The sequence below is a fragment of the Rhinolophus sinicus genome, linkage group LG04 (genome assembly GCF_036562045.2).
Source record: "Rhinolophus sinicus isolate RSC01 linkage group LG04, ASM3656204v1, whole genome shotgun sequence".
Lineage (NCBI taxonomy): Eukaryota > Metazoa > Chordata > Mammalia > Chiroptera > Rhinolophidae > Rhinolophus > Rhinolophus sinicus.
The window spans coordinates 158,323,783-158,612,140 of record NC_133754.1 but is presented as its reverse complement, the minus strand read 5'-3'; the positions used below and the strand labels follow the sequence as shown (position 1 = coordinate 158,612,140).

The 288,358-nt window shown below is 46.1% G+C and overlaps 2 protein-coding genes across 12 annotated transcripts in view; one reads left to right on the top strand and one right to left on the bottom strand.

Moving 5' to 3' along the window:
- The window catches only part of ZCCHC7 (zinc finger CCHC-type containing 7), a 190,945-nt gene extending 156,017 nt beyond the window's left edge, over positions 1-34,928 (bottom strand). The window contains exons 1-2 of one of the 3 annotated variants that reach the window (XM_019729125.2): positions 34,823-34,928; positions 29,018-29,651 (exon numbers count right to left, since the gene is read on the bottom strand). In XM_019729125.2, coding sequence (XP_019584684.2) covers positions 29,018-29,630 — 613 coding nt within the window. In that variant the 5' untranslated portion in view covers positions 29,631-29,651; positions 34,823-34,928. Of the gene's footprint in view, positions 1-29,017; positions 29,652-34,469; positions 34,624-34,822 lie in introns of those variants that run through there. The other 2 variants (XM_019729120.2, XM_019729121.2) reach the window with 2 other exon arrangements.
- Positions 34,929-65,493: 30,565 nt separating this feature from the next.
- Positions 65,494-252,160, top strand: PAX5 (paired box 5). 9 transcript variants are annotated; one of them, XM_019729111.2, is made up of 12 exons: positions 65,494-65,639; positions 78,775-78,940; positions 84,110-84,307; positions 91,825-91,889; positions 95,742-95,870; positions 129,169-129,344; positions 167,515-167,571; positions 173,358-173,487; positions 196,509-196,544; positions 206,960-207,061; positions 240,110-240,196; positions 245,238-252,160. In XM_019729111.2, the coding sequence occupies exons 1-12, from the start codon at positions 65,594-65,596 to the stop codon at positions 245,312-245,314; spliced, it is 1,269 nt and encodes a 422-aa protein (XP_019584670.1). In that variant the 5' UTR covers positions 65,494-65,593; the 3' UTR covers positions 245,315-252,160. The 9 variants fall into 9 exon arrangements, with proteins under 9 accessions (XP_019584670.1, XP_074186821.1, XP_019584672.1 ...); XM_074330720.1 differs by lacking the exon at positions 245,238-252,160 and adding an exon at positions 243,449-245,231; XM_019729110.2 differs by lacking the exons at positions 65,494-65,639; positions 245,238-252,160 and adding exons at positions 71,240-73,020; positions 243,449-245,231.
- Positions 252,161-288,358: the final 36,198 nt, after the last annotated feature.

The following is a 288,358-nucleotide window of genomic DNA, read 5'->3' as shown; positions in this document are numbered from 1 at the left end:
TTCGCTCTTTGCATTTAGCAAAGATTTCCCAAACCTGGGGCAGCAGGATGGCTCAGTTGGTTAAGAGTGTGAGCTCTTCACAACAGGGTCGTCAGCTAGATTCCCACATGGGCCAGTGAGCTGCACCCTCCACAACTACCATGTTTCCCCAAAAATAAGACCTAGCTGGACAGTCAGCTCCAATGTATTTGTTAGAGCAAAAATTAATATAAACCCAGCCTTATATTATGTCATATTATATTACATTATATTATATTATATTATACTATATAAGACACAGTATTATATTATATTACACCCAGTGTATTGTATTGTATTGTATTGTATTGTATTGTATTGTATTGTATTGTATTGTATTGCATTGCATTATATTACATTACATTACATTACATTACATTACATTACATTACATTACATTACAGACCCGGTTTTATATTATAGTAAAATAAGACCCGGGTCTTACAATTTTTGCTCCAAAAGACGCATTAGAGCTGATCGTCAACTAGGTCTTATTTTCGGGGAAACATGGTAGATTGAAGACAACGAGCTGCCGCTGACCTTCCAGAGGGTCAACCGAATGGCTCAGTTAGTTAGAGCATGAGCTCTCAACAACAAGGTTGCCGGTTCAATTCCTACAAGGGATGGTGGGCTGTGCCCCCTGCAACTAAAGATTGAAAACAGCTACTGGACTTGGAGCTGAGCTGCGCCCTCCACAACTAGACTGAAGGGCAATGACTTGGAGCTGATGGGCCCTGGAGAAATACACTGTCTCCCAATATTCCGCAATAAAATAAAATAAAAAAAGAACCTAGGGAGTCCTCTAATATTAAAAAAAAAAAAAGAAGAAGAAGAAGAAAAAGAGATTTGCCAAGCCTGATTTACATGGAGAAATGATAGGCAATCAAAAAAAAATGACAAAGAAATGTGATTCTCTGAAAATGGTCAGCCCTCAGTCTCTACAAATCTATTCATCAATTCACAGTGATGCTGAGAAATGCCATAAGAGTTTACATATACCCATATCTATCTATACTTAAAGATAGGTATGCTTATATCTATATATATATTTTTAAGAAGAGTGTTCATTCAATGCTATCTCAAATATCCTCTGCTTCTTTCATCCTATCCCTATCTCCCAAAAGGCTACACATTCTCTTTTAAGACCAACTTTAATACGTTCTTCCTCATGAAGTCTTCTTGGGTTTCCCTAGGTAGGAGAGAAACTTCCTCCCTTCTCTAACACAAAGAACTTTACATCATTCTTAGTTATTATCATATTCAAGTTATTATTGGTATTCAAACACCCTACATTTATGAGTATGTGTCCTATCTGCTTATACTAGATGACTGGATCTCAAGCTTGTTGGTCTCAGGAACTTTTTATACTCTTAAAAATTATTGAGCACTCCAAAAGCTTTTTGTATATGGGTTATTTATCAATGTTTACCATGTAAGAAATTAAAGCAGAGTAATTTTTAAAACAAGTATTAATTCATTTAACATAATAAATTCATTAAGTTAATATAAATAACATTTTTATAAAAAATAACGATATTTTCCAAAACAAAAAAAATTAGTGGTAAGAGTAGCAGTGTTATCCAAAACTCTTTAATGACTGGCCTATTAAAATGCAGGTGAGTCTCACTCATATCTGCTTCTACACTCAATCTGTTATAATATGTTGTTCTGATTGAAACATTATGAAAATTAGTTGAAAAGGGGAGTATTTTAATAGCCTATTCAGATAATTACAAATATTCTTCTTTGATACTCTTACAAGACTTAGTTGCAATGTAGAATATGAAACTGTATCAATGAACTTTTATGTACTGTGAACATAAAAATCCTTTGGTCTATCTTGTACCTTGAAAGGATCTTTTAACCCATGCACGGTTTTGTAACCTCATGCACTCGTCCTATAGAAAATAAAGGCTCATTGATTTATAAAAAAATGTCATTACATACAATAATAAAAAAAAAAGCACATTTGTTAATATCACAACTAATCTCATCAGAAAGTCTTTAAGAATTGGGAAGCCTTAAGAATTGTCAAACTCACAATGACAGATATAAGCTTTCCAAAATTCTAATTTTTGCTTGAAAGCTCAAATTTTATCATGGACAACAAATGTTGGCAGTTATTTTTCTTTATTTGGCATGCTTAGTTTGTTCATTCACTTTCTAGAAAATGTCTGCAAAATACCCCATACAGAATAGCTGTAATTTGACAATTGTTCTCTGAAGTAAAAATGTTCCATGTAAAAAGAGGCTAGTTCAGCTCACAAAACTGAACAAATGCTTTTCTTTTAGACAACCACCATACTGCAGGATACAACACAAGTGTTTAAGGGTATTCCCCATTTCGTCATACAGAATATTAGGAAAAAGTGATTACAAGGGTAGAAATATAATAAATAAAAATTTTTCTGCTTCATCAAGGAAATTAAGCAAAACTGGCTTCTTTTTTTTTTTGAGTGTGTAGTGGTGAAAAATATGACTACTAGTACAGTTTGTTACCATAGCACTGATTCATGCTGAGGCATCAGCAAGCAGTTTTACCCACCATTGCTTCCGTACTATCAGAGCAAATACCAACACAATGAAAAAAAGAAAATAGGAGTATTTTATGATGATAAAAAGAGGTTTGACCTTGCAGGAACCACAGGGGTCCACAGTGCACATTTTGAGAAACATCACACTAGATTACAAATTACTTCAGCCAGGAAATTCATTTGCTTACCACAATAAAGTTCCTGATAATGAATAAATGAACAAACAAGTAAATGTTTTAATTAAAGAATATTGGTAATGCAGGTAAATAAATATCAACTAATTGGAAACTGAAGAAAGTGATAGTATTACCATTTTAACAAACGCAAAGAAAAAAGATGACAATGAAGGCATATCTATCTAAATATTCACATTAACCAACTAAAAAACTCATAAACTTTCAGTTACTAGAGTAACAGAGCTTGGCTTATAGTGTAACTGTGGCTATCTTTTTAACAATGGTCTCTTTTATAAGGAATTTAACAGTTTCAGCAAAAGTCAGATGTTTATACAAGATATTTTTAACCTCTTTTATGATCATTTGGGTTATCCATTCTCTGAAAAAGAATTTCAAAATAATTTTACTTAATTTAAAGAATACATTCAACAAACCTTTATTGAAGACCTGCCATATACAACGCACTGTATTATATGCTTCGGGGTTTATAAGGAGGGATAAAACGTGGTCTCTTCTATGGGAACTAATATATGTAGGGCAGGAAAAAAATTCAAGAAAACCTAAATAGCCTTTTTATAGCCAAAATATACTGAACCACAATGGCCATTTAAAAAAGAAATGAGATATCTAATGCTAATGTATGCATTTAGAGAAAATTCGTTTAAATGGCTTAAACCAAAAGGAAAAGAAAATGTAATTCAAGTAAATATTCAGAAAAATTTAGCTTTACTATGGAATGAAGAGAGAAAGGAAACAAGAGAGGAAATTCACAGCTTAAAGAAAAGAAATCCATCAAGAGTTCTGAGGATGAAGCCTACCTGTCCCGGTGTTTTGCTACCTAAGATTTTTAGCATATCTCCCAACAAAGTAAAACAAAAACACAATAATAGCTAATACACATGAACTAACATGGCCAAACTGACAATAAAAGTCTAACTTGGGAAAGTTGGGGTCACTGTGCTACAGGGGGACGGTAGAACAGATGGTGATATTCTCACAGGTCAGAAACTCTAGTCCTATTTGCAGACACCTCTAGTGCTTATGAAAAAGAAAGTGGTCAATAAATACTTGTGAAATGCTGAGGCATCTATATTGCATTACAGGCAGTGCCAAAATGGAATATTCTTTGTACTCACATCCTTAACCATTACCAGTTGATGAAATTATTTGGAAGAACTTAAAGAAGAAAACAAAGACTGTTATTTCAGGTAGTTAGATAGACAGAACTCTGAAATTTAGTGAAATTTATTGGGCTGCACTCTGAGAACAAGGACTTTCTAAAATTAAGGCACTCTAATACCCAGCTTCTCAGAACATCAATGTCTAATTCATAAGAATTAAATGCCCTTAACTGATAACATAAGGTACCCAATCACTGGATTTGAATTTATAAGTACTTATATAAAACAATTGTTTTTTTAAAAAAATTAGAATTCAAAACCATTCACTAGAATACAATCAATAATAAAACATTAGTATTAAAACTATAAAAGCATTACTATTACATAGTTTGGTGGACTTAGTGATTGCTAAGTGAACTATACAAATGTCATCTTAATTGCCATTTTTATGTAGTGAGAACATTCACAAACCTGGATCCATAGAATATTAAATACTACCTCATAATGTCTTAAAATTACACAAATTTCATTTTTTCCCAAAGCCAAACAAACATATTACACTATTGTTTTAATTCTAAATTCTCTATACTTTAATAAAATCTGAAGAGGTTAAACAGAACTCAAAACTCATTAAGATTATTTTACAAACTATAATCGTCATCTTAATTTTTAAAAACATCAAACTGAGATCAAATTGCTTGTTATGTGCCATGCGACTAAAGGTATACAATTCTAAACAACTGTATATTTATACCATATACTTGCCTATGTGGCACCTTAACATTCAAACTGTTCTTTTCTCAAAGTGGACTAGTGATATGGTCAATCCAGCTACTAACATTTATTTAGCTTTTACAATGTGCCAAGGACTGTAAGAGTTCCACATACATGATTTATTGCATTTAATCATCACAACAAACCCAAAAGGTAAGCACTATTATCTTCATTACAGATGAGGATAAAGGAGATTTAGAAAATTAAAAAGGAGTGGCTAGATGGCTCAGTTGGTTAGAGCATGAGCTCTCAACAAGGTTGCCGGTTCAATTCCCACATGGGATGGTGGGCTGCGCCGCCTGCAATTAAGATTGAAAAGGGCGACAGGACTTGGAGCTGAGCTGTGCCCTCCACAAGTAGATTGAAGGACAACGACTTGGAGCTGATGGAAAAACAGTGTGGAAAAACACACTGTTCCCCAATAAAAATTAAAAAAAAAAATTTTTTTTTGCAGAAATGTGCCCCAAATTAGATGTAGTAAGTGGCAAAATCAAACTTAGGTCTCAATTTCAAAGCCTGAATTCTTAACCACCACGCATTCCCTGCCTACTAAACTGGGCTATCCAAACTAACTGTGATTGGCTGAGGAAGGGGCGAGGACGAGAGAGAAATCCTATCTAGCCACAAAATTGGAAAAAAAACACCAAGAAGGAAGGGTGAAAAGGGAAAGGAAGAGTAAAAAAGGAAAGAGACTAGTATTAAAAAAGGAGAGAAGACAGAGTTGCCCATCTCCTCCTGCCACTCTCAGAAGTAATCAAGATTTCCATTGTTTTCTACCCAGTTACCACACAGGACTTAATTTTTTACCATCACCCTACTTACCTACTAATAACTTCCTTTTTATGGAAGTTTCTCTAAAAAAAGCAACTTCATAAAATCCATTAATATGTTCCATATAATCCTCGTACACAATGCATATTGGTTGCTTAAAAACCTTGCAATCATTAAAGGAGGAATCAGGCCTTCGTGCCAAAGGTTTGGGTAATCTGTCCTGTGAAAACCATCCAGAGTCCAAGAAATCTCAAAGGGGAAAAGTATACACATCTCAAGTTCTGAGAAGTGATAACTGAATTAAAAAAGATTTATAAAAACATTAATAAGATACAAAAGTTTTATGAAGGTACAAAAGAAAATAAACTTAGGGAATAAGTTTCCTCAGAACCAAAACATAAGAAGTTTGAAAGACCTTTAGGAAGAACCAACACAAACCAACCAAATAAACGAAAAGTTTTAGGCTGATTATCACAGCAATACAAGTATCTAGATTAACTTCTAAATACACCAAATCTTTCTTACGAACCACTGGGAACATGGCAACCGTCTGAATCAGCCACTGGATTTTATACAGTATTATCAAGGAATAGATACTCAAATATATCTGATTTGACTCAATCCATTACAACTACGTTAAAAGTACAAATAATGAGTGCACAAGTACTGGTTTCTAATACCATTTTCCAATAAAAGAGATGCGGGCTCCTTTGAGAAATAGCTGATTTTAGGTCTGGAAAAAATATATATAGAAGATAAACCTGTAGCATCTTGTAGTGCCCAAAAGTGAAGCACTGCTAAAACAAACAAACAAACAGACAAAACAAAACAAAACAAAAAAAACATAATGATGGGATTAGGTCAAATAGACACAGGAGCCAACTAAAATAGCCCTCAAAGGCCAAAGCCAAGACAATTTAAACAACAAAATAAAGTAGCACGGGATTATAACCCAAAGTATAAAATAAATATCCCTGAGTCCATACTGATATAAATGAATGAATGAATAAAGAAGAACATTTAAATCTCCCACGCAGAAGAATTCCAAATAATTTTTGTATATACCCACCACCACGGAGGTGGAGCATTTAACTCCCTGCTACAATTAAGTGTAGGCTGCACATAGTACCTTCCTTCCAAAAAGTACACTGTTTTCCGTAAGAATAACTTTACAGTAGAGAAACCAGACAAACACTACCTTGGCCAGGTGGCCAAGCCTATGAACACCATTGATAAATCATGCTGATAGCATTTACACTTGGTAGGATGTGATGAGAATGGCACTTCACTTCTGTGGGCTTCCTCCCAAAGCCCATAACCCCAGCCTAACCACAAGAAAAACAGACAAATCCCAACTGTGGAACACTCTACAAAATACCTGACCAGTACCTCCCAAAGCTAACAAGGTCATCAAAAACAAGGACAGGCTGAGAAATTGTCACAGCAAAGGGAGCCTAAGGAGAGCTGACAACTAAATGTAACATGCTATCCTGGATGGCATCCTAGAACAGAAAAAGAACATTAAGTAAAAATAAAGAAATAAGAAAAGATAGACTTTAGTTAATAACATGGAATCAATAATGGTTCCTTAATGGTGACAAACGTACTATACTAATGTAAGACGGTACTAAGGGGAAACTAGGTGTTGGGCATATGAGAATTCTAGGTAGTCTTTGCAATTTTTCTGTAAACTTAAAATTGTTCTAAAATAAAAAGTTTATTTTTTAAAAAGTGAAGTAAACAGGACGAAAAGAAAGAGGAAAGTTCAGTCTCACTACTTTCCTATATATAGCATTTCCTACAAGATTTAAGGCAGGTTAGTCAACGTTATGTAAATACTTGGAAATCTTTCTTTAACACTCTCAAGGGAAAGAAATTCTCAAACACTTCCTACTAGATACTACCATCACTGCTAGCTTCCTCCAATCTAAGCTGAGGTTCCCAAAACAGACTGGAATACTGATGATCTCACTTCTTCATTTTAAAAAAAGAAAGGAGAGGGGTTCATGAGGGTTATTATTTTGTGTGGGAATAAACACTGCCAAAATAGAGAATTGCTTTGTAGCCCTCAGCTACAAGGAAGCCTATCAAGAAACAACCTACAGAAGCTAAATTTATAGTCAGAGTTCAAAAAAGCCCCAACATCACCCTAGAGTCAAAGGAAAAATAATTTTTAAAAGGTTTAATATTTGAGACCATTTTATAACTTTTATAAACAGACAAAAAGTAAAATGAAAGCTACCTTTTCTAATGTCAGCTTTAATGTAAAAAAAATCCCAAGTGAAATAAAGGATAGAGGATCGTTTTAGATAGAACAAAGCTTTACTCTCACTGAGAAACACACTTGTGGTATTCTAGAAATTTCTTTCTGACTTCAGCTGAAAAGTGAAGAAATAAACAAATAATCCTGTCTTTATATATTCCAATGCTACAGTGATTCACTAGAAGAAAAAAAACCTCCTGTGAAACTCTATGTTAAGACTTATTAAACAAGAAAGACAACTTCTCAAGCCTTGTATACATACTGTATTATTTAAAAAAATCATAAAATAAACCATAGATTAAATATTATACATTACATACAAGGTTTATAGTGTTTGTTAAGAAAAATAAGGGGGTAAAAGTATGGCTATATGCTTTAAAATAACTCTTTTCACCCTAAATTCCACTAAAAAGAAATGTACACACGTGTGATGCAATGCCTTGTGGATGTCATTCCACTGTCTGATGCGAAACTACGCTTTTCTATTTCTGTACTGAGACATAGCTCTTTCTGGCACACATTTATTATTTGCCTCTTTTGTGATACAATCTGATTCGACCTGCAGAATATATCAAGGGCAATTACTGTCACCATACAAAAGAACAATGAGTTAAAACAATATCCTCACAGCAGAACTAGAATTACAATTTAAATGAAATTTCAGATTTAATATATCCAAACAGTTTAAGTTAAATGCAAAAAAGAATTCTGTGCTTCTAAATATAAACAGTTAGGGCTGATTGTTTACTGGCCCTCAAAATATTTAGAATCTTGTTTACATTTCTACATTAGACCCTACAAATCCAACATTTAAAGAGGCTGATGAGAAAGTAAAATGCTCTGGTGTACAGGTGTCCCTAAGCTCCTGTCTATTCCCATTCCTTTCCTCTCCATCCCCCTTCTCCAACCTGATTAAAAACCTAAAAAGAGCCCAACTGAGAATCCCACGGCCACATACTGGGCATCATTGTAGTCCTGTGATCCTCCTTTCCTCAGGAGCATTCATTTCTAAAACCTTAATGACACTCTGTCACATTCTCCTGAAAAGGAGAGGAAAAACTGCCATTAAAGGCTGTGTTCATTATAATCAGTGACTTCTTAAAAATGTTTGCAGTCAAGCAATGATGTATCTTTGGGACTTCTTTCAGAGCTTGAGTCTTTTAGCTGCTTCTTAATGTTTCAGGGAATTTCTGGGCACAGGAAATTATGAGAAATGCTTATAATTGCTCAGGGATTAAAAAAAAAGAAGGCAAAAACAAAAGAGAATGTGGCAACATTAAATTCATGTGTTTCCCATTTGCTATTTAAAGTATCTGTCAAAGCAACTTAAATATATTTTTATATAAAAGCAAGCTGACACATGAACTATTAAGAACCTCAAACAATAATGAAATATCCTCCAAGGAGCATATATTACATGCAAAACACTGTAAGAAAATAAGACTCTACAGATGATCCAAAATTATTCTATGTATGATGTGAGCAAATAATGTCACCCTCGCTTCCTCTCCCTTATCAAAATAGTCTTTTCCCAGGTAAGAATAGTAGTTTCTAGGAATTCCCCATTTTAAAAGCTTGGGTAGATTTCAGAAAAACGTAAGGAACTAAAAGCCATCATCTGATTCTTACTTTGGTCAGTTTTGTTTGTTGGGAGGGCGGGGGAGGCAGTACATTCATCCCTAAAAAATTTTAAGGGGGAAAATAATTGGAAATATTCTTCAGTGTTTTTCCCCCCAAATTTTCCAATGTTTGGGATATTTGATACAGACATTATTAAGTTTACCATGTCCAATTTACCCAATGTGAAATCCATATTTCTTTAGACTATGAACTATAAATTAAAGTACTTGTTTATTCCTTACAAGTTTTCCCGCAACTCATGAAACAAAATCCTAGACTATGCTCTACAAAATAATCTAGATTTAATTAATTTCAACGAAATGAAACTGTACTATAAGCAGAAAGTAAAACGGACTCCAGAAGTAATCAATTACACAAAGGCTTTGCCTACTGTATAGTATGCTATTTAGAACTAGAGTGGAAGGCTTATAACAGAAACCATTTTAACAGGTCTAGTTTACGTTCAGAATGTATTTAGGAATTTTACTCTCCATTTAATAAATTCACAGTTCATTACTATTTAAAATCACACAAGCTGTGCCCATTCATCAGCGTTGCCACCCATTTTTCTAAATTTGCCACCCACAAATTCTAAATGATAGTGACTTACAAAAAATCTCAAATAATATTTGGACCTACAGTGAACTCTCAGCTATCTTTCTGAATGGCCTCGTCTCCTGAAAAAAATTTAATCTCAAAATGTATTCCCTCCTTACTACTCACATACTTCTGGGCCATCCACTTCTTGCCATCAATTTGAATGCGGTCCAGAGTACAAAATATTAACCTAAGCATTTGTTTCCCAAACTTAAAGTGGTTCCAAATGTATGAACACTTTTTAAAAAAGAAAAGTTTTCTTGAACATCAAATCAGCCCACAAATCCCAAATTGAGAAACAATGACTTAAGAAACGGGTCTCATTCTATAACAAATGTCTTTCAATTGTGAATTATCACTACAAAGTATTGTCTTTATAACTGGTAAAACAGCTTTTTCAAACATCAAAATAAAAATACAAATGTTAACAATTCTTATAGAATTCAAAGACCATTCCCTCAAAACGGACCCCAGGAGTTTGAGGAACCCAATATAATAAACACTGCCCTATTCAAAATAGAATAGAGTCTGCTGCACCCCCGCCCCAATCACATGACATAGTCTATCTCCCTCACATTCCTCTACCCCTCATGAAAGCAGTCTTGCCTCTTACTATGGACCCAAATAGCTTTCTTATACCACGCATCTCTGTCCCTTCTCTTAAACGCTAGGATCTCTGAGGTCAGGGTCTATGTCTGGTTCATCTCTGTATAGATCAGCACACCTGACACGGTGAATGTTGTTGGCTGAATGAAGGCACATGGGATATATTTCTTTGGCTATTATTTCCTGTGTTAGGTTATTTATGTCTTTGTTCCAAACCAGTATCATAGATAATCAAAAGTTTACAGACTTTTCAATTCAATTCCTACAACATGCCTATAAGGATAAAAAACAACAACAGACCCAAGTCTAGTCTTCTTTATTCCTACTCAATATGAAGAAACAATTACTGATAAATATCACTACCACCAGTGCTCTTATAGAGCATCTTTATAAATAGAGGCAAAATTTCTTTATAATCAAACTCTGATATGTTACAATATATTAAAAATTAGCTAATAGTAGTGATTCTAAAACCTAACAGTTTTTAAGTGGCCAATGGGCCTGACTGAACCCATAAAATCACAGCATGTAAATGACTACTTTGTGGATAAGAATCTATAGTTATCTTTCATGCAAAATGAAATACAATTCATCAAATAGTATAAGTTAAAATGAATAATGTTTTCTTTTTCTTTCGAAGCCACAAAGTTTTGGTCTGCATTACAAAGCCATTTAAAAAAAAAATCAATTCTGAGTTGTATTTACTCAAATACAGATGGTTCCTTAGATGCTAAAAAAAAAAAAAAAAAAAAGCACTATATGAGCTATTACTTTTAATTCTAGCATGATTATTGTGCCTTTCACAAAAGAAAAGTCATTTGCATTGTAGGAAATGTAAAAGCCCAAAAGGTTAAAGTTTTGGATATAAAATTTAGCTAGCAGACTCAAAACTACATCTCTAGTCACTATTCACTCAACTTCCATTTATCTTCTTGGGTTTAGATATTTGAGAGTTTGTTTTTTTTCTTCTGTGTTTTAACTTTATGGAATAAATAAGATAACACACCTATATCTCTACATTTGACAATATTAACACTTTCAAAAAAGTTTTTTCCCCCTATATTTGTTAGGTCTCACCTGGTGAGAAAGAAAAACAAAGTATAAAATAAAAGTAGTTTTTATGGGACAAAACATTTTTCAATTACATTGCAACATCAATTATCCCTAGAACTTTATCAAGAAAGAATATTCTGTAGTAGTCTTACGATGAAAAGTATTACTGTAAGTTCCCAAGTTTCCACTGTATTGTTTGTTAAAATAGTATAATTTGAAGGTGTTTGGGTTGCATTGATTGATAAAGAACCAATGATGTGATTATTTACTAAATTGATAAATATGATTCAATTGCTCACAACAGCCACCATTAAAGTCCTAACGAATTATGTTAGGATAGCCTGTCCTTCACCTTATACTTCCTATAGTTATTTGAATGTTAATTTCTGGAGTAATTCTATTAGACAACCTAGTTAACATACTTTAAGTTAAGAGAGAAGTTACAAATAGTTTATGTTGTTCGCTATGTTTTCTAAATACTACATCAATCAACACAGGTATTTGCTGGTTTTAAATTATATGACTGAGTCAGATTTACAACTTTAAAATCTGCCCTTTTCCATATCATTTAAGGCCATTATACTAAAGACTTCCCTCTATTTTCCAAAGATCTCGTGGGAATGTTGAGTAGCAAATATTGCATTTATTTCTCAAAAGAAATTACTTTCTTACTTGAACAACAAATCAAAAGAGGAAGTTACTACTTCCTGTTAATTAAAAATCTTCTAGCAACTTAATACAGATACCACACATTTCTTCGTTTTAAAAACAGGGGTGGGGAGAGTAAAGAGAGCCTGATTGCTAAACAATAATAAAGTAGGTGTAATTTGGTAATATGGTCATACAGTCATGTGGTAATAAGGTCAGAAATAAGGTTTTCCATTGGGAGGATCTAAATCCTTTCCAAATTAAAGAGAAAAGTAAGAAAAATAACATACATCTAGACTTTATAGAAATGTGTTTATAAATACTAAAAAGGGCTATTATGTCTGAAACCAATTTGAAAATAAAACCTTCTATGTCAGAATCTATGTTTCATACTTATCTGGATTATAAAATCTTAAATAACCAGCTCCATAATAAAGTAATATAGGTACCAAAAAACCTTGGCAGTAAGCAAAGGACTTAGCAGAGGATATAATATCAAACAATGTGAATAAATCAAACAACTCTTCTCAAAGAATAAGTTAAAATAGTAATTGCACTTGATTAAATTAATATTCATCATTTTTAATGAAAAAGAAAACTTTTTCAAGCCTGTATCAGCCTACAGGCGTTTTCATTTAAAGGCAAATGCATGTGAAAATGTGTGTTGTACACGCAACAACAGAATAGAAGGATATAAGACATACTGTCCCAGATAATTACCTACTAACAAAATAATTCTTCTGTTTTAATTCTGGCTTATAGTCCTTGCTTTTAATTGAAATCAGCATCTCTAACCCAATTTGTAAGAATTTTTGTCCAAAATTTTACTGCAATATCTCAATGTTTTAAATGAGGAATGTTACTGAAACACTTATTTTAATAAGAATTTTTTTAAGTCAGGATCTAAAAATTACACACCAATTTAATAAGCAATTAAAAAGTTAGATATGTTCCTCTTCTCTGAACTCATACTTTTCATTTTTACTTATTTATAACAGCATAATCAACTTTCAGGCTGCTTCTCTTTAAATTAAGGTTTGTCTATACCTGACAATTATCTTTATTCTACAATTCTTATGTTTTGTTTTTAATAGCTCGATCCATGTTTCTGATCTAGAAACTGGAAGTTTTTTTTTTAATTTGGGAGTTTTTTTTGGTGTGTGTGCCTCCCAACCAATACATATTCCCAGCAAACGGAACACAATTTTTAGAAATATGTATAAGAATCTGAAGCAGACTTCTAAAACTATAAAAGTTATTATTTGATATAATAAAGATAATCTTATTTTTAAGACTAAAGGAAAATACAACAGGAAAAGGAAAAATCTACACAATTTACTTAACTTCACCACCTTCCATGCCAATTTTCAATGTGATCCATTTTTCATCAAGGTCTACATATCTACAAGATTGACTATGTATTAAAATTCTCAATGAATTTAAAAGCACTGCTATAAAACTTTTCTTCAGTCCATTCAGCCCCTTAACTAATCAAACAATGAAACAAATATTACAAGATGAAGGCTGACAAAAAATCATAATGAACCTCTCAGATGAGAAACTAATTGGTACTAAGTACACAATGGCTTACATTTAATCCTGTTAATAACCACACAAAAAAAGAAATAAAAGACTCACTTTTCAGTCATCTCTCTGGACCACTGGGCTAAAATAACAGCATGACTAAATCTGACATTGACCCCGTGGCCCTGCTAGGAGTTAAAAGAATTCCTTTGAGTCTTCTGAGGCCTGTTTTCAACTGCTCCAGAAGGGGTGGGCTAGTCATACACACTTGTTAGCCTTCTTTACAGTAACAGGTCAAATTAGAAATGGTCATATACACTGTAATATACACGAGCTCTTACTTTAGACTTGAAGTCTACACCTTACAACAACAACAACACAAAAAGAACAATAAAATCGTAATACCTGGCTGATAAAATGTCACAGATAGGTGAAATGTAAATGGAACAGTAAGACGGTATCCATGAAATAACATATTAGTGAAAACAAAAATTGTAAACAAATATTTCTAAATTAACAAGAAAGACTAAAATTGAGACAAAGCACCAAGATGACTCCCTAAACTTTAAAATAGAAAAATTCCACGTATAAGTTTTTCTAGATGTATCACAAAACAGTTTTCTGCTTGCCTATTGAATTAAAATACACCTAATACTTTTGTGAAGTTTTACAGGCTTTTGTGACATGAACCCATCAATAACATACAATGTCAAAATGATACAAATCCACCTGAAATCAGTTTACTATTTTCCCTTTTATTCTTTTCAAAAACACAGTTTACGACTTCCAACAAAGATGTTAGCATCTCATACTTTCATCTCTAACTAGTGATTTAAAATAAACATGGATATGGATTTACTATACTTAACAAGATTTCTCTAATTCTAATATTTGTATTTTTAAATTAAGTGTATTTTCTTAAATAAAATAAAATCCCAGGTCTCATTCTTAATTTACACAGTCCAATCACTGAAAATCTAAATCAACCAACACTAGCATATTTTATGCATTTGCCTCAAGTTTTTGCATTTTAAGAAAGTATGACTCCAGTTAACTTACAAAAATATTTAAAATTAAATGGTCTAAATTTTCTATATACTGAAAGCCAATAAATATCCTTAGAACACTAAGAAATAAAACTCCTATATACCGAAAAATACTTTGTCTCTACAGTAAAATATCAAAATTTCACATAATTCAATTTCTACACTCTTACAGACCTTTTGTAATTTTAGCTTATCATATTGATAAAATCAAATACATGCCATAATCAAAGAACTATTAAGTGAACACAATAACTTAACTGAACATCAGCAATTAGCACCAGGAATTGTTTGGTTAATTTTATAAAAGCTTAAATCAATTTAGGATAAAGACCAAAGTTAAAATTTTAATACTTATCACAATCAAACTTTGTGAAATATGTCAAAGTTTAAGTGAACGCTGAGAAAAAGGCAGTTCAAGCATTCTATGTTTTGAAAATCTATAATGGCATATAAATCTCTACCTGTCAAGTGTCAACATTTTGGGAAGGAGGTTTTCTTTCCCCCCAGTTCTTGTTGTGTTCTCACTTCCTGTCTTCTCTCATACACACGTTAGTATTTTTTAAGAAATACCAACAATGAACTAGAATACCACAACATAAAAACATCTCAAACTTACCAAGCAATGAGAGAATTGTAACATATTTCACAACCAACCCCTATTTAAAGCTTTAAAGCAGAGCTTTCTTTTCTAAAGAGAAAATTCTACACAGTTTCCATACCACACAATGTAATTTTACCCTCAGTGGCTTACCTTCACGGCATTTTCTGGCCTAAAAATTATCAAGAATAAAAGCATTTCCATTATACTTTAATAGTTACTATACATGTTTAGCCATTCAGTTTTAAAAGAGTCTTCCACCCACTGCCAAAAGAAAAGAGAGGGAGAACAAAAAAGAAATCCTACAAAACGAGAGTTTCAAATAAAGACTGGAAAAGGCATCAAGCAATCATGACCTTTAAAAAAAAAAAAAGTTGTCTGACAATTGTGAAGTTTTTTAATAGCATGAAAGCACTTCACCAGTTTGTTCCTTCCTTAATAAATTCCAACTTCGGCTCTATTGTACTTTTCTACTAAAGCCATACACAACAAAATCTGTGCCATAAGCTTTAAGAACTATAACATTTTACACGAATATTTGTTAGTAAAATGTGCTAACAGAAGAATTTTGCGTTATTTTAAAGCTGCATACTTTCATAATTGGATCACTTTTCATATCACGGGTTATACCCTGATTTGATGTGAATACTAGAAATATATTTTAGACATTATTCATGTTTCTCAATAATTATATATGAACATCAAATGTAAACATAAAACACTAATCAGAATTAGAGAGAATAATTCTACAAACTTATGAAGCCTCTATAATTATAATGAAAGAGTAAAAATTCAAAAGACTATTTTAATTGCCATGGACAAACAATAACTAATTAGGCTATCAGGATACATTTTCTTCTTAGTTTGAAACTCACTGATTTTTAAGAGAAATTGTTTCATGAGACATCATTAGATAGAAATCAAAATGTGAACTATAATAACTTGAAAATAATAAAGAAAACAAAAATTCAATAATGCTATTTGTTTCTTGATAACAACAAACTCTATAAATCAGTTTCATATTCTAGGAGTATTAAAATCCACAAGAAAAAACTATAATTAGAAGGTACAAAAAGGCTTGTCCTTACTCTGATTCTCAACGTACTTAACAGATATCCAGAAAGAGAATTTTAGATACTTCACTGCCATGGTGTATAATCAATTGAACAAACAATAAAACCTTAAAATTATGCATATCAAAATTAATCCTTTTTCATCCTATTTATCAACATTAGAAAGTTCTTTTAGCCTATTAGTTAATAGTATATCACAACATCATTTTTATGGTATATTTGGAAATCACTTTTAATTTTTTAAATGCTAAAAAAGACATTTTTATTATTTTATGTTAATTTAATGAATACAAAACTCAGTTAAGCAATGCTATTGTATGATGGCACTCTCGCAAAACAAATGTAAAATAGAAGTAGCTTTGATCACACTAATTTGACATTTTAAAGTCTTCATATATTAATGAAAAAATATTTTGAGACGGTGTTAAGATTAGAGGCCTCTACTTTTCCATTACAACAGTAACAAATTATTCAATATTTAAATTGCCATAGCACTTCTCCGAGGACGTAACATTTAGCAGCATAAAGTTGTTTCATAAAACAAAATTCTTCACATTTGCAGGAACAGGCAAACTTTTAAGATCTGTTCAAGTTAAAAATGTACATCTCCCATCAAATGTATATTCATACATCTATTTGAATATATACACCATGGACAACAAAAGTTGAATATAAGAGAAATCACATATCAGATTACAACTGATTTCTATGAATATCTTTTGAATATACAATAATATTTAAGTTAGAAATTTATAACAGGAGTACTTACTGCTAATTAGTATTTCTAGTATTTACTTAATTCAACTATAACATAACATTTTTATTCCAACAGTAAAGCAACCATGAATAGAAAATTTCGGGATTAATAATTTTCTATCAATTTCATGCATAAAGCTAACATATCTTTTGAGCTTCTCAATAGCTCAAAAATTAAATTGCTACTGTTATTAAGAAAACAAAACCAAGAACAAAATTAGTTCTCCCTGCTAGTCCCCATGGATCTAAATCCACACACTAATTCTTCCCAATCTGCAAAACAAAACAAAACAACACACAAATAGATGGGCTAAGGAAGAAAGATCAAAACAAAGAAACAAGTAAAAAAAAAAAAAAAAATCCTCTTTCCCTTTAGCAATCAACAAAATAACAAAAAAGAAAAAGTGGAAAAGTCACCCAGAATATATGACCATGTAAGCATGGGCACTCTTGCAGAAAACCAAGTCTGAAACCCAAAGCCATGGGAAATTTAAATTAGAGCAAACGGCCACAAAAGGCAGGGAAATCTGTATAGATAAAAAGGGACTGCTGAGGTTGCAGGTACACCACGGTACTAAAGATCTTTTGAGATTCCCAAACAAACTTTATTACTTTTATTAATTAAAAAAAATAACTATCCACATTATACTATAAAGAAGATTAAGTTTTTCCCCTTAAACCAAAATATACGTTATGTATGTGATAAATCTAAAGGAAGAGAGAATTTCATTGATTAATACTGAGAATTAACAAATCTCAGCATTTGAGAGAAATTTGCTTCACAACTCTACCTCCTTCCATATTTAAATAACATTAAAGCAATTGAAAATTTTAACAAAAGGAAGAAAAGTCAGAGATAAGACCCTTCACTCCTGATATTAACCTAAGGGGTGGCGGGATCACACAGCTGAACACAACTCCTCTTTGACTATCCCGTAAAGAACTATGTACCAAAGGTAGTTTAACTAACCAAAATGACTTAAAAATCAGAGGATCAGTGGTACAACCACTACATTTCACCTGTTAAGTCTGATAATAAAGGAAATGTCCCAAACCAGAACATCTCAAACAGATGAATAAAGAGACTTCTACAACAACCAACACAGTCTTGGTGTTAAAAGCCAATACAAATATTCCACAATTTGATTAATTTTTACCAGAAAATCACCTATCCAAAAACATTTAGGTTGAATATTATGAACCTTTTTAGGGAACTGTTTCATGCACATACAAATCAATCATACCAGATTAAAATTAGGACATATTTACAACAATATTTAAGTTATATTTATACTCCCACAAAATTTATATCATTTTTAAAGCAAACCAAAATAGCGTGAGTAGATTTAGGATACTGAATGAAAAGTATAATGCTAATTTTATGGGAGTGAGGTAATTTTCAAGTGTTTATTAGGACAACAATGAAATTTCATCGGCAATTAAAATCCTCCTTAAAAGTGGAAAGTAATGCTATTTCTAAACAAAACCACAGACAAAAGTTCACTTTTGTTTAAATCCAATCATTTAACACTAAAAAATGACTAGTGCAATATAAGGAGTAAGTTACAGAATGAATGTGGTTGCACACATTTTCTTTAAATAAAACCTCCTTTCTTCAGTTAAATTTATTTACCATTTTCCTCTATCTCCTGAATTCCTCTCACCTGACTTTTCAAAGCATAATTTTTCAATTACTTTAGTAATCTTATTTATCAGCTATAACCCGTCTGCTTCCTACATCTTTAGAATTTCTCATTAACTACAAATATGGAAAGAGTATTGAAAAGTTCTATAATCTACAAATTGGGGCTTTCCCTTTCCTAGAGTAGATAATTCTGTTACAGGCGCTATTCAGTTACAAAGCAAAATCAAATGTGGCCTACGCACTTCAACGGAATTGCCAATGAAACACTTTCTCTAAATATGTAGCTCTAAACAGCCATTCTTTCACCTTGAGGTAATTATAAATAAACTACATATTTAGGTAAAAGCAGGGGGGGTGAGTACAAATTATTTTCCCATTATAGAATTATGCTGTCTTTCCTTAAAATATATTTGCAAAAAATGGGGATAAGAGCAGCTGCTCTCAAGTCCACCATTGACAATTTTCAAAACTATGACAAAAAGCTGAAATCCTAAGGTAAAAATGTCACAGAAATAAAAGTTACACATTTAGCAAATAAGATCTACTTTTAAATAATCTATTATTATCACATTTCATTTACATCTGAATCCAAATCTGTATCACAAAAATAATTTTTATCCCCATAATTACACCTCTATCCAGAGCTAATGGTATCAGATCAAGATTAAAAAACAAGTCAAATTTATTCCTTTAGATATTCTTAAGTTTTTCTGTGTAACTTAAAAAAAAATGTGACCTTCCGCATGATGGATTCTCAATTAAAATATTTTTCTTTTTTTTTCTTTATTCTTAAGTAGAATCAACACAATCTGGCAAACTCAAAATGTCAAAAACTTAATCATGACAATTACTTTAATTTATAACAAAACAAAGATGAACAATGACTGAGAGATTAAAAACTTTTGTCTGCAAAACTTCCATTAAGTCAACACTTTTACTTCATTAAGTGTTAACAACTATGAAAATGTTAACAGGAGATCAGTAAACTACTTGGAAATTAACTATAAATTTAGCAAAGTCTCAAAAACAGGATCTCCTATTTAAAGATAGGAACTATCTGAATGGCATTTACTCTTAACAAGGAAAAAGAGTAAATGTTCTCCATTCTGTACTTCTTTTCAAAAATGTTTTAGGGTCTAATCACACGTAGTTCTCATCAAATTTACCTCTGACCATAAAAATATACTGTCTAGAAATTATACTTATCTTCTTAGACAAGTGATCACTATATGCAATACATTACTTTTATAGCAAACAGCTATAAAAAAATCACATTTAAAGACTCTACCCAGCCATCAGTACTGAAGTTCCTATGACAAATAGATAACAATGAAAATGTCCATCTAATTTTATGCTTCTCCATTCAAAAAAAAAAAAAAGTAAACCTGTAGATGAGAATATTGTAATGGCACTAAACGAAGTCATTAGTTCAATAAATATGTATTATGGTATTTTTCCTATTAAGCAGTTTCTAACAAATTTAGTATATCATATATGAAAATCAAATCAGTTTCTAAAAGAAATGTCAAAAAAAAAAGTAAAATTTAATCCTCTCCTTAGGTACTTATCACTTTTGCAAAGAAAAGCTACTGTAAATAAATTTAGACTAAAAGTCATAAATTGACTTTGGAAGAATGCATAGCTAACTTGCTGATCGACAGTGAAATCACAGAAATTAGCGACATACAATATCAACAAATGAAATGTGATAATAATTCCAAAATGTTATTAAAATCCAACCCAAAGCTGCCTTAGCATTTCTGGGATTTCTAATGAGATTTTCAGTCTGCTGAACAATGGCCATAAAAGGCTTTCAAACTTCACTCCATTCACAAGTAAAGTTGAAATTGAACATTTTTATTTCTCCTCTCCCTATGACAACTTCACCATGGAACAGTGAATAACACAGCTCAAGTCATTATGCTAATTAGAAATTAAATAAAAAGATGCCCTTACAATAGTTAAGTGTAAGGTGACATGCTACAACTAGAGACACAGTTCAAAAGCAGCTTTAGGAATTGTGTCGTACAGGCTTACAAAAGCTGAACACATCAGGGAGGGAGCTCCTGGATGCTCTCCGTCACTGGAACTCTAGCATGTGGCCATTTTTAAGGCAGAGATTAAACTATACATCAATAGAAAAATGTCAAATAGCAACCCACTCTTATGACCTATTAGGCCAAAACATCTCTCAAGAAACTCTGTTTATTGAAATTAAGCTGACTGGTTATCTGATGAATGCAGAAAGAGGGGAAGGGGAACACTACCTTAAAGATTTGAGGAGTACTGAAAACAAAGTTTAATTTATTAATGCTTCCAAACTAACAGAATATGTTCCTTTTCTATGTTAAAAGACGGTAAGGAAGAACACAAGCTATGAGATGCCAAGGTTCTAGTTTAAGACGTGCTCTACTTTGAACAGACCTACATAAAATACACTTTAAAAAGCTGGTCACGTCCTTTGAGTAACTTACAGTTCTTGGTTCCTTTGAGAGAATTTTTCTATCTGCCACAAAGTTACATAAAATATCCAATTTTTTTAAAGGAGATATATACGCAAGAAACAGATGGATAACACTGGAACAAAATAATGACCAAGAAATCTTCCAACAACATTCTGAACAAAAACAAAATATAAATGCCCTTTCTCATTTTGGCTAAGGTGGTGTCTACAAAAGACATGCTATTAAAATGTTTAAACATACCCAACCACATATTAAATAATTAGTTGAACATTAATGGTACCATATAGTCTTATGTTTCTATTCGGATTTTCAGCTTCGATTCTTTCTCCTTGCATTTAACCTGAACTTGAAATCTTATCCATTCTTCAAGACTCAGTTCAAAGGGCTTCTTTTTAATTCAGTCTTGTACTTTGACTATCCACAGTCACCTTTTTTTGAAAAATCTAGTATATTCATCTGGAAATGATTATGTACTGTACTGGGCATCTCTTACATTTGTAGAAATATATTTAACTCTGGTATTACATATTTCCATATTGTCATACATTTTAAGGTTTCTATATAGCAATTCTTGAATCCCAAAATCTTAATGGTATAATGGCTTATACACTGGAAGCATCCAACAAGTAATTGTTGGATTGATTTTAAGACTTCAGATTTAGTTTTAATTAGATTATAAAATGTCACCAAATCAAATAAAATTTAGTTAAGGAAACTGCCAAAGTGACAGTTCACAAAAACAACTTCAATTCACAAAAAACTTGGGAACTTTTAGTGTTTACAAAAACCAAGTGGAAGCTATACGCCAATGCTGGCACAATGACCAGAAACCAATCTGGTAAGAGTTTTATCAAAATATTTCCCTATTACATTACTTTAATCTATCCATTGTCACATTTTCACTTCATAACCTTAATGAAATAAAATTGATTATTTTATCAATACAGAAATTAAGGTACCCAAAATCATAGCTAGTTAGCTAGTCAACTACGGGGCTCTGACAGACCTAATAACTACCACTGAGACCCTATGTCTGTTACCTCACTCAGAAGTAAACTTTAAATTGAGACCTGAGTTAGGTATCAGCCAGGCAAGGTAGAAACTGACCCAGGTAGAAGGAAACAGCAAATGTAAAGACCCCGATCAAATATGACTTATTTGAAAAACTGAAATTCAAACAGGTCGACCATTCTACTCAAATTTTTAATGTTATCAAGTCTTGGATGAATAAATGCCAAGAATTCAGCAATTGTCTGTTAGTAAGTACTTCATCCTCTGAAATTGTATCCAAAAGTTTTATGTGAATATTTTTTAGCGGAGAAAGGGACTTGACACAAAAAATAGTTAAAAGACTCACTGCCCTAAATTGTTAAAAGCTGTAGTTTTACTTCAATTTCAAAAGCTGTGATTTTACTTTTATCAAGCCATAATTTCACTTCAACTTCATGTAGAACTATGTCAAGAACACAACTCTATACACAAAAGTAGAACTTCAATTAAATTCACTTAAAATGTGCTAAGTATCTACTTTATCAGCCGAATGCTGCCAAACTAAACAAACAACGTATCAAATTGCACGTACTGAAGGAGCTCGATATTACTGTCAAATTTTACACCATAACAGTCACATATATGAACTAGTGTGACTTTTTCTTGAACTTTTAAAAATGTGTTCTCAAAAGGTATTCTCTTTTTAAAATATAAACCTATTTTTTGCTCAAGCTAAGTCTTTCGAAATTAGGAGAAAAAAACATTAAGACCAGGAATAAGTACAAAGCATGCTTCTGAAAGTAGAATTAAACTATTATACATTTGTTTAAAATACATTTTAAATCTGGAAACATCCATCAAGATATATGTACCCCTTATGTTCACTGCAGCATTATTCCTGGTGGCCAAGACATGGAAACAACTGAAGTGCCTTTTGACGGATGATTGGATAAAGAAGATATGGTACATATATATTACATAATGGAATATTACTTAGCCATTAGAAAAGATGAAATACTGCGATTTGCAATAACATGGATGGATCTTGAGATTACCATGCTAAGTGAAAGAAGTCAGGCAGAAAAAGTCGAGCACCACATGATTTCACTCATATATGGGATATAAAAATGAAAGCAACCAACAAACAAGACAAACAAACAAAAACTCATAGACACAAACAACAATTTACCAGTGGTTACCAGAGTGTAAGAGGGGATGGGGGGTGGTAGAAGAGGGTAAAGGGGGTTAAATATATGGTGACGGAGGGAGGTTTTACTTTGAGTGGTGAACACAATGCAATATATAGATAATATATTACAGAATTGTACCCTTGAAACCTATATAACCTATATAATTTTATTAACTAATGTCACCCCAATAAATTTAATTTAAAAAAAAATACATTTTAAGACTAAAACAAGTATATCATTCATCAACTATTTTATTATTCATTCACTTGCAAAGAGTATTTGTTATGTGCCTGTGTCCAGTTCAGATTAGTGTAGAAGACAGAGAAATAGTCCATAGTCCTAGAAACAAAAAATATCTTTACATACTAATATGGACTGATCTCCAGGACACATTGTTAACAGAAAAAAACAAGGCAGAGCATAGTGTAGATAGTATGCTACTCTTTAAGAAGGGGGAAAGAGGGTACAAAGACATACGCCGATCTGTTCATATTTTTTTAAATGTAAGGAAAGGCAAACCATCAATTTTCTCTTAATACTGTGTTTCCCCAAAAATAAGACCTAGCGGACAATCAGTTCTAATGCGTCTTTTGGAGCCAAAATTAATAAAAGACCGGGGCTTATATTATAGTAAAATAAGACCAGGTCTTTTATTAATTTTTGCTCCAAAAGACGCATTAGAGCTGATTACCTGGCTAGGTCTTATTTTGGGGGAAACACGGTAGTTACCCATAAAAGGGGACGGGCAAGAACAGGGTGAAGACTGGATAGAAGGTAGACTCCTCTGAATATATTTTCCCTTGTCTTGTTGATTTGAATTTGAAGCCTTATAAACATTTTACATATAAAGCAAGTTAATTTTTTAAAAGGTTATACTGAAAAATAAACATAGCAAAAGCAAAATGAAACAAATGAACGTATCTATGTATCTAGTTGATGGCTTAATCACAGGGAGAGAAACCTGAACTTAACCAAGCTTCTAGATCTAACTACTAATTCACAGGAAATACAAGGGACAGTGGAGTATGTTATATAATAACACAAAATTCAGACTACAGGAAATTCCAAAGGACAAATAATCCAGCTAGTACAACAATTAAATTACAAGGAAGAAAAAAAAAAAACCAGGAGATAAAGGAGGAACTATAAAGGATACTTAAGTTATCAACCAATTACATCTGATTTAAATAAACTGGAAGAAAAAAATTAAAAGCCCATTGTGGAGATCTTAACACAGACTGGTTATTTAATGGTAAAAGAATTATTGGTAATTTGTTTAGGTGTGATGATGATTGTGTCTTAAAAAGAATCTTTACCTTTCAGAAATACATATTAAAATGCATATATGTATGTATATGTATACATACGAAGAAATGAAATGATGTATCTGTGATTTGCTTCAAAATAATACAAGGCATGGAGTTATAGATGAGAAAGATTGGTCATAAGGTGATCATTGTTGAAGCAGGTTTATGCGACAATGAGTCCATTATAACATTCTATTCTTACACACTTTAAAATTTCATAATAAAAAATTAACAAAGAGTTAGCAATTACTCCTAGAGCTAATTAATATCCCTTCCCTATGCAGGAAAATAAGTTGCTGATTATTCCTCTATAATTCTGATAGCACTTATTGTCTCTCCCCATCATTTAGCTGTCTTATACAATAATCCTTCCCAAACTTGAGATCCCCCACACAACTTTAAAAAACATGCTAATTACTTCTACTGCATCTTTTCTTTAACCAGATCTGCCTTTCCAATATATGAGAATTGCAAGTCACTCCTACTGAGGATAATAAAAGAGTGAAGGGTGAGAATTGTAAACAGAAAACAAATGATAGAGTAGGCATCGTTTATACAAAAAGCCTTAGGAAAGTGTAAAGAAAGTGAAGGATATGGAAGCCTAGACCTTAGAACTAAACTCCTATATGCCTCAGTAGAGAGAGCTGAGAGCCAGATGTAACAGGCACTGACGGCCTATGTTTTGGCATGAACTTATGAGCAAAGCCCTCACTTAAAACCTCATGACCTGAGGAAAGAACACACGACATACATTTTACATCCCCAAGGCCTCGCTTGAACCTCAGGAAACTAATCGACAAATTCAAATCAGAAAATCAGAAAAGTATTGAACATTTAGAGGGATAACAGAAAGGGAAAAAAAAAAATTCCTCCTAATTGTATATTATCTTCCTGCTTGTATATTATTACTAATTGTGCAGTAAAACAAAACAAATATGTGACATCTCACTTAAACTGAAGTAGTGAGGGAGCCTGAATTTTCCACAGAGCAAGAGTGGTGCTACACTCATTACTACAAATGTAATAGTAAATGGGAAATATGTATGTACTTATATAGTCCATCATACGCTCATGTATTACCTAAAATTCACCAATCCTATTTTTTGTAAAGTGTTAAGTTTTCAACCACATGTATCACCAGGATTTTGAGACTTAACTCCCATGGTTAAGAAGAGACCTCCATAAATTACTTAGCTTCTCATTACATTTTGTCTCTTCAATGAAGCACAAGCCATTTAAGGCTAAAACTATATTTTTTTTACCACTTTAAATCCCCTCTATGTATCCTACATAGAGTAGATGCTCAATAAATGTTTTCTCATTTAGCAATTAATAAAAAACAAAGTAATATATATTTCAAGGAATTACTCTAAATAAAATAAGGAGGCTTCTCAATATGGAAAAGACCTGCCCTCAAGGAGTTTATTATTTCTTATATCCTATTAGTATTTTAAATATGCCAGTTTGGGGGGTTTTGAGGGGAGGGAGAGCAGTACACAAAATAGCTATTGCTGCTGTTTAACAATCATCAATTTCAAAAATATGCCAGAATTTCCACAAACTTCCACTGACATAAAAAGTCTTTTTTCTAAAGACTATTACATAAACTGAACCAGACCTATCCCCAGACCTATTTATGAACTAGATAATAATGGTTAAAGAGTAACAACACCCCCAAATAGGTGTCAGTACTGAATATACTACTTATTAACTGAAAAGAAATAGGATTATGGCGTTAGCAGATCAAGGAAATAAAACAGATATATATTTGAATATCTCTAAAAGTTCACAAGAGTCAAGGAAGTTGATTTACAGAATTGCTGAATTTGTTTCAATTTGGCTAGAACAAAAATACAAATTCTAGGAGCAAAGAGCAGGGATAAATTCCAATATGGATAATAGGAACATACACTGAATGTCTGAAATCAAGAATTACTTGGAATTACTTAAGTCTTGTATCAAATGTTTTTACTAATACACACACACACACACACACACACACACACACACAACTTTAAAGGAATACATACCTATAAGAATGAATCAGTTTCTTTAAAAACTATAAGTAGATGAAAACATGTAAAAAAAATTTATGCAAAAAAAAGCTATTCTAAAAAACCATAAGCCAACACAAGCAACAGCTAAAATACGCACATACATACATACATATATACATACTAGGAGAAAAACTATAAGTAACAAAGAGCTATCAGCACATCAAACAGAAAAGTGCAACATGACAAGTCATCGTTAAAAACAATGCAATTAAGTGGAACCCTCCTACATTACAGGTGGGAATGCATAATGGTGCAGGCACTTGGTGGAAAATAGTTTGGCAATTCCTTAAAAAAATCAAACAGAAATACCAGTAATTCTATTCCTAGGTATATACCCAAAAGAAAACCCAAGATGGGTATTCAAATAAAAACCTGTACATGAGTGTTCACAGCAGCACTGCTCACAACAGCCAAAAGGTAGAAACAACCCGGATGTCCTAACAGATGAACGGATATACAAAATGTGGTATCTTCATAAAATGGAATATTATTCAGCCTTAAAAAAGGAATGAAGTATTGATACATGCTACAACGTTACACTATGTAAAAGCCAGACACAAAAGCTCACATATTGCATGATTCTATTTACATGAAATTTCCAGAATAGGTAAATCCACAGAGACAGAACACGTATTAGTGGTTGCCAGAGCCTCGGGGTGGAAGGAATGGAAGCGACTGTTCAGTGGGTGCAGGGTTTCCTTTGAATGTAGTGAAAATGTTTTGGAACTAGATGTAATGGTTCCACAACATTCTGAATGTACTAAATGCGACCGAATTGAACATTTTAAAATGGTTAATTTTATGTTAATTTTACTTCAATAAAAATAAATACAAACATCCCCTCAAGATAATGCAGTTCCTTTCTACCTGTACAAATATTTGGTAATTTAGCAATTTAAGGTGTGTCTCCTCCCTTTTAAAAGACTAATTCAGCCATGTAGACCTGACCCCATCTCTTACTTGCCTTCCCCACCCCAATTCACAAACAGGTTTAATCTCCTCACCTTCTTCATAATTTTCCTTCTACCTAAAAACATTATCAGATCTTCCTTACTCTGACAAAGCTTTACTTGATTTTGCTCTATGTTCTATTTCTTTTCTTCCCTTTGCTGTCAGAGTCTCAGGGTTGACCTACTACGGCCTGAGGCAGCCACCTGTTTCTATAAATAAGATTTGGTTGGAATAACCATCCCATTTCTTAGGTATTATGCCCACAATAAGGGCAAAGTAGTTAGGAGATGTTACAGTCTAGAAACCAAAATATTTTCTATCTGGTTCCTAAAAAAAAAAAAAAAAAAGATTTGTCAATCTCTGGATCTCCAAAGCATGATCTATATTCAATGTCATCATTTCCTCTGAGGACAAGTGCGTACCATGAACGATTTTGGAATGGCAATCCAGTACCCTGAACAAAAGGGCATTTCAAGACCACTAGTTTAACAACAGTGTGCAGGGAAGATATAAAACAAGATCATTTAGGAAACTATTGCAAGAGACTAGGCATTAGGCATAAAGGGTGAGAAATGAAAGGGACTTTTTAAAAGAATAAGCTCAATACTAGATGACTACATGTGACAGAGGAGACAAAGCTGACACCAAAACTTCAATCCTCAATGACGTGGTTCTCAGAATTTACATTCTCTCCTACAGTCTACTGTAGACTTACAGCTTTTCACAGTTTCCTACTTTACTGACTGTGGAGTTTCTAAAATCTTAATACCAATTCCATGTCCTCTATGTACCAGGCATTCCCCATGCTTACTTGCTACCTGGCTAACTCTCGGGTAAGCAAATCTCTTAGGAAGGGGCAGTCCCATCCGATTTGGCTGACTGAGAGCACAGGATGAATGTCAGAGGCAGATGGAATACTCACCTGTGGTACCAAGCACAAAGAGAGGGGAACTAAGATTTCAGATCCAGAATTGGCTCTAGCCAAACAGGAAGCAGCAGCTAGGAAATTGCTTACAGCGGAAGCAAAGTGTCTTTGACATTCTGACATACTCTTTCTGATGTTCAGGCAGACTCCCATTAGAGCAGCCATTGGAAAGAGTCTCATGAGAAACAAGGCAAAAAACAAGATCAAAAGGTGAGGAATTAAAAGGAGCACATGCTATGGGTCTTTCGTCTAGGAAAGCAGTCTTCTAAAGATGATACTACTTTTCAAAATGGCCAACATGATACTAACCTTCATTACCAGAGTTATCACATCCCACAAGATTGAGAAGGATATCATCATCTTTATCATCATCAACTTCACATCCCAGCAGCATCCAGCTTTCCACGTTGTCACTTTCTGAAATGGTGCTCTCTTCCTCTTCACTTGAACTGACCTCTATAATCATGACCTCTCGGAATGTACCCGCTCTCTCTTCAGGTTTAGGCTTCTCACTATCCTTCTTGCATTTCTTATCATCCAACTCATTTGAATGAAGAGAAGCAGGAGGACCTTGGGTTTTTTCTTTTGCTTGGACACTAAAATTCTTTCTTTTACATCTATAAATACTATCTTCATCAGACAAACTGATGACCTCTGATCCATCTGATAACTGGATGACTTCACTATCTGAAAGGATAATTAAGTTCTTCTGATTTGGTTTACTACTGGGTGGTTCAGACTTCCCAGAGTTCTTTTCTTCATGTTCTTCTTCCCTGATGACATCATCAAGATCTCGAGCATAATGAACTTGGCTGTAGAGCTGAAATTCCACCTCACTATCGATACTCAGTTCACTAGATGACTCTTCACGATAAAGGTCATCTTCATAGGCTTCTATAGTCTCATAACCACCAAACATCATGGAAAGTCAGTAATTTTGATGCTGGAAAACAGAAAGTCATACAAAGAAATGTATTTTAAAAGCTCAGCTCATACCTGTTTAATGCATAATGTTATCACCTCTTAGAACTAACTTTTATATAAAGGTCATCATTCTTCTCAATGACATATTAAAATATCTTTGACTCTTACAGCTCCTGTTTTTCAAGAATTTCTAAATCCTATTAAAATCTACTCTAATAATGCCCACCTCTCCCAAATGAAAATTACTACCAACAAATTGAGTTATAGTTATGAATGGAAATGTCACATTTTGCAGGTATGTTGGAAAGGGAAAACAGGTTTGAGATCCACTGACTCAGACACCAAATACTTTTTCTGTGATTTTTAAAAATCACAAAAATATTTTAGGTAATTCTCACTATTCCATCCATTCTTCATCTTCTCCCTGGTTCTAGATCTCACCTTTTCAGGTATATATTCTCATCCAGGAATATTACTTCAGCTATGACCAAAATCTATAACAGGTAACAACTATATTTACTGTTTTTGTGTAGATTTTTATTCTCAATTTAAAAACTAATCTCATGGCTTTCTGATCATTGACTAAAACACACACACACACACACAAATGATAAACCTGGTTTACTTCTGTGCTAGCTATAAAGATGTGTATGAAATACAAACTTACTAAGGACCTAAATAGTGGCAAAACTCTTAGCTTTAGAACTTTAATTTCCTACTGTGAGCATATTAAGTCCTACTCATTCTTCAACTCAGCTTAAACATCACTTCCTCAGGGAAGCAAACTTCCCTTGACCCACCGGACTAAATTAAGCATTCCCTTTTATAGGCTTCCATAACACTTTACATTTCAAAACATTCACCACACATTTCCAATGACTAAGTCAAAGTAAATCTCCCAAAAACACAGATCACATACACCACGTGGGGCAGGAGCTACATGCACTTTGTTAAACAATGGATCCCCAAAGCCAAACAGAGTTACTGGTTATTTAACAGGACCTCTATAAATGTCTGTTGAATCAATGAAGAATAAATAAATGAATAAATCATCAGGCATTTGTTCTCCAGCCCTTATAAATCCAGTATGTGCCAAAAATATGGAAATTATGATGGGATGCATTTCACATTTGTCTCCAACTATTCCAACTATTCTCATACCATCAACCAAAAATCTATACAGTAGATGTTTCAATTAGGTACTGATGGAATATTGATCAAAATGAGAGCTCTGGAAAAATAACTCATGTTTGTTCAAAAAATCAGGGACAGCCTAGAGAACAATAACAATGACAATTTATTCTTCCTGCTCCCCTTTTAGCTATACAGATGTAATTTAGAAAGACTAGCCATTTTCTTAGTTTACCAATTCTCTGTCCAAAATGTCAGGATGTTCTGATCGTAGTCTTGGTGATAAAACACACTGACTCCAAGAATCAAATAAATAAAAGCCAAAAATGGAATTATTGGAATGGAAATAATCTACAGAAATAAAGACCAACTTTTGTTATACACCTTAAACTTACACAATGTTGTTATGTCATTTATACCTCAATAAAGATGGATTTTAAAAAAGAGATGATTCAGTTCTGAGTTAACAATACTGCACTGTATACTTGAAATTTGCTGAGAATAGATCTCAAATGTTCTCACTGAAAAAAAAAGGAAATAGATGAGGTGATGAATGTGTTAACTAACCTTAGCGTGGTAATTACATATACGTATATCAAATCATCACCTTAAATTTACACAATGTTATTTGTCAATTAAGTCTCAATAAACATGGGGGAAAAACAAACTATTAATGTCTTTTTGCTTGTAAAAGCTATATTTTTTTTACCTAGTCCCTTCTTGCACTGTCCCTTAGGTTGCTATGCTGCTGTCGTACACGTTGAATGTGGCTGTCTGACTAATAATGCTCATAGCATTTATCAGTTTATATTGAAATGTTAGCCTCAGAGGAATTCAAATAAAAGATGAATCCTTTCCTTTTTATTTAATAGGTAAATTAATTCTAAAAGAAGTCAAAGGAATTATGCTTCCTTCAAAATCCTCACTGGATCCATCCTGAGGATCCAGTGCAGACCTAAGATAAAACATAATTCCGGTGCAGCAGAGAAAAAAATTAAAGAGCTAAATTACAGAGTTACAAATTTGTACTACTCTTGGAGCCATCCCAAAGGAAAGGGATTAAGAACAGAGCCATGGGCACACCTGTGAATGTATGCCAAAAATAAACTACAGAAATGTAATAAAAACTGACTTCCTTGGGTCTAAGGGTTTATCTTTTTCCCTGAAATGTAGAAAAATGAATTTAACAATTTAGCCCCTATGGCCTTTAAGAGGATTTTGTATCTTCTGTACTTGAAAATTGTGCTCAGCATAACTTGCTCTTCTATTTATGTAGCTTATGTATGCCAGGGTTAAGGTTTGCCTGAGGCTGTTTTGGTTTATGTTACTACTTTAATTACATTCAAATTCATTTAATTTACTTTTTTTAAAATAAGGATATACTCAGAGGATGATTATGAAATATATATATATATATATATATATATATATATATATATACATATATATGCATATGCATGTCTTGATTCAGGAGGATTTCTCAGCTTTTTGATCAATGTACACGATTCTCAAGCATACTTAACTAGATAAGGTCCCTACGAGAATCACAGAATTTTAAATCTGGAAGAGACCTTTCAGATTATCTCACACAATATCCTCAATTTACATATAAGGAAACTGAGGTCCGGAGAGATAAGGAGGCCTCTCCAAGGTTTTGCTGATGGTTAAGAACGTAGCTAGGATTCACATTTCCCTGACTCTTAGCCAAGTGTTCACTAAGGTTTTTTAAAATTTTTAAAAAATAATTTCAAATAAAGATTGAAAAAAACGAAAAAAAAACCACTTCCTTCAGAGCTGTGTTTGAATTGGTTCTAACACCTAAATTTACCTAACAAATACCCATTTTACTTTGCAGTGGACTCTAGAAATTACCAAAGAAGCATTTTAATTGGAAGAAAAAGCATACATTTGTCAGTATACCACCCAGGAGCCTCCCAAGTTGGTAATCAAAGATTATAGCAATCCCATGACCACAAAAGACTTAGGTTCTCATATAAGGAAACTAAAATATTAGTTTGGGAATGAAACTTATCTAAAGAATTAAAATGGCTATAGAGAATAACTGCAAAGGCTCTCACCATTCAAAAGTGGGAGCAGTATTCATTCACTGAATTTTTAGACTAGACAACTGAAGGCTTATTTAAGCTTTTAGACTTTACTACACAACCTTTAATACTTCTCTAACAGTCTCCCAGTTGGTCATTCTGGATCTTTTGCTCTTACTTCCTTTGAAAGAACTTTTAGCCTATGTTTCTACTTGATAATTTAGGTATCCATCTCAAGGAGATTTAAATCAAATTCGCAGCTTAAGTTTAAACCCAGTTTTCATTGGAAAGTGACTCATAGACATAGTGTATTTTCAACTTAAAATTTGTAAGCTATCCTGACAGTGACAGATATAAAAAAAGTATTAAGTTCCCTCTGGTGTTAAAATTTGTCCAGTCTTCAAATGAGACTTCCACTTTGAAGCAAATCTGCCTGGGATACAGAATCCAAATGTGTGAAACAATGGCCAGGAAGAAAAAAAAAAAAGAACACCAGATGTTGGTGGGAGAAAATTATGCTTAAATTATTCGGGCAAGTCCAGCGGTTTGTTCTTGGGATACATAAAGTCCTTTTCTAATAACTAATCCTATCTGTAAACACTTAAGTTCACCTTTCCCTAATCCCTTTTAACTTTTGCTACTCAGTATCTTATCCTTGTAACTATCTTAACAACCCGCGTTTCCACTTCTTCCTCAGTTCATTCCCCACCCTCAGATTCTCTTGAAAACAGCACTACCGAACTGTCCCAAAAGCACAATGCTGTCTGAAATATACACACAGCCCACTTAAAAGTCTTTGGATGTGCTAGCCTAAGTATTCAAAACACAAAGTTCAGCTTTGGAAAATACCTGCAAGAGTCACTCAAGTGAATGCTCTCATTTTATAGAGAAACCGGGTTTGAGAAGCTTATTTATTCTTGGAGCCTAAAAGACCTCCTAATTCAACCCTGTAATCTGAAATAAAGGTAAGTTCAACCCAAAGATGAGATTTCTAGAGTCACCAGCTAATCAATGGTGGAGCCGCGCATAGACCTCAGGCCTTTTGACTCCCAGCAAGTTTTCCCGCTGCACCAGCAGCTCTTCCTTAAAGTTGAAGTTCACTGCGGGCACATGAGATGTGAGGAATAAAGGGAATCTTAGCGAATGTTGTCCAAGTCTCCCTCTTTTACATGGGTGAAGGGATATATCTCCCTAAATTTTTCTGGCCCTGCAGCTGCAGCTGCTGCTTCTGACAACAGAAGCTGGAGTTGCCCCAGGACTGTCCGGTCCTCACAGGCAGGACCCCGTCTCGGTGCAGCGGGACCTCCGCGTTTACCTAACCGGCTTCACTAAAAGACGGGAGAATCTCGGGGGTAGTGGCGGTAAGATCCGCAGAACCGCCAACCCCACCGAGGCGATGGGGTGCCCAGCCTTGCTTTGAACCACGACCTCAGGCTCTAGCCGGGCAGGGAGAGGCGGACACCCCAGCGGGTCAGCCGAGCTGCGTGGGGCAGAGCACCACTGAGAGGCCACGAGCCGCGCCCCGCCACGAGTGGGGGACAGACAGGAGACGCGGAGGCCGGCGAGGGGACACGCGCTAGTTCCACAGCCCGGCGGGAGAGGCGGAGGGCGGGCAGGGGGTCCCCCGGCCACCGGCGGCTCGGGGCCCGTCACACACATACTCACTGCCGCGGCCGTGACCAGGAAGCACCAACCAGGAACCAAAACGCGTAGAGGGACGGGGAGGGGCGAGGACAAATGAGGTAAGGAAACCCCGTCCGCGCGGACCCGGGAGGAGGGAAGGCACTTCCGGGGAAAACACAGCTCCCAGGAGTCGTCTTCCGTCCCCGCCCACCCTGCGGACCCTCCGCGCGCATGCGTAACCACTGTTAACCCTTTCCTTCCCTGCTAATCTTTTGGTGTGCTTTGCTTGCTTTTCCCCTTTCCCTTCACTGCTTCTTTCAAAGATACCTAGGCTGCATCTGTAATAGGGGGACTTTGTTTGAATGACTTAGGCGGAAGAGATGCTACTTACCAGGCAAAGCCGGGGGGAGCTCGCACCCTTCTGTGCCCTCAAGAAAAACTATATCTCCCATGATGCCCCTCAGCGTGTTTCAGAATGTACTTCACCTCCTTCCCTCTCCACCTCGTGGGACACCCTCCCTGTGCCACGTGGCGCAGGGGAAGAGCCGAGGCCCGGGTAGGGGACAAGAGCGGGTGCGGTAGGCGGCTTGGCCGGCTGACCCAGGGGTCCCCAGCAAGGGAGAAGCCGCTTTTGAGAGCGCCCGGCTTCCAACTTCTTATGTGCGCTGGATGACCTTAGGCTGGTACCCTCCACCTCTAGTTTGAAGTTGAACTTAACTCTGGGTGCGCTTCCTGCTCCTTTTTGAGAGTACAAGACAACAGATTTAACTCTTTGTGAACCTTGAAGAGCTGTACTCTTGCTAAAGATTAAAGTGAATAGTGTGGTCCTTTGGAAGCTTCTGGCTTCCGTTCCTCTTCTCACACCTTCCTTTAATACTTATTTTAGTAAACCCATCTGTACAACTTTGCAAATAATGAAGCACTTTATCAATTCGTTGTCCCTTGGCAACAGTTCTGAAAGATAAGCTTGACATTGGTTCTTTTTGCCAACATTTACTGAGCATCTGTTACGAGATAGGCAGTGCTAGCAAAATTTATAGTGGTAAATTTTTTAAAGTCTCTGGTCTCTTAGACCTGCAAGTCTAGCTGGGAAAACAAAGTACAGATAATCTGGTTATAATCCAAGAGTTTGGCCGGGAAAATAATTAGAAAATTTAATTAACATTATGGTAAGTGCTAAGGAGGCAGATAGGATACAATGAAAAGGTAAAATTGGGGAACCCATTTTGCAGAATAGGAAACAGGCTAAGAAATGGGTCACAGGGTTACTAGATTGTTTAGGTAATGTGCATTGCATAAAACAAATTTTACCTTTAAAAAATAATCTAATATTTTATCAAGTGCCAGGCGTACTCCTATAAATGTATTATGTATAAACCCCTTTTCAATTTTAACAACCCTTTGAGGTTGATTTTTTTAATTCTTGTGTCACAAAAAAAGGAAACAGATTCAAAGAAGTAAGTTATTCAAGGCCACAGGGTAGGACATACTCCAAATTACTGTCCCCAATCATCCCACTACTAATGCACTCAACAAAGACTTCCTACATCCCCATGTTTAGAATGCTTTACTCACCTTAGGTTATGTCATAAAACCTAGAGTCCTTTGGATGGTATAAAGAGTAATTCACGGGCTGATACCTGCCTACCCTATTCATCACCATGCTGAGTCCTGGGCTGTTGCCAGAACACACTATGCCCTCTCACATCCGTGCCTCCATAGATGGCATTCCCACTGCCTGGAAAGTCCTCCCTGTCTTTCTAACATACCCCTATTCACCTCCCTCTGCTCAAGCCCTGGGTTTTCAGGGAAACCTTCCCACTCAGCCAGACAGTACAGGCATTCCTTCCCCTGGGCTCTCCTGCACTTTGGACAAACCTCCATCGAGGAATTATATTTCTCTTACCGTTGTCTCCCAGCTAGCTTGTGAACTCCCTGAAGGCAGAAGCTTTGACATGTTATCTTTGTATCTTCAGCTAACATAATGCTTGGCAGATGGAAAGCACTCGATAAAGTTTTTAAAGGAATGAAGGCGCTCTAACTCCCTATAGGCTCTAGGAAACCAAGAACAAGTTGTGGATCCACTAGCTGTTAGTTCAGTGTGGAAACCATGTCATAACCCCAAATAATTGGAATGCAGTGTGGTGTTCCATGACATTAAGACACATATAAAGAGCTGTAGAGGTCCCAAGGATAAAGAGCTTTCTGAGGAAAGTAGTGTATATACACACACTCTCTGCCTTTACATGGTAAGTTCTCATTTAGATGGCTTTTAGAAATCATGAGATCTAGTTTCCTACAGCACTGATGGGGAAATTGAAACCCAGAGGGAAAGACTTGCCAAGAGTCACCTAACAGAGGCAGAACTGTGTCTGCAATCCAGGTCCCTGAGTCTCTCCCTTTGCAGTTGTCCCGTATTTCTCTTTCCACCTCACACTATCTAGGGTCTGCACTTCTTGAGATTATGGATGGCAGCATGCACAAGTATCCTGAAGCCTCTCTTACAGAGAATGTTCTAAAGAGCCTATTTATTTGAGGAAGGAAGCACCTGCTTTCCCCAGGACAGCAGCCGTACTACACCAACAGTGAGCAGCTGAATTGGGGTGAAGGGCCAGGACAAAGAGGCTTGCCTTGCTGCAGAGGGCAATCAAAATGGGGCAGGGTCTAGATGGGTAGCACATATTACTTATCCTTCCCCTTCCATTGCAGAGGGAGGAGCTACTTCCTTTTATTCCAATTGATTAGTAGTACCTAGAACCTCTGAGAATTAATCATTTTGACCTCTTAACAGTTGCCTTTCAATTACTATTCATTCACTGAGAGGCTACTATGTAACAGGTCCTTGCTAGCCACTTGAGATACATTGTCTCTCCCATCCTCAAAATGACTGTGTAAGGGAGGTGTTACGCCCATGTCACTAGTATGGAAATTGCATCTAGTGTGACTTGCTCTAAATCACACAGCTGAGATTCAAACCCAAGTATTGTCTGTATCCCAAACCCATGCTCTTTTCTGCCCAGAGCTGTCTTTCGAAACTAAACTCCTTGAGGATAGAGACCGATGACCAGCTGCTGTCTCTACACCCAGCACCTATCCCAAGCCCACGCACAGTGAGCTCATAGAAAACGCTTGTGGAATGAGTGGATTCACTACGAAATGACTGCCAAATGAAGGGCTAGGTGAGTATAAATAGCTGTTGTGAGACATGGAGAAGGGAACAGCTGGCTGCTTAGGGGAGAAGCCTCTTTCTGCAGAGGCAAAGGCCAGATAAGTGGTCAGCAAGCCAACATTCTCATGGCAAAGAACACCAACAGGCAACTCACAGAAAAAATCCAAAAGGCCAGAATTATGATAAAAGGGTGCTCATCATCACTAATAATCAGAAAAATGCAAATGATCTCATAAACGGTAGATGGGAATACATATTGGAAAAGCCTTTTAGGGGAGCTTTTTGACAGTATCTATCAAAACCGTAAATGAGCTATGTTCTTAATGTATGTAAAAAGATAATTTATGATTTAAAAAATCGAAAAAACAAATATTCATCAATAAGGAATAAAATAAACAAGGATCCATCTATACTATTTTTCAAAAACTATGACACTTTTAAAAGAATGCAATGAATCTGTATGTACCGACATAGAATCTCCAAGGCATAAAGTTAAGTGTAAAAAAGACAAGTTGCAGAGCAATAGGTATAGTATGTATTTGTTTTTGTAATATTTTTAAAGGATATATGTGTGTGTATATATAGATATGTGTATATATAAGTCCCTAGAGAAAATACTGGATGGATACCAATCAATAACCTCTGAGGAGGGGAATGGGAGTGGCGGGAGGAGGGACTTTCGCTTAAAAAAAGGGACTTGTACTTAAAACAAGTGAGATGTGATTCATTAAGAAGAATGCCACATCACTTCTGTGGTAGTCCTACCGCAAGCTCATCACCTGAATATAATCATGAGGAGGCTATCAGACAAACACCAGTTGAAGGACATTCTACAAAGCATCTGGCTCTGGCTCTTCAAAATGTCAGTGTCATAAACGCAGAGGAAGACTGATGACCTGTTCCACGCTGAAGGACAGCAAAAGTGACATAATGTGTAATAAATGCAATGCATGATCTTGGATTTCTTTTGCCATAAAGGACATCATTGGGACAATTAGCAAAATCAAAATAAATCTAGATTTGATGAGAGTGCTGTACTGATTGTTATTTGCCCCATTTTTGTATTTATATTATGGTTGTGGAAGAGAATATCCTTATTTTAGGCTATTCACACTGAAGTACTTGGAGTTAAAGGATGTCATATCTGAAACTGATTCTCAAGAATCAGAAAAAAATTGTGCTAGGGGAAGGGAGAGGAAGAGAGAAAGAAAGGAGAATGATGATACAAATATGTGGAAAAGTTGACATTTGGGGAATCTGGGTAAAAGGTGTATGAGAATTCTTTATACCAATTATGCAATTTTTCTCTGAAATTATGTCAAAATATCTAATTAAGAGAGAAAACAAAAAGAATGAGTAAGAGTTTGCTAGATAGAGAAGGCAGGGGAATCTTCTGGCAAAGGAACAAGAGCAGCTAAGGAAACTGACAAGTGAGTCTCACGTATTGAGGAACAACCACTGCCTCTGAGTGTCTAGAACAGGGGTGTCCAAACTTTTTTCAACGTTTTTCACCAAGGGCCATATGCAGTAAAATACACACACAGCCGGGCCACTCACTCGAGGTGAAGTACCTATTGCCTCACCTGGTTTATTTAAGTAAACTAAATATATTTTTGGAATTTGCTGTGGGCCAATAAAAAATGGATTGTGGGCCGCAGTTGGCCCGCGGGCTGCAGTTTGGACACCCCTGGTCTAGAACATAGCATGGTGTTGGGAGAAAGGGAGACAGGAGGGTAGAAATGATGAGCGATGCAACCCATAAATAGATACATTTCCCTGCTACCTAATATGGGAAACGAAGATTTTAAGCCTTCTTCCTACCCAGCCTCAAGCCCTACAAGAAATAGCTTGAGTTCTTCTGGTTGCACAGTGATTTCATTGGCAATTTCTCTTCATCCAGTGACTATAGAATAAGAAACCCTAGAATCATGGCTGAAAGGGACATCTAGTACAACTCCCTCATTTTGCAGAAGGGAAAACTATGGCCCAAAATAGAGAAGGGATTTGCAAGGTTCCAGCAAAAGTTAGTGTTAACACTGGCACCAAATCTTAAAGGTTGAGGCAGAAATAGAGGCTGACAAGTGAAATGACCAAATGTTACCCTTTAAAGTTTGGATGTTTTTCATTTGCCACAAATATAGACTTAATGTCTGTACAATTTTAAAATGTAATTATAGAAACTGTTGTCACTTAAAGCCCGTATGTTGCAACTGGTAAGTAATGTTCAATTCGGGCTCCCAGTCTGAAGCAGTAATCAAGGTGATTCTCAGGAATTCTCAATGACATTGGTACCCATCTGGATTTCTTGAAAAGTTTAACGTCCTTTTTTATTATTCATGATTTTGCAGATCTTCAAATTGCAAGGTGATGGAGAGAGCAGGCAATTTTCATCCAGGCTATGAACTCATTCTTGAAAATTTGGACATTCATACAGTACGCTTTTTAATTTATTCTTTGACTACTTTTCCTTGTAAGATCATGAAATTTTATATATATATATATATATATATATATATATATATATATATATATTATAAATGAAACCATATAAGTGATAATATTCTCATTACAATACAATCCTAGGGATAGGGAGCAAGTATGCCAAGGACTCTCTTCCCATTTGTCATTATTCCTAGCTGGAGTTGTATTCCTCAAAGCTTACATCTAAGTGATTATATAATGAACATTGACTAGTAAAAGTATTGAGATTCTAATTTATTTAAGAATCATCAAACTCTTGAAATCCTGAAGCATGTCATCAGTAATGTGTTGACATGACATGACATGCACCATCCAAAAAGCATGTCTTTATTTTAAATGTCCATGAGCCCTGGATCCCACAGATTCTGTGCATGCTGGGATTCACGTGCTCAAACAGGGACAGACCTTATTTGGGTCTCACTCTCTAAAGGGGCAGCTTTCTTCACCTGCCTGTCTCAGAATCCAGAATCATGCCATTTTCAGTCCAGGCATGTCTTTATATTGACATTTGCATGAATTATTTTACTCAGGACTTTAGATTGACAACAGATAAAAATTAATTGAGAATAGTCAAGATCACCCTATTAAATGAATTTTGTATACAGTTTACAACAATCAAGCACAATTATATACAATAAATTACAGATGTTATACACAATTTCAGCCATTAATATCCATTGTTTCTTACTACATTGGTGAAACCACTAGGAAGGTGGGGTGCTTAGAAGGACTGTCTCTATCATGATAGAATTGATGTCTTCTTCCTCTGCTTTCACTCAGGATCTGATATTCTTCTATGACTGATACCAGTCTGCATTTGTGCAGTGTTTCTTGCATCACACCTCGTAATTGCAGAAGATTCTGTCTCCCTATCTGCCATACTCAAACTTCACGCTTTCTGTGCAGTCTTCAACAAATATTATTTGAATGGCCCTAGCAATCCCTAGTCCTGCTCTGCTGCTGGACAGCTCTATTGAAGTCCTGAACTGCTATTCATTTTTTTCAGAATGTTCAATGCCTGTGTCTCTTGAGAATGTCTTCTTTCCCTTCGTTGTGCTGTTGCTCTCAGAAGTTACTCTCTTTTTCTCTTCTGTATGCTCGGCTCTGTGGAAACAGTGAGCAGTTGTATTGTCTGCCTTGGGTTCTTGGCAAGAGAGGGAGTCTATCTATCTGACTGAACATTACCCAAAGAAAGCTCCAGGCTGCTTAGAAGACACAAACTCTGGTTCTATTCAGGTAGTGTTCTCAAATGCTCTAATTTCCTGTCTTCAAGGACCATCTGGGCTAACCTTGATTAGATTAGAACAAGATAGAATTGTGTGGAATGGGACCAGAAAAGCAATGGGCAGGAATTGCTAGGAGCTATATAGGGTGGCAGAGGGTGAATGGCATTTATCTATGAAAGTAAGAAAGTAACTAACTATAGGCCATTGGGTGAGGCCCAGCAGAGTAACCACAGAATCAGGACTAAAATGGATCTCATGTGGCACTGCAGCAGGAATAACATCAAAAAGTCAGAAACAATAGACTCACGTATCTTGGTATGTGCTAAAGACAGCATTTCAAATCAGTGGAGAAAAGACAGAATATTTGATAAATGGTGCTGAAAGAATTGCAAACAAGAAGTTATAACCTATCTCATACCAATCAAAAATAAATTACTGAGATGTGAAATCATAAGTGATTTAGAAAAAATGTTAAATATAGTATTTTAAGGAAAAAGATACCATAAACAAAATTAAAAGACAAACCACAAAGTGGGAGAAAATATTTCCCTCACATACACCAAAAGTGTGTTATTCATCTCTGAGTCCCCCCACACACATGCAAACAGGACCTGGCTCAGGGCCAGTGTTGGAGAGAGGAAGGGAGGGAGATCAGTCACAAGACAAGCTTCATCACTGCTCTATTTCTACCCCATCCCTTTCTCTGACCCCCTCAGATCTAGGAACTGACGTTCCTTTTTGTTTTCCCCTGTGGTAAAATATACATAACATAAAAATGTACCATTTGAACCATTTTTAAATGGATAGTTCAGTGACATTAAATCCATTCACATTGTTGTGCAACTGTCACCACAACCCATTTGCAGAACGTTTTCATCTTCCCAAACTAAAACTTTGTACCCATTCAATACTAACTCCCCATTTTACCCTCCCCCCAACCCCTGGTAACCATCCTATTTCTGTCTCTATGAATTGGTACTCTAGGTACCTCATATAAGGGGGATCACGTAGTATTTGTCTTTTTATGATGCTTAGCATAATGTTTTCACTTAGCCTAATGTCTTCAAGTTCATCGGTATTGTAACATGTGTCAGAATTAGTAACACTCCCTTTTTGAGAGCATCAGAACCTTTCAATTCCCTTCCCACGTTGAGATCCTCTGTCCCTGCAGGAAGAGGCAGCTCTTTGGTTAATCAAGAGCAAGGACAGATCTGATCCAGCCTCATGGTCTTCACCACACTGTCTTCGCCACCAGGCTTTTGGGACCTCAGCTTTAGAGCTTCTTGGCTCTCATTCATTTATTCACTTAACAGATACCTGCTTTAGCTCCCGCTCTGTGCCAGTTCTATACTGGGTGTTTATAATCCAATGGAAATAAACAGATCTGTAAATAAATATGAAATAAGGTGCTACCAGCTTCTAAGGTAGAAGTATTACAGAGTTCATTGGGCCATGAGAGGCGGGGGGGGTTCATATATAAATGAGAAAAGTCCCCATAAGAAGTGACTCTATGACTCTTGTAAGAGGAGTAAGTGTTCTCTGTGGTGAAACCAGATTGGGGGGGGGGCATGCTCGGCAGAGGTCTACAGGCATGACAGCCTCCTGTGTTTGTGAAATGTCAGGTGTGTTGTCTTCTGGAGCACAGCATGTTGAGGGCTACAGGGAGAGAGGAAAACACCACGAAAGAATAATCTGGGAAGCTAGAGAGGAAGGCAGAAGCCAGATCACAAAGACCATGCCTGCTAGGTAGGCAATTTGGTTTTATCCCCAGGACAATCAAGACCCATGGAAGGTTTTAGACAGGGTGATATGGTGAAATGTGTGTTTTATCCAATCTCTCTAATGGTAGTGTAGGGATGGTGAGACTAGCGGCAGAGGCCAGTAAGGAGAGCGTTTGCCTTAGACCAGGGGAGAGGTGACACAGTTGTGGTGGAATGCAGGCAGTAACTCACTTGAGCTGGGCTTGTGCTGGCTCATGAGAGCTGACTGTTAAGTTTTCAGGAATTTTGCAAGCCTGTTGTTACATACAGTCATTGTTAAAAATTAAATTATACAAACTTACAATGAAATAAATTATATATTTAAATTATAATAAATACTCAAAATTGATTACTTCCTAATTATTATACTATTATCTTTTCTTTTAAAGTAATGTATGTCTGTTGTATCTATACAGTGGAAATACTAGATAATGGTATGCTACTGCTCATCTCCTCCCAACAACGCATTCAATGGCATCCCATTGGTAACTTGAAATCAGCCATACTTATACTATGGGAATCATCGGCTGCTTTAAATCAGGACTTTTTCCCCCAAGTGCCAGTTATTAAACATTTTCAGCACACCACCAGATGTGGTTACCATGGCCTAGAGAGACACATTCAGACAAAGGGGAAGTAGGAGACTCTTTGGTCACCTGGACAGACAGACTCAATGTGCTAGTGTTTCAAAAATCCCCTTGGTTCAGTAGCTTCCTCCGAGAGGGCACTGTGCTGTTCTAAAATCAATCATGGACCTCACAACAGGGAGCAGGTATTCTTTTAATTCCCAAGGAGTCTGTTGATTCTGCCAGGCCAAGTATGTTATTTTGTTGGCCAGTAATTTGCAACCCAGGGAGAGTAGAATGTCCAAATTCCCCTGTCTTGACCCTACCTCCCCAAGGTTTTGATTGAATAGGTCTGGACATCCTTGGAAAGGTTTAGCAGCAGTAGCAGGGGTTTGAGAAGATCATATGTTTATATGACCAATAATCACGTTAGATTGGAAAAGGATGAAGGAACAAGAGTAGGAGCAGAAGCAGGGAGACCAGTTGAGCGATTGTTGCAGTCGTCCTAGGGAGAGGTGGTAAGTGCTGAACCAGGAAAATGGCAATGGGGATGGACCTGAGAGATGGGGAAGAGGTAGAATGAACAATACAAAGTGACTGGTTGAGTGGGAGGGAGGGAAGAGTCACTAGGTGGTGGCTGGTACTGTATTGAGACAAAAAGACCAGAGGATAAACCGTTTTTTTAAGGGGACCACATTCAGATTTGCTGAATTTGAGGTGCATTTGGAAATCCAGGCAGTGAAGCCTGGTAGGCACTTGGATGTAGAGGAAAGGTGCTCAAAATAGAGAGTTCTGCATATAGATGTGTTGTGTATTGGGAGTCTTCCGCAGTGAGATAACAATTGAAACCTTGGATGGAAATGAGCTTATTCAGGGACAATGTGTAGAGTGAGAAAAGAATCAAGGACAGAATCCTGGGGGTTGGACCCCAAGGTTTAAGAGGCAGAGCAAGGAGCTAACAGCAAAGGATCCAGTGTGGGTAGGTCTAGATACTGGGATAACGTAGTAAGAGAAGTAGGAGAAATCTGGGAGGGAGTGGCAATGTCCAGAAGCGAGTTTGGGAGACAGGATTAATTGGGGTGACAGATAACAACACCAAGTGAAAACTGGAGAGTCCACTGGATACTGGATAATGCAGCCAAGACTCCCCAGAGCCCATCTTCAGAGCTAGTTAAGTGAAGTGGTAGGAACAGAAGCCACTGTGCTCTGATTTGAGAGGAAGTGGGAGATGAGGTTACAGAGAAATACATGCAAGTCTTTTGAGGGCCATACTAGAGAGGAAAAAGCATCAAGGTTTGAGGTTTTTTTCATGCTGTTTTTAAGCTAGAAAGACTAAGCATGTTTGTGGCTGTGGGAAAGTAGAGAAGAGATTAGAAAGGCAGGAAAGACTGGGAAAGAGTAATCAAGTGACCTACCAAGGAAGACAGGAGGGCATTGGAACTGGCAGTTTCTCAAACTTGTAATGTGCACACAAGTCCCCTGGGGATCTTGTTAAAATTCAGATTCTGATTCAGTAGGTCTGGGATGGGGCCTGGGATTCTGCATTCCTAACATACTCCCAGATGAAGCTGATGCTGCTGGTTGGTGAACCACACTTTCGGTAGCGGGGGGCTGAAGCTCTGAGTGGTAATTGTGTGCTCATTTGTCTGTCTTCCTCCCTAGACTCTGAAGCAGAATCCATGCAGGTAATTATCTAATACAGTACCTGCCATATAAAAGTTTGTTGTATACATTGACTATACGGAGATGTGTATTTGGCATTATCTGCAACTATGAAAAGTGGGAAGGAACCATAAAGTCCAATAACACGAGAATGGATAAGTTAGAGTACAGTATACTTTGGAATATTCTTAAGTAATTAAAGTGGTCATTACGAAGCCTATAAACTGGGGAAATTCCTGTGACAAAATTTTAGAAGCATGTGAGTTCTTATTTATAATATTATTGCCACTGTGTGAAATTATCCATTTGGACAAGAACTAGAACGGGACAGAAAAAGCAAGTTTGATCTGTTGGAGCAATGGGCTCATAGATAAATTTTTACATTTAGATTTCTGTCAATGTGGTAAAAATTCAGGCAAAAAATAACACATACATGAAAGAAAAGAAATCAAACATGGATATTCCAACTGGAAAATCAAAACGGATTAATAAGTAACCCCTACATATGGTAGCTTAGATTTGGGATTGTATGTATTGTTTAAAAATATATATATATTGGGCCGGCCCGGTGGCTCAGGCAGTTAGAGCTCTGTGCTCCTAACTCCAAAGGCTGCTGGTTCGATTCCCACATGGGCCAGTGGGCTCTCAACCACAAGGTTGCCAGTTCAATTCCTTAAGTCCCGCAAGGGATGGTGGGCTCCGCTCCCTGCAACTAAAATTGAACACGGCACCTTGAGCTGAGCTGCTGAGCTCCCAGATGGCTCAGTTGGTTGTAGCACAGGCTCTCAACCACAAGGTTGCCAGTTTGATTCCTCGACTCCCGCAAGGGATGGTGGGCTGTGCCCCCTGCAACTAGAAATGGCAACTGGACCTGGAGCTGAGCTGCGTCCTCCACAACTAAGATTGAAAGGACAACTTGAAGCTGAACGGCACCCTCCACAACTAAGATTGAAAGGACAACAGCTTGACTTGGAAAAAAAGCCTAGAACTACACACTGTTCCCCAATAAAGTCCTGTTCTCCTTCCCCAATAAAACCTTTAAAATATATATATATTAGCTTTGCACATTCTTTTATTCTTATTCAACAGCTTCTCTTTCTTTGTCCCTTTTCCTTCTTTGCTTTCCTTTCCTTATACTTTTGCCCTGCCCTCCCTCTTTTTAAGACATCTCTCCCTTAAGGAAGTCTCATTCCCAGCAATACCTCCTCAAAGGAGCACATGAATAGCTGACATTATGTAATACTCTGACATTTGGCATTCCCAAGGCATTACCCTACCCCTGATGCAGAATAAGTTGTCAGAGCATGAAATTGGTATTTTTACATATTCTTAATGTACAGATCAGTCTGAAAACCATTCACTAGTGTAATGATTACGTTCTTTGTCTCATTTTCTTTCTATGCCAAGATCTGTTCTTGTGTTTTCTTTTCTTTGGGGAGTTTCAAAGAGGGAAGACAAAACTTTAATAATCCAGCTTACTGATTCTGCCAAAAGGTAAAAGTAAACTTTTAAGGCTCTGACCATTTTTGAGAACCATACTTCTGGCACAGAAGCAACGAATGTAACACGAAGAACCAGTTGCAAGATGGAAATACAATCAGTGGCCCACTTGACGGTGCCAGATTCCTCAGCATGTTCCAAGTCAAATCTGCTTGCAGTTTACAAGTTTGTTATTCTGTGTTAATCACAGAAATGAATGGCCTAGGCTTCTGGGAAGAACACATGTAAAAATAATAATCTTGTTGAAAATAGACACGGTAAGCACTGGAAGGGATTTAGAGACGGTCCCATCCATGTTACCATATACTCAGCAATATCTTCTTTTCTAGGATCCCTGACAGAGGAGCATCCAGTATCAGTCTGAATACCTTCAGTGATGAACATCTCACTACCTCATGAAGCAACCCGTTTTGTACTTGGACAGTTGGCAATACTGCCCAGCATTCCCCCCCACCCCCCCAGAAACAGTCCCAACTTCCTTTGGAGAACTGCTACTTCTTCATTCCATGTGGTGTTGATAGGACACAAGGTAGTGTGTTGCTCCCTGGTCTGTTTGCCCTCACCTCCATCCCTTGGCTTCCCCCTGCCTCTCTCTGCATGCTCCCATGTCAGCTGGGTTTGGGTAGGTCTGAGCAGTGGGAGGCATTGGCAGAAGATTGGAGGGTGAAGAAAGAAAGAAGTCATGGTATTTCTCGCCCTCTCTAGAGGGGGAGATGGGGCCAGATTCCTGTGATGCTGCTGCATTTCTTCCATGGCTCTGCTTCAGGTCCCCCAGGACAGCTCCACCATGGATCCAACTTCCACTGGGTGACCCCAGCAGCACCACCTTCTCCCTTGGTCCCTCTAATTTAGGAATAACAGTGGCCTCGTGGTTGGTAATATCTGAGTTGCTTTGTTTTCTCAGGAAAGTTTCTGAACCTCTTCCATCGCTGGTGTATAACCAACAAATTCCCTCTGTTCAGAGCAGTTTCTATTTCCTGGTTGGATCCTGACTGATACAGTTCTACACGTGACCAAACCTGACAATCATAGTGCCTGTTTCTGGCCAAGTGATGGGCTCAGGGATGGGCATATGACACAAGCTGGACCTATCAGAGTCCTTCTGTGGGGCTATAATACACTCTTTTTGATGGGGGTCTCTGAGCTCGGATGGGATAAGATTGGAGTCTGCAGCTAAGTCTACGGTGCCCATCTGCATAATGAGAGACTGAAGCCAGCAAGGAGTGAGAGACAGAGAAAGAACCAGCAAGGGATGGGGAGACATCCAATGCCATCCTTCAAGTGCCTCAAGTCCCTGAAGCTCCAACCTGAACTATCCATTTACATGAAACAAAATAGTCTCTTTTTCCCTTAAGTTTCCATGATTTGGGTTCCTGTTACTTGAAACCTAAAAATAAGCCTGACTAACAGAGACAGATTTAGTTAGTAGAAAAATAGCCCCTTGAGGAAGCCCAAATCTGCTTCTCTGTAGCCTCCCCCTGTCAGCCTGGTTCGCGGCTCAGGGACCACAGCATTCCTGGCTCCTACCCACCCTCTGCAGCTCTTCCCACCTCCAGCCTGAGTCCAGCTCACCCCATTGGCCTTCCCTGGCCCTGCTGCACCTCCTTATCCCCTTTCCCCAGTGTTTGCTGTCTCTTCGAACTCCCTCTGCTTCCCTCAGGCTCTCGTCAGACACGCCACTGATTCATTCTTGACTCTCCTCTTCAAGACGTAATGTTGGCAAAAGCTTTTGGTCCCAGGAACTGGTCCGAAGCACTCATGACCCTCCTTGTCAAGGGGGACATTTGGTGACTCTCTTCATGGCCTTTCAGGTACTAAAGGCAGCTTTTCTGTTCCCCTCACCTTCCCGTTTCCCTCAGGTCCTTAGAACCCCATGGCCTTCACTCATTCCTTGTATTTTGAGGTCTCTGGTCCCAAGCAGCCTGGCATCCTCCACTGAATGTGTTCAGAATGGTCACCAGGATGCTGAGTCTTTATGGAATGGCTTCTGGCCCGACACTTGGGACCCAGGGGAGAGGATCTGGAGATGACTGTTCACTGTTCCTGGCAGATGGCAGCACAAGTGACCACAAACCCACTAACACAGGAGCATCTTCCCAATGACAGGAAGAACAGCCGCTGTGATGACCGTTTACTAGGTGCTGAGCACTATGACAGGCCCTTACTTACTTCTTTATTTTTAATCATCATAACACCCTGCAAAGTGGGCATTGTTGTCCCCGTGTTTCAGATGAAGGAACTGAGACTTGGAGAAGTTAAGCAACTTGCTCCAGGTCACACTGGTACGGGGTTAGACTTAAACAAGGCCTGAGGAGCCATCCCCCACCCGCCCTGTGTCTCCCATATGGCAGTTCCTATACCAGGCAGTGGGGATGCAAAGATGAAGAAGATGTGATTCCTACTCTAGAGACGCTCAGAGTCCAGTGGGGCAGGAGGGAGCATAATTCAAAGATGGCTTCCCGGGGGAGGTGGAACTGACTGAGCAGAGTTCTTCTGCAAGGGTGGAGAGGGAAGGGCAATTTGGACGAAGGAAAGAACAAGTACAAAGCTACACAGATTTGAGGGAGCTTGGCTCATTTGAGTAAACACAAAGCCTTGGTATGTTGTGTCACAGAGAGGTCCTTGGGGAGAGATGTGACTGACAGCTGATCGGGGACAAGATCACAAAGGGCTTTCAATGTCATGCTAAGGAGTTTATACCTTACTCTGGAGGACCAGAGAGCCACAGAAGAGTTTTAAGCAGCCTTTTACTTTTTATGATTTTAAGCCCACCTCACCAGTTATGTCCTTTTCACAGCACCAAAGGAATAAATATTCTGACTTCTCTCTTTTCCCATCCTCTGCTTTCTCTCTGGTGCCTCCCATTGGCTGAACCCAAAAGGAAGTAAGAGGGCAAGAAGGTCTGGTTGATGGAGCCTGGCATCTGCCAGGACGCCAAACAGAGGAGAAGGGTAGAAAATGGATCTGGAAGAGCATCTGTTTCTCTGAAAACATTTAGCACCTTCTTCAACAAGCTAAGGATCACAAGAATCAAGAAGAAAGAGATGAATTCTGGAGGAGGAGCGTTTAAACTGAGCCTTGAAGATCTTTGAAAGGTACTGGTAAGAGAGGGCCTTTGGGAAAAGGGAAGTGCCTGGTTGTCAGCCAGGACATATCCTCATGCTCCTCTGAAAACGAGCCAGATGGAGCAGGAACCACCACAAGGGAGGAGCCAGGAGAGACTCCCCTGGCCTCCGAAAGAATGAGTAGGTTACTGCAGATGGCTACAACCAGCTTTCATGCCAATCTTTGTTCTCCAAAGTCAATTAGATGGCAGTTTATGTGCAAATGGATGAATCCCAAAGGGGTCAAAAATTAGGCTCTGGAATGTCAGAGACGAGGGGCCCTCCAACATTGCCTGGTCCAATGCCCTTGTTTTGTGAAGAGACTGAGGGCCAGAGTAAAGTGACTTTTCCGGTGTCAGCTGGATAGCTTGAGGGGACCCCAGGGCTAGAATCCAGGTTCCTGCCTTCCTAAACAGTTCTCTTTCTCAGCCCAATATTTTCTAGGATTCGTTTTTAGAATCATGGGGGTTTTTATGGTCGTGAAATCATGAAGAAAGAGAATATAAGAGCTGGAAAAGATCTTGATAATCTGTCTAGTCCAGTGAGTCCCAAAGTAGGCTGATCATCAAATCATCTGAGGAACTTGTTTTTAAAAATACGGGCTCTGGGACCCAGCCCCCAGAGATTGGAGTTTAGTAGGATTGGGATTTAGTAGAAATAGCTTGACCATTTATATATTTAAAAAAACACACAAAAATACCCAGCTGATTCTGGTGGGAAATTCAGAGGCCTAGACAACTCTCTCTAGCTGACAGAGGAAGAAACTGAGGCCCAGATTAGGGGAGGCAGAATGTCTACACTAGGTCACGTCTCATTTTACCATAAACTCTTCAATTGTCCAGGAGAGAACTGAACCAGGCTGCATATCTAAGTGCCTTGATATATTAATAGTGTTTTTCCCCAATATTGTTTTTGTGGTTAACATGTTTTATTTTTTGAAGCAGCTTAAAAGATTCCTAACCATGCTGCAAGGCACTCAGATTTGTGCAATGTTTACAAAGACTTTGTTGTTCATTAAACAAATTTACCCAGACTAACTCAACATGAAAAAAATATCTTGTTTACAGTGAGCTCCTGACAAAAATACATGTAGCAAAGACAGACAAACACACATAAACCTGGATTGTCGAGGGGGACATGATTTGCTGCCACATCCAATTTTTCTCATTAGAACTTATTTTATTTGAACATGACTCAGTACCCCGTGTAAATGCGAGGTTGTTAATCTTATTACTATATGGAAAACAAATTAATTAGTATGCATGCTATTGGAGATGAGTTGTAAGGTTGGTGTTGGAAAGATTAGGAAAATACACTCATTAATCTAAATGATATCTGATATACATGTCTGACTTCCATTTTAAGATCAGTTCCATTATATGGGCAACAAATATAGCTAATAAAAATCAAGCTTTTGTGCTCAGCATCTAAATGTTGGCATTGACCAGATACAGACATGCTGGCCTTTTTTGTTTTAAAACAAAGGTCGTGTGATGAATAACTAACTGCTTGTCACTCTTCCTCAGCTGAGACTCACTTGCCACAGGCAACTTCTCAGGGTCCAACTCCCACCCCAAACCAAACCTAACTGAGAGCGATCTTCTCTTTCTTCTACATGGCCACCGCACTTTTATGCCCGTCCCTGAACACTTTCTACCTTCTTTTAGTACCATAATGAACACATCTCATTTTTCCAGGGAACTCTGTGCTCTTTAAGAGTAGAGACTATATCTAATTGGAGATTCAAATATTGATCAGAATACCATGCTACAGAAAAAAGATTACAAAGAATGAGAAAGCTCTTTATGTACCAATGTGGAACAATCACCAGACACACTGGTAAGTGTACACCTATGATTACCTCTGGAAGTGTACTGGTAACATTGATTCTCAATGTTACCCAGGAAAGGGACCTGGGTACTTGAGAGACCAAGGTAGGAAGAGGCTTTTCCTCGGGTTCCTTTTGTACCTTTTGAATTTGAGCCATATGTATGTACTACTGAATCAAAAAAATAGAATGAATACTAAATGTAAAAATAAAATCTAGTAAAAAGAAAATATTTGTTCAAAATAAAAATTAAAAAAAAACAAAACACCAAAAAGAATAATAAAAACAATTGTCATTTGGGGTATTAAAGACTGTCATGTGGGGTCTCTGGTTCCGCTCCCCACACAAGAATGCAGGACATGGTGAGGCCAAAAATGAACACCCACAGAGCCATAGGTAGGGGAGTCATACCACTATACTCTCGCTGGAGGCTGGGTTGGAGACACAGGAAGCAGGAACCACATGATCTGCAATCCACACTCCGCTGTTCTAACTGCAATCCGCACTTGCTAGCTCAGCCACCATCTTCTTGCCAGCCCCCTATTTTCTGCTAGCGTAGCCACAGCAGTTATATTAGTGGCCAATGGCTCACTGGTTACAGCTGACGGCCACCTAGCCACAGCTGATGGCCATCCAATTACAGTTGATGGCCATTTACTACCTGAGCCAGCACCTTCCATGTGAGGCCGAGAGCCTGGAAACTGTACTCCTGGCTGTGTCCCCACAAAGACTTTGGAAAATCCTTTAATAAATAAACTTGTTTTATTTTAACTCAGTGTTACCGCACTTATTTTACCTGGGCGCTCCAAAAGAAACATAAGGTATCCAGTATTTCTGAAAGGTTTTGACCCCGAAATCATTTCTAAAAAGATTCACTTATTACTATCTCACAAAACACAAGTGAGTCACTAGTGTGCTCTAGGCAACTTGTTAAACCAGAGAGTGGGGAAAAAGATGGATATTGACTCTGCTGCCAGCCTCATGAACGGACCAGGGCAAGTCCTCTCTTCTCTGGGCCTCAGTTTGGTCATTTCTAAAATAAGTCAGCTGTATGAGATTATCTCTGATGTTCCTTCCAGCTCTGGCGTTCAGAGCTTCTCTGGCAAGAACATATCAAAGCTCTCCTCCAAAGTGAGCCCAGGCCTGGAGTAACAGAGGCAGGGAGGTCTATGATGCCTGTTGAAAGAAGTTACAAGTGTACCAGATGTGGATGTATTTTCCCAGCTTCTTCAAAAACCCCAAGGATTAAAAACAAGCAAATAAGTACCCAAGGACAGTCCAGGAAGATTAAGCAACCACTAAAATAATTGTAAGAAACCAATACAATCATCTTTGGTTCACTACTATGACTGATATTGCCAAAGTCACAGCACTTGCGCTTATTCACTGTGCATCATGGGTCAAAGCCCTGAGTTGAGACTCAGTTTTGCTGAGCTATACAGTGGGTATAACAATTGTTTTGCTGCTTTCCTCAAATTCTTAGTAAAGGCATTTAATTTATGACAGCAACAAAGATAAGAGATAACGAGCCAACGACAGGTTTGTCAAACCATTTATTTAACAAATAAAAATGTTGCTTAAGTCATTTTTCATTTGTCAGTAGAATTCCCTTGGTTGGGGCAAGAGGATGGTATGAAATTATCATACTCATCTGTCACTGGAGGCAAAATAAATTGATAAAAGCCTTTGCAAAGTGATTTGCCTGTATATGTCAAGAACCATGCAAGAATTTAGGCCCTCTGACTCAGAAAATCTATATCTGGGGATTTTAGGAAAGTTAAAAAAAAAAAGGAGAAAGGGAGAGATATGGAAATTGCCCTTAGGGATTATTTGTGATGGTGATAAATTGAGTCCTTCTAAGTATACAATACTAGGGAATGCTATATCCACTTAAACGAGTATTAAGCAGCCATTAAAATAATTATTAAAAACATTTATTTTTAATAGATAATTATAAAGCCCATGTAGAATTATAATGATAAACTGTTACGTGAGAAAGCTGAATACAAAGCTGTACCTACACTAATAAATTACCTATGTAAATTTTGCCAGCGCGTAAGAAAGGACAAAAAAGGAATACTGAATAGTTCATTTGTTAGAATAGTAGGATTATGGATAATTTTCTTTCCTTTTAATTTCCTTTATTGTTAAAACATTGTGAACTAAATAAAAATGTGAGGTAAAATACAATGAAAGCAACAGATAGGTACATTCTGTTGTATCCTTCGTAAATCCTTTCACCAAAGAAAGGGATTAAATGTGGCTTACCATAGCAAATCATAAAATAAGACCCACATATTGCATTACCTATAGACCCTCCTACCCTTCTGAGAATAAATTAAAATATAAACACCAGAGTTGATTTTTTAAAATCCAGGATTATCTCATTATTCTATTTAAAACATATTTAAAAAAGAAAATGCACTCTCTTTTTTTGGATTAAAAGTTTCCTCAGCCAAGTTCCTTATGTCTGTTCTTCCCTGTCGGTGGGACATGGGGCCCCATTCCTACAGAAGGCATTTCTCAACTGTGGGACCTCCACTCAGATGTATAGACAATGGTGGAGAAAGTCCAATCAGATTGAAGGGACCCCAACTGGTCCTGCTTTGTGAAATGAGCATACTAATTTCTGCCCAGGCTGCCACCTAGGTCTGTTGACAAGATCCCCTGAGATGATATATAGGAATATATGAAAGTGCTTTCAAATCCTCCAGAACTACGGTCAGTTGGATCTTTTTTCTTTAGGATTGGATGTAGCATAATGGAGGCCACACAGGGGGTAGAATCTGGGTGAAGGTAAGTGTGGGAGAGGGGAGAGGACTGGGTTTTAGGGGCAAGCGGTGAGTTACGTTAGCAGTTACGAAATTTGGCTGTGAAGTCAGAACTGGCTTCCAAAGTCCAGCTCTGCCATCTCCTAACTGTGTGACCTGAGCAACTCCCATTGTCTCTGAGCCTCAGAGTTGAGACTTCACTCAACTCATGATGATAATATGTGTAAAGCACAGTGCCCAGTAAATAGTGAGCCCTCAAGAAATGTTAGTTACTCTCATTAGTCCTGCCCCTCCCACTAATTTACTGTGGAACCTTTGTCAATTCTATCTCCTTCTCTGGGCCTCAGTGTCTCCATCTGCCAAATGGGACAAGGGGCTAGATTCAATGGCCTTCCAGGGCTGTTTTAGGGACAATGGTTTCACAGTGGCAGTTGTAGCAATGTCCTTTTAAAGACATATTTATGTGGGAATCTATAGCCTGTGGAGACATAGCCATGGGAATAGAATTCCAGAATGTTCTACAGGTTGGACTCTCAGCCTCAGAATCCTGCTTCTGCTTTATGCCTGAATGTGCTTCTCCCAGTTGACATTCCAAGACCACTTCTTCCGGCTGGGATTATTTGTCCAATGACATAGGGGAGGTGTTGAATTTCCCCTCGTCTGAGCAGATATCTTCACAGCAACCTTCACTGTGCCACCTTGTTTGTTCTTTCCTGAGGGAAACAATCCCCAAAAGACAGAACCAGGACCAGTGGACAGAAGTTATATAGAAGCCGATGTGTGCTCAATGAAGAGAAGAACTTCTCGGCAGCCATTCCACAATACCAATTCCATCAGTGGTTTTTAAATCAGTGGTTAGTGAACTCACTGTCCCTGGGTGTATTTAAGCTCAGGTTGAATGACTATTTACAGGGATGCTGTAGAGAGGCCAGCCTAGATACAGCTTATACAATTTAATGAGGCTCATTCACTACTCCAAACCCCTGTGCTATTAATGAACTATCTACTGATTTATTATTACTTTAGCAATACATTAATTGATAGACTGCTGGTCGTACTATCTTTGAGGCTCTGGCCTAGTCTAGATTCTCTCTGAAAAGAATACCCACTTGAAGACTCCTGGGGTTAGGGGCTGGGGGAGAAATCAGACAGAACATATGACTTATGACTCATCTTTCTGAACCTTCTTTCCCACGAGTGACATTCTTTCTACAATGTATAGGATACGTGTGTGTAGAGCTCACCTCGTTAATGTACTATTGACTGCAATTATGTCTTTGCATTTTCCCTCTAGGAGCTAAGGTTTTCTTCCCCTGCCAGCTCTACCCAGCTGTGTTTTTTGTCAGCAATTCTACATCCAACATTGTCTTTTCAGAAATTTAGCAGCAGTATCATGACAGCTGTTAACCTATGACTCTCAGATGTGCTTGAGTTGAATTTCTTGTTCTTTGCTTCCTCTCTTGCAGTGCTGGCAAAGGATACTTCAAAAAGAACCACACAATTTTTCAACACATGAGTACTGTTGACCTCTTCCTATACAAACCTTCACTCATAGCTCCTGTCAAATGCTAGGCCATCAGCTCTTCCACCAAAGGAGAAATATATTGAGTCAACCAGAAAGGACTTTCTTTAAACAGCGTGGGGAAATCTAAACCCATGGTAACAATACTTCCTGTAGCAAGTGCCAGGTTATTAAATCATTTGGTCCTCACAACAGCCCTGAGAGGTGGATTGAGTGGATGACAATCACCTCCTTATAGCAAACTGGTTAGCAAACTGAGGGGCAGAGAAGTGAAGTCACAATGCTAGGATGTGTGTGGTAAAGTGGAAAGCATAAGTCATGGACTGTAGAGGCCAGTCCAGAAAGGATGTCCTCTTCATCACATTTTTTCATTCATTGGGCATTCAACTAAAATGAGCAAGTCCTACTTGCAAGCCCTATGCTGCACTGGAGCTGCAGAGATGGATCAGACACTCTCCCTGCTCTCAGGAGAGGAAAGCGTGAGGACAAACTGCTATGGTAGTGTGCCAAAGATATTAACAGAAGTGGGGGACCCAGAGAGAGCCTGAGGTGCTCACACGTGGAGTGACCCTAGGCATAATGCAGACACCAAAGCCCACAAAAGCCAGCGGCAGTGACTTCTGCTTAGCCAGGGGGTTCACCAAGAAGAGGGGTCTGGCAAAGCTCAGAAGGAAGTTCAGATGGTCCCATGGGTACCACCTAGGAGTGGTGGCTATATGCTTGAAACTATGATATTGCTCTAATGCAATTCTTACTGTGTATCCTTGGGGATTCCGTTTCCTCAGCTGGTCCCAGTTTCATCAGCCGGGAGCAAACACTCTATCCTGCTGCTCTGCCAGTTCCTAAACAGGCCAAGCATTTTCCGTCTTTAAGCCATTGCTCATACTGAATCCTTAGCCTATAGCACGCTTCTTCCTATCTTTTCTAATTCAGTCTTCAAGGCTTAGGTCAAATACCACCTCCTTCAAGAAATCTTCATACGTTCCCCCTAGCAAAAAGGGATTCCTCCTTCATTTTCCTACTGTATTTAATCCAAAGCTTGATCAGCTTCTACCTTATACTATAGGCTTGTGTCTCTGACCTGACTGAGCAACTCAAAGGCAGGAGAGTCTTGTCTCCCTCTAGGACTAAGCAGTGGTCTCTCTTTGTTGAATGGCATTAAATTAAAATGAGGGGAGGAGACAGATGGTTCTTTGGTCCTTGGAGGGCACACTGAGAATGGTTTGCAAATAGGGTTGCTGTTACTTTTGGGATTTGGGTGCTGCCACCCTGACAAGCTCTAAGTTCTCAATGTTTGGACAAGTGTAGCCCTGGTGAGGGGGGCAGGAGTCGATGGATCACAGCAGTTTAGACCTTGCCCTGGAAAAGCTTTTAATCCGGTGCCTCTCAGTGGATGGCTCAGGTACCTCGTGCATCTGACTCACCTGAGGAAGTCACTAAACACTTAGGCTCCAAGCTCTGTCCCATCCCACTAAATCAAGCTCTCTGGAGCTGGGGCCCAGGGATCTACATGTGACTCTTCTCACACTGAAGTTTAGACGCTACAGTTCAAGGGAACATCCTGGGTCCTGGAGGTGGAATCTTGCCTCTAGGAGTTCACAGACGGGGAGGAGTGGTGAGGACTGGACACAAATAGTCCATCACAAACACACAGGGAAACAAGGAAGGGAGAGCTCAGGGCTATGTGGCTTGAGCAGTGAGTGGTGGCCACCGGCTCTAGCTCTGGAAGGGTCTCCCACAGCCTGGGAGGTTATAGTAAGGTGCACGGGGAGCATTCCAGGCTGAAGCTTTTGTTCCCAGGCTGAGGTTTTTGATCTTCATTACAAATTTCCCAGGGCAGAAGGTAGAAAATTGACAGAAATCAAACTCTCCTGTGTTTCTCTCCTTTGGTCCTAAAGCCTTTCCCTTTCCTCTCCCTCTGACCCTTGGGGTCCACTCACTCCATCTGGTAAGAAGAGAGTATCTGCAGCTGCTGCTCTGGCAATCTGAAGGGAGGTGTGACAGGGGCTTGCCCGCTTTATCCATTCTCCTTCCTTTGCCCTTCTGTCCAGTGAATTCCTTCCCTCAGAAGCAACTGCCATTCCTATTGCTCCCCAAACCCTTGGTCAGCTCTTTTCATAGCATTTTGCTTATACGTTGATATCCAGTAGCCTTATCTTCAAAATGGGAATATTAACCATGCTCTCTATGTCCTTATTTATCTAGTAATGGTCTACTCAACCTTGGACACTCATTTAGGCCACTCCCCCACAAAGGTCTTGTCTGACTTCCCTCTTTCCAGAGTCTGCCTTGACCACCCTGCTCAGTTTTTCCACAGTCCCCTTTGCTTACATCCATTCTCACACTTTTATGGACTAAGTTGAGGTCTTTCTCTGCTGGACACGGCCTGGGGCTCAAGTGACATTACACTCTGACTCCTCACATGGGGCTGTGCACCCCTCCCCAGGGTGGCAGTGAGGATCAAATGACTGCTATGTGGAGATTCACTGAGGGCTTCTCTGCAAATGTTCTTGCCCTCCTCCCTGACACTCATGACAGTGAAGGGCACTGAGCTGGCCCATTAGGCCCCGGGGACAGGGAACCCCAGTACCTCAGGCATCAGATGACCTGGAGTAAAAGTGAAGGGCTATCCACCTGGAGGTATGTGGCCCTTCTGGACCAGGAAGGGCACCTCTCCCCCTCCCCCATGCCAGCTGGGAAACAGCTTCTGCCTGGGTGGCCAGAAGGACTTGAGGGGCAGAACTTTCCTCTGGGTCTCCTGAGCTGCCTGGGTTGGTGCAACCAGGGCACCAGGTCTGTACTGAAGGCCTCAGAGGAAATGGAGGAACCAAGCGCTCAAAAACCAGGCTTTGGTGAAAGGAGCCAGGACAAAACCCAGCACTGAACTTAATTAAAAAGAGTGCTTAATCCCTCCTCCAACAAATGCAGCTCCCTCACAAAGGAGAACAGGAACACCAGTGGCCAGGAAGACCTGAAGCCTTATAAACAAGCACTTCGGGCTGTGCAGGTCAGCTCCTCCATGATCTGATACAATGACTATTGTCAAGGAGGGTTGTTTTTCCATGTTTTTGTATCCTTTCCTTTGCATTTTCTTTTGCTACCTAATTTCATGCATCAGAGGTCAAAAGACAAAAGGTCAGGCCTGGTTTAGAGGCAGCAAACTCCCCACCACCAGGAGCGTGTGTCCAAAGGAGTTCTTTGAGGCACCGCCTGCAGACACCAGCAGGTTTTCATCCCGCCTAATTCTCTTTTGTCACTTCATGGGTACACAAATCTACCTGCAAATTGAGAAATGAGACACCAACTGCTACACCAAAGTAGGAAAAACATCTCCCCACTTTCAATTCACCAAACTGTTTCCATCTCATACCTTGTTTGTAAGAATTTGTGCCTAATAAGAAGCTATCTGTGTGCTCTCAGCCTGCCTATGCCTGCACATGTGTACAACACACACACACACACACACACACACACTGTAAATATAAAATCTAAATAGATATTCCCTAATTGTTTTTCTGGGAGAATTTATAAAGCTCTCTCCAGAAAATTACCAACAGTTGTCCTAAAAATTGCTCTCACTGAAAATTTCATTTTAGTATGAATAATTTAGTATGATTTTTTAGTACGTTTTGTCCTAGACTTCCAATCTTTTCAACGCCCCATTTTGGATTCTTAAATAATAGCAGATTGTTAGTTTCCTTGTGTGATAGGCAGACACTTACATGTTTTTAAGGAGAATACAGCAGCATGATTTCCCATTAGAAATATCTTCATGATTTAGGGGGGAGGACATGACTTTCTTGTTCTACGTTCATAAGCTCCTTGTACCAACTTGGCATGCCAAATGGCTTTCATATGACTGAAAATAATTTAGGCGACATTTTGAAGTTTTCTTCTTGGAGACAAATTTTCAGGCGATTGGCATTCAATGTCTGAAGGTCTGGCCCCCATCTTCAGTGTAAAGTAAAGAAGACAAGCACAGTGGAAGGTGTCTCTGGTGATCACTACACAGTGGGGCTGGCTGCAGGGATCACCTCAAAGACCCTCTGGACCCAAGCCCAGCTCCTCTTTTCCATCTTACTCTAGGCTGAGTCCTACAGGAGGCTGCCAGCAAATAGCCAAATAGCCGGTCAAGTTGTTAAAAACAGGTCATCAGCAGCAAATCTGAAAGATTTTTAGAGCACAGTTTTATTTCAGGCATGTTTTCAAGTCCTCCAGACACAGTCCCCTCTCCTCCCTATAAAACTACCCCTCAAAAAAAAAAAAAAAAATCAGTCCACAACCTGCCACAGACTGAGGTCTTTGCAGGGTCACACTATAGGCTCCAGGGAAAACGCACAATCCTGCTGTGACCTCTGCTAATGTTCTGAAGTTATTACAGAAAAATGGAGACTGAAGTAAGCGATAGCATTAAAGGGCCTACTTACAGGTGGGCTTCACTTCCCTTTAACCTTCTGATCTGGGTCCGAAAACTTCAAGAATCGTTTAACCTGTGCACTCACTCAAAATCCCTTGTGAAAGTAGGCGCCTCTATATTTCAATATTTCATGGAATCACATTATATCACATTAAAATGTTATTCGTTTAAAACCTATTAAATAAATCCAAGTCTGGGCTGGTGCATGAATATTTAAAGCTCACATTACACGGAGAAATACCAGAAGAAAAAGGGGTGGGGAGCGCTAACAGTTCTTCATATCAATATTGCTAGAAATAAAACATCCTACATGTGTATGATTTTAGTAACATATGATTTTATTACTTACAAATTATGGCATTGTTAAATTTAAAAGGAAAAAATATAAGAATAAAGAAAACGATTTACAATTGTTTTCAATGTTAAACAAGCAGAGTGCCAGTAAATCTTTTCAATGCCCCCGTTTTGGATTCTTGGGTGATAGTGGATTGCTGGAACGTGTTGGCAAAATTTAAATTTAACTGTCTGTTTTTCATATTACATTTCTAATGTAACTCTAGGAGGAATTTTAACTCAAAATTCTCCAAGAGTTGCCTTCAAATCGTCTCTGGACATACGTATACAGCATACACCTGACATCTGCCATGTGTACCTGTACACTGGAAACCAGTCGTGGAACTGAATTGAATCACTGGATTTGAGTTAAAATGAACCCATCCAAACCACCCAGGTCTACACTCCTTAAGGCTTCTCCCAATAACACTTTAAAACATGAAAGGCGGTAAAGTAATCAACGATAACAATAACCCACCATAAGCACCAGATTCCGCGAACACAGACCCGTGGTGTTTTCCAGCGGCAACCGAGCGGCGAGCCGCTAGCACATGCTGCCCAGGAGAGCCAGCAGCCCGAGTTCGAAGCCCTTTACGCGTAGAGGACCCCACTAGCGGCAGAAAAGGGCGCTTTGACCCAAACCAGTCTTCAGCCCCTTTCTGCCGCAGGCGCCGCTTGAAAACCTGCGGCGGCGACAGGCCCGCGCGTTGCGCGCTTTTTGCGCTCTGCTTCCAGGGAGTTGAAAGTGGAGAGGCGTCCCCATCCACCCGGGCGCCATCCCTAGCCCCAAGTTTGTACCGCGAGGGACCTACTCGCCGCGACTCGGCGTCCACCCTCAATGCTGACACCATCCAGGCCCCGCAAACGAAGCGGGGCGGGGCTGGGCATTATGGGCCCGCCTGCCCAAGGTTCAGTGCCACGTGCGTGCAGCTCGGACCTGGAATCCTGTGAGTCCAGCTGCGGCCTCAGCAGCCCCCAGAACTGGGCCCCCAGCTTTAGGGCGGGGCCTTCTCCTCGCCTCCTGCCTGGACGTCGGCTCCCACCCACTCTCAGCGCGGGCTCCATGCAGCCCAGAGCCCCAAAGGCCAGGATCGTTCCCCCGCGGCTTCTCCCAGGGCTCGCACAGAGGGGAGGCCCAGCGGCGGACCGCGGTGGCCCAGCCTTTGCTGGATTTCGTGCTGGGGGTGGCGGGGGGCGCCGGGCCGGAACCCAGCCACAGTCCCCGCTCCACAAACCCTGGAGTCCCCGATTGTCTCCTGGCTGAGTAGAAGATCCGGACCTAGGCTCCTCACGTCCCCACGTCGGCCTCCCCCTCCCTAAATCGCAGCGTCCTAGGGTAGAGAGGGAAGCTGGCAGCGTGCGTAGGCCAACCCCTCCTGTGACTCTTCTTTTCCTGTCACTCTGTCCTCGGTTTCTGCTTTCCCCCTCTCAGAAAATGCCAGAGCGCGCAGGGGCCGGTGAAGCTTCCGCGCCAGCCCCTTTCTTGGGCCTCCAGTCTGCCTTTGCCCACAGTTTTGTCTCTTCCTCTCCAAGTTTGTTTGTTTCTCTATAGATTCTCCCGCATTCCCTCGCCGGTTTAGCTAGCATGTCTTTCTGCCTCTTTAAATTTGCCTTTCCTTTTCTCCCTGATGCAGCGTTAAACAGATCCAGGTGTATCGAGGTTGAAGTTCTGGCAATGTGGACAGAAAGAATGTCTTTTCCGTCCTTGGAACATTCCCGGGCACTGCAGTTCGGCTTCCCCTGGAGGTGGTGCCCACGCAGGTTCCGCCATGCAGGCCGCTGCTACCAAAGCGTTGACTCTCTCTAGCTGTGTATGCGTATGTTCGAGTGTGGATTTATGTGTCTATGGATGCAAACCTGGGCAGGCTCTCCAAACCGAAAGCTGAGTGGAGTTGTGTTTCTAGGATCCTAGGGCTGCAGACAAATGAGACGGGGGATTTTTCGGGGGTCCCGACGCCGATCTGAGCCTCGACTCCACGCATCCCTAGCCACCTGCCCAGTATCTCTAGGGCCGCAGCGTCAGTTCCGTGTCCTCCGAAGAGGTTTGCCACCTGCTCCGTGGCCGGGAGCCAGCCCTTGGTCTGACGCGGCGGGAGTCGGGGAGGTCAGAAGCACACTGACCAGGCGCTAGGGGAGATGCAGCCGCAGAGAACAGGGTGGGCAACAGGGCGGCGGCTGGGCCTGGGTACTCCGCGAAGGGGGGCTCTGTGAATTCTGACTTGGGCACTAGCGCCACATGACCCCGCGGTTTTATGACTAAGGGCGGGCGCCCCCTCGGGAACGCACAATATTTTTTTGCGTTGATCTGGAGCGCGCAGAGTAGCACGCGGCGGCGCGGGGGTCAGGGATTTCGAAACACGAAGAATCCATCCTTCGTGACGCTTGGCCTAACCCTCTGCGCTTCCTGGATGCGAACTGCAGCGGAGTAATGGCGGGTGTCTCTTTCCTAATCCAAAAGCTCCACAAAGCCAAAACAGACACGCAAACCTCATCAAAGCATCCCACAAACACAAAAACTAAAGCCAACACACGAAAACATAAACCAAAATCCCCATCCAAACGCACGGTTTATAAAAACAAAATCAAAATCGAAGAAAACAAAACAAAATTCACCTAACGCAAAACACACAAACGACACCCACTAATACAAAAATCAAAGCACCACGCAGAAGGAACAACCTTCCAAACGACACACAGAAAGACAACCTACAAGGACAGAGTATAAAACACACACAAAATCAAAACACACAAGACAGAAAACAAAACCCACCCCAAAGAACAACAAGACTTACAAAGCAACACCCGCTAAAATGAAATCCGCGAAAAAACACGCAAAACACCTGAAGCAAAAGACTCTCTCATAGATAATGAAAATAAAACTCACAGAAAACAAAAAGAAAACAAACTCTCTAAATAGAAAACAAAACAAAACGACTCCCGCCCCCAGCCCAGGGTGAAATGTCAATTCCGGGAGGGCTTTTGATCTCTGTCTGCGGACAGGCCGCTCTTCCTTGGCGTAGCCGCTCTGCGCTCGCTAAGCAGAAGGGCAGGACGCCGGGGCTGGGGCCAGGCTGCGGAGGGGAAGAATCGAGCCCTCCAAGATGACCAAAAATCAAATCTTCGGACTGGGAACCAGATCCACAGGCTGCAGGAGGGAGGCGGCGCAGGGGGGCTGCGCAGACTACTTGGTGGTGGTGATGGGGGCCGCCCGGGAATTCCCAACCACGTTTCCGATTGTGGCGAAATCAGCTCAGTGGATAAGCGATGTCCGGTCCCCGCTGCGCCCCCCACCCCTTTTCTGGAGCTCTGGGCACTTCCCCCTAGGTTGTGGCCCAGCCTCGTGACCACCCCTTCCAACAAACAAACAACACTCTCGCTGAGGGCGATTCACTTTCCGAAACTGCCATTGTCCCGCGGGCCAAGAGTCCTCCTGCGGAGCGCTTCCCACCCCCCCACCCCCATCCCCGCCCCTGGAGAACCTTGCCCCTGCGACCACCCCGCAACCGGGCCCCACGGGCTTCCAGTGGCCCAGCAGCTGGACTCGGGACTGGGGAGGGGGAGAGAAGGGAGATCTTGAGGCTGGGCCGAAGACAGCGGGCTGGACATGCCACACCTCTGCCGGGTCTCTCTCGGGCTGATTTCCCGTCTAGAATCAAGTCCTGGGACTCGTGGACGCCGCAACGTCTTGGGGCTTGAGGGCAAAGGGATTCTATTTATGGGCCAGGGTAAACCGTTTAGGACTCCCGCCAATCTCCAGCACCTCCTGAGATGGTTCTGCTCAGCCCGGATGCTCCAAAGCGGAGGTCCAGATTTTATCTCCAGCGTTTCACAGCTTAATTTCTGTGCACTGGTCCAGAATGAGACATGGTGTGGGGAAGAGAACTGCGACCAGGGGTCTGAGTGGGACCAGGGGGGTTTAGAATTCTGGCACTGCCCTAGAGTCAGGGACCCAGCGATAGTATTAGAGCTGCAAATTGGGGTGGGGCGTGGGGTGGCTGGGAGCTCTGGGGGCGGGCGCCGCCCTAGGGGTGAATCTGAGGAAGCTGGATGCCTGGCAATGCCGCTTGCCTTTGCGCCCCCAACCCCCTCAAAAGCACCTGCGTGGCAGATTGGATAATTTCTTTAAAAACAAAAACCCGCCCGGCACCCGCCTACACGTCAGGGTTTGCACCTAGAGGGGTCCCCGGCCCCGCGCACTGCGCATAGGGCCGCGACTCCAAGACATAGGGGTTTGTAGAAGGTGCTGCCGTGAGGCCAGGGCTCCGGGCTCGCCTTTGGTCGGCCCCTTCCCGTAAGTGCGCGGGCTAGCTCCCGGTTGTCTGTAGCCTTCCTTCCCTTCCCCCCAACCCTCTATAAAAGTCCAGGGCGGCACGGCGGTGGCACTGCTGTTCTCCCGGCCTTCGGCACTGCTCCGGCCCGGTCCGGCCCGGCTCGCCCCGTCTGGCCAGCTGAACAGGCCCAGCCGCACGGCGCGGACAGCCTTGCCTCGCTCTGGGCCCGCAGTGCGGGGCCGCACGCTGGGGGCGCGGCGTGTCTGGGGACATCTTGTGATGTTGGCGAGAACAGGACATGATCTCACATGGCGAGAAGCTCTTTAGTTCCTTAATCATTTCACGGTGCCTTCGGACGCTTTTTTTCCACCTAAAACGTTTAGTTTCAGCTCAGTGATCAGCTACCCCAGCTCGGCGGGGGAGCGGAAGGCTTGAATTATTCCGACCTGTGAGCGGCCCCTGGCACCAGAGGGGGGGAAAAAAAAAAGAAGCACAAAAAAAGTGGAAACTTTTTTCCCCTCTGTCCATTCCACCAAGTTCTGAAAAATCGAAATGGATTTAGAGAAAAATTACCCAACTCCTCGGACCGGCAGGACAGGTAGGACCTCGGGACGGGCTCCAGGCGTGCTAACTACCGGACCCAGTCGGGCGCTGATCCTGACGTGTGTCCGCCCGGGGGGAGGGGGTGCGCCTCCTTTTCGCCGGGATTGACTGCATGTTTGTCTGCACCTCGATTGTAGGTCTTTTCACCAATCTATTCACAGACTTCTGCATCAGTCCAAGAGTCTGAGAGTTTGCCTATTTTTTCTTTATTATCGAATGTTTATGTAGGTGTCTATCTGGGGACCTGAAAGTTTGTTTGAGCCTGTGTGTTTACATATGGATTCAGAGTGTGCATGAGAGACAGTGAGTTTGTGTGTCCCTGTATATGTATTTTCAAATGTCTGAGTGTGTGTCCAAGAGTTTATGTGCCTGTGTGTGTGTCTTTAGATTCCTGAGTGTGTTAGTGTGTGTTTTTATGAGTTGGTGTTCCTGGGCATTGTTCTTCTGAGTATCCAAAATGTGTGTCTATGAGGGGCATGTATGTATGTATATATATGTATATACATATATGTACATATATATACATATATAAAAATATATACATATATAATTTGGATAAGTGTCTGGGTGTACATCTACTCCTTTAACAGTCTGTGTTCACCTGTCATATCCCAAGTGATTTTGGAAGTGAGAAAGATGTGTTTACACTGACCCCTCCATTTTTGGATGTCAACAGCTGTTCACTGTGTACATCCCAATGTACACAAAAGTGCCAGCCCCTAGGCACAGAAATGGGTCTAGGGCCTGTAGGGGTTTGCTGTGGTAAGCCTGGGAACAGTCAGTCTCAGGTCCCATTCTATTGGGAGAACCAGGGTGCAGATGTGAATTCAGGGTGTGCAGACCTTCAGTGTGTAATGGGCACTGCTTCTCTCTGCGGGCACTGTTGAGTCTACCATTTGTATAAATGGGTCTCCTTGGCAGGTAAGAGCAGTCAGCCTATAGGTTAGAACAGACGTTTCTAGGGACCCCCAGCCTGCCTTCACTTTCACCTAAACAAGGCTCTGACTCGTGTGTGTGTGTGTGTGTGTGTGTGTGTGTGTGTACTGTGTGCTCAGGTTTTGTCTTGTGGTTGCCGCTCCAATGGAGGAGAGCACAAGTGGGTGGACATGTGTGCCTTGCCTGGGCATCCAGTTCTGGTGTCTGTATGTACACAGGCCTTTCTGGCACAGGGCACTGTATGCCTCCTACCGGCCCAGGGTGTGAGTAGAGTAAGGTGGGTTTATATCTGAAAGGAGATGGCAGACAGCAGAAGGCCTCTGTTTGCCCCGAGGTAAAATCCTCATTTACTCTTTAGGCCAAATATGCTAACCCCCATCCAAACACTCCTGTCACTGGCAGGAACTCTCCTAACCCCCATTCCTGTGCATCAGTGAGCCCGCTTCTCTACCCAAATATAAGCCCAAATGTAGGTCAGAAAGCAGAAAGAGAGGGGTGAATTTATACCCTAAACCCAGGACAATTCCCATGGCTTAGATGTGTTTCCAAAATTGTAACTAAGACATTAGGGCAGAGGTGAAAGAGGCAGAATTGAAGAGAATTCCCCACGCTGAGGGTGTAGGAAGGGAAACCTGGAAATGCCCTCTGCTCCATCCTCACTCTTCCCCTCTTGGCCAGTGGGTCTCTCAGTAGTGGGACTGCCAGAGGTGCCTGTACCTGGACTAGGGATTGTGTATGATTGAGAATGGGTCAGAGGCTTATGAGGGTCCAGGAGAGGGTCTACGTGGCTGGCCTGGCTGCCTTTCCGACAAGCAGTCTATGAAGAATGTAATTCAAGGCGGTCGATGAGCTCTTTGATTAGTTCAATCACCTGAATAATCGTTTAATCAATAAAGCATTTCATCCCTCAGTGGGGCGGGCCTGGGTGGGGCTGGGGGGCCCAAGGCAGGCCAGAGTCTAAAAATCTGAAAAGCCACGCCCCCTCTTCAAGCCTGTCAGGGTAAGGGCCAGTCTGTCTGGGAAAGTGCAGACATCTCAGGTGACACTGCACTTCTGCCTGTCTGCACCAGCCTGAGCCCCGGCTGGGGAAGAGGAGAGAGCCAAGAAGCTGGCCAGGCTGGGGGCATCCAAGTCTGGTTTTGGGGCTTTTGCATGGGCTTCTTCCCTCTCCTAACTTTGAGGCCTTTTATGGGCTGCTTGAATTCCCTTTCCTTTCTTCATAACTGTATTCCATTTCATTGCTTGAGCTCAGTTTCCCCATCTGCACAATGGGGAAGATGTGTATGCCTTTGTAGCTCTAAGCCCAAGATTCGGTGAGGTCAGCCCTGAGCAGGAGCCTCTTAAGGATCCTCTTACCAAAAAGGAAAAACTGAGGTCCAGAGAGAGGCAGAGACTTACTGAGATGATACAGCAGGAGGTATGGGTGGAGTAGGATTGGAAGGCCACTTCTCTGCCATTAGACTTCTCATTCCAGCTGAGAGGAGACAGAACCCCACCCTCCACCATGGGCCCCCTTGGAGAAAAACTACTATTGGGGAAACTAGCTGCAGTGGGAGTTAAGGAGTCCCAAGGCCAGGGAGACCAGGGTAGGCTGAACACTTTCTGACTAGGCAATGGCATCCAGACCACCAGCTCTAGAATGAGCCTGATGAACTAACACTATTCGCTACCCATGAATCTTCATTTTCCAAAACCTTGGGAGGCCTCATCTTAGGAATTCTCCTCCCCATTAGACACATGGGGAAGCTGAGCCCTAGGAGAAGGGGTCCCCTGCCTAAAGTCTTTGAGAGATAGAAAGGTAGTCCCTGGCCTTTGGGGTGAACTGGTAATGATAACAAACTCTGACAAAGACAAATCTGGTTAAATTCTTCCCTTTTATCACCCATTTCAATGATTCCTACAAACAGACCCGGGCCAGGCAGAACAGACCCCTAATCCAGGCGCAGGAATCGGCTCTGAGCCCACTAGTTGTGTAACCTCGGATCAATTTCTTTCTCTCTTTGATGCTTTTAAAATGAGAATTAGAGAGGACCCACCGAGTTAGGACAGTGATGGCTGTGTCACCTTCAACTTTCCCCGAACTGAGCAACGAATCTGAGCCCTGTATGCCTCGCTTTGCCCCAAGCAAGAGCAGGGAAATAGGCTGGACTTGGGCTGCAGGAGTCGATCTCAGGCCTACAGAGCTCTATTGCAGCCCCAACCCCCCGGAGCCGCTGGGCGATGGAGAGACTGACTTGGAGTAGCGAGACGGGAGACGGGAGGTAGTGTGTTCCGAGTGAAGCCAAGTTCTGTGGCTGAAAACCGAGGTGGACGCTTCTCTGAAGGTGTTTTAGCTCCTTAAACATTATTCTCAATGGGCTTTCTCTCAATAGCAAAACTTTCAAAGGCAATTCGATTTACATAAATTGAGTTTCTGCCCGGAGGGTTTCCCTTCCTGGTCTCTAGCACTTAGCACAGAGCCCGGCCCAAAGTCGTGCTGCTGGGGGAAGGAAACCACGCGACTGTTGCGCAGAGCGAGGCCCCACCGCTTTCAGCACAACGCTGTCGAGACCAGCTCTCAGCTCGTCATTCTCCTGGACTCAGATTCTTGGGCTCGTGAGGTTCCCGAGACCGGACTGAGCGGTAGAAGCCCGGCTTGGTCAAGGAATCATTGTGTAATCTCGGACTAGTCGCGTAACTTCTCTGGGCCGCCGTTTGGTGGCCTGTAAGGCTAGGTTTGGTGGCCAGGATATCAGGTCTGGTGGCGCCTCTTGGCATTAAAAGTTTCTGGGGGCCGGCCCGCTCCGGAGGCAGTGAATTACCCTCGACCCAGAGGGAAGCTCCTTCTGCCCTGGGCAGCGTACTGTGCCAAAGGGGGTTGCTCGACGCACAGGTTAGGGAGCCCAACGCCGTCCTGAAGCCGAACACCTTCTGTGGGAAATGGGAGTCTGAGCTATTCCTATTCGGATATCTGCTGTTCCATCCCACCCGGAGCGCCCCCCGGGAATTCTGTCCGAGCCGCACAAGTATAGGAAGGAAAACCCGTTTGTGAGGGCATATCCTAGCTGGGTTCTTTGATTTAGTAGCATACCCTCCCCCACCCCACCCCTCCATCCCAAGAGTGGCTCTGGAGAGGCGTTTCTGAGAAAGAGGTTACAGGCTCACTGCCTTTCCTCTAGTCCAGACTTGCTATGTGACCTTAGAGAAGTCACATTCCTGCTCGGCCTCAGGTTCCGTATCTGTAAAATGGGGAAAGCTTAGCCTCGGGGCCTTTTGAGTTCAAAGATTTTAGAATCTGAGTTTCCAGCCCTGAACTCAATGAGCGGGGCTGGAGGTGGAGATGTCACTGACGGCGTCCCTCAGGGCGTCCCCACACTCCTGAGTCTCAGGTGGAAACGCAGAGACGCCACGTTGAAATCTAGCCACTTCCAATCCACCGCGCGCCACCGGTGGAGAGAGCGCGGGAACCCTAACTTATCCTGGTCCTTCTTCGCAGTTGCGATCTCGCTGCTCCAAGGCGGGCGGGCGGGGTGGGGGTGTGAAGATGAGGACAGGCGGGGTTCCAGACAAAGGAGAAATAACGCCGCCTCCAACCCCCCCCCCCAGGGCTCAGGGCAGCCTGCTGGGCCCCCAGAGGCCCGCCTGAGGCGGTTTCCCCGCAGCTGTGCCCTGGAGGGGGTGGGGACCGTGTCAGGCCGGAAACTTATCTACCGTTCCGGGGCAGCTGGGTCTGGGACAGGAACAGAAGGTGGGCCTGAGGACCGACCCAGTGTAGGGGAGTGAGAAATGGGGCAGAAGTAGAGAGAGAGGAGGCTGAAGCAGAGAATGGCCCGGGAATCCTCCCAGGGTCAACATGTGCCCTGCCCTCCTTACAAGCCGGAACCTGGATCAGGCATCTCAGAGCCATTGTTTTGGTGGATTTATATTTAACATTAGAGGATCATCGCTTATGAATTCGAAATGATGGGACTTGGGACCATGAGCTGCTGGGGCAGGAGAGTCTTCAATGTCTCTGCTAGACATTAACCGCTCACAGAATTATTGCCTCCTGTGTGTAGACTGGCTGTCCTATGCTTCCTTTTCAAAGACCAGTTCCTTTGATTGTGGTCGCAGGGCCTCCCCTCCTTCCCCGCACCAGAAACTGAGACTCGCTGGACAAAAACCCTGCATTTCTGGACCAGGAGGGTTCTACTATAAATTCCACCCATTTTGTCTTAAAAGCAGTAATAACTTCGCCGGAGAGGGGAGGTCGGGTTTTCTCAACAGCTGAAAGCTGCAGCATGGTAGGTAGCATGCCTGGCCGTGGCTTGGCGCGGCCTTGCAGATAGAATGCGCCCTCACACCCGCCTGCTTCAGGACCCTCATTTAACACTGGGCACCACTGGGTTCGTTCAGCTCCCAAGAGGCCATGCGCCAGATGCGGAATTGCCCCTGTGGATAGAAGCCTTCGGCTGCGTGCATCACTATCCCCCCCAAGTGTCTAGGCTGGAAAGGGGCTCAGGGCTCAGTGCTTGGACAACCGGATCCAAAGCCTCAGATAGCTCCCTCCCCTAGGAGCACCCTGGTTATTAACTTTAAAGGAATGTGAGATTTATTTCACCTCAACATCTCTGCCATTCGGTTATCTTAGAGTTGTAGGCCCTGGGGTAAAATGAGGGAGGGTGGTGGACGAGGAGGTGGCAGGGCAGCGACTTAGGCTCTTGATACAATTATGAAATGTTTCCACTGAAAGGAGCTTTCATTAAAGACTATGTAAGCCAACTCTGCCCATTTTACCGAAGAGGAAACTGAGGACAGAACGGGCGCACATTGCGAGTCTGATGAGGCTTAGATTGAAAGCCGTATCTCTACTGCGCTCCATGTCTTCCTCCAACAACCGCTGCGTGTGTGCATGTATTTTCTGGAGGCTATTCCGCCCCTCCACCACGCCTCGGCTGTCCGCAATCCTTCTAGGCATCCCAAGGTCTCAACGCCGCGGCGGGGAGGCCAGGTTCCCGCGGGACCTGCTGCAGGACTCTCCAGGCACTATGTGGATCCCCTCCCCCCTCCGTCCATCCGCGCTTCACTAGGCCTTCGCGCCGCGCGTTTGTCAATGAACGTGGCGCCGCCGCTTGGGCCCCGCCTCCCATTCTCTCCTATTGCCCAGGTATCCGCTAATCAGGCGGAGCCCGCCAGTTGCTCAGCCAATGGGGCGGTGTCTCGGGCCAGGGCCGGCTGCCACGGCTCCGATTGGCTTGATGAAACGTGATTGGCATGTTAGCCCCCGCCCCGCCCCCGCCCGGAGGGAGGCTGAGCCCCGGGCGGCGCTGTCCACACGCAGCGGGTCCTGAAAGCGGCTCCGGGGCGGCGCGGTGGCGCACTGTGCGCGCCGAACAGGCGGAGGGCTAGCGCGGGCGCCGGTGGCGGCAACGCGGGTAAAGCCGACAGCAGCTCCATCTAAGCACCAGCAGTCCCGGCGGCCTTGGTGGAGGGGACCTTCCGCTCTCTCGTCTGTCCCTCGCTCCACGCCTGGGGCAGGCGTGGCGGCCGTCCCGGAAGAGGCAACTGAATGAAAGACAGTAGAACCAGACCCCCGAGAGAGGACAGCAGGGCTCGAAGAGTTGGTGGGCGTGAGGCAGATACTCAGGCGAGGAGGAGACTATCGCTGTTGTCCCCATTCCTGGCCCTAACGATGGGGGAGCAGCGGGAACTTTGAAGACAGTGAGTCCGGGGGTGTGAGGGTTGCAAGCTCCGGGGGACTCCGGAGTTTCAGCCCCAACGTCAGTGGCGGAAGAGTCTGCGAAACCACCTGGGCCCCAGCACCGCAGAGAGGAAGTTCTTAGCAACTTCATCCGAGACGTGGGAGAGCAGGGTGAAGAGGCTGAGGCTGCAAGTCCGAGCCCCAGAGACTCAGAGAAGCAGAGAGAGAAAGGATCCGGTGGAGACCGGCAGGTCGAGGAGAGACGCCACAGGCAGCGAGGCCGCGGAACCAGCCTGGCAGCCAGCGGGCCTCGCTACCCCCTGAGTGAAGCCCAGGGCCGTGAGTCCCGCAGGCCTCCTCAAAGCCGCTCCTACCGGAGGCCAGGGGTTCCTAGCCCTCCTGGAAGCAGGCCCCTACGCTATGCCACCGAAGCTGCGAGCGCCTTGGCCGCAGCCACTCCGGGCCAGGTCCGGAGCTGCCGCCTGAGTCAGCCCGGGAGGGAAGCCACCAGGAGTTGGGCGCCTCGCTGCCAGTCGGACTGCACTAGCGCGGTTTCCCGCCTCTAGGCGCAGCTCTACGCGATCTCCGGCAGGGCGGCTTTGAGAGAGACCCCGAAGCTCCAGCAGTGTTTTCTGAGCCCAGTGCCTGGCCTGGCGGCGCGGCTCCGTAGCCGCGCTGGGCAGCCCGTTGGCGCGGGGAGGCGGCGGCGTGGGCCGGCCTGCAGTCTGGAGCGCACCGATGGAAATACACTGTAAGCACGACCCGTTTGCATCCATGCATAGTAAGTAGGCGGCGAGCTCTCCTCTCTCACTCTCCGAGCGGGACGGGGTTGGGGGTGCCGGACTGCCGGGCAGGTACTAAGGCTGGGAGGACCCAGGACTTCTGTAGCGGAGCAGTCAAGTTTGCAAAGTGCAGGGCTTCCAGGCAGGGGATGTGGAACAACGTGCCTGGTCGCCCAGGCCCAGAGCACCTGGCACCGAGAATCCCGCCTCCACCAACGCGTAATGTAGGTAGCGAGCTGCAGCCTTTCGGGGGCTCCGGCAGCGATATCTCAGCGTGCTGGGAGAATCCTGGCTGGGACCTGGAGAGGGCTCCGACTGGGCTAGTTAGTTGGAGGGTACGAAGTTGTAGCAAAAGGTTCAGTGTGTCAGACAGCGCCCCACTACCCAACCCTTATAGCTCCTTTTCAGCCGTGGGCTGATCTAGACGGGCTTGGAGGGAAAGTGGGGCCCCAACCATTGCCTGTGTGCTTGTATGTGTGAAGGAAGAGGTTGAGAGGTAAGCAAGGACACTAGGTTCAGAGCTCCAAAGGCGTCCTGGAGTTAAGGAGTGTGATTAGAAAAATCTACGAAGTAGAGGTTCCTGAGCTGAGCTTCTGCTTAGAATCCGCCACTTCATACACAGACCCTTAAAGACACCATCCCGTCCCTCTCTGCAGGGCGCTTGCCTTATGATGACTGCTTCCCCCACCCCCCAAAAAAATCAAGAAGAAGAAGCCAATTAGTCACTATACAGGCGCCCCAGCCTTCTGAAATGCGCCGCGTGTGTAGGAGACGGAAGGGTCATTTTGGGCGCGGGCGAGGTCGGCCGGCCGGCTGCCTGACCCGCGGGATCTTCCAGTTCACCCTTTAGCACAGCCTTCTGTGAGACGAGCGTTCCTCTCACGGTGAGTTAGCGCCGGATTAGATTCGGAGATTTCAAGGAAATACCAAGTGGAACGAATCGTGTTTCCCTTCTGCGCACTGCAGAGCTGGGCCGGAGCAAGGCGCCAGTCTTCGGCGGCGTCCAGCCGGGTGCCCAGCTCCGGTCCCCACGGACCGCAGGTCATAGCATTGATCCCCAGCTGGGAGTCCTCCCCAAGACAGGTTCTTCTCAGATAGCCCAGGATCCTGCTTACCCAGCTGTGGGTCCCCTATTTAACAAAGGCAGCAGAGACCCGGCTGCAGAGAAGGCGAGCTTTCTTGGGCGAATTTGTCCGTTTTTTACCCGGAGGGCCCAGTGACCTAGTAGGCAGAGAAATGCTGATCCAGGCGGCCAGAGCTGGCTGCCGGCAGGTCACTTTCTCTTTGTGTCAATTTCCCGAGTAGGAGGTAATCCACCAAAGCGGTGCGGAGGTTTGCGCAGAAAAGCCGCTCGCTACGGTCCCAGCCCAAACGATTCCTTCTCGTCTGGGGCCTGTGCCAAAACGGTTTCCATTCCACAGTGACCCCAGCGCCCTCGGCAGTCATCTCCTGTGCACACTTGAGCTGGGTTCGGGGCAGGCTCTGATCTCGCAGAGTGAGCCAGAAAACAAACGAGTTGGGGTCAATACTCTGAGAGGTAGGCAAGCCCTTAGCTCAACCAAAGAGCAATTGGGGGGTGGGCAAAATGGGGAGGGCTGGCCCCTGCGCTTGCTTCTCTCTTCGCCGGTGGAAATCCACAGACCCTCACTGCCTCTTTCTGCGCAGAGAGGCGCCCTAAAGGTCTTGCCCAAGCCCTTGGGGAGATAGTATCAGACCCCGTGGTCCCCCAGCTGTGCATGAGGATGGAGAAGGCAGCTCCTTCCAGGTGCTGCTACCCTCTGTCTCTGTCTCTGTCCCTCGTCCTCCCAGACTTCATCTGCCCCCTCCTTGAGAAATGCTCCCTCCTCCCATTTCTAAGCTCAGGGCCAGTACCGTGAGGCTGGGCCCCAGCCAGCCCAGCTTCCAGATCTGGCTTCTGTGGAAGTGCCTTTCGTTCTGTCACCCAAAGCTATTTGCTTGCACAATGTAGGCCGGCTCTGGGGCCTCAATTGGTTGGCGATTGGGGGTGGGGTGTACAGTAGATCCTTAGAGTTCGTTAGGGCAATAGGGGCAAGGACCAAGTCTCATCTCATTTTCCTTCCTGGCCCTAGTCAGTTTCTTCCCCTGACACCCCCCTCCCCCATTGGAGCAGGACAGCTTCTGTGGGGGGATGGGGAGGCACTGCCAGGAAATGGACTTCCTCTGCTCCTACCTGCTGCTATTCCAGACTCATCACTTTCATCAGCACAATGGTCTCCTACCTCCCTCCCCAGACATTTCCCTACCATAGGTATGGTTAACAGTTATAAAGCACTTTTATAGTCTCCTACCTGAGTGTTATCTAAACCTTTTGTTATGCCCATTTTACAGGGTATAATATTGAGGTCAGAGAGACAAAAGGACTGAGAGGAAGTTCACCTGGGCAAAGCTGGAGCTGGTTCTTGGGTCTTCAGGAATTCACAGAAGAGGAGAGGGAGGGACTCAGGTTCCAGAGAGGACAGTGGACTGTCTGGGTGGATATACACATACAATGTGCAAGGCACTCTGTCTGGTTTTACTATATCTGTATCTATGGCCCAACTGTCCATGTGTATCAGCACCTGTCTATCATTTAGAGAGTCCATTAAGAAAATTTCATCTCGGCTCTTTCCCTGTGTTCCTGTTGGCACGTCTCTGTGTCCCTTCGTTCATCCTCTCCAGTGACACTAGGAGGAATTTCAATGACCCTGTAAGTCCTGGAGTTCAATCTGTGGCTGAGTCAGCAGACATCCTCTCCCCAAGACTCTATGCCCACCCCAGGGTGTGGACAGGGCCCTTGGTGGGCAGCATGTCCGTATTAGGGCCTGAGAAGCATCTGTGGAGGCTGGCCCTTCCAGACCAGAGCTACAAAGGCCCAAGGGGCATCTGCAATTCAACCCTTCTCCCTCCAAACCTTTTCTGTCAGTCCTGTGGGGGCGGGGCTGTGTTTCCCTTGTATCTGTGTCTGTTTCCTGGTCTTTGCCTTGATTTGTTTCCATCTGTCTTTTAGTCAGTCTCTCCTGTACATTCTATTTGGCCCTGAAAAGTGTAGCTGAGCCTGTCTCCCCCCAACCCCCCGGTACCCTCCAAGGGATGAACTGTCACTCAGCTGGAGTCCACAGGAAGTAGAGGCTGGGACTTGGGTGTCTCAGAGGAAATGCAGGGCTTGAGCTGGGGTTCCAAAAAACAAAGGTCCCCCTCCATACAAGTCCCCTGTCCTCCTGCTGCCCCCTTACTGGGCTTCCTCCATTTTCTCTTCTGGTCTCCTTGCCCTCCACTGTGTACCACACTGACCTTTCTTTTCTTCGCTTGTTGTGGCTGATCCATTCCTTTTTCTCCTCCTCTGCTTTTCTAATGTGAGGCTTACCTTTCAGATTCCCTTTTCTTGCTGTCTGGCTCATTTAATTCCTACTCTTTGCACCCTTCCCCTCACACCTCACTTTTCCTATTTTATTTCCCCACCCTGCCTCCCCTCTTTCAGGCATACAATTTCACTTCTTTCCAGTCTCAGGGTAACTGGGAGACATTGCCATCTCAGACCACAATTGTAAATCACCTCCCCACCACCCTCACAATGCTCTATTAGATAGGACTATGTCTGGACCAAGTGGGTTTGGAGGCCTTTCCAGGGGCTCCGAGGTCACCCTGGGTCTTGTGTCAGCTGTGGACATGTGGATCGGACTCTGCAAGAGTATTGGTAGCATAGTCTTTGTGGTCAGGAGCAGACGGTTTGAAGGCTTGTGGGGGACACCTTGAGTGTCCAACCCTTGACGTTTTTTCCATGATACAATGGCCCCCCAAACTCACAAATGTCCTGTAGAACTGCTCTTGGAATTTGAGTCCTCTGAAGGTTGCCACTGTATTTTGGGCAGAAAGTTTAATTGCCTTTGGTATAGGGAATAGACTATTGCAGATGGGCCACAGTGCTTGGACTATCTTACAAATGTGCTGGGTGCTTTTAGCTTCCTTTTTGTCCTTTCTGATGAGATTGTACCAATTTTGAATTTACTTTCTTCTTAAATACAGCCTGTTCTTGAGAGATCCATACAACTCATTTTTATTAGGTGCCTCCAACCCTAGAACAAAGCCTTCATAAGGCCCTTGAATAGGGGTGGCTGCAGTCTTTCTCTTTTAGGTGATCTATGCAGTGGTATTTCTAACTGCAAAATCCTGTTAGGGATGGTTTTCCTTTTTCTTACATCTGGAGTGGTTTAGAACAACCAAAACCGATCAAAGCTCATTTTGAAAATCAGAAATTCTAGCTTAGAATTCGAATGAAGTACTGTCATTATCTACAAAACTGTGTTTTCCCTTGAAATCAGCCTGAGCTTGGAAATTTGGGGAAATATTCAATTGGGACTCTCATGGGAAATGAATGAATTTCTTTGGCAGTTTTTAGGAACTAGGCTATGTAATGGGTGCCTTTCCCCCCTTCATTTCAGATGTTGTTCGTGAATCTTCATAGTAGTTGAGTGCTGGGGTGGAGGGGAGAGCTGAGAAGAGGTAGCTCTTTTATGTTTTAGAGTTGCAGTGTGTGTGTGTGTGTGTGTGTGTGTGTGTGTGTGTGTGTCCTCTGAGATGCCCTGACTTCCCTGGTACAGTCCAGTCCCAGGCAAGTTCCAGTTCAGGAGAGTTCCTCCTCCTTGGCCTCTGAGCTGCCAGTAGCATTGGTAAAGCCTTCGCTTTGGCTTCTGACAGTCCTCAGCAATATTAGTGGCTGATTAGCAGCTACAAGGTCAATGACGTTGCTATACTGGATCACCCTGTGTTTACTGGTTTTACTCGGATCCTGTTTCCCTCCAGATGGACCTTGATGTAAGAGAAGGGAGCTTATTGGGTGGATACTTTCCTAGCCTCTTTTTTACTTAAAATGTGTCCCAGAACCCTTGAAAAGCCTGGGACTCAGAAGCCCTCTCCGGCTTCTTTATTGCCCCTGAACCAACTTAAAGCTGCTTGTCAATTGCAAAACACTCCAAATATTTTAGGAAAACTCCTTTATAATAAGTTCTGGTGCAGTAGAGTGGAATGTGATCCTCTGACGCATTTCTTTTGTGTGATCTGAGAAGGTGCAGGGGTCAAATATGCATAACAGCCTCGCCTTTTTTGTTTATTTTTTTTACCAGCTTTATTGAGGTATGGACCTCACTTTCTTAAAGAAAACATTTTTATCTAGGCCGTCGTTGGGTTTTGTCTCTGCAGATACTAGTCTAAAAAATTTTAAAAGTCTTTAGCTCTTAATCAGATCGCTGGTTTAAAAAACATTTATTTTCCCCTGAAGTTTTTTGGAGTGGACCCTTTCACTTTTAAAGATATTTGTTAAAAGGAAAAGAGTTTCATTTTTAAACAATCTCTTTAAATTTGATGTATTTTCAAATGTCTTTTCTCCTGAGGGTCTCCCTTACACCTTAGCATCACGTATGTAATAAATTGTGTCCCTAGTATAGACTGAGGTCTTCACATATTCCATTGTTAAAAAAGAAATTACAAGGAAAATGCTAGTATAAAGGAAACGTAATATGGGATGCTTGCCCTCCGTAGCCCAATTGACTGGCTGAAGATGGACAAAGGCTGAAGTTAATACTAAAAAGTAACCCGGGGTGCTCATGTGGTCTACATGGTTAGACTTCAGGTTCCAGACATCTAGCCTGCAGCCGTTTCTGATCTGAGGGGCTCTGGGTACTAGCAACGTGCTTTACCTTCTATGTGACTGGTTCTAACCACCCTTTCCTTTGCCTTTTGTTTCTGATCTGTTTCAGGACATGGAGGCGTGAATCAGCTTGGGGGGGTTTTTGTGAACGGACGGCCACTTCCGGATGTAGTCCGCCAAAGGATAGTGGAACTTGCTCATCAAGGTGTCAGGCCCTGCGATATCTCCAGGCAGCTTCGGGTCAGCCATGGTTGTGTCAGCAAAATCCTTGGCAGGTAAAGGCAGGAGCTCCAGGCTTCCCTTGAGTTTTCAAATAACGACCTCAAACACGACCCAGCGGCTGTCCAAACGTGCCAGTGTCCTAGTGAGAATCATGATGGCAGTTTGCCCACACGCATAGCACTGTAGAGTTTGCAAAGTCCTTTCGAGGCTGTTCAATTCAAAGTAGCCCTGGGAAACCCCAGTGGCATGTGGAATGCGGACTTAGTCGGGAGGGATGACATGTTTTCTGAGAGCCTGGTGAATTATTCCAAAGAACCCAAGAGTAAGAGGTTCTTGGGAGATTCCTCTATACATCTCAGGTGAGCCCAGGGCCTGAGCGGGGCTAGGTAGAAAATCCACAAGTTAAAATCACCGAAATTACCAGAATCCAATGTTTCATTTTAACGTTTTCCAAATGCATGTACCATTTTTAAAAGTCAGCTGTCATTATCAGTTTTTGGGTTGTCATCAACCTTATTATGTTGGGCTGCAGTATTTTCCTTCTGTTTTGTTTCCTTTGTAGTGACAGGCATCCTAAGTATCTATTAAATTAGAGAGGAAAAAAAAAAAAAAAAAACAACACTCAAAGAAACACTAACTCTCCAGTCTGACATTTGAAAGTTGCCACTTGACCTGGTGATTTGCTGCAAGCAAAATACTAACAATGCAGATTCTCCCAGAGGGCTGTGCAGCTTTTAGCACTCCTGTTGATTTTCTCGGGTGAACCTCAGCACCATCCAGAGAAGCAGTTTCGAGAGGAGGAAACAAACCTAGAGAGAAGTGACTGACCCGGGTCCAGCCAGCCAGTCAGTACTCAGGCAGGGAAGAGGGCTTAAGGATTCCCAGACCATGCACACCTCACCATCCTCCCAAACCAAAGCCACAGGTTTGTTTCCAGGCATGTGAAGTTGTCATAGGTCTGCCCTGGCAGCCATGAGCGGTCTCGGGTTTAGCTGTTTAATGCTCTCTCAGGATTTCTCTCTCTGGGTCAGAGAATAACCTTTGTCCTGTAGCTCACATTATGGTTTGAGAACAGATGCCTGAATAGAAAAGAAATATTTTTGAAGCATGTCAGTGACATCGTGACTTTCTGCTTGCTCTTTCCCTTCCATGTGCTGGAATTAAAGAAATTCTCTCAGATGGAGGGAATACCAGTTTCTAACCTTGGGGAGCCTTGCTGGAGGCCAAGGGAAGAAGTTTCAGGGCCAGAGGTCTGGCAGCCCCTTTAGGGACCTTGATCCCGGTGTTTATTTCTCATTCCCCTGCCCGTCTCAGGTCACCTTGGCGGTGGAGGCTGTGGGCTCCCGTCCTGTTTAGCACTCAGACGCAAACGAGCCCCAGCCAGAGTTCAAGGAGGAAGGCAGGACGTCAGCGTGGTGTTCTTATTAGATGGTGGTTTTGTTGGACGGAGGATGAGAGTGAGAGTAGAAGAAGGAAATAGAGGAGACAGAGAGAGAGAAAAGAGAAAGAAGGAAGAAAGGAAAACAAAGCGAAAAGGAATAATTGATTTAAAAAAGAAACACAACAAAGAGAAATGAAGACAAGATACAAAGAGAAAGAGAGAGAGAAGGGAAATATTTTAGACTATCTCAGTGTCAGACTCCGAGAGCCAAATGGATCTTAGAGATCTTTTTGGGAAGCTTCTTCCTTGTACCGAGGGGGAGAGAGAGAAAGAGAGAGAGAAAAGAAGGCTCTTCCTTTGTTTTTGCTGAGACATCTTTGCTAAGCCGACATTTTGCTTGCTATTTGAAATCGTCTCAGGGCAAAATGCTGAGCCCTTCTCAGAGGTGACACCTCCATGCTGGGTTGGGTGCTCAGGAACCCTTCAGATCTCCCCTGGAGACTGAAGGGGACAGGGACCTTCTCCGGCCCAGCTGGCCACCTCCCACAGCCCAGAATAGATTTGTCACTAGGTAGAATGGCACTCGGAAGTTACTCGCCGCTCCGGTGCCTGGCCATTTAAGTTGTCAACAATAAATTGGAATTTCATAGCTCATTATTTTCATAACTAAGAACCACAGTGGACAAAATGTCACTCTAATTAGAACTGCCTTTTAAGAAACAAGTTCAGACCTAAAACAGTGTGACTGGGAATTTCTGAACTGGGCTGTTCCATCCACTGATTTGTTTTTTTTTTTTTTTGGTCACTGAAGAATTTGATGGGTGCACATGGGGTGACAGATTGTAGAGAGTGTGTGGTGTGTGGTGGCCATGGTTTTCAGAGGCTGCGTGGCAAGGCAGGCAGAGTCCCTGGGGCTGGCAGAGACTCCCGTCATCTTGGGAAGGTGGCGGTCTGCCAGGAGTGTGGGTATTCAGTCCGCAGAGCTCAAGGCTCCGGAGGGGCTTGAGAGGCACAGCCTGGTGGCATGTGAGGCCCATTTAAATCCACCCAGAAAGACTGGCTGTTGTCTTCTTTCACTAGAGCCTGTCTGGGAGGTTCAGGCCATTTGGAATTGGGTGGCATGTTACACAGTAATAAACACTCAGAGGATTTTAATCCACAACACGCGCTCTTTATGTTTTGCAAAGCTTTTTCTTCACCCTTCTGCATTTCTGTCTTCACAACAGCCCTGCAAGGCAGGCAGAGCAAATATCCTCCACTTATTACACAAATGGAATAACTGAGGCCCAGAGAGGCTAAGGGAGTTGACCAAGGTCACACAGCGAGTTAGTGTCAGAGCCACTGATTGGCATCTACACCTCTTTACTCCCAAACTAATGCTCTTTGCACTGAACTAAACTCTGTATTGGTGGCTGCTGTTGGTCTGCCATTCATCTGTTGTGCGCAAGCCAAAGGGATGCATTTCTGTTTCGCTAAGATGAAAGGGTGGTTATTTAGTCTGAATCCTCACTTGACACAGTTGCCAGCTAGGGTTTCCTGAAATGTCAGGGTTGCCTTCTGAGTGCCTGGCCCATGTGTCAGTCAAAAGGAAGACAGAAACCTCTCCTGTCAAGAGCATAGCCTCCTGTGGGTGGCACTGCTCAGGTGGGATGGGTGGAGAGTCTTGGGTGCTGTCACCCCCAGCCATGCAAGCAGGGCAAGTGCTGGCGGTGGGGGGGCGCTTCATCCTGCTACACCTTCACAGTTGTTGCCGGAACACTGTGGTCCCATTCAACGAACATATTTTGAGTATCCAACATAGGGTTGTCTGTGTGTCTGTGTGTGTATCCATAACACCCGTTCTAACAGGTACTCGGTGACTATTGGTGCAGCGAGTGAATGAAAAAAAAATGCTTATTAAAATTCCTGGTAGACAGTAAAGTGCTCTACAATTGCAAGGGATTATTATTATTATTATCATTGCTTAACTTTTTATCACCAAAGCAGTAGTTTGATTTAGTGGGAGGAGCACTGGATTCAGAGTCAGCGTTGAAAGCTGGTGTTGCCCTTAACTTCTAGAAGGGAGTTGTGCAAGTCAGTTAATCTTCTCATCATCGGGTTCCCTTTCTACAAAACCCTACTGGACTCTCAGGATTGGTGTGAGGATCAAGATAAATCAAGGAAGAAGTCTGTAAACTCTAGAGCACTGCGCTGAAATAAATGAGTTGTTGCATTGATATTAACGAATGACTTTATCTTGTAAAATTGAAAGAATGTTTGGCGGCTGCAGAGATTATTGGGTGCCTTGATTTAGGTACTTTTCTAGACTTCTGGCAAAAAAGTATTTTCTTAGATATTTCTAAAAAGCTGTTTGTGACCAACAACACATTTTCAGCAATTATAGGAAGAGGGAGAATAGGTTGAGTTTTGCCTTATGGTCCCAATTTGACTCACTCTTTCCAATGAAAAGTAGAATTTCTACTTCCACATTATCGCTCCCAAATTATTTCATCCATTTATAGAATATTCACTAAGTTGGCCCTACCCAGACTTACTCAGGCTGCGAATTTCAGCATCTCTTTCAATGTAAGCAGCCATCGTTCTGGGTAACCTTTCCCACCCATCTCATGAGAGGATCACCTCTTTCCCTTATCAATTATAAACTCTTGTTAGGCTTGAAAATTACCAGTCATTTCTAAAATGTCCTTTTGGTTCAAAAGACATTTCAACTGCAAGATAATCTCCTTTGCAAGAGGAAGTCAAGAATTCCTCTGTAAATATTGAGAGAGACATCCAGTCAAGGCTCAGACTCCGAAAAGGAATCAAGTCGTTTTTTTCCCCCTGAAATGATCTTTCATGGCACTCATCTCCCTGGTCTCGGTGTTACTGTAAAACCCTGACATCCTATTTGCCTTAACGAGGGAGAGCTGATAGCATGAAAATGTCCTTTGAAACAGCGATTTACCTCAGGGGAGGTCCCTGGAAGAGCTGCTGCGACTTGCGGTTGGTTTTTTTGATCGCTTGGGTTTTGACTTATCCATGACACATATTTCCACTTAATTCTGGAATCCAACATTCCCTTTAATTTTATACCAGGGTTATTGTTTTTTTTCTTATGGAAAAATAAGTTGCATTCTAGGGGACGGTTTTACAGAAGGCAGATGAATCTGCTAGGGGATGAAAGAGCTGGCAAGTTAAAGATACCAGCCAACTTTCTGGAGAAATGAGAACTCAGGAGGTGGTGTCACGGTTCTGGTTTAGCCAGTGTGTTTTGTGTGACTCTGGACAAGCCGTTTAACCTCTATGGGTCTCCGTTTTATTCTCGTGGGTATAAGACCCATTTACTTATTCATTCACTCATTCAAAATGGGAAAACTGACTTGAAAGTGTTCTGTAACCTGTAAAATGGTAGATAAATATGAATGAATGAATGAATGCATAGCATCCTGACCAGTGCTGTCCAAGTGAAGTGTAATGTGAACTACATATGAAATTTAAAATTTTCTAGTAACACGTTGAAAAAGGAAAAGGAAACAGGTACAATTAATTTAAATGATATATCGCATTTAACCAAATAGATAAGAAAATTATCATTTCAACATACACCCAAAGTAAAAACTATTAATGAGACATTTTATATTCTTTTTTGGTACTAAGTTTTGAAAATGTGGTGTGTGTTTTTTGTTTACAGCATGTACCAGTTCAAACGAACCACATTTCAAAAATGTAAAAGCCACAGATGGCTAGTGGCTACTGTACTGGACAGATGTGGATGTTTCCAGGATAGAGTAGCCTGTTATATTGTTACCAACATCCGTTTTGCTGGTTCCTCAGGGCTAAGCTCCTTTCTCTTTGGTCCTAGGTATTATGAGACGGGGAGCATTAAGCCTGGGGTAATTGGAGGATCCAAACCAAAGGTTGCCACACCCAAAGTGGTAGAAAAAATCGCCGAATATAAACGCCAAAATCCCACCATGTTTGCCTGGGAGATCAGGGACCGGCTGCTGGCAGAACGAGTGTGTGACAATGACACGGTGCCCAGTGTCAGTTCCATCAACAGGTAAGGGGCTGCTGCCTGTAGGGGTGTAGGGATCTGGGCAGAGTGGGGCATCCTGGAGGCTCTGTGTGTGCCTTCCCTGAAAATCTGGTCTCTCCTTTCACCAAGGTCACTTAGGGGTCATTGGGCACAAAGGCTGCTCATGGGGCCAGATGGGTCTTTTTATTGCCCTTCTCTTCTCTCCAAAGTGGGTGGGAGTTCGATGCCCAGGCAGAGGAGGCCATGAGATTCTTCTGAGTCCAGAGTGATTTCCATCACTCCCTTTTACCACCTACACTGTGTATGGAGATCTTAACAGTGAATTGTCCTGATTAGGCCTTCACAGATGTCTTCCTTGCAAGCCTAGTCTCAAAGTCTGAGCATTGGCCCATCTCAGAGCTTCCCAGGAAGAAAATCCCTGCGTCTAGTCAGGGCAGAGGGTGAGCCACTGAGTGTAGGGAACAAAGTTCTGGCTTGGAGTTGGGAGTTTTAGCTCCTTGTCCCAGCTCTGTTATAAACTCAAAGTGTCACCTTAACAGAGCTTTTCCTTTCTCTGAGCCCAGGGCCTTGGCGGTTCCAATGTGGGTCTGTGATCTCCAAGAATGATGTCTGGGATGCTAAGATGCTGTGGAGTTAGGGAGTTGCCCTCTCCCCAGTTGCCCCACATCTCACCCATGGACAGAAAGAACCCCAGAAATACCATGATTGCCAGGCTTGGGGGTCTTACTAGGAGCCACCATGGCGCCTTCTCTTCTCTAGTGTGATCCAGGATATATGTAACAGAGCTTTACAAATAGATTCCTGAAAGAAAGTTTTTATATAGATGGTGCAGTCTCAACTCCACTTAAATCCACAGAGTCAAGGATGAAATTGTGAGATGAACAGAATGACCATTCTGTAAACTCCACAAAGGAAAGAGAAACCAGCAGACTGACAACTTGAGCAGTTCGCATTTCTCCAAGGTCATGCTTTATCTTTGTCAGTGTAGAGCCTGCCTGGGCTCGGGGACCCCTCATCCCAACCAGAAAGAGCGGTTGTACTAGAATGTCTCTGAGATCTCCTCTGGTCCTGAGAGTCATTCCTTCTGTAATGACGCAAATGCACAGAATCACTGTGCGAACGAGTATGTGTCGACGTTTTGAGTACTGCTATTTCATAAACTATTAGCCTGATTTACTTTTTTCAGTAAACCTTTACTTTGCCTCTGGCATCACGCGAGGTGCTGAGAAGAGAGAGGGGAACCAGGCACACAGTCTCTTAGTCTCTATTCTCGGGGGGCTCCTTGTCCAGGCTGGGACTCTGGCATGTACTTAGAAGTCTGGACAGCCTGAATTAGGCACAAAATGACAACTATTGTGATAAGCTTGGGAGGAATAACTCCTGTTCTTTTTCTGGATTATGAGCGGCCCCAATGTGCCTTGTGAGTCCCCTGATTTTGGCTTGTTGCAGGATTTCTAGGACACAAAGCAACATGATCTTTTTTTCCCGGGTCTCTAAAAGCCCTAACGTGGAGTGAGGCATACACTACCTAAAGCAATGAAGAAGCAGTCAGCCTGCTCTGCAGAGGAACCTCTGCCAAACCCGTGGTCAGGCTTTGGGGGCGCACAGATTTGCCCATGTAGGGTATACACGGAATTGGTGGTTCAAAAGATAACTTTAGTTTGCCTGTGGGGGTCCAAATCTCTAATGTCTATGTGAGGCCAGCAGAAAATGCAGCAAGAGAAGCAGGGCAGGCATAAGGTGATAGGGAAAGGTTGGGTCTGTGGCAAACTAGATAGTACGTGCCCTCTGGAAGGGGCAGTGGCTTCTCAGCTCCAGCTGAGTGCTGCCCAGTGTTTGCCAGCTTTTTTCCATGCTTACAGAGAAGCCAGAAGCTAGGACTTGTGTGTGCGTGTATATATGCGTACTTGTATATACGAAATCTCTCTATTTTTAAATGGTGGCAACTAATTTCAATGAAAAAAAATGCCTTACAGGACAAGCATAACTTATTTACAGATCTCCAGCTTACATCCTCTGAGATACGAGGATAAAAATTGTTTCATGATGAATTTGTTTGAATGTATTTTAGAAATAACGAGCACATCAAATCAGGGAGTGTGAACGTCATGAACTCCCCCTGTTTGTAGTAAAGAACTAATGTTGCCTATTTAAGTGAAAAAGTAAGTTATTTGAAGGAAACAGATGAAGTAAATAGAACACAGTAATTACAGAGGTGGAAAAAGCTATGAAGGGGGTACTTAGGAGTGTCTAGGGAAATTGTGGCTCCGAGGATGCTTTGTCCCTGGAGCTGTGCTATGCGGAGGCTGCGGGGTAGGGTGGGGGGGGGTGGGCTCTGATTGCTGGTTGCTGGGGCCATGGCTAGCCTCAGGGGCCTCCCGGACACCCTCGTCCATAACAGTGACTGGCTGGCTGTGACTCTCAGGTGCTTTCACATCTGTGGTCTCCGACAGCCCTCAAGGCCTAACTCTAGCCTATGACAGGTATAGAAACGAAGGCCCAAATGTGGAGTGCAGAGGAACGATGATTTTGTGATAGAGAAGGGAGTAAGCGCCTGGGTCCCCTGATGGTAAAAGGAGGGTTGGTCTCTTTCTACCACTGCCCTGCAGGACTCTGCCAGGGGCAGAACTGAGGACCTGTGAGCAGAGAGACAAGGAGTACAATCGGCATTTCTACTTCATTTCTGAGCCTCGCAGCTTGCACGTTTTGCTGCCTGTCTGCAGGCTTCCTCTGCGATCCATGGCCATCTCTTGTGCTCCCCAGTGGGGGCTCCTCTCGGGGAGCATTCTCTGGCTCCTCACCACATTCTTCAGTGAGAGCTCCTTGGTGTCTTTAACAACCAACCCTGCAATGCAAATAAACTAAGTGTGGGACTATCTCATGTTGCTGCATTCTGCCCCACCCCTAGAAAGCCTGAGCCATCCCAGCATAGTTTTGTTTTCTATATGAAGGCAAAGCTCCCACTGAATTCAAACAGATGCAGCTTCTAAATAACTGTCTTGCAAATGTCAGTGTGTACGAGGGTCCACAGCGCCTTTCCCAGCCCCTGCTTCCCTTGGAGGCAACTTCTCACTATTACCCTGCTTCAAACAGCTAGGGAGGTAGTGGTGGCTGGACTTGTAGCTATTCTGATGGCCACAGGGTCATCTCCAGTGTTCACCCCTTCTTTTATTCCAGTCCCACGGCTCTAAACCAGGGGCCAAGTGGTGGGGAACTTTGAGTGGCATTCCCAGTTTAGAGGGGCAGCTCCATTAGCACCAACTGGTTGTTGGCGTGTGAGAATGAGGGTCCAGAATTACCAGGTGTTCTGATTTTTCAAGGGAAGCTAGCAATCCATGTATTCATGTAAGAGCTCCCAACTTACAAATATTGGCAACTAATTCAAATAAAAAGAAATATACTGTGCAGGCCAAACAAAACTTGCCCAGTGATGGATGTGGCCTGCGGATGACAGTTTATAAAGTCTGCCCTTAATCCTAAATTTGGCAACAAGCCTTCTGAGACTGTTTACCCACTCCCTCTTTCTTTTCCACATCAGTCACAGGCCTGAGTGTCACCTGTGGGCCCTCTCCCAGCTTGGCCCAGTTGGACCCTTGGTTTTTGGACTCTTAGCATAGCTGATGGCCCAAGATTTTTACTGAACTAACGGCAATTAGATCAGTGCAGCAGACGTGGATACTTCTTCAGCCCTATCTCCCCGTTTCCCTTTTGAAGGAATCATGGTTTTCCCTTTCAATGTAATTTTGTGTGTGTGTGTGTGTGTGTGTGTGTGTGTGTGTGTGTGTGTGGTGGTGGTGGTAGTGGTGGTGAGAAGACCTAGCCTTTCCAAAGAGTGGGGGCGATATTGAAATAGAATTCTTACAAATACCTGTAATAACTGAGGTTCCATGGGCTTTTAATCCTCAGATTTTAAATTGATTTTGAATCCAAATAGGCTTTATGCCTCATACAGCAAGTATTTATCAGAGGGACTACTTCCTTTGAATGTGGCTCAAAGAAAAGTGCCCCGGCATGGGCGCTGACTTACGGTGTGACCCTGAGCAAGTCACTTGAGCATGCTGGGTTTCAGTTTCATCACTCATGGGAACTGGTTGATTGCTGAGCTCCCTTTTCTGTTGGACCATCTAGGTGGTGTCCAAACTGCGGCCCGCAATCCATTTTTAATTGGCCTGCAGCAAATTCCAAAAATATATTTAGTTTACTTAAATAAACCAGGTGAGGCACTAGGTACTTCACCTCGAGTGAGTGGCCCGGCTGTTTGTGTATTTTACCGCATATGGCCCTCGGTGAAAAACGTTGAAAAAAATTTGGACACCCTGCTCTAGAATGTTCATATGGCACCCAGGGTCGTGCTCACGCTCAGCAAAGTAAAAGCTGTATGTTTCAGTGTGAACTGCCAATTAGCTCCGACTGCCTCTTACTTAGAAAAGGTCCTGAGTGTGGCTCTTATTGTGATGAGTCTTGATGTTGCTTGTTATTTTTTAATTTTTCTAGAATTGTTATAATTCAGTTAGTCTTGTTCTTCCCAGTGTTATTCCTTCTCAGTGGAAGATGATGCTCTTTGTTCTTTTCTTGGCAGCTGCTGCAAGCAGATGGGCAAAATCTCTATCCCTGGGGACAGCTTTGGACAGTTCCCTTTAATTCGGGTCTTACCTATAGAAGACAGTCCCATTGCAGCCTTAAAATTGGGTGTGGGGATGGCTATTTTCCCCTCCCCAGCTCCCAAGGGGATCCCATGTGTTTTTAAGGCATTTGTAAAAAATATGAACCTTTTAAGATTGAAGCTGGTCATTAATCTTCATGAAGATTCCACTAGCAATAGCAACAGCTCACATTTATTGAGCACTTATTACACAGCAGCCATGGCTTTAAGTACTTAATTAATTTAATCATCGTAATAACCTTCTGAAGTAGGAATGAATCTTACTCCCATTTTGCAGATGAAGAAACTGAGGTACAGAGAGGTTAAGTAATTTACCCAAAATCATGCAGCTGGCAAATGGCAAGCCTGGGATTCAGACTCTAAGTCATCTGGTTCTGGAGCCTGTATAATCACTATGCTGCAGCTGCCTCTTCATGATTTATAATAATTGATTAATGCTTGCCAATGATTTATAAATATTTAAATGAAAAATAAGGAAACTATAGTTTGCTTTGCTTATGGACTAAATATAATGGCTAGATAATACTTTGAAAAATTAGGACTTTATGCTGGACTGCAATGGAAAATAGTTACGATATATTTTATTGTATATTTGGATGTATATAAACCATAATATAGATAAATTATATTTATATCTGGTATATCTATATGTTCACATAGCTGTATCTCTGTAGACACACACACATACACACACACACACAGGAGGTGACATAGACAAAAATACAAAGGTTAGATCAGATACTAGCTTTAATCCAGGTGGTCAAAAAGACTACCTCACTCCCAGGTCTTTGTCAATACGCTTCATGCTTGCTTAGTGAAAATAAGTGGTTTGAATGTTGGAGAAAACACACACACAAACAAACAAACAAACACTCTGAATGTATTTGAGGCAATACTCCCGCTGACTTGTCAGAAAAGGGCAAAGGATGTGGAGGCTCACGTGGCCTGGGCTCCAGAGGGCCTGCGGTTGTTGGGCTGCGGTGTGACAGAAACGTCCAGTCCTGGCTATCAGCTGAGGATGCTGAGTGACCTCGGTGCCCAGTGCTGAGCCGTGAGATCACAGAGGGCCACAGCCTGATGAGGTGAAGGGGAGTCATCTGCCGCCCTGTCCTTCCTCTCCACTTGCACAAGCTGGAGACCCAGTACAGCTTGAAACGAACTTCCAGAAAAAATGGTCTGGAATGTGAAAAAGCTTTTCCTATAATGTTGAGTGAAAAGAGGAGCATACAAAACTGTACACGTGGTTTAATCCTGATTTTGTTTAAAAAAAAAAAAAAGGATATTTCCAAATATGTACAGGAATGCTAGCATAAAGGAAATACAATTGACCCTTGAACAATGCAGGGGTTATTGGTGCCCACCCCTGAGCACTCGAAAATCCTCATATAACTTTTGACTCCCCCAAAACTTAACTGTAGTCATCCCTTTGTATCCATGGGAGATCTGTTCTGGGACCCCCCACGGATGCCAAAATCCTGAATGCTCAAGTCTCTTATATAAAATGGTGTAGATCAATGCATATAGTTGGTTCTCTACATCCGAGGATTCCCAAGCTCGGTGTGAAAATACTGTTTTCCATCGGCAGTTGGTTGAATCTGTAATTGTGAAACACAGGGATACCAAGGATTGACTGTATATTTATTGAAAAAAATCCATGTATAATAAGTGGACACGTGCAGTTCAAAACCGTGCTGTTCAAGGGTCAACTGTACATCGAAATGTGATTTTAGATGTCTTCTTTAGAGTTGTCAAAATAGTCTACAATAAGCACAGAGTACTTTTATGATCAGGAAAAACTCTAATAAATGATCTTTTCAAGGATAATAGTTGGAGGCTGAATAGAACTTTTCCAAAGAAGCTGAACACTATATTACCACCCACCCTTCTCCCAAATGCCAGGGAAGTTTCTTGAAGACCCCAGAAGGACTTTTGGCCCAGCCTTGGTTGACATACCAGGGTTAGGGTCTCGTGGAGTCCCCATGCATTGTCCCAGCTGGAAATTTGCAAAGTAAGCTTCCCAGAGCCCAAGGTTCTGCAGAAGATACCATCAGAGCTGCCAGGTGGTAAAGGGAAGATAGCACCACTATTATCTGTTTTATACACTGGGTTTTTCCATAAGGCATTGTGTGTGAAAAGGATTCACTTACTTAAAGTAAGCAAAGAGGGCTCTGTTATTGTATTGAGGCCCACAATGGAATGGACTTGTCCAGGGTCACAATCAGATTCCTGTTAGAACTGGAACAAAGTCTCTGGAAAGACCGGCCAGGTTGCCCCTGGCTCCCAGACCTGTTAAGCTTTACCTTGAGGTTTTTGAAGACTTTCGCTTAGCAAAACCAAGTCAAGCCTTTCCTGGCAGCACTTTAACCCTTTCTAGTTTCAGAACAACTCATACATCCCCTTCCTTGATGATTTCCGTTGGGCAAGGATGTTACTCCTCCTGTGGCTCTCTAAGGCAGAGAAACCAGAGTGTGAGGGCTATTAGGGGACAGTGAGGTCACTTGGGCCGGTCCTTTCATTCCGCAGATGGGGGACGGGAGTGGGGGGGGAGCTGAGGTCACTCAGCGCGTTTATGGAGCTGGAGCTGCTCCCAGGAAAGGAATACCTTTATAACATTAACACATCATCCAGAAGAGGCATTTGAGGCCCAGAGAGGGGTGCAAGTTACCCAAAGACACCCAGGGAGGTAGGGGCTGAGTTGGGACTATCACTTTTCCAACCCCCTAACTCCCACCCTGTATTCATAATCTCCCCTTCCCTCTGCCCCAGCTTGACTTGTGATCCAGCTGGAGAGGGGTTTTCTGATTGTCCGTGCATAGTTAGTTGAGAACTCTTTTCCATCATGGTAAATAGCTATTTCTTTTCTTCCCACTGTCCACAGGATCATCCGGACAAAAGTGCAACAGCCACCCAACCAGCCTGTCCCAGCTACCAGTCACAGCATAGGTAAGAACTTTAAAAAAATTTTTAAAAATCTAATGGGCTCCAAATATTCTAAAGAACTTTTAATCATTCTTATGGACAGATAATTCTGCATAAAACACTTCGGCACACGTACTAATGCGCCTTCTTTGTCATTCTCCAAGGGCTGAACCCGGTAAATGAATTTTATAAATACTGCTAAAAGGTTTTGAATTTTACTGATTATTATGATAAATAGCTTTCAGCATGAGACAGAAAATTGAAATCTAAGCCAAAAAAAAAAATAAAAAATCCACTAATGGGGGTCTATAGAATGTCAGATAATTAAAGTAATAAATCAAGAAAGGGGTACTTATTCATAACATTTTCTGCATCATTAGTCAGTAAGTAGTTTTGAATGTGGTTTTTTTCCTTCTATCAACCAGCTCTTCTACAATTCTTTGTGCACTTGCAGTCTTGAGTGAAGATGTGGCAAAACTTCCCAAACTTTCTCTCTCTCTCTCTTGCTTCGAACTCATGTGCTCCATGAACATTCAAGGGCTGCTAGTGGAGTTTCTGACTCTCATGGGTGAAGGCTGAGAGTGATCATGACTTATAAAAATGCGAGTCATGTTTCCTAGTAGTTGACCCTTGAACAATGTTGGGGTTAAGGGTGGTGACCCCTGCCCCCACAGTTCAAAATCTGAGTATAATTTTGACTCCCCCAAAACTTCAGTGTCTCTTAGTATCCACAGGGGATTAGTTCCAGGACCCCACCACAGATACCAAAATCTGCGGATGCTCAAGTCCCTTATCTAAAACTATGCAGAACAATGCACACAGCCGGCCTTCAGCACCCTCAGACTCCTAGCCTCCGATCAAAAATACTGCTTTTGATAGTGGTTGGTTGAATCTGTGGATGTGAAACCAGGGGATAGAGAGGGCTGTCTGTATATTTATTGAAAAAAAGCTGTGTATAAGTGGGCCTGTGCAGCTCAAACCTTTGCTGTTAAGGGTTAATTGTACTCAAGTGTTCAGAAGTTTCCCTTGCCTTCCCTTCTCTGCAAAGATTGTGAGATGAAAATGACACGTGCCTATTTAAGGCATATTTCTCCACTTGGGATAAAGGAAACCCCTCCAGTTAGCTGGGGGAGGTTATTCTACTATAAGAAAGTGGGCAACCGTTCAGCAAGCCTCAGCCAATTCTGGTTGCCAGAGTCACTGTGAATTCCACTTAATCATGCCTCAGATTCTATACAATTTCCACACCTTTGTCACTCCTTTAAATGGAAACTTGAACTCCTTGTGGTGAAGGTACAGGCAGAGGTCTGGCTTATAGTTCCCGCTCTGTCATGAATGCACCCAGTAAACTGTGTAAGTCCCTTCGCCTCTTGGAGCCTCAGTTTCCCCATTTGTGGACCAAACAAGGTGCTCTCTGAGGTCTCTGATCCTCCATGGTTGCCTGTTTGGATGAAGGTAAGACAGAATTCTTTCCTGCCATAAAATCATTCTTCATTTAGTAATCCATTCATAAAGTTTTTGCTAAGCCTCTGCTACGTATGCAGACCTTGGCATTGGAAACTAATATTTTAATTAGGAGGCAGGACAAAATCCCCATTCTCAAGGGCTTCTCAGTCTAATGGGGAAATGTAACAAAAAGACGTTTGCAAAACATTGTGATAAAGCTCAAGAAGAAAGTCCAGGGTGTTGTGGAAACTGAAGTCAGGGAACCACCAGCTCTGTTGAGCTGGGGCAAAGAGGGTTGAGAAAGGCTTCTGGGGAAATGTTTGTGGCTGAGATTTCATCTGCAGCTTTTTAACTATTTCAGGTCACTTAGCAATGAATATCAAACTGAGATTAACTGATAATAGTCTTTCAGTGGGGTTAGAGGAATAATCCTATGTAAAGGTCAGCAGAATGCTTTGTTTTGTGTCCAAAATTTTTATAAAAACTATATCTTATATGTGTACATAAATAGCAAAATATGTGTACAGCCCCTTACAGTTTTCAAACTTAATGAGGAGTGAGGAAAGGGAGGCTTAGAAATATTAAATTACTAGCCCAAGGTCACATTGCCAGTAAGTGGTAGAGCCGGAATTGGAACCTGAGTCTTTCGAATCTAGTGAAATCACAAAATACTGGAACAAATCTCATCGTCTCTGTCAGCAACATGCTGAGCCTTGGTTATATGTGGCTATAAAGTACCAAATAACTTGTGATCTTCCTTCTTCCTCTGTTCTTTGCACCTTAATACAGAAAAGGTTGTGAGATTTGCATAAATCTATTTTGAGGAGCATCTTCTGGTGAAGGAAAAGAGAAGTTAACGATTTCTACTTCTGGGTCTCATAAGGAAGATCTAAAATCAAACTCAAATATGAGAAGAAAGGCACTATTCCCTCTAGGTCTGGAGGAGCAAAAGAGCTGGATGTGCTTCACGGAAAGCAGCAAACAGCAAACAGCTTCTTATGCAACCACCACCATTTCTAGTAATTTCCTACACGTTCCAGTCAAAGGCAGCTCCACCTGCCTCCAGCTAGAAATGTGCCTGAGATTGGTTTGTAGGTTTTAATGAACCAAGAAAGAATTCTCACAGCCCAGAAATGGAAATTCAGCTGTACAGCTTGAGAGGACCCTGATGACTGACTGACCGGGCTCTCCCTTGGACTCTGAGGCCAGGAATTAATGTGAAACATGCACAAAACCTCCCCTCCCCTATTCTTGTCCTTATGTCCTCAGAGACCTGGTGTTAGTCACAAGTCTGCCCACATTTCTGGGCATTTCTGGGCAATTCTAGACTCTCAGTCGGTAGACATGAGGCTGAATCCTAGGGCTATTGCTTACTGGCTAGATGACTTTGAGCCAATCACTTCACCTTTGTGAAGCCTCAGTCTCTTCATTTGATAAATGGGACAAATAACAGCACTCTGGGGGTGGCAATCATTAAATGAAAAGCACTGCATTAACGTGAAGCATATTATTGGTTTTCATTATTAATTAGTGAGGAACAGATTACTATAGGGGGGGAAGACTAGTTTCTGGGCTTCAGTTCCCACTCTGCCTCTTATTAGCTGTGTGACCTTGGGCAAGTCACTTTCTTTCTGTGAGTCTTGGTTCCTTTATCTTTACAATGGGGTAATAACATGACCTAGCTTATACGATTGTTCTCAGAATTAAATAATTCCTTAATGCTTGTCACAGAGTAAGTTCTCAAAAAACGATAGTTATCATTATTATATACATCAATATAATTACATATTATATATAGTACTATATCGATATTATATAATTAATATTAAAATCCAGGTAAACTGGAAGGAGAAAAGACAGTGAGGAACTGTAAACAGTGGGGACAGCCTGTCATTGGAGTTTTGTTGGCTGTGTGTGTGTGTGTGTGTGTGTGTGTGTGTGTGCACGCGCGCGGGTATTTATGTCTTGCGTAGATGGGTGGGTGTGTAAGCAGGCGGTGAACCTGCCTAATGAGTAGGTCTGGGTCTTTTATTTCAGCACTGGCTGGTGGTGGGCCCCAGCTGCCCTCTTTCTCCTCTCCATCCCCCTGTTTCCTGCCTCCTTGGACAAGCTGGGATTGGAGTTAGTGCCCTTTTTACACTGTCCCTCGTTCTCCTTTCTGCACCTGCAATCGTCCTCTCTGCCCATCCTTCCCGTGGCATCCCCCCCAGCAGCAGGGAACCTGGGCAAATGGCCTGAGGGACACCCTCATCTCCCAGGTGTGGCCGGATGTTCTCAGCACATACCCTGCTCCCTATCCCTGCACTTTTGCTCCCTCAGCAGTTGGGTCCAGCCCAGTGTAGGGTGAGTGCCTTTGTTTCGGCCCTCCGCTCCCTCCGCCAGGCGCACAGCCCTCCTGCAGGGCCCTGACCACCCTCTCCCTCTGTGCAGTGTCCACGGGCTCCGTGACGCAGGTGTCCTCAGTGAGCACGGACTCAGCTGGCTCCTCGTACTCTATCAGCGGCATCCTGGGCATCACTTCCCCCAGCGCTGACACCAACAAACGCAAGAGAGATGAAGGTAAGAGATGGCTGCGCAGCCCTGTCCCGGATGCACCCAATGGGATCTTTCTCAGGGCGCTCAGTCAGCATTGGAAGCAAAGATACCCGCTGAGCACCCCCTTACTGCAGAGCACCGGAGTCTGTCCCCAGCCCCCGCCCAGGCCCAGGCCCTTCTCTGGACACGGGGAGGGGGCAGACAGGGAGCCGACTAGACTTTACTCCTTGCATGGAGAAAGGCGGGCCTGGCAGAGCCCTGTGGTTTGAGCTTTGTGGCCTTTAACAAGACCTTGCGTGTGCAGCTATGATGCCAGAGCGCAGGGTGTGGAGGGTCTGAGCACAACACCAGTGTCCCCTTGGTTGGGGAGCCCTGGAGCAGAGGGAGGAACCTGGTGCCCTGCAGTGAGAGGGCCATGCATGGGGTGGACGGGTCAGGGGGCGGGTTCTCTGAGGGGCTGTGCACACCTCTCCCAGGAGAAGGCCTTTAGGGGTGGTGATAGTGGGGGCCTGAGGAAGTTAATAATCATCATCTCTGCCATGGGGCTTGGAAGGAAGGAATGCAGGGGCCTCCTGGGGATGACAAAGACGACAGTCTTCCCATTGGTTTGTCTCAGCCCCTCAATGGTGCCAGCTGGGCTTCCAGAGCTTGCTGGCCCGCCTTAACCTGGCTCTCCTTTCCCCTGGATGGGCTGCCAGCGCTGCTGACAGTAATGGGTTTGAGAAGAGAAGCGACCCCCTGGGAGTCTGTAAAACCTTAGTCAAGAAAGGAAAAAAAAAAAAAAAGGCTGTGGTCTAGGGCCTGAGAGCAGCGTGACAGAAATCTTGATTCAATTATTCTGTTCCTCGGCACAATTCCCTTTCTCAGCTCCCTGGAAGGGATGTATGTTCTGGTGAGCACATGCCTAAGTACTTAAGATCTGTAACTAGAAAATTGAGTCAGCCCAGCAGTGGATTGGCCTGTGGTCTGCGTGTTCCAGGCATTACAGAAGCTGGCCTCTGTTTGGAGCTGTGGGGGCCCACAGGGATGATTCACGGCTTTGGAAACCTGCCTCACCTCTTTCCTCTGCTCCTGACACTCAGAGCAGATGCCAGAAGTCTTTAACTCAGTGGGTGGCTGTGCTGTGTTACTGCAGGAGGCGGTGGGCCAACCATCTCTGTTGGTTTATGGGGTTGATGGTGTCATCTTTTCTCCTATTGTCACCTGGACTAGAAGCAGATGTGCCCAAGGAGGGGCCCAGCTGTGTTTGATCATGGTGGAGGGGCTGGTTGAGTGCGGCTCTGTCAGAGGCTGATGGGGCCAGGCAGAGATTTTTGGAGGAAAAAAATCTAGTTTGATGTTTACCACCAAACAGGTCCTGATTTGGGGGGACTGTTTTACTGTGTTTGTGGGGTGTTGTATCGACAGTTTCTCTGATCCACAATCATCCCTGGTTACCCTCTTAAGCTGCTCTAAAAGGTGTAGAATGGTCAGAATGTGGGGGGGTGTTAGTGTAAACTGCTCTGTGTCAGTCAGACATTCTTGAGGACTGTGGCCCATTTGGGGTATTGACCATTAAGGGGGACAGTGACAAATTGGGACGTGTCCAGATGGGTGTAATCTGGATGGAGAGGGACCTGGAAAAACACCTCAAGGCTCTAGGTGTGTTTTTGCACAAAGATGAGAAGAATGAACAGGACTGGACTGTTTCCTTCAAATATTTGCAGGGCTGACGTAGAAGGCAAGAGGAATGAGACTTTGCTGTGTGGCCTCAAAGACCAGTGTGTGGCAGATGCAGAGGGGATTTCAGCTCGGTATAAAAAAGAGCTCTGTAAATATGAGAGTGGCCTAGGGCTAAACGGGGCTGCATCGGGAGGTAGTGAGTGCCCTGTCACTAGAGATATGTAAGTAGAGCCTAGGTGGCTACCCACAGGGCTGCTGTACAACAGTATTAGGAATCAGATGTAGGATCAGGGTGACCTTTGAGATCCCCCCAGTTTTGAAATTTATGTTTGAGCCCCAGAAAGACTTGGGAGGTGACCCAGTCTGTGGTCTGGGGGCTAAGGGACAATGATTTGATGATCTTGGAAGCTTATAGGATTGGGAAAAGTGGGAGACCCAAGCAGCAACCAGAGCCCCCCTACCCTCTGCCCAGCATCATGGAGAGTGTATGTGGGTAGCAGACAGGTGGGGGAGAGGTGGCACAGAGGTGTCTAGCTCATATCGGGCAATTGTCTGGAAGGAGTACTGCCTAATGCTTCCTACTGACCTTTCCCTAACCGCCTGTCTATCTCCCTGGATCCTTGCATTGACTTCTTGAAGAGTTGAAGCGGTGGAGATTGCCACCCCCATTTTATCGGGGAGGAAACCGAGGTCCCAGGGAGTTCCTTGACACTGGCAAAGCCACACAGCTGGTGTGACCTGGGGGGTTGGGAGGAGCTGGAGAGCCCCTGAGGCCCCTGCTGCTCCTCAGCCCCTACAGAGAGATGCTTTGGAGGTGGAGTAGACTGAGGCTGGGCAGGTCCTGGGGACAGTGTGAGGAAGAGTTTCCAACAAAAGGGCATGGTCAGCAGGTGGCTGCTGAGAGTGGTGAGAAAGGGAAAACCAGCCACTGGGGAAACAGGGTACTTGCTGGATGCACTGCAGGGCGGGTCCATTGGGACTGCAGACCATGGCACCATTTTTCTTAGGAGACCTCAGCAGCCTGAGGGAAGGGCCATGGAGCAAGAGAGACAGTAGAGGGCCAGGAGGAAGCCTGCTGGGATCCTCACCCCTCTTTCTCAGATGAGGTGACTGGGGCTCTGCAAGGGGCAGTCACTTACTCAGCTCTAGTTCATAGTAGTCTACAACTTGGACTTGGGTTTTACCCTGTGGGCATTTCCTGGTGCCACTCCCTTGTCCAGGCATCAGGGCAGGGGTGGGTGGTAATAGAATCCAGTCACAAAGGGCCTGCCCTGCAGAACTCGCAGTCTGGTGGGCAAGACTGGCAAGCCCAAAGTCCCTTCACTGGGCAGAGTGTGAGGTGATGTGTGATAACGGATGACACTAGAGGGGGGAGGAAGGCAGAGAGGGGCCGATTAGACCAAACGGATCTGGGAATACCCCTTACAAGAAGCGGCACTTTATTGATAGAAAAATATTTTCCACTACTTCTGTTATTAAATTTAAATGAATTACAATCAAATAAAATTAGAAATTTAGTTCCTCCTCAGTTGCACTAGCCACATTTTAAGTGCTCAATAGCCACCTGTGGCTAGTGGCTACTGTAGTGGATAACATGGCTTGAATACACATGTGTGCCACATAGTAGATGCTCAATAAATGCTCCTTGGCGGACAGGATTAGTCCCATGCCTACAGAAGGGTCACAATTAGTGAGGAGGGAGTGCGTGGGGATCTCACCAGGAGTGCTTTTGTCTGACAGTTTGGGCTTCCACAGAAAGCTCTGTTTGAGGAAAGACTTTTGTAGCAAAAACAAACAAGTTAGAACACTGTTAGACCACTGGATTGCCAACTGCTCTTTCAGTCTAGAAATTATAGGATTCTTCCTAGGATGTTTGTCTCCAAGACAAGCCTTGGGAATATGGCCACTGTATCCAAATCTCAGATGAACCATTCTGTGGCTGAGGCAACAGATAAGGTCCTTGGGGCCTCTGAGGGCAGAGGTGGGGTAAGTCAAAGGAAGCTACAGGGAGGCAGAGTGTGGCTCAGTGCAAGGAACAGCTTTCAGGCAAGAGCCAGTCTGGGCCAAGGATGGAAGCATTATCTTGGAAAGGTAGTGAGCTCCCCATCATGGGAGGTATGAGCAGGGGCTGGACAAAGGAGAGGCAGAAGAACCAAAGAAGGCATTCTGGTTTGGATTCTGTAACTTTTGAGGGCCGTTACACTCCGGGTAGCACGTGCTTCAGTAACTGTCCTGTGTCTGGAAGTGGTTCTGCCTACTTGCTTTTCCTTCCTGCCACCTGACTCTGAGTCTGCCATTCACGTGGACTTGCCTCGTCTGGGGCCACATCACATCAGGGCATTTTTATCTCCAGCCCCGCCCCTTGGCACAGGGCCAGAGCACAGAGACCCTCAGGAGGCTTGTGGATGGCAGCAAGAGTCAGATTAGGGTGCTGCCCAGGTGTGGCTCGCAGCCTCTTGTCTTAGTTGGGATGACCTGAGAGCTTTTAGGGAGAAGGCTGTGGTGTTGGTTTCCGGAATCCTGCTAGGCTAGGGGAACAGAACCTGAGGCGATGCCTCCCTCCCCGGAAGGCCCAGAGGAGGTGGTGGCGGGGCTGGACTTGGCAGAGCAGGCAGGCTTGTGAATAGCGGCTGTGGGTGAAAGGGCAGCCCCAGACCCTCTGTTCCTTCCTGGGCCTTTGATCTCTGGTGGGGCCTCCTTCCGCCTGTCTCCAGAGCCCCCATTCAGGTCCCCTCGACCTCCCCCTCCCCTTACTCCCCCCCACCCCAGAGTTTGAAAAGCCCCGAACACACCGAGGTCAGCCGAGTGCGAATCCCTTTCACTAGGCCAGAAAGCTGCCCAATCGAGCACCAGTGTGGGCTTTGGAGACCAGAAGCTTTTTTTTAGGTAGTGGAGGATCCATTGCAGGTTGAATTTCTGGCCTTCTGGTCCCTGGTCTGCCCTCTGCCTGAAGAAGCACCGGAAGGGTAGCCAAAAGTCAGAGGTGGCCTGTCCAAGAGATAACAAGTCCAGCAAAACCCTTATGGGGAGGTTTGAGGGGCATTTAGCAGGGACTCCTGTCATGGCTCTCCATCCCTCTTTCTGGGGGTGTCTGTCTTCCCTCTGTCTTCTGATGTCCTTTGTTTGGGGGTACATTTTATCCAGTGTTATCTGCCTCTGCTTATGTCCTGTTAATTGAGAGTTCCTGTGTGTCTGCTTTTGTCTCTCGGTCTAGCTCTCACTCTCTTTCTCACATTTACTCTCCTCTCTCTCTCCCTGTTTCTCGCTCTCATACTCACTCACTCACTCTCTCTTTCTTCTTGTATTCTCTCTTGCTCTCTCTTACCAACTGCCCTCTCCCCTCCCTCTTACAGGCTGGGAGCCCCACCTCAGCCCTGCCCTGCAGACCTCCATGGGAACCATCTTGGGGAGGGAAGGGGTTTCAAAGCTCACAGGCCAACTGGCCCACGGCCCTCCTGACTGTGTGCAGGCCCCAGCCTTCCTTTCTTAGGACCCTCTTCCTTTGCTGGATACTCAGACCTTGTCTACTGCTCGTGGGCCCTGGACAGAAGGCAGAGGCAGGAGCAGAAAGTGCAGAGACCCGTCTCAGGTTTCCCAGGAGGGAATGGGATATATGGAAAAGCGCAGGATTCCTGAGTCAGAAGTTGCAAGCAGCCCTTGTGGCACCAAGATTCCTGATCTCTGGAGAGCCCACAATAAGGCGTTTAGGTATTGAGGCAAGGCCAAAGCCTCCCAGGCTAGGGATAAACTTGTCTGAGGACTTTCTGTGGTGAGATCTTTGGCAAGTTACTTAATCTGTCTGAGCTTCCATTTTGTCATCTGGAAAAGAGAGGGGGCTCAAGTGTTACAGGTTACTGTGAGGATAAAATCAAGTCACACCCGTGAAGGGTTTCACCCCAGGTCCTGGTGGTACTGAGTGCTTCCTCCATGGGCAGTGAGGGAGAGTGGGGCTTGGGGCTGTGAGGCCAGTCACAGGCTAAGGGCAAGCAGGCTCCAGCCACACTTCTGTGCGGCAGCCGAAAGGAGCTGATCTGCCCACCCCCCACTTCCTGTTTGTAACAGTCTACTGCTGTGGGCATCAGGACTGAACAACAGTGCCCCCAGGTGTCAGCCACAAAATGAAGGGCCACTCGTTTTCCTTTGCTTCCTTTCCGTTCAGGACCCTGGGCTCTCAGCCCCCTTGATGGAAGAATAAAAGGGTCAAGCCTCAGTTTCCCATGAAGAGGGGCCCTGGGTACACAAGGCAGAGGAGGCCTCCAGGATGGAGGGCAGAAGGCAGTGAGCCTGGGCCTGGGAATTGGGGTCAGCAGCTTGGACCTCCAGACTCCCCTGTCAGAGCTGGAAGGGCCTTGGAGAACACCTAGGACATGTCACCCAGGACATGGACAAGGGCCTTGGAGAACACCTAGGACATGTCACCCAGGACATGGACAAGGGCCTTGGAGAACACCTAGGACATGTTTACCCTTATTCCTATGGGTAAACAGGCTTGGAGAAGAGAAAGGGTCTGAACAGGACGCACAGTAAAAACCCAGAAAAACTAGAGGGAGAGAATCCCTCAGAGTATCTTTGGGATCCTACAGCTATTTGATGCGATAAGTCTCAGTTGCTTCTCTCCCCTCACTTCTTCCACTCTCCTCAGTCTACCTTCTGTCCCCACTGTTGAAAGCCACCAGGAACCCTGCCCCTGCCCCGGCCCTGGGAGTGGGCAGCTGATCTACTAATCCCCCAGTGTTAATTTCACCTCTTGACAATGAGCCCTGACCTTCCCGCCCTGGGCTTCCATTCCTCCTCCTCATCCTGATCCTGTACGTTCTCTGTGCTTTCCTGTCTCTGGGACATTATCCGTCCAGGGTCCTTTACCTGGAATGCTGTCCTAGAGGCTGGTCTGTTGACCTGGCCTGGTTTCCAGAGGCAGCCCACTCTCTGGGGGGATTGTCAGTGCTGGGCCAGGAGTCCTGCACAGCTGGCTAAGGCCCTTGGATTCATCAGGGATCAGCATGGAGCTTTGGAGACCAGACATGCTCTGCAAAGAGGGAAGGAGGTGTTGACCACTTTGTCTTGATCTCTCCTGGGGTTTCACCAGGCCCCCACCCCTTGGTCATCCATAATGTGTCCCCTGGATGTACCCTCAGACTGGCCAGGCAGGTGCATGGACCTGCATGCAGGTATAGGGACCAGGACCAAGGTTCTTGCTGGGAGGGCATCACTTAGAACCTGGGTGGCCATTGCCAGCCTGGCAGTCATGATTTACTTGGCTTGCCTTGTGTTTAAAATGACTTTGAGTCAGTTATCAATATTTAAAAATCAGGAAATTTCACATATGGATGTCTGGCTTTTCTTGGGGAAAACAAAAAATCAGATCTGGCAGCACTGAGTGGGCTTCCCTACGTGGCAACAATCATCTGGGGCTGCTGGGGCTGCTGTCTTCAGACTCTCCCCGCTCACCTTGCTCACAGCATTGGTGCCCTTTCTCTCTACCCGAATGCCTTTGAGCTTCTGGAGTCTTAGTGGGGACTCTGAAGAGTCCAGCCTGTGGCAGCTGAAGCCTATGGGAGGCAGGGTCCTGATCTGATGGAGGTACGTGTGTGCGTGCGTGCGTGTGTGTATGTGTGTGGTTAGGGAACTGGGCAGTCAGGCTTTCAGACCAGAGGTGGGTGGGGTAGGGGAGGCACTACGGCAGGGTGAAGAAGCCACACCCCTTGGCAGCCTGGAACAGTGAGATAGAGGTCATTCAGTCCACACCTGCCAGATAGGTAGTCCAGGCACAATTGGATGCAGGCTTGCCCTGGGAATGCGGGGTGGTTACGGCAGAAATAGTAAGGACTGGTTTTCTGTCTCCCAGCTTGGCTGGCCACTCTTCTGTCCTTTCAGACTTGCAGTCCCTGGTCCCTTAGCTGAGCCTCAGGCCAACAGGTTTCAGAGGCTTCCTTGGTAAAGTAGAGGACCTGAGGCCAGATGGTCAATCAAAGGGGCTCCTTGGGCCTTTCCCTAGTGCCAAGGGCCTGCCCCTTGGGTGATGGGTCAGGTTTCAGTTCCTCCCAGCCCCCTGCGGCCCCTGGGCCCCTGAGTTTCACTTTTATTCACTGAGCTAGAGCCTTCGTGAGAGCCAACACCACTGAACACCCTCTCCACCCTAACCCTGCCTGTTTGCCCACCTGCTTTGCCCAGGGCCCCTCCTCCCCTCCTACACCAGCTCCTTTTCCCATGGGGCTGTGCACTGTATCCGGAGAGCCCCAGGGGGATGTGAAGGGCAGGCTGATACAGGGTGAGGATCTCAGTTCAGAGAATTTGTTCTGAGGTCATCCAGAACAAGAGTTGTGGCGTTAGCTGAGGGGATAGAGTCTCATCCGCGGTGGGCAGTCCCCTACCAGGGCAGTCTAGAACTCAAGGTGGAATGGAATGGCTTTCTTCCCACTCCAAATGCCCTGCTGCCTTCTGGGGCAGAGGTTCCCTTGCTCCTTTCTCTTTAGCTTTGGAATATGGTTTAATCCTTGGCCACAGAGTCTGTGGTTCAGGGACTTCAGAGGCTTATGAGGCAGGGGAAGGAGCCTGGGTAGAGGGAGTCAGGGGCTCTGGGTTCTGTTCCTGACTCTTTGGCTGACTTGCTGGTCACCTTAGGGAAAAATCCATTCTTCTCTCTGGGCCTCAGTTTTCACATCTATGATATGGGATCAAGGAATTCTTAAGGTTCTTTCGGGTACCAAGATTCCAAGCTTCTCCTTGTCCTATTATTTTAGGTGAGTGATTCTCAAACAAGTCTTAGGACCTCTTTAAACTCTTAAAAATGATAAAGGACCCCAAGGAGCTTTTTATTAGATTGGTGCAAAAGTAATTGCAATTTTTGCAATTATTTTTAACCTTTTAAACCATAATTACTTTTGCACCAACCTAATAGTTTGCATGGGTTAATGCAAATGGACATAAATTTAAATATGTATTAATTCATTAAAAATAACAGTAATAAACAAGTAATATAAATAATATTTTTGAAGTAAAAAAGAACTCTATTTTCCAAGCCAAAAAATTTCGAGTGGCATTGCTTTACGATTTTACAAATCTCTTTAGTGTCTGACTTAATAAAAGACAGCTGGATTCTCCTATCTGCTTCTGTATCCAATCTATTGTGATATCATGCATCCTAGAGCCTCTGGAAAACTCTACTGTATACCTGTGAAACAGTGAGAGTGAAGAAGACCAATAACATCTTGCTGTAACTATGAAAATAGTTTTGACCTCACAGAAAGGGTCTTGGGGCCCCCCAGGGGTTCCTAGATGAGATCTTGAGAACCTCTGCTTCAGGCTACTGCAAACGCTGAGCTTGCTCGCTTACCACTCATGCAGATAAGGGAGAGCAGTTAAGTGGTTTTAGTTTAAAAACAAAAGAAAGTGCCATCAGTTTTTCCCATTCTTACCTCCTGAAGGCAGTGGGAGCCATGGCAGGTCTTTGACCTGGGGAGGGAGTAACAAAACACACCATGCTTGTCTTCTGGCAGATTGGGGTACGCAATGCTTCTTGCTCCTCTCCCAAGCTTGAGCTCCACAAGAAATGCACAGCTACGGAGCTTCCTTTCATTTCCAGTGGAATATCTGTAGGGTTTGACATTTGATCTTCCTCCAGCAGGCTTCCTTTGGGGCCAACAGCATCTACCTAGTGCTCCCAAAGAGCCCAGGGAGTGGGCCTCTGGGACCCAACCACATCTGCTTTTCCCAGTTTAGCTCTGCACTAGCTTGGAGACCCCTGAGACCCCATCATTTTGGGCATAGTTTTGGTGGGGAAAAAACCCAGCAAATGATAATTGATTAGGAATGAAACAAAATAAAATGAAATAAATAAGTAGGTTTGGTATTATCTTGACTCCTGGCATTTCAGGAAAAGCAGGTCTGAAAGGCCATTGACAAAGGGGAAGTTTATGTTCTGATTTCATAGGGGCTTCTGGGTTTCCTGGAATGACAGTGTGTGTGTGTGTGTGTGTGTGTGTGTGTGTGTGTGTGTGTGTGTATGTGTGATTTCACTTTGAAATGTCCAGTTTTAATTTTTATTGCTGCAAGTTTATCATTTGCATTTGTCCATCCTGAGTCTAATAGACTAAATGGAGGAAAGGGAGCGAAAGAGAATGTCCTAAGGTAATTACAGAAGCATTGAGACAGGGAGGATAAAAGGTGCTAGAGAAGATATGTGTGAAAAAGAGGTTGCTTGTAGGGAGATGAACTGAGCTATGAGAAGAAACAGAGAAAGGCATGGCTAGAGAGACAAGAGAGGAGCAGAATGAGAAACGGCGAAGAGGTCAGACACTTCCCAGCACCAGCCACCAGGTGGCACCATTGACCCAAGACAGCTTAGTTGCCGTCCAGGGTTAGGGACCAGAGGGGTAACAGGGCAGTGTGTACTGGCCCTTGTGAGCTTGAACTGCTTCTAACTCGGTGGGCGGCAGCAGGGCCCACGTAGGCTGACCATTTCCTGGAGTCTAACTTCTCTGCCAGCATTCAGTCAGGGCAGGGGGTGGTGGGACGAACATGGTTGGGGATCAACTTGATCCCTTTCTCACCCCGTGGTGCAGATGTCTTGATACAAACCTTTCTGGAAGTCTATCTAGTCCCTGGTTCTATTCTAAGCTTTTACTTGCTGTGTGACCCTGGGCAAGTCACTTCTCTCTGCCTTGTTTTTCTCATGTTAAAATGTGGAGATTTGAAAGATGACTTTAAGGGTCTTTGGGCTCTAACATTCTGTGGTGTGTCAGGGAGAGAGAGCCCTGGAGTTGGAGTTAGATTCAGGATCTTCTTCGGTCACCTGTTTGACCTTGGGCAGCTAACTTCTCATCTGTGGGGATTATACAGTAACATCTCCCTCACAGGCTTTTATATAAAATGGCAGGTGGGAAAATGCTTTGAAATCTTTTCTGGTGCTGTGGGAGAGGGAGGGATCACTATTTATTCTTTTCCCTGGAATTTGAGTGAGAAGCAGGCGTTTCACCATCCTCACAGCTCAGAAAGTTTGTGCCTCGGTCTGTGGCCACAACAAAAGGGCTTATGGCAGGTGTTTGCTCCAGGTCACTGCATCTCTGCCCTAGTATCTTTTGAATCTGTTCATTTCTCTCTGTCCCCACTGCTACTGCCTTGGTCCAAGCATTCTCTCCTCTAGTTTGTGGTCTATTGCTGTGGTCTCCTAGCGAGTCCCTATCTCCAATGTCCCCGACTTCTCCAAACAGCCTGCCTTCCACAGGGCAGCCCCAGCAGGACTTCTGAAATACAGTTCTGATCAGTGACTTGCCTGAAGGGTTTTCACCCTTCATATCTGCCTGTTGTTCTCAGAAGCCAGCCAAACTTTTTAACAAGGCTGCAAGGCCTTCCATGATCAGGCCCCTGCCTGTCTCAAGAGCTGAGTCTCTCTCCACCCTCCTCTTTTCATGCTCACTCCAGCCATACCAAACCTCTTCCCATGCCTTGAGCAGCACTTGTTCTTTCCTGCCTGAAGCCTGTAGGGTCAGATAACTGGGGTTCTGGTGCTGAGTCCACCCATGCCTACTCGTGTGACTTTGGGCAAGTTATTTGACTTCTCTGAGCCTCAGTTTTCCTGTATGTAAAATGAGAGCACCATTTGTGCCTATGATTGGGTTGTTAACGTGGACTGAATGAGGTAATGCATGTGAATGGCTCAGATTGACCCGATGCATGATATGTGCTCAATAAAGCGTGCCTTTTATTATGATACTGTTCCCACTGCCTGGAAAACTGCCCTCCCCCATCCACCATTTACCCAGCTGACATGCCCAAACTGCAGGAGCCAGCGTACATGTCACTTCCTAAGTAAAGTCCTCCTTGCTGCTCACTCCTAACTGTTAGCTCTGCTGACCCCACCGGCAGCACACAGAATCTTCTTGTTGACAAAAATATCACATTTGTCACTTCTCTGTCTTCCCTGTGAGACCATGAGTCCCATGAGGGTGGAAACAGTCTCTGTAGTGGTCACGATTGTCACCTAGTGCCCGGCACAGGGCCTGATTGATGGTAACAAACATGTACTGAATAGGACTTGGATGTCATGGAAGCCTGGAGCCCATCTGGTGGGTGCAGGCTGCTGAGTAGAACCCAGAGCCTTGCACATCAAACATCCTCCCACTCCTGCCTGACCCTACAGCCTCCAGCCTCCAGCTGACACTGTCTGGTCCCATAGATCTTGTGACGACCATTCTAGAGGGGTAGGGAGCTCTCCTGTGGTCTACACATACACATAAACACACATACACATGCACAGGTATGGATGCTGGGGCCTGCAGCCTGCCTTATCTGAGCATATATTCCAAGTGTACATAGGTCACGGCTCCAAATAGGAACTGCGGCTATAATGGCTAGCAGTTATTGAGTGTTTACTATACATATTTTAAATTATTAACACATTTGATACTCACCACCACTGTACCAGGTGAATATGCTTATTATCCCCATTTTATAGAGGTTCAGAGAGATCAAGGAAATTGCCCAAGGTTTCAGAGCTCCACAGGGGCAGTGTTGGGACTGGCCCCTGGGGTGGCTGGCTCCGGAGGAGCCTCACCTGCCACCTTGGTCTGCCTCTCACAGAGTGCCACAACAAGATGACATCAATGGGAATGTCCTTACCTCTCTCCAACATGGAATTTCAATTCCACTTTTTTTTTTCTCCCTAGTTTTGCCGGGTCCCCATCACCCTGCCAGGCTGAGCCGAGGGGGACCTTGGTTCAGAGCCAATTTTATTATTCAGGTACCCCATTTCTGAGGCTGCCCCCAACAGTGCACACTTTCCTGTCACACCTTCAGGTTGGTTACCTTCAAGTGCAGCTGCTGATCACATGTGGGCTTTAAACCAGAGCAGGTTAGGGCAGCGAGTGGTTCATGCCCAGCCCTCCCGGTGACCAGCTGTGTGAGCTTTGACAAGGCCCTTCACTTCTTTGAGCTTCAGTTTCCTCATCTGTCAAAAGGGGACAATTCCTGCTTTTCCTGGTAATTAAAAATATTGCCTATAATATTTTGATTAGGACTGGCACATGGCAAGTTTTAAAAATATCAGTTATTATTATTTCTATCATCAGAAAAGAGTTGTTACCCTGGGTCCATATTCCTCAGGATGATCTTGTTAAGAACTTCCCAAATTCCTAGCTCTTTTGTTTTCTCATTCCCTCTTTTTACATGATTATTTTATTTATATTGCTAGGTCTAATGACAGGATTATTCCTGCTAGGGTCAGAAGGAAAAGACATACCCAATAGAATTTATACTAGCAGAATTTTATCTCCATGGTTCAGAAGCTACTAATTTAAGTTGTAGATGATGACAGCTTGCAGAGGCAGGACAAGCCAGACACGGGGCGGCAAGGCCTGGGTTCCTGGCCTCAGCTCAGCCTCTATCTTGCTGTGTGATCAGTCAGGTTCCTGCCCTCTTGATTTGGAGGCCGTGAGCCCATGCAACCCTTCCAGCTCCTGAGCCTCCCTCCTGCCTCCTCCACCTTCTCTCTCTTCGTTTCCTTTCTGTCTGAGACACAAACGCCATCCAGCACTTTTGAATGGTACTTTTGTTCCGCTAACATCTCTTTTCTGAAAAGGACGATCAATCAGGTTTGTATCTTTTAAACGCTGGCACATTTTATCAGTTAAGAACCAGCATACGTCTCTCCCAAGACATAGCCTTAAAGAGGCAGACAGAAGCAGCTAAGTGGAAGGTTTATAGGAGACAGTGGAGAAAAAAACAACAAAATTTCTTTGGGGCGTAAGGTATGGTCCCCCCAGCAAATGCCTTCATTTCCGGGAGCACACTTTCCTACTCTTCCTCATGACCCTAAGCATTTTCTGGCTTGATTCCAGTTATGACTTGTGTCCCCCTCTTAGCTCCTCCCAGAATGGAGAGGGGGCAACAGCAGATCCTGTGCCTGAGACATCCTTGTCTCAAGGCCTCTTTGATGTAGGGCTTGGAGCACTGGACTTGGAGTCACAGGACCCTGGGTTTGAGTGGTGGCTTTGAACTCCTATGCTGGTGATCTTGGCCAATGCATTCTGGGCCTCAGTTTTCTTATTGGCAAAAGAGGGAGCAGAATACCTTCCTCAAAGTCTTGTGCAAATTCAGTGAGAAGCAATGCGTGAGAAAGTACTTTGTAAACTGTAAAGCTCTATGGAGGTATGAGAGTATCCTTGTAGTTCATTTCACATGCCTGCTCTGTGACCTTGGACAAATTCCTTAACAACTCCAAGGGTCAGTTTTCCCATCTGTAAAATTGGGACTATAATTCTTATGTCATACAGTTATTGTGAGAATTCCATAATGGATGTAAAACACCTGGCACAGTTCTTGGCAGTGGCAGGTGCCCAGGTCTAGGTTAGTGCTTTGTCCCCTTTTCCTTTCTTATTTCTTCACCGTGCACAATAATTAAGCCAGAGGATTCTGAAGTCTGGTTGCCCAGTCTGAGACCCAGTGAGTCACTCCTTGGCTGGGAGATCTCAGGAAAATTCTCTAACCTGTGCCTCAATTCTCTTGCCTGTAAAAGAAAGATAATAATAGTATCTACGTCAGAGGGTTGCTGAGCAGAACAGACTGTGCCCATAAATGACTGGGCAGAGTCCTGCCAGACCGTGTTCCTTCTGCACACCCAGACCTAGGACCCCAGCTGCCATCTCCTTCAAACCCCCTGGGCCTGTGAAGAAAGCCAGGTCTGAGCAGAGTGAAAAGAGATTTGCCCAAGATCGCACCAGGATTTGTACGCCAAGATCTTTGAGGAATTTCCAGGGATCCCTCAGTGCCACCTTGCAAATAAAGCCCCTCCAAGAGGCCAAGGGCCCTGGGGAAAGGCCAGAACCTCTTTGTTGGCCCTGCTCTCCGAGGCGCCCCTTTGGCCTAGAAAGGAGGGCGAACGCCTTCCAGGAGGGCATCAGGATTTTCCTGTGGAAGGAGAAATAAATTCGACCGCGTCAGAACACGGCGCAAAAAGAAGGGAGCGCGCGGCGCCCTCGGAAAGGAGGCGGCCCTCCCGCCCGGCCTCTGCCAAACATTTGCAATTTAATTGACATTTGGCGGCAGGAAGCCAATCAGTATAAGTCAATTGACGTTCCGAGATAAAACTAATAGCGGGCCAGCGCTACCCCCGCCAGCGCGACTCGGCTGGGCCGCGGGGCACAGCGTGGCGGCCGCGGCGCCGGCAGGTAATGGCGCGGGCGCGTGTCTTGGCCCGCGAGGGGGCAGCCGGCGGCCCGCTGATTGCAGTGCAGCCCACGGCGGCGGAGAGAGGCCCGTAATGAATGACTTTATTTGCCGGAGCCCTGCTGAGAACAATTGAGTTTGTTATGGTAACAACGGATGCCAGCTTTCCTGGCCCCGGGGAGCTCGGAGGCAGCCGGGAGCTGGGCAGCGGAGCCGCTGATGCGCGCCAAGGCGAGGGGTACTTGAGGCGGGGGACCGGCCCGCCGAGGGTCGGGAAGCCGAGGGACGCTGTGCGCCCTCAAGGCCACGGAGGACAGGCCTGCGGCCAGGCCACATTGGAGCGAGGTGCTGGGGTGGACAGTGCACACCGCTCTTGCCTTGGACCACAGTGCAGAATTGGAATGGAAGCTCCTAAACTCCTTGCTTGCCTGTTGGACTGCCTAGTTCTCCTGGGTGTCCTTGCAGCCTTATCTTCTCTCTGCCCCCGGACCTGGTAAGGTGCGGGGAGGAGGCAGAGGCAGGCGCCCGTTTGGCCTTGCAGAGTGATGCCCTGATATCAACTTTTTGACAGTTGCATCAGTGGAAAAGTAGAGAGGCACAAAGACATCCCGGCTTTGCGTTCTATGGCTTGACAAAATCAGGGCTGGATTTAAGCCCACCAAATGTGTTAGCATTGTCTCTGTGCCCTCCACTCTGGAGAGATGGCCTTACGTCTCTATCCTGTGTGCGTTCCCATGCTTTTTGGCATGACATCTCCCACAGGAAGCCCTCATTTCTCCCACAGAGAAGGCTGTCAGTCTAATGGCTGTCGGCAGCCTTTTACTGACTCTTTCATCAGACCATGAGTTCCAAGGCAGGGGCCACCTCTGATTCATCCCATTGGCTCCCTTAGCGCCTAGCATGGGGCCTGGCACAGGTCACAGATGTGAAAGGAGTGGATAAAGGAGTGGACTTTTTTCCTCTTTGCAATCTCTTGCTTTCCTTCTGGTTACAGACACCAGAGTTCCTTTTTCCCCCCTTTTTCAATTCTATTTTCAAGCATGCTATCATTCGTTCATGAATTCATTAGCTCAACAAATATTTACTGAGACCCAACCACATCAGGTACTCTGATATAACAGGCCCTGCCTGTGGGGAACTTACTGGCTAGTGAGAAATGATAATGTAATGCTTGTGATAAATACACGTCAGGCACCTACTGTGTGCTGATTAATGGCTGAAATTTCTTGAGTTTGTAAAGGCTTAATAAGGGCTTGCTAGAGCTTTTCTCTCTGTCATTGAATTCAGTGATCCCTGGTGCCACCCTGTGACAATCACCCCCATTCACAGATGTACAAAGTCATGCTTAGAATGTTTAAGAGGCAGCATGAAGCTGTGGAAAGGAATCTAGGCTGGGAATCTCACATGTTTGCTGTGTGAGCTCTGTCCATCTCCTTCCCCTCTCTGGGCCTCAGGATCCCCATCTGTAAAATGGGGGAGTTGGAATTGATGATCTCTGAGGGCCAGTTGAGTGTGAGTGGTCTACAGGGCAGATGGAGCCAGGACCCGGGTCTCTGCTCCCAGTCCGGTGCTCCCAGGTCTTGCAGCAAGACCAGTGGTGAGGGTGGGGTGGTGGGATGGTGGCATGGAGGGGTGGGGGGGGTGCTCTCTTTTCTCAGCTTTATGAGGCTGGCAGTGAGACTGAAGCATTCACTGTGTGACAGGCACTGTGCTCAGAGCAGCCTGAAGAAGTGTAGGTACTATCACTATTTCCATTTTGCAGATGGAAAAGATGAGAAGTTCAATAACCAGTCCAGGGTCACACAGCTAGTAAGTTGCAGGGCTGGGATTTCAACCCAAGCAGTCTAGTTTTAGAGCCTGTGCCCTGAACTGCAAGTGGAAGTCAGAAATACTGCTGGTTTGGTTCCAGACCACCGCAATAAAGCAAATGTCGCAATAAAGCAAATGTCGCAGTAAAGCAAATGTCGCAATAAAGCGAGTCACATGAATGTTTTGGACTCCCAGGGCATATGAAAGTTATATTTACACTCTACTGTAGTCTATTGAGTGTGTAACAGCATTATGTCTAAAAAGTGTACATACTTAATTAAAAAATACTTTGTTGCTGAAAATGCTAACTGTCATCTGAGCCTTCAGCAAGTCATAATCTTTTTGCTGGTGGAGGGTCTTATCTTCAATTTGTAAAAAACGCAGTATCTGCAGAGCACAATAAAAGTGAAGCACAGTAAATAGATGTATGTGTTTATTCTGCTAATGGCAGAGGTAACACATAGACCCCCTCCACTCCCTTCCCTCTCTTCCACCTTGCTGCAATCTTCGTCCCACCTCCCCAGCTCATGAGCTCCAAAACCCAATCTGCATGTCTGCAGGACAGCAGAAACACTGATTTTTCAAGGTGTCTTTTCTCCCACTGGCTTTTTGCTCTTCAAGCTGAAATGGCTGAGAGAAGGCTTTGGCAGAAAGAGAAGCTGCTGTGGAACTTGGGTCCCTTCCTGGCTCCGTCCTGGCTGGATTGCTGCTTTTGGGAAATGGGTTTCTGCAAAGGGTAGGGGGAATCCAGATGCCGTCTTGTAGAAACAAGCTCTTACTATTCATAGCTGAGGAAGTACATTTATTTTAGAGCCATTTGTGGCACCTGTCTTCATGTCCCTTAAAATGGGTCTGGAGAACTCTTTCTATCCCGGGCGATATCCCTTTTTCAGGAAGACAGGTTAGGAAGATAGTGTCTCCCACGGGTAGTCCTAACTGGCAGAACTGGAGGGGCTTTGGAAATCATACACAGTGGTTTTAAACCCTGTCAACTTAATGTCCCTTCTTTAAAACAAATCCTTTGTAGTGCTTCCTTTGCTATCCTGAAGTGAAATTTAGAGAAAATATAACCTACCCACATACATAATTTAAAAGGTCAATACAATGCTCCAATTGTAACAAAAGGGGAAAGAAAAATAAAATCATAATAAAATGATGTACTTCATTATGTAAATGCTCAGGCATGACTACACCAGAAGACACAATAAAATAGTCCGGTGCTTGCACTTATGCGTAGAATCACCATGAATACAGCAGCTACAAATGTGGACAGCTGTGTTTTTTGGCAATACAAATACCTCTGGTGGCATGCCACCAGCAAACTGATTTTCTGAAATTGTGAACATGTCTTGATAAAATTCCAACCAAAGCAAAACATCATCTTCTTTCAATTTATGTGATGGTTATATTCCTGGAAAAGTCATTCTAAGTTGAAACACCGAGTTTGTGTGTATAAGTAAAACAGAGTTGGGTTCATAGCTCAAATATTTATAAAGAGTTTTCAACAACCTGAATGTATGATGGGTCATTCCAAAGATGTGTGGGATGCAGGGGATCCTTCACTGTACAGGGCAAGGCTGGGTAGCACCCCCTGGCTCCGCCCACTAAAGCCCATAACTCCTCCCAATAACAATAAAACAGATTTCCAAATTCTCCTCTGATCTGACCACCCTTGTTGAGATCTATGGGAGCAAATGAGTTTCCCTTTGAGGTTTTTTCCCTTTGGGAAGTTCTGTGACTTGGTTAAAAAGCAAAATCTGCATATTGTGTGTACCTGTTGTGTGCAAGACCTGGTTCTGGGCAGACAGAGAAGCATGGCCTGATTTGTATCTAGGGCTATGACAGCTACCTGACTCTAGTCCATTGGTGCCAAGCTCCCAAGGGGCCTCACGCAGTGAGCACAGTCCCACTCACATCTTATCTCTGTCAGGATAGCCTCTGCCTCCTTCCTCATATCCAAATTCTGGTTCAAATACCACCTCTTTCTTCCAGGACATCTTCTTCCCTGACCCCTCTCTCCCCACACCCAACAGCAGATAAGTTCTATCTGTCTCTGAGCCCCCATTGCCTGCTCTTTGGGGCTCCCTTAGGTACTTTTCCATGCTTGAATCATAATTCCATCTCCAGGCCTTGTCTCCCTGACAGAATAGGCACCCTGAGAGCTGAGACAAGGTTCTCTTACAGCGCTAGGCTTGGGGTCAGAGGACCAGCAAAAGATGAATGAATGCTTGAACCTAGGGATGCCGCTTAGCCGGTTGCTCCTCTCTGTACACATCTTGTCCTTTTTAATTAAGCAAATGTTTTCCCTTTTCCTTTTCTCATCAGTGGACACGAGATGCTTGCTATGCAGACAGTACTATCTCGTTTGGTTGGGGTCCATTGGCTTGCTTGCTCTGACCCAGTACTCCAGGCCTGGCAGGATTTATTGACCCCATTGCACAGATAAGATGTGCTGAGTAAAGTCACACAGCTGACAAGTAGCAGAGCCAGAGCTGGCATCCAGCATGCTACCATCTCTGTCATTTAAATACTTCCAAGGCTGGGTCTCCCCCCCAACCCGGGAGTCATTCATTCATTTACTGGCTCCTGATTCAGTGTGGGGCACTGTTGCCTCAATGATAGGCAAGGCCTGGCACCCCCCCCTTTCTTTTCCCTGAGTGAGTCCTGTCTCCTAAGCCCCAGGCCAGGCATGGACGGGAGCATCAGATGCCCCCAGGGAGGGAGTGACCACTGTTTCCCAAGAGGAAGTCACCAAGTGGTGGCTGTCTCCTTTGTACCTGGTTTTATTTATTTATTTTTCTTTTGTTTTTTACACTTTGAATGAGATATCCACTTTAATCCAGTCTATTTATTAATAAATCCACGAGTATTTATTGTGTGTTGGCTATGTGCCAGGCGTTGTTCTAGGTGCTGGGGACACAGTAAAGACAGACAAAACTCTGCCCTCATGAGTGACATTCTAATGAGGGCAGAGAGAATAAATAAATAAGGAAAATAAACAGCAGGTTGAGTGCTCTGGAGGATAACAAAGGTACGTAAAGAGATAGAGAATGCAACAGGGGTAGAAGTAGGGGAAGTGCTAGTTTGTGGAGGGTGGTCATACGATGAGATGACATTTGAGCAGAGACACTAAGGGAGGGAGGAGTGAACCAAACAGATATCTGGGAGGAATGTTCCAGAGAGAAGAAATAGTACATGCAAAGGCCTGAGGCAGGGATGTACTTGGCATGGTTGAGGGACAGCAAGGAGGCCACTGGGACTGGAGCAGAATAAGTGGGAGGAGAGAGGTCAGGAAGATGGGGTTGAAGGGCAGGGTACCCAGGTACAGTAGGGCCTTGTGAGCCATGATCCACTGTGGATTTTGCTCAGAGTGAGATGGGGCACCAGTGGATGGCAGCCCAGAACGTCTAATAGGGAACTTCAGAGGCACATTCTGTCCCCTGCTGCCGATGAGTCACTAACTGCAGAATTTCCCTCCTAATCATCTCCTAAACCTGGGTAGCCATTCCCATCACCCACTTTCTCCTGGGCGAGGTGTGTCCATCTGGCCCAGTGGCCTCTGTCTCATCTCCCTCCAGCGGGGTCTCTACACTGTGGCCAGATCAGACCATGTGAGCCTCTCCACCCCATGTCCCTTCCGTGTCTGGAGTGAATTGTAAATGTATCAGTATGACCAGACAAGGGCCTACTGGTTCGAACACAGATTGGGGAGTCTGGGATGTGGAGATTGGGGTAACTGGAAGGTGGACTGTCATTTTGGGGGTAAGGAAGGCACCATGCTGCAGTGGGAGGCCCAGAAGCCCACCCCCACACCCTCAGCAAGCCTCTGGTCTCAGCCCAGTCTCTGGCCTCAGCAATGGCTCCCCCCAGAGGCGCCTGTTTTATTTATTGCTTCTCCCCAGTTCCCCATGGGCAGAGGAAAGTCCATTAGTGTATTTGCAGACTGCCAGCTCTTGAGCAGATGCAAGGCTTATTTGCAAACTGTCATTGCCTTGGCTTCCTCCAGAGACCCGCATGCTGAGCTCAGCCTTGTGGCTCAAGAGTCACCTCCCCCAGGCAGACAGCCGGGGCCAAGACCCATCCCCTGATTTCCCAAAGCACAGCGTCTTGGCTTGCAGTTGGGGAAATTAAATTAAATGCCACAAAGGAACCATAACAGTGCATTGGGCCATGTTGACAGTGGAGAATGAAGTTCTCTCTATTGATGGGAGCTCAGTGGCTTGGCATAACTTAGGGGAGGTGTTGAGAGACAGAACAAATAGTCCTGAGCCTGGGATCTAGGTTCGAGTCCTGGTTCAGCTGCTGAGTGTCCTGGTGACTTTGGACAACTGTTTATTGCCCTTTGGGTCTCAGTGTCTAAACTGTACAAGAAGCTGCAGGAGATCTTAGAATCCATCCTAAGCTCTAAAATTCTCTGAATTGAATGTTGAAGATGTTCCTTTCCTCCAGTAGTCGGGGACAGAATGGTGTGCCCAGAATGGCTCTGAAATTCTGAAATTGCCTGGAGGTTGGCCTCAGCGGAATAAGAGACACTCAGGAGCTGAGACACCAGGACTCTCCATCTCTCCTACCCTGATAACGCTGCTGTGTGACCTTGAGCAAGTCACTTCCCCCTCTCTGAGCTCATTTTCTCATCTGTTAAATGGGAATGATAATTGCTTGCGTACCTGCTAAGGTTGTCATGAGAATCAGATTAACTGATGAATGTGAAAAGTCAGCATGAGTATAGAGGTTGCCAAGACAATGTATACACATTTTAAGAAAGGAAAACACTGTATTAAAATTGTAATATTCAACATGTACCGATAACAAAAAATGAATACAAGTCATGTGTATACATTTTTTTGGCATCCCCGGTATATACTTGAGTGGCAATTGTTATTGTTGTTGTTGCTGTTATTATTTTTGTGTGTGTGTGCATTTTTTTTATTAGTTTCAGGTGCACAAGACAAAGCAATACTTAGACGTTTATCTTTTATATCCCTCACACTGTGGGAACTCCCCTCCCCCCATCCACTATCCCTCTGACATCACACAGAGCTATTACATTTCAACTGTCTCTATTCTTAATGCTGTACTCCGCTTCTTGTAAGTACATACATATACACACACACACACATATATATATACAAACTTGCAGTTGACATTCATTATTGTTCAGCTTCAGCTTCAGGTGTACAGTGCAGTGATCAGGCATCTACATCATCCCTGAGGTGGTCTCCCTAATGAGACAAGTGTGTTGTTGCTATTATTTTCACATGTACCTTACCCTGTCTAGGCACACATACTTGCCAGTATAATACAAGAGTATGTCCCTACTGAGTACAGAGCCCAAACAAGTCAATTTAACTATGTAAAAGGGAATGATGATGCCTCCATGCAGAATGAAGAGCCCTTCTTGTAATTTGTGCTGGCTCAATTCCAGGCCATCATGAATTCACCATTGATGTGTGTGTGTTTGGTGGAAAAACACACCGCAGATACACAAAAAAGCCTCTCCAGTTCTTTTCAAGTGGGACAGGAGATGACACACGTTGGCAGACAGAGGCTGATCTCTGTGTATCCAAGAGGAGTCGAGCCAGTCCGAGTATATCTAACAGGTCAAGCTCTGAAATGAAGAAGCAATAAGCCAGTGAAATGGTACTATCACCGAAACATGATTGATCAATTGAATTCTATCAGAGACAGTGGACAGTGAGATTAACTCAGGCCTGATAGGTTCAATGAGTTAAAGCATGATGTTCATTTCAGCTTCATTTCACCAGTCTTTGCTTGTGAAATTGGTCAATCAATAGAGGTTGAAGATCATATATATATATATATATCGGGGACCATCTTATGGGGAATATAATCTTGGTGGCTGGCTCCTGGCTGGGGCTGCCTGCCTTGGGTAATGGAGACAGAACTGGGAGTCCATCAGCCCCATCGAAATGGCTTGATATCTTCTCCAAATGAAAAGTATTTTTGGATCTCTGATGATTTATCTTTTTTTCCTCCCTCTCACTTTGATCTATGACAAAACCCATACCCATCTTGGAGAAATATAGTGATTTCTTCTGAAAACATTTGTGCAATGATCAGATAGATACACTTCAAAATATGAACCTTTTTTTTTTTAGTTATATTGTCCTTGGAAAAAAATAAAGAGTAATTTAAAAACTCAAATAGGGGTAATGCAAAGATATCAGAGTAAATATGATTTTTAAACCCTTTTATTTATTTATTTCTGCACAGTGGGGGATGGGGGACAGACTCCTCCATGTGTGCATGAAAGCCTAAGAAGGGATGCATGCACGATAAGTCCTTCCAGGTGTAATTAAAATGAAGCCTTTAGCATTTTTTGATCTCATTTAAAAGCACAATTCACAGAAACAAATCACCCTTTTGCTCCTAGTAATATTTAATTTGCTTCGGAATATTTTCACTATGGTGGTTAACATCCTTCCTAATTAGTGTGCATATCTCTCTGCAAGGTAGAGTAATTAGGTACGACTGTATGAGGTAATGGACTTGGACAGTGTGGATTAGAGAGAACAGACTTGTCCTGTGGCAATGCGCAAGGTACGACTTTCTTCCTGCCTATTCTGGGAGGTCATCTTGATTCATTTAAGCACAAAGAAATCCCATCTCTTCATACCAACACCATGAGAGCTTCAATAATGCCTTGCACTGTTTGTATATCAGAGTGTATATTAGGGTCTGGATAATGGATAAAGGTGCTAAGCATCTACAGAGAGGAAAAAGCCTTGCACGCATTGCTGCCCTGCCCTCCCCCAGTTCCTACATTCTAACCCGATAGAATTATGCAGCCCTTCCCCATGTACCATGCTGTCTGGTGCCTCCAGGCCTTCACATATGCTAGTCCTGTGGTTGGAACGCACTTCCTCTTCCCTGCCCCCTCCTTTGACTAATTTTGTTCTGCTCATCCTTAAGATTCAGGCTTCATCTTTTCCAGGAGGCCTTTCTGGATCACCCCTGACCCCAGTCTGGATTAAGTGGAGTGGTTTAGTGTAGGGTTAGGAGCAGAATCAGGAGCCAGACTGCTTAGGTTCGGATCCCACCTCCTCCATCTCATAGCTGTGTGACCCTGCTCAAGTCATTTAACCTCCCTGTGCCTCCGTTTCTGTACCTGCAAAATTGGAGGGGGCAATAACAGACTTGACATCATTAGGCTGTTGTGAGGATTAAGTAGATGAGAATAGAATAGTGCCTGGCACAGAGGAAGCACAGATAAGTGTTGGCTACTACTGTTTGGCTCCTGGGGTTGTCTCTGCTTTTCAGGTTCCCAGCACTTATCTTACTACATTGGACTTTTGTATTCATTTGTCTACGTCCTCCACTTGGTGGCAGGTGCTAGAACTTGAGCCCCGCTGTAGCTCAGGTGCCAAGCCCAGGGCCAGACACCAGCTGGAGTTCGGTGTATGTTGCTCAGGAATGAAGGGACCCAGGAGACTTGGAACAGAAATCGGGGCTTCGTGTTTTCCTAGACCTACCTTGCCTCAGACCTGCCTTCTGGCCCTGGACAAATCCCTTTGCTATCCCTGAGTGTGCAGTCATCGATCCCTAGGGTCTTTTCCCTCCCTGACAGCCTATGACTCATTGGGTAACATGGCACAATCAGATTCACTCTGGTCGAACCTGAACGTATTTGGCAATTTTACAATTTCGCGTTTTCCTTCTCCGAGAAGAAAGATTGAGTGAAACTAACAGCTGAATAATGGTAGTTCCAGTGGAATTTTCCTCCATGCCACTTTGATTTTTCTCAGTCTGCGGCCCCAGTTTAGGACGGGATTTATATAATCAGCCGGAACATTGATTTTGGCTCTGGGCTGCCATGGGACATTCCCAGCCTTACCACCCCGGGCCCCAGCACTGGGCCGGGCTCATAGTAGATGCTTTGGAAATGTTACTGACTGACTCTTGTTGTCTGTGCCTGGAATCCGTCCCCTTAGCTCAGCACCTTGTCCCCTCCCCTTATCTCAGACCTGGCTTGGATGGTCCCTCCTCCATGCCCCCTCCCTGTTGTCAGTCATTTCTAGTCACCCTATGCATCCAAACACCACCATGCAGAGCATAGAAGCTCTGTGAATTATTTTGAGTAAAAGAATTAATGGCATTTTGTGGTGGTTGTTGTTGAACTCAGCAACAATGGGACTTGCTATGCTTCCCGTTAGGTGTGTGTTGCCAAGAAGCTTAGAGCTCAATTGAGTTTTTGTAGTTTATCAGCCTCTTGTTTAAAATTTTACAAACAGCCTCAAATCTTTCTTAGAAGTAGGCAGAATGTAAACCCTTAGGCATTTCCTCCTCTGGGATCACTGATATAATGGAGATCGCCTTCTAAGCTTTTTTACCGAGTTCTCTAATGATGCCAGAGACCATCCCACTGTGACGCTCCCTTGAGACATTCAGGCCTGCAACCCCTCAAGTCTTCCGAGGTCACTCATTCAGTCAACAAACACTGATTAGCATTCCTGCGTTGGAGATGAATCAGACGTGGGTTCTGTCCTCAAAGAGTTTATACTCTAGCAGGGAATGAAAGAAATAATAGTCTTAGAAACAGCACATGTTTATTGAGACTTATTATGTGCCAGGTACTAAGCATTTTACATGTATCCTCATTCAATTCTTTCATCAACCACAGGTATCATTGCTGTGCCATTTTATAGATGAAAAAATGGAGGATTACAGAGGTTAAGGAAGTTCTCAAATGTCATAGGCTTGTACGAGACAGAGTAAGGATTGGAATCTGGGCCTGTCTGAATTGGGGGTGCCAGAATTCCCTAGTGTGCTGTGTGTACCCCATCTATCACAGTGCTTAGCTTCACTCTAAGGCACGTTAAGAAGTCTTCAAGTGCTCTGCCAGTGTTAGCTGTGACCTTGAACAAGCTACTTATTACCTCAGCCAGTCTCTTCAGCTACAAAGTGGGGATTCCAAGAGGACCAACCTCATAGGATGGGTTGTGAGGAGTAAAATGCAGACCACAGTGGTGACCTGTGCTGCTTGCAGAGGAAACCTGGGAGACAGGGCAACTAATTCAGCCTTTGAACTTGGAGGCAGGCTTCAGAGAGGAGGTGGCATTTAGTCTGAGCCTTATGGGCAGGGGTGAAGGGTGAACCAGAAGAGGGAACAGAGTGAATGATGGTATTGGGGAGTGACATGAAGGGACTCTTGAGGAATGAGGACTAACCTGCTGGGGTGGCACTGTGGAGTGGCTGGAGGGGTAGCCCTGATTGGAAGGGCCAATCATGGAGGTCCGTAAGGCTGGGGCGTGGTCCTGGGGAAGCTTTGGGAGGGTTTTCCCCGATGGAAATGTTATGACAGCAGCTGACTTTGTTTGGACACGACCTTCTTGCCGGGCACCCTACTAGGCGCCTTGAAGGGATCATCTCATTTAATCCTCACAAAAGCCTTAGGGATTGTCTCACATACCATTGTTTCCAGTTTACAGATGAGGAAACACAGGGCTTTGGTCTTAGTAACTGACCTGGAGAGTAAAGAGAAGTGGAGAGAGCACTGGATCTTCAGACAAGAGACCTAGGTACAAATCCCAGCTGAGGCACAGTTACTCCACCTCTCTGAGCCTCAGTTTTCTCATCTATAAAATGGGATAAGAATACATGTCTCAGACAAATGTTCTGAGGCTCAATGGAATTTAAGGATGAAAAAATAACTTGGCTCCGTGTCAGCACTGAGCAGTGCTCCCTCAAGGGGGAGGTGAGGGGTGCTTGAAGGAGCCTGCGTCCCCATCACCTTAGTCAGTCCCCTTTCATTCTTTGATAGGGACAGATCATGCTCTATCAGTTATGTGCGGGGCATTTTGCTAATGTAGCCCTCAAACAAATACCCTGTCTCCCTCCTTTTATAACCTATAGTCATGCCTAGTCCCTCCTGTGGAGAAATTCTGGAGCCACTATTGCCCTCGGCAAGCTTCAGTGGAAACAATGTCCTCAAGCTGAAAATTAGCCTGGTCTGAATTTGGTTGGTCTCTGCTTTATAGATTGCTTTAAAGCTGCCCAAACTCCCTGGCTCACTTGACCCATGCTGGAAATGTCCCAGTTTGCACCAATTCAATCTTCCCAACCACCCTAGCTCTAGACTGCTGTCGCAGATGGCCAACTAAGACCTGGTTCTGTCCCCGGTCTTCACTGGGGGAGGCAGGTCTGGAGGGTATCAGAGTCCTGAGGGAAGAAACAGCAAACAGGCTAGATGTCAGCTACCATGGAACCCTGCAGGCCAGACCTGGAGGGGATCTTAGACCCTGGGGTAAGGGTCGGGATGTAGTAGTGCATGAAAACAGTAATGGTGGGATCTGGGACTTATTTTCACAATTTCAAAAAGATTAAGGATAAATGTGAAGAAAGAAAAAGATTTCTTCCTGTTTCCGACTTCCTCCCAGAAGCCCTCAGTAGTCTCCGTCTCTTCGCATGTCCATTCCTAAACCAAATATTGGCAAAGGTAGGCTTGGACAATCGTTGAAAGGTAGAATGAATATTGGAGGGGGGAGAGGCCCTACAAAGACTGCAAAAACAACCAAAATGGGAAAATAGCTTAATGCTCATTTAACACTATTTAGTAGACAAAATCTAGGCGGGTTTTGGTAGAGAAAACAGTTATGACTGACTCAACCTTCTTAGTTTATTTGTGGGACCCACTGAGGCCCAGAGAGGGAGAGGAGCTTGCCTGGGCTCAGACAGCAAGTAAGGGCAGAGCTGGGGCTAGAACCCAGGTCTGCTGGCTCCCAACCCTTTTCCCACTGGGCCCTGCCACTGCCCTGCCATACACAGGAGTAACTGTGAGGATGAAGGAGGCTCTGGAAGGGCTCTGGCTTTGGCTGGGCTCTGGAGAGAAATGGACTTTGCGAGAGGCCCACACCCAGTGGCTCCAGCCTCCTTCCCTGCAGCTCCTGGGCCTCTGGCTGGGGCTGCATCCCAAAGACCATGATGCCAGAAGGGATTATGGAGATTCTTGTTTGTTTTTATTTTTTTCCTCCCAGTGAGCATCTGCAGACATAAAGTACATGATGATTTTTAAAGAAACAAACCAGAACCCTCCAAGAAAAATGCAAACCCCCTGAATCTGCTGTGCTCCGAAGAAAATGCAATGGGTTTATGATCTTTTAAGACACACAAGAGACAGCTTTTTCTTGACAGATGGGAATCTGAGGCTATTTTGCTTCCTCCCTCTTTGCGTGACCAGACCCGATTGTGTAAAGCTTTTAGCTTCAAAGCCAGGTTGTGAATAACATTGGTTTAACCTGAAATTTAAAGCCAGCATTTCTTTGCTCCCCGAGATGGGGCTTCCTGCCCCTTGCTCCCCTGAAGCTAGCTTCCAGAATGTTAATTCTGACAGCCATGGTTGACTAAGCCCAGCACTGGGTCTATTACATATTATTTGATTTGGAGTAGAAAAAAAAGATTTAAAGATACCATGCCCCCTGTATACCTTTGTACTTTTGCCCATGTCTGTCCATATATTTAAGCATACCATTCACACTGCGAGTTCAGATTTTTCTCCCTGAAATAAAATGGGTCCGAGCATTTCAGTAGCCTGTCTCTAAGACCACATTCCCCAGTGAAGTCAAACAGCATCTCTGTGGCACAGATGAGAAATGCTACAGAAGCTTCCACTGGAGGCCTGGAAGTTCAGACCTGCTTTCCTGCTGGGGATGATTTTCCGGTATTCATTTTTGTAGCTGTCTCTGAGCATATAATAATCTGTTTGTGCACTCACTGTGTGCAGCTGTGTCCCTGGCCTGAGAACTATGTGTCTTTTTTCAGAGTATTTATCTGGGTTGACACATGTATCTTTATGGGTCTGATTATTTTTCTTTTTTTAACCAATCAATTAATTTTTTATTATTAGTTTCAGGTGTACAAAAACAACATAATGATTAGACATTTACATCGCTCACAAAGTGATAACCCCAATAAGTCTACTACCCCTCTGACACCGTACATAGCTATGACAATACCATTGACTATATTCCCTATGCTGTACTTTACATCCCGTGACAATATATACATATATATTTAATTATAGTTGACATTCAATATTACTTTATATTAGTTTCAGGTGGCCTGATTATTTTTCAATTAATGTTTGCCTCTTGTACGGGACCTAACTCCGTGGGGACCAGGGCTGGGCCAGCTTTTGCCCACCGCTACATGCCTGGTGTTAGCATGGTGCTAACAGATTGGTTGAGGGGCAAAGGAATGAATGAATGCGGTCAGATGGAGGGATTCCTATATTTGCAGATCAGACCTGAGGAGTGAAGGTGGTTTTCACCGGTATTACTAATTTGTTCATTTATTCCAGAAATATTTTCTGTGGAGGAGATAGAGATGAATTAACTGTGGTTCCCTCCCCCCCCCCTCCTGCCCCAGCAGACATACACACAGGTAGCTAATAGTGCAGTGTGAGAGTGAAGGGTCCAGGGGGAAAGTGGTTAGAGGGAGAAGTGGCTGGGACATGAAGGAAGGCATCCTGGAGGAGGTGAGCCATGCTTGCAGGCTGAGTCTGTCCTGACAACAGTGAGGAATGATTTACCTTTCATGTGGCCATGGTGAATCACCTGTGGTTGACAGGCTGACTCCACACGTCACCTTCAAATGCCCACAAATGCAAAATTCATGTTGCTAGTCCCTAGTCTTTCCAAAAGATGAGGCTTGGGAGCAGGTTTTAGAAAGCATGTCCTGATCTAAAGGAACTAGCGATTCAGTTCCTGGGACTGAGAAATGTGGAGGGCGACTGCTTCCCCAGCCCCCTCCCCTGGCTCTGCACTTCTCTGTGTGGCTGCCCCACCCCTGCCTGCCTCTCCAGAGTCTCCTGGGTCTCTTCCCCTCACTCCCTCCGTTCCTTTCATCTCCGGGCTTTCTACAGGCTTCTCCCCTGTGTGGCATGCCCTCTCCACTCCCACCCTCTTTGCCCTGCTGACCCCTTGGCCTCCATTCTCAGTTCAAGCATGACTTCCCCTTGGAAGACTTCCTCGATGCCTCCCCCATATGAACAGCCATATGTATATATTTCTAGACAACTTTTCTACTTAGCAGTAATCCCAGTTTGTAGTCATAGGTCTGTTTGTGTGAGTCCTTGACTAGAGTGGACTGCCCGTTCTACACTGAAGAAAGGGGCTTGTCTCGGTCATCATTGTCTCCTCTGTTTTTGTGGTTAATATTGCCTGGTACAGAGTAAACACTTTATCAATATTTGTTAATGAATGAATAACTGATTATAAATGTAGGAGTGTCTGAAACCTTCTTAAGGAAATGACAGACCTCAGGCACCTGTGCAAAGTGAGAGGGTAGCCTTCCCCCACCTTCTCAGTAGAGAAAACAAGTGGAGGTGCTGGCTGGGGTGAGAGCAATAAGAGCCATCATGGTCGGGGGAAAGGCCTGGACAGGCGGCTCTTCCCAGCCCACCGTTCTCCACTTGGAGTGTGTGAGTCACAAAGACAGGCTGGATAGTCTCCCAGGCTTCGCCCGTGGGTGCTGTGGCTGACCTTCAGAAAGCCAGAGCAGGACGCAGCAAGCCTTCTTCCTGGGACTCCATGGGGTCCTGGCGAGGCTGCCTCTGCTGGAGTATGTTTGGTGACCTTGCAGGGATGGGCCTCAAGGACCCAGTGCATGCACTTGAGTTGGCCAAGTGCCCTGAACCTTCCCTGTGCCAGGCCCTACTCCTGACCACGCAGAGACCTTGCCCCCTGGAGCCATTAGCTGAGCTACCCTCTCGGAGCTTCCCCAGTGGAAGCAAAGCTCTACCCTTCCAGAGCTCTGAGCTGTGCAAAGAGCCCAGCCTGTGAATACCATGGGAGAGGGGTGAGCGTGAGGACATCTGGGAGGATGGCCTGGCTGTCAGGGAGAGACCTGAGGGGCAGAGCTGGGGCATGGGGCATGTGTGATGGGGGAACCTGAGTGGGAGGGAAGAGGTGGGCACTGCTCAGCTGGGGCCAGGGCAGGACTGGTGGGAGACTGCAGGAGCTGCCTGACAGGAAGCAGCCTTTGTTAGGAATTTGGGGCCTGGCTGGCAGGATGGTGGCTGGGGAGTGGGGAGTATAAGTGAAGTTGGGGGACAGAGGGAAGTCTCTTAAGAGTGGATGTGGTCTCTGACAGAGAAAACTTGGGAATACTGGGGACCAAGGCCAAGGTCAAGCTTTGGCAGGAGTGGCTGTGGTTAGGAGGACTGGCCAGAGCAATAGCTGAGGAGCAAGCTGAGCTTTCTTCATGTGTGTGTGTTCCCATATTTTCATATTTTCATTGATACGTGCACACATGTGCACACATATACACAGCAATGTTGATAATAGGGTCATTTGGTGGATGCCAACCAATAGGAGAACACGCTGGGCAGACAGACTGAGGCGTGAACGTCCACATCTGGCTGGTCTTGGTGCCCAGTAGGAATGGTTCTCACGGGAATGGGCCCTGATGGAAGAAGGGCCTCGTGATGTTGACGAGGGTGACGCCCTGTGGGTAGGGACAGGGACCCAGCCTATGGTATCCCCTTGGATCCAAATTGATCTAGGATCCATTTTCTCAGGGGGCTCCTGAGCCACCTGTGAAGGCCCTTCTTGTAGAAGGTGCTGGGGTGCTCTGACCTGTCAGACTCTCTGGGTACCCTGAAAGGTTAATGCTCATGTAAAAACCCAAAGCTGGTGTCTTTGTTTAAATGTCAGACCCTGTGTTGCAGTTGCCCCCAGATAGGACAGCTGGGGAAACATCAACTTTTGGCAGCATCTCAGTGACACAGTATCCCACTGCTTCAAGCTCCTTGGTTTGGCCTCATTCCTCACATGGATGGGGTTTTGACGTGATGAATGAAGTCTAGGTCAGCCATGTGCTGGCGAGATGGGGGCAGGGGGAGGTGGGGCAAAGCCTTGTGTGAGAAGGGCACCTGTCAGTGAGAGATCTGATGCATGCTGGTTGCCCCTGCATGTCCCAGGGGCAGAGGCAGAGGCAGAGGCAGGGGCAGGGGCTGTGCCTCTGGGCCTGGGTTCCAGCAGTATATCTCCAGTCAGCCCTGCATGAGCAGGTTGGTCCTGGAGGACCCTGGGGAAGGATGGACCTTGAGGCCATTTCCTCACTGGACACTTTTGCCCTCCTTGCTTTCTCTCATCTTGAATGGTTCAAGCCTAAGGCTCACAAAAGACATTTCATCCCATTTGCTTTTATATCGATAATTCATAATATTTTCACTGACATGTAAACATCATCACCAGAGACTGTTACAGAGTGAATAGCTAACGGTACAGAACACATAGAGAATTCAATCCTGTACTTTCTTGGTAATTTACATTTTTGATTAGGCAATACATTGAAAGCTCTGCAACAAAACAAAACAAAATAAGCGTGCTATGAAACGTCTCCCTCCCCTTCTCTTCTGTCCACTTAGTTCCCACCTCTCTGAATGGGTAACCACTCTAAATGTTTCTCATGTTTCCTTCCAGAGTTCCTTTGGAGATATATATACAGAGGGTGCCAAAAAAATGTATACATGTTTTAAGAAAAGAAAAATCTGTATTAAAATTGTGATACTCAATATATACTGATAACGAAAGATGAATACAAGTCATGTGTATACATTTTTTTGGCACCCCCGGTATGCATTTATATAAAATTTTATATAAAATGCATTTTAATATGTATATGCATTATATGTAATGTATTGTATGTGTATATTATATATTAGTATATATTATATAATACATAATCACAATATATTAATATCTAATATGTGTATTAGATATAAAGTTTTATACAAAATGCATATAAAATCCTTTCTTCATTTTTACTCAAAAGGTTGTAATTATACATGCTGTGCTTTACTGTGCTTATTCATTTTTCATATAACAATGTATCTTGAAGATCTTTCCATATCAGTTCACAGAAGGCGTCCTCTTTCTGCTTCGCAGCCATGCAGTATTCCACGGTGTGGGCATACCATGATTTATTTAACCAGCTCCTACAATGTAAACTCTTGGGTTGTTTCTAGTCTTTTGCTGCCAGAACCTATACATATACACTTCTCATACGTGTAAGTCTAGTTGTAAAATAAATTCTCAGAGGTGCAATTGCTCTATCAAAGGGAATGTGCATTTGTGATCTTGATAGATTTTGTCAAAGTGCCTGTCATGCGTGTGTGACATTGGCTATCACCAGAATGGTATGAGAGTATGTTTCCCTACAGCCTTCCTAACTATTTTGTTGACTGGTCACATGATGTGGTAGCAAATGTCCTGGGTAAGGGTATCAACTCTGGGACAAGACTGTGCCTCTCAGGGGATGGACAGTGCAAGAGAGACAGTGGTACCTGCTGAGTAAGCCTTGGAGTCGACCTGAGCTCCAGTCCTCAGGCAAATCACTTAATATCTTTAGACTTCAATTTTTTATCTGCAAAATGGGAACATAATATCATCTCCATTGGGTCATTGTGAGGATTAGATGAGCTGATACATGTAAAAAGGGCTCCACACAGTGCCCGACTCGTGGCTCTGGGAGGCTGGTTCTGCACTAGCCAGCAGGGTCTCTGGCCGGGGCCCCCCTTGTCTGAGCCCCTGTCTGTTTCCTCTCTTGTCAGGGAGGAAGCTGGGCTCAAAGGTCTCTCAGGCCCTCTTCCAGGTCCAGGGTCTGATACGTCTTTCTTCAGCAACTTGTGTCAGTCGCACTCATCCTTCCTCTCTCATGCTCATCAAAGGTATTCAGGAGTCTCCTGTGCCGAATGGTCACTCACTGCCAGGCAGAGATTTCCTCCGGAAGCAGATGAGAGGAGACCTGTTCACGCAGCAGCAGCTGGAAGTGCTGGACCGTGTGTTTGAGAGGCAGCACTATTCAGACATCTTTACCACCACGGAGCCCATCAAGCCCGAGCAGGTAAGCCCCACCACGCACTGCCTGCCACACCTGCCACTCAAACACAGGCCTGGGTCACCCTCTCGAAGGCTGCTGGCGGGTGTGGGTGAGAGCACCGAGTTCTCCTCAGAGGCAGGTTTCTCTCTGTTTGCAGCCACACTTGGCCAGTCACAGTACCCCGTCAGGTCAGGAGGACACGTCTGGGACTCTGGAAACTTCTTGCCCTGGTGCCTCTGTCTCCCTGGCCGGCCAGTGGGTGCGTGACTTGTCTGGCTGCTCTGCCATTGCTGAATGGCGGCCTTTCCCAGGGCTCTTTGTACAGGGGGGTGTAATGATCTTTTGGGCCACTTGAGGTGGTCTTGGGTCATTATCCTGTCAGTCAGAGTGAAGGTGGAAATATGCAAGCACCCTATGCCCAGAAGTCATGTTAAGATGTTACTGGTGTGTGCCCCACTGTCAGCCCTCTCGTCAGGTCACCCTGTCGTGCTTTTAGAGACCGAATCGAAGAGTCTGGAAATGAAGTGTCGAACGGACAAATGCCCAGCAGGGTCATTTGCATGACAGGGAAGGAAGCAGGAGGATGACCCCCTGCTGAGCAGCCCTCTCTGCCCTGCCCAGGGCGGAGAAGCAATCACTCACTGTGTGTGGCCACAGGGATGGGATTAGAAAGGCTCTGCCTAGTGAGAGGCCCTCAGGGCCTGGAAAAGGTCCACATTCAATTCAGGAGGCTAGTTCCTGATGCCCAGTCTGTGCCAGGCCCTGGGCTGGTTTCCTCGCCAGCACGAGCGGCTCAGACATGGCTTCTGCCTGCTGAGAACTCCTATCTGGTGGCTGAGTCAGACAGACCTATGAGAAAGACTTGCTGAGCCCTTTGCTGGCTGGAGGTGAGGCCTGGCCTCGCTGAGCTTCTTCTACGTGCTATTTAGATGATACTTTTGAAGTTTTCCCAAAAAGCCATTCAAAACCATGTAGGCTGTGTGCACAGGCTCCTGTGGAGAGGAGAGGGGCCAGAGGGGACTTCGGGTGGTGAGGCGTGAGCAAGGCCTCGGGGCCACCATCTTATGACAGTCTGGCTACCTCTCAGCATTCCCTATGAGAGCTCTCACAGACCACCTATACCTACTTTGTGTTCAGATGGGGAAACCAAGGCCCAGAGAGGCAGAGAGACTTGCCTAAGGCCACACAACAAGTGATTTGTTAAGTATTCACTTATCAAATGTTAATGGGTGTCTACTATGCATGATGCAGAGCCAGGTACTAGGGGTACATTAGTGAACAAGACAGGCTTGGACCTGCCCTCAGGGAGCCTACAGATGCATGGACGAATCACAATAAATAAGAATCGCCCAAAGGGTTGTGGATCACAGATGTTCTAGGTGCTATGGACTGGATGACTGAGATTCTCCGCAAGCATAAGGCAGAGATTGAGCCGGCTTGAAGGGGAAATGCATTTTCCCCTTATATAAATGTTGGGCTGAACCAGGAGAAGAAACATGGGGGTGGGAGAATGTGCTTGGCAGAGGGAAGAGCACGTGCAAAGGCCCTGAGGTAAGAGGGAGCATGGCAGGAGTGAACAGAAAGAGAGCCAGTGGCTGGGCTGCCGATGATGTTGGGGAGATAGGCCTGGCTATGTAGGCTGTGGTCAGGATTTTGGTCTTTCTCCTACAAGTTGAGTGCAGTCTTCTCTGGGAATGTAGTCAAATGGGCTGGACAGAGCTGATCCAGCGCACTCTAGATCCTGGGCTTTAGAAAGAAGAGTCTGTGTCCATCACAAATATCCTCTTCCACTGCTCAGAGCCCTTCTGAGAGATGGCTAAAGCCACATTTAATCTCACACAGGAGGAGGAAAAAATGGGACTCATCCAGGAAAACTTCCTTGGATGAGGCCTACCTTTCCCTCTAGAATCTGGGGAAAAATTCGTCTTCTCACCACTGACAAGATCACATAATTTTAGCGCTAGCAGGGACTCTAGAGGCAAGCTTTCAATCCCCCTTCATTTTTAAGAGGCCCAGAGACGCGACAGGGTTTGTGTGAGGTGACCCAGCAAGTGAGTGGTGAAGGGAGGCACGAAGCCTCCAGCATTTCTATTAAGCCCGTATTTACTTAGTGCAGACATTCAGTACCAGGGATTGTGCTTCCCCGTTTCATATGACCCTCACAGAAACTCAGAAACTGACTCTTAGTTCATTTAGCTTGGAATGCCCCAGAAAGATTGGGCAGAGACCACAGGGCTTCATAATCAGGGGGAGTCCATCCACGTGCCCATTCACTCACTTGCTCAGACACTCATATGCTCATTTATCCAACATATTTCTTGCGCGCGGTCTGTGAGCCTGGCACTGTGCCAGGCCCCCGGCGAGGAGGGATGAATCAGGCATGAGCTCTGCCCTCAGTCTCACAAGGGCTGTATGACGTGGATACAGACTCTGCAAAGCAAGGGAGGAGGTCCTGTGAGCCCTGATGAATGGAGACATGGCCTCAGCCTTCAGCTGGGAGCATCAAGGGGCATGTTATGGAGGAGATAGTGTTAGGAACAGGTCAACAGGCCTATGGAGAGATGGGACCTGACAGGGAGGAGACCTGAATTACAAACTCGGTGGGGCTCCTTTTGGAGCAATCTCACTGTGCGGTGTCCTTTAGGATGACGCGGACACGGCTGCAGGCCTGGGACTGTGTGGGTTGAGGCAGGGCCTGTAGGCGAGGCTCATGGTAGGATTATGACTGACTTGGTGCTTTCCGGTTAATCTGCTTCACCTCCTCGTAATGGGCTGTAATGAGGAGAGATGGCAGGTGAGGCCTCGGGGCTGCTGGGTACACACACAGGCACTGGACTATGAATGACATACCCTCGCTCCCAAGTCCCCATCACTTTGGACAAATGATGGTCCGAGCAAGGGGTTATAGTCTGAGAAGGCAGGTGCATCAAGGGTACAGGTTCCTTGAAGCCCCTCATGCTCACTTTCACCTTGCCTTGTGGGCCCCAGAACATGGCGGTGGCACCAGGAAGGGGGCCTGGAACTCTGGCTGCTTAGGCTGGCCTCTCTTCCATTGTGAGCAGATCTGTGACTCCAAGGGCTACTGGCCTATGGGCGGGCCTTGCTGTCAGTTTCATCGAGCAGCTTGGAGGGGAAGAAAGAGCATTTGCTGGCCTTGGAGTTGGGGGAGTTTGACTTTAGTCTTGGCTTTGCCCTGTTGAGCAAATCGCTTTTTCTCTAGAACTCAGTTTCCCTCTCTGTAACAGTAGTGATTTTGATAACAACGTCAATAACGGCAGTGACCTTCCTTACCTCTGCATGATGCTGTACAGTTTTCAAAGACCTTTCACATCCATTCTCTCCTTGGACTCTCAATGTAAATGCTTGCTAAGCAGGCTGGGCAAGATCTGTGAACCCCGTTTTATAGATTGGAGCATTTTTTTCCAGACTGTTCACCCCATTTTCAGGCCCAGGGGGCTGCTGGGACTTGTTGAGCTAGAATTTGACCTCAGGATCGTCTGTCTTCATCTTATGCAAGATGGTTCCATGGTCCTCCATGTCCCCGAATGATTCTAGGAGCCAGTTTTCTGACTGGCTTGTTTTCAGAACTGGCCTTTTGCAGTCAAAGTCTATCTGTCCGTCCAGAACCCTCAGAGACTTAAGTGTGTTACCATAGGCTCGGATGGTCAAATCCTCCTAAATCACCCACCCACTGCCCATGGAAAGAACAGTCCTCTTCAGGGCCAGGTTGCGGTCCTGCCAATCATTGCCATGAGCTTACCTTCACCTTATTGCTTTTCCTGCCAAGATCTGCCCTGGGTGGATGGGCCCCGGGTTCTCGCTTTTATAGGGAAACTTAGTAAACCTTTGGCCCTGGGTGGAAAGGGTTAATGTATACACACTCCTGGGGCAGTGAAACACTTCCTTTTCAAAATAGTTATCAAAAAAGCAATTCTGGTTTCCCTACTTGTGGAATGAGTAAAAATCACCTTGGAGAAGAAGAGAGAAAAAAAAGAAACAACTGCTGGTGGCATGTGTGTGCGCGTGCGTGTTTCCAACAGTGGAATCTGTTTCAGTAAAACTCGAGTTGACACTGTCATGGGCGCTGTGCTCCTGGCGGGAGCTGGTCCCTCCTCCAGCCACCATGGGAAGGCCGCCACCCAGCACAGCCTGCGTATTTACTCTCAGAAGACTATTAACCAACACCAGGCTATTAATCTGGCTTTTGAGCCTTCACTAAAGCCCATAAAAGCTCACAGTTGTCAAATGGAGTTCATTTTAATTTCCTTTCAATCACAGTAAATTATTCAGGTGATAAATCAGCTGGAGCAGCCTCCTGGCTGTAATAGAAACCCTAATTCCTGGCTAATTATCCAGCCCATTGCTGCCAACAGATCAATACGGGTGCAAAATGGAACGGGCCCAGGGCCCTCCCTCCCATCGGACCAAAGACAGAAAGACAGCTGGGGAAGAGGGACATGTGCTGACCTCCTGGGAAGTTCAAAGGTCATGGGGTTAAATCAGGAGAAGGCCTGTCCCTTGTCTAACAGAGAAAGCCACCAGAAATGTCTCCTACTCTCATAAACTGCTTTGCCCTCTGAACGGAGGCATTTCTTCAGTCTGGTAGGCCTGGGGCCGAGCATTGCCTACTCCTGTGGGAGTCCTGCTCCTGCGAAGGGGCTGGTTTGTGTTTCTGAGCATGGCTGAGCTTGGTCCTCAGGGATGGTCTTGAACACCCACCTATGTCAGGAAAAGGGCTGGAGGCTGTGGGGAGAAAGATGAGGTGCCGGACATGCTTTGTCCTGTTCCTCTGTAGTGGATCTGTGCCCACCAGTAGAGGAGGGGGTCAGGAGACAGTTGTATAGGCTGAGAAAGGGGGAGGGCTCCCTGGAGGAGGTGTCATTAGTGCTGTGCCTGGGCGAAGGTATGAAGGAATGCAAGTACGGCAAGGACTGCAAGCTGGTCAAGGTGGTTGAAATGCAGAGGAGTGAAAGGAGGTCAGGGACACTGGGCTGGAGAAAGAGGAGGGGACCTGAACCCCAGAGGGCTGGAATGCGGAGGTGAGGAGCTTTGGCCTTGCTTTGGAGGCAATGTGCCCCAAAGAGCCCCGAGTCTGTGTCCTGGGCTCCTCTGGTCACCTGGAAGCAACCTTCACTGCGGCCTCCGGCCTCTTGCCCTATCCCTGCTGCTACTGTTGAATCTCTCTTCCTGAAGCCCATCCCCACATAACTGCCTCTCATGGTTTCCCGGCACTTGAAACTCCAACCCCAGCCCTTCATTCCCATCATGGCCCTTTATCGCCTGCATGTCCCTCTGCCTGCCCATGAGATGCTCTGGATGTGGCTGGGCCTGACCCCTCACTGCCCACAGAGGCTGGGTTCCTCCTCTGTCCAAGGGGCCATGGACCATGGGCTGGTGTGTGCATGGACATTTGTACATGTGCATGTGTGTGCACGTGCGTGTGCATGAGCGGGGCTACACCAGGGATGGCTCTGAGCAGGTACTGCAGTTATTATCACTTTCCCAATGTTGTTTTCACTCCAAGCTCCTGCTCATGGTTTCCCTGCATGGAACATTCTTTCAGTCTGTTTCTAAATCTACCCTGTCCAGGCCCAGCAGGAGTCCTGCCTGCCCTGGAGGTCTTCACTGACTCACGTCAGCTTGCACTGACTTACCTCTTGTCTGAGCTCATAAATGCCTGAGGTTCTAATTATTACTGTAGTAATTGTTGTAGGGACTGTGGATTCATTGCTTCCCATGTGCCTGGCTGTGTTCTGAGGAGTACCCATCTTGCCCTGCAAGGAGAAGCCTCTGCAACATTTTAAACCAAGGACTATCAGGATCCAATGCAATACAAATTAGATTATTCAGGCTGCTGTCAGGAGAGTTGGAGCGTTGGGGACCAGGAGACTATTCCAAGGTGCAGACAATGTCACTGTCCCTTGGATGTCGCTGTACCCCTGGAGATGGTTGTCTGCCCTGTCTGGGGCTGGCCATCTCTCCAGTCTGTGGCATCGACCAGGAATTGTGGCCCCATGATGTACTGCTTCTCTCCTCTCCCCTGCACTCCCCTACTTCCTCCCACTTCCTCCCAGCACCACCCCCAATCTCTCTAGCCTGGCTGCCAGGGTTACTAGAGTTGAGCTCAGAGTTGATTCTGAGCTTCCTGATGGTCAAAGCAAAATGGGAAACACAGTCAGTTGTATACTGCTCATTGTCCACCAGGGGAAATAGGCCAGTTCCCCAAAGGAAGCCATGTTTTTTTCTGACACTTAGAGTGGAAAGGAAACTGTCACATAGGCTTCCAGTTAGGGACCCTGTGAAGGCAGTGGATTTAGTCCTCAACACACCCACAGAGGTGCTGCAGCAGGTTTTATAGTGCTCTGTCCATTGGGTAAAATTGATGACCATATGCTAATTGGTGCATTTCTTTAGGGGCAATTCTTCTGTGACCACACAGCTCAAGAATACAGACTTTCTAAAAGCCCAACTTAAACTTAAAAATCCCAGACACTCTGGGGCAGTCATTTCTGGATTTTTCAATATGATGCTCCAGGAACTACCTATTACCTTGAGGCTTTGTCACCTCCTACCACCCGAGGGTACCTCTGGGAAAATGTTCCCTCCCCCCGCACCGTTGGAGAAGGTTCGATCTATAGAAATGTACCTCTCATCAACTTAACTCCATCATTTCAACTCTTGATGAGAAAGAATTTAGTGAATTGCATTTGACTTTTCTGATGAGGACTTGGTGTGCAGGAACTTGGGGAGTGTTAAAGGAAGGAAGAGTCATATGTTTCAGAGATTTAAGAAGCAGATGGCTTCCCCACCCACTTGCGGATGGAGAAGATGGAACCAAGAGAAGGCACGGCTGGGCCTTGTCATGGGACGTAGGCGTGGTCTGACCTAGTTGTTACCTGGAAGCCTGACCAGAGGAAGACTTCTGACCCTCGGGCAGTGATGCTGCTCAGTGGTGAACTTGACTCCGTGAATGCCCTGGGCTCTGACCAGTTAGATGGGTGACTCTTCCCATGGAAAGCGCTACAAGAGGTAGTACCTAGTTGGACAATGTTGCAGAGGCTTCTCCTTGCAGGGGAAAATAAGACCTAGTTGGACAATCAGCTCTAATGCGTCTTTTGGAGCAAAAATTAATATAAGACCCAGTATTATATTATATTATGTTATATTATATTATATATTATATTATATTATACTATACCTGGTCTTGTAGTAAAATAAGACCGGGTCTTATATTAATTTTTGCTCCAAAAGATGCAGTAGAGCTGATTGTCTTGCTAGGTCTATTTTTTGGGGAAACACGGTAGCAGGGAGAAGGGCAGGAGTTCTTTTCCCAGTTCTCCCCAGCATGAGGAGAGGGGGTAGAAACCCTTTCCTGAACTGAGATGCTTATGCAAGATTTCACTAGGATGTCATCTTGCCTTTGGAATGAGATAATGACAAGGATTGTGCTGGAATTCTTGCCCTAGATCTCTAGAGGTACTGGGTGCCTCCAGACCAGTCAGATTCTCCCTATCCTTCTACTGGCATCTCAAAGTGACCCAAGGGTGAAAATGACATGGACTCTGTAGGGTCTCAGCCTTCTTCACTTGTTCTGCTGACTAGAGTCTTATCTGGGGATGCCCATTTCTTTCTTAAGAGCTTTTAAACTATATTCTAAATAGCTGAGTATTCTGAGTATTTTTGTTTTCCTGTGGATCAAGCGGAAGGGTGTCTACCCAAGAAAAACCACTGTGCCGGATTTGCAAGACTGGGGGATATATGAGGGAACACTGAGCAAGTTGCCATAGTGTAAAAGCATGGGACAAACCCTTAGGCTTTCGTGATGGCTCTTGGATAGTCATGTTTTCCTGGGTCATGGTTTCTGCATTTGGGGTGGGGGATTAGACTGGGTCATCCTTGAGATCCATTCTAGCTCTAACATTCTGTGAGAGATAAAACAAATTGGAAATCCATCTCTTATTTTTATTTTGACTTGTTTACAGTTTTTCCTCCTGTCTGTTCTACTCTTTTAGATGACAGGCAAATTCTGCGTATGTGGGATTTAAAGATTACAAGCGAATTGTCAAAGAGCTGTCTGTGCCTTGCTGGGATGTTCTTTCACTCATTTATTCATTCCTTCATCCAAGAAATTTTTACAGATATGCCATGTCAGTGACATTGACCCCCTGTGCTGTGTGATGTGGCATAAAGTAACAGTGATAGATGCAGCCAAAGGTACTGTGTATAATTTGACTTTTGGGTAGAGATATTTCCCCCTAAGCAAGGCTAACCGATACTTGCAATAAAACAGGCAAAAAATACAAAAGAACAGGTAATTCCAGTACTACAGCTTGTTTGTTTTGAGAGTGCACTGGAAGTTTGGCTTAAGGTTTTGGCTATACACAAAGCTCTTTTAAAAACCAGAAACCTTTATTATTGTGTAAATTACAGAAAGAAAAGAACATAGGTTTATGGTTTTGATAATAAGATCTGAGCTATTGCAGACTCCCCTCCCACCTCAAACAATAGAAATACCAGATCAAATATACCAATAAACTATTTTTGATTATATATATTTTTTGATCATATATTATATATATATATATATATATATATATATATATATATATATATATCTGAGGTTTAAATGAAGAGAGGGAAATCCTCAGGAGCTGGAAATTAAGAAGGAGCTCCGAGCTAGAACTTTAAGTGTCTGAGCTCTGAGCTCTAGTTCCAGTGGCCCAGGTACCTGTTCCTGGCTAGAGTTCCTAGTAAACGGGTTCTGAGTTTTGATGTTGGCACTGAGCCATAAGATACGGCCTTAGACTGATATGATATGTGAGTTGGAACTGAAACTTCTGCAAAAACTTGAACCCGGAAGGACTAAACTTTCCATGAAATGAGTGCTAGACAAATTTCACCTATAGACTGAGAGAAGCAGAAAACTTGATTTTGCATGGGACTCAGAGTGGAACAACTGTTTCCCATGGGAAGTTGAAATCTCAAGCCTGTGCCATATATAGGTGTGGTATTTCACTTTGTATTATTCATAAAAAACCCAAGAAGATAAATTAATATAAAAACTGGGCTCATATCAGTGACATTCTTGAGATGCTTAGGAGAAGCGCATGAGCAGCCCTCATCTGGATCCTTCCACAATCCAGTATGTAAGACGTACCTATAGAGTCAATGCTAACTACTGAAAGTGAGCTCACAATTAAAAAATTGCAAGCCACACAAGGAAATGAGGGCAAGTCAGAAGACATAACCAGGAAAATCAGTACTCCAAGAAGCTAAAATAACAGACAATATGAACGGGACTATCAAATGAGTAAAGAGATGAAAAAAGAACTAGAAACTTTACAAAAGGATAAAACATCATGGAAAAAGAATAATCAGATTAGGAGAAAACAAAATAAATTTTCTAGAAATAAAATTTTTAATCATCCAAATTAAAGAGTCAATTGATTTATTAAATGCCAGGTAAGACACAGCTGAATAGAAGATTAGTGATTTGCAGACAATAGTTTAGTGGTTACCAGAGGGTAAGGGGGGAGAGGGGTGGTAGATGAGGGTAAAGGGGATCCAATATATAGTGATGGAAGGAGAACTGACTCTGGGTGGTAAACACACAATGGGATTTATAGATAATGTAATACAGAATTGTACACCTAAAATCTATGTAATTTTACTAACAATTGTCACCCCAATAAACTTTAATTAAAAAAAAGAAAAGAAAATTAGTGATTTGAGAGACAGAGCTGAAGAAATTGCCAGGAATGAAGCACAGCAAACTAGAGTTTGGAAATATGAAAGAGAGGTAAGAGATAAAACAAAATTTCATGATAAGTTCCAACCTACATTTAATAGTTTCTCTGGAAAAATAAATAGATAAAATGGAGGTGAAGCAATATTTGAAGAAATAATGGCTAAGGAATTTGCAGAGCACAACTGTTGCAAGATATGTATCATTACACTGAGCTGAGCATACTAAATCCTAAGTATGTTAAATACAAATAAATGTACATCTAGGCAAAACTGTAGTGACATTGAACATTAGAGACAAAGAGAAAATTATAAAAGCAACCAGATAGCAAATATAACTTTTAAATTGACAAGGAAGGACTTTTTTTTTTTTTTTTAACTTTTTAAAACATCAACAGAAGTCAGAAGACAATAGAAAATATCTTCAAGTGTTAAGAGATGACAATTAACCTATACTCAGGTAAATTGTCCTTTAATAATGAAAGCAAATAAAGACATTTTCAGATAAAGACAGAGATTTTACCACTTATAGAGTCTTGCTAAACTGCTAAAAAATGTGCCATTGTACACCAGTAAGAAGGATATGAGAGACTTCCAGTTTCAGCTCTGACGCAGAAAGAGCTTGGAAGTTGTCACTCCCATATTTACAACAGGAAATAAAGCTGAGCAAACTGAAAATCAACAACTTTTCTTCAACAACTGATCAGGGAAGTGAGGTTGTAGGACAAACAGTTACTGCAAAATCTGGAGAGGAGAATACAGAGAGTTATAACTGAGATCTGTCACATTAACATAAAACCTCATACTAAAGGCCTATTTACCTTAGTTCCTGTTACCTAATACCTCATGTCCAGCTTTTAACAAAAAGTTAGGCAAGAAAAACACAGTCTGAAGCGACAAAGTGAACATCAGAATCAGACTTAGATATGACATGTATTTTAGAATTAGATAGGAAATTTAAAATAACTGATTTATATATTAAGACCTCGAATGGAAAAAGTAGATAGCATGAAAGAACAGACAGGTAATGTACGCAAAGAAATAGAAACTCTAAGAAAGAACCAAAAGGAAATGCTAGAAATAAAAAACATAGTAATAGAAATAAAGAATGCCTTTGATGGTTTAATCAGTGAAATGGACATAGCCAAGTAAAGAATCAGTGAGCTTGAAGGTATGTCAGTAGAAACTTCCCAAACTAAAATGTAAAGAGAAAAAGGAAAGACAAAAACTGAAACCACTATAACAGAATATTCATGAATTATGGGATAATGAAAGGAGTGACATATGCATAATTGAAATACCAGAAGAAAAAGGAATGAAGGAAAATATTTGAAATAGCAGAGAATTTTTCAAAATTAGTAACAGATATCTAACCACAAATGCAGGAAACTTAGAGAATATCACAGATGCAGGAACTCAGAGACTATCAAGATATTTCGATATCTACACCTATATGTATCGTATTCAAACATCAGAAAACCACAGACAGAGAAAATCTGAAAAAAAAGATGGAAGGGAACAAAACCACTTTACTTGGAGAGGAACAGGGACAAGAATTACAGGGGATTTCATGTCAGAAACCATGCATACTAGAAGAGAGTGAAGTGAAATACTTAAAGCATCGAAAGAAAAAAAACCGCACCAACCTAGAAGTCTATATTTTGGGAAATTATCCTCCAAAAGTAAAGGAGAAATAAAGACCTTCTCAGTCAAAAATGGAGTGAATTCCTGACCAGTAGACCTGTCTTGAAAGAAATGTTAAAAAAATAAAAAAAATTCTTTAGGGAGAGGGAAAGTGATATAGGTCAGAGACTCAGATCTATAAAAAGAAAGGAGGGGAGTCAGAAAAGGAATAAATGAAGGTAAAATAAATTTTTTGATTTTTCTTATTCTTGATTGATCCAAAAGGTAACTGCTTGTTTAAAGTAATAATGGTAACAATGTATGGAGTGATTATAACATATGGATAAATGAAATGAATGACAGCAATATTGCCAGGGGCAGGAAGGGGGAATTGGGACTACTCTGTTAGAAGGTACCTGTATTACAATTGAAGAGGTATAGTGTTATTTGAAGATGAATTTAGATTAGTTATAAATGTATATTGAAAACTCTAGAACAACCACTATAACTTTTTTTTTTTACTTAAAAAAATTTAATGGTGATAAAAACACATAATGTAAAAATTAGCCTATTACCCATATTTAAGTGCATAGTTCAATAGTAAGTAGAGAGAATGGAATCATATGACATTTATTTAAACCCAGAGAAGGAAGAAAAAAGAGAGGGGGGAAAAAGAAATAAAGAACTAGTTCAACAAATAGAAACCAGTTACAAGCATAATAGATATTAATCTAACAATATCAATAATTGCTTTAGATGTGAATGGTCTAAGTAGATTGTCATAGTGTATTAAAAATACACACACACAGGACCCAACTATATGTTGCCTACAAGAAGCATATGAAATACAAAAGGAATGGGATTTAAGAAGTATTTGCTTATACATTGATAAACAAATACATTGATAAACAAAGGATAATCTAAATAACTATTGACTATAAAAATAATGACTAGTTTCGGTGGTTTACAAACAAAGCAGAAAAAAAAGACAATAATATGTAAGATTAGGAGTGAGCTGATATGAGTTAGAAATTCTAAGAGCCTTGTATTAGGAGGAAGATAGATATATTGATAAATGTTAGATTTGGTTATATCAAGGATGCAGGTGAGCAAATAAAGGAAATCATTAAAGGCATAGTAATGTAATATATAACTTCCAAACCGGAAGAGGCAAAAAGGACCATATAGAATACTCAGTGAATCCAATAGAAGTAGGGAGAAAAATGCATGGTAAGTTTAAAATACAAAATTAGATGGTAAGTGGTAGAAATAAATAAAAATATTTGATTAGTTTCAATAAATATAAATTTGCCACACAATACAGAAGATACGAAAAGTAACCAAAACCCAGAAATATACTGTTTATGGGAATTAACCTAAAACAAAATTGTACTGAAACGTTGCAAGTAAGAAGATAGGAAAATATAGACCAGGCAAATACTAACCAAATAAAAAGTGATAGAGTAATATCCTCATCAGATGAAATAAACTTTAAGATGCCCAATATGCTCAAAGAGGCACATTCCTCAATGATAACAAGAATAATGTATGCACTTAGCAAGAGTCGCAAAATATTTAAATATGAATGAACAAATGAAAATAATCCCATAATATTTTTTGGAGACTTTAACATACCCCTCTTACTAGTGGATAGATCAAGGTGACGAAAGACTTGGCAAGGGCGTTTGTAAGATTTGCACAACACTATTAACAAGCTTGCTCAAATAGACATAGAAAGGCCAACAACTGGAGAGTGTACATGCTTTTCAAACACACGTGGAAGGAACACTTAACAAAGATCGACTATGTGCTACTTGTGAAAGCAAGTCTCAGCGATACCAAAATCCACATCCTAGACTACGTTCTTTGACTACAGTGCACCAAAATTAAAATTAAGCATGGTCTCTAATCTTCTGTATGTTTGGAAGTTAAAAAACAAACTCAACCTTCTCCAAAAAGTCCATGGGTACAAAAAAAGAAAAAATCCTAACGGAAATTACCAACTATTAGAATTGAACAACCAAAGCACCCAAAAAAACCCTACCACCACTCCATATCAACACTTGTGCAGTTAAGCTAAAGTGGTACTTAGAGGGAAATGCATAGTTTTAAATGCATGTATTTTAAAAAGAAGATAAAAGAGTAATGAGTTGAACATGTAACTCAAGAAGTTAGAAGAGCAACAGGGTAATTTCCATTAAGGCATAGCAAGCATAAGGCATATGTGTTGCAAAAAACTCAAACAATATAGAATCATACTAAATAAAAATGAAAGACGCTACTTTTTGCCTACTCTGTGTCTCTTTAGAGAACCGGTGTTAACTAATGAAAGAAGAAATCTCTAGACTTGTATGTTCTAAAAATAACAGTGGGTGGATAGTTATATCCTACAGCAGCAAGTGGATAGGCCTGCGTATAGGGATGGAGCAGAGGTTTCATAAATAATAACTTCATAGTAATAAAAGTAACTTTGCAGAAAACTGAATCAAGGGGACATGAAGATTAACAGAAGCCCTGGTGAGAAAGATCTAGGGGTTTGAGTTGTCTGTGAACTCAAGTCATGAGGCTGCCAGTGAAAGCAAACTCTGGACTGCTCTCTTCTGTGCTGGCTAGGCCTCACCTGTGTGTGGAGCTCCAGGTAGGTGCCTCACCTTAAGAAGAATTTTAACTAATTGGAAGATGATCAGAGGAGGTGACCAGTTTGGGGCTAGACCTAAGCGCTGATATTTACTAAGCACTTGGTATGTGCCAGGTACTGTGCTGAACTCTTTATGTAGCTCCTTGCCCACCCCCTCCATGCTCTAAAGTAGGTGGCATAAAATGATGCCCACTTTATAGATAAGAAAACAAAGGAGAGAGGATAGCAACTTGTCCCAAGACCCATAGGTAGAAACACTGATCTTGTAGCCAGGCAGTAAGAATATAGGACCTGAACCTTGAACCACCATTTATCCTGCCCCCACGTATACCACTTTGCTTTCCCACCCCCACACCTGTCTTGAAAGGCTCTTATGGAGGAACAGGAACTGGCTGGCTTGGAGAAGAGAAAACTCAATGGATACACAAGAATGTAATCTATCGCAGAGGGGCTCCCATGGAGGAAAAGCAGATTTGTATGTGGCTCCAATGGGCAGAATCAGGACTTAGGTGGATGTCATGCAGAGTGTCATGCGGAGTCTCAGCTCCCGCTCCCTGCGTAAGAACACAGGACATGGTGAGGCCAAAAAGGAACGCCCATGGAGTCATACATAGGAGACTCATACCGCCATATTCTCACTGGCAGCTGGGTTGGAGACAGAGGAAGCAGGAGTCACACGATCCACAACCTGCCGACCGCTTCTCTGCCAACCAACCTCACTTGCTAACTGCAATCCATGCCTCTCTGCAATTCGTGCTTGCCAGCCACCATCCGCTGCTAGCGTAGCCATGGCAGTTATATTAGTGGCCAATGGATCACTGGCTACAGCTGACGGCCAACTAGCCACAGCTAATGGCCATCCAGTCACAGCTGATGGCCATTTACTCCCCAAGCCAGCACCTTTCCATGTGAGGCCGAGAGCCTGGAAACTGCACTCCTGGCTCTGTCCCCACATTGCACCCCTCCAGGGTCTCGCCTCACAATCTACGCGACAAGCGTCTTCCGCGAGGGGCCCTGTGCGAGGATCCTGGAGGTGAATGCAATATCCTGGACACAGGCAGGCTCTCTGGGCACAGCCCGGGTTTCTCAGGGCACCACCAGTCCTTCTGGGCGCAGCCAGACTTCCTGGGCTTCTTAGATACCACCAGCCTCCCCAGGCACAGCCAGGGCCTCTCAGGGCACTGCCAGTCTTTCTGGGCACAGCCAGACTTCCTGGGCACAGCCAGGGTTTATCAGGGCACCACCAGTCTTTCTGGAACAATAATGGCTCACAGCCAAGGTGCTTACATATTCTCGATGGCGGCCAGTCGAGACATAGGAAGTGGGATCAACACGATCCGCAATCCGCCGTCCATACTTGCTAACCGCACTTGCTAGCCGCAATCCACTCTTGCTAGCGTAGCCACAGTAGTTATATTAGTGGTTAATGACTAACTGGTTATAGCTGATGGCCATCCAATCACAGTTGATGGCCATTTACTACCCAAGCCAGCACCTTTCCATGTGAGGCCGAGAGCCTGGAAACTGCACTCCTGGCTCTGTCCCCACGTTGCACCCCTCCAGGGTCTCGCCTCACAATCTACGCGACAAGCATCTTCCGCAAGAGGCCCTGTGCGAGGAGCCTGGAGGTGAATGCAATATCCTGGACACAGCTAGGCTCTCTGGGCACAGCCAGGGTTTCTCAGGGCACCCCCAGTCTTTCTGGGCACAGCCAGACTTCCTGGGCACAGCCAGGGTTTCTCAGGGTACCACCAGTCCTGGGCACAGCCAGACTGCCTGGGCTTCTGAGGGTACTACCAGTCTCCCCAGGCATAGCCAGGGCTCTCAGGGCACCCCCACTCTTTCTGGGCACAGGCAGCGTTCTCAGGGCACCACCAGTCTTTCTGGAATAATGGCTCACAGCCAAGATGCTTACATATTCTCAAAGGCAGCCGGTCGAGACACAGGAAGCAAACATCTGCCAGTTCCACTACATGGTGGTACGTTCCCAAGCAAACAGTCAAGCGGTCCATCAAATCAGGGATGGAAGGCAATTCCCCATAGTCCACAGTCATTCGCCAAGGCTGTGCACCGGCTCTACAATGTGTGCCCTCTCCGCAAGGCAAAGGCTCCAAGTCCTCCCCAACCTAGGGGCGAGGGACGAACTCGACCTCACCCGCATCCTCCACAGAGGACTCAGCAAGCGTTTCCTCCTGGGACTAGAAGTCCTGCATCCAGGCCGCCTCAGCAAGCACTTCCCAGTCCACAAGGCCGCACCGACCTTCGCTTTCTCTGGCCTATGCTGGTTGGAGAACCATCCACGTCTTCCCACCTCTCCACAGGGGTCCAGGTCTCCGACAGCTGCTCCTCCTGGTATTCCTGAGACTGAGTGTTCATACATATAAACTGCTGCATTACCTTTCGGAGAGTTTCGGCTGACATCATACCCTGCTCGCTGCACCATGTGTCATGCAGAGTGTCATGCGGGGTCTCAGCTCCCACTCCCCGCAGAAGAATGCGGGATACGGTTAGGCCAAAAAGGAACACCCACAGAGCCATAGATACTGGAGTCGTGCCACTATATTCTCGCTGGCGGCTGGGTTGGAGACACAGGAAGCAGGAGCCACACGATCCGATCCACAACCTGCCATCCGCTTCTCTGCCAATTAACCTCACTTGTTAACTGCAACCCGCGCCTCTCTGCAATCCGCGTTTGCCAGTCACCATCCGCTGCTAGGCGTAGCCACGGCAGTTATATTAGTGGCCAATGGCTCACTGGCTACAGCTGACGGCCAACTAGCCACAGCTGATGGCCATCCAATCACAATTGATGGCCGTTTATTACCCAAGTGAGCACCTTTTCACATGAGAGTGAGAGCCTGGAAACTGCACTCCTGACTCTGTCCCACAATGGAAATTAGAGAGAGGCAGCTTTCAACTCAGTCAAGGAAACTTTCTAAATTGACAGAATTGCCCAAATGTGTGTTTCCTGTTACTGGGAGATTCTGACATGGGCAGTGTGGCCACTTGGGAGGAGGTTCAAGGAAAGTCTTTATGCATCGGATGGGGCGGATGGGGGCTTGGGAGAGATGACCACCAGGGTCCCTTCTAGCTCTGAGCTTTGGCATTCCAGGACAGATGAAATCGCCTTTCCTCTCTTCTATGTCAGAGAAAAGATGGATTTGTTGATCCTTTCCTCATGTCTTGGCTGTGAAACAAAACGGGATGAATTTATTGAAGACCATCACATAGTCCAGCTCAGTGTCAGTGCTTTTAAGAGCTTACAGACAATTCTGGGGTTGGTCTAAGGCAGTTGGTGATGTTACTATCTTTTCAGGCCATCAAGAGGGCAGGTATCCACCTGTTGTAACTTAAGGGGGTTCCTGGCAAGAACTGGCTCATCAGGATGAGGGTGTGAAAGGAAGATGATGAGAGGCTGTGCTCAGGAGCATGCGGGTTTGAGGTCTTAGAAGTGGAGCAGTTCTAAGTGACAGGATAAGGTCCTTCCTGTGCCATCCATGGGGCTGGGGAATGATGATCAAGACCAATGGAGTGAAAGAGGTGTGCTCCTTGAGGTCGAGGGCAGGTGAAGATGATGCTGGGAGGTCCCCAGGAAAGGGGCATCTGTCAGGAGGGATTTAGGCAGTTCGCCAACAGTATGGAGGGACTGGCTTGGGCAGACTCATGGCAGTGTCCTCTGAGGAGGAGAAGACGTTGTGGCAGGATGGTTACGGTGGAGTAATGCCAGGAATTGGTGCTGGGGAACAGTGAGTATGCGGAGCCCTCTGCCTTTGCCAGAAAGTCACGGGGAGAAGAGGGAGAGGATGTCAGAGACCAATGTCTGGGGGGTTCCTGGAGGCCGTACAGCATTGTGGTTAATAGCACAGGCTGCCAAAGCAATGGCTTGCGACTCTGCACCCTATTGTGTTACTTGGAGCGTCTAGGGAGATGATGATAAGTGATTGCGTCTGTGTGAGTCTTCCTTTATTCCTGGGTTTGAGCACGCCAGTCACCATCACGTCCCAAACAAACACCAGCTTTTCTTCCTTTGTGTGCAGTTATTATTTTAAACCTACTTGGCGTTACCACTGCTTTCACCTCAGTTTTCTCATATGCAAAATGGGATGACAGTTCTTGTGCCATTTTGGTTGTACAGATTAAATGAGGTGAATGTAAAAAGGGCTTAGCAGAGGGTCCAGCCCATAACAGATATTCGATATATGTTATGTCTATTCTTACTGTTATTATTATCATTATCATCAGGAGTATTTTGTCACAGCAGAGCTTCCACAGGCCAGAGAGACAGGGTCATGGCGGGAAAGGGGTCAGGGCTGGTTGGACGGGATGGGAGTGAGAGAGGAGGCAGAGAGACTGGAATTGTTGGGAGGGAGGGATGACGGATGCACTAGAGGCACTGTCTGACCTGCAGTGGGGGAACATTTGAGCTATGGAGTTGCTGGGAACTTTCTCCTCCCCAGGCGTTCTCTGTTGTTACTGTTTGCCTGGTTACAGATTACACAGGCAGATGAGCTCAAGCTTGGAGGGGAAAATCCCATTAAAGTAACCCAAGTAACAATTGGTACCACTTTTAGAACTTCTGCCTGAGGAGCTAAGAAATCTTCGTCATGAATTATTAATTCTGAGTTGCATTATAAGAATTTCCCCCACAAACAAGCAAATTAATATTTCCCTGTTGGTGTGACAGAGGACAGGAGTTCTCTGGTCTCCTAGATTTGTCCCGAAGGGAGAAGGGGGTATTCAAACCCAGACTCCCATACTTCTGAGCTTGAGAATGTCCCTCCTGGGAGGAGGGGCTGGGCCTGCCAGCGCCTGTGACCACGCTCTCAGGGACACCCGCCATTCCCTCTCATACTCAGCCTGTCTGAGGTCTCAGGCAGCGCTACGCTACGTGGGTCACTCAGTGTGGTTCAGAGCAAGAGCTTAGTCCCACCTGGAACCTGGCACCTGCACCTATTGGATGTGCAATCAGATCAAGTTGTCCAGCCTTCCTGAGCCTCAGTTTCCCCACCCACAAGAGGAAGATGGGGATGCTAGTGTGCCCCTCTCAGAGTTGGTGTGAAGACAGAAGGGGAAGCTCATGTGAGTAAGCTCTTGGCACATGGGAACGCTCAGTAGATGTTATTTATCGTTATTATTTCCATCCTCAGAGAATGCCTGAATGACACAGACAAGGCGCCTGCCCCCACAGAGCTTAGAGGCTGGAGGGCTGCTCAGGCAGCGGCTGGGGCGGAGGAGTAATCAGGTGGGGCCAGGTGGCCAAGAGGAAGAGCAAAAGCACGGAGACCGGTGCATGTATAATCTGGGGAAGGGGGAGTAGTTGCAGGGGGCCAGAGTATGAGGGGGTGGGTTGATGGCTCCGGAATGCCTGTTTAAACACACACACACACACACACACACACACACACACACACACACACGATACAATATAATGAAATGTAACATAACATATACTGTAATAACATAATACCTATGCAGTGCATACAGTTAAATATTTTATTTGTATTATTCATTCAATCCTCATAACAGACCCTTCCCCATTGGTGTTTATTTTTCCTCATTTAAAAGATGAGGAAACTGAAGGGATGCTACTTGATACCCAACAAGGTTTAAAGTTTTTACATTACATTTGCCTGGCAAGACACATGCAGTAGGTTTGGTTACACAGTGTGATCTTTATTGTCTTTTAAACCTCGGTGCTCATCACTTTTGGTTGTTGGAGTGTGAGGCCTGCATCTGGAGCTGCTGGAAAGGGGAGCGTTGTTTCCCTGCGGGACACTTTTAGGAACAGGTGTAGTAATTTATACAGATTGTTCTCAATAAATTCATTTATGAACAGAATCTGTGTGTTAAAGCATAGCATATGGAATAAATCTGGAGAAATCCTATGCTATCTGTGCCCTGGGGGCTGCACTATAGATTCTCTTGCTACTGTCCTTTCTCTGGGCTTCTGAGCCTCTTTAGAATACATATTTGGGCTCTGGAAAAAGTAACCACTTCCCTCCTGCATGGCACTGGGCATGGCTGAGTCCTCATTTATTCCTTGTGGTTTGGGAAGTTAGGAGCTAAGAAGCAGAAAGTGGGCCAGGGGGCTTTCAAATTCTGTTGGGGACCTGCCTATGGGTAGATAAGTAGCAATTTATTTTAACAAGCTGCACAATTTGGTTATCCCGACATAGATTTCATCTTGGAAGGTACTGAAAGTAGCATTGATCAAAGCTAGTTGTCCAAAGGGAATTTTATTTCCTTTGTTTTTTAACAACAGAGATGGGAGTGTGGCTACACCTGCCCCAGGTATCTTCTGGGACATAAACCTTGTGACAGTGCTAAACGGAGGGGAGCTCGGGGTCTCCATCAGCTGGAGATCTGTGTGTTGGTGTGGATCCAAATCAGTTTTCTAAGGAGATGCCTGTCCCTGCTGGTGGCTAGTGGCTCTGCTCCCCTCTGTAAGGCTTCAGGTCTGGGTCCCTGTCAGACCTCTCAGTGTTTGCCGCGCCAGCGCTGCTCCCAGCTGCTCCCAGCTGGGTCTGAATTTAACTGTGGGCACAGAGGGATTCTGCCCCTTGTTAGGAATAAAAGTACTTCCCATTGTTATTCAGTTGGCTCAGAGAAGCAATATTTAGGGAGGTTTACTTGGAACACATATAATCTGTAAGTCTTCCATTTATTCTAACATTATTCCCAGATCAAGTCATTTAATTGGGTGACTGAACTGCCTGTAAAGTCCCTTCAGAGTTATTTTTACTGAATTGTACTTTGGGGGTGATGCCTGAACCTGCATGAGGGACATCCTAAGGAACAACCTGTGGCAATTATCCCTGAGTCTGGAGGACAGTTATACTTTCTCAGCTTGCTCTTTAGGGAGGACCTGGGCGAACCCTGCCTGGTCTGAGAAGCTGTGAGTAATGGACAGTCTGCATCTCATGGACTTCGAAGTAATGCACCAAGTTTCTCTTCTCCAGCTGGCAGTGAGGAGGGCCTGCTGTGGTTCCTCCTATAGTGAGTTCATAAGCCTCTAGTCTCAGTCTTGGCTTTGAGGGTGTGGAGAGTGGTGTTTGAGAGTGTAGGCTCTGGAGCCAGACTGCTTGGGCTCAGTCTTAACTCCACCGCCTACGAGCTGTGTGGTCTTGGGCAGGTTACTGGGCCTTGCTAAGCCTCAGTTTCTTCATCTACAAAATGGGGATAATTAGCATTTGCCTTATGGAGCGAGGTGAGGTTTCTGTGAGGGTCCCTGTGCAGGGCAGAGCCATGAAGCAATTGAGAGCCAAATAAATGGAGCCTGTCCCCTTCCTCCTTCCAACTGTAAGTGTCACTTTTCCTGAGAACTGAGCTCTGACTTGGATCTATCTGTTTTCCTGTGAAGTCCTTTTGAGCTAGTCTTTTCCCCGCACCAGGCCTCAACAGCCCATCGGAAAATTTGTGAATTGGGGATACCCCTAATCCTTTCCAGCTCAGACATGGCCTGCAGCTGTGGGTCTGACGTAGGAGGGTCTCACTCCTTCCCCTGAGCTGAGGAATGGGGCAGGGTCCTAGTAGGTAGATACAAGAATTCATGCATCCAGCCTCCAACTGTGGAGCACACTGCCTGGGGAACTTGTGCCTGACATGCTGGGTGATGCAGAGGTATGCAGGGAACCCCTCCATCCACACAGGGTCCTGAGGGGCCCATGGGCACAGCCATCACCCTGTTCAAGTCCAGGTAGCATGTGCTCATTGCCACTCTACTGTTTTTATTCAGAGTGCTTTAACAGGTGTAGCACACCCAAATGGTAAAAATTCAGACAGTACCAAATGTGTACAGTGAAAAGTAAGTCTCCTCACTTCTTTCTCCATGCCACCCAGTTCACCTTTTGGGAGGTAACCACCATTACCAGTTTCTTCTGTTATACTTGTATATAGTTATATATTCTTTAGAGATTTATATACAGTACTTTGGTGAGGGTAAGGTATATGTGTATATATATGTGCATATATATACACACACACGTATGTATATGTATATATATATCTATATATCCCCCACTTTTGAGCACAAATGGTAGCATTCACTATGTATTGTTCTATTTTTTTTGCTCTTTTCCATTAACATATATTTCTTGCTGATTGTTCCATAACAATAGAGTGCTACTTCATTCTTTTTAACAGCTACATCCTATTCCATTACATGGGACATCATAATAGGAGCCCAAGTCTCCTATTAGTCGCTTCCAGTCTTTTTTTCTTTTTCACAAAGGCTGCAGTGAGCACCCTGGTGCACGTGTATTTGTGCACACGTGGGACTATACCTGCAGAATAAACCCCCAGAAGTGAAATGGCCTCATCGGTGTACATGCATTGTGGATTCTGAGAGACAGACCCTCTACTCTCCAAAGACATTTATCCCCAGAAGTGAGAAGACTATTTCCCTAGCCTGCCTGCATAGTACGATACATTGTGGTTTTAATTTGCTTGTCTCTTATTATGAGTGAGACCTGGCTTCTTGTTTTTGTACATGTGGTTTTTATCTTGGAATAATTTTAAATGTACAGAAAAGTTGTAAAGATAGTCCAGAGTCCCCACATACCTCTCATCTGGTTTCCCTGTTGTTAACGTCTTATGTAACCATGGTCTATTTGTCAAAACGGCGAAACCAACATAGGTATGATACTAATAACTAAACCGCAGCCTTTATTTGGCTTTGGAGTAAAGTTTTCACATTTTGGTGAGGGTGAGGTCATAAGCCGAAAGTGCCATTGCAGGTGCCAGAGCTGCGTCTCCCCGCTCCCCCCAGAGGTTGTGCGGGCCTGTGATTTATATCATTCCTAGCACAGCCCAGGGCCCAGACCTCCTGGGCTGGCAAGGCAGACTCGATGGAGAAGTGACTGCTGTTTCTTAGCTCCTCTGGAAGAGAGATGCAGTTGTTGTCAAATCCCTGGGTTGGCCCTTTAATGCGGATCCATCAGCATCTTCCTAGCTTTTGGTCTTCTGGCAGAGGAATGAGCGTGTGCTCAGGCAGAGAGGCATGAAACTTAATCAACTGTAGAAATCTTGGTGACACCCGTAGCACTTCTCTTCTAGTAAAATTAACACATTACAGGTAGGCTTACCTAACAACTCCCACCTCAATCTCTTTTTCTCCCTCTCAGAGGCAACCCTGTGGCTGCTTTGGTGTGTATCCTGCCAGAACGTTTTCTGGAAAGCACGCACTTTTCAGAGTGCATCCAGGGGTGGAGGTGGCTGGAGAGGACACTGGGCAGGGGTGGGAACGCGCTGCGCTTCTTTCCTTGCTCACACTCATGAGGAATGTTGACGTCTCTCCCATGCAGACAGCATTTCATACTAACAATGAGCTTCACAGCGTGATCTCATTTGAGTCATAGCAGCTTCTAGAAGCTCCGGGTAGGGACTGTCTTATTAATGCTCTTCTTAGACTGATGAGAGGAAGCTGAGGCCCTGAGGGGTGGGGTAACGTGCCCCAACTCACACAGCTAGTGAGAAGCAGCGTTGTACTTGAACTCCCTTCCGTTGCTTCCTGAAGGATGATAGCAGTCGTACCAGTAATAATGATGGCAAAGCTTGATCCAGCGCTAGTCACTTTGCACACATGATCTCATCGAACCCTCACAACGACTCTGTGAGCTCAGTACTGTTACTAGGCTCGTCCCACAGATGAGAGAGTTGGGGCACGGAGGGGTGAGGTGGTGGGTCTGAGATGGGGGCAGCTGGGATTCTCACCCAGTTGTGTCTGCCTCCCAAGCCTGCAGACTTCGCTGCTCTGCTCACCGTCCCCTTATCTGTGCCTTTCTCTAACCCCACAGGTGCCTTGCAGTCTGGTTTAGAAGTTACTGAGCATTTTCACTCTTTCATTCACAGATCAGTGGTGCCAGCACTTCTGTACTAGTTCCTGCCTTAATTCCCCCCCCTCCCCCCCCCGCTCCCCCCCTCCCCTCAGGGTCTGTGCCTCTGTCTAGTTCATCTTAACCTGTTTTTAGGCTCTTCTCTTCCATTCACTACCTTTCTTTTAGGATATTTCTCGAGCACTGCTGGGTGTCAGGCACTACTCTAGGTAGAACAGGAAACAGAGCAGACAAAAATCAAAGCTAGGTGTCCTCAAGGAGCATCCATTCTAGATCAAAGATAGTTTCTGACCTGAGGCCTGGATGCTTCTCCAGATCCAAAGCTGACTCTCCCTGAACTGGGCTCCGACCACCTGCCTCCTTGCTGTTTGCTGGGCCAGTGGCACATTCTGGAGTCTGTTCTAGAGGTACTAACTGTTTCCCAGGGATGTCGCTGTGGGCTCAGGGCAGGTCCCCAGGCTGCTCCCGGGGATTGTCCGCCCGTGTGATTTAGCGCGCCTCACCGCGCCACATGTCTTTAAAATTACAGTGCCCATTTCCTGCTGAAATAATTTCCACAAAGAGTGGCTCCTATTACCGCGAGAGGCGTGCAGACGTCATGATTTATTATTATTTATGGTCCCAAGGCCTTGTTTATGCAAGACGGGTTAGGTGCGTGCGATAGAAATGCCATTATGCAAATGACATTGAATGTCCTTACTGCGCCTAAATAATTTTTGTGTTGGACGATTAAACCTCATCTGTTATTGATATGGGCTGCAGTCGGGCTATTACAGAGTCCCAACAGTACTTACTCCCAGTAATGGGAAAATTGAGAGAGAGAGACCAACACAATTGCCTCAAGTGGGCCATGAGGGTCTGGAAAGAGTAGGACATCTCAGAGGCCTGCACGGAGGGAGCCTGCGGACTCTTATGGATAAATAAAGAAGGCAGCACCTTGGCAATAAATTGAGCCTTGGGTTTGAGTGGGTGCCTTGGAGGGTTTTCGGCCTTCCAGTGATGTAATTTAGCTATTTGATTTAGTCAGGGAACTAGGCAGCCCCACCCTGAGTTCCAGGGTGGCCTTGTGCTGAGTGAGCTGCCAGCGAGCGTGGAGGGGAGGGTCCAAGGAAGGGGGTGGTGGCTGATGACACTGGGCATCCAACTGCTGTGCCCACACCATGGCTGCCCGGGCTGGTGCCTGCGCACAACCACAAGCCTTCGTTCTCACTCTTACTCTTTAGCTCTCTCGCTTTCTCTCTCTCTCTCTCTCTCTTTTTTTTTTTTTTTTTGACACAGCTGTGAAGTCCCATTTTGATCAGTGTTGATAGCTTATGAATTCCAAAATTGACAAAATTTACAGAAAAATGAGGATAATCCATCTTCCTTAGCGGCCTGTCAGGAGCTGGCCATACTTCATAATCTCCAATTACAGATGCTATTTTCCGACATTTACATGCAGATATTAGAACCAAATGAAAATGAGAAACAAAGAGAGAATGGAAATGCAGCTATTTATATGTATAAAAGACAAACAGGTAAATTCGAGACATTTAGATTGGATTTGGGGTCCCTTTAGGAGGCTGGAAAGAGACAGCCTTGAGCACGTGGGGTTTCAGAATAGAATGGTAAGACACGTGGCCCCACTGGGCCTACTCGTGGTCTGCAGTTTGGGTTAAAAATGGGTCGACTCTGCTGGAACACTTGGGGGATGCTTGATTTCAGTGGGGACACTTAGGGCATCCCCCAGGGTTTTATGGAGTCTCTGGGGATTGCCCAGAGCTCATGCTAAATCATCAAGTCCACATATATTTCACAAATGAGTAAGTTTAGAACCTTCAACATTTGTTTAAAAAAAAAAGAGAAGGTTTGTGTGTGGGGAGTGGGGTGAGGGAGGCAGGAAATGCCACTGGAGTCAGCTTTCCAAGGCAAATTTCAAAAAGTTAGCACATTCTGGGGACCAATGCATAAACTGCCCCTGACAAGTGGGTACCATGACTTGTCAGAAGGGCTCTGGCCAGGTGCACAGGGAGTTGCACCAATAAACTTTTAAAATGGGGTATAAATAATAAAATTAATGGGGAGAGGAGTTCTGATATATGGATCACTCGCTTTCTTCTCGAGGCTAATCTGGTTGAGCGAGGAGGGTCTGGGAGGAGGCTTTGTAATGAAAATGTTCTTCCTATAAAATTGAAAGGAGAACAGCCTTGTTGCCCTCGCAGCTGTATGTGGCACTGGCTTCTGGAAAGCTGGGGATATTAATTAGCAGTGCTTTGGATTAAACTCTCCCAACCATGTCGGATGATACGATTTTTTCTCTTTGTGAACTTGACATGGGTGGCAAGGAAAAGTCTGCCTGGGTTTGCCCAGCTTTCTGTTATTACCGAACTTTTGTTTGGAGATCAAACCCCTTGCTCTCCTGGAAATGAAAATGAGGTATTTCAGGGTTTTCTTGGGCAGTTGGACAGGAGAGGCTGTTTTTGTTGGAGCAGGCAGAGGAGGTGGAGATGGTTGGATGGGGAGATGTGAATGTCTCTGCTTTTGGCTTGAAAGCTTTTGTTTATTTGTGTGAAGTCTTGTTCTAGCCAGCAGGATTTTTTTTTATTATTATTTGAGGTTTGAATTTTGGGAGAGAGGTGAAGGAAATAAAACGGGAGGTTAAATTTAACATGTGTGTCTGAGAGAGAGAAAAGAATTGTTAAAAATCAAACTCAAACCAAACTGTCATAAGTGTATTTGTTTACATGTCCAATCTCAAGGCCAATGGTTTGCTTGAATGATTATTAGACTTTGTTTCTAGGCGTAAAATGCAAGCTTCATGGAATTGACACATAACTGTAACATGCAAACGTATTTTTAGTAATTATAAGCAAAGGCTTTTAAGTAAAATTAACCTTGATAAAAAGACATTTTAATAGAAACACTGCTCTTACAGTGCGAGTTTTTTCTCTATTATTTATATTAGCTAAAATTTGGGCTTACACTTAATAGCTAAAACATAAGCTTAGGGTCTCCTTTCTTTAGTTTCTGATCTTTCTAAAAGCAATAATGTTACTTTCAGTAAAGAACACAGCACCTGAACCAAGCAAACAGGCCGATGCCAGAATTTTCCCTAACAACGCTAGCAATGTCACATGTTTCCATTTATTTCTCTGTTGTTTCCCAGTAATGTTAAGATGAATTGCCAATGTTGACAAAAATCTAAGCACAGCTGTCCTCTGAGTTTATCGTAGAGGCTGTTCCCTGAGTCTAAGTGGGGAGAATCAAGGATAAAGTTGGTATCTACACCTGAGCCCATCTGTAAACATTTCCTGCAGGAGGCTGTTCTTGAGTCAGAACAGACCAGAACTGGAGGAGAGGAGGGGAAAAGGGGAACGGCCTTGTCACAGGTGCAGTCAGGAGCAGGGAGCTGTGTGAGGAGGTCGGGAAGCACGTGAAGGTGCACCTGGCCTAGCGGGTGGCATTCCTCTCTCTGGGCCTCAGCACCTCATCATGAAGAGCTTTAGAATCACGGTGAAGAACCAGACTTTGGGATCAAGCAGTGCCTGAGTCACACACTTGTCTCCACAGCTTGCTCAGCTGCTCTACCCTCAGTATTCTCATCCGCACTGGGCTGGGGGCTAAGGATTGTGGTAGAGAGCGTGGTGCCCAAGATCTTGGACTTGAGGTTGCTCTGCTGGGGGGTGATTTGGAACATGCTATTTTGGACCCTTGTGTCTCATGTTCATCATCTGTAAATGGGGGATAATAATACCCTGGAGGGTTGTTGTAAGGATGAGATAAGTGAATGCGTTTGAACGTGTAGACAGCGCCCAGGAAGTACAAGTTATTGTGACTGTTACGCTGTGTGTGAGGATGTAGGTGACAGCTGCTAAAGGCTTCTGAATTGCAAACCCAAATTAGCCATCCGAGGCCCGGCCTTCTCAGCTTCTTTTTCTGGTACTTCCCTTGCAGAGTTCCTGTTTGGCCCTAGCAAATTTAGCTGACAAAGAGGGCACACCCTCCCAAGGCTGCCTATTCGCCTTTGCAGAATATGGCCTGTTAAAAAGTTTGTTTTTCTGATGGGGAGCTGCAGGGACAGGGAGGTAGCCTTTGGCCTGAGGAGTGTGTGTGTATGTGTATGTGTGTGTGTGACGTGTGTCACCGCTCAGAGGCAGTGTGGTGGGGAGGGGCATCCACGCCCATCTCCCCTCCACACCCACCTCCCCACTGGTCTTGCAGTACAGAGGGAAGTCCTTTCATTTCTTTATGCCGCCAGGATAATCTTTCTGTCCGCCGGCAGCTGGTTAGTCCACTCAAATGGAAGTGAACTATGAGCATTCTGGGATGCCCCCTGCACTCCCATACCAGGTTAGGATGGGGGTGGGGGCCTTCCTTCACATGCCCCCATTCAGGCCCCTTGGTAGCCAAGAGACCTGTCTTCCTTTGGGGGTAATGGGCCTCCCTGTCCTTCTCCCTTCCTAGCCCTGTAGCAGGATGGGGCAGCCAGGCCCCACCATGGACCGTCTGGAAAAGGCTCATGGAATTGGGCTGCCTGAGATGGAGCTTTGTTTTTGGAACTCCCTCCTCTTCTCCACGTTAGGATCTGCAGCTGCTCATCACACTGGCCGGCAGAGCCTCGCAGACCCTGGGCTCCCACACTGGGAATCCTCCTCCTCTCCCCTCTCATGACTTCTCCCCATTGCATCTTCTTATCATTCAGGAGGCCTTGGCTGCAGAAGTGGAGCTTTGTTCTCCAAGCCGTGTCATTTCTTGCTTTGTATTTGAGAAGACAAGAGCCAGACTCCCCTGAGCCAGCATCTTCTCTTCCTGCTCTTCTTGCAGATTTCTCAAAGTTCAGGTGGCTCTGGATCCCTTCACTCCTTCCCTCTCTCTGTCTCTCAGCTTTACTCAGGATTGGTCCTGCCCAGGCCTGCTGGTAGGACCCAGCTTCTAACCAGGGGGGATAATGCCGATAGGTGCCTCCCCATCTCAAAGGGAGAGCAGACAAGATGCCAAAGAACTAGAATAAAGTAGCATGCGACAAATGTCCTAAACGAACTGTGTGATCAATGCCATGGGGATTCAGAGAAAGAAATGATTTATTGCAACCAAATAGACTTAAGGAAAGCATCCAGGAGTATATGGTATTTGAACTGGGCCTTTGAGAACAAGGTTTTAGACTGGGGTGAGACTGGGAAAACAGTGTGAGCAAAGGCATTGAGTAGAGGGACCTGGGTACTCAGGGATTAGCGTGCGTGTGTGTGTGTGTGTGTGTGTGTGTGTGTGTGTGTGTGAGTGATATGAGGTTGGGGTAGAGGGCGGTATTTTGGAAGTACAGTGGATTCAAGTTGAGGTTGGGAAAGTAGGTTGATATTTAGATTGGAGCCTGTATGGTTCGGGTTGACATTACCTGACGGCAGTGGAGAGCCAGGGAGGGTTTATAATAAGCACAAAGCATTCTGGCTTGCAAATAGTGCACTGGTTAGGGGTGGGAGAAAAGGAATGCTTTTTTAAAAATCATGTGCAAAATCACTTTCCATTTCTAATGAATTTGTAGTGAGCTCTGCATTGACTGTGAGAACAGCATGAGTCAGTCAGGTGACAAGGCCACGAGAAAAGTAAAAGCAAGCTTCTTATGCCCCAGTCAGAGAGAACATGTCCAGAATGAGGAGTAGAGGAACTGGGGGCCCTGCATTGCATCCAGGTGAGGACAGCTCTGGCGCTGGTGGCCTGAGAGGACATTTGTTGGCACTGGAGCCTCAGAAAGCACAGCCCAGACCGACATGGAGAGGCCTGATGGGACAGATTTAGCACTTTCTCATAGTTCGAGCTGGGTAGCTATTGAGGTAGTTCCCCATCACTGATGGGTTTACCTGCCTTAGGAGGTAGTGAGATCCCCATCACTGATGGGTTTCAAGCATCAGATAAAGATCAGCCTCCCAAACCCCTGAGCTCCTTTGGGCCCTGAGATTTGGGCTCACTAAGATTCTCTAAGTGGCCCGAGGCGGGGAAAAGGAGTCTCTTGATTAGTCATTGCTGGAAAATTTTCTCACAGACAGAAACCACAATATTTTATTTCAGTCTCCTCCCTGGGGCTCCCCCTGCTGTTCCATACCACCTGGAGGGGTGTCTGGGGCTGTGCTGGAGGGGTGTCTGGCAGGCTGGAAACAGGGAGAGATGAGTCAGTTAAACCTTGCAAATCTCTTCTTGGAAGACCCTCAGTTCCACTGCAGACTATTTTGACCCAGGCATGGGCACAGTTCTGGAGAGCCAAACGAGTAAAGAGCACGTCTCGTTCATGCCTCTGATACTTACTGATGAATAAAAGCACCTCGAGGTCACTTATCTTCTCAGTGACCCTGGGAAGCACCTCTGGTGCTGTTGGCAGAGCCAGGCCATGGTACCTGTCCCAGTTCATTTGGTTCCACAGGCATTTATGTCACATCTGTTCAGAGCTGGGCACTGGGCCAGGAGCTGCTATTACAAACATGAGGGAGACACAGCCCCATCCTCATGAAATTCACTCTCTAGTTGGGGGATGAGGGCCCTAAACAATTAAGTGTACAATGCAGAGTGATAAGTGCAGTGGTAGAGCTATGACCACTTAGGTGCTCTAGGAACACCGGGGAGGGGAAATCAGGGAAGCTTCCTGGAAGAGGGAGGCCATCCAGAATCCTTGGCTGTTCTTCCCCCCAGTTAATACTCACAGTAGCACCTTGTAGATTATAGAGTGTTTTTGCAAGCCTAGTCCCTCCATTAAGCAAACATATTTTTTTCAAGTTTAATTCATCTTTATTAGGTTTAATGGGGATGGAATGCTAAAACCTGTTTTTTTGTTTTTCACTTTTTTAAAATTAACTTTTTTATTTTGAGACAATTATAGAGTCACATGCAGTTGCAAGAAACAATACAGAGGGATCCCATGTACTCTTATCCAACTCCCCCAGTGGTAACATCCTGCGAAATTGTAGTACAATTATCACACTGGGATCGAGGTGTTGATAGACGAGATACAGAGCATCTCCATCACCACAAGGATTCCTTCTATTGCCCTTTCCAGCATTTTTAAAGTGTTAATTTACATGTCTGGCCCTGAGGACTCAAAAAATGAGAAGAAAAAGGCCTGACTCAAGGATTGACATTCTTATCACTCTCTTTGTGTCTTTGCGAGCTGGTGATGTAGGTCATGAATCCCCATATTACAAATGAGAAAAGGAACCAAGAACATGAGGTGCCTGGCCGAGCTTCACAGAACATGAACTTGGCCAGGTCACACTTGAATCCTGTTCTCCTGGCCCCAGGGCCAGTGGGCTCCCTCAGTCATATTTCTCCTCTGTTGGTTGCAGGCCTCTGGGTTCAGGGGCCTGGGTAGAATGGGCAATACCTTCACCAACCCACAGAGCATAGCCTACACCCAGCCTCAGCCACATTAGGGAGAAACCCATTCCACATGGTGAGGATCCCACCTGTGTGGGGCACAGAACCTGGTGAGGCCTCAGAACCAGAAGGGCCCTAATTGTCTGGTCCATCTCCTTCATTTGACAGATAGAGTCACTGAAGCCTAGAGAGGCGTGGGGTCTGCCCAGGTCACCGGGGAGTCTGAGGTGGAGCCAGGTCTCCAAGCTCCCTGCCAATCAGGGTAATCCATTGTAGTCAAGACAGAACTATTTCTTAACATATGCTCTGCAGGTACAGTTTTGTATCCTAGGTTTAAAAAGTGTGGCGCCTTCCTCCTTCTTGTTTCAGATTCAGAGCTCTTTCCCTAGCTGGAGTAGAGTTTGGTCTATAGCCAGGGTGCTTCACAGAGGAGGCCGTTGGTAGTGAAGTCTGCTCCAATTCTAACCCATTTCTTGGGTAATGGCCTGACACTGAACTTGGAGTTGGCATACCTGGACTTCCCTCTGTGAGCTCCATCTCTGTGTGTACCCACGCCCTAGGATTCCCAAGGACACTAGGAACCTGTAAGGGCTTTGCAACCTGGAAAGTGCTAGGCAGACAAGAAGCCCTATGCTTCTTGTGTTTGGAACCATGCGGTCCCTGAGACAGAGGGGTGATGGCCTTGAAGAGAGTAAACACCTGGCTGTCCATGGCTTCTTGGGTCTTCTCATTATTCCAGGGACTTGTTGGACAGCAGACAGGTGCTGGCAAGTGGCGTCACAAGTGAAACACATGCTGTTTGGGTCTTTTGACTTTAATTACGGAGAATTGCAAAAGTAGACAGGATAGTCTAATCACCCTCTAAGTACCCATCACCCAGATTCAATTATCTACTCACACTAGTCATGTTTCACTGATATTCCTACACTCCCCACACTCTGCTTTATTTTTTAACAGCTTTATTGAAGTATATTTTTTTATACCATAAGATTCACTTATTTGAAGCATACAAGTCAGTGATTTTTAGTAACTTACAGAGTTGTGCCACCAACACCACAGTCTAGTTTTAGAACAGTTCCGTCACTCTTCCTGTGGGTTTATAGTTGATCCCTGCTACCACCCCAGGTCCAGCCAACCCTTCTCTGCTTTCTGTGTCTGTAGAGTTACCAGTTCTGGACATTCCATTTATATCTGGCTTCTTTCACTTCACATGCTTTTAAGGTTCCTCCATGCTGTCACATGCTTCAGTAACTTGTTCCTTTTTATTGTTGACTAGGATTCCACTGCATAGATATAGTCCTACATTTTGTTAACCAAACTTTATTTTGAAGCCAACTCTAGACATATCATTTCATCTGTACATATTTCAGAATGACCCTTTAAAAAATGAGGCCTTGGAGATCCAAGATGGCAGATTAAGTAAACGCTATGTCTGCTGCCTCCCAGGATCACATCAAAATTACAACTAAATTATAGACCAATCAACCTCAAGAATCATCTGAAGACCAGCTGAACAGAACCCATATAACTAAGACTTAGATAAGAGGCCACATTGAGACTGGTAGGAGGGGCGGAGATGTGAAATGGGCTGACCCCAAACTCACAGGTAGTGACTGAACACCAGGAGGGACACCTTGGTGACAGAGGTTGCCCTGGAAGAGGGAGGGGTCCCAGCCCAGGGTTCCTGTGCAGGGAAGAGGAGTCCCTACAACATCTGGCAGTGAAAATCAGCAGGGACTCTGTCCGTTCATCCCAGATGGAAGGTGGCTGAAAACCTAGATGTCCTCTTAAAGGGCCTGCACATAGACTCACTTGCTTGCAAACACTCATCTGAGTCTCCAGTGGAAAGGTGGCAACTTGAGAGGTACCAGAGACATATGGGGAAACACTGAGTTGTGTGGCTTTGGGGTTAGGGCTGGAGGGACAGCCACCATCGTCCTTGTGTGGAGCCTGCCTCATGTGTAGCCTACAGGAGGGCGCCATCTTTTCTATGTTGAACCCTCCACCCAAAGGGCCAAATCTGAGACCACATTAGTCTGGTAAACACTGCCTGTGCACACCACTTTGGTGATGCCCTGGGTCCCTGCCCCACTCAGCTAGTACTGCATCTCCAGGGGCACTTTAGGCTCCTGGGAAGCCAGCCCTGCCCCACAGGCTGCAGAAGATTTTTATAGCAGCAGATGGCCTGTGGCAGCCTGGGGAAGTTTTGGTGATGGGCAGTCAGCCACAACTTGTGCTGCAGCCTCTCTTGGATGGCTTTCAGCAATCTGAGGGCCTGAGGCAAGTGGTGACTGACCATGGTGTTCTCAAGGCATTTTGCAAAGTGGTCACAGGCCTGTCACTGAAACAAGAACTGAATCTGCATTAATTTTGCAAACACCACCAGCCACGCCTCATGACTCCCTGGGACCCAGCCCTGCTCAGCTAGTGCTGCATTACTGGAGACACTCTCAACACTGGGTCAACCAGCCTGGCCTATGCACCTAAGGAGGCTCTTTCAGTGATAGATGGCAGGTGGCAGTAGGACTAGGGGGACGCTGGGCCTTTTGCTATGCTGCCCCAGGCCCAATACTGGTGGCAGCTAGCCTCAGTTCCAGTGAGGCCACCCCCACATGCCTCCAGGTCCAGCACAGACAGCAACCAACCACATATGGCTTTGTAGCTAGCCCTGGGCCATTCACAGACATGGCTGAATTTGGCCTGCACGGGAGCTCCTCTGAAGAGACACAGGAAACAACACACCCAGAGGCCAGCTTCAGACCACACCAGAGCACTACCCAGTTAGCCCCACAAGCAGCACACCCAAAGGGTGGTCTCAACAGGCACAAGAGCCTGCTGGGGTGAATGCCCCTCTGAGGGGTCAGCCCCCACACAGCAGCTCATACACTGTGGGCAGAGCCAATCCTTGTAGCCAATCCTTGTATCCAGTCAGCCTGGGAGTCAGTCCCACTCACTGATGTGCCAAAAGCAATCAAGGCTCAACTGCGACAGGAGAATATACACAACACACACAAGGGACACTCCTGGAACACACGCACAGGTGATCAGGGAGACTGCACCACTGGACCACACAGGACACACACTACATAAGGCCGTGCCACTTACAAAGGAGCTCCCATAAAACTATGAGCTGATTTTTCAACAGAAACTTTGCAGGCCAGGAGGAAGGGGCAGGAAATATTCAAAGTAATGAAAAACAAGGGCCTACAACCAAGACTAATCTACCCAGCAAGGCTATCATTTACAATTGGAGGAGAGATAAAGAGCGTCTCAGATAAGAAAAAGCTAAAAGAATTCATTGCCATCAAGCCAGTATTACAAGGACTTTTTTAAGCAGAAGAAAGGAGAAAACAAACAGATTACAATAAAAAATATGAATAATAAAATGGCAATAACGATATACCTATCAATAATCACTTTAAATGTAAATGGATTAAATGCTCCAATCAAAAGACATAGGGTAGCTGAATTGATAAGAAAACAAGACCCATGTATATGCTGTCTATAAGAGACTCACCTCGGATCACGACACATACAGACTAAAAGTAAAGGGATGGAAAAAGATATTTCATGCAAATGAAAATGAGAAAAAAGCTGGGGTAGCAATTCTTATATCGAACAAAATAGACTTTAAAATGAAGACTATAATAAGAGACAAAGAAGGACATCACTTAATGATAAAGAGGTCAGTCCAACAAGAGGACATAACCCTAGTAAACATCTACGCACCCAACATAGGAGCACCTCAATATAGCAAACAAATATTGACTAATATAAAGGGAGAGATCGACTAACACAATCATAGTAGGAGACTTTAACACCCCACTGACACCAATGGACAGATCTTCCAGACAGAAAATCAGCAAGGAACCAGCAGCCTTAAATGACACACTAAATCAAATGGATTTAATTGATTTTTTAAGAGCATTTCACCCCCAAGCAGCAGAATATACATTCTTTTCGAGTGCACATGGAACATTTTCCAAGACCACATGTTAAGCCACAATATAAGGCCCCAAAAATTTAAAAAGATTGAAATCATATCAAGTGTTTTCTCTGACCACATGGTATGAAACTAGAAATCAATTATAAGAAAAAAACTGAAAAACACACAAACACATGGAGGCTAAATAACATGTTACTAAATAATGAGTGGGTCAACAATGAGATCAAAGAAGAAATTAAAAAATACCTTCAGACAAACAAAAATAAAAACACAATGACCCAAAATCGATGTGACACAGCAAAAGCAGTCCTACAAGGGAAATTCATAGCAATGCAGGCCTACCTAAAGAAACAAGAAAAATCTCAAGTAAACAGTCTGACTTTACATCTAAGGAAACTGACAGAAGAACAGCAAACAAAGCCCAAAATGAGTACAAAGAAGGAAATAATAAAGATCAGAGAAGAAATATATGAAATACAGTCTAAAAAACAACAACAACAAAAGATCAATGAAACCAAGAGCTGTTTCCTTGAAAAGATAAACAAAATTGACAAACCTTTAACCAGGCTCATCAGAAAAAAAAAAGAAAGATAAACGATCCAAATAAATAAAATCAGAAGTGAAAGAGGAGAAGTGACAATAGACACCACACAAATACAAAAAAATTTAAGAAAATACTACAAGCAACTATACGCCAACAAATTGGCAATCTGGAAGAAATGGATAAATTCCTAGAAGCATAAAATCTTCCAATGATGAATCAAGAAGAAACAGAAAATCTGAACCAACCAATTGCTACTAGTGAAATTGAATCGGTAACCAACAAGCTCCCAAAAAACAAATGTCCAACAGCAGATGGCTTCACAGGTGAATTTAACCAAACATTCAAAAAAGAATTAATGCCTATTCTCGAACTATTCCAAAAAAATCAAGAGGAGGGAAGACTCCCAAGCTCATTTTATGAGGCCACCATTACCTTGATTCCAAAACCAGACAAAGGCATTACAAAAAAAGAAAACTATAGGACAATACTTCTAATGAACATATATATAGATGCAAAAATCCTCGACAAAATATTAGCAAACCAAAGTCAGCAATATATTAAAAAGATCATATACCACAATCAAGTGGGATTCATCCCTGGTATACAAGATTGGTTCAATACCCACAAATCGATTAATGTGATACACCATGTAAACAAAATATAAAATAAAAATCATATGGTCATATCAATAGATGCTATCACTTTGTGAGGGGTGTCAATGTCTAATCACTATGTTGTTTTGTACACCTGAAACTGATAATGAAAAAAAAACCATACTAAATAAAATAACTAGGTGCTTAAGTAGTTGTTTAAGGCTATTTTAAAAAACCCTTTTTTAAAACTATTCTTAACCCCTGATATTGAAAGTCCCACATCATCTGGAATCAGGACCAATCTTTCCCCTAAACCATATAATGAACAGACTGATCATAATCTCTTTGGCCATAATCTCCGTTAATATCTTTACAATATCATTAAAACTTCCCCCAAACTCTGTGATGGACCTATTGTCAACAACATTTAATGTTGTTTTTTGTAATCATCTGAAATGGAAAATTGGATTCTTTCAGAAAATTTGAAAAATATCGAGCATACAAAGGAAGAGAATGAATTTAATTCATATTTTACCAACTAAAGAAAACCTTCAGGAAACATTTCATATGTTTCCTCTGCTTAAGCATCTATTTTTACATATTAGAGATTACTATTTATGTACAATTTTCTAGCATTGTTTGATGTCTTTCCCCCTGAATGTTATGTCCTGAATATTTTCAACATGACTACACTCACCATTATTATGGTTATTTTCTATTATTACATAGTATTTCTTAAAATAAATGTATTGCTACCGTTCCCCTAGAATTCACTTATTTGGTTCATTCAAAAATACTTATGGAGTGTTTCCGGGTGCTAGATATTATGCTAGGTGCTGAGAAAACATGGCCAGCCAAGTAGTGGTGATCCCTGTCCTCATGGAATTTACAGCCTAAGAGAGGAAATGCATATTTTTAAAAGGCACACAAGTCAACAAATAAGAACAAACTGTGTTAAGCACTATAAAAGGGAAGAGATTTATAAAGTTGTTTGAGTAAGTATACTGGAGGGCCCAATATTTGTTTGAGTTTTTGGAGAACTTACAATCAGCTCAGCATCGTTTGGGTTTTATGTCTACATGTTTCTTTCTCTTATCCTTCAGAATCCAACAGAAAACTCAATATATATGTAGTCAATAAATTAATTATTTTCCATATTAAAAAAAAAGATGAGGCCTTCAAAAGCATAACTGTGATAGCAGTATTACACCTAACAAGTTAGCAAATTCCATAATGTCATCAAATACCCAATTGATGTTTGCATTTTCTAATGTTTCATTACATCATAATGTTTATTTACAGTTGTAGTTTTTGTAGTTTGTTGGAATCATGGTCCACATTGCGATTGATTGATGCATCTCTAAGTCTCCTCTAACCTAGAGAATCCCCTCCATCTCTTTTTTCTTGCCTTAGTATTTATCTGTTGAAGAGGGAACCTGTACTTTGTCATGTGGCCAGTTACAGAGGCCGAGAGCATTAGTGGTGCCTGGGGACTTAGAGATCAATTGCAAGTCCTCAGACAGATGGGGAAGCAAAGACTGGAAAAGAGAGAGACCTACCCCCAGACCCCTGTCCCACCCCAGCTATCTCAGGTAGCCAGACCCCTGTGCCTCGTCAATCTCAGGTCATTAGGCCAGGCCCTGGGGACACGCCTCCCCTACTCCAGCTTCCATCTCCTCTGCGTAGGTGTGTAGGTGGGTAGGTGTCTGGTGTCTCAGCATGGGAGTGGTTGGCCTGGCTCTGGCCCAGCTCCCGAGGGCCACCTGAGACCCAGCGCTGAGCCTGGAGAGCTCAGCAGGTGATGGGGAAGCCTCATGGCCCGAGGTGGCCACCTGAGGTAGCCAGCCCTGAAGCCTCGTCCCCCTGCTCTGCCCTCCTTCGTGCTGCCCTCCTTCTCACGTGTCTGTGTTTCTTTTCTCCTCCATGCTATGGCAGTGGTGCCCCGTGCTGATGAGACAATACTTGGTGCAGCCCCAGGCAGTCCTTTTCCAGGTAATTTCCTAGGGACCCAAATGACACCCAGCATACACTTTCCTGGGGCACGTGCTTCCTTGAGTCCCTTTCTAGGATTCCTTAACCCTTCATGTGGCTTAGTTTCCGAAGTACTATCCTTTTCCTTTTCTTTCAGATCCTCACAGTCACCCTGGCAATCAGGCAGCAAGGGGTTAGACTTAAATCTTGTTTTATTAATGAGGAAGGTGAGGCTCAGAGAGCTCACCTGGCTTGCCTAAGGTCACACCGGTGACAAAGAGGCAGAGCTGGAATAAGAACCTCATGTTATCACTCCTAGTTCACTGTTCTTTCTACCACTGTGTCAAAGGCTAGAAATATTGCAGATAAAAATGAGCTCCCCGTACCCTGGTATTTCCAAGTTGGGAAAGATGGCTCTGAGTATCCTTCTTGCTCAGATTTTGAGAGTGCAAGACTTTTCATCATCTGGAGCATGGTGTCTGTGAGGAAGGTATGATTACCTGGTGGTCTTGACCTTGAGGCCCTACGGAAGTCTGTGTCAATAGGCCGAGAAATTTTATCCTCGTTGGTTGCACTGGAGTGGACAGTCTGAATTGCTGACCTCAGTTCATTTCTCTTCCTGGGTCATCGTCAAGGACAGCAACAGGGGGTCCTGAGGGAAAGGGAGCGGAAACCCAAAATGACATCCTAAAAAAGGACTCCAAGAGCTCCGAAAAGTAGGAATGTGGGACACAGCTATTGCCTGTGACTGTCAATGGCTGGGGGAGGGTGGGGGTAGAGGTGGGGCACCTACATACTTAGACATATGTGCCCATGTGCATTCCTAGGGTCTTTGCACCCCACTGTTCAGCCCTTGGCTTCCTGTAACCAGGAAAAGAGGTACCAATAATGCCTTCTCTCTTCTCTCTCTTTCCTGATCTTCCTTCCCATTTTTTCTTTTTTTATCATTCTTTCTACCTCTCCCAGCCTTCACTTTCACAGAGGACTTGAGGTGTCTTGCAAAATAAATAATTAAGTGTATCTAAATTAGTTAAGATTGAAAAAAGTTCAGAGGTATATAGAGGAAAGGGGAAGATCATTGCGCCGGGTGCTAACAGTGATGTAGTTGTGGCAACTGAGCACTGAATTTGACTGAGCTTCCTGGCAGCCAAGGCAAAGAGGGACATGTAGTGGTTTCCAATGTTCCCATTGCTTAATCAAAGACAAATTAACCATTCATCAAGAGGAAAATTTTTTTCCTGATAATTACTTGTGGAAGGGATTGACATGGAACTTGAATATTCTAATGGGCATGTCTCCAGGGGTTTAAAAAAGAAATTCTTTATGTGGCTGTTTTCTTTGGTTGCCTCTAACCAATGTTGAACGCCTGATATTCCATCACAGAGCAGTGAAGGCCCCTCTCCAGGGGCTTTAACTAATGCTATACAAGGACATTATTTTCTGGTCACCTGACTTGATGAGGAGTAGAGGTGGGAGGTTAGTAGTGTATCACTTAGAGCTCTTGTGGAAACACTCCCCAGTGCATTTTTGAGTGTTGTGGCCAATGTCATGTTACCGGACCATACATTCACTTACACAACAAGCAATTAGGAAGCTATAGGGATGTTCCATATTCTGTGCTTTCAAGGCAACCTGGAAGGAGATAGACAAAGAGTCATTATACGTGGTGGGAAGAAGGATAATGGAGGTCCGTGCAAAATGCAATCAAGTATGGGAGCATAGACAAGGGAGTCATGATTTCTTCATAGGAGTGTGGGGCCCAGGGACGGCGTCCCTGAGGACTGACATTTGAGTTGGGTCTTGTGGACAATGTAGGACATCACTAAGTGAATGAGTGAGATGGGCCCTCCAGGCAGAGGTGGGACGGTTCCTGGAGTGGAGGAGGGGCAGCCCCCGGTGTAGAGAGATTCCAGGGAGCCCAGGAGACTGGGGAGAATGCAGCTGCCTTTAAAAATCACAGGCAGCTTGGAGGCACAGACGGTGATTAGGACGTAGGGAATAATCACACACCAAAACTAAAGGACAGCACCCCTGGCTCATGCAGGAGCAGAGTCAGAGCTGTGGGAATCGCACCAAAGAAGAGAGGCTGGGCTGGGGCCAGCCCTGTGGGAGCCCCAGATGCTAACGGGTAGTGGGGGCTGGTGTCCGAGTCCCGAGTCCCGTTGTTCCCAGAGCCGCAGATCTTTAGGGAAGCCCACTTCATCTTCTGGGAGCCAGTGGTGGTTGGGTGAGTGGCTTTTTGGACCTTCCACCACATGCATAATACAAGTTGAAGATTTCATGTCTTGAAAAGATGATCCAAACCCAACTGTTGAAGCGACTGGACAAACTTTGATATTGAATTTGTTGACAAAAACAAGGTCCAATAGCAAAAAGGCCCTTCTATGTGGACATTAAAGAAGTTAAGAGGCATGCTTAAGAGGTTGGCCACCCTCTTGTAATTTTCTTAAGCCCAGATTGACTCTGCTTTCTTTGGGGAAATAGTGGCTTTCCCCTGCAAACCCAGCTGTCCCGCAGGGGTTGAGGAGGGGGGCAGGCCTGGCAGTGGGGTGGGCAGGGGTGCAAGGACGCTGAGCATGCTGCCTGGCCCTCCTAAGCATCACTCATTCATTCGTTTATCCATGTGTTCATTGTGTAAGCCTGTCACAGTCGAATCCCAGCTTGTTGACCTTTCCATCTTTACCTTTTCTCCTTTCACGTCCTCCAACTCTTGGCACGTGCCCGGCTTCTGGGTCACTGCTATCGTCTTACCTCTGAGCATTCCTTTGGCTCTGCTCAGCCTTGGGCGTCAGGGCTTGCTCAGACCCAGGTTAAATATAGCCTGCCCTGAGAAACCTTTCCCGACCATTTCCACCCTGTGTAAATTCATGGCTCTGTGCTCCTGTCCTTCTTTGATAGAGCTTCTGACCCATGCGTTTTTTTCTCTTGGGGTTTGTGGATGAAGGTCAAAGAGCATGTCTGGTCTTCCCACGCCACCTTACACACAAGAGAGGCTCAATAACTGCTGAACAGCCACTCGGGAACACAGAAAGGAGAGAGGCACCATCTTCACCCCCAGGGTCCCAGAAACTCCAGACGATGCCATCTAGGAGGAGACCTTATCAGAGGCATTTTGACCTTTGTCTTTGCACAGGGCTGCACTGAAAGAGTTCCTTTCAGTGAGCTTTACTTCCAAGTTATCTCTTAGCAAATCAGGAGGCTGATGCCATGACTACGTCCAATTCTACGGAGGACGAAGTCTAGAGAGTGACCTTCTCCCAGCAGCTCCGTGCTGCACGAAATGAAGACTTTGCTGGTTGTGACCTATAGCAAGAAATGTACTCGTATTTTCATCTCCACCTAGTCCATGCGTATCCACTAATGTGTGAAACAAAGACTCACAAACAGGACTTACTCTTTCTATGTGTGAAACCCTTGGATATTTCCTGTTCTAGTCCATTCTAATTTCAATTTTTAGAATGTTGGTACTAACAGATTGATTTCATATCTGTTAAAGGGTCAGGACATGTTGTGGTATGAAAATAATTAGGGTAATTGTCAAGACTTTGGAGTCAGATGGACCTGGGTTTGAATCCTAGCTCTGGCACCTAGAAGCTGTGTGACCTTAGGGAAGCCACTTCCCTCTATCATAGAAGTCTCAGTTTCTTCATCTGTAAAAGGGGATAACACAGAACCTACTTCATGGAGTGATTGTAAGGATTAAATGGGGTAATACAGGTAAAGCTCCTGAGTAAGTGATTGATAAATGTGAGCTTTAGGCACAGTTGTGAAGATTATGGTTATTGCCCTGCCACCACCTGGCGGGATCAGCAGAGTGAAGGCAGGACTCCTGCCTCCTGGAGAATGGTAGTCAGGAAGGTCTTCCTGGAGGAGGAGACATTGGAGCAGGGTAGCAGGATGTTTGGGACCCACTACTGTCCTAACAGTGACTGAGTGTCCTGTGTGAGCATCCCAGGGTCACTTGTTTCCTTTTTCAAGAAGGGCAGCTTTGTTCACAAATATTTTTGGCCAGATCTATTGCTGACATTAGATACTTTTGCCTTTCACATTTAGGTCTCGAATCCACCTGGAATTGATTTTTGTGTTTGGTGTAAAGATCCCATTTCTTCCCCCTACATCCCGTTTCTGAATGGATAACTGGTTCCCCCACACTGTTTATTAAGAGTCCATCCTTCTCCGCTGACTCGTACATTACCTCTCTCATATATCAGGGTCCCATGTATGTGTGGATCAGTTCCTGGACTAGCTTCTGTTTCATTGGTCTATTTATCTGTCCCTGTGCCAATCCCCCACTGTCTCAATTCCTGCAACGTTATAGTGAATTCCTGATAGCGTGAGGCGTGTCCCCATCTTAGCCTTCTCCCTTAGAAGAACCGGGCTGGCTTCGGGCCTGTGCTCTTCTCTGCATTTCGGAATCAGCCTCCGCTGGAGAAGCCTGAAACGCCCCAGAGCTCTGTACAAGTTGTCCTCAGTAAGATTCCATCTCAAGGTGCTGCACCTGTGGTACCTTCTGGACTCACAGCTGCCATCCTCCCCGGTTGGCATTTGAGCTGCGCAGGAAGCACTTTTTAATTCATCTGCAGAGAAGTGTCAAAATATGCCTGAGTCTGAGTTCACTCTGCCTGCTACTTGCCCAATGGCTTCTCCAGTTTCCCTCCCTGTGACTCAGTCCTCGCCATCTTGCCCAGGGGGCCTGTAGCTCCTTTCAGAGGACCACTTGCTTCCCTGTCCCTGTTTGCCAAGGACATAATTCTGCAGACAAGGATGTGTCCTCCATTGACAATGCCAGGGTCCTGGAGGGAATTCCTCACACCAGAGATTGGCACGCACCACCAAATCCTGTGGCTTAGGAGTTTGCAAATATTTGCTTTACCTGAAAATAGGCCTGGGGGTTGGGTGGGAAAAAGACACCTGTCACTCATGCTTACAATTTAACCTGTCCTTGACTAGGAAGACCCCGGTGGCATCCTCACAGCCTTCTCTGGAGGCCATTCTGGCAGTGGCTGGTAGGACAAGGAAATGACTCATCACAAGCTCTGATTTCATGAAATGGTTTAAAGAAAGGAGTGTGACTCATGGGCCACATGCACGTGGGTGGCATGGTCTGGTAAATGAGACGTATGCACCCCAGTGTTCAGCATGCAGGTGTTTGCCCGCTTCCAGAATTCCCAAACACTTGCCAAACTATGGCTCAGTTGGTCTGATGTATTGGATTTGGGGTGACAAGTTATGGTGAACCATGCCCTGGACTGGGATTCTTCCCTGTCAGCCTTGGGCAAAGCCCCTCTCCCCGCGAGCCTCAGTTTACTCATCTGTGAAATGACAATTTGGATTGGATGATGTCCCAAATTCCTTCTAACCTTGTTTCTGCGAGTCTATGTCTGTGGTTTAAAAGCACAGAATCAGAACCCTTTCTTTCCAGCCTCTTGGTGACAAGGCTTGTCTGTCTGCCTTGCCTTTGGTTACTGATGTCTTCTTCCCCGCACTGGAAGGATGGCTGTCTCTGGCTGCTGGGGCTGGGCGAGGGGAGCCTGCAGACCACAGAGGAGCCGGGTTTGAATCCTTGTGAAGCTGCACTGAATCCTGCCCACCTCTTCACCTGGGCAGGATCGTCAATTCTGGCACTGTCTTGTTCTCTTGAGCTCAATCTGCCCTCTCTACACCTGGGTATTCATGAGCCCCCTGCGGGCTTGGCACTGGCATGGCAGCCTCGCTAGGTGGCTGAGCCCTGAATGTGACAGTGGCATTAGGCTGGGGTGCTTTGGAGTCTCAGTGCTGAGACATCTGTGTTTTGTTTCCTTTTTCAGACCCCCGAGTATTCAGCCATGGCCTCACTGGCTGGAGGGCTGGATGATATGAAGGCCAACCTGAGCAGCCCCACCCCTGCTGACCTTGGGAGCAGCGTGCCGGGGCCGCAGACCTACCCCATCGTGACAGGTGAGGGCAGCCGGGCTGTGGTGGAGGAGTGATGGGGAGGCATGGTGGGGAGAGAGAGATGGTGGCGGGGGGGGGGGGGCAGAGAGAAAAAGAGAGAGAGAGAGAGAGAGAGAGAGAGAGAGAGAGAGAGAGAGAATGCCTGTGTGGTGGGAAGAATGGCTTCTTGGTGCTTTTGGACTTGACTGGCCATTTTTGTTTTAATGAGGTTATGAGCACCTGGAACAGGTCAGTGGGAGACTGCTGGGGCCAGGGGTGTTGGTTGCGTTGAGACATGGCTGTAGATTGTTCTGATGAAGCTGGAGGACGGCAAATGCCACATGGTCTGGAGCCTGGGATGGGTGGCAGGGGGACCTGGTGATTTTAGGATCCCGTATGTGGGGCTGAGTGTTCAAAGTTCTGGGATTTATGCCCCTTATGAGAAGGGCAGCCCTTGTTGGTGCCAAGGGTGAGTGGGTCTCCTGGTAGATTATCGTTGGCATTTCTGATTTCCAGGCAGAGGCCGAGTCAAGAAGGGCAGGAGGTTTAGGCTGGAAGGTGCTTGGTGTATGCAAAACAGCTGCCTTTCTGGAAGGCCCAGGGCCAGGTTCTTTAGCTGTCAGCGTAACGATGAAGACTTTGGGCTCCGGAGTCACACAGTTGTGTTTGAACTTGCCGTTGACTAACTGTGTGATCTCGAATAAATTATAAGAATTCTGGTCTGTGGTTTCTTCATCTCTGACATGGGAATAGCAACTACTGTTGTTGTGAGGATTAATGTGTTAATGCATATAGTGCTTAGACTCTTGTCTCGCATACAGCAAGCACCCAATGCACGTCGCCGTCACTATTTCTCAGAGCCTTCTCGTGGTGGCTGCAGAAGGACCACCTTCTGGGACTGGGAGGACCCAGACAGACACCCCTCACTGTTCCAGAAGCCCGGGGACACAATCAGAAGCTAGCTCTGGGAAATTGTCCAACCTGGCAGGCAGCAGGCAGTCTGGGATATGGTACAGACAGACACTGGGGGGCTGAGGGCAGCACTTGGGCCAGAGCCTTTGGGTCCAGCCTGAGGTGGCCGGATGTCCTGTAGGCTGGTAGGCAGGATATAGTAAGTAGTGTCAGAGATCAGGGTTCTTAGAGATGCAGGTAGGCTGCGGGTGCATTAGGGAAGCTGGAGGTTGGACTTGGGTTAGAAATTTAGGGGAGGGGACTGGATGAGACAAGTTCTCAAGGCAGGGAAGGCATAGCTCTGAGACCCGGGGTAATAGTGCTGATAATACTGGGGCTTTTGGGGCTCAGGCAGAAGCAGCTGGGGCCCTGTTTGCAGATCTGGGCACCACATGAGGGTCAGTCAAGTGATAAGAGTGACTTGGTCCCCTGTCCACCTGAGATAGGCAAGAGCCTGGAGGGCAGCTGAGACTGCAGGTGGGAAGATGCCAGCAATGGGGCAGGGAGGAGGGCGTGGGGCGCCTCCGTCAGAGTAGTGGGAGGTCTCCTTCTCTGGTGTCACAAGGGTCTGTGACAAGACCTCTGACAGTATACCCACTTTACAGATACAGAAACCAAGTCTCAGGGCGGGGCAATGAAAGGGTTAAGGGGGAGAGTTGGAGCCAGCCCTCAATCCTTAGATCTTGGTCCTTATTCTTTTCAAGGAAGTACAAATAATTAGGGAGATGGGGGTAATAGAGTGGAAAGGATCCTGGACTAGTTAATATGAGTAGTAACTTTCACTTTATGAAGTAGTTACTAAATACCAGGTCCCCTGCTAGGTAAATTCATTTTACCCTCAGAGGAACACTGGGAGGTGGGTACTATTATGTTCATGCCCATTTCATAAACAAAGGAACAGAGGCCTGGGGCAATTACGCTCCTCACAGGTGAGCAGCAGAGTTAAAATTGAACACCAGGGCCTGTATAGCCACCCACTCTGCACACAGATAATCTGGAGTTTGATACTGACACTCTCTCTTGCTGTCTGGCTTTGCATGCATCTCTGAGCCTCGGTTTCTCCATCTGTAAAATGGTTCTGGTCTCTGAGGGCATTTTGAGGATCAAATGAGATCCCCGAGGGGACTATTCTGCAGAGGAAAGGTTTGTTGTTGGGACTGGGGCTGCTGGGAAACTTGGCTTTAGGTAGATCACAAGAAGACATTCCAGTCCACCATCCATGCACAAGCCTATCTAGATGAAGCCAGTAAATAAGACCCTTCTCTACTGAAGTGATAAACTGGTGGCCAGCTGGCCAAAAGGCTAATCTAGCCCACAGATATCATTAGTTAGACTCACATAACTCATAGGGCTTTTTACAATTTGAGTCACATTTAAAAAGGTAAAAATCTGAATTTTTGTCTTCCCTCGAAAAATCAGATGTGGCCACATTGGGCCATATTCTCACATGGTCGAGGTAGGCAGAGACTCTGTGGCAGCAGCCCCTCAAGACAATGCTTTTTAATGAGGTTAGAAGACCTGGAACCGGTCAGGTGGAGACTGCTGGGCCCAGGGGTGGTGGCTACGTTGAGACATGGCTCTCATTTATCTCACAAGCCTACCTGGAAAGGATTTGAGTTGAACACCCTGATCTAGAAAGTTGGTGTTAAAAGCCAGCTGGGTGGTTTAGCCATCCACGGGTCTGTAGAAGGCTTTAGTAGGCCCAAGTTTCAGGTCTGGACGTGGGCTGGCTTTTCAGGTAAACCCTTAGCCAAAGAATCATTTGTATTTTGATCTATCAATTTTAAAGTCACTTTTTAGAGCAGAAAAAGAATGTAAATATCCCAGATCAAAGTAAGAATTATGCTTAATTTTGAAATTTAGACTATTCTAATTATAAATATGAACATTATAAATATGTAATATTTATATAATTTATATAATATTATAAATATAATCATTAGCTTTCTCATAAATAAACAATAGCTAGATAGAAAACATAATTGAAGAAAACATTAACAATAGCCCATTCCCCCCCCAAAAAAAAGATAGAATGCTGAGGAATAAATTTAAAACTCCACTAAGAAACATAAAAGAATAAATGGAGAGATACAGTTTGTTCTTAAGTAGGAAGACCCAATATCATGAAGATGTCAGTTCCCCTTAAGTAATCTATTAATTCAAAGCAATCCCAATCTAAATATCAAGAGAGTGTTTTTTTTTGGAACTTGTCAAAATTTCCACTAAATATTAGATAAGTATTGGTACTAAATACTGGATAAATAAACACTCAAGGATAGCTAGAAAAATTCTGAAATAGAGAAATGTGTAAAACAGCATATTTAAAAACGTTATGAGAAAGCTACAACAATTAAAACCATTTATTACTGAAACTGCAGTAAGTAGACAAATGAAATAGCATAGAGTCCAGAAATAGATCCAAATACATGTGGACATTTACAAATGCAGCATTTCAAATCAATGGAGAAAAAAATAAATCACTCAGTTAATGGTGTTGGGGTACTTGGGCCTGCTGGATCCATACCTCATTCTTTATATCAAAATTAATTCCAGGTTGATCAAAACTTTAAATGTAAATAAATAAATAAATAACACTATAATAAAAATAGAGAGAGGAAAAACCATGAAGGAAATTTTTTATAATCATAAAGTGGGGAAGTCCTTTTAAAATCTGTTCCAACTATAAAAGACAAAAATAATATAAATGATTGTTTAAGTGTAAATCTTTTGTATATACAGAAAAACACCCAAAAGACAAAGAACAAAATTAGGGGAAAACAAGTGGAACACAGACAACGAAAAGCTAATTTTCTTGATATATAAAGAGCTTTTGGAAATTAATAAGAAAAAAATCAGTAGAAAAAAAACAGGTTAAAGAATTTAAATGGGAAATTCACTGGAAAAAAAATGCAGATATCCAACAGCACATGAAAAGGCATGCACCTGACTCATAATTTTAAAACTGCAAATTACAACAATCATGAGACACTTTAAAAAACAATCGAAATGTTTCTTGAGGTCCAGCGTTGGAGAGGGTATGAGAAATAGATATTTTCATATACTGTTATAGGTGTATAAATCAGTGCAATCTTTTTTGGAGGGAAATTTGGCAAAATCTATCAATATTTTACATGCATATACCTAGTCTCTAATCTTTTTATATGCAGTTAGGACTTTATTTCACAGATCTATTTGCACAGATGCACAGTGATACCCACATCTGTATATTAATTACAGAATTTTTATAATGGCAAATAAATGGAAATGACACAGTGTGTATCAGTAGGAGCTGGTTAAATAAATTATAGCTCCTTCACACAACAAAATAATACACAGCCATTAAAAAGAATGAAGTAGATCTATCTGTGCTGACATGAATAAATGTCCAAGATATAGTTTTAAGTAAATAAACACTTTGTAGACTAGTATGTTAAGTGTGACCCCATTGGTGTGAAAAAATATAAAGGGCATACACACCGAGGCACAAACACACTCATGCAGGTGAGGTGTATGTATATGAGAATTCAGTGGAGAAGATCCCTAGTCCTTTCCCCTGCTTGATGGGGCATTGTGGTGCTGTGCTCAAATTGGGGTTCTCTGCCTAGTTCCACCTTGGGATAGCGAGTATCCCCTTGGGATAGCAAATAGTAACATTGCCTCTTTACTCTCCTGAAATTACGTTCATAAAAAATACAGCCTATCTTCATATTTAATTTCAAATAAGATCAAAATAACGTCTTAACTATGAGATGAAGGAGAAAGGAATTGTTTATAATTAAATGCTGTGAACTTTGATAAGTACGTACTGTGTATCTAACTGCGAGACACACTATAGTAGTCTGGGGCGTGCCCCATGCAGGATCACTGTGAGTGCAACAGCTCCGAAACAGATGTATGCAGGAGTGTGAATGTAGGGACTCATACTGCCTCAAACTGTGAGTGTGAGTGTGCCAAGAGGTGAGTAACTCTTGGCAAAGTTCCAAGTAAAACAAGGTACGTGCTTTGCTAGGCTTACGTGGTAGTTGTACTCCTAGAAAATCCAGTGTATATTAAGAGCGTGGAAATTGCAAGTTTACATTTATATGTAAATGAAGTCCAATTGTGGATTCAAATAATTACAGATTTTTCATGTACATGAATGTTTGGCAGGACATGACAATAGTGCGGGACTATGAAACACTCTTTATTGAATGAGACTGTTCCACTACAAGCCAATACTACTCCTCAATCATATAAAACCCCCACAAATTTTCAAAACACCCTCTAGGGGGCAATTGGCAACCCCACTGAGAACTGTCAGAATCCCTTGAAGGAACGCCCCCAAGGGCTGTTAGGGGGGCCTCCATGTCACGATGTGGCCTTAATTTAATTCCACCTGTTAGGGGATGTGCTGACACAGTTTTGAACTCTTCAGGGGAGAGCTTGAGTCTTCCAGCCCCACACTTTACCTTCTCCCACATTTGCACTTGAGCCCATCCCAGGGCTCTAGCCTGGATGGCACGTGCCAGCCTGGGGTCTGGGAGGGAAGGGGAAGGACAGGTGGCTTCCATGCTGTTCCATCCTGGCCCTCACACTCCAGGCTGCCTAGGGAAGATCTCATTAGAGAACGAGTCGATTTCTCTTTGTCGTTTGTATGCCACATTAAATATTAAGTTAAACCCCTGCTCTACCAGCCAGGGCCACGGTTCAGAAACTGTTCACCATTTGCAAACCAGTGACATGGCCAGCCAGTTCCTGCATTGTCAGCAGTGTGGGCCCTTCTTGATTGGGACTAATGACCTGCAGGTGTGTCCTTGGGCCATCGGCCTGCTGCTTGGGCAGCTACTGTGCCTACCTGCCAGGGAGGATAGTGAGTGGGATGCCAGTGAATTTTGCCCCCAGCTGTGCCCACCTGACCCTTTACTTGGGAGAACAGGAGGAATGGGGCAGCCTGTGTCCTTGCTGGCCCCTTCCTCTGAGGACCATCTCTCTGCATCAGCAGGTTGGAATGACAGGAGAAAACTGAGGGAGTCTTCTTTTGCTCAAAAAGTTTGGGAAATACTGACTTGGTGGATGACCCAGGCCCTGGGGACTGCGGTTCCCCCTGGGCACTGTCCCTTCTAAACAACAGAGACCATACATAGGCACAGGTGAGCACCCACAAAGACAGACAAAATGGCTGCCAAGTCCCTGTGACTACCAATTCCAACTTTCTGTATCCCTGAGGTTCAATGTCTAAAGCCTCAGTTTCCCAAACATGGCAGCCCCAAACTTCTGCCTTTCCCATCTGAGTAATAGTTGAAGGCTGGAGGAAAGATCACCAGACCAGGAGTCAGAGGAATGGGTTTCTCTGCTACGTAACAGTCTATCTTTTGGCAAATAGATTGACCTCTCTGAGCCTTAGTTTTCCTATCTATGAAATGGGCATGGTAATTTCTACCCTACCTGACTACTTTGGCTATTACGAGGATCTAAGGGGGCAAGGGTTTGAGAGCCGCCCAGGGAGCATCTGAGTGTGTGTGGGCAGTTGTGGGAAGAGATCTGGAGGGGTCGGCTAACCAGGATTGGCACTTCCCAGACTCCCTCAGGGTCAACATCCTGACCACAGATGGGCAGGGTGGGAGGGTCACGTTATCTAACTGCTCACTTCCCAGCTGGGGAGACTCAGGTCCAGAGAGGGGAGGTGACCTGCTCAAGGAACTGGAATTGGGGCTCACCCAGGGCTCTTGCCTCCATAACCTGCTGCCATTATGTGGCCCGATGGACTAAGAAATTCCGGTTTAAATTTCCAGGGGGCATTTCTTCTAGCATATAATTGAGAATGTCAGCAGGAAAACCAGGCTGCCTGACTGGAAGCCCAGCTTCACCCTATTCTAGTGGGTGACCTTGGGCAAGTTACTAGCCTCCATGCCAAGATCCCCGTCTATAAAACAGGGCCTGCAGTTGAACTCCCTCCCAGGCTTCCTGTGAGGATTACATGTGTGGGCCATGCAGGGTCTTAGCATTGAGCCGGACACAGGGTCAACCCACAATAAATGGTAGTTAGTAGTATCTTCCTGGACTCTTGGACCAAACAGTCTGGCCAGGTACCAGGCTGCCCTGAATGCTGTTTGCTCATCTATGTCTCCATGGGGAACAGTTCTTTTGACCTGTTTTTTTATGAGCCATTTTGAGGCTCAATCAGACCCCACTAAATAACTCTTCCCTCAGAGTAAAATCATAATGAATAATAAAAGCAAAAAGACGAGAAATGCCCTGTGTATCCAGGCTGCCAAAAGGTGCTGGGAAAATGACAATGAAAGCTACAGTTCTCATAATACCCCATAACCGCACTCAGCCAGGGAGCTTTCCTAGGAATCCCGAGGAAGTTGCTGGGTGTCAGGGTTGTTGTGTGCATTGGAAAGGGAGCCGAATAGCAATGGTTACTGTTTAGTGGACTGTCACTCTGTGCCCTGCTGGGAGTACGTTGGTGGCTGCAGTGGACAGTCCCTGCCCTCACTGGGCTTACCTGCTGGGGAGAGCCAGACAATTCACAAACAGAAAAAATGGGTAATGTAATTTCATAGTGGCATGTGCTCTGAAGGAAACAAACTGGGGGAGAGAGTAGAAAGAGATTGGGGTTGAGGGGCAATGGTGAGTGGGGTAGGTCGGGGGATGAAGCAGAACCGCTCTAAAAAGGCGGCATTGATCTGAGATCTCAACGATAAGAAGCATCTGAAGATTTGGGGGAAAGGCATTCCCCATAGAAGACACAGGGGCTCAGAAAATTCCTCTTAAATGTATAAATGAATGAGTGAATGAGATGCCAGGGGGGCGGGACCAAGTCTCAGTTCTGTCTCCACTGCCAGTTGGGCCGAGCCCACATGCAGGGAGTCCTCAGGGAGTCCTGAAGTTAGTTTCCGCTAACTTCAGGGCTTAGGCGGCTCGACCCTTCACCCAGCCCAGGGATCTATTCTACATCAGGGCTTGGTCACCTCTGGTGATGGGGATTTCACTGCATCAAAGGCAAAGAAGCTTTAAATAGGACGACCCTAAAGGTGTTCTCTGTTGAAGTGATTTCCTTCCCCACTGGCCAGCCAGAAGCTGAGGTGTCTGCAAAATCCAGGCCAGCATCTGTGCTCGGAACTCAGACCTGGGCACTGCCCGAAACATCCCTTGGCTGACATTTGGTGTCCCCATGGTCCAGCCCGAAGGTTGTTTGGTCGCATAGTGTTTTTAAACTTAAAAAAACCCACAAAAAACAAAAAAACCCTAACATTTTGAAGATCAGGGAACAACCCAAATGTCCACCAGTAGGGGACTGGTTAAATAAAGGAGAGCTCACGCATACGATGAGGTGCTGTACAGCTGTAGGGACAAACGAGGACGCTCTTTACGTCCTGATAGGGAAGGATTTTTTAAGTTAAATTATTCATGGAAAAATCAAGAATAATGTGTACAGGTGCTACCTTTTGTGGAAAGAAGGGGGGCAGTGGGAATGTATATCTATCTGTGTACACATGCATGAAGAAACACTGGAAGGCTGCTCAGGAACTTAAAAACATGTGAACTGCATGTGGGAAGAGGACTTTTTACTGAATATCATTTTTGATACTTTGAATTTTTGTCAATATATTGTCAAAAGTTCAATTTAAAAGTGCCTTAGAAATCAGATTTAACCTAAAGATTAAAATGTCTAACTTTTCTTTAAAAATTGGAAGACTTGTCCACCTTGGGTCCACATTCCCATGTGGCCACACTCAGGTAGAGCCGAGAAGTGGTTGTCCCCTCTAAATAAGCTGTGCACTCCTGTTTGTCCCAGATTCTACCTGGCCACCTTGTCTCTCTTACCTTGCCTGCTGGCCCAAGTGGGCTTTGGAGTTTTCGACCTTACTCCAGCCCCATCCTTCCTGTCTCCTCTTATTTCTACTCCTGTCCAACAGAAACCACCTCCTGTCAAGCCAGGAAGACTGTCCACCTGTCCTTGCCTGTCCCTGGCTCCAGGTCTTTATCAGGCTGTTCTCTCTGCCAGGAATGGTTTTCCCCACATAGCAGCTCAATATGTAAGCCATCCAACGGGGAGGGCCTGGGTCACTGAGTGCAAAGTCCTTGAAAAACACAGCATTTGAACCTAGTGCCGTGATGTTACACTCTCTCCAAACCTAAACGTTGTGGGCCTGCTTCACAGGATCACAACCCAGAGAGAAAACTCAGTATTCAAGACTGGGACTCTCCCAGATATACAAGACTATTTGCATTCCAGAAAGATGCAAGGTGAATCTGATGGGGGTTTAAAATATTTGGTTTGGGATTGTTAGATAGACTCACAGTTATAGATTCTACAGAAATCTAGAATTTGGGGATCTTAGTGTTTGGAAGGATACTCAGTGGTTCAGAGAAGCTGGAGATCTGATCATTTTTAAAGCCAAAATGAAATTCAAGCATCTCTGTAATTAAAATGTACATCAAAGGAAAATATGATTTGCTTTCAGGTTAGCACAGTGTTGCCAAGAACTGTTTTTTGAATACAAGAATTAATATTTGTGTAAAGTGCAGTGTCAATTTAAAAAAAAATTTCAGCAGAAAATGCTCTTGTTGTGTCTGACCTTGTATTTTGTAGGATAAAAATAAACAAAGTTGGATGGCCATCCTGGTAATGCACTCATAGATTTTTACACTTGCAGGCAGCTTGGAAACCGACCTTTCCAAATAGCCTTTGAGCAGGTCTCTGGGCCTCCAGCTTCCCGGCCTACCCTGCTGTGATCCATCTTACTAAAATACTGGTTTCATTATTTGAAAATAGCTTGTTCTCCTGGTCAGAGATCTCCACTGCCTTGCCATTATCAGGAAAATAAAATATACCAAGCTGTAGTGCCCCGGCAATTAACAGAGCTGCCGCCATTCACCATCCATCCATTCATTCATTCACTTACTCACTCATCTCTCCATCAAAACTTAACTCCTCCTTCATGTCAGATCATAACCTAGGCTGGGTCTTGAGGTTTGTACAGTCTCTGCCCTCAATATATTCATAACCTGGCGAGGGAGGCAAACATGGGTACATGTACGAAACAAAACAAGTAAAATAAACAAGAAAAAGAAAGATAAGGACCATGGAAGAAGCCAAGTGCTTTCGAGGGCAGGAAGAAATAATTGCTGCTCTTGGACTGGGGTTTGGGGAACGTTTTGTGGAGGACGCCATGTCTAAGCTGCTCTGGGGAACCACACACTCTTGGTTTCTCTGCTCTGAAACTTGCTTTAGTCTCTCTCAACCCCCCTATTATAATTCCTTTTTAGTCACAAAGTAATACACGCTCATTGTAAAATAAATTCAAGTGGCTTGGAAGTAAGTATTCCAACCTGTAACCCTATCCCCTCACTCCATTCCTAACCCATTCTGCTGATATCGTCAGAGGTGACAGTTTGGTATATTACGTCCCTCCAGAACTTTTCTATGCACAAAAAACATATATCAGGTTATACAGACATAGTTTATTTCCTATAAACAGGTTTTTATTCTTCATATACTGTTGTTCAATTTTTGAAATTTTTACTTCATGTTTTATGGACTTTCAACATGTTGGTAGGTACAGGACTTCCATCGTCATTATCTCTAATGTTCTAGATGAACCATCATGAACTTTTCTCGAGCAGTTTGGGCTAGAGAATCTGTAGCCTCAGGGCTAAGGGGTGAATCTCTCTCAGTATTTGATACTCAGGGCTCCAGGTAGAGAAGGACCAGGTCCAGGAAGGGGAGAGAGCAGGGAACCTTGTCATCCACAGTGACCCAGGACTGTTGGCTTAGACACACCCAGGCCTGTGAGGGAGGAGGTATGTCTGCTAGGAGCACAGGAGAGGAAGCCACAGGGAGGCAAACTTCAGTTGAGCACAGAGAACTCTTTTAACAGTTTGAGCTCCTGGAAACCAGAACAGGCTCCCTTAGGAGATAATAACAATGATAGCTAATGTTTATTGAGCATTTGTTATGTGCTTTGGTTCATTTAATCCTTTACTCCATGAAACATCGGTACTATTTTTGTCCCAATTAATACTTAAAGAAATGGCCTGAGTTCACACCGCAGGAAGTAGCAGAGCTCGTTTTCTCCTAACCCCATACTGTATTGCTTTTGTTGGTAGTGAGTTCCATGTCATCAGAAGTATCCAAGCAGAGCTCTCTCACATTCACCTGCAGCACAGCTAGACCAGTGGCTGGAGTCTGCGGAAGCTGATCCAGGCCTGTTTTTTTTACCACCTTCCAACTTAGCCATAACAGGTCCTGACTCCAAGCCTCTGTTTCTGCTGATTCCTCTGCTGAAGATGCTTCTGTCATTGGCGCGGAGGTGGTGGCAGTCTGCTGTGAAAGGAGAGCGTTGGGCTAACTTGGAGTCAGGATCACAGATCTTCATTCCAGCTCTGCCATGACTCCCCAATGACTTGGGGAACACCCTGCCCCTCTCTGAACATCAGCTTTCACATCTGCCCGATGGGTTTATAATCCTGTCTCCTCTTCTCCTGGCAGGAGTGTGGGGAAGTGCACCTGAGCTGAAGGCTGTAAAGAGCTGTGTACTTTCTCTTGAGCTCATGGAGCCCATGCCACCTCGATTGTCAGGTGCTCAGGTCCTGTGTCCCCAGCAGGAAGGTGAATGTGAGCTGGGGCAGGGCTTTGCCTGTGAAAGGCTGTCATGACACCTGACGAAGGAATGGGGAACCAGCAGGCTGCCGGTCTCTGCCACGTGCCTTCAGGGCATGTGTCCAGGAAGCAGTCCCCAGGTGCACTTCTTTCAGAAGCCCTCCTCAATTACCCCACAGAGTGATGTCCCCCTCATCGGGGCCCTGGATGGGCCCTGGATCAGCCTGCCTGTTATCCCGTTGTGCCTTGATTCTTTGTGTCCAGCCTACCTTTCTCTTTAGACCATGAGGTCCTAAATGATCTCTGCCTTCCCCAGCACACCCTAGCATGGGCCTCGGAACATAGTAGGAATGCTTGTGGAATGGATGGATGGATGAACAAAGCTGTCTACTATGATTGGTTGTTACTAATTTCCCCAAACCCCACACTCCTAGGTTATTGTCAAGATTATTGGCATGATTCACACATTTACATACACACATCTTTGATGAGCATAAGGGACACTTGAATGCAAGACATTATCACAATTATTCTTTCTCTCCAAATGCATTAGCTTCTATTGGTCTGCTGCCTTTCACCCCCCAATGTTCACAGCCAGTTAAAAGCCTCTCTCTAATTCATCTCTATTAGCTTTTCTTTTCATTACCCGAGAGGCTGTAGAACTTCTACTTCCAGCCCAGATCTTCTGTAAATGTTTGGTAAGGCTGGTTTTAGCATGAATCCCTAGGCACACCCACTGCTGTCTGAACTTGCCCATCCAGAGAAGTGTTTGCCCTTCCAAACCCACTAGTTCCTTTTGTGAACCTCTTATAACCCAGGTCCAGGATGGTGTCACATGCCCACCTCAAGGACAGGGTGGCAAGCAGCCTATTTGGGCGCTGGCACCTAGGGTAGGGGCTAGGATAAGGACTCTCCCCGCAGAGCTGATCTCAATCCTGAACAGGATTGAAAAACCCAGTCAACAGCAGGAGTGAAAACTAATACTTGCCTCCCACTTCTAAGGCACCAGGCATTGTTCTAAGCTCTTTTCATATGTTAATTTGTCTAAACTGCAAACCCCCCTATGAGGGTGTTAGTTTTCTTATCCCCATTTTATAGATGCTGAAACTCGGCACAAAACAGCACAGAAACTTGCTCAGAGGTCACACATCTCCTAAGTGGTGGAGCCAGGTTTCAAATGCAGTCAAATTCTAGAGGTCACACACTTGCCCTCTGTGCAACACTGCCTCTTATCTGCCTGGTGTGTCAGTGGCAGGCAGGAGATGTGACCAGAGGAGGTCTGAGTTGGGCAGCGCCTGATATGGAGAGTAGACCACAAACGAAGCCACCTGCGGGGGCTGTGCCTGACCTGGCTTGTCTTAACCTTGGGTAGTATCTTGTTGGAGGGCATTGGGTTGACTCACTCTCCAACAGCTGGCACCCCATAAATCAGCCTGCACCCAGACAGACCTGCCCAGCCGAGCTGGGCCTCAGCACACAGTAGGTCCTTAGCAGAGGTTTGTTGAGTAAATGAGCAGACAACAAAGGTATCATTGTTCCTTCTTTCTTAGGAAACTTACGCTGTGTACCTTCTGGCATGTTCTTACCTGGGCCAGGTCACCTGGCAACTCCTTGGCAACCCCATGGCTCTCAGCCCCTGTAGCAACTTCCCCTCAGGTTATTCCCTGAGGGGGAACTGGCACTTCAGCAACTCCCCACCTAGACCAAAGCTCCCGTTTGTTGTTTGTTTTCAGGAAAGAAACCAAAAGAAAAATAATTGTCACTGCCTTTCGTAAATAGACTTTCTTCCTCTTTCACTGGTCAAGTGCCCGTGGAAGACTCATGCCATTTATGTTCCGGTTCTCGGTAGGAACAAGTCCGTTCAAGCTCCCAACTCTTCATTCACACCACATCCAGTCGGCTTCCTGCTTTCTCATCTCATCTTTTGTTGCCCTGCCTGCCTGAGAGGAAAAAAGATGCCGAGTAAAAGTCCAGGTGGCCAGGGGTTGGAGCTTTGTCCCAGGCACTTGGGCAGGTTGGCAAGGACCCCCACTGGAGAGTGGGAGCTCGGGTTCCGTTGGGCTGCCCTGGCCCTTACACTGGAGGGGGCTGGGGCAAGAGGACTCGCCTAATCAAATGGAAACTTGAGGTGTATCTCCTCCTCTCATGGATCCCTGTCTTACATATGGTCCTGGTGGCTGGATTTGGGGAGGTATCCAAAGCATCCAAGGGAGGGGCAGGGGTGGCAGAGGGTGTACTTAAGGACTCTGGACAGTAACTCTTTCCCAGGTGACCTGGCTTTCTTACAGTGTCTTTCACACCAGTTGTGTCAGTCCGGAGACTTGTTCAAAAGGTGTTGCCCCCCAAAAGACCACAGCTGGCATAAATAGCCATCTCTACCAATATGGGGGGTAGATTCTAAACAGATACTGTGGTTTTATTATTATCTTTGAATTTGTTTTGTACTAATGAGTCTGATGAAGTAAAAGACTCCTGTAGAACTCAGCCTGGGGTCACAGAGCCCAGGGTAAGACTCTCTGTCTCCCCAACACTCCCTCGTCTGGTCCCACAGCCCATTTCAGCTGGCTCCAAACCCAGGCTCACGGGGCTAGGTCGATGCTCGTCTGGGCTGCCAGGAGCACACCTAGCAGCTGGCCAGTTTCTCTGTGGGTTGAGCACACCTCCGGCAGGAACCGTGGCACCCCCCTCCCCAGAGGAATCCCTTCTTTGACCTTTGTAATTATTCCTGTTCAATCTTCCTTCATGTTTTTTTCCTCCCCCCTTTTTGAGGTGCTCAACTTCTGCACTCTCTCCAGTGTATTAAGGATGTGAGTGAAATTGATGACTGGGATGTCTCGGGTCTTTATGATGATGAATGACTTTCACTGCCAAAGCTTTTATTGTCTGTGATTTGGGAAGAAGGGGGAACTGATATATCAAGGCTGCCTGTCACACCATTTAATACAGTTATAAATCCTGACGTCACTAACTGGTGGTCAGGAGCTGGAGAATTCCACCGGCCACCGCTTGGCTGAGCCTTTATGGATTTTTTCCCCCTCTCCTCTTTCTTTGCTTGTCTGTCACAATTGTGTTTTGGGAGGGGTGATGGGAACAGCTGGATGGTGACTTTAAAAATCCCAGGGGCAACCTGGCCTAGGGAGGACAGTGGGAGCCCTCCCCATTGTAAAAGAAGGAGCAGACGGCAGTTCTTTGATTCTAAGGTGAACCAGGGAAGTGTCCAGTGAAACCGAATCCTAAAAGTGTGCTAATACCTTCTTCCATGGGCACCAGCCTTTACAGATTCCTGAGTGATTTTGTATCTGTTATTTTTCATATCTTCCTTCCATTCCTGTGGGGGAGGGTGGCAGAGAGAGACTTGATCCCCTTTTGACAGAAGAGGAAACTGAGGCTCAGTGAGGCAAAGTGGCTTGGCCAAGGGTATGCCACACCGGGCACATGCAGAGGACGACTTCCTGGGTAAAGCGATAGAGACTCACCACTGTCCAGTTGCTGATCTCGGGAAGGTCACTTCAGTTTTCTGACCCTCAATTTCCTCACCTGGAAATAAGAATAACACTCTCCTGGTAGGGTTGTTATGAGGATTAAATGAGATAATGCATGTAAGATTCTTAGCAAGTTTCCTGTCCCATCAAAATTGCTCAATAAATGGTTTTAAAAGGCAGAACTACAATGAGAGAATCATGTGGTAGGTGTCATAGGTGCAAGAGGAGGGACATCTATGCCTTCCCAAGATTGTGCAGGGAGGTGTCCAAGACAGGCTTCCTGCAGGAGGTGACACCTGAGCTGATTGGAATGAGTAGGAATTAACCAGGCTGGGAAGGCAGGTGAGAAAGAGCATACCAGGTAAGGGGAACAACAAGATAAAGGCAAACATAGCATGGGGTGAGTGAGGAAATGCCAGCAGCTCTAGGAGTGGGGGGATGTGCAGCTGGAGGTGAGGGAGGGGCCGATCATGGAGGCCCCCAATGACCTGCGATCATAACCTGCGGATGCTCGGGAGCCTGGGAAGACTTTAAAAGGAGTGGCGTCCTCAGAGAAATCTCTGGGGTCTTGACAGAGGGGGACATAATGAGGCTGAGACTCGGTAAGCAGACCTAAGCCATTGAAGGTGGTTGTAAAAGTCCGGGAGAGAAAGGATGAGGACTTGGACCCAGGCAGCAAAGATGAGGATGGAGGAAAATATTTCAGGGATAGAATTGGTGTCAGTCAAATATCAGGGATAGGTGAGATGCAGAAATCAGGGATGGCTCCCCTGGCTGGAGTCTGGGGGACTGAGTGGGTAATGGAGCCCCCAGCCGAGACAAAAACAACAGGAAGAGGATCTGGTTTGGATTCCTTGACTTTGTGGTGCCCCAGGAATGCCCAAGTTGAAATGTGAGCATTAGGAGAGGGGTCAGGGCTGGGGGTATGGATTTGGAAGTCATGGGCATGGAGGAGATGGGTCACCCAGTGAAGACGTAGAGGTGAAAAGTGTCAAGAGAAGCAGAGATCTAGGAAGGGACTCTGGGGAACGAAGGTGGCTGGAGAAAGGAAGCCATGGAGAAGTCTGAGAAGAGGTAACTAGTGAAAGACAAAGCATACCACCCTCTCAGAGCCTGTAGCGGTCATCGCTCTTGGTTGAGAACAACAGAATTCTCTCTGGCTGCTTAAGCAGGAAAGGGATTTGCTAAAGTATATTGGGATACTCAAGAGGACCACAGAGCCAGGCTTGGAGGCATCATAGCTGGGAACCACACCTGAAGCACACCTAAGCCACACCTGAACACCTGAACCGCACTGTAGGACTGCTCTTGTGGAGATGCCATCCTTAGGCCTGTAGACATGGAGACCTCAGCTCATGCTGCTATCGTGGACACCAGATGTCACCACTAGAACTTCTGCCTCGGCAGGCAGACTCCACAGGTGCCTGCTTCTTTGTGTCATTAGCTTCTGAATTAATCACTGACACCTGTACATCTACTTGGTAGAGCCAGTGAGGTGCCTGTGTCCTAGCTGCAAGAGAGGCTGGGAGTTCAAGTTTCTGTTTTCTGCCTTGAGGAGCCTAAACTCTTAAGGTGGGGAATTCCCAAAACAAAAGAAAGGTGTTCAATGGTGTCAAATGGTAAAAAAATGTTTGAAGAATTAAGGAGTGAGCAAAGAGATCCAAAATACCAAGGTCTGAAGCATCAGTTGACTTTGGCTGTTAGGAGGGCCTTGTCTTTGACTCATTTGTTGACTACAGTCAACCCCTTCCCATAGGATTTGAGGCATCATTAAGTTCAAACCCAAAGACATATGCACATGGGCCAGAAACCACGGAAAGAAAGGGGGGAAATGATTGTCCTGGATTCCAGGAAAGCCCTAGTGAGGAGAGGCAGCCGGACCCGAGCCTGTGGGGTTGCGTTGTGTTTTCAGGATTTGAGTGACTGTGGGTGAGTGACTAGCCTGGCAGAAAGAATAAGGGAGAGGGAAGAAGCAAGGATCCAGGGGCACAATCCCACCCTGGGAGGATCTGGGGGTGGCAGGGACCCATTGCCCTTTGCCAGCACTTGGGTAGCGGCTGAGCTTTGACTGGTGGCTTTTCTCCAGCAGTAGGATCAATAGCGTCGCCTGTTGGTCTCCAAGAAAAAGCCTCCTGTTCTTAGGGCCACAAAATCCTCAGCACCAGACACAGGGCTGGTGGCTTGGAAAGAAGAGTGTCTTGGAAAAGGTTTTCTGAGCAAAAGAATAAAGCAACCAGTAAGGATTTCTTTGGCTTTAGCTCTATGCCGACCATTTTGCCAGCACCACAGGGAAACAGAGGTCAATAGGACACGGTCCCTTGCCCTGGAAGGGTTTGGTCTAGTATCTTCTACCAACCGCCATCCCAGGCAGCCTGACAAGTGCTGTGATGTGGAGCTGGACAGAGGGGCTCTGAGAGGACTAAGAAGGGGCCGCATAGCTGTGGGTGGGCGGGCCGGGCAGGGCATCTGGGCAAGGTTTCCATGGGACGCGACATTGGTGGAGTTTGCCTGGTGCTGCCAGAGCACACAAGCAACATTTGCTAAGGCTTGGAGGCGAGTTGGGGGAAAGCGAGACATTTAGGGCTGGAGTGAGGGTGAAAAGTTGGAGCCGACACTACTCCAGTAGGAATGGAGGGCAGTGAGGCGTTTGGACTTGATCCAGAAGCGATGCGGAGCCAGTCAGCGGGGGAGCTGAGGAGTACAGGGTCTGTCTGCAGAGGGACTGGTGTACTGGAGGGGGCCTGGGCCAGGCAGGGAGCCAGTTGGGGTGGGTGGCGATGAGGGCCTGAACTGTGGCCAGAGTTGGCTGGGGAGGTAGAGGGGCTGTGACTTGGTACACCCCCAGCCTCCACCCCAGGGGTGTGGGTAGCAATGGCTGGGCCTGTGGGTGCCAGGGTGTCCAGGCTGGGCCTTCTTGCCCAGGGGCTCCCAGAGCCTGCTGGGTGGCCTCATTATGCCACTCATGGGCGGGGAGAGACGGGAGCAGCAATCGAGACGCCGGCTGCCTCCTGCTGGTGTACGGAGCGCTGGGCAAACCACATGAGATCCCATCTCGAGCATAATGTGCATCCGAGGACAAAATTAGATTGAGAAGTAAATGGAGCCGAAAATTTCCAAAGCATTTCCCGTCAAGAAGCTGTTTGATTTCGTGTTTTAATTCTCTGAGTCCTCCTGCCCGGTAGGTTCCTTTCGGTGGGGAGGGCTGGAGCAGAAGGAGCTTGTGATGGGAGGGGAATACTGGGGATCTGGGACCCTGGAAAGGAGGGGAGGGGAGAGGCCACAACTGCATGGTGGCCATGAGCCCAGGCTCCGTGAGGCTCCTTCTTCCCAGTGACCTGGTTCAGACCTCAACAGCCCTGTGAAGAGGGTGTTATTGTCCCCATTTTGTAGACAAGGAAACTGAGGGCAAAAATTATGTGGTAACCTGCTGAGGCCACATAAATAGTATGCAGTTGTCTGGGGTGGCAAGCACTGGCCTGTCAGACTTTAAAACTCAAGTTGATGTCACGCTGGGTTGCATGTTTCCATCCTTTTACCAGAAGGCTCTGCTGTCTTCCTCCTTCTCTCCTGCCTCCATTTTCAAAGCCCAGGAACCCTTGGAGGTAGGACAAGGGGTATATCCCCATTTTGCAGATTTGGAAAGCGAGGCTCAGCGAAGTACAGTCAGTGAGGTACATTACAGAGAGGGTAGAAGTCAGTGACAAATTCTGTAAATTCCTGTGTGTGTTCTCCCTACCTGCCCAGATCGGCAGGGTCAATAAATAGAACCGCCTCTGGGCAGGAACCCAGCTTGTTCTGTCAGTGTCCATCCCTCCCTGACCCAAGGTCACTGTGGGCATTGGCTCCTCGACGAGGGCTCAGTGCTGACTTGAGCCAGACCTGCAGAGCCCAAGGGGATGCCTGTGCCCTTACATCCACTCATGGAGGAAAGTGATCTTTTTGTTTCATCAGGGACATTCATGCCCTGGGCTACTGGAAGAAAAAAATTGAGAATCCGTTCCTTGAACTTGAGGAGTATTCTGTGAAGACAGAGGGAAGAGGCAGGAAAAGAATCGAGAAACCCCCAAAAATAAAAAATTAAAAACATTAAAAAAAAAGGAATCGAGACACCAAGGGGAGGAAATTTGGATTGGGGGCCACGGTGGTTCTAGGGTGCAGGCCTGGCTGTGCATAGCTCTCTGGGCAAGGCCTGGCCCCCAAAAGGGGTTTCTTCACTCACTAGCAGTGTGGGCAATTAGTGATTTTCCAATGATTGCTAAGTTTAAAATATTTTTTGTCAAGAAAATTTTTGTTCAGATGAAACCTTCCTGGAAAGCCCTTTGTGTAAACCAGTCAGAGTGGAGGACCAGTGGTTTGGGGGTGCCAGTCCCAGAGGCCTCCAAGGTCCACCAGGAGGCCCAAAGAAACACAACTGGAACCCTCCTGCACTGGTTGACCTTTAGCATTCTTCGGGCTCTGGTGCCCCTGATTCCGAAATGATTTTTGAGCCACTGTGAAGGTTAGGCTTTCTCAGTTCCAGGCCTGGCTCTCTGTGACACCCACCATCCTGTTACCCTCTGCAGCAGAGGCAGACTGGCCGAGCCACTGGTTTGGGATTTGTGATGGGCCTCCACCCCCTTACAAGAGATCGTAAACCTAGCTGAGGCTTAGATATTTACCCATTATTTCTTAAATAAATGGGCTGCCACCCAGACATAGAAATAAAGCAGAGAACCAGATAATATGCCTTTCTCACGCTTTGTTTGATTCTCCCCACGTGGGGGGCCTAGGGTTAGGACTCTGGTTCACAGATGAGGATGTTCAGAAGGGGAGGGGACCTGCTTAAAGACACAGTAAGGAGGTAGAGAGCTTTCTGACCCCAGTCCAGGGCTGGCTGGACCTCGGTGGACCTTCATACTTGGTCCTCCAGCCCTGACCTTACTCTTCAGCTTGAAAGGTCCAGTAAGTCCCTCCCACCATGCCTGACTTCATTTCAAACTCATCCTACATGTGCAACTTGATGGTCAAGAGCACAGGCATCCTGGGTATCTAATCCCAACTCCCCACCCCATTTTCCACCTTTGCAACCTTGACAAGTTACTTAACCTCTCTCAGCCTCAGTTGCCTCCTCTGTATATTGGAGGTAATAATTGCATAGCTAACATGTGGGAGCACTCAAATGGGCCAGGCATCTCTCTAAGTGCTTTGCATGTCCTAAGTCTTTACAGTCTAAGAAGGTGGTATTATCATTAGCCCCATTTTATAGATGAGGAAACTGAGGCATAATCTTGTCCAAGGTTACAAAACAACAGTAAGTAGCAGAGCTGGGCTTTAAATCTGGCAGTCTGCTCCCAGAGCCTTTGCTCTTAACCACTAGGCTCATTCAGCCTCTCAATAACCACCACCACTGCCGCCATCACAACAATAAGAATAATTTCCACCTTGTAGGATTGTTTGGATGGTTAAATGAGATAATGTGCATAAAGCACATAGAAGAGTGTCGGGAAATAGCAATCTCTCAACAGAGCTAGGTACTATCAACTATCCATCGTTTGCATGCGTATTCAATGATATCACAGGTACACAAAGCAGTGGGTGGCATTATTGAGTGTTCACTCTGTGCCCAGCCCTGTACTGCTAGGAGCTTTACATGCATTTGTTAATTTAATCCATGCAACAACTCTGTAAGGCAGATAGAATTATCTTCATTTATAGATGAGAAAACTGAGACACAGAGAGGCTAAGCAACTTGCTCAAGGTCACACAGCCAGCATGTGTGGAGCCAGGGTCTAGATCGAGACTGCCAGCTCATGATGCTTGTCTCTAACTGCCCTGCCACACTGCCCCCTTTTACAAAGATGCAATGTTCCCCAAGCTGGAAGTTTACTTCACAAGAACTCCATGCTTTCTGTGTGTTCATTTATTCCTTCTGTTTTACGTTTAACGATCATCTAGTTTATGTAGACTCCAACTCTTGGGAAGGAGGACTTTCCCAACAGTCAGGTCTGGGAGGTGTCTGCCACATTAGCAACCTCGGGTGGGCAAATGTGATGAGAACACTGTCGGCCTTTAGTTGGGTCACCTCCATGTTTTAGTCCGGCTGTGGGACTCCATGGTTTTGAAATATCGTGGCGCAAAGAGACATTTTCAATATTCTGCAGCCAGCTTGGTGGGCACATGCGGTGTTCAGGAGTGGAGCTATGGCGGGTGCCATCAGCAGTCTATCTCCTGATGGTTTTTGCAGTTGCCATGCACTGTACCAGGGTCCTCCAGGAACCCATCCTCTACTGAGATGGGCAATTGGGCTTTCCTCCATCTGCTACTTACGATTACACAGGTCCCAAGCCAACTTTCAAAACACTGGTTTGTCATATCAGTTTCTTCAGAAGAGATGCACGTAATTGTGCTAGAGCTACTGACATAAGTGCACTCTCTTCCAACGACAGCAGCCAGGTTTATCTCTGTGAACTGCATTACTGAGCCTTACCTGATACAGAGGTCTGTACGCAGGCAGCTTGCTCTTCCACTAAGCACCACCCCCAAACTGCTGAGGTTTGGATTTCTTATGTCTGATTATATTGTTTTCCTGTCTCCGTCCTTGTTGCTCACCTGTCACCTGTCACTTCTCCTAATGTCAGTTTGCCTGACTCTAGAAGTCTCTCTCCTCCTTATTTTGCTGTTTTCTATCTGCTAGGGGGCTGGGAAATCAAACCACTGAGCTTATTGGAACTGTGTGCAAACGAGGATTGGGCCTGCCAGAGCGGGTGCCCAGAGGGAATCTAGGGACAGGCTTTGTGCCCACCTTTTGGCTGCTCACAGCCAGATTGCCAAGATTGAGAGGGCTTGATGGCATGTTTTGGAGGGCTGGAGGCTGGCTTGGGGGAGGCCTGGTGGGACCACGAGCTGTGAATATGTGACTTGGCCAAGGCACTCCTGGCATCATGACGCTGTCCTTAAAAGCAAGAAGTCCCTGCTGTGACAGCTCTGGCCTGAGAGCTGCAAAAGTGGGAGCAGGGGACAGGGAGGAGCTGTGCCCTCCCTGTATCTTGGATTCATTATTATCTCCCCTTCAATACTGTGAGTGAGCCCCTTGGGGCACAGACGGTGTCTGGTTCTTAAGATAAAGTTAATTTTAAATCAAAAAGTTAATTTCAAATAAAAAGTAATACATGCATGGAGTTAAATATTCAAACCATACTGAAAAATATAAAATGAAAACTAAATCTTCTTCCCCCAACCTCAGCCCTCCCAGCCACAGTTCCTCACCCCAAAGTTAACCTTTTGTGTATACTTTCAGTAACATTTGTACACATCTATCAGCATGTAGATTTTGTCTACTTTCTACTTGCACAAATGGAATCATATTGTACGTAATCTTCTGCATTTTGTTTCATTCATTCAATAATGCATCTTGGAGCTCTTTCCACAATCCACACATTCAAAGAGACCTCACTGTCTTTCAAAACTGTGTAATACAGGGAAGTGTCATAATTTATTTAACCCAGCCATTATGGTAGACATTTGGGTTTTCGCCCTCCCTCCCTCCACACTTCCTTCCCCCCATTCCTCCCTCTTTTCCTCCTTCCCTCCCTCCCTTCATTCCCATGAAATGTAAATCTTGGTGTTGTTTTCTGGGTATTTCCATAGGTAAAGTCCTAGAAGTAGAATTGCTGGTCAAAGGGGAGGTGTGTTCTGTATTTTGCAATTCATTTACTGAAGCAGAATAGTTGGGGGAGGGGATGGGAAAGGCATGACTCTGGCATCAGAGAGCCTCAGTTTGCATCCAGCTCCACCTATTTCTAGCTGCATATCTTCTCTGCAAATCGGGGATTATAAAGGTTTATATCTCCCAGGGTAGCTGTGATGCTTAGATGAGATGATACGTACAAAACACAGAGTGGTGCCTAGTACATGGTAAGAGCTGAATAAATGCTAACTGTTCCTGTTGTGGACATTATATTATTATTATTATTATTATTATTATTATTTTTATTGTTATCATTGTCATCATCATCATCATCATTATTATTATTATCATCTCCCAGGTCCTCTGGAGCACTCAGGAAGGTGCTTAGAATTTGGTAGGTATCAGATAATGCATGAATGAATGAGCGCATGAATGAATGAATGAATGAAGAGATGAGCTAGCCCACAGTTGCCCTTGACATTCCCCTCCTATAAATACTGGCTTCCCTCTGTCCCTGGAGCCGTGCCTGGCCTGACAAGGAGGCTAGGAGCCAGGAGTGTGGCAGAGCTTTCTGCAGCCTTTGTAGGTTTATTACATTGGATCAACAGTTGCTAGTTCAAGGAAGATTGTGGCATAAATGTACGTGGAAATATTGACTAAGCCCCAGTGTCTGCTCTAAAATGCCAGGCAGATGAAATTCAAACACTCTCTTGAAATTGAAACACAGGGTTGGAGTCTGGAAGTTCTCAGTGATTCCAGGAAAGTAGACGAGGTCAGTTCAAATGAAGGAATGGGGAGGGTTGAGACTGTGAAGTAAACAGTGCCCTGATTAATGAATTGTCAGAGTTGTCTTCCCCACGCTACAAATCCAGATTAGATCTTTAGCCAGGAAAATTAGAGGGAGGCCAGTCAGAATTAGTTAAAAGTGGGGATTAGGTAATTTTCAGAAAAGAAATTTAGGGTTATTATTTCTAAGTAAATAACACCACCTAAACTAATGGCTAATAAACCTGTCATTAGGAGCCATCCAGGTCTGCTGTAATGACAGGATGTGGCTCATCGGCAATTAGCACGTCCATTGTCTGCAGGCGAGTTGGGCTGTTCCATCACTGCCAGCCTTTCCCCTCTAGGTGAAATACTCCCCCTGTGCATTGCCCGGCTCAGCACAGCCCTTACCCATGGCAGGTCCAAACAAAGGGAGACTTCAGAGCAGCCCCCGTTCAAACTGTCACGCGTTTCAAACGCCAGCTGGAACGAAGGAGCCCGGTGATGTGTGCGCTACTTGTACACATACACCGGGGTTCGGTTCAGCAGCATTAGTCCTCTCCCCGTATCCTGGATGTTGGGCCGTTCTTCCCCTCCCCTCAGATGGCAGTTTACTATCATCTGCTTTGATGTTGGTTGAAAATCTTCAGCTCATGTCACTCAGGCACTGTTGACTTTTTCCTATAAGTGTCAAAGTACAATTTTTAAAAAGTTAAGAACATAACTCATGTACAAATATAGAAGGAACACCTTTGAAAATGTTATTCAACTCATAAATTAATGAGGGAACACATGAAAAAGATAAAAGTGGTTTCGAGAGCAAATAAGGAATAGGGGTTTATATCATCCAGTGGGAAAGGCATTTAAAAAAAGAAGTTGAAATAAAATTGCTAGAATAGATACAAAATTGGTTTATGTCTTACAGGGCAATAAACCCAAACTTTGGGGGTTATGTCTTCTATCAGATAGAAACGTACTTGTTAACATGTAACTTCCCATGTCTGGGTGCTAATCAAATAGTAAAGAATTGCCAAACACAGGTATGTTCTCTCATAGGCATGGTCCTTGGGTGTGCCTATTAAACGGTGCTTGTGACATTGAAAGGCTATGCTTTCTACCTTCAGATCTTTTTTAAAAAGTTTTAAATAACGTTTAAATAATGTTTCTGAACACTCAGAAAGGTTTCTCATGGTTCTGTGACTTTGAGGAAGGGAAAATGTTCTAGACGTGTCTGCAAGGCCTGGTTAAATGACCACATCGAGACAGAATCAGAAGCATTGGCTTCAGAGCCCTCACTGAGCTCCTTTGTGGTTCCAGGCTGTCCTTCAGGGCGAGCCGAGGGGATCTGTGGCTGGACACCGGGTGCTAGGACAGGAGCCTTAGCAGACAGTCCAGAACAGAGGTTGGAGCAGGGCCGGGATAGGGGGTCTGGGAGGAGGACACCAGGAAAAAGGGAAAGGAAAGGACAGTCTGTCCTGGGTAGGTCAGAGCCATGGAGGGAGGGCACTGAGGGGATGGAGAGTCAAGAGGGGCATGGGGACTGACTGAGCATGAGGGAGCAGGAGTGTTTTTGAAGCTGCTGTGGCTGGGAGGCTGGGGCTGTCACCCACAGAAACGAGGAAGATGGCAGGAGATTTGGGCAGCCCTGGGGAGCTGGCTGTGCTCATGCCCCAGTTTCCCAGAATTCACCTTCTGCAATGCTTTTACTCTATGCTCTGGCCTGTTCCACCCTGCAGGGTGGTTACCTCCTCTTTGTCAGTTACCTGGGCACCCAGGCAGGGCTCGTGTCCTTAAAAGCCCTGGCAGCTGGTGAAGCTGGAGTTGGGGGGGTCCTGCAGACAGGACTTGAGGGCTTTGAGGATGGGTAAAGGTTGAAAATTGGCAGTCTGAAAGCAAAACATGGCCTTTCGACCAGTTTTCTTTAGCCCTCAGTGTATATTTTTAAAACTGGATTCACGTCAACATTCACATGGACAGGAGATTCCCCAATGAAGTGAAGCCAGAGTCCCAGTTCTTTTGTAAATTAGCAGGAGCCGAGTAGGGGCTGCTATCTCAGGCCTGGTCGCCTACATGGACATTGGGTGAGAGGACCGCGGCAGCAGTACACAGATTGACAGCTCCTATCTCCTTCTCTAACTTCCTTTCCTGGAAACAGGAAAACAAAACTGATGCTTACCCTCCTTTCACTAGGATTTAATTGAGGGGCTCCAGGGAATCTGATGCTGTGGGTAGGAACTGCTATACCTGTCGCTATAGCAGCCAGCACCAGCTCCAGTTCCATCAACACGGGGATAAAATGATGTCCCTGACTTATGGAATCTTGGAGCAGAAAACCCCCTGAGAAGCCATTTGTTCTCACTGCTTGAGTGTTCAGATGGGACAACCAAGGCCAAGAGAGGGGATGGAACTTACCTGAGGTCACACAGCAGGTGACTGTTGCCCCTTCCTGGGGTGTGCAGGCTTCCTGGGCATTAAGAGTCCCCAGTGGGTACAACTGCCAGATGTGAAGGGCCAGCTCCGCCATATTCCCTTATAGCGTGGGCCTTGTGTGTGGAGATTGCCCTCCTCTGGGTAGAACCTGCAGCCCAGAGCTGTCCAGGCCGGAAGACCTTCTCTGGCCATCCAGCCTCCACCAGTGTCCAGCCCCCATCCTCCCATCTTGTTCACAATAATTCATGGCTTCTTAGTGGCTTTCTTCTTTCCCTCGCTCACACACACAGTCAGGTAGATAGAGGGGGAGTTTGGTTGGTGCCCTGTGGTATTCAAAGTGAAGGGTTTTCACACTGTCAGGGTAATGAATTCTGTAAGGGTTTGAAGAGAGGCACTGGGAGGATCTCCATGTCATGTGTCTGGGAGTGACAACCCCCAGTGGTTAATTACTGCCACACGATGAGAACCGAGCTGGTAGCAAAATGAGATAAGTTCATTATGAGCTAAATTTGAAGTTAATTGGATTCACATTTCCCCCCATTAGTGTACATAGAGAAAGCCTACCTAGAAATGGGCTCTATAAAAAAAAAAGTTGCATCTAAGCAAAAAAAATGGATAAATCAGGCCTAGTTATGTTGTGGAGTTCATGATAAAGGGCTTTCTGAGATGTTAGTGAGACGGGAACCAAAGTTCCTTTCAGATGGTAGAACCGATGTCTGATTAATTTCATCCTGACAGACATTTTCTGAGCACCTACTGTGTGCCACGTTCAGTGCAGGGGCCTTGTGTTGACTGGTTGTTAAACACCCCCAGCCTTGGTGACATGCCTGAAACATGTTAGAGAAGGGACTGAGAAGATGAAAGTGCCCATACACTCCAAGATCATGGAATCCCCAGCTCAGTGTGGGGAAAGTCCTTATAGGCCATCAAAGCAAATGTAGGGTTAAAATCCACTCTGGGTTTTCCCACCAGGTGGTGTCCAGCCTCTGCTCAGATTTAGACAGGCCTTCTTAGAAAGTCCCGGGCAGTGTGTTGTTAAGCAGAGGCTAACGATGAAAACAAGAACAGGTCACATGTATGAAATCTTGTATCCATCGCCTATTTCCACAACACTGCTGCTTAGCAAACCACCCCAAAGATCAGGGCTGAAAACAACAATCATCGCTTCTTGCTCATGCTCCTTGGGGTTGGCTGGGGGTTGGCTGATGTGGGCTGCGCTTGACTCCAGTTGTAGGTTGGTTGGGCCCATCTCTGCTCCATGCGCCTCCTTTCCACCTTGTAGCCACCTAGCCAGGGCCTGTTCTCATGGTGATGGCAGACGTGCAGAGGGCACACCCAGTCGCACAAGCATATGACCAGCTTCTGCTTGCCGAATGTCTGCTCACTTCCCATTGGCCAAAGCCAGGCTCATGGCTGAGCCCAACCTGAAGGGACAGAGAAGCATACTGCCTCCACTAGGGGGAACTGCAGAGGGTTTCTTTGTAGTTTCTCATCAATTTATTTGGTTTTAATAAGTTAATAAGTTTTTCCTAGGGTTATTGTAGGAATGAGTAGATGGTACCTGGCTCATCGTTTCCTCTCTATGAGTGTTAGCTATTATTTGCTCTAGATAAGTGTTGGCTGTTATTATCTTCATTTTACAGATGAGGAAACTGAGGCTCAGAATGGTTAAGGAACTCTCTCAAAGCCACACAGCCAGTACGTGGGAAAGCAAGGATTCGAGCCTGTGCACAGTGCACATTCTTAATGCTGGGCTCTGCCGCTTCCTTTCCATACTGCGCTGCGGTCAGCTTCCCTGTGATTTCCCCACAGGGTCTCATAAAGTTTATTGGAAATTTTATGATCAGTGAGGGTTCAATGGACTAATGTTCATGAACTGCTTACCCCAGTACCCGGCACAGAGTGAGGAGGGGTCAGAGTCCTGCAGACGACACAGACGCTGTCAGTCTCTCCCTTCTTTGCCCACCACACCACAAGCGCTCCCTCAGACTCTTTGCTTTTGTGGCCAGTCCAAGGAAGGTAGCTGCAGCCACAGGCCACCGCCTCTGTTTCTAGGGACATTTGTGGGATGAAATTGGAGCCATGGACAATGCAAAGGAGTTGCCCAGTGACAGGGAACTCAGAGGCAGTTATTTGTAGGATACATGTGGCCATTGGCCAGCTACTCACTGTGTATGCTGCCATCTCTGTGGGCTGGGAGGAGGGCCTGGGGATAAAATGAGTTCCCAGCATGACGGCTGAGTCCTGAACCTTGCTAGAGCTGACACCAGGCCCCACTGAGGCTGGACGCTCCTAGCACTGCCTGCCACTGTCTAAGGAGGACATATTAGCCCTCCAGGTAGCAACTCACATTACAGGATTGATTGTGGAGTGTCCAGAGCTGCAGGCGCAGTTGAACTTTAAGGCAGAAAAATCTACTCACAGTTAAATTATCCTTTGTGTATACGTACACACAGGCCAGTGTAGGCTCTTGGATATCACTGAGCGAAGAGCTCTTTTATTTTTTTAATTGGGAAAGACTGACGCTCAGAGTGGCTGGCTGGTCCAGAGCCCCACAGCAGTTCAGTAGCAACACTGGGGCTGCAATCAGTTAAAAGGGCCCCGAATGGCCTTTTAGTCCTCGCTTTCCCACTAATAGTTATGGGCACTTGCTATGTGACAGGCACCGTGCAGCCCTGTCCCCATGGAGCAGACTAATACTGGTGAGTTTATTCCCAAACGGGCATCGATACCCACCTTCTGTTCTGGCTTCTGACAGCCCATCTTGGACCCCCGCTCTCTCTTTCCTGCTTTAATCTGCTCACCCCTTCCAGTTGCTGACCTGAACAATTGAACGTCCTACTTCTCAGCCCTCCTTCTTTGCTCGTTTTCTCCCATCCACTCCCTACCCCCACCCATGAAGCTCAGGCTGGAGTCCAGCCATATGGGTTCAAATCGCAGCTCTCTTTCCTACTAGCTGTGTGACATGAGGCAGGTCGCTTAACCTCTTCCTTCCTCCTCTGTTCCCTCTTTTATAGCGTGGACATGGTCACTGTTAGAAGCTCATCAAGTTGTTAGGATAATAAAGTGCGTGAATGTATGTAAAAGAGTAAGAGAGTCTGGCACAACCTACGTGCCAGCTCATCATTGCTAACGTCATCTTCTCCAGCATGTCTGTTCCCCTGATGTGATTCTCCCTTCACACTGGGATGGGGTTTGGAGCAGGGGGACCTTCAGAGAAGGCAAATACCACAGATTTGAGGGCCTAGAAAAGCCTTCACAGAGGAGCAGGGTCCTGAGGGTGGCATTTGGAGACTGCACGGAAGGTTTAATTGATAAGAATGGGAGAAGGGCAGTTAGAACGGGAACAGCATGAACAAGGGCGTAGGGGTGGAAAAGTGAAGGGCAGTGTGAGAAATAGCCCCAGGGTCAGAGTTGATGAGGCTGGCAAGGTCACAGGTCAGTGGCACAGATGGAGGAGGGCCTTGGAAGCCAAAATAAATAATCTATACTTAATTGAATAGGCCGTGGGGAGCTGCTGAATCTAGAAAGGTGTTGATTCTAGACACTCAATGCCTGGCTGTCTCACCAAAAGTTTTCTACTCGTTCTAGTAAATGGGCTGATTATCTTGTGATTTTTCCAGACTCAAGATATATCCAGCTAATGACAATTTTGGTGTTTCCCCCTACGCCCCCAATGTTTATCCCTCTTTTATCTCTACTTTGTCTGCTCGTACTGGCTAAAACTTTCAGTCCAGTTTTCAGCGATAACAGATTTCCTTGACATGTTCTTGTCTTTAATAAGAATGCTTCAGGTATTCCACTCATTAGGGAAGATGTTGCTCTAGATTTAAGATAAATATCAGATCAAAGAAGTATACTTCAATTCTCATTTACTGAGAGGTATTATAAGGAATTCGTATTGAATTTTAGCCAATGCCTTTTCCATCCTTTTGATATAATCATGATTTTTCTCCTTTGATACATGAATATGATTTCCCAACCAATACTTTAACATTAAATCATCCTTGCATACCCCAAATAAGCATTATTTGGTCATGGTATACTATTCTTTCTCTGATATTACTTGATCAGTGAGATAGATTTTTTGCATGTATATTAAAAAATTGTGAGACTAGCCTTTGATTTTCATAGTGATGCACCTTTGTTAAGTTTTTACATCAGGATAATGCTAGCTTGGCAAAATGAATTGGAAAGATTTTCTTAGTTTTTTACATATCCTGAAACAGTTTAATAACAGAAATACAGATTCCTTGAAGGTTTAGAAGAATTTTGCAAAAACAAAAACAAAAAAACTTGTTCAAGAAGCTAAATGGATGAGGCACCTTATTTTAAACATAATTTAATTAAAAAAACAAGTTTTTATATTTCTCCTAAGATTATGGGTTGTTTATATTTTCTACCTCTTCTTGAGTTAATTTTAGTAATTCATGTTTTCCTAGAAACTTACACTTTGGTGAGATTTCCATATTTATTGGTGTTGAGTGGCCATGCATTTTCTTTCTTTTTTTTTTTTTATCATCATCTCTTCCATATCTCTGGTTGTGTCTTCTCCTGATTCCTTACTTTGGAATTTGTGTCTTCTTTTTTGAATCTCTCCCTAGGGTTGTCTATCTTACTGGTCTTTTCAGATAACAATTCTTGGCTGTATTTGTTGATGTGTCTGCTTTTCTGTTTCCTAAGTTGTTATTTTCTGCTTTTTGTTAATCGATTCCTTCCTCCTCCTTCCCTAGGTTCATTTTATTGCTTTTTTAATCTGGCTTCTTAAGCTGAGTGAGGCTTTGGTGAGGCACTGATTTTTCAAACCCTTGCTTTAGGGATCAAGGTTTGAAAACCTGTGTAACAGTGGCAGAAACTTTTGCGATTCAGACATGACCAAATGAGCAGCTCCCCATGGAAGAAAGAACCCAATCCCAGGAGCAGGAGAGCTGGATTCCAGTCCCAGCCTTGCCTGAGTGTCCTTGGGCACATCCCTTCCCCTCTCAGGATGATCTTATCCGTCTCAGGCAGCAGGTGGGATGTGGATCTTGTGTGGTTTGGCCCCCACGAGTCCCCTGCACTGGGCAGCCTCCTAGCAGGATAATAATGCCCTCCATCTTTCTGGAGGAAGATTTGGCTTCCTCCCAATGTGCTTCTGGTCCCCACCCCAACACATATGTCATTAAAACTGCCGTTGAATTTCCTTCTGCATGATGGAGCCAATAAGCAGTGGTGGCAGTGTGGCCTGAAGGCAAAGCTCTGCCTGGGTGTCCTGCTGAGACGCGAGGAACCTCTGGACTCGGGGACAGAAGCACAGCCAGGTGTATGCGCACGGCAAGTGGAATGGCTAAACATGTGGACTTGGACATTGGATTGCTTAGATTTGAATTCTGGCCCTTACTGTGTAAACTTGGACAAATTACTTGACCTGTCTATATCTCATGATCCTATAAAATGGGAATAGTATCAGTACCTTATCTCATAGAGTTGTTGAGGGTTAAATGAGTTAATAATTTAAAATTCCGAGAACAGAGCCTGGTGCTTTGTAATTTCTGTGTTAGTATTTGGGGTTTGTTGTTGTCATTAGGGTGTGAGCTGGAGGCGAGGCCCCAGTGGGAGGCCCCAGTGGGTTGGTGGAGGAGCCAGCCCTCCAGAATAGCCCCAGCCATGGCTGTCTTCTCTACGTGACTTGCAGCCTGGCCCCTGGCACTACAACCTGTACTGGCCAGTCTGCCCTGCACTGGTGCTTGATCACGGAGGAGAGGGCTGTTATGGCCTCCAGAAAGCTCCTGCGTCTCTAGCAGGGCCACTTCCTTCATTCACTTAATATTTGTAGGCCTATGCCATTCTGACCTTGGAATACAAAGACGTGGTCCTGGTGTTTACACTCTGTAGAGACAGGAGCTGCCATAGAGGGTGTGGGTGCTGGGTTGGAGGAGGGTGAGAGGCGGAGGCATAAGATGGCTAGGGGAGGGGGGCGGCACAACTCCTTAAATCACCTTAGAAGTTGTGGTCAGTTCTGCCAGCTCCAGTTTTCTGTTTGGCCTCAACTTCATGGGGAGTCATATACAGTTCATATGGAGGGTCAAGGACTCCCAGAGCATTGCTCCCGTCACAATGCTGCATGTGAAGAGACACCAGCCAAGCTTGCCATACAGAATGCCCAGTCCAAAGCCATGGAGGCAGTGAGCAGAGGGAGAGAGGGAGCCTCCTGTTTGGCAGCTGCCTGGTGTTCCATAAGGTTCTGGAAAATAAGCAGAACTGTGTGAAGTGAGGCCACCTCGAGGTGCTGGCTGGCTGGTCTGAAGGACCGGCAGTAGAAGAGCTGTTCCTTCATCCAGGGAACATTCACGGCTGCCAGTATGTGCTGGCTTGGATTCTTTGGGGGTGCTGGTCAGAGGTGGGCCCTCTCCCTGGGCCATGTGCTAATGGGGCTGAGCTCAGAGTCTTCTAGGTACCGCCTACACCACCCTGTTGGGCCCTAGGGAAGGCTCCTGGGGCACGGCCTGGCTGTGTGTGGTCAGGAGCTGCTCCCCTACACCCCTGGGCCCCTCTGGCCTCCCCAGTCTTCAGTGGCCACATCCAGAAGAGGTGGAAGTTCTGCCCTCCCCTCCCCCATCCAAAGGCAACCTTATTTCCCACCCACTTCCCAGCATGGCTGACAGCAGGTGCACCCCTTTCTCTTAGGACCAACGGCCAGTTCTACCCACCCTGGTGGGGTCTCATCCTCAGGGCCCCACAGATAATCACAGAACGGTCCACTCTCCCAAGGGGTGGCTTGTTGGTCTTACCCATGAGCACATTGTTACATACACACAACCGGCCATGTTGGAAAGGGCGGTAGCCCTGCCCTTTCTCTAAGAGGCAGACAAGCCTCGGTGGCATCTTCCTCAGAGTCCTGCTTCCTTAACACTCGGATGTGCCATTCGTTCACGCATTTATTCACTAAGAGCCTACTAGGTGCCAAGCCCTGTGGTGGAGGCAGTTGTCTGGTTGATGAATGAGGTGTCACCTCTGCCCCTCCAGGAGCTGGCAGCCTACTAAAGAGGTGGACACGCACGGGCACGTGTGCCCCTGAGGGCGGATCCCAGATCCCACTGCCCAGACAGTGCCTGGTGTCAGAAGGAACTTCCTGCGCTTTTGCTGAATGAGTGACTGGCTCTAGGCCAAAGGAGGAAGAATTCTGTCAGGACCAGCGCAGTAAGGGTTAGAGGTGAAAGGAGGAATCCAAGCTGGTGTTTGAAGGTGGGTGGTGTTGGGCCGCCGGCAGCTGGAGGAGAGGGCACTTCACGCAGAGGGCACAGCAGAAGCAAAGGTGTAGTGGAGGAAAAGGCCAAGTCCTACTTGGGGAGTAGAGAGCAAGGTGAGCAGGCCAGAGCTGCAGTTTCCGAGGGACACAGCAGATCCGTCCTTGGTTCCTGCTGAGCGGAGCCAGGGTGGCTGGAGGGGAGTGTGTGTGTGTGTGTGTGTGTGTGTGTGTGTGTGTGTGTCTGCATGCAAGGGATGTGGGGAGCTGGGGGCATGTGGGTGTTCAGCGTCCAGACGTGACAAATGTGCAGATGTCCAGGGAACTGTGGACATTAGTGGCTGGCCATGCAGACACTCACCCTGTGATTTGTTGTTTTGATTCCTCAGGCCGCGACTTGGCGAGCACGACCCTCCCCGGGTACCCTCCACACGTCCCCCCCGCCGGACAGGGCAGCTACTCAGCACCGACACTGACAGGGATGGTGCCTGGTGAGTTTGCACTGTTGGCGTCTCCACAGCAGGCAGTGGACGGGGTTTCGGGGGGGTGCTTCCCCCCAAACAGCCTGGGTGACCTCTACGCTTCTGACCTGAATAAATCAGGCGGAGATCACTCAGCCTCCTTCTGTATAGCTGGGCCTGCAGTGGAGCTAAGACCAGCCAGTGGCAGCACCTGAGAGGACATGAGAGAGAGGGGGGCCCTTGGCTGTCCCTCAAACAGCCCCTCGCTAGCCACACAGGGAGTGTGAACACAGAGGGCTGCAGGACCCGGCCAGAGGTTGCCCAGCCAGTGGGGAGTGGGGGATCACCCCCATCCTCTTTCTCCCCATCCTCTCTTCTCCCAACCTCCCTTCCCTGCCCTGTTTGTGGGGCATGAACACAAGGAAGCCCCCCTGAGGTGCTCTCTTCCGCAGTACTCCATGGGGTTCAGGACCATTGGCTGGTGGGTTTGTCACTTGATTCTAAACTGAACACTCTGTAGCCATTGAAACCTGATGCCCTTGGGGCCAGTGATGTGTCACTGTCGTGTGGGGTACCCTGCTCGCTGTGCCATTTGTCGTGCAGGGTGTCAGGCAGAGTCTCTGCTCCCACTCCCCACATAGAATGCAGGATATGGTGAGGCCAAAAGGGAACACCCACGGAGCCATACATAGGGGAGTCATGCCACTATAGTCTCGCTGGCGACTGGGTTGGAGAAACAGAAAACAGGAGCCACACAATTCTCAACCCTCAGTGCGCCGCTTGCAGGCTCAGCCACCACCTTCTTGTGTGTGTGTGTGTGTGTGTGTGTGTGTATGTATGCCCCATTTTCTGCTAGCATAGCCACAGCAGTTATATTAGTGGTCAATGGCTACTGGTTACAGCTGATGGCCATCAAATCACAGTTGATGGCCATTTACTACCTGAGCCAGCACCTTTCTATGTGAAGCCGAGAGCCTGGAAACTGCTTTCTGGGGCTCTGTCCCCACATTCCACCCCTACAGGCTCTCGCCTCACAATCTATGCGACAAGCGTCTTCCACGAGGGGCCCTGTGCGAGGAGCCTGGAGGTGAATGCAATATCCTGGACACAGCCAGTCTCCCCGGACACAGCCAGGGTTTCTCAGGGCACCACCAGTGCTTCTGGGCACAGCCAGACTTACTGGGCTTCTTAGGGTACCACCTGTCTCCCCGGACACAGCCAGGGTTTCTCAGGGCACCACCAGCACTTCTGGGTACAGCCAGACTTCCTGGACACAGCCAGGGCTCTCAGGGCACTGCCACTCTCTCTGGACACAGTCAGACTTCCTGGACTCAGCCAGGGCTTCTCAGGGCACTGCCACTCTCTCTGGGCTCAGCCAGACTTCCTGGACTCAGCCAGGGCTTCTCAGGGCACTGCCACTCTCTCTGGACACAGCCACACTTCCAGTCTCCCAGGACACAGCCAGGGTTTCTCAGGGCACTGCCACGCACTCTGGGCCTCTCAGGGTACCGTGCTGGAACAACAGCGGCTCACAGTCAAGGTGCTTAACATTGTCGATGGCGGCCGGTCAAGACACAAAAGCAAACATCCAACAGTTCCACTACATGGTGGTATGTTCAAGCAGTCCATTAAATTAGGGATGGAAGGAACACCCACGGAGCCATAGGTAGGGGAGTCATACTACTATATTCTTGCTGGCGGCTGGGTTGGAGACACAGGAGGCAGGAGCCACACTATCCGCAACCCGCCATCCACTTGTCTCTGGCCGCTTGCTAGCTCAGCCACCATCTTCTTGCTAGCCCCCATTTTTCTGCTAGCGTAGCCACAGCAGTTATATTAGTGGCCAATGGCTCACTGGTTACAGCTGACGGCCAACTAGCCACAGCTGATGGCCATGCAATCACAGTTGATGGCCATTCACTACCTGAGCCCGCACCTTTCTATGTGAAGCTGAGAGCCTGGAAACTGCTTTCTGGGGCTCTGTCCCCACAGTCACTTTCTTTCAAGACATTTGAAAAGGAGGCCCCCATGTCTCCTTCCACGGTGGGGTGGCGTGGGGACAAGACACACATCGCATGACACTGGCTATCTGTGTACTAAGGCCAGGAGCACAGCAGGGATACTCTAAGTATTGTTTTTTGAAAGATGTTTAAAAAAACAATCAGGGGGAACAAACAGGTTGAAGTGTTGTTCCACTTCCTTTAAGGGTTCATGCTGCCCCTTGTTTTGAGTCACTGACAGGGGCTACGCCGCTCATTCAGTGCCGGGGGCTCGATGGCCACTCCTCTCCTAGCACAAACTGTTGACTCTCTCAGGGTGTGTGAAAAAGCCTGTCCCCACCTAGGTGGATTTCTCTTTGGAGCCTCATAACAACTCTGAGAAATAGGCGGGTGGGTCATTCACCGCACTTTCTTGGTGAGGACATTGAGCCCAGATAAGGGCTGGGATGTGCCTAAGTCACCCAGCCGATAGGAGCCATGACCCAGGGTGAACCACCCTTAGACAGAGGCAAGAGGGACCCACTCTGTCCCTGCAGGAGGCCCCCGCCCTCCATGGGCCTGGAGAGTCTACAGGGTTAAGGGGACCTGTCCACCCAGGGTGCACGCCTCTCTTTCTAGCCCACCCTCGGGGTCCGGCCCAAATAGCCCCAAGTCTCTTTCCCGACACATGTCGCAGGCATGTGCACCCCAAGCTGAGGACTGGCTCTTTGTGGGGGGGCCGAGAGCTTGGATGTGATGACTAGGTGTCCACACCTACGTGCCAGGCCGCGCAGGACGATGAGTGGAGCCGGTGGAGGGGGCAGCGGGGTACATCTTAGCTCCGGGCTCTCCTCACGCAGTCAGGTCCTGACACAGACGCCAGGAGTCCCAGAATTCTAAATTCGTTCCTGGCCTTCCAGGTTGTTATGAATGTACTTAACAAGGTAGGAGGACAGAGCATGTTTCATTTAACGGTTTGTTAGCTTGATTTATGACTTTTAAATATGAGACACATGGGAAGTGGCCTCTGTGTAGCCTCTGCCCTGGGCCTTGCCAACGCCGGGGATGCCTCCCAGGGTCACGCCTGCAAAGCCTTCGCCTTTTCTGATGCAAGGATAGGCCCTTGCAGAGCTGGGGAGACTTCCTGCACAAGGCAAGCAGAGGTGGTGGGGTACACAGCCTCCTTCTGTCAGCCACCCCCTCCCCCCCCCCCCCATTTCCCAACAGTCAGCAAGTTAGGGCAGGCTCAGGAGATGGATCTCAAGCCATCTCCTTTAATGGCCCCTTGCATTTATATGGCACTTAAACGGATGCCAGTGCTTTCCTAGGAACCCTCTGATGTGACAACACTGTGACGTGGGCACGATCTGGACTGTAATCCCTGTTTTCCAAAAGGGGAAACTGAGACTCGGAGCAGTTAGGGAACTTCCCGAGGCGGCACAGCTTGCAGGTGGGAGGGCTTGAATCTGCCCTCGCCTTCCAATTCACTGCTCCTTCCTGTTCCATGCTGCTGTATGTGCTCTGAAGCCGTCAACGCAAGCTTCTTCTCAGTGATGGCAGAGGTGGGGGCGGCAGCCCCAGATCCTGTCCCCAGGGCATGTCGGCAGGGGAAGCAGAGGCCACCCAGCTGGCCCTGCTGGCTCCCCACTGTAAACCTCAAAGAGTCTGAGTTCAGAGAAGCAGCTGAACTTGCCCGAGTTTATCCAAATGGAGCCTGCCCTCTGGACCCCTAATTCTTCCATGATTCCTAATTACCAGGCTCAAGATACAGATGGCCACGGGCCTGGCAGAGCCCCCAGCAGGCACTGATGGCAGCTCCTTGCCCGTGTACAGCAGCAGGACTCACAGGCCTCAGCAGAGCGTAGCCCAACCAAACCTGCTGGCAGCAGCTGGACCGCGGCTACCAGAGTCGGCCAGTGGTGTGATCCCCTGAAACTGTGTCCCCTGAATAGAGGGAGGGTGCACAGTGCAAAGGGAGGAACACAAACACAGTGGCCCGGGAGCCCCATGTCTTCTCCTCCTCTCCCTCCGCTCCTTCCTTCTTTGCATCTCATCTTCCTTCTGCACGTCTTCTTTTCTTGACTTCCCTTCTCCTCCAACAGTCATTCAGGGCCAGACTTGGTGTCCGGGCTGGGACTCCAGGCTCACTGGCATGGTCCTTAGTTCCTGTTCCTCAGCATCCAAACCAACATCCCGGCTTTGGGACTCTGTTTCCAGGATTATTTCCAAATCTGTTTCTTGGATAGCTTCACAGGACAGTGCGGGCCCTCACACATGGTCTTTGCTGGAACTGCCCCCGGAGTTGGCCCACCTTTTGGCAGAGCGGTCCTGGGACTGCTACTCAGGCATCACCGTAGTCTGGCCTCAACTTGCTTTTTGGGTTTCTTCTCCCAGCCTGACCACTCACTGTTCCCAGCACAACTCACACACTTACTGGTCAGTACCCTTCCTTATTCTATGCCCGTGGCTTACACCACTTCCTGCCTGGCCTGTGGGGATCCAGCATCACCCTTCAGGGCTGAGTGCACACATCACCTGCCCCATGGAGGCTTCTGCTGCAGCCTCCTTTGCGGATAATGCTTCAGACTTGGCTTTATTATGCCACATGGCCCAGTGTGTCTGTGGCTCAGCTAGCTATGTCCCTGGGTGGTGAGCTCATTGAGGGGCCAGGCCCTCTGCCTTACCCTTGTCCTCTGTACCCTTGCACAATCCCTAGCACGTAATAGGTCCTTTTGTGTGTCTTGGCTAAGGGAGGGAGGCAGGGAAAAGTAATACTAACCCATATATTAGTATCCTGTGGCTGTTACATTAGGTTGGTGCAAAAGTAATTGCGGTTTAAGAGGTTAAAAATAATTGCCAAAACTGCAATTACTTTTGCACCAACCTAATAACAAGTTACCACAAACTTGGTGGCTTAAAATAGTAGAAACATATTTCACTCACAGCCCTGGAGCCCACAAGTCTGAAACCAGTGTCACTGGGCCCAAATCAAGGTTCTGGCAGGGTGTGGCAGCCCTGGGGAAGAGCCGTACCTTTCCTCGTCTGCCTTCTTGTATCTCCTGGCTGTGCCTGCATCACTCCAGTCACCAAATTGTTCTCTGCCCCATCTTTATAGCACCTTCTTCTCTGTGTGTCAGATCTCCCTCTACCTCTCTTATAAAGACACATATAACCGAATTTAGGGTCTACCACGATAATCCAGGATACTCTTCTCATTTCAAGATCGTTAACTTAATCACACCTATAAAGAACCCTCCTGCCTCCCACTTTTATTGGCCATGGACGTCATATTCGTAAGTCCCGGAGATGAGGACATGGGTATACTACAGCCTGTTGGTGGATTTCAACTTGGTTCAGATTTCTCAGACTTTGGACTCTGGGAGGCATTTATTTGATTGTGATGGTGCTGGAATTGATACCATTGCGTAGCCCCCAGGGCCAGATTGGTACAGTTTGGAGAAACAAGCTGAGAACAGCTTTAGGATATCAATTTACTGCGCTCTCGTCTCCGAGATTGTTATACAGCAACGGGCTATTTCACTATATGGAACAGTCCTCCCTCCCCGCCTGAAGTGAAATCAGAGAGAAGCTGGAAGTCTTCTGAGTTTTTCCCGTGCTAGGTTTGGGAACATTGCCACCACCTATTCCACTTACAAGGGAAGGCTTCCATCTATAAGGTTTGCTTTTAGGACAATCGAGGAGGCTTGCCTCCAGGTACACTCGGGCAGTTGAGCTTTTAGGCCTTTATGCTTTTCTGTATTAAATGTCAGCTCATTGGCTTGGACTCTTGTTTAGTTTGAATCCTGATTCTGCCATCAGAATACTGTCTGCCTTTTCTGGCCCCAGGGCATCCCCATGTCTACAGAATGGCTTCTTGGTCTTCTCTAGTGTTTGTGGATTTCAGTTCCTTCAGTGCTGTGGACCCCGTATAGTCTTTTGCTGATCAGTTACATTGAATAAGGCAAATACAGCCACATCCTATTAGCTCAGAATGGAGACAGTTTTCAGATTTTATTTTCATCAAGTCCTAGCAAATGTCAAGTTTTTCACCAAAGATTCCATAGTGTCTTGACCAGTAGAACTAGTTGGTTCTGCCTGAAGATATTTGTACAACCTAACATATGGAAATGGCATTTGAAACTTAAAAAAATTCTGGGCCGAGGGAAAAGAAAGGGGTGTTCATTGCATTTTGGCTTTAGTGAGTCCAAGAAGCAAGGTTCATCTTTGAGATGAACCAGCCAAAGTTGCTGGGCAGCCATGTGGTGAAACAGGGAGGCTGGGTGGTTAGAAGCATGGGCTCTGGAGCCAGACTGCCTGGGTTTGACTCACCATCCTGCTTCTCACTAGCTGTGTGACTTGGGGCAAATTATATCATTTCTCTGTGCTCTAGTTTCCTCCTCATCTATAAAATGGGGATGATGATACTAAGTGAGTATGAAATGATGTAATATATGTAAAAATCTGTAGAACTTTGCCTGGCACATATTAAGTGCCATATAAGTATTCATTATAATGATGCCAGTGATAGTGATTCTTTATACAGGGGTCTGAGCTGGGTGTGGTGGTGAGAAGAGAAGCCTTGCTGGCATGCCGAACGCTGGCCTGGCTGAGATAGCATTAAATCCAGAGCTGTCCAGCGGAGCTCATACTCCATGGAGCCCATGGGTCAATGGGAACACCAATTAGAAAAGAATCCAGTCACAAAGGAGAATGTTTCCGGGCAGGAGTGGAGACAGACTCTGAATGCTGCGGGTCTGGAGAAAACAGACAGACACGTGGGTTGGTCTAATTGAGAAGTGTCCTGGTGAAGGGGGGCCTGAAGCTGTCCTGTGACATGTGTATCCTTGGCTATCTGAAGAGGAGGACAGGGGCACTGGGGTGGGGCAGAAGTGGGTTCACATAGGTGGGAGCATGACCCTTCACCCCAATCTGGGTCAATGGGGTTGACCAGAAGGAGAGCTAGCTGAGGAGGAAGCTGCTGGCCAGCACGGTTAGGATTTGGATTTGTCAACTTTTGGAGGCCAAGCGGACAAGTGGTGAAGCAGGCCAGGAGCACAGAGAGAGAGCTATGGTTGCCCTACGAGAAGTGAGGGGTACCGTGAAAGGGGCGTGGCTTCACCAGTGCTTAGCTATGTGACTATGCAAAAGCTCTAAGACCTCTCTGAGCTTGCCTTGCCTGCTGAAATGATGACTGTGCAGTTACTGAGGCACCAGCTATGTGAGGCAGGAAGGGTACTGAGCTTTGGAGGGGAGGAGAGGAGTGTTTCTGTCTCTCCCGACTCTGAGCGTGTAGGCCAGGGGGCTGGGCGGCCCAGCACCAGGCGGAGAGGCAACAGCCTGGATTGTGGCCAAGCTCAGCCAGGGACTCACTGTGTGATCTGACCAGCCATTTCCACTCTCTGGTCCTCATTGGGTGAGAGGACCAGGGGTGAAATATACTCTGCACAGTTCCGTAGGCATGGTCGGGACCGGTGAATGGGAATCAGAAGGACACCCATTTCAGCTTTGTATAAAGCCCCTTCCCCATAATTAGAACTGAAGATAGGGGAATGGGCAGGCTTGGGAGGGGTCCGCAGAAGCCAGTGAAGACTTGGTGGGGGGGGGGGGGGCTGGAGATCAGGTGGGAGATTGGACCAGGGCTTCCCTGGTGTCTCCCTGGTCCAATCATAGGCTCGGGGAGTTTTTGCTCAGGGGATGAATGGCCTTTCTTCTTAGCTGTTACTTCTCCCTCGTCAGGGCTCCTGGTGGTCCTATGGCCTGGGCACCTTTTCTTTTTTTTGAATTAAAGTTTATTGGGGTGACAGTGGTTAGTAAAGTTACATAGATTTAGAAGTGTACAATTCTGTAATACATCATCTATAAGTCACATTGTGTGCTCGCTACCCAGAGTCAGTTCTCCTTCCATCACCATATGTTTGACCTCAGTTACCTGAGCACTTTTTGAAGCTCCCTCCACAGCTCTCTGAATGCTGGTCTCCCACCTGTTGCTCATTCCTGACTCTTTGCTGCCCTCTAGTGGCCTCCAGCCACTCTGCCACGGATGGTAGAATTGACCCCCTGGGAATGCCAGGAACAGCCAGGATGCAATGGCAGGTGGCCATTCATTTGTTCATTCATTCGTTAAACATTTCTTGAAAGACACTGGGTTCTGAGCTAGGTGTGGTGTTGCAGACACAGCCCCCCTGCCCTCAGGGAGCTCACAGTCTAGTTGGGGAGACAGATATAAAAAATTGTCATTGTGTGGTGTGTTAAGAGCTAAAATCTAGGACTGTGCTGAGGAAATGTAGAGGAGGGGGCTGCTGAGTCTGCTGGGGCAATAACTGAAGGGAAGGCTTCCAAGAGGAGGTCACTTGAGTTGGACCTTGAATGATGTTTGCCAGTCTGAGAAGTTGGAGGGACATTGTTGGGAGAGGGACTAGTGGGCGAGAAGACCCAAGGACCAGAGAGCACGGGCATCAGGCAGAGCTGGGTGTGACCAAAGCCTTAGGTGCTGACAGGGACGAGCAGGAAGGGCAGGCTGGGCCGAATGAAGAAGGGCCCCTGGGAGCACCCAAGCCCCCATCCCTGGAAACCTCTGGTGCATGAGGCAGTGCAGGCAGCAGCCTTGACAGACAGGAGGCTCCGCCCAGGCAGATCTGGATGTGGGTCAGGGGTGAGGCTGTTGTGCCCTCGCAACACGGAAAACAGGGTCTGGAGTGCTCTGATCTGGGAATCTATGCGACCAGCTCCCGGGAACCCTGCGCTGAAGTGATGTTGGGACTGGGGACAATCTGACATCCAGTGTGGGCTCGCTTAGCTCTTCATGCCATTGGGGAAGAAAACAATTACAAGAGCAAAGACAGAGGTGGAAAGCACACTGGAAGCCTGAAGGTCCCACTGGAATTTAGGAGACCTGGGTTCTGATTCCAGTGGCCAGACACCTGCCTTGTGACCTTTGGACACCGACTTGGGCCTTCTTGCTCTCTCTTAAAGCAGGAGGCAGGGGGCGGGGAAATTGGGTTAGTGCTCTCTAGGGGACTTTCTGGTCCTGCCATCCAAGGGCTTCTAAGTCTGTGGCATCCCTGCCTGCTGGTATCACCTCCCAGCTGGAATGGAGGGCTCCCTGAGCCCTGCCACCTCTGTTCTCAGTGGGCAGCAAAGACTTCGAAGTTCCCTTCAGGTCTGGGCTGTGACAAGATAAGGCAGTGGGCCTCGGCTGTCATGTATACTTTGGTAATACGTTCCAAAGGGTGGAGCCGAAGGAAGGAGGCCTCAGAGTGTGCTACTCCTGCACACCCATCATCACGGCACCACGTCTCCATACGGAAGATCCCTAACACTGCTGAGGCAGGCGAGGACTGGCCTTCAGGAGCTCCACACCTGGGATGGGGTCTTACAGACATTGGAATCTAGAACCGAAGGGCAAGAGAGGCAGCAAAGTTCACCATGATTTGTTCCACCATCAAAGCAGAGTCCCTTTGGGGACCATGGGGAGAGGGAGTGCAGCACAGGTTTCCTCACACACATCGGCCCCCATGGCAAGGTCAGATGAGAGGCAGAGTCCTCGCTGGGGAAGAGCGCCCTGCCCGGAGCCAGGAGCTCACTGGCTGCCCAGGAAGCGTCCAGCTGAGGACACCTTCACATCCTCTTGGCTGCTCTGTGTCCAGCGCACTTGTTAGTTCTCCCCACTCTCCACTCCTTCTGATGGCAGTGGGTGGGCCCCGTCATGACTCCGGAGACCACGTGTCTGGGCTCCTGACTTCCAGTTTCTGCCTGAAGTGCCTCTACAAGTGATGTTTCTTTAAACAAACCCCCCCCCCAAAAAAAAACACAAAAAAAACAAAAACAAACTGGGTTGTGATACCTTTTTAGGAAACCAGGGAGAATACAGTCAGGATTTGCTGCAGAAAGAATTGAAGTATCCGGAGGGTGTCTGAGCACTGGGTGGAGTAAAGTGGGGGCAGGCTGGCCTGGTGCTGGGAGGAGTGTGTGGGTACAGAGTACAGAGTGTGGGTGTCCTAAGGAGAACGGGTGTCCTCACCAGGCCATGGGCCTTCATCCTCCTGAGTCCTGGTGGCCACGTCAAATCCCAGCAGATAAACCCTCAGGATTGCCCAAGGGTGGCAGCCCAGGTGTGCACAGCCCTGGCAGAGTGGCAGCAGGGGTGCTGCCCTCAGCACCTGACCACACAGTAAGTGGCAGAGTGGCCTGATGTGAGCCACTCTCCTGCATCGCCGCCCGGTACCACTTCTTGCCAGAAAGTCTGCAAGACTGCTGGGTGGCAGTTCTCTGTGAGTCCTGGTTCGGGCCCTGGGAGGAGCCAGTGCCCTTCAGGGTCCAGGGTCAGACCAGCCCCTTAGCGACAGGACAGCAGCCATCTGCCCATGTACAGCTCAGGACCCCACACACCCCCTCCAGTCATCTGTCCTTTTACTTTAATGACACTCTCTGTGAATGTGTCTTCGCCTGACTTGAACTCCTGAGGAAGGGGGTTGGTGTCCCAGCCAGGCCTTCCCACAGGACAGTGATCAGGGATACAGCCCCGAAAAGGTTCTGGACTACGGGCCTAAGAGCTTTTGAGGAATTTACAATTTGGGACCTGACCCAAATTCCTTTTGCCTCTAAAATTCAAAACGGAAGCCGGAAAAATGGCATTAATAAATGTTAAGTTAAATGCCTACAAATTGTAACATTATGTTAACTTCATTAATTATTAAATTTAGCACTCATAAAAATTTCATTACACTTGAAAACAATCTTTAGATTAAATTTTCTCACTTTGCAAGAATTCCCTAGTCTGTGTCTTGATTGCTGAGCAATCATAGCCAGTCATAAATTAAGTAAATTTCTTGTGACCAAATAATGTCAACAGCAAAATTATAAAAATAAAATGTTCATATTTTTAGAGTGAAAAGTAATCATTACTGTGGTGCATTTAATGTGTGATGTGCTGTAAGGTGAGGTGGAGAAGGGCCTCCATAGGAAGACGCTGAGGGTCTGGGAAGGGGGTGCTTGGGAGAGACCCCGATTTCTCATTGAACTGTGCTGAACATACAACATAGCAGTGGGGTCTTCAGACGATCAGGTTATAGCCGTCTATTCATCCATCCACGCATGCATCCATCAGTCATCATTTCTTCTTTCCTTTCCTCCTTTCTCCCTCCATCCCTTCCTTGCTTCCAACATTTGTTAATCCTCTACAGGTACCAGGCATAAGCCTAGGGATGTGAAGGTGAAAGCCTGGCCCTTGTCCGTGAAAAGCTCTGTCTCTAGTGCAGATGGCAAGTCAGGAAGGGCCTAAGGGGACACTTGTGCTAACAGATAAGCTCAGGGACACTGGGAGCGCAGAGAAGGGGGGTCCAGACTAGACTCCGGGTGTCAGGCACAGAGGGCTCCAGAATTTCTCTATAGGAGGGTTAGAGGGTGGAGAGAGGGCATGTCTGAAGCTGCTTTTGCTGGAAGTTTTGCTATCATTGAGAAATATTGTCCACATCAAAGAATGAGAGGAGGTTAGGGGCATAGCTAAAGCATGCCAGGTCACCCGTGGGGCTGCCCTGGTCGGGAATCTAGGAGGAGATGAGTCTCCAGCTTGGCTTGTCATTGAGGGAGCAGCATATGTTAGCAGTGGGAAGTGGAGTGAGGAGGGAGAGAGTGAATGGTTCCAGTGGGGCAGCGCAGTAAATTCAAAGGTTCTTGAGACCTGCTTTGCTTCTGTACATACTGGAGTCCTTCCAAAAATCAAATTGAATCTACTGGGGTCATCTGTGTTTTCCGCCCTTTGATTTGCTGGAATCTCCAAGACCTAATCAGCTGACAGCCCTCAGCTGGACCTACTGCCACTGCTAAGCCTGTGGGCCACTCACCTGGGACACCTCTCTCCAGAGAACGTCTGGCGGTGCCCGGGGAGCCTTTGGGGACAGAAGAGCCAGTGGGGCTTGGCTCCTGCTCTCCAAAAGCAGGCTTTCTAATGAAGGCAAATCGCCTATGCCCATGAGCTAATTCCACCAACAAGCCCTGCCCCAACCTGCCTGGTGCTTTACGGTCTATACAAGGGGACGTACCTCTTATCCCCAATTGCAATTTGAAAGTACCTTGTGAGGTTGGGGTGTTTATCCCCATTTCGAAGGCATGCTAGCTGAGGTTGGAGAGGTACTATGCTTCGCCACGGAATACAGCCCGTCAGAGGAGCAGCTGGGCCTGGCTCCTGGAATTCGTGTCTCAAGTTCCCCCCAGCCCCTGGTGCCCAGGGCGAGTGACAAGGAGTGGGCTCTGGGCCCAGGGGAAGGTCTTGGTTTCCTTGGGGCTCCTTGGGGGCTGTGGATGGCCCTCCTGACCCAGAGATCTTTTGCAGCTTGGGAGAAGCCCTTCCCAGCTGGGACACTAGGGAACCACACTTTAGATTCCAGTGTATTCCTTCTATTCCCCACGTTCACCTGTCCACGTTTGACCCATCCTCCTAGACCCAAATTAAATGTTCCCTCTTGTAGGAAGCCTTCCCCTGCCCCAGTCTTAGTGACCTCGTCTCTCCCTTGAGAGCACCCCAGGGCACGGCCTATGGTCTGCCTCGGTCAGAGCGGTAGTGCCCTCTCGGAACCCTCTACCTGCCCAGTCCATGCATACAGTGGGTGCTCCATGCATTATAGGTGGAATTTATTTGAATCCCTATCTTGTCTGGGCCACATTCAAGGGCTTAGGGACCAACTGTGCAATAAACAGGGCTTCAGCTCGACTTCCACACCCCCACTCACTCTTCCAATATTTGCTCTGGCTCCTCGCTGGAAGACGCTGAGACAATGGCCCTTGTTACCCTCTGTTTGAGTTATTTATTTTTTTCACTTTTCCTTCCTTCTCCTCTCAGGGGACGCGCCTCTCGCCCTCATCCCTCATGTTTTCCCTTTCACTTGACTGTCACTCTCATTGTCCTCCTGGGGCCAGGAACGTGGGGTGACAGGCAAGCAGCCCAACCGGGCCGGGGAGGCTGGAAATATAGTCATTAATGGGACCCGTGAAGCCCAGATGTCCTCCCTGAATGCGGGTAATTTGTTTTTAATGAAAAACCACGCGGTGACCCTGAACAAATGAATTTTCTTTATAAGGAGTCTATGTGCAATGGCACAAATAAAGGACCCGAATCAAGGAGAGTGAGATCCAGGGCGGAAGAAAGAGCGAAAGAAAGGGGGAAGGAATGGAAAGGAGAGCAAGAGAGAAAAGAGAGAGGAAAGAAAATTTTAAAAGGACAACTGTATTATCACGTCCTTTTGCCTAAAGAGCAATCTCAGGTCACAAATACCTTGGGCATTGTCCTGCCAGAGCAGGATGTGTGACAGTTGTGGCCATTTTGAGGTCTTGTTCACAACAATGCAAAGAATATGAACCACCATCTGGATAGACCTTTACAATGTACAAGCCTCTTCTTTGCATGATCTCAGAGGATCCCCACCGTAGCATTAGGAGGGCATGGCTATTAGCCCCATTTCACAGAAATGAAAATTGAGGCTTAGGAAAACTGATTTTCTGAAGATCACACAGCTAATGAATGGTGGAGTCCAGATGACAAGGGAAGGACTTTGCCAATTTGTAGTTTGACTCTTAGAAACACTGTGCTAAAGTCTAGAACTTGCTTTCTCTGTGTGATACAAGAAAAGGGGCATCACAGGCAGCTCTGACGTCACGGGAGGCACCGGGTGTGGACAGAGGACTCTTGAACTGAAGTAAATCCCCACAGCCCCTGGGAACTTTCCATTAGGATTTTGTGAATGTGCAGACTTTCTGAGAGCACGTTGGATAGGGGATTCCTGGAGAATTCCCCAGCAAGGAGCCAGAGACACTTGGAAAAATGGCTGCAAGGGAATTGGCACCTGGAGGCCAGCCATGTGCCACCCACCAGAAGCCAGGACCTTTTAGGGGGAATGTAGAGCAGATAACTGGGGGCAGCAGCAGAGGCCCCAGCTGAGGGCCCTGCCCTGGGCTTTGGGGAAATGGGCCTGAAGCAGAAGCCCTGAAGGCCTAGGACAGGGTGTGTCTGTGTACTGGGGGGATGTATCTGTTCCAACACGTACCTCGCAGGGGGCTGGAGATGGCCCTTGTACATGCTACAGCTACTTCTCCCTCCGGCATGGATGCATAGGGCTGGACTTGACCTTAGAAGTCAGCCCGGGAGTGTGCAGATGAGGTCAAGGACAGGACTTGTTCAAGGTCACATGGCAAGTCAGAGAAAGAGTCAGGCTGGCCCTCTTGCTGTGACATCAGCTTGCCCTGTTGTCCCTACTGGGCTCGCGGGAAATAGCAGCACCCACTTTAGTTCTTCACTGAAGCAATGAAAAGGACGCACTTTTGTCCCCTGACCTCATGCAGGCCTGGTGTCCCTAAGGTAGTCCCTGGGTGACCTGGCTTCTAGAATAACTCAAAGCAAGACTCCGACCCCACCTACCCCAAACTTGTCATGTTCTTCCTGAGCCCGCATCCTTCCCCAGGCCCTAGGACCTGGCCAGCTGCAAAAGTATCTCCTGAGATTCAGACAGTGCCCACCCCCAGGCCCGTCAGAAGTTCAGCCTCGGACCTTCAGGCCATGCCATGGACTCAGCTCCTCTGCTCTCTGCTTCTCCCCAGAGTCAGGCAGCTAGACAAAAACAAATGATTGTTTTTTCCCTGGGTTCAGTTTTCCTCTGGAAGTTGTGACCCAATTAGAAAATCAGACAAATAGAAAAATCTGGCTTTCACCCCGGCTGAGGTTATAAAGTCTCACTGGCATTTAGGTCTCTGCCTCCCTCACGTCTCTGTGAGCACGGCCGGCTCAAGCTGCCTTGGCCACCTGGAGCAGACCTGCCCCAGTGCTGTGCTTCTCTGTAATTGATGGTTTATTCCCCATTGACTTCCAAAATGGATTTGAGGCAACTTCTTGACCTTTCAATAACACCAGCCTGAACCTGAAATCCCAGTCCTAAAGTAGGAGGCCTGCAGTGGGTCACGTGGAGAGGCCCAGGTGTGACGTGTGGGCCCTGCCCACGAGTCGACTGGTTTTTAACAGGGTCCCACCATCAAGCCTCGGCTCTGAGACCAGCCAGCCCTGCGCCCAGTGCTACCCACACTTTGCTGCTGGGAGCAGAAAGCTCACGTTCCCAGAAACAGCTTCTGTCTGTGTGCATTCCAGAGCATGCTTGCAAAAACGTACTTCTAATCAAAAAGGCGATCACTAGAAAAACTAGGACAAATTGTAATTTTGACAGTGGACAATTATAAATACCAGGAGGGGTTGCCAGGTGGCAAATAAACTCCTCTGGTGAGGTCTTGGATTAATTATACCACCAGTGAGCTGACTAGGTGGGGACTCTCTTAATTGTCCTCATTTGTGGGTTAAGTTCTGGTCCTTCTTTTCCTTCCCTCCTTCCTTCCCTCCTTCCTTCCTTCCTTCCTTCCTTCCTTCCTTCCTTCCTTCCTTCCTTCCTTCCTTCCTTCCTTCCTTCCTTCCTTCCTTCCCTCCTTCCTTCCTTCCTTCCTTCCTTCCTTCCTTCCCTCCTTCCTTCCCTCCTTCCTTCCTTCCTTCCTGTTCTTCCTCTCTAGCCCTATACCCCTCTCTTCCTTATTCCCTTCCTCTCTTTCCTTCCTCTCTTCTTCCTTTCTTCACTCACTCGCTCATTCATTCATTCACTCACCAGACAATCCCTGAGCTCCTCCTGAGTGTTGAGCCCAGTTCAGAGCAGACATGGAAATAATTGAATTTCTCAAGACCCAGGGGTATCTATGAAGAGAATCACCCATGTTACCTGCCCAGAATGAAAAGAAACCAGCTTGAATGTGGCGGTTTTATGGGATTTTTAGGTTCAGGGACTAGACAGGGGACCCCTGGGAGACAATAGAAAGTGAGGTTTTCGGGATGCAGGAGCTGAGGGCTCGGCTGCTGACAGGAGGGGCTGCCCGGGACTGTGGCTAGCTCACCCCGGGCCTCCCCGGGAGAGCTCCAAGGGAAGCCTGGCTCCCGCAAATCTCCGTCCCTGACGTGGGTGCCAGGCCCGTGTGTACAAACAGGGCGCTCAGTATTTAGGAGCAGGGAGGAGCAGGGAGCTGCCCTGAATGGCTGCCCGCTTTGGAAATTTCTATGCATTTGTAATAACAAAATTACCATAATTTGCTCGTTAACGCAGCTAGATCAGTCAAGCATTGTTCCATTGCGGGCGGGGAGGCCACTGTGCCTCTGTCTGCACACTCTACACACCCCAGCCAGCCTGCCAGCCCGTTAGAGCGCTGGAAATTAGCATGCAAATGGTCCTAATTCGGTGGGCGAGCTGTCAGGCAGCGCCTCTCTGGCCTCATCTCTGTGAAGGCCCTGACAGCCCAGCTCCAGTGCCGGCCCACCCTCCTCGCTCCAGCCAGGAGGGGCTCCGAGGGGCACCTCCAGACTGACAGCTTGGCGGCCTCCCTCCCTCCGTCAGCGCCATCAGGCCTGGCGGCAGGCTCCCCGGGGAGCAGGCAGGGCCTGCCACCATGCTGGCCAGCCTGAGGAGGCAGGAGGGCGGGTGGGCTGGTGGGGGAGGCTGGCCTGCGCTCAGGTCCACCTGCTTTGGCTGGACTGGGGCAGAGGGGCACAGTGAGGGCGGAGGGTGGCCCCCAATTCAGGGCCAAGTTGGGGCACAGGGACCCTTATGGCTGGTGGGTTCTGAGAATGTCCCCTTGGGAACTCGGGGGCACCTTCTCCCACCTGCTCATCCATAAGGATCAAGTTCAAGTCCTGCCTTGCTCTCCCTTCTTGGTCTTCTAGGCCTGACCTCAACATAGCCCTGCGCACCGTCCCCGTACCTGGAACATCTCTGTCCAAATCCATGCATGGAATTCCTCTAGCTGTAATGGAGAATTGGGGGAGGCTGAGAAGGTGTGTGGTGTAGGCAGGACACTCAGCACCTCTGGGCCTCAGGCCTGCCTCCAGGGTTACTGGTCTTCAGGGGGAAGTCATCTTCTACCCTCTGGACCTCAGTCTCCAAATCTTTATGGTGGAGCCATAAAGATTGGTCTTCTTCCCAGGGCTGTCCCGGATAAGAGAGAGAAAGAAAGCCCTGCTGTACAGCAGCAGCTGACATCTAGTGAGAACTTCTGTATGCTGGTCCCTGTGCTAACTGCCTTTCGTTTCCCAGCCTGCTGCCCTTCACAGTAACCCCACCAGGTCGGTGTTGACGTTACCGCATTTCACAGAGGGGGTGTCCGATGCCTCAGGTCACACACAGTAACTTGCCCAAGCAGCAGGAGCAGGATGGAGTCCGGTCTTGCTCGCTCCAGAGCCCTTTTAACAAGAGAACATGCAGGACCCTGGAAGCCGGATCAAGCTTCTGCCTTCACTGTGAAAGGCATGTGTGCCCCCTCGCAGGCAACGTGTGCCTCTTTCAGGGCTTGGCACATCCTCAGTACTAATAAATGGGAATTGAAAAAAGAGAACCCAGATGGGCCCAGGTATGACCGGCTTTGGGGATCCACTGTATCCATCCTGATGTTCCCCTGCTGATATGCAGCAGAATGCGTGGGTGCAGCCCCAGGCCAGGATTCAGGGTTCGGTGAGTGGAGAGCCGGCTGGATCTCAGTCCCCACTTGTCTAATCAGCGGGTCATTCTTGTGCAGTGAACAACCTACTCATCCCTTCATGGCTGCTCTGCCCCCTTTGCCTCTTTTAGGGGAATTGTATCGGGACTTTTAAAGCTTTCAGATAAATGGAGAGGTAAGAGAGACCCTGAGAAATTCAAAACCCCAGCTGGCTTCTGGCTGTCTTGGGAACAGAAGGCGGCTCGTGAGCCTGAGTCTCTGCTGCCTCACAGCACCACCCACCACCCAGCACAGAGCCTGGCACACAGTAGGTGCTCAGTGAAGGTCTGAGAAGCCACAGTGCGCAACATGTGGACCATGAGAAGAAATACACACACACACACACACACACGAAACAAAAGCCAAGCAGCCTGCCTACCTAGACCAAATGCCTTGAGCCAGGGGTGGCTTTTCACTTCCATGTGGCTTTTCCTTTCCACCTAGTCTTTGGTTTGTCCATTTGGGGCCATGGCCTGAGCCTGATGAACTCTAGGTCTCCGTGTGCCAGCCTCTCAGTAGCTGCTGTTGGGTTCTTCAGAATGTCTCTTGGAGAGAACAATCCTGCCAACCACAGTGTCCAGGCACTCTGAAGACAGTGCAGGGGCACATACGTTCCCACCTCAGAGGGCCACACTGAGGACTTCTGCAGTTCCCTGGATGAGACAGGATTGGTGCCTGCCAACGGCAGTGCTGCTCAAGGAAGAATTGCCCAGGCTCCCCCTGGTGGAGAATTGGGACGCGTTGCCCTCCTGCCTTCCCAGTGTGTGGCAGGACAGGAGACAACTAATTCCCACTGCCACCCCCCTTCTCAGTTGACTCACAGTTAGCTCATCATGCTGTCACCTAATCCTCAGTGCGACCCTATCAGTGCCCTTGGTTTCGCCTTATTATGGGCTCAGCGAGGAAGGGCATGTCCCAAGGCCATGAAGAGCCAGGACTAGAATCCAAGGTCCTTCTCTTCCTCCCAACAGCCAGTCTGTCCTCACTCCGACTGTGTCCTTGGCTTTGGCCAGCTGACCACCTGCTTGCATGGCAACACAGCCTGGCCCTTCCCAGCCTCAACGCCTTAGGCTCCAAATGGCCAGAGGTGCCCACTCTGTGGGTAGGTCAGTCTTTCAATAAATATTTGCAGTCGCCTCCTTCCCGGCCTCCCTACTGCCACCCCTGCCCCCTTTAGTCCATTCTCATATGGCAGCCAGAGTAAACCTGTTAAAATGAGAATCAGGTTATTGCTCACTCACAGTAGAGGCCAAAGTCCTTATACGATCTCTCCCTTCCTACTTCTCTCCTTGACTTCATCTTCGACCTCCCCACCCCTCACTTTTCCTCTCCAGCCACACAGACCTCCTCGCTGTTCCTCCAACGACCTTCCCACACTCCTGCCTCAGGGCCTTTGTACTCGCTCTCCCCTCGTTTAGAGTGCTCTTCTCACAGATATTCACATGGCTAATTCTCAATTCCTTCCGCTCTTTATTCAAAAGTCACCTTTTCAGTGAAGCCACTCTATCTAAAATGTCACTGCTTTGTATTTTCTCCTTAACATGTTGTATGCCTTATTTTTACAAGTATTTATTCATCTTGTTTGTTGTCTGTTTGTGCCACTAGAATATAAGCCTTATGAGGGCAGGGACTTTTGTCTGTTTTGTTCATGGTTGTATCCTCAGTGTCTAGAAGAGTGCTTGCTATCTAGTAGGCACTCAGTCAATATCTGGTGAGTTGCGTAGGTGGATGAAATATTGACTGTCCGCTGTGTGCCTGGCATCAAGGTGGACACATGCCGGGTCTCCTCAGCACACCTGTGGGGCTCTTCCACCTAACCGTGCATTTGCTCCCTTAGGAGGCTTCTCCACTCTTCCTTCGTTGGCCCCCAAAGATATCTCCAGTCCCCCTCCTGCCAAGCTCCTCCCCACAAAGTTGCATCTCAGCCAGGTCTGCAGCCTGGTCCCAGAGGACACAGATGAAAGTATCAATTGAATTTAAGAAAAGAGAACTCTCCATCAGCACAGCCAACTTCAGGACTGACTTACTCACTGCACTCATGGGGAAACTGAGGCCTGGACTGGGGAAGGGCCTTGCTCCAGTGAGTTTGTGGTAGAGACAGGACTTCATCGGGGCTCCTGTCTCCCGGTCCAGCCTTGGCAGTTGTGAGAACCGGCCTAAGGCGTGGTCCTGATTCAGCGCCCTCCACAGAATATGTTCCTTATCAAGCTTGTTGAATAATGGTGGCGGCCCAGTGACCTGCCTGGAGTCCACCCAATACCAGCTGGCCCCTAGTGGCAGTCAGCCTTCTTAGAGTTGGCCTTAGGGGCCCCTTTTCAAAGGACCTGGGGACAAGACATCAGTGTGCCTCTGAGAACACTGGGAAACTCTTTACCGTAGTCAGTGCTTCTCAAACTTGACTGCACACAAACCACCTCAGGATTGTCTTCCAGAGCAGATCTGGTTGGTGAGCCTGGAGGGGGGCCCCGGGGGTTGAGCAAGCTGCTCAGCAATGAGTAGCAAGGCTTTCCATTGGCTCTCACACTCACTGCATGGGGAAGCACCTTGGAAGTTTGACAAATACTGACACCTGGCCCCACCCCAGAGATTCTGATTTAACTAGTCTGGGGTGTGGCCTGACGGTCTGGATTTCTTAAAGCTTCCCAGATGATTCTTAAGGGCAGCGGGCAGCGAGGTTTGAGAACCACCGCTCTGGGTCACTGCGCGTTATCCCTGCCCTCTGGGGCAGCTCTGTTGTGGGAGAGCAGCACAAGTTAAAGAGAAAAGGGTTCGTTAACACTGAGGAAGAGGGAGGAGCTGGGAGACTACATCCACTCCCAGGTAGCCTTGGGAGAGGGTACCCCAAGGACTAAATGGGGGCTGCAGGTCCCGAAGGGGAGGGGGCTGCTGAGACCCCGCGGCCAGTAGGGATAGAGAGCGAGGAGGGCTAGAGAGCCCTGGAGCCCTTCAGCGCTGGAGCAGGTGGGTGGCCCCGCAGAGCCCCATCTTTGCCTTCGTTCTTGACCCTAACTCTGGTGGAGAAATAACTCCCCCTTTTCCTTCCCCTCCTTGGCCTCTCATACCTGTATCCGTGCGCTGGTCCCCAGCCACCCAGGATCCACATAATGTATGTGTGTGTTGTCCCCTCCCGCAGACTGCGGGCTCTTGGTGGGCAGGGACCGTGTCTGATTCATCTCCACCTCCTCCAGGCCCTGCGCGCTGGGGACAGGAAAGGTGTGCAGAATTGAGTGGTTCCTCGGGGTGCACTGGGGCTCAGGGCCGCTGTGCTGCTGAGCTCCCAGCGCACAGCCAAGCCTGCGCGTCGCGGTGGTAATTGTGGAGGTAAATCTTGTCTGGTCTCCTTGCAAACACTTGGTGAGGCATTCCATAAATATGTCAGCAGCAGCATTAAAATTTGATGGCAGGCGGCATGGGTCGGGACTAGCACTGTGACTCCCCAGCAACGTACGGCACCATCACCTCCCTCTCATTAGTCAGCGGGGGTGGGGACGCTCCCGCCCCTCTCGGAGCCGGGCCCAGCCTGGGGGAGGCGATTTCTTCAGAGGAGGACCTCTGGCTGCTTTGAGGGACAGGCCAAGGTCTAGGCCACAGAAAAGTAACTCCGCTTTGGGCTGTCATCAGGCTGAGCGTTGTCCCTGAAGGCTCTGGAAACGTGTGGGGAAGTTAGAGGCCTCTGAACTGGAGGTGACTGGGGCTGTTTTTTTGAGTCTGGGAGCTGGTAATAGGGGTTGGGGGCTTATTTCAGCTTTATAGGCTGACAAATCAAAAATTGTCTATTTGCCCACAAAAAGGCCTCATACCCTGTTTCCCCCAAAATAAGACCTAGCCGGATAATCAGCTCTAATGCATCTTTTGGAGCAAAAATTAATATAAGACCCGGTATATTGTATTATATCATATATCATATCACATCATATCATATCATATATATCATACATCATATTAAAGACCAGGTCTTATAATAAAATAAGTATAATATAAGACCCGGTCTTATGTTATAGTAAAATAAGACTGGGTCTTATATTAATTTTTGCTCCAAAAGACGCATTAGAGCTCATTGTCTGGCTAGGTCTTATTTTGGGGGAAACACGGTAGAACAACTTAAGAGGGTGTGGGGTTGGTATAATTTCAGCAAGCAAAGGGTCATTTGGGCAGGAATCAACGGAAAAAAAGTATTCTTAGTGGCAGAAAGGTTGGAAACCAACTTGTTTACCTCCCACCCTGCCAGTGTCCATTTGTGGAAACTGAGGCTAAGCAAATCTGGAAGAGACACGCTTAAAATCACAGTGGTACAAACAGAATGAGATTGGGCCCCTGGCTCCTAGTTCAAGGCTTTCCCTACATTCAAGAATTTGGGGGCACCTGTTGAAATATGAGAAAACCATCTGGAAATATAACTGTCGTTAAAAAAACAAGCCCCAGAGCATCCTTTTTTTTTCAATAGTCACACAGCGTGTGTGCCACGTGCCAAGGACTGAGTTAAGCATCAAATAGTCCCTCACATGTGAAGAACACTTTTTGATTCACAAAAGAAGTCTTTTAAATGCATTGATATTTAGTCTTGTGAGTGCTGTAATATCACATTGCAAATGAGAAACTCATGTTCAGAGAGGTAAAGTGACATCTCCAAGGCCACTCACCTAAATGGCTGAGGGGCTTTGACAGGGAAGGGCAGGCTCCAAGCCCTCGGTGTTCCCATCGCCTCAGTTATCACCTCAGTGTGGCAGCCACTGCTACTCTCAGCACTGACACACAATATCAGTGCCCACCTTTTTACAGTTACTTATAAAAATCATGATGTGGTTCAGAGCTGTCCAAGGCTTTCTGGGTTTATCAGCTGATGTCCTATACTAGCAGTTGCCTTGTCAGGGAGTTGAAAGAAAGAGGATCAGGCCTCTGTAGCTGGTTCCACGCCAGGACACATTATGTCCTACTGAACTGCCTCCTGTTTGGGAGGAGCTAGAGACTGACCTTGCCCTCAGGCTCCCTTCCATGGGGACAGAGGCAGTGCACTTTGGCTCCAGAATGTAGCAGGGCTGGTGAGAGATGCGTAGGGACAGATTTCGGTAACCCACTAAGTGATACAGCTTCAGTGTCTCTCAAGGCCCAGATCACAGCCACTTCCTACAAGAAGTCTTCCTGGATACCCCAGCCAGCATAAATTATAACTTCAGCTCTGCTCCTAAACCTACCTCACCCTTTGCTGGTACCCGGATGTCTAGTCCTGGGTCTAAGAATCCCCTTAGATGCAGGGAGTCCCCTCTGGACTAGGGGTCCTTCCTTGCACAGAACTCTGAATGGAGTAGGGCCACTGTGAATCCTGAATTGAATGGATTGACCAAAATCCTCCTGAGTTAGTTAGACATCCATCACTGAGGTGTGAGTTGGATTTTCTAGGGAATACGATTCAGTGTTATTCCAACAGAACATTTGGAACTTGTAGTCCAACAGTTCAGACTGTGGGATGGGGTCTTCTGGCAACATTCTGGTCAAAGAATGTCTTTAGGTTTCCAGACTAAGTGTCTTCCAGTGGCCAAGTGAGTGTTAAGGAAAAACCTTCCGTTTTCCAGCCCAGCTTTGGCCCCATGGAATGCAGTCTGGTCCTGCTCTCTGAGCTATAACTACCAGTGATTTTTGCTTTTTTTTTTTTTAAACTTCTTTGCTTTTTAGGAGTGAGCGAAACTTGGTGCTGTCATGATGTGGCAAGGAGGCCCAGAAAGGCCTGGTGGGGGTCCTAGCCCCTCAAGAAAGCACCCGTCCAGGGTCCCTTTCCACGTGTGGGACCTGCACTCTGGCCCCTGCAGCCTTTTTCTCTTTTCTGTGTGTTTTGCTGTCTAGCTCAGTCTCATGCTTCTAGCAAAGATCAAGGACCAGTATTTCACTAATGCTTTCTTGCACCGTTTCATGACCTGTTTCTGTCTGATGCTGAAAGGGGCTGACTCAAGAACCATCTGTCTGCACGTGCAGTGCTCACTCAACCAGTATTTGTGCTATGGGTGGCACCGTGTGCTGGGGGCAGCAGGGACTGCTGGGATTTGTCAGTCACACTCGATCAATCCTGGTTCCTGCCCTCAAGGAGGAACCACAGACACACCAACAGGGGAAGCAAGACAGGGTCACAATCACCCTGAGTCTGGGCAGGGGTAGACCAAGGGCTGGGGTTCAAGGGAAAATGGGGAAATGCTCTCAGTTGGGATCATTGGTCCCAAAAGGCTTCCTGGAGGAGGTGGTATTTGAGCTGGGTCTCAACAAGTTGGGGGACTGAACACGAGGAGAGGGAGGAAGGTGGCATTTCAAATGAAGGAAACAGTGTAAGTGGATGGAGGTAGGCCCCACGTAGCATGAGGGCAATGGCAGTTGGCCTGGACTGTGGCTTTCAGGCAGGGGTCAGTGGGAGGTATGGCCGGGAAGCTCTTTGGGAACCGGACCCTGTAGGGCCTAAGTGCCACCACAGGGCTTCTGGGCATTACTTGTAGGCTTTGTCTTCATAAGTGTGTTGCCTGTGGGCACTCCCCTGCTCCCTCCCCACACAGACATACACACAAATCAGGTTGTCTTGCAGCCAGTGAGGCTTCAGGAGTCATTTGTACATTGTCTTGTCTATTCTTTGCTTAGATGAGGGCATTGGGACAGAATTTTGGAATAAGACCACAGCCGGAGAACAGATTAAAATTGAACCCAAACTGCTCAAAATGTGCTATAGCATAGCCAGGCATCTCAAACTGAAATACCTACAGGGGCCAGGCAGATGACAGAAAGGAGGGAAATCAGCCTTGAGGGACAACACAATAGTTCTAAATTGCTTGTTCCACGGCTGATGACACACTTGCCCCTTTAAACCACCAAGTAGCCCATCAGTATGTTTCTACTGGCCCCATGTGTCACAATGGCCTCAGTTCTTGCCTCTGTTGGAGAGCTGGCTGGTTGGGTCTGGCGTGAACCCTGTGGCCTATGGTGGGGGCACTGTAATTCAACAGTGGGGTTGCTTCCCCTGAGTTCCCTGAATGGTCCTTGCCTTCGGGTCTTTGTAGTGTAGACAACAGGAAGTAGGCTGAAGGCACAACAGCCTCCTGTCTCCAGAGGACCAAATTGAGGCCCAGAACCATCACTCAACTGAGCTTCATGGCTGCTCAGTGGCAGAGCCAGGGCTCAGCCCTAGTCTCCAACCCGGGCTCACTGTGGCCCGCCCAGCACTGCCGTCCATGGCGCTCTAGCAGAAATGGAAATGCAACACATTCTGCATTCTCTCCCTCACTCTTGCCCTCTCTCTCGGTTTTTCTCTTCTCTCTGTTTTTCTGAAGGCCTTCATGGCTGGCCTGATCTGGTGGGAGAAGAGGTTTTTCCCAGGAATGGATCGATGCTCTGTGTGCAGGCTGTCGGGCTGACAGGGCTGACCTTTACTGAGTTTACTCTGGTTTTCCTTTCCCTGTTGGGAGCCCAGGAAGGTCTTGCTCTGGAGGGAGAGAGGTTGTGAAACCTTTGTCTCCAAGGAAGTCGGGCTGGGGTTGGGTACAGTGAAGATACGACAGTGGAGAATCTTAGCATGGAAAGCCCTTTGAGGTCAGTTATTTAAATCACTCCCATACACATGGCTTTTACAGATTGGGAAAACTGAGGCTTGGGGAGGAGAAAGGACTTGATCAAGGTTACTCAGAAGCTTTGACAGAGCCCCAGAACCCAGTGTGTGTGTGTGAGTGTGTGTGTGTACATATCCATAAAACATGTATATGTATGTGTTACACATGTTATATATACCGTGTTTCCCTGAAAATAAGATGTAGCTGCACCATCAGCTCTACTGCGTCTTTTGGAGCAAAAACTAACATAAGACCCGGTCTTGTTTTACTATAAGACGCATCAGAGTTGATGGTCCGGCGAGGTCTTATTTTCAGGGAAACATGGTACATATATACTGTATATACATATATGTTATGCTACATTATATTCTAATATAATATCATATACTCTCATGTCATATATGATACATATATGAGAGGCTGACTATTGCCTGTGTAGGTGCCATAGTTATGGTCACTGTAGCTGTAGACAGCTACCCACCAGGTACCCACTGACCCCCAGTCACGGCCCATCATGCAGTCCTACAAAACCACGGGGAGGAGCTGGAGAAATAGCATGGTCCTTTTCAAATCTCCTCCTCTGCAAAGATTTTTCCTTCACCTCCTCTGCAAAGATTTTTCTCCCCAAGACCAGTTTCAATCCTTCAGAAATAGAACTTGGCTGTGAAGTCACTTTGAAAGACTTTCCGTATGTTAATTACAGGCGGCCAAGGTCTCAGCAGAGGTGGGAGCCCACCATCTGCAGATGGGGTCGGCCCCCAGCGTGCTCTGCAAATCCCCATCATCTGGCAGGTGTCGTTTTGGGTTAATTAAGAGCTACACTGAGCCGGTTTACCTGTCACTTCTGCGGATTTTAGGAAACTTCGACTTTCTTGCCATGTCTGAGCTTTTAGTGAAGGGGAAACTGAAAACATCTCTGGCTCGGATGATTTTCCTGGCCCTGGGCTGGCTCTCCAGCACAGCTGCAGGAAGTGCGTTTTTTTTTTATGGCCCCCTGTAATCTTTTATTTGAATCAGTCGTTTCTGGTTACCTCACTGGTTTTTACAGTTAGTGAACTAGCTCTTCTGTATTTGGAAGATGATGCTTTCTAGGGGGAAGCCACCCTGCATCCTACATTTCTTAAGCTTCTGCTTTCTTTCTGAGTCTTTCAGGAAAGCACATAACATTCCTTGGTTTCATTTGGTTTAGTGGCTTTGGAACAGCTTTTGATTTGTGGGTCAGGGGCCTCTTTTCACAATTGGGGTTTGGGTTGTTGGTGCTAAGCTTAGAGCTCTGTGTTCATGGGGGCTGACTCGGCCAGAGCCCCCAGATAACTGGGTTCTCAGTTGGTCAAAAGTCCCCCTTCTCCAGCCTGAGAGAACTTTCTCTCTCTGGGGTGATGATAATGTTTGGTATCTTGATAGAGGTTTGGGTTATACAGGTGTGTACATTTGTCAAACTGCAGCAAGGGTACACTTAGGATTTGTGTGTTTCCTTATGTGTACACATTGCATCAAAAGAAAAAAACTTGTAAACAAATAATGAATTTCAGTTAATCATATGCATGCCGAAGTACTTAGGGAAAGATGTACTGATGCCTGCGATTTCTTCTGAAATACATAGAAAAATGACATGAATGCAAGGCTAGCGGGATGAAGAAATATATGATAACAAGTGTAAGACAATATTGATGGTAGAATTAGGTAGTGGGTATACAAGTGATTACTATAAAATCATTCCAACTTTGCTGTGTGTTTGAAAACTTGCAAACCTACTAGGGATGGGAGGGGTAAGGGAGGACTCCCCCCCCCCACACTGGGCCAGTGACATGTTCCTTGGGATGGTGAAAGCTCTGCACCTGGGAATACAGCTGGGGTATGAGCGCTCTGCTTGGCGCTGCCTGGCTATGTGGCCCAGTTCTAATCATCTGGGACTGTGAGTAATAGCAGAGGTTGGTGAGGTTCAATGTGAGATAGATGATTGTGTGGAGGGCAGAGGGCCGATTTTACTTCCCATCAATTCCAGAAAGGAGTACGTTGCTTGAGGTTGGGTGGGAATGAAGAGAGTGGTTGCTAGTCCTTTGGATGCCCAGTGAAAAGCCAACTCCCTTGGGTCCCGAGCCCCAGTATTCTCGGCTCTACCGCCTTCCCTGGGGGTTTTGTGAGCTGGAGCGCCATGCCCTTGAAGAGGCTTCCTGACCGCCGCTGCTCTTTCTCTCCTTCCAGTCTTGCCCTCACTTGTTTTTTTCTCTAATAAACCAAAAGCAGACAGTTCCCTCAGTTCTCCCTTTCTGCCTTCTGGACCGTGAGGGATTTCATGTGCCTCGCCTTTGTCGTGCCAAATCCCTTCTCCTTTCCGAGCCTCAGTTTCCCCATCTATAAAACCAGAATGTCCCACCCTGTGCTAACGTTTCTGCAGCTCTGTATTTCTTTCTGTCCCTCAGTTTCCTCTTCGTCCTTTCCCAGGATCCTGACAGAGGGGTGCAGAGGAGCGGGGGCTGTGACAGAGGGTTTAGGGTGGGGGCAGGAATGGCTGAGCTTGTTTTCTCTACTGCCAATAAAGGAAAGGCACCAAATCCTCACCACCCAGGGTGAGGAAGACCCTCTGTAAGGTGAAGTCATTTGAGCTTCTCCACCAGCTTAAAAAGTAGGGACTTTCCTTCTCTCCCTTTTACAGATGAGGAAACTGAGACTCGATAGGTAAACTCACATGCCCACGGCCACCAAGGTTGTCAGTGGCAGAACCCGGCCTCGAGCCATTTTCTGTCATCCCCTCCAGGGTAGGCAGCTCTGGGAAGGAGTGGGAGGTAGAGCACACCTGTGGGTATGACGCTGGCCATGAGCCTGGAAGGGGACCAGCCCTCCGTTCTTGGTCCCGTTGGTGGCTGCTAATGAGGGGAGAGTCAGTCCCGAGTGTCCTGGAGTCCCGTCGTGTACCATCTGCCCACCTCCCTGCTTTTGCTCATACAGTTGCCCCCTCTGGCCCCACTACTCCTTTGCCCAATGCAAAGAACACAAACAATGGCTGGCTAGCTTCTCCTGGCACCTTGACATCAAGATAAACTTGTCTTAGACCCTCATTGCTCACCTTGTGGAAGAGTCCCATGTCCTCCCCAAGATTTCTGCAGTGTTTCCAAGAGAGGCTCGCTCTCACATGCCCACCTCTGGCTCCGGCTGCCTGGCATCACTGAACTCTTGGTCTCTGTGATCTGTGCTTCTCTTGGACCACATTGTTTCAGCTCAGCCCCTGTGGCTACCCGGGCATGGCACTCAGCCGCTCCCTTCGGTTTCCATGAGGGGAGAAAACACCAACCCAGTGGTACAAGGTATTCAAGTGCATAGTAGGCTTTATTGAATATATGGGAGTTAGGGGGAAGGGGTTATAGTCCTCAAAACAGATGACTTAGTAGGAAGAGGTGAGTGGCCCATGGTGTCCTTGGTGCTGGGCAGTCATAAGAGAAGGAGTTTGTTGGGTGGTCTTTGTCTTCAGCCATCTGGCTGCACCTCTTGGGGTTCTGACAATAAGCCAGAAGTGGGGGCTTTCATTTTCTACCCCAAGAATATCATTCCTGTACTTGAGGAGCATCATTTTGTGTCTTTGGATGTTGCAGTTATGTTGTTTCCCGGGCTCTGGTTCCCTCTTGCTTGGACTGTGGCAGCAGCCACCTGGATGTCCTGCCCGACTGTAGGCTCGCCTCCTCCAGGCTGTCTTCCAGATTCTGGCCCTCCCTAATCTGAAGGCTGTCTTAGCCCTAATGAGAGAAAAGCAGAATGTTCCTGCCCCACCACACTCTGCTCAGTGGCTTGCTCTGCTAGGGCCTCACAAAGACGTGGCCATATGGGAGTCACGCTCTGACCAGTCCATCCCCAGACCTTTCTTTGTGCCTGGGGTGCCTTGCCTCCCTCTGCTTATCAAAGTCCTATCAATCCCAGCTCACATTCACCCCTAATCCCAGAAAGTGTCCCCAGGGCTTTCCCCAGACCTGCTTTTGGTTGGACAAGACTCACTTTTCTGAGCTGCTGTCATGGGGTTTGAAGGAAAGAAGGTGAATGTGCCTTGGGTGTCACGATGGTGGTGAAGTAGTATGGGAAATGAAGTCGCAGAATGGAGCCTCCAGACCCACAAAAACCAGCATCCAGGGGGGCCCACAGAACTCTCAGGGAGGGGGCCTTCCTCCCTGCAAGGCCCCTGGCAATTGCAATCCAGGTTCCACAGACAACAAGGGCCTTTAGCTATCACTTGGTCTGTACAAATGGGAGACAGAGGCCCAGGGTGGGAAGGCAGTGTCATAGGCAGAGGACCTTGGGCTGGAGGACAGGAACCTGGCCTTTTAGTCACCTCCTGGCCTGTGCAAGCCTGTCCCACCTGCCTGGAGCTCCATTTCCTTACATATAAAATGTAGACAGTTGTGCCTGGGAAGGTTAAATAAGATTCTGGATGCCAAGGAAGTCTTGATGACCAATATTGGGTCATTGTCATTATGGCTGACATTTACTGAGCATTCACTGTGTGCCAGGCACTCAGTGTATCACTCATTCACTCTTTACAATGACTATATGTGGTGGGATCTATTAATTGTCCCAACTTTACTGAGAAGGAAATTGAGGCACCGAGAGTCTGAGTGACCTTCTGAAGGTCGCAGAGGTAGGAAGAGGCAGCCCTAGGATTGGAACCCAGGCAGTCTGGCTCCAGAGCCCTGTTCCCTGCCTCTGTGCACATTGACTGAGGACCATGGGGTTCAGTAGGAGCATGTGGGTTTGAACTTGGGCCATCTGCTGCTTCCCAGCCATCCTTGTGGCCCAGGCAGTCCAGGTCTGTAGATAAGCAATTTTCTTGGCAATTAAGGACCTGGACTCCCCATATCTCGTGGGGTAAGGGCTCCCTACATTCAGTCAGCTTCCTGTGTGGCACTTCAGATACCATCCCAGAGTCCCCAGCAGGTGGCTGGACCAGCCCCGAGGCCCACCTCATGCCCTGGGGATGGTCAGGCTCCCCTTGCCCAGAGTGCACACTCTGACAGAGCACGTCACAGGACAGGGCTGTGCTCTGAGGGTGCATATCATGCCCCCACTGTTAGTATATCGTGCAGGCTGGGTCCCTGGGGGATTATTTCTTCCACTGAGGAGCTTATATCCTTGTGGAGGGGGCAGAATTATCAAGATAAGCACCATACATAAGATGTTGGATTGTGATCAGTTCTATGAGGAAAAATAAAGCAGGAGAGAGGAGTGGGATGGAAGGAGTTTCCATTTAAAATGCAATGGTCCAAAGACAATGTTGGAGCAAAGCCTAGAAGGAGGTGAGGGAGATAGCCATGAGGGCAACTGTGCAAGAGCTTTGTGTTAGCAGTGGAGGCAGGCAAACGACTGGGGCTTCACCGAGCACTGACTGCTGTAGATAGGGCGTTACACTGCGGGCTGGTGGCACACAGGTGCAGAGAAGAGTCAGACATGGACCTGCAGGGCAGACACTCCCATGTCCCAGGACGCGCCCATGCAGGTCAGGGCGAAGCTCGTGCTGTGGGATGCTGAGTGCACCTGAGGGGCCCGGGGTTTCTGAGAAAAGAGGTATCTGAGTGGGGTTCTGAGACCAGGCCGGGGAGAGGGGGTGGAGGACGGTGGGCAACACTGACTTAGGTGCATATGCTAAAGGAGTTGGCGCTGTTTATGGTCCTTTGCCACTTTTGGAATGAGATGGGGGACGCGGGACCGATAACATGGACACAATTCACTAATTAACTGCAGCTGAGTGGACCTGAGACTTGACCTGTTGGGGCTGGAGGTCAGGGAGGCTTCCTAGGAGAGCTGGTTTTGGAGCTGGGCCTAGCAGACAAGTTCAGTGCCGCTAGATGAAGATGGAGAGATGGCCTTTGCCAGGGTAGCCCGATGCCTTGGGCCCAGGCACAGAGCTGTCAGGAAGTGCCTCGAATGGGACAGCTTCACGGGTGCCCAGAGCCTGGATGAGAGGGTGGTTGTGCCCCTTCTCCAGGCGGCTCAGTCTCTCTGCTCTCCCACCCTGCCCCCCAGGAGGAGAAGGAGGCGCTGGAGCACTGACGGATGTTCCGGGGCTGGGTTCCTGCAGCCCAGCATTGTCACCATGCTCTCCCTCCATACGCTGGAACCTGACACCCTGACCACTGAGGCATAAAAAACAGAGAATTGGAAGGCTCAGCCTGTCAGGCTGGGAGTGGCCCCCAGAGATGCCTGGGGAGGAGTGTGTGTGTGTGTGTGTGTGTGTGTGTGTGTGTGTGTGCTCACGCTCTGCCTATGGTTGCCTGTAGAAGCCGGGAGGTGGAAAGGAGGCCGAAAGGGCCAGGGGGCGGGAGCAGCTGACCCCTCAGGCCTGCTTTATTGTTCCGGATACACCTGGCCAAGCCCCGTGGGCCCCACATTTGGGCTTAGGAGGGGAGCAGTGCTCCCATCCTGACATCTGGCTGGTCCCTTCTGGGGGCTCCTTCCTTATGGTCCTTTGGCATCCTTAAGAAGAATCTGTGGAAGCTTGCTTGAGCTGAGGCTGGTCCCCAGAGCTGTGTAACTCCCAGCACCACTGCCAGGGAGGGGTCCATGTGCTCTGTAACCAGTGGCTTACGAAGCCACTCAGCAGCCAGCTGCCTATACAACCTGTGCTAGGCACTGGGGCCTGTGAGATGAGTCAGGCCTAAACCGTGTCCTCTGTGAGTCCCCAGCCACAGGGCAGCAAGGATAGGCAGCAAGGTGGTAGGGGAGGGAAATTTGAACTCCCCTTCTAGTGACTGGCTGGTGGTAAATGGCTCTCCTGGGGCTGGAAGCGAGAGCCCAGGTATCATGCGGGAGACCCTGCTCGCTGCACCATTTGTCATGCGGGGCGGCCTTCGGGGTCTCTGGTCCCGCTCCCCATATAAGAACGCAGGACATGGTGAGGCCGAAAAGGAACACCCACGGAGCCACAGATGGGGGAGTCATATCACTATATTCTCACTGGCGGCATCCGCCTCTCTGCAATCCGATCTTGCTAGCTCAGCCACCATCTTCTTGCTAGCCCCCATTTTCTTGCTAGCGTAGCCACAGCAGTTATATTAGTGGCCAGTCACTCACTGGTTACAGCTGATGGCCAACTAGCCACAGCTGATGGCCATCCAATCACAGTTGATGGCCATTTACTACCTAAGCTAGCACCTTTCTATGTGAGGCCGAGAGCCTGGAAACTGCTTTCTGGATCTCTGTCCCCACACCAGGGAAGTGCCAAACACAGGCATCATTGTTCTATGAGCAGCTGGGTAAGAGGTCCCACTATGTTCAAGTGCCACCATGCCTCCTCCTTGCACACCCAGTGTTGTCCCTACCCTGGCACAACTGCAGTTCCTGCCCAAGCTAAGAGCTGCCCCTCCCCCAATGCCCAGGAGACCCCAACCCCAACCACTCCCTCTTCTGTGCTCCCCTAAACCTTTGGCTTGTTCCCTCCATCTCAGCAAAATGCCATCTGCCTCCTCCTGGCAGAGGGCCTGTCTATGCCTCATCTTCCCCATTGGCTGAGGCCCTGGGAACAGCTACCTCTGGAGTCTCAGCACAGAGGATCAGACTAGAGTTGAGGCCACCTTTGGTTTCTTGGTCCAGAGTCACTCAAAAACACATGGGAAGTGGATCTAAATCTCACTGGGGTCCTGGAGTGGCCTCAGTCAGGGCTGAGAACCAGGTAGTCCGGGGCTTTGGACTTGGGTGGATGTATCAAGGCCATTTTGTGAGAGACCCTTGGCATCAGTCTCCTCACCTGCAAAATGGGCCAACAACCCCATGGAACACTTGGCACATGGCAATTTCATGGTATACATATGAGAAGCTGGTATTCACTCCCACTAATAAGCAAAAGGTTTTAAGGGGAAATCTAGACAATGCCAATGACAGCTGTCTACTCAATGAAGGTATGGACTGGACTTGCCTTTATTGATTACGAAATGCGATGGGCATTTTCCAAACCTGCTTTGACATTTGGTTCCTGTTTCTCTCCTACCCACCATATGCAGGGAGTGAGTTTTCCGGGAGCCCCTACAGCCACCCTCAGTATTCCTCCTACAACGACTCCTGGAGGTTCCCCAACCCAGGGCTGCTCGGTGAGTACTGGCGGAGGCCCTGCGGGGCCCCTGGGCCATCAGCTGCCCTATTCAGCCCCCTCGGTGGGTCAGGTTCCCTCAACATCCTGAGACTCGGTCACTGAGGTGGGTTGGGTAGCTCGCCCCAGGCACATGCAATCTGCAAGTCGTGTTGGGGCCGTAGGACAGTAAGCTTCATGCCTGCTTAGGCCCTCCTCCCTCCCCCCAGATGTTTTGGGGGATAAGGGGAAATAGCACAGAAAGGGAACAAAGACAAAACAGGCATTGAAGCAGAAAGAAGAAGGTAGGGAAAGTGCCTGCCCAAGAATAAATGATATTTCTTAAGAATCATTGAATATTCAGATGAGAACTCTCTAAATAAGAGACAGCAAAGAGACCAACTCAGATAAATTGGTGGTGGCTACTGGTCTTGATAAGGACTCTGAGGCCCAGTGATTGATTTGTGATGTCTGCCCTGGACGTCACCACAGCCAGCTCCATTGGAAATTGATTGCCCTGTGGCTGAAGGCCCAGCGGGCGCCTGAACCTCTGCTCAGGCCTTAGCCTGGCAGATTGTCCATGGCTGGGGCCAGCCTGATCTGTGAACACCATCTAGCTATTTGGTTTATCTAAAAGACCAAACAGGGCTAACTCAGCCCTCAAAGGCCAACAGGAGCCTTTTGTTCTGTTGAAATGAACTTACAGGGAACTAATGTGCCAGATGGAGCTGAAGGTTCTGGAGCATGAAGCAGGAGCTGGGGCCTCACAGATATCACTCACCACCTGGGGGTGGAGCCAGCCAGTCAGCGGCAGGCAGAACACTGATCTCTCCCCCAGCAGTCAGTTGGAGGATTCCCTCAAAGCCCAGACATGGGAGGGCCTCTGAGGCTATCCAGGTTTGTCTGTCCAGTTTAACAGGACCTGCTTAAGTAAGAACCTGTTAATTCCCCAGATTAGGGAACTGAGATTAGGACTGAGAACCATAGACTTCATCAGAAAAGCAAGAACCTGGTGTCTTCAAGTTCAAGTTGCCAGGCCATGGGTCTACAAAGGAGCCAGACAGTCACAGCCTTGGCCCCTTTTGAAGCCTGCTTTGGTGTTTAGGACAGACACATGGCATGGACACATCCCTTCCATGCTCCTGGGCCTCGGGCTGCTCAAAACATTTTGGTGTATCAGGTACCACTGCAGTGACATAAGGAAGCATGCCGATGAGAGCCCCAGATCCCTGTGCATGGAGAGTTCCAGTTTTATAGATGACGAGGCTTATATTATTGGTGGCCTCCCGGAGGGGCTGCATCTGTGACTGATCGGTCAGACTTCCTTTCTGGTTTTGGAAAAATTATTTCTAAGCATGAAGCCTGGTCTCTACTTACCTACTGCTTTTCCTTAACACCCCACACCCACCCCAAGCAGCAGCCCTGAGCTCTGCGTTGGCCCAGCCATCAGTCTCAGGAGATGAAGGCTGGCCAACCTCTCCCTGAAGCAATGTCTTTCGGCAGGGCTGAGGATGGGGCATGGGTCTGGTGGCCTGAGCCTGGGAGTCCCCTCCCTGCAAACCTGCCTCAGACAGAGCCTTGGTCCCAGCGCTGCTGCAAGACCCTCAGGGGATGTGGCACGAAGGATGCCTGGGCCAGGCTGTGGGAGGGGTTCCTAGGGATGGAGCTAAGACCCCAACGAGGCCATGTTGAACCAGGACCTCCACGGGTGGCTGTGCACTGCCCAAGGGGACAAGTGAGGCTGAAGTCCAGCCCCTGCGTAGCCAAAGTCCCAAAACCTGGCACAGGGTTACAGGTGCCCAGAGTGGACACCTTTCTCTAATTCTCACAAGGTATGCCATCGGCTCATTTGCCAAGGAGTTCATGAGGCAGAGAAGTGGGGCAGGAGCTGCTCAGGAAGGTGTGGCAAAGGGATGGAGTGGTGGGTGTTCTGGGGCCACAGATGAGGGACCTTGAATGCCAGGCTGAGAAGTCTGGACTGATTGTGTGGGCAACTAGGAGCCTAAGGGGATGGCGAGGAAAGGGTGGGACCAGACTGCTTCTGAGGCCTTTCTGCTCAAGCTGGAGTGAGATCCAGTTCATACCCGCAGTTATTAGGCATGGGCTGCATGCCTGGTGTGGAAAAGACGTGGACTCTGTCCCAGGGAGCTCACAGGCTGGGGTGAAGGAGCCTTGGGCAAGTGTGTCTGTGATGGGAGGTGCCCAGTGCACTGAGAGGGGTGGAGAGGAGGAAGAAGAATCAAAACTCTGTTCGTCTAAATGAGCACTTGCTAATTGTGCAGGGACTGGGCAAAACCCTTCATATGTGTTATCTCATTTTATACTTTTAACAGCCCTAGAGGGCAACGTACTATTATCTCTATTATACAGATGAAAAAAGTGAGACTCAGAAAGGTTAATTCACTTACCTGAGGTCACACAGCATGCAGATGGCAGAATAAGGACCCAAACTCAGGTCACTTTGACCCCAGAGCCTATATTCGTAACCAGTGTGTGATGTAGTATTCTTACTCTCCCTGACCAATTCAGTCTTAACAGTATCTTACTCTCCCTGACCAATTCAGTCTTGACAGTACTACAGCCAGGAAAAGAGGCCTCATCCTTCCATAGGAACAAGCCTTGAGAGTTCTAAACAGTCAGATCATGTATGTGATTAGAATAGCTCTGGACCACTTCTTCAAGTTGCTCGCTTCCCAACTGAGGTTCTATGCAAGAGAGTCTAATGCAGAGCTCACATCTGTGCCCTAGCAGCAAAGGAAGTTGGGAGAATGAGTTCTGACTTCTAGCTCAAAGAGGCAGGCCTCATATCCTAGGAAACACAGGAAAAGTTTAAACGATGCTGGGCAGTTACAAACATAAGAGATCGCACCTGCGCTGCCCACATCTCTATAACCTGGGGAATCGTGGCCATGTCATCCAGCAGTCCACGCCTCAGATGCCTCAGGTATAAACTGAGGATAATGGCCACTGGCAGCTTCTTTCAAGCAGGAGCTGAACACAGCGCTCTCTTGAAGCCCTGAGGATGAGATACCAGGCTCATGCTATCATTGTCTTATAAATAAGTTCCAGGACCATTCACATCTACCAGCCTGCCCTTCCTGCAGAGTGTCTTCAGGGCTTTAGCTGAAAGAGTCCCAAGGAATGGGGCAGGCGACTGATTCCTGCTGTCTGGGGAGGGTCCCAGGGTGAGGAGGCCTGCTCCTCCGAGGCTCCTTGATGCTAGGTCAGTGGGAGCTGTGCAAACAGGTGAGACCCTCCACCTTCACACTCCCAGGTGCTCATGCACACTGCTCAGCCTCAGCTGGCCTGGGTGAAGCCTCCTTCATGGAAACAATGCCAAAGGATGGGCAATGCCACTAATGAAGCTGCACCCCCACTTCTCCGGAGAACTTCCCGCCCTGCTGAACCTCCTCCTCCGGAGCTGCCTGCCCAGCCAAGGCTGTGGTGACCCAGCAACCTTTTTTTTTTTTGAGGGGGGGGCGGGGGGCGCAGGCTGGCGAGGCTGGTGGGGCAGAAGGCCGGAAGAAAAGCAGCAGCGGTCAATTAGGATTAGAATGGGAATGCCTGTGGTCTCTGTAAAGGGATTATAGAGCAAGTGGGAGCCCCAAACGACTGTGTCAAGAAGTAAATTGATAATAATGTGAATTAGAGAGGAAAAATGACAGAAGAAAGGACAAGTTTATTCTAGATGGAGGTCTAACGGGCACCAGGAAGACAGAGTGCTCTATGAGGTGATGTTTTCATTTCTCTCAGTAAATGCAAGCTTTTTTTTTATTTTGCCGTGGAGGCCTCATGCTGAGGCTGCTGGACAGCCTGGCCAAGAGAGTAGGCTTTGAGAAGGGACTGAGTCAGAGCCAAGGGTGAGACGGGTCGGTGTGGGACTCAGAGGGCCGAGTCAGGCTGGGTTTGGAGGGGTGGTGGTGGCACATGCTAAAGTGTCTCCCCAAACCCTACCCTCTTGATTCCATGCTAGCTGTATGGCCTTGGGCAAGCTACTTACTCTCTCTGTGCCTCAGTTTCCTCATCTGCTAAAAGGGGACAATACTAGTTCCTACCTAATAGAATTGTGGAAATTAAGAGTTAATGGATATAAACGTGCTTAGAAAAGTACTTTCATATCCTTATATCATGGCACCCTCATATAGCCCTACTGTCACACCCCCTTTTACAGGGGAGAAAACTGAGGGTTAGGGAAGTGAGGTCACTTGTTCAAGGTCAAGAGTGATAGAGCCTGATTGGCAGCCTCCAGGCCTTGGTGCCCAATTATAGTATCTGGAATAATTGCCAGTATTGGTTTGGATTTGGGTGAGATTTCAGGATCAACATGAGTTGTCTCCCCTGGGGAATTAAGAAGCTTGCTATTCCCACCGCAGCAGACACGTGGTCTACAATGGCTCACATGGCCCCAACTGCTGTCTACTTGGATAAACACAGCCCTCCAGCACTGGGTGTACAGACCGTGAACTGTGTTGTGGTGGAAAGAGTCCTGGGCCAGGGCCAGACAACCTGAACTCCAGGCCAGGCTCTCGCACTAAGAGGCTTCCATGGCTTTGATCACATGACTTTGGTTTGTTGAGCCTCAGCTTTCCTACCTGGAAAAGGAGGAGATGGCCTAGCGTCTCTTACTTGTGTCCCATGGAGCACCCCCCCCCCGCCCCCATACTCTTTCATCCATGGAGAGGAGTTGGAGCACAGAGCCAGGCTCCTGGAGGCCCCATCCAAAGTGCGTAGTCAAATAAAGCAGCCCAGAGGCAGTGGGGGGAGCTGAGCATGGGTATAGAGCCCTTAGCCGGGTCCCATCAGGAGGTCACAGGAGGCAGACTGCACCCCGCCCTGCTCCACGTGCTCATACTCTCCAGTCTCCCCGTGTCCAAATCTTCTTGTCCCCCAAACCCAGGCTGACCCACTTCCTCCAGGAAGCCTGACCCTGCCACAATAATCTTGGTTCCAAGAGCTCTTTTTGCAGCGCTCCGGTCCCTTTTCTGCCTTTGAACATTGGCCTCAGGTATGGGACTGCAGGCACGTCACCCTCCAACCTCCGTGCCTTCTTCTCTCTCTTCCAGGCTCCTCGTACTATTACAGCGCTGCTGCCCGAGGAGCTGCCCCACCAGCAGCGGCCACTGCCTACGACCGTCACTGACCTTCGGAGCCAGGCAGAAGCCAAGCACTTATGACTTATATCACTGAGGGTGATAGCCTCCCAGCCCCCTCCAAAGATAGCCAGAGGGGCCCAACAAGCCCACCCCCAGCAACCCCCCCCACTCACCTGAAATTCCATCCCCCCCTTTTTCCTGCCAGGGACTCTGGTGTTCTATGGTAGGGCTGCTGGACCTCTAGACAACTGTCCATTTCTAAGAATCAATCGATGAGCTTCTCCCAACAGTGACAGTTTCTCCACAAACCAACAACTGTTCTGCAGAAAACTGCAGTCCCAGCCCAGCCTGCCTGACCATCTGCCCATCTTCCTGCCCCAGGCCTGGCAAGGAGAGCTTGTTAATGTCACTTCAACAGCACTTATGTAAACACCTTTTTGCTTTTTTGTGGGACCAAGGGTCCAACTGAGCAGACTCCCCACCTAATATAGGTTCAACACTCCCAAAGTATCACAGGTTGTCTTAGACTTGTGCACAAAGCAACCCCTCTGCCCTGGATGCCCTCATAGAGTGGGCTCGGAGCTGTCTGTGAGACTGAGGGTGCCCACCTTGGGGACCCAGCCTCCTGCTCGTTGCTACTTCTTTAATAACTTAACCGAGCTGGTTATGCTCCACTCCTCCCAAAGAGAAACACACTTTGGGGAGACACACTGGCTTCCTGCCTCCATTTCCCTGGGCTCAGTGCAGTGCGAACAGCTCTTTTCTATATATATCAAAGGAATCGAAGAACCGTCTGGCAGATCCCTAAGTTACCGTTGTCCGAGGTGCTGATTGCACCTAACTGAACATTAGGGCTGAGTGGGACCCAGAAGATCATGGTCCTAGGTGGTGCGTGAGGCACCTCAGCCCCTGGAACCACCGATCTAACTGGGCGTTCCCAGGCTCTGATCACTTTGGACGTCCACCATGGACACTGCCCCCTCCTCCAGGACCCCAGTGAGTGGATTCTGGGCAAACCTGTCCCTGCCATGTAGACAGTGATTAACAAAAAGGACTTTGCCTGCACCGAGAACCACACACATCTACAGCGGTCAGCCGTCCTTGTGGAGCCTAGCATGCAGCTGGGAATGAAGGTGCTTGCATGGGGGGACATGTCCACCTGGTGGTACAAGGGACTGTGATGGTCAGGGCCATGGACAAGGGCCGCGGGAGCTGGGAAAGGGTGTGGGAGGGTTGGGGAGAGCCACCTAGGAGGATTTGGAGGACAGAGGAAGGCCTCCTGGAAAAGGGACAGGACAGGCACTGAGGAGCTGGTGGTGAATGGGGTGTGGTCTTGAGATGGGGGTCCAGTGGCCACGATCTCTTTGCCTGGGGCCTCAACTCCTTGCATAGTCTCTCTTGCCAACTCAGAACATCCAGGAAGAGGCTCTGTCCAAATCTGGGCTGAATTATAGTGATGATAGTGGATTTTGCCATCTCATGTGACCATGTTCCTGGTGTCTGCATGTCACCAGGGTGGCAGAGAGCTTGCACTTGAGCCCGCACTTGAGGTGATTGGCCTTGAGAGGTCTTGTCCTGGCTGCACCTCTGCATTGCTGTGGGACCTCAGACAAGACCCTTCACTTCTCTGAGCCTTGGTTGCCTTGGCACAGCATGGCCACCTGCAGGATCGCCCAACAGCTCTCTCTTTCCTTCCTCTCTCCCAGGGAGCTGGATCAGGCCCTCCACTGCTGAGCAAGCACATAGGGCTGGGCATCTGAGTCCCACTAAGATTCAGACCAAGTGGGAAACAAGAACACCCAGAGAGATTGGAATGAGCCTTGAGGAAGACCTAGCATAGCTCCCCTCAGGAGAAACTGAGGCCCAGCTGGGAGAAGCCCAGGACCACGCAGGGAGACAGAGCAGACCTTTCCTGGCCACCACCAAGTGTTTTCCCCATAAGACCTCTGCAAGGTGGTGGGACAGAAGAGGAAACAGGCTCAGCAAAGTGGAGTCCCCAGGCAATGAGTGACAGAGGTGGGTCTGGGACTCTGCCCCTGATCCCTGGCATATGGTGGTCCTCCCATCCCTGGGGAGAGAAGTAGACAGTGAGGGCAGCAGGAGACGGTTCTAGGCCCACTGCCCCAGATGGGGTGTCCTGGGACTGTTAGAACTGCTGAGGAAGCCCAGTCCCCCAGGGCGAAGGTGGAACTGGTGAGCACAGGCACACCCCCACACCCCCACACCCCCACCCCCCGTTCCGCCGAACCTGATGAGAGGGTATCTGGGAGCCAGGATAAACTGGCTCCAGCCTCTGTCTGCCAGGCAAGGTAGGAGAAGGTATTATCTGACCCCTCCCTCCCTTCCACAGGAAGTAAGTGGTGGGTGGGGTCAGGGGTCTGCAGCGTAGCCCTCTTGTACCCAATCCTTGAATCCTGGTCCCTCCTGTGGTGTCAGGCTCTTGGGAGGTCAGCCTTCCCTGAACCAGCTGCCTAAGGCGCATACCATCCTTCCTCAGTGAAGCCCACATGGCCCCATGCACGGCCCTCTACCCAGCCTCGCCCTCTTCAGCCCTGTGATGAGCTCCCTCCATGTTTTTCCTCACTCTCCTGAGGCTCCACTGGTCCTCAGATTGCATTTGAATTTATTAGACAGCCACTGGATTACTGGGCTGCTGGGCAGAAGCACAAGAGCACAAGATGCATACACGTATTCTCACACTCATACCTGTTCTCACCCACTGAGTTCCCACGCTGCCCGGTGCAGCTGCCTGGGAGCTTGGAGGGGAGGCTTCCACAGGACACAAGCTGTTGATGCCAGAGAATTCTGAGTAGAAAACTCAAGGCCAGGACCTTCACCAGCATCGTGGCAGGAGGCCTGGGGCGTTCCTCCACAGGCCTTCAGCCCCAGGTTCTGGCTTTGACTTTTTGAAAAGGACATTGTGGGTTCTATGAAAAATTGTCATACCACTAATCTAGCTCCAGTCTAGATAAAACTGATGACATATCAAACCCTACATTCTTTTCCCAAGGCGCCTTAGTTAGGGTTAGCCCTTTCATAACTGATGTTCATATGGTGCTTTGCAATCCTTGACCATCCCCTGGGGCAATCACAATGCCCATTTTACAGATGGGGAAAATTGAGATTTGGATCTCACAGGGCAAGATAGAGATGAAGTGAATCCTTAGATCTCCAGGCCCCATTCTCTCCACAGAACCATGCTCCTGTAATGGGAGAGTATGGCTTAGAGATACCTTTCAACCCCCTAGAAACTCCCCCAGACCCACAATGAGGAAAGAAAGAAAAGGGAGGCCTGATGGAGAGCCTGGGTGTTGGTGGCTTTGCTGGTCCAACTTGATTCTCATTAACACGGAAACCTGCAAAGTCTGCCCAGATTTACACCAATGCTTCTGACTCATCCAGACTCCTTTCCTGCTGTGCCCTGAAGCTCAGAGGGGATTGGAGCTTGTCTAACACCACATTGCAAGCCCTGACAGGGCTTGGATGTGGGCCCAGCTCTGACTCCCAGGGTCTAGGGCTCCAGTGTCATGAGATATCTCATCACTCTTTTCTTTATCCTTTCTGCCGTGGATCAGACTCCAAGCCTGGCTGTGACAATATGCAGGAGTTCCTGAGCAGGGCCATCGGGGCCAATAGGGTACCCATAGGTCACAATGTCAAGGGCCCTGAATTAACTACTTCCCAGGCCCGGTGAAGTAACCTAGCCATTCAGGCAGCGCACAAGGCCGTATGGGTGGTGGGACCCAAAACCCAGAGTGCTTGCCCCTTCCAATAGCATTCAAATGCGAAAGCTTTTAAAATGCTCTGTCAGCCCCCCAAAAATATGTCTATAGGCCACTGGCCACCAGCTTGTGACCTCCAGCCTTTGTCCAATGTCCCCTTTCTTCTTCGTCTCCTTGCCCTTCATTGCAGATTTGGGAGAGATGGGAGCCCAGATTGATGAGTGTCAGGTTGCCCAGCCCCCAATCCCTGCCCTCCTCCCTCGCCATCCTGGGCTCCTGCAGACCATTTTGGCTTTGAAAGTGGGTGAGGCTGAATGTCGGAGGTGGTGGGGTAGGGGGATGTTTGGCTTTGAGGGTAGTTCAGTGCTGCTGGGACCTTTCACATGTGCAGGGAAGAACTCCAGATGTGACCACAGGGCACGTGAGAAGTCATATCCCTAGAGAGACTGCCCTGCCTTGCACAGTCCCTGGCACCAGCCACCCTTTTCTGGATGACATCTCAGCTAGGATTTAGCTCCAAACCATGGGGAGCAAATCTTAAAAACAAACCAAACACTCCTGACAAATACCTGGAAACAAGATATGTCTGAGACACAGCTGCCCGAGGATAGAGGAAAGTCCAGGCCCCTGGATAGGTCAGGCCCAGGCTGGAGTGGGTGGATCCCCCCACACTGGGCTGGACCACCTCCCCAGTGGCCCTGCTAAGAAGCCAGCTCTGCGGCCTTGGCCTCATCATCCATCGAGGAGCCTGCCTCTGATGGTTTCCAGGGACGCACACCAGTGGTCCTGGAGAATTTATTCCTTTAGTTCTTTTGGCCTCGGAGAGCTTCCAAGGCAAGTGCATTTCTTAAAAGGTAACAAAATACATTCTTGGAAAGTTGGACAGTCAGGCCATGACTCCTAGCTGGCAGTCTGCCCCACCTCCTGGCAGCCCCTTCAGCCCCTGGTCCCCTGCCACCCCCACACCTCAGGACTCCCTCTTGCATATTCATGGTGGAGCCACAGTGTTGATCTGCACTTCCCCACTGTCAGCTCGCAGCTGTGCCTCCAGAGTGGTGGCCAGGTCCCCAGGGGCCAAGACAGAAGCAAGTCCCTTGCCCGCCTGCTCTCCTGACAAGGGGACTACACTTCTGTGACACAGCTGCTTGCTGGGAGCAGGCAGGCACTATTCTTCCTTTCATCTCCGGTAACTTCTCAGTGCTCAGGTCCTGTTCCTGCAGCCCCCAGGGTCAAAGGGGACCTCAGAGTTTCAGTCCATGTGTTCCCAACGGTCCCATTTAGCCCATCTCCAAGTTGGGGGTAAACATTGCCACCATTCAGTGAGTCTTGATATTCTTCTTGCCACATTAGACCCCTGAGAGGCTCAAGGAGAAAATGCAGCTGTTTATCTAGTTATTGAAGGAATCTCAGTGAATTCTAAAATGGAGCTGGTCTCAGGTAGTGTGTTTGGCCTGTGGGCAGGAAAGAGAGGGAAGAAATCTGTCCTTCAGCTTTGGGCAGCTCTGAGCATAGTGGAGGGAGGAAGCATGGGGAACAGCATGGGGTGGGATGCATTGGGGGTTATGAGCCCCCTCCCCAACACTAAGACCTGGCTGGAGGAGGCCACGCTATAGTCTCACCCACCCCAACCCTGGGTTCACCCCACCTTGTGACTATGGCCACCCAGCTACCCTTCTCTCCCAAATCGCAATGCTTGTGACCACATCCCTGATCTTCTCCAAAAGCACCATTAAGAACAAGTGATTTTGGATGATGGATTTTTGATTTACAAATGGTGCACTTCCCCTGGAGTGGAACAGAAAGGAAACCATTTAATGGCTCCCCTATTTTCAAGCATGAACACATTTTAATGAAACTATTTTATTGTATTTGAGGAAATGGAGAGTTGAACATTCCAACCAATCAATAGCCAATTAATTGCTATAAAGCTAAAAAGAAAATAAATAAGTCCTGAGTCTATTTGAAACGCCCTGCAAAGCTCCAAGCCTCCAAATCTGGCCTTCCTCTCAATACTCGTATATGACAGTGTGTTCACACACACGTGCACACACCCCCACACCTCACACGTACTTGAAACTCAGAGAAAACGCTGAGTCTCCTCATGCCAGTTCTTGCCTGCTCTCCTCACCTTTGGTCAGAGAAGGTGAGCACACCTGGGAGCAGCCTGTCCTGGGCTCAGGAAGAGGCAGCCCAGCCCCTGGCCCCAAACCGCCAGCACAGTGTGGATTCGTGGGCACTGAGGGCCCCACTGCTTGGTCCCCGTTGCTGGGACTCCAAGTTCAAGCTGAGGGTGGAAATCTGATTCGGATTTTGCCCTGATCCTTGCTGGAAGATGCTGCCCTGGTTTTTCACCCTCTAGTGGCCTTTGGACATTGAGTATTTGTAGAAATTCAGATTACTTTGCAAATGGAACTCTTTGCCAGGAAGACACATGGATTTTGCTTTCATTCTTTCAGACAGTTGGCTTTGTCTTAGGGACTCACCTTCCACCGTCAAATAACTATACATATCTTCTGTATCCGCCAAAGTTTGTGATGCCTGCATAGACGCTTACTTGTAAAAAAAAAAAAAAAGTACAAAAAAAAAATACAAAAAAACCAACAACAAAAATAACAATTGAATTGCCTTTGAAAGTGGGAGATGATCTGTCTCCAACAGATTAAAAAAAATTGCTTCTTAAAAATGTGTATGTTTTGTATTCTTTTTTTCTAGTAGAAAATGATTGGAAATATTGGTGGTTTTTTTTCCCCTTAGTGACGTGTGTTGCTTTTGTGTGTAATAATATTTGAATGTAATTACAGCAGTGCCAATTTGCCAAAGATGTCGGACATATTTTTCTTTTGTCGGGAGGAGGGCAGGGGCTGGGGGTGGGATTGGGGAAAAAAACGGGGGTGGGATTTTGGTTTAATTTTTTAACTCTTTTTTTTTCTTGTCAAATCTGGAGTTTGTGGCTTTATTCTAAGTTAAATTGTTGACAGCAACACTTTTATTTTAGATTAGTTGGAGGAACTTGCAATAAGATTGGCGTAGTCTCAATGTGTCTTTCCATGAGTGACTGTTAATTGTGAAGAATTGATTTTATGTAACCTTTATGTGAAATAATTATTTGTAAATATTTGCCATAATTTTATTGGTTCCTAAAATAAAAGTAATTTTTTAAGTTCAGAAAAAGAGTTTGAGCTCATTTGTTTTTACCACTTCACAGATGGTCTTTGGCAACTTTGCCAAAGCCACATGGGGTTGTGGGGGTTACTGGCTCTCCTGATGAACCTGGGTCAAAACAAATCCATGCAACTAAAATGGTGTGCTGTGGTGTTGGCCTGTACCCTGGAGTGGCTCCAGGCTAGCTACCATCAGGCTTGGCTGAATGGAGCCGTGGTTGAGCCCCCAGCCTGGATGTGACTCCTGGCTCTGATACTCACTGGCTGCGGAATGTTGGCTGCGTTCTGTGACCTTAGCTTCGTTAGCTCTAAAATGGTCAGTAACATCCATCTCATTCATTCATTTATTCAACTAATAGTGGCTGAGTATCTACTCTGTCTGCAACACTGGGGACACAGCAGTGAGCAGGGCTAAGAAGGACCCAAGTAACCTGAAGCTTACAACCCAGGGGACTTCTGTGAGGATTCATACACGTCAAATATGTGCTCAGCACTAGTATGTACATGCACACGTGCTCTCCACGTTAATCCAGGCTGGGTCTTAAAACTGGGTGCCCCCACATGCTTCTAACATGCAGACAGAGCTCCTAAACCACTCATTCCAGGAGAACTTGTGTTTGGGATCCAAAGCCACAGGCCATATCTGGCCAGAGCTCAGAACTCAATGATCCATAGTCCTTCTGTGGGAGGTGCCCTGTCACTATGTCTTCAGAGCTGAGGCTTTTGGCTGCTTGGGAGCCCAGAGATGGCTTTCTAGCAGGAGCAGAACAGCTGCATACCCGAGTCCTGCCCCTATTGGGCGGTGTCAGTCTGCAAGGGCAGGCAGGGACTGCTGCGCCCCTTGGCACAGTGTGTGCGATGCAGTAATTGCCAGAGATGGAGTAGGCAAGTGACCGCGTGGGGGCCATGGGCTGCAACTCATTCATATTTAATAAAGCCGGCTGCACGGCCTCCATTCATTTAGGCAATGGATGGTGACGAAGGTGATTCCTGAGGGACAGAGAGAGAGATGCTGCCACGGTGGAGCCCGGGCCCCGCTCCGGTCTTCCCAGTGCTGGTGACTTAGAGGCACACACTTCAAAGAGAAGCGGCAGCGTTTTGGAACTGAGAATTGAACTCTGAACCTACAGGAACTGCTGAGACGAGCAAGTACCTCCACCCCTGAAGTTGCAGCCCTTGTCTCTGGTTCTCCTGGGACAGAGGACTCACGCCTGCCCTCCTTGGATATGGGCCCCAGTAACCAGGGCGTGTGCAGCCCCCACACCACAGCAGAATGGAGGCCATGGGCAAGTCCTCTGGTAGAGGGTGGAAATGCCAACCCTGAAGATGTGTGGGCAGCCTCCAGCATCACCTTTGCCCACAGTGACCATCACAGAGACACCGAGGGGAACACCTAAGGTCAGCCACAGGAGGCTTTAGCCTCAGGCCCATTCACTCTTCATATTCCCACTGGAGCCAGGTCTCATGCTAGGTGATGGGTACAGAGGTGACTCACGGGGGAATGGACTGCACCAGCGCTGTGAAAATGGCAGATGCATAAAGACTCCTAAGAACTCCTAAGAGCCTTGACTGGGAGTCTCAGCTCTAGCTCTTGATGGTCAGTTTACTGATGTAAGCCTTGGTTCCTTTGTCTATATCATGGGTATAAACCGCCTACTCCATCTCTGGCAATTACTGCATCATGGGTATAAATCATCAATATTTGCTTCGAAGATATTCTGAGGAACAAATGGTATGCATTGTGGGAGTTTTTCTAAATAACAAATGTGAGTTTTGCCAAGATATGTTCCCTGCTATAAGGAAGTCAAAATTCTACATCCAAAGGTCAAACTCTAGTTGGACCCTCCTCTGAGCCAGGCTTAGTGCTAGATGCAGGAGGAAGGTTGCTATTGATTAAATGTTTGTGTCCCCCCAGAATTCGCATATTGAAACTGAATCCCCAGTATGACAGTATTGGGAGGTGGGGCCTTGGGAGATGTTTAGGTCATGAGGGTGAAGCCCTCATGAATTGGATTAGTGCCCTCATAAAAGAGACTCTGGAGAGCTCTCTCACCCCTTCTACCATGTGAGAACATAGGAAACAGGCTCTCTCCAGACACAGAATCTGCCAGTGCTTTGATCTCAGAATTTTCAGCCTCCAGAACTATGAGAAATAAATGTTTGTTGTTTAACAACTCCCTCCCCCAATTTTGTAGTATTTTTGTTATAGCAGCCTGAACGGATCAAGACAAGGCTGGAATGCAGAAATGAAAAAACAAGGAGCCTGCCATCTGGGGCAGGTGATGTGCATATTTTAATTCCAGGCGATGCATGACCAGCGCCACCTACAGGTCAGGCAGACAAGGACGTATGGGCTCAGAGGGGGAATTCCATTCATTTAGGGGTGGGGTGATCAAGGGAAGGCTTCCTGCAAGAGGTGGCTTTTGAGCTGAGCCATGAAGGATAGGCAGAATTCCATCAGGAAATTTTAGAGAAAGTAGGAAGGAAAGGCATTCCAGGCAGAAGGAACGGTGTGTACAAAGCCCCAGGGGTGAGAAAAGGAGTGTGTTGGGAGGAGATACTAGATGATTTACCTCTGAGGTAATCAGGCACTGTGGCCTTTCCCCCAAACCCCCTTCTGAGGCTCTGTGGGTGCCACTGGATCAAAGATAAGCGCTAACCTGGGCTCTGGGTCAAAGGGGAGGGCAGCCTGGGCTCAAATCATTTCCTAGCAAATGGGCTGCTCAAGGAGGAGGGGGCAGTGTGAGTACAAACAGACGCTGAAGATCCACCTTGGAGGATGTAGAGGGGGTGGGAGGATATGGAGTTCCAGCTCCACGGATCTGGCAGCTGCTGGACCTGCTGGCCTGCTATATGGTGATGGGGTAAGAAAACGATTCTGTCTGCTCCAACACATGCCACACAGCTGTCTCTGGGAGAGACATGTGGTCAGCACACCCCAAGGAGAAGGGGGTTGCCATCACTGCGAGCAAATCAAGAGGAGGCCCCCTCTGCCGGACACACAACCACTGTGAGTTTGGACTATTGGGGGCATTAGCACCCCAGGTGATCTTCTGTTCTTTTCTTTTTCTTTTTTTTTTTTTTTAACACTTCTTGTAAGACTGGTTTGGTGGTGATGAACTCCTTTAGCTTTTTTTTTATCTGGAAAGTTCTTTTTTTTTTTTTCCTAAGATTTTATTGGGGAAGGGGAACAGGACTTTATTGGGGAACAGTGTGTATTTCCAGGACTTTTTATTGCAGGACTTTTTATTGGGGAACAGTAGTGTGTTTTTCCCAGGACTCATCAGCTCCATCCAAGTCAAGTTGTTGTCCTTTCAATCTTAGTTGTGGAGGGCGCAGCTCAGCTCCAGGTCCAGTTGCTGTTGTTCATTGCAGGGGGCGTGCAGCCCACCAACCCTTGAGGGAGTTGAACCAGTAACCCTGTGGTTGAGAGCCCACACTCCAACCAGCTGAGCCATCAGGCCACCCTGGAGCTCAGCGGCAGCTCATTGACATCATTCTAGTTGTGGAGGGCACAGCTCGCTGGCCCATCTGGGAATTGAACCAACAGCTCTGTTGCCCAGAGGTTGCGCTCTAACCAACTGAGCCACCCATCCGCCCTGATCTTAATTCTTTTACTGCTCTGTATATCCAGATTTTTCTTCAACGAGCATGCATTATACACACTTTGAAAATAATTTTTAAAAATTAGCATTGCTGTCTTGACTTGGCCTCACCAGCAGACTGATGGGAGCCTTTGCAAGCCTCACTTCAGATCAGCTCTGGGGCATTTACCTGAGATCCCACCTGTATTAGTCTGCTAGGGCTGCCATAATAACATAGCACAGAATGGGTGGCTTAAACAACAGAAATTTATTTTCTCACAATTCTGGAAACTAGAAGTCCAAGATCAAGGTGTCAACAAAATTAGGTTCTTCTGAAGGCTCTTTGCCTGGCTGATAAGTGGCTGGCTGTCTTCTCTCTTTGTCTTCACATGGACTTTCCTCTGTACTTATCTAATCTCCTCTTCTTATAAAGACACCAGCCATAAGGGCCCACCTTAATGATCTCATTGTAACTTAATTACTTCTTTAAAAAATGCTATCTCCAAATACAGTGACATTTTGAGGTACTGGGGTTAGGATTCCAACATATAAACGTGTGTGTATTGGGGGGGGGGGGACGGGCACAATTCAGTCTACAACATCATCTGAGGATAAAAAGATACCATCGTCTGAGGATTCAAGCCCAGCCTGAATCTGCCCTTCACACATTAACTCTGCCTTGGCCTGTCCAATGCCACCACTTCCTAGGGACATCTGCCCCTGTCTGTCCAAATCCCCCACAAGCTGGGGGCTCTTTCTCCCCAATCTCAACTCCCAGTGTAGCCCCCAGGAAGAGCCTCACCTTACATTCAACTAAGTCCCTGGTGGATTAAACAATTACTTGAAAATTTTTCAAATAAAACTAGTGAAGTTATAGATGGATATACCTCAAACCTCAATATGAAATGTGACTTTGTAGACTTTGTAGGTTCCTCCAAAAAATGGAAAAGTCTCAAAGGAAAAAAAATTTTTTTGACTACTTAATTTTTTTTTTTTTTTTTACTTTTGTATGTATAAAAAGATTCAACAAAAAAAACAAAAGACAAATAACTTGGAAAAATAAACTAACAAAATGTGAATAGGTGCCATTATATATAAAGTCCCTAAATTATAAAAATTTTGTATGCAATTATATGAAAAATACTACTATCTCCAGTAGAGACATGAATAAAGGACATGCATAGATCATTCACAAATGAAGACATACTGAATATTAGTAAATGTCCCGTCCCACAACATGACTCGATTTCACAAAATATCTTTTTTTAAAATACCCAGTTCTGGCAAGGGTCCAAAGAAATGGACACCACTCTATGCTGCTGCTGAGCTGTCTGGCAGTGTGAGGCCAAAGCTACCAGGTGTCCCTAGGCTTGGGTGCTAGCCCCAGGGGTGCCTGGAGGAGCAGGTACTCCAAAGGAGTGGAGATCCTGCACCTGGGCCTGCCCACTCCAAGATCTGTGGTTTTTCCACTAGGCTGGCTGCCTGCAGTCACAGAACGACATTGAAAGCCCAGGTCAAGTAGGAAACATGGCGTTTCCAGCCCGACCGTGTCATCTGGAAGGGCACACAAGCAGCAGAGGTTCCCACATTATCCACAAACATGTGTAAATATCGCGACGGCTCGTAATGTAACCAAGAAAATCACTTCCCGTTGTTTCCCCTTCAGTGATATTTTCTGCTTGGCTGAGTTTGCTTAGCACACTGGAAAGGCCAACTCATCAGTTCTTGTTGTTAATCAAGAGCAGTAATTGTCCGAGTTCAAAGCCTCCTGACTTAGACTCTGCTGAATAGGATAACAAGTTCCCAAAATGCTAAGTAGTAGTTTCTAAAAGTGGGCCTTTTTAATAGGGAAGGCCCCTGAAGAGGGATTGGAAAGAAAACCTTTCTGTGAAGTGGAATTAAAATATTGTGCATGCTTTATAGAGCATGGCAAATAAACTCCTGGAAGTCCTAGAAGTTCTTAAAGCATGGACAATGTGGGTACAGACTCATTTCCTCATTTACTATGTGAACTTGTATATTGGTTAAGGTGATGCCAGCTGATGTAACAAACATACCCTATAACTTCAATGTCTTAACACAACAGAAGTCTGTTTTTCGCTCACACAACTGTTACATGTGGGCGTTCCTGGTAGGCAGACAGCCTACCACACGCAGGGCTCCAGGCTCCTTTTATCTTTTGGTTCTGCCCTCTTCAACATGTGACCTCAAAGTTTACCTTGTTTGTCTGCAATACATCTGCAGAAAAGGAAAGAGCATGGAAGATCACGTCTTGTGAAGTTTTCATGGGCAGGGTGGGAAGTGGCAAATATCATTTCCACTCACATTCTATTGGCCAGAACCTGGTCCCGTGCCCTCATTCAACTGCAAGGGAGGCTGAGAAATGTAGTCTAATTGTGTGCTGAAGAGGAGGAAATGCATCTGGGGACAGCTAGCCAGGCTGTATCTTCATGATACTGTGAATTCCAGAGAATTTCAATCTTAGCTTTATGCAGGTCTTTCCTACCAACTCTGGGGCAGTGAAGGAGAAATAAGCTGAATCAAAAGAGTGGCATGAGCATGCCCTGCTCCTCATCTTTGCCCTACACTTGGTCGAACTCAAGCTGTCACCAGGCTTAGAGAATAAGTATATTCTTGGCCTGGAAGAATTGAAGGAGTCCCACAGCTTATCATGAGCAGCTGTGCTCCTGGTGCACTCTCATCTTCCGCCCTGCCCCTCAATACAGGACTCTTTGGTTTGAGTTGTGAGCAATAATACTCATTAGCATTTACTGAGTACTAATTATCTCTCGGGTACTGATGCTTAGTAGAATTCTTCCTGTTGTCCCAGAATTGCACGGCCAAGGCCCAAAAGTTGAAGCATCTAAAAGTTGGGTCCAGTCATCTGGCAGTGCTGAGAGGTGACAATTCAGAGAATGGGCTTGACCACCCAGTTCTACCCCCCATTCACCCCACCACCACAAATGTGAGACAACTGAGAGAGGAAGAGGTGGTCAGCTTGGGGAAAATGCATGTTCAAGAGTCCTGTGGGCAGAGCTGCTGCTTCCTCCTTCCAAAGCCAAGGGAAGACGGCTTTAAGAGAAACCCTTGGAAGTTTGGAGGTCTCTTCAAGAAGGGAGGATTGGAATGTCACTCCCTCTGTGGGTATCTGCTTGGCCAGCAGATGTGATGACCTGCTCAGTGTTTACTGAAGAAGGGGAAGAACAGGCAAAGATAATGGTGAGCCTTGTGGGCTGTGGGGGTACCATTGAGGAACACCATCTTTACCCTGTCCTGCTGGAACGCTGCCCCAAAGAGCCTCCTCTCCCTGGCGAGAGGTCATCTGAAAGCTGAAGGCTCTGGGGTGGACAGCCTTTTGTGGGGCCTGGGGGGTGGCTAGGGTTAGGAGAAGAGACGAATCTAAGTCTCTTACATCCAGGAACTGGGTGTTGGAGTCAGGAAAGGGAGCTATATGGAATTACCACATTACAGTAAAGGGGAAGAGATTCTGCAGGTGTAATTAAAGTCCCTAATCAGTTGATATTAAGTTAATCAAAAAGGGGAGTATCCTGGTAGGCCTCACCTACTCAGGTGACTTCTTTAAAAAAGATCTATAATGAAACCAAGAGCTGGTTCTTTGAAAAAAATATACAAAATTGATAAGCTTTTAATGAGGCTCATCAAAAACAGAGAGAGGAACCAAATAAATAAAATCAGAAATGAAAGAGGAGAAGTGACAATGTATACCACAGAAATATAAAAAGTTATTTAAAAAAATACTATGAACAATTATGCGCCAACAAATTAGACAATCTAGAAGAAATGGATAAATTGCTAGAAGCATACAATCTTCCAAGGCTAGATCAAAAAGAAACAGGATATCTGAACTGACTGATTACTACTAATGAAATCAAACCAATGATCAAAGAAGTCCCAACAAACAAATTCACAGGTGAATTCTACCAAACATTCAAAGAATTAACCTCTATCCTTCTCAAACAATTCCAAAAAATTCAAGAGGCGGGAAGGCTTCCAAGCTCCTTCTATTAAGCCACCATTACACTGATTCCAAAGCCAGACAAAAACATTACAAAAAAAGAAAACTATGGGCCGATATCTTTCATGAAAATAGATGCAAAAATCCTCAACAAAACATTAGCAAACTGAATTCAGCAATATATTAAAAAGATCATACACCATGATCGAGTGGAGTGTATTCCTGGGATGCAAGGTTTGTTCAATAACTGCAAATCAATTAATGTGATACATCATATAAACAAAATGAAAGATAAAAATCATATGATCATATCAATAGATGCAAAAAAAGCATTTGACAAAATCCGACATTTATGATAAAAACTCTCAGCAACGTGGGAATAGAGGGATGATATCTCAACATAATAAAGACAGTACATAACAAACCACAGCTAACGTCATACTCAACAGGGTAAAGGTAAAAGCATTCTCCTTAAGAACAGGAACAAGACAAGGACATCCACTTTCACCACTTTTATTCAACATAGTATTGGAAGTCTTAGCCACAGAAATCAGACAAGGAAAAGAAGTAAAAGTCATCCAAATTGGAAAGGAAGAAGTAAAACTCATTATTTGCAGATACTATATATAGATAACCCCAAAGATTCTACCCAAAAACTATTAGAATAATAAATGAATTCAGTAAAGTAGCATGATACAAAATTAATATTCAGAAGTCAATTGCATTTTTATACACCAATAACAAACTGTCAGAAAGAGAAATTAATAAAACAATTCCATTTACAATTGCATCAAAAACAAAATACCCAAGAATAAATTTAACCAAGGAGGTAAAAGACCCAAACTTGGAACATCATAAGACATTGAAGAAAGAAATTGAAGAAGATACAAACAAATGGAAGCATACACCATGCTCATGGGTAGGAAGAATTAATAGAGTTAAAATGTCCATACTACCCAAAGCAATCTATAGATTCAATGCAATCCCTATCAAAATACCAATGGCATTTTTCACAGACCTAAAACAAATAATCCTAAGATTTGTATGGAACCATAAAAGATCCCAAATAACCATGGCAATCCTGAGAAAGAAGAACGAAGTTGGAGGTATCACACTACTTGATATCAAACTATATTACAATGCCATAGTAATCAAAACAGCATGGTATTGGCATAAAAACAGACACATAGATCAATAGAGCAGAATAGAGAGCCCAGAAATAAGCCCACACCTATATGGTCATTTAATCTATGACAGAGGAGGCGAGAATATACAATGGGGTAAAGACAGTCTATTCAATAAAAGGTGCTGGGAAAATAGACAGATACATGTGAAAAAATGAAATGGGACCAACTTCTTACTCCATATACAAGAATAAAAATTGTTAACAATCAAATATTTATTTAACTAGGAATGCTTCTATAAAATATTCTGATATATGTAAGCCTAAGAAAAATCATTGCCCTATATAACTTTGCTTTAAAATTTATGTAGAAGATTTGTAAGACATTTACAAATGAAAAGAAATACTACAAAACCAAAAAAAAGAGGATCTAGAGGTGAGAGAAGACTTGAAGAAGCAGAGTGTTATGTTGTGGAGAAGGGGCCATGGGGCAGGGAATGGTGGGCAGCCTCTGGGAGCTGAAGGCAACAGTTGTGTAAGTGCAAGGAACCAAATTCTGTCAACAACCAGTGAACTTGGAAGAGGAACCCCAGCCTTAAATGAGATTGCGGCCCCAGCCAACATCTTGATTTCAGTCTTGTGAGACTCCGAGGAGAGGACCAAGCTAAGTCATGCCCAAACTCCTGACCCACGGAAACTGTGAGATAATAAACTTATATTGTTGTAAGCCACTGAGTTTGCGGTAAATTGTTATGTAGCAATAGAAAACTAATACAGTTTCTCAGCAGGGTAGGCAAGCCCGTCAGGACAGTAGTTATACATCAGGTCCTTGAATAATGTTGTTTCATTATAATGTTGATGAGATGCCCTAGGAACTTAATTCTTGTTTATATAAATTAGGCTGTAAAATTGACAAAATTGGTTTCCAAATACATTGTTTCACTTAGTCACAGAACCTATTGATGGTGTTAAGTGAGCACTTATTGTATGAGCGAGTGAGTGATCAAGCAGCATCTAGGAGGTCCTGGGGGCAGGCCGGCCTGGGGTGTGAGAACAGTAATCAGCCCCTTTGCTGAGCAGTGAGGACAAGCCAGCTCACGGGTGCATTGGCCACGGCTCTGTGAGGAGGGTCTATGTTTTCCCCAGATGAAACGACCAGTTCAGAGAGGTCTGTCACTTTTCTCCTTTTCCACTGAGCTATTAAGCTGTCTGGGGAGGAGGTGGACCTCCTGTCACTGAGACGCCGGGAGGAGCTGGATGTCCATTTGGCAACATTGAAAACGTTCATCTGATAGTGACTGGACTGGGAGCCTCTAAGGTGTAAAACGGATTTTCGTTCATTTAAAATTTTTTACGTTAAAAAAAAGATAACACATACATGTGGTTAAAAAATTGAAACTGAACCAAAAAGTAGGCAGTCAGTCTCACTCCCACCCCAACCCCGAGACTCCCAGTTCTCTTTCCCACAACTTCAGTCTCTTATTCTGCCAGAGTTTACACACATATTATATAGGCATATAGGTATAGAGAGAGATCATGTGTATGTGTGTATATATACATATCTCTTTATTTAAAATATTTTCAACTGGAGAATTTAATTTCTTTTTTTCTTTTTTTTAAAGATTTTATTGGGGAAGGGGAACAGGACCCCACTGGGGAACAATATGTACTTCCAGGGCTCTTTTATTCCAAGTCAAGCTGCTGTCCTTTCAGTCCTAGCCGCGGCAGGCACAGCCCAGCTCCAGGTCCAGCTGCTGCTGCCAGTTGCAGGGGGCGCAGCCCTCCATCCCCTGCGGGAGTCCAACCGGCAACCTTGTGGTTGAGAGCCCACTGGCCCACGTGGGAATTGAACCAGCAGCCTCCGGAGTCAGGATCACGGAGCTCCAACCGCCGCAGCCACCGGGCCAGCCCCGAATTTAATTTCTTAATAAAATTTCCTTTTGAAAAAGTCCAATGTTTTCTTGGCAAAGGTAGAAAGAATAGGAATTTTTTTCAAACCCTTCTTAAGTATTTATTTTACTGTCTATAATAGCATAGATCAGCTACGAATGACTGAAAAAAATCCAGAATAACAATGGCTTAAACAAGACAGAAGATGACTCACACATATGGAGTCTGGAGGTTGGTGGCTCAGGGCTTATATGGCAACTTGGCTGTAGGAGGCTCAGACAGTTTTAGTTGTCCTTGGCCCTCCAGAGGCTGTGTCCCTCAGCCTCAAGGTCTAAGATGACAGCGTCAGGATTTCAGGGAGAAGGACAGAGGAGACAAAGAAAAGACAATCAGCTGTCGCTTGAGTAAGCTTCCCGGATGCTGGCTCTTGACACTTCTGCTTGTATCCCATTGGCCAGAACTGAAGCACATGGCCCCACTGAGCTGCCAAGGAGGCTGAGGAACATGATCTTTATTTGGAGGTGGCCCTGTTTGTCCAGTTACAAATTCTATTACTTTGGGAAAAGAAGCAATTGAATCCTGGGACATGAGCAACAATTTTCGAACGACTACCATGTCTCCATTGCTTATAGCACACTACCTGGTTCAGAGTAGAGACTCATTCCATTATTTATTCAACCAATTGTAATTGAATAAATGTTTACTGAATTCAATTGAGGAAGATGGGAGATGACGCGCAGATTTGTGTGAGTTTTGCTGTAGAAACTCAAGAGGAACCAGCTGAGACCCCCCAATCCCCAGAGAGAACTGTCATCTTCCTGCCTGCTTCCTCTCATCCCCATGTCAGAAGGTCCTCACCTGAGGCTCATTCTCTCCAAATGCACAGTGGGGTAGGGGACATAAGTTTGAACTGCACACTCTCCAGTCTGTCCATCAAAAGCTTAAGGAGTCTGTGGGTCTAAATGAATCAGACAAGAGACCAAGCATTGACGACAACTCAGAGTCAAAGATGAGGGAGCAAAGATACGGAGAGCTCCTTGAGTCTGGCCTTTCCTGTGGTGATCTTCATCCCTCACAAGACACCTCTGAAGCCCACAGGCACTTGGTCCTGCTTGGCCAATGAGCTGGATCTCAATCAACACTGGCACCCACCCAAATGCTGGGAAGAACGTGAAGAATGAAATTGCAGAACTCTGGCCACAATGAGGCACCTGTCATTGGAAATCACCCTCAAGCCAAAGAAGTGTCAGGCTGCCCATGGCAGCAGACTGCCTGTCAACAGAAGGTGTCCGTGGGGAACTAATAAAAACAGTGGCTTGGGGGTCCATGAGGGATAAGCCATGGGGAGTGAGGAGTGAGGCTTCTGCAAAGAGAATCCTGCCTGATCTAGGAGGATTTTTTGAGGAACAATGATGTTTGGATGAGAATAAACCAAAAGATGTTATTATTTAGTCTGTAAAAGGCTTTGGGGACATTTCACAACAAACCCACGAAAAACACGGAGCTTTTCAAGAAGGCTTGGGACATTTCCTCTTGATTAACAAACTGGCTTAGGGAAAGAAAAACCAGATGTTAGGATATATAGACCCTTCTCTGAGTGGAATATGGTAACATTATCTAATTCTCTAGGGACTGGGACTAACTGGTTTCAGTTAATATTTGAGAGCTATTGGAGAAAATTCCTTATGAAGAAGTTAAGCCATTTAGAACTAAAGTATTGGAAGGAAGTTTGAGATGAATTAGGTGCTCTTGAGTGGGGTAAAATCACTGCATATGAATTGGGGGAGTAGAAGACACAGCACCAGGAGTTACGTGGAGATTAGGGCTTCCTGGGCATTCCCCAGAAGTGGAACCTATGCTTAAGCAAGGAATGTTTTAAACGGAGAATATGGGGATGGAATGTTTGGCCAATCACCATCCTGGGTGTGTGGGCCATCACACCAGCTCCAAAATGTAGAGGAAGGCAGGTCCCCAAGCATCCTTCGGTCGTAGGCTGGACAACAGTTGCTTCTCCTTCTGCCAGGACCCTCGAGTTGCTATTCAACTTCCCCAGCAATTCTGAACCTGGTGAAGGTTTTAATTTTCTATCTTGATGAAAAATGTGTGGTTTATACACTGTCGCAGAACAAATAGAATTGGGATTTATGTTGTACAACTTACATGGTTGGTTTGAGTTTTTTCCATATGTCTTCGACAGGTCTATCACATTTCTGACAGTTACATTTTTTTTTTTCTGGGAAGTTGGGGAGAGGCAGAGAACTGGTTTTCCCCTTTCTCTACTAGGTGTAGCTTGGGGATATCTGTGTGCAATTTATGGACCTATGCATGTGTGTCTGCTGTTGGGAGAATATTTGCATGAATGTGCCCAGAGTGTGGGGTTGTATGTGTGTGTGGTGTGCTGGGCTCCAATGTATGTACGTGTGTATGTTAAATGTAGTCATAAGTGTTTGGCTATGTTTTTGTGATGTGGTGATGGCGATGGTGGTGGGGCGTGTGTGTATGTATCTGCAATAGATACAATTTGCCCATTAGATGTCATTCCAATTCAGATGTCATTAATGACCAAACCTTTCGGGCTTGCCCACAGGTGGGAAGAGTTGCTTTGCTTTCTATGTCCCAAATTTCGTGTGTTTTCAATTAGTTTCACATGTGTGTTTGCAAGCATGGCACTTTAATTAAATAGGTGAAGAAAATACTCCCAATTATGAATCAAGGTACATTCCTTTACTTTGTGCTGCAGAGTCTTCATCAGAAGCGCAATTAAACATGACATCAATCCCGATACTTTCACTAATTTCTTTTTCATTATTAAAGCAGATTTACAACTTTGGAGTCAGGGCATTGATGTGGGTTTTTTTTTTTTCCCCTGCTAGAAAATTCATCTGTATCCTAGAATCAGCTTGTAGCTCAATGTAAATTCAGTGTAGAATTTAGTCAGTTATTAAGTGGATTTAAGTGGCTTGAACCCTGGTGTAATCTGACCAGCAATGCATGAAGGAAAGAGTTGGAGGTATAAAAAATGTCAAATAGCTTTCTCGGATGCATTAAACTATTAATAAAGATAAAACGATCTTTATGTTTGGGGTTTAGAACATCTCTTTTATGATATCGAGAAGCCACTTTGATTCACGACTCGTTGGCTTCAAGGTCTGGTGTCATTATTCAGAAGGTGTCAGAAAGAAAAAGCAGACAAGCTCCTCAGCGGGGGAGAAGTGGGAGAAGAAGCAGAGCTAAGGACGGCCCAGGCCCCTCTGGGTAGGGCAGGGAGACGTGACAGTAAAGGGAGGATGCCCATGTCGCATAGAGCCCTCTGCAGAGGATCTCCACTTGGTCCTGGGACATATTTTCTGTGGCCCTTCTGGGGTGGTCTTGGCCCCCCTGCAGAGGGGTCAGCCTGAGGCAACATGGGTGGGGGTGGATATAAGGGATATTCTCCATTTGTCCCCTCCCGCCACCAGACCATCCCTTTTCTCTGCTCTGTGTCCCAGGAAGTTGATCTCCATGGATCTCATCACCCAGAGCCCCTGGCGCTCTGGAGGCACCAGCTGGAGACAGAGAGAGAGAAGCGCAAGAGGTCAGAGGATTCGTCCCCACTCCCTCCTTGTTCCGGGGTGGCTGCCTTCTAGAGGTACATCGTCTTGCAGCCTCTCTTCCATGACTCCTGCTTTTTCTCCAGGTTCTGGCAGCAACATTCCTTCCCCTTTGCCCCTCATCCTAGAAGTGTAAGGCTCCCCACTCATGCCTCCCCATCCTGTGTGGGTCTCCCTAGCACTGCTCACACCTCTGCAGAGTCTCATCATTAAACTCTTCTCAGTTGAACTCTGTGAGTGGCTGTCCATTTTCTCCAAGGACGCTGACTGCTTTGGAGGAGGCGTCCCAGTAAGAACCAGACTCTGACCCTTCTGGAGCTGGGTTGGGAGGAGGGAGTGAGGAGTGTCAGATCAAGTCAGCAGGATGGGGGAGAAGGGAGCCAAGAAGGAGTCTTAGCATAACACAGTTGCTACATGAGGTGCACGGCAGCCCCTCCACCGAGGTCTCTCAAGCACATCACTGCTTGCCCTCCCTCTGCTCTTCCAACAAACATTGATTGGGCAGCTTCCAGAGCCCAGGTTCTGTGCTAGGCAGGTCCTGTCTTTGTGGAGTTTACAGTCCAGTGGGGGATGCAAACAAACAGACTATTTGATCCTGTGTGTTAAGTGCTATTATAGAGGGACTCAGGACTCTGAGCTGCACATAAGAGAAGAGATGCTGGGCAGAAGGGCTGGAGGGAAGGTTTCCTGAAGGAACATCTACACTGAGAATCTGAAGAATGAGAAAGGTGTTGGGGGAGGGGGCACAGGGAAAGTAGTATTTCTGGCAGAGAAAGCACGCACAAAACCGCAGAGGTGACAGAGCTGGGGCACTTGACAACTGCCAGGGGTGTAGGAAGCTGAAGAGTATCAACAAGGGAGGGGAGACCAGACGTAAAGCCAGAGGGTCGGCCATGGTACATCCAGCTGCCCTCCCTCTCCCTGCCCGGGCCTCAGGTCCTACTAAAGCTTTCTGCCTTTATCCTGAGGGCCATGAAGGCCTTTGGAGCAGGGTATAGACACAGCCAGGTTTCTACTTTGAAAAAAGCCCTCAGTCTACCTGGTGAAGAAGGGCAGCAATGACTGGAAGCTGGGTGACTCCATTAGAGGAACCAAGGTGAGAGGCCTTGGGCAAGGAAATGGAGAAAAGTGGGGCCCCGTGATCTAATCTGAACCCCCACTTTCCAGATGGGGACACAAGGCCCAGAGAAGGCCAGACCTTGCTCAGGTCACGCAGAGGGACAGTGGCCCAGGGTCCAGGCTGCCAAAATCAGAGCTGGCGGGAACATCCAGGGTCTGGAAGCCACCTCATCCTGGGAGAGACTCCTTTGGGAGGGGCTTCATGGGTCGGCTCTGAGCCCTTGGTCACCCACGTTTCCTTGCAGGGCTGGGTGGTCTTTGGGCCAGAGGGATCCCACCCTGGCAGGACCTGGACCCTCACCTGGGTGCACCTTGGGCATGTACGCCCAGTGCCACGGGCTGGGCCCAGGTGACTGGCACTCTCCACCGAAATCATGCGAATATTAAGCTAATCAAAGCCTTGCCTGGGAAGGGATGGGGCTGGGAAGGCGGCCCTAACAGCAGCGAGCAGTGTCACTCCCTCCACCCTGCGCGTCTTGCGCTGTCCCATTTGTCTGGCTGTAATCTACATTTCAAATGATTACATGGGAAGCTGAAGTGGTAGTGACAAGGATAAACGAAGCTTGTTAAACTAATAGCTGCACTAATGCCCAAATATGTGAACTTCCCGACGCAGGCCGCATCCCAGCCTGGCGGAGCTGTCAGCCCTGCTCCCCCGGGCTCCGCCGCCAGCCGTGGCCACATGATGAATGGCCCTGTCGACCAAACTCATCCGGGGCCCAATTAAACAGGCAGAAATGAACTGGAGCCGTCAGGCAGCCAGGGAGGGGGGAGGCACGGAGGGGGGAGGCTGAGCCAGACAACGGGGGTGGGGGGGGAGGTAGTTAAACCTCATACAGACAGGAGAAACAGAGAGAGGGGTGGGTGGAGTGGGCCAGGGACTAGGGGGTGGGAGGGAGAGAGAGAGAGAGAGAGAGAGAGAGAGAGAACAAACAGCTAGGGAGATGAGAGGGTCAGAGACCCAAAAATGAAGGAGGCAGTCACAAACAGAAGAGATGCCAGCGTGGAAGGGGGAGGAGAGATGGAGACACACGGATAGAGCGAGACAGAGAGCCGAGAGACTAAGGGCAGAAACAGACACAGAGATCCACATCGCAGAGAGGTGGGGAGACAGACTTAGACACCCAGGACAGCATCACAGCGGGGAGGGCAGAGCCCTAGGTGGGAAGAGGCGGGGAGGGGAACAGGAGAAAAGAGGGTGAGAAGAGAAAATATGTCCACGAAAGTCAAGGCAGCTCAGCGGAGGCAGCAGGGGGAAGTCGTTCTGTCAGAAAATGGTCATTTAATGGTTTGCCGAGCCGGCGACAGATATGTCATCTAAGGCTGCTGGCGGCAGTCCCAGGGCATTTCATTTATTAATTACCAGCTTCCAGCCAGCTCCCTCCATTCCCTGCCCATCATCAGCTCGGCCCCCTGGCTGGAGGCCCCACAGGTACCTCGCCCCATTTTCCGGAGGAGGTTGCCAAGGCCAGAGGGGGGCAGGCGGGTCAGAGCCTGGCCCTGAGCAGGCTCAGTATCCTGGGCTCCACCCCCCAGCCTGGGGGTGCAACCTTCTCAAACCTGCCTGCTCCCCAGCACCAAGGGTGGGGAAAACAGTCCCAGGGAGCCACCCCTTGCCCCCCAGCTACCACCCGAAGGAAAGGGGGAGGCCTGGAAAAACATTCTCTCCTTCAGTACACATTATACTTTCTATTTCACAAATATAATCATGTCTTGCTTGCATAATAATTTTGGGTTTTTTCCCCTTTTATTTAAACTTAATGGTATACCTTCTGATCTGCTCTTTTCCCCTCTCAGCAGTTCCTCAGCCTTTTAAATAGCCTTGACTCTAATTCCGACCCAAGGAACTCGTCTCCATGTTTAAGTAAAGGTGAGCCCTTGCCGGTAAGACATGTTTCACCAGGAATAGTTAGTAAAACAGAAAAGCGCACTCACATATTCTGTTGGTGCAAGCCCTGCCCCCTGTACACCTGTGCACCTGCCTGGCTCCCCCCCTCTCCCCACCACAACTTCCACTCACCTTCCAAGCCGGCCTGAAGCTCCCATGGAGGAAGGGAAACTGCAAGGGCATCTCCCTGTCCCCAGAGAGTCAGAGACCTCTCAGGACCCTGTGACCAAGAGCCCTCCCGAAGGAAGAAAGGCAGTGAAACCCCTGTTCTAAGCAGAATGCCTGTCCAAATATAGTGGCTCCAGCTTGAGATGGACTGACTCTTTCTCTGAGGCCCAGGGTAGGTTGGACATTGCTGAGGCTTCCAGAGACTGGCATAAATCTGGGGAACGGGTTGATCTGAACCTCCCACCTCCACTACTATGCCCGAAATCTCCAGATGGCTCCCCACAAATTTCACATACCCCACCCATGTCTACAAATGACTGACCTTCTTCTCCAAAGCTACCTTCCCAGGGTCCCATTCCAGCTAAGGGCATCTATTGCCTCTGTCCTCTAGCTTGGGTGTAACCCCACATCTACTGGTCACCAAATGCCATGCAGTCAGCCTTTCAGCCCAACAGATATCACCCCTCTTACTGTAAAGATGGGTAAACTGAGATCCAGAGAGAGGAAAGGACTTGTCTAAGATCATGGAGTGAGCTGAAGGCAGGCCCAGAGCCAGAGTCCAGGTCACCTGACCACCTTCTAAGGTTCTTCCCCCAAAATAACATAACCACTGATCTCTGAACATCAAAACCCATTGGAGGAGCAACTAGGTCCCCACTGAAAACAGAACTCCACAACTTTAATTAATCTTGTCATGTGGAAATTACTGACCATGGCTGTCTTCAAAAGATCATTACAAATGTGTGTGTGTGTGTGTGTGTGTGTGTATATATATATATATATATATATATATATATATATATATATATTATTCTCTCCTTAAATGACCCAGCCTCCAAGACTACTAGGAGCAATACACTCTCCATGGGTCATTTACACTACAGTGGACAGCCTGAGTAAAGGACCATGGTGGCTCTGGGTTATTTTCGTCAGCTTAGCTTTGTTTCCATGGAGGCTCTGTTCTCCTGCTCTGTGTGTGATTTGCCTGGGGCTGCCAGTCAGTCTCTGGACAGGCCTGACAAACCATAGTACCTCTTCCCTGTGGCAACAATAATTGGTCCAAGACAGGGACATATGACTCATCAGGGCCAATCAGAGTGCTTCCCTGGTGTTTATATACTGACACTCACAGACCCCCTTCTTCTGCTGCAATGTAAGGCTAGAGCTTTCAACTGCAATTTTATTCACCTGCTTAAAGGAAGTTCAACTGAAGTGGGAGATGATAAGGCCAATATATAGATGGAAGCAAACCCAAGAGATGGAGAAAGAGACTCCTGATGACTTGGTTTAAGCCCTGGATTCAGCCATGCTCTGGAGGTACCCAGTCTGATAGCTCAATAAATTATTTTTATTCTTTATTTTAGATTGAGTTGGAATTCTTTTCCCTGTACCTTAAAGAGTTCTAAAACTAATACAGAGCGCTTTCTCATGTCAACCTGTTTCACACAATAATTGGCACACACACACACACACACACACACACACACACACACAGCCCTCTGCTCTGGGCCACTTTGGGCACAGTGCTCACACATACATTCTCTTGCCCCTAGGGAAGAAGATCCCAGCTGCAGGACCCTGTGTCCCCTCACTCCTGCACTGTCTCCTCAAAGCCTTGGGGTTTCTCCTTGTGAGCAGAGAAGAGCTGGCCGCTGGAAGCCCTATCGGGGCTCCAGGGAGGCCAGAGGCTCTGAGATCCTTTTAGGTTACATATAAGTCTGTCTCCTGGGGGAGCGAAGGAGCCTTTCTCACTCAAGTGCTCTGAGTACATCATTGTCCTGTTCTAAAACCTTTAGGGGCTCCCCAACACCAGTGGGGGAAGACCAGATTCCTTATCCTGACATTCAAGACTCTTCAGAGTCTGCCCTACATTCCTCATCCTCTACTCTCTCCTACGTCTGGGTCTTTGCTTATACTGTTTTTCCTCCTTCCTCTGGAATAGCTACCTGTGAAAGCCCTTCCTGTCTTTCTATGCCCAGCCCAAGAACCACCTCTAGTAGGCAGCCTTTCTCATTCCCCTAATAATAATAAAACTTGTCCTGGGACCTCCTCTAGCATGTTATCTGCCCCTCTTTCGTGGCCATCATATAATCTGTCTTATATTAAATGTATTGTTTCTTCTGCCTGAATTGTTCCCCTCCCCCTATTCCTCCTCGACACTGAGTAACTCTTAATTCATCCTTTAGGTCTCAACTCAAAGGTCACTTGCTCAGAGAAGCCTTCCTTCGTTGCTTCCTCCTGACAAAGTCTGTTCTCTTGTTTTCTTGTGTTTACAGCACTCTACCTTCTTCTTCAGTGCTTATCAGAGTTTATAATAAAATATGTATTGCTATAATTATTTGATTTATACCTAGATCTCCCTATTAGAACATATATGCTCCTATGAAAGCTGAGACTTTGTTTTGTAGCTAGAATGGTACCTGCAACATCAATATTAGTGGAGTTAGTATCATTAGTATCAATGACTGAACAAGTGAATGAATGAATGTCTTCCTTAACCTTTTACTAAATAGGAGCTTGCTGGGGCCAGGGGTTATGTGGGTAATCTTTACATTCCTCATGTTCCTAGCATGCGGTCAACAGTAAATGATCAGTTAATATGAATTTAACCATCAGCAGGTGCATATTTTATGGGAGTTTTCTGGTCTCTACACATGGCGATAACATGAGCCAGGAATCGAGGGCCTCAATCCAAGCTGGGCTAAGAATTGAAAAATTTTAATAACCACAGAGAACATTCCCTAATCAAGGCACACCAGGACTGCAGAAATGACTGAAACGAGCCCCCCTGCCCTTGGGGAGCACATAGTGCAGTAGTCCTGAGTGAGTTGTTCTGACCCATCACCTCTTCAATGGGGTATGACATCGTTCTCAAGTTTTATTGCTACAAGATGGGCTTACTCAACTCCTCAGTAAACAGCATTACACAAGTACCAGGAACACACAGGCAAATCCAGAGTGGACAATAACCCCAGGCATGTTGGAGTGTTTGATGGCATGGCTATGGGAAAGCAAGCCAGGAGCCAGCTTTAAAAACAATATTTATTTATTACAATTGGCAGAGCAATGGAGAAAATTGCCACTTAGATAGGATTTTACATTTTGCAAAGCGTTTTATAATCAGCACAATTTCTCCCAACCATTCTTGAGGACAAGTTGTTTTTGTCATTCCGATTTGCAGGCAAGGAGAAGGTAGTGGGAGAAAGTGAAGGGAAATGCAGTGCTTCTACTTAGCAAAGCACAAGCTGAAAGGCAAACTCTGGCTTAATTGAATGCAAGCAAGCACGTATTTTGAATTTTTACTATGTGCTGGGCACTGAGAATCTGGTTGTGCACAAGACCTGCATAAGATTCTGGGCTATGGCTCACTGCTGATTTCTCTGGGAGTATGTGTCCTTTGTCTCACCCAGAGAAAAAAAACAATGTGTTCTCTTGCATTGCTTCTACCTTAGCCATCTCTCTTTTAAAACTTCATGCAAGACTCTGGGTGGTGAACACACAATGTGATATATATAAATGATGTATTACAGAACTGAACACCTGAAATCTATGTAACTTACTAACAATTGTCACCCCAATAAACTTTAATTTAAAAAAAATCCAAACAAAATAAAACAAAAAACTTCATGCAATTTGTATCAGTCAGGATAGGCTAGGTAATGCTACTGTAACAAACACTCCCCAAATCTCAGTGCCATCAAATAGCAAAATTTTATTTCTCCTTCAAGCTATATGTCCATTGTGGGTCAGCAGAGGGGGCTCTGCTCATTGTAGACACTCAGAGATCCAAGCAGATGGAGTAGATTTTGTCTCAAACATCATTGGTTAATGTGCTAGAGGAAAAAGAGAGTTCTGGAGACTCTCACATTAGTCGTAGTTCAATGCCCTGATGCAGAAGTTAACATATATCATTTCATCGCTCACTTACCGAGTTTCCCTGAAAATAAGACCTAGCCGGACCATCAGCTCTAATACGTCTTTTGGAGCAAAAATTAATATAAGACCCAATCTTATTTTAATATTATGTAAGACCCGGTCTTATACTATATACTATATGATATGATATGATATGATATGATATGATATGATATGATATGATATGATATGATATGATATGATATGATATGATATGATATGATATGATATAATATAATACCAGGTCTTATATTAACTTTTGCTCCAAAAGATGCATTACAGCTGATGGTCCAGCTAGGACTTATTTTCAGGGAAACACGGTAGTTGTGGAGGGTGCAGCTCATTGGCCCATGTGGGAATTGAACCAGCAACCCTACTGTTCAGAGCTCACGGTCTAACAACTGAGCCCTCCAGCCACCCTGCAACACAACTTAAAAAAAAAATAGACCAAGACTTGAATGGCATTTCACAAAAGAAGATATACAAATGGCTAATAAGTATATGAAAAGTCTTTTAACACCATTAGTCATCAGGAAAATGCAAATCAAAGCCACACTGAGATATCACTACACACCATCTAGAATGACTACAATGATAAAGGCTGACAGCACCAGAGGTTGGCAAGAATGTAGAGCAGCTCTAACTCTCACAGGTTGCAGTTTGGAGTGTAATATGGTTCAACTACTTATGAAAATTGTCGTGCAATTTCTTAAAAAGATAAACATTTATTCACCCAATGACTCAGTAATTTCACTTTTAGGTATTCATCCAAGAGAAATGAAGACACATGTCTACAAAAAAGCTGGTATAAGAATTGTCATAGCAATTTTATCCATAATAGTTAAAAACTGGAAATGACCTAGAATGAAAAAGGTCAGACACAAAAAGTATATAAGATTCCATTTATTCTAAAACAGGCAAAAGTGACCTATGGTAATAAACTCAGATTAGTGGTTGTTTTGGGGATGAGAGTGAAGGTTGCCTGGAAGTGTTCTGTCTTAATATACACTCATGAAAACTAATGGCAAGATACCCTTAAGATCTGAGCAGTTCACAGAATGAAAATTATACCTTATGAGTTGACCCCTATCTACATGGGAAGCTGGGAAATGTTGTCCCCATTGGTCCAAATGAAATCATGGCTCTGTCATTAAGTAAAAGGGGAGAATGGAAATCGGGCAGGCGACAGTAAACACACACACACACACACACACATTACATATGATGGGCCTGACATGGTCTCAGAGCATCATACATTAGTTCATTTAATCTTCACAATGACCATTATTATCCCCATTTTAAAGATAATGTATCTCTGCTACGGAAAGTATTGAAACGTGGTGCCATGTCATATAGAGACTGGCTGAAGGAATCAGAGATGTTTAGTCTAGAGAATACAACATTGAGAAAACCCAAGAGCTGATTACAAATTTCTGAATATCACAGGGAAAGGGGATCAGAGTTCTTCTGGGTAGCCCCAAGGATGAGGCTAAGATCAATGGAAATTGATCGAAGTGTCAGAGTCTAGTTCCTTGAGAGGAAAAATTGTTCTACTAAGCGCAGCCACCCTTTCCTCAGAGCACCTCCAGAGTCCAGTGAAGGAGATGTGGCAGATCATATCCCCATTCCCTAGTCCGTGGACTAGGAGACTGAGGCTGGAAGAGGTCACATGACTCACCACACAGTTGGTGACAGAGCCAGGGTGAGAGCCTAATGTTCTCCCCTGTCCATCTGTCTGTCCCCATTTGAATGGCATCTAGGAGGCAGTACCTTTCAGTGGGTAAGCACGGAGAGTCTGGAGTCTCACAGACGGTTGTGTCTACACCACTTACAAGCTGGGTGACTTTGGGTTTGAAACTTTCTGGGCCTTTGCTTTCTCATCTGTAAAATGGGAATGATAATAATAGCTCTCTCATCAGATTGATTTGAGGACTAATTGAGATGACGCATGTGAAATAATAGCACAGCGTCTGACACATAGTATGTGCTCAGTAAATAGTGGTTACTATTGTTCTCCCTGGAGACCAAATCAGTAGCATAGCACCCAGTGCCAGTGGCTTGACCCAGGCTGAAGGTCACATCCTACAAGATGGAAAACATCTGGATCCTGTGCAGTGTTTGCCATGTCAAGGAGGATTGGAGGCCTAATTAAAATTGCTACTCTGTTTGCATTATCAAATGTCAGGTAGTTTTTTTTTTCCTTCCCACAGAGCAAAGATTTTTCTTATCAAAAATCTATTCACTAAAATGCTAATGATCGTCAGTGATTAGAAACTGCTGCTCAAATTTTGAAAGTTCCCAGTGGGCCTCTCAGACATGGCTTGTAACTTGTCAGTTGAAGAAATGTTCTCAACAAATCAAACTTTGCTGTATATGTTTAAAAAAAAAAAAAAAGGAATTTCATTTCCTTAACGCTTCACTGTGCGGGTCCAGGAGGGACTTTTGAGTTAAGTGACAGAGACCACATTATTAGTTGTGGAGTCAGTTCTAATAGAAGTCTCTCAAGGCAAGATATTCTCAGATAGGCCCCAAAACTGCTAACAAAAGTTTGCCAAGCTTATCTCAATTTAAATGAGCATTTAGTTTGCCAAAGAGAAGTATAGTAAGCAATTTGCTTTTATTTTCTTCTTTTTGTCCTTCCTCTCTTCTCTGCCTTCCTCTTCAGGGGGAAGCATCTACAAGGCCGCGTGCTTCAAAATGCAGCCAAGGATCCCAGTGCCACCAGCTGTCCTCCCTGGTCAGACCTGGGTGCCCGGGTCTCCTGAGCTGGGTCTATGCAATCTCAGCAGCCCCAGGTGGGCCGACAATGCAGTGGGTCGGTTCCTCCTGGGCTCTCAGCTGCCCTGCCACACAAGGGCACAGTCAGAAACTAGAGGTCTTGCCTCTCACTGTACCCCCACACTGCTCGCCCAGCCTCTTGGCCTGTCTAGGTTCTGGGAATTTTCCAGAGTACACATGACCAGACAGTGGCAGAACAGTCACTTTGGACACAATTAGAGGTTTGGCACCTGTTTCCCAGCAACAACAACCCAGCCCAGCTGAAGGGCGTGAAGTCACACGGTACTCAGTGGTGTTTACAATGCAGACTCGAATCAGACAAGCTTGGGTTTGCTCATTCATTCAACAAATATGTATTGAGCATTTATTATGTGCTGGGCACTGTACTGGGAGCTGGCAATAGAGCGGTGAACCAAAAAGATACTGTCTGCCTCTCCCTGAAATTTACAATTTGGTGGAGACAAGCAATTAAGCAAATCAATACATTAAATAATTACAAATTCTGATTAGTGTGTCAAAGGAAATAAACTGAGTGCTATGATCAACAGATTTTAAAGTCTGGTCCCCGACCTGACAGTAGCTGCATCACCTGGGAACATGTTAGAAACGCAAACTCTCAGGCACCCCCCAGACCCACTGAATCAGATCCTCTAGAGTGAAGCCCAACAATCTGTGTCTTAAGCCCTCCGGCCGATTCTGGTACATGCTCAAGTTCAAGGACCCCAGAGATAGAATGACGGAGTGGGGGGGCCTCTTGATGGAGGATGGTCAAGAAGGCTGGTTTAAGGGAGCGATATATGAGGCTGAGGCCTCCGGAATGAGGAGGATTCATGTGAGGAGCCAGAGGAAAAGCCTTCCTGGTTGCATGGGTTTTGGCCTCAGTTTTCTTACCTGTGAATTGGGAGTGACAATAGTTCTACCATCATAGAGTTGTCAGGAGGACTTAGTGGGTAAAGGACTTAGCATAGATATTACCAGAATGGAAACTGACCAACAATGATTATTTTTATCATTTGGAGTGTGATACCACCAGGTCCCACTCTTGGGGATGATAAGAATGCTTCTCAGAAGCCCTCAGGCCAGCCAGGTCTCATCCCCCCAGGGGTCTGCTCTGTAGTGTCAATGGACTGAGGGCCACAGGTAGAGAGAGAAACAGCAGCCAGGGGTCTGCATTGCAGGGGATGACTGAGCAGTGTCTACCTAGCACTCCCCACTGACCCCCTATCACCTTTTCTCTATTTGTAAGAACTCCAAAGTAGCAGTGCTTCTGTGCATTTAAGCAGCACACATCCTTGTAGATCTCCCCAACAAGATGGGGTGGGACGCTTGGTTGAAAATCAGAGAAGTGTTGTCATCCATCCAGCCAGCAGCCACACCAGGAACCTCACCTGAGAACCTACTACGTACATGGTCACTGACCTCAGAGGGCTTGGGGAATAAACCACATAAGCATCCCCATGAAATATCAGGTAGAAAAACACTATGAGGGAGGTGTTGGGCATTCAGGAGACAGGGAGATTGATTCCTGCTGAGGGGTTGGGGACACCTTCCTGGATGTACCTTCCCTTGGGGATATCCATCATTTCTTACAGGAGCTTCCAAGTCTAAAGAGCTTATTATTCCCGCCTGCACCACTTTGCTCTTGGGACTGTAAATCAAAAAGTCCAGTTCATAGAAATCCTTGACTCTTGAGCAGAGGAGGGAGAGACTCACAGTTGGTTTAATCTCTCTGACAGCCCTTTCAAAGAGGAAGATGTTTGAGAGCTGCCCCCACTGTGTTTTAGAGCTGGCAGAGCCTTAGGGAATATCTAGACCAGTTCTCCCACTGTAGAGACGAGCTGCTGAGGCCAGAGAAGGAAGGGCTGTTGTCAAGGCTACACATTGGGTAAGAGGCAGCCCTGGGACTGGACTCCTGGCCTTGTGGCCCGACCCCCACAGGAGCAGAACCTGGGGAGGGAGGAGGCTTGCCTGGATTTACTGCCAGGAGCTCCTGGGACCCCTGTGCTGGATCTTTTGGCTAATCAATTAACACCAATTTCTTGTCCTTGCATCCAGAACCTATACCCACCCACCTGGAACTGCCTCCTGTCCCAGGCGACCTAGAAAAAAAGCCCAGAATTTGAGGCAGGGGCTGCATCTCATCCCTACCGTTCCTCCTGAATCTGCCCTATTTCACCACCTCTGACCAATTCCTTCCCCTGGCCCCGGGCTTTGGCCCCAAAGGGCTGGAGCCCTTTTGTGGGATTCCTGCAGTTTCTTTGGCCAGCTTCTCTGTTCCCTCTAGACTCCCAAGCTCGTCTGACCTGTGTTCCTGTCGGGTCTCCCTCATCCACAGCTCCTGCTCACCAAGCAGGCCCTTGGCCCTTGTCCAGCTTTCCCAGCCCAATGAATGAGTGACCACCCCCCTCCCGTCCTCTGCCCCCCCCCCAGCTTCTTATTCTCTCATGGCTGCACCAAGAAGGATAAAACCCTACAGAGCATCAAGAAAAACTACCAAATTTGGCATTGCTTTAAAAGCCAGGTGAATTAATAAAGCTAGAGAAGGAAAACATAAAAATGGCTTGACTAATGAAAATTCTGTTACTTAGAGTCAATGAAGTGAACTTAGGTTCATTGATCGTTCAGGTAACAACAATTATTTGCAGCATTATCATGTGTCAGAGTAGCTTTGCTGTGAGTTTAATTTGACGACATGAGCTCTGGGATAGGATCCTGAGCCTTCATGTTTGCCCCTCGTGTAGCTATGTCGTCTGCTCCCAGTGTTTTGTAGGGAGAGGATATATTAGCTTAAACACTTTTTGCCATATTCAGATGTCGGGACAGTTGCTGTGTTCATAAAATTGCCACGCCAAAAAATCACAGAGGCCATTTAAGTAAATCTCGAGCCCAAGGAAGGAATCCCACCCATGCTTCTCTGGAAGAGGTCATCCAGTCTGTTCTTGAGGATTTCTGGTGATGGGGAGCTTACTCCCTGCAAGGAACTCTGATCTCTGAGCTGCCTTTGTTGAAGGAAGTTCTTTCTTAGGTGGAGTCTAAATCTACCTCTTTGTGGCTGGTACCCTTGGTCCTGGTTCTGTTGGTCTAGAAGTTAGTGAAAAGCCTTGCCATCATCTCCCACATCTCCCTCCAGTTTAAGACATTGAGATCGCTAGGCCCCCAAGAGACAGTATGATATTGTGCTTCAGAGTCTAACTATTTGGGGTCAAGTACTTGGGTAGCACCTATTGGCTACTGCTGTGTTAAGAGAGTTATGCAATCTCTCGATAACTCAGTCACCTCAACTGTAAAATGGGGATAATACCGTGTTTCCCCCAAAATAAGACCTACCCCAAAAATAAGCCCCAGTTAAGATGGTTGGCCAGATGGATGCATTTAGTACGTCATGACGATGTTCCAGAAGAAGATGATGACATGACTGCATTTCATAAATGTAGATTGTTGTACATGGAAAAAATAAGACATCCCCTGAAAATACGCCCTTTGGGAGCAAAAATTAATATAAGACCCTGTCTTATTTTGGGGGAATTACAGTAGTATCCATCTCATAGGGCTGTTGAGAGGATTGATGAGCTAATGCACAAGAGGCATTAGGACAATGCCTGGCGCATAATATGTTCTATATATATTAGCTACCATTATTTTCTTAGTCCCACAGACCAAATACTCTCTATTTATTCACCGTTTTCCCTTAAAAATTACTTATGCCTCCTTCATATGGAAATAACATGGGAATCCTATGAGTTTCTCAGATCAGGTACAAGAAAGAATGTAAGGTTGTTATAAAAATGAGTCATTTCAAGAAAAGTGCAGAGTATAGTTGTTTAGCATGTAGCCTCAATAAATATTTGCAATTAGAGTTATGGGTGCTTATCCAACTCTTCTAAAATAGAGGAGAGAGATGGTTGGGTAATGCACATGTCTCAGATCTGACTGACTTTTGAATAACTTCGATGCGTACCTAAGTGAAATGTCTTAAATAAAAATTAGGCATGTGTGCAGAAAACGGCTCTAATTACTCAGCGCACACAGACACATTCCCGTCTTTGGAGACTCATGCCGTCTCAGTCACTGGTACCCCCCTAGGTATCGTGCTTCACGGTGATGAATGGAAACTGATTCTTGGCATAGAAATGCTGTTTCCATGGGGCCTCAGTGGCAACAGCGAAGGCATTAGGTTGGTGTTTGAAACGCATGTCTCAGAGAGGAGGCCTGAGGCTGCCTCCGAGAGCACCCCAGCTCAGCCCTGAGACTCATGGAGAACGGGAAAACCTCTCACAAGCGGGAGTTCCAGGAGCGCCAGGGACTCCTGGGGTTACAAGCAGAGCAAAAGCTCCAGACGCAGCTGTTCCAGGCACAGCAGCTTTCTCTGAGCAAATCAAACATGCTGTCTAGAAAACTCCAAAAGCAACAAATGCTTCCTTTTATTCTCCTTTTTGCCCATGCCGGTTTCCTTTTTCCAGCTGTCAGTGTTTGAGTGTGACTATATTTCACCTAGACTTTTGCATGCATTCTCTCATTAGACACACAATGCCCATCTGAGGTTGGTGGTTTTATTCTCATTTAACAGGTTTAGGCTCATGGTGTGTATATAAACTGTTCCCCATGCCCTGTGAAGACATAGGCACAGCCAGGCAAGATTTGGCCAATGAAATGAGAGTGGAAGTGAGGTGACTCATTTTAAGGGTCAGTAAGTGAGTTTCACATTGCCCTAGTTATTGCAGAAGCAGTAATAAAAAGAAGGCTCCATACACCTGGCTTCTGGAATGACTATTATAAGTAAAGTCTCCAGCAAACCTTTAATGAACATGTAGCGTGGGCAAGAGATAAACCTCTGTCATTTAAAGCCACTTTGATTTTGGAGCTGTTTGTTATTGCAGCATAACCTAGACTATGCTGGCTGATACAGAAACATTAAGTAATGTGCTTAAAGTTACATAGCCATGGAGTGGGAGCCGGAAGCCAGGTTTGTCTGATTTCAGAGCTTGTGCTCCAACCACTAGAGGGTTACACGGCCTCCTTCCTCTCCCTCTTGTTCTCCGCCTCACTGCCTTCCCCACTCCAGCCTGCAGAGTGGATAACGATGCTCCGAGGGTAAAATTGTCCCATTCCAGGAAGTACTTCCCTGCTCTCTGAAAATTCTTCTGGGCTCCCTATGTTTTCTTGGGGTTTTTTTGTTTTGTTTTTTCACAAGATGGCCTAGCCCCAAGAGCAGGGGAGGAAGTGAATGGAGCCCTCTCTCACCTTGTTCCTTCCCTAACCATCCTCTTGTGTCCATCGCCGACCCCCTCCATCCCAAGGAACCATTTCCCCTAAAAATCCAACCTCACTAGTTGTTCACTTTATTAAAACTTTTTCATCTCTCCCCATTGCCCTCAGGAGAGAGGCCTGGCACTGAAGGCCCACCATGAACTGGTTCCTGCTTCCTTTCCAGTTTTTTCTCCTGTCTTTCCTATGCATGAGACGCTTGCACTGGCCACCATCCCTAAGAAACGCTTCTCACCCAGAATTCCCAGGTACAGGTGTGTAGGACTCTCCTTTTCCTGATCCTTTCCATCTTCTTCTACCTGGAACACACACTTACATGCACACGTGTACATACAGACATGCACACACACGGCAGTCGCCCCCTCCCCTGCAGCCCCCTAGACCCCCACCACCACAGCTTGAGTCACCCTGCATCATCCTCGTCTGTGCAGGCTGTCTCCCCTCAGACTGAGGTGCTCAGGGCAGAGGCCACATCAGACTTTTTTCTGCATCCCCAGAGACCCCACAAGGCCTGACCCAGAGTGAGGGCTTCCGACATTGCAGCATAAAATGCTAACTGGCAGTTACCCAAGGCCTGAGCCTCCACAGCAGACCGAAAAGGGTATTTTGCAATATCCCCTCCACTTCCCTTGAACAACATCCAGCTGAAACAAACAAAAACAAACAAACGTGCTCTTTTCTCTAAGCCCCAGACTGGTTCTCCCCTGGCGCTGTGCTTTCAAACATCATCTGCTTTCCCCTCCAAGGTCTATCTATCATCTTCACCAGAATCTGTCCCCATGGGGCTGTGGCACAAGAATAGTCAACATTTAACACAATCAGAGCTTGTTCCATTGTGGAGGAGGTGGGGCGGGAGGCTGGTGGGGCTGAGCACAGCTTGTCTCCTCACTGAGCACAAACGCCTACAGACAGAGGGATTCTCTCTTGAGACCCTCCTCCTCCTTCCTTCTTTCCTATTTTCCTTTTATCAAAGAGTGGGGGCAGGACAAATGCAAACCTTGGTCCCATCCGAGCGCTCACCTCTCCCGTCCTGGCCGTATGTCTCAGCCTCATTTCAGGGTTCTTACCTATCCATCACCACACAGCAGTCTGTGGCCAGGGAATATAGGTCATTTACACCCTTCCTGCCTTTAGTAGTAACTGTTGTATCTGAACACTCCCTTTATAGAAGTGAAGCTCATGGTGGAAAATCCTAACTGAAAGACCCCCAGTGAAACTTCAGGTGGACCGGCATGTTTGAAAAAGGGGAGAGAAAGGAGAAAGAAGATTGTAAAAGGACATGTAAAATCATTTCAAATGGCGTTTATGTTTAGAAGTTTCTGGTTTCAAACCTTTACGTATGGGCCAGGGCAGGAATGACAAGGTGAGTATTGGAAAGCCAGTTCTAGATTCCTCTGTGGCAGTGACCCTGTCCACAAAAATAATATTTCTGTACTTGACCATGGGCAGGGGCATGCTCAGGGACAATTCAGGTTAAGTGTTGTGAAACAGAGGTAAGAAGGAAGGATCAAGAGAAACAGTGGCTGCTTCCTGGAATCCCCCTCCATTTCCCCTTTGCCTTTCCTGGGTGGGCATGTCCCCATTCTCTTTGGGTGTTACTCTCAAGTCATTGAGCTATGGTCCCAGGAGTAGCCATTGGATGCCCTCATTGACCCTCTGCAAATGCTCCCCCCCACACACACACACACACAGGACTGAGACACCTTCTCAAATCTACCCCTTGCAGGGGCCTGATTTGCAAGTACAAACAAAGACCAAGGCCATGGTTAAGCGGGTACTATTCCCAATTCACTGCAAAAACAACAAAGTTCCAGTCCTTCTGCTCCAGATGGCACTGAGCCTCTGGGCTTTTGAGAGAGGGTGGCTTCACCCAACTCACCCAGGAACAGGCTGATTGATTGAGCTGAATTCATTTTTCCTGCTGAATACAGAGACAAGTGCTTACAAATTGAATGAAATTGATGCAACGTCTGCAAGTGAAGTTATTCAATTTTCAGCGGCCTCATTCTGAGCCTTTAGCATGCGCCTCACAATTTTAGGGCCAATAATATATGCTTTCTCCCTGCACAAATATAAAAACGCTTCCGGCACACTGAAAGTCCCTCTGTTGGGTATTTGCACTGAATTCCATTTCTGTAAGCGTTAGCTGAGGCATGTTGGTCTTGATTCCCAGCAGTTGGCTCATGTTCCTTGAGAGCTTACTATTTGCCAGGCATTTTTACATGTATATTTCATTTATTCTTCACAAGAACTCTCTGAGGGAGGTAGGGTATTATCCCCATTTCATAGATGAGGAAACTGAGACTAGGAGAGTGAAACGGCTTGCCGAAGGACGCATAGCCAGTCAATGGTGGACCTTTCTCCAAAGCCAGGCCCTCTCCTACAGCCCCTGTCACCCACGAAACTACAAGGCCAAAAAGGGTGTTAACCAGTTCCAACCTGAGCTGATGGTGAGTCATCAGAGTCAAGCTCAGGCCCTGGCAGAAAACGTTTATGAATGCATGGATGCATGAATGAATGAACAAACAATTGAGTGAATCCCAGCCATTCAGGATAAGTTTCCCATCTTCTCTCCTCTGTGTCCCATCATTCTGCTTCTCTGACCCTGCTCTGGGAGCCCTAGACCCAAGACGTCCTCCTAAGTCACATCCCTCACTCCATGGCCACACGTGGTTATGCAGCACACAAACCCCAAACATCCACAGCACATGAGGAGGAAACCTCTGAAGAACCATCTTGACTCACTGGAGAGCTCATCTCTGCGTGTGCTGAATGGCAGTGTCCAGCACAACTGTAGCTGTCCAGCTGGAATGGCAGTGCCCTGCCGCCTTGGCAAGCTCCTCCAGCTGGGACATGGACCATCTTCACAACAGCCTCAGCTGGTTGGTACGCCAGGAAGGAGTCCCTTTTGAACAAAGGGGGAACCAGACTCAAAGAGGGAGATCACAGCAGAACCGGGGTCAGGTTTCCTGATGTCCTGCCCAGTGCTCATTCCTCTGCCCACGATGCATCTTCCTTTCTGACTATCAGAGTCATGGAGACCCATTTACCCTGGGTCCTGGTTTGCAAATAGGTTTTGTTTTGAGTTAATAGGAAAGAGTATATGATTGATTAGTAATGTCTGCCATGAGTGAAGGTAAGAGTGACACTAGAGGTGAAGTATATTTATGGCTCCTTCCCCAGGTCCTACCTAATATGCCTTTTCCTCTTCAAAACCATTTTGAAATTACCTCCGTCCTCCTGTCTCCACCTCAATAAAATTTTCTGACCTAATGGCCAGAACTTGGGAAATTTCACGTAATGCTACCTGGGAAGGAAAGGTTTGATAAACAATTTAACACAGATTTCAAGATGGCAAGGGGAGTGTTTAATTCGCTCAAGAGACCTACTGTCCTCAAGGACTCCAGTCCATTAGTTTTTGTCCAACTAATGACAAGTGAGTTTTCTATATTCATTAAAGCAGATTTGGGATTTGGCTGGAGGGGCAGTGAACTGGAGAGGAAATAGCACTGGACTCAGGAGGCATGTTCTTGATTACTTGCTGCACGTTTTGAAAAAGAATAAAATGGTGTTTTCTAAAATCCTTTTAAGTCAGACTTCTCTCTGATATGGGCAGGTGCACCTTCCAGGGGAAACCAGGGGTCTGCCCAAAACAAAGTGCTCGGGTCAGCTCAACGCAGCTAGGATAACCCCCAGCCACTCCCTGTCCACTCCCACTGGGCTGTGCTGACCGAGATGAGATGCTACAGGCACAGCTGGCCTCCGAGAAGCACACGATCTAACCACAGTCTAAGGGGCACCTGCAGGGGACTTTCACTGACTCCCGAATCCCCACCTCTTCCGCCCCAGCTTGCAGAACTCAACTCATCTCAGCACAAGCCATTCATGGGGGCGCTGCTAGTGCAAGGAGTCTTGGGGGGAAAGCAGATGTCACCACGCTGCCCCTTGCTCTGTCCCTGCACTTTTGTCTCATGAGTGATGGAGCCTGGATTCCTCCCTGATGCCCCTGCTGGGAACAGCTCCCCAAATGCCATAGACTGAGGTCAGAAGGGTTTTGAAGCTGCTGCCAGTCAAATGGCATGTTTGTGTCAATTAGGAAAGAGCCCTGTATTGGCAGGAGACAGATGGCTCACTCAAAAGGGGTGACTGGAGAGAGTTTAGTGAAGAGATTGTTTACTGAGGTGTGGCCAAGGGTAAGAAAAATCACCAAAAGAAGGTGAAACACCCTAGCCACAAAGGGAGCCGTTACCACCCTTGGACCAGAAGGGACATCAGGAGAAAGCAGTTATGAAAACCCCACCTGAGCCACATCTACAGTAAGGGGGACATACCAGGTGTGGGGATCCTTGCTAGAGGGACACAGACACTGCCAAGCCAACAAGGATGGAGCTGAGAGAATGAACACCCCTGCCTCTCTCTCTGCCAGCCGGGTGTCTCCTGCTGGTGTCTCCCATTGGCTAAACAGGAAGCCAAACAGCAGGAAGCCTGGTGGATGCGGGCCATGGAAGTCAGCCTTCCAGGGCACAGAGAAGGGTAGAGAGAAGACTTGGGGGCAAGCAGAGATAGCCAGCACAGTACCCCTTCTTCCAGACATTTGCTGTGATCTGCCAAAATGCCACGATAAACAGTCTAATCTATGCTTACAATATGGATGCGCGGCCCCCACATTGATTTGTGTGACTCAGTGGTGGTCCTACTGTAATCAGACTGGATCCCAGGTCTCACTCTTCCCCACACAGCTCAGGTTCTGTCTTCCCAAGCATCCTGAACAGAAGTCCTAACACCCCAGCATCTTCTCACATGGCTCTCTCCTCTGCAACCTCTTCCCCATCATCAGTTGTATACCATCGAAAGTGCACACACACACACACACACACACACACACACACACACACACACACCATGATAGCATCTGAGAAGCACTTAGCCATCATGGGCCACACAGGGCAGTGGAGGGAGCCCACAGGCTTTACAGTCCAACAGGTGGAATGTAATTTCTGGCTTCATCCCTAACTAGCCTCACATTTCTGAGCCTCAGTCTCCCCATCCTAGCCATGGGAATAATAATCCCTACCTCAGGGTTGTTGTGAGACTTCCACGTGACCATGGATGAGGCACTTACTAAATGACAGCTTCCCTTTTCTTCCCCCAATAAACGGGGTGCTCCTCCAGGGCACATCGGGTCCATCTCCCAGCCTCAGCTCTCAGAGCGGGCCTGGAGCTCCGAGGGTAGGCTCATATAGGGCACTGGTTAGAAGTACAACCTCTAGGGAATTCCTGCTCCCTACCTGTGTGACCGTGGGTGAGTTACTTGGCTTCTCTGTGCTGTTTACTCATCTTTCAAACAAATAATAGAAATAGTAGTGGTGGTTCTAATGTCCACGCAGGGCTTACTGAATGCCAGACACTGTTGTAAGTACATAATGTACATGAATTCATTCAATCACCAAAACCACACCAGCAGGTGACACGTTAGCCTTTTGCTATTCACCAAATATTTCCAGTTTTCCCCTCAGTCACTTAGTTGGGTTACAATTGCCCACCACCTTGGAGTTAGATGTAGCCACATGACTTGCTTTGGCCAATGAAATGTGAGCAGCTGTGTTGTGAGTCACTTCCAGGAGTCAGTGCACGATTTGCCACACTGTCTTTACGTCTGTTAAGAGATCAGAGTTTTCCACGTAATGGCTGTTCTGTCAGTCTGAGCCCCAGTGCCCTTGGCTGATCCAAGATGGACTTTGCAATGTGACTGATGCCACTTTAGGCCACTGAGATCTGGGAGGTGCTCATTACCGTGGCATAACTTAGTTGATCCTGACTGATGGGCGTGGGGCCTATATTGTCCTCATTTCATCTTGAGGAAACCATAGTATCTATGTCATGGAGAAGACTGAATATTACATAGGCTGGTGCATGTAAACTGGCACAGGATAAGCCCTTATTAGATGCCAGCTCTGAGACATGCAGACATAGGCATAGGTACAAACATGGACATGGCTCTGGGTCAGTAAGTCTTTCCAGAGTATGGACCAGGGCAGCCCCCAGCCATCACAGCCTGAAAGGGAGGCCAAGGCCTCCACAAGCACATTTCTGCTGCTCCACCACTGGCCAGAACTTGGAAATTAGCAACCTCAACAAATGCCAGGTCTTCCCTTGGTTCTTCCTGCCTATCTGGCCATCGACCTTGACTCACTAGCAATTGTTCCTGGATGTCTGTGAGCTGGCAGCCATGGATTTTCTTTCTTTCTGGGTTAAGTTTCTGGACATCAGTGGGTGCATATCTGTCACCTCCAGCTTACCTGGATCTGGCAGAGCCTGGGAGAGCTGGGAAGCTGAGGGGGGCTGTGACAGCCAGGAAGGGGCAGGTGCCCCTGGGCACCTTCCCAGGCCCATGCTCTCTAATCACCTGCATCATGTCCTAATCTTTCCTGATTGACAAAGGGTGACATTATCAAGCATTACATTTGTACAGTGCTCCCCAGTTTAGAATGAAAACATTCTCCTGCTCTTTGTATACTCAACACTCACTGGCCACTATACTAGGTTGATATTGCTGCCTCCACCAACTCACAGCTTTAGTAACAAAAGCAATAATACCAGCTAAGCTTTTGAATGTTTATTCTGCGTCAGGCCTATGCTAAGCACTTTACATGAATTATCTCATTTTATCCTCCAAACAGGTATGTGAAACGGGGGCTAGGGTTATCACCACCATTTTACAGATGAAGAAACTGAGGCATGGAAAGATTGTAACAGGACTGAAGACGCAGCTAGAAAATAGTGGAGCCAGAATTCAAAGTCAGATTAGTCTGGCTTCAGAACCCCAGTACCCCAATGGTAATGAATAGGGTTGCAAGGCAGAGAGAAGGGAGCTGGGATCACGTTTACCCCTCACGACAGCCTTGTAAGGTA

Excerpts from the sequence above, each read along its gene's own strand:
- PAX5 (XM_074330720.1), top strand. The coding sequence starts at position 65,594 with ATGGATTTAGAGAAAAATTACCCAACTCCTCGGACCGGCAGGACAG. Across the intron at positions 91,890-95,741 it reads AGCTACCAGTCACAGCATAG|TGTCCACGGGCTCCGTGACG; the intron begins GTAAGAACTTTA and ends CCCTCTGTGCAG. Across the intron at positions 207,062-240,109 it reads ACTGACAGGGATGGTGCCTG|GGAGTGAGTTTTCCGGGAGC; the intron begins GTGAGTTTGCAC and ends CACCATATGCAG.